The following is a 288,358-nucleotide window of genomic DNA, read 5'->3' on the forward strand; positions in this document are numbered from 1 at the left end:
CTACTTTTCCTCACTCTCACTCTACACAACATAAGACAATGATAAGATTCCTTTTGAAAAATGTGGCTAGCTACATATTCATGCAGGATTCTTTTACTCCATGGTATTGCTGTAATTTTCACTTTAGGGTGCTGTAGAACTCAGTATGTTTTAATATGCATTGCTCTGTAATGAACATACATAACACTACGCGTTATTAGAAATCTAATACTAAACCATGTATGCAAATTAGTTCAATCAGTGTTAGTCTTACCAGCCTTAGTCCTATGATGGTCAAGCATCAGAAGTAATGAAAGCAGAGGTGAAGACAACAGAGAGAAACAATATCTGTGGCAGAATGGTAACAATTATCCAACAAGAAAATCAGAGCCATGTAGAACACTATTTTTAACTTGTGTATGGACTGCTTACTCTTTTTAAAACGTTAAAGGAGGTCAATTAAACTTACATTTTTTAAATTTTAAGTGCTTTCCCATATGCTTACATATATGAAAACAAGAGAAAAAAAAGAAAGGAAAAAAAAATCATAATTAAAATATATCTTCATTTGGCTGAGTTGTAAATTATGACTTTTGTGGCAACCTTATATATGGTTATCTTTGGATTGTTTTCCCCCAGAAGTCTATAGTGAGATTCAACTAAAAAGGATTGACAAAGTGGAGACTCCTTGATAAGACGTTTTCAGCTCTATGGATAGCTTTTTCAGGCTAAGATAAATAAGCACTGAGCAGACACAGTTATAGATTTTGATTATGTTTTCCAGTTGCAGATATTTTTAAACAGTTAAAATATACAGGACTTTTCCAATAGGCATCCAACCCATAAGGTTGCCTTTTCCCCTGAACCTATTAAAAGATTCTCATCCAGCATACAGTTCAGAAATTTATTTTCCATTTCCTTTCTGATGTGGGCTGAAATGTAGACTGATGCAAACTCTGATAATCCTAGCGGCTTAAATTAATAAAAATGGAACATTTCACCCATTATCGTGAGAACGACAGTGATCTGAAGCCTGTAGCTCTGAGCTCCCTGTAGCCTGTCAGTTTATATGTCTAGATCTCATTCTCTTTGAAGAGAGTCCTGTTGATGTTTCAAAAATGTTCTTGTATTTTCTTGTCCATTTCAACATTTTTCTGTGCTCTTAAACCAAATTAATATGAGAAGTATCTGTCTGCTACAAACACAAGAAAAACAGCAATAGCTTTTCGATAGCAGATTGTCAGACTTAACAAGGAATACAACATGACTGCACTTTCATATTAGCCTGTGTTTCTTTTTATTTTTTAATATTAAGGTACAAGTATTCTGATCACGGTGAAAAAATTCTCAAATTTGACCCTAGAAAATTACAATAAGCTTAAAAGTTTTACATTTTTCCCTCAATAGGATCATAATGCTTAGGCTGTTTCATATTCAGTATTTTCTAAATTAGTGCTGATAGTTATATATTACACAATAGTACCTTTCAATAGTGAGAGAAAGCAAAGTTAGTATTGTGTGCTGCAATACAGCAAAAACAAAACAAAACAAAGCAAAACAGGTTGACCTTGTGCCTTTTGATGCAAGAATTTGCAAGTGATATCTAATATTTCTATAAAGGGAGTTCCAGATATTACTTGCTGAGGACAGCAAATTGCATGTTAGGCAGCTTCAGGCTGGACATACCACATCTTTTTGTAAAGTTGATTAAAACCACTGTGAGTACCTTTGCACCCTGGGAATATTTTGAAAAGTAATCTTTCAAAATATATTGAAAATTAAAAAGAAAACAGAGCTGTGATTATTACCTCCACGGATACATATAGACGTATAGAATGCTATAAGCAGACAGTCTCCAGCTCTCTTGTTCAGACAGAAAAGGCTTCCAAAGCTTTATTGCTGCTTTATCAGAAGTAATTCAAGACAGTTAAAATACATACCAGTACATGGCACATGGTTGAGCACAAAGTGGAATTACATCTACACTAAAAATGCATTTTTATTACACACTGCTTTTGAACAGAAGTGCACAGGAAAATAATTCTTTGCTAAATTTTAAAGTTTGTTAAAAGTGATATATTATAAATGGCCTGCAAAGAGAACAATTTTTTTATAAGCAAGAAAAAAATATGAGTAGAACAATTTTGTAGTGAGCAATGAAAAGCTCAAAAAGCTCAAGTGCTCTCTCTATTTATGTGGGAACAAGCTGAGGAAGAAATCAGAGGTAGCAAGTGATGGAGAGGAGCAAGAGAAACAGTGCTCACTATTACAATGCTTCCTAAAAATAAAATAAGGGTTTAGAGTTGTTTAGCATTGGAAAAGAGAATAGATGCAGAAAAAGATCCGACTTTAACTAACTTATTTTTTAATGTTGGCTACATTTGCAAACCAGCTTTATTCAGGTGCTGCATAACTTGAATGCTGACATGCTTACGGGATAATATTGGGTAGATTCCTGTAACTACAGGTGGAGCTTTTAAAAAGAATTATGATAATAGATTTTTCAGTTTGGTAATAAAACTGAGAAAAATGTACTTCAAAGCAAACAGAAAAATTTTTAACTGTTCCCTACCAAAAAGTGAGAAAAATAAATCCATATTGTAATTGAACATGATTTTTTTCTCTTCATCCTAAAATTTATAATTTTGTGACATTTGAAAGAACGCAAAACAAATGTAGGCTAAGGTTTGTAAATCGTCTGTGATTATTCTTATTCCACTGGTTAAAAGCAATCAACCAGGATGTAAAACAATACACAACACAACACAAAAAGAAAGCAGGTTCTAGCTCTCTCCGAGAGGATTTTTCTGCCTTCTAGTTGAGTTAAGCCTTTATCTCACCGCTACAAAGTAACACTTACTAAGATGAATGGTATTCTGAAATGAGTTTCCCTCCACCATTCTTGCTGAAGCTATTCTATTTTGAATAAAATATGTTTTTAGTAAATATTAGACGTATGCCTGCCTATAGGGTATTTTTAGTTATAAAGTCCAGAGGAAAACATAACATTTTACCTATCATACTTATGCTAGTATTGAATAAAATTGCAAGAAAATTCTGAAACTCTAGAAAAAGGAGGCCCTTCACATAATGTAACCTGTGCTTTAACCTATAGATGATAGCTGGTAAGTTACACAGGGTAGCTGTATGTCTACAAATATCATAGAAACCCACAATATATTATTTGGAAACAATTTACAATGTAATTAAGTAGTTAAAAGTTAGATAGATTTTCCAATGGTTGTTGATCCGGTTGTGTCACCCTTGTACTTTCATTTTTCATTGCTAACTAGAGCAATGAATAGTGGTGTTGGAAACAGCTCTAAGCAACCACACAGAAATATATTAATTTCGATCACTTTGGAACAGTTTTAACATACTGCAGCACAGCTAGGATTATATTTAATAATTTATGCACTCCAAAGAGAATTGATACAATGGTTTGTAAAAGATCACAACAATAGAACGATAATGACACAAATTTGTTTTGTTTAATAAATTAAGACAATGGGGAAGGTTGGCTCCGACTTAGGTTTTATCAATTGTTCAAATGGCTCCAAATACAAATGTCTTACTATTGGCAAGAACACACTGCAAAAAGAGAATCTGATCAATGATTACTTATACCTAAGTACATGTAAGCATTTATAAGCAATTTAAATTGGAAAACAAATTGCTGTTCCATTAAATATTATAAACTATTTGAACTCCCTATTCCACTCAATATAATTATTAACAACATGGGAGTTAATATCTAACGAGAGTAAAATAAGGTGGAGACTTAGCAATCAGCAAGGCAAGAACAAAAGATGTGATTAATCATACAATTTTATAGTCTTATGTCAAAGAAGAGTTGGGATTTTTTTTTGCTTGTTTTTAAATATGAACATTTCAAAATACATGTCTGAGATATGTTGAAAAACATTCGAGATGCTGTGTATCTTTACTTCTGTTTTTTTAAGGGTAGACGTCAATGAAATCTGAGCTCCCCCTTTATTCTGACTTCTAATTTTTTTTCTTAGAAATTACCATGGCACTAACTACTCCACACCATCTATTTTTTTGAGAAGTTTTCTTGGTTTCATTGAGCTCTAATCAATGCCTATAGGACATTAGAGAACTACTACAATACCCTTCAGAAATATGTTGCCATTTCAAATCTCTCAAAGCTGTGCCTCTTAAGTTCTTACTGTTCCCAATGAAGTAGTGCAACATGTAATGCGAAGCTACATACAACACTGCATGTCAAATCCATTTATATTCTTATTGATTATCTGACCAGAAGAACAGTGTTTATTCATAAACAGAAATATAGTACATTGTACATGCACTGTAGCATTGTGTTCAGTTAATGAGATTAGCAAATCCTCTGTTATCTTCTGAAGTGTTCACTCATCAACTGAATACAAATACTTCTTCATTTTAGAATCTCTTACGAGGGGAAAAAAAACAAAGCCTGAATGATAAATAGTATAGCTTTGTTTGTCCTTTTCTTATCTGCATTTTCCTCCTTCAGATGTTAATAACTTTAAGAATTATTACACCTAATTGCAGCATAAGCATTCATCCATGGCCCTTTTCTAACTATGATCAATTGGCTCCCGAAATGGCATTGCTTGGAAAATATTTTATTCACGATTAAAGCAGTCAACCAAATCATATTTGCACTTCAGCATGCTTATATTTGCTGAACATATTAAGAATATCACTTGAAATAAGGTGGTTGATTTTTAGATAATTTTGTTTTAGATTGTACAAGTTATAAATTCACCTTTTTTATCTCAAATGAATAATTTTTTTTTACCCTCTATCCCAAGCCACGAGAGAAAAGGTATGGAATGATAAAAGGCATCCTAGAATCTAGGTAGTTCCTGAGAAATAATTTTTTTTTGGCTTATTTTTAATTTACTATTTGGAGCAATATTTGTCCTTCTAAAAATGCAGAAAATAATTTCAGGAGACCTTGAGATGACCCCTCAACTGTGGTGAGATTTAGGCATGAAAGTCATGGAGGCAGTAAAACTTCGGAAACAAAGAGGTAGAGACTTCAGAAGGAAAAAGTCACAATGTTTAATTAACTCTGATAGTTTCCATCCCACAGGAGGCAAAGCTCAGGACACTGCTCACATGCTGTTCATATTCATTCTACTCTATTTATCAAGTGAATAGTAGAGTAAGAACACACTGCTTTGCCATGTGTCTTGAAAAGTGTTTACAAAAGTACTGTAGAGGGAGCTTGAGAACATTTTTCAAAAAATAAAGGTTATGGTCAAACTTGGCACTGAGCCTTTACCATAGGAAGCTTACATAGGAAGGAGGACATCTAATACAGTGTTAACCACTCTTTCCCTATTAACAGCTAGATGATGTCTAGACAACATTAATCATACCACTTCATTCTTGACTATCTTTCTGACCCTTTGAACGCTTTTGTACGTACATGAAACAATAGCCACACTGTCACTATGGTATTAAATAAGGTATAACAGAACTTGCTAGTTATGGTGATTATTTGCATGTTTTTCTATCACTGTGCTTATGACTAGTTTGTAAAACTGATTCACATACAACAAACATTTGTCATCTGTTAAAATGAATAACAAGAAACATCAGATTTGTAAAGCTTTTCTAGGAGAGTTCCTAGAAACTATTCATGCCATTCTTTTTATGAGATAAAGATGAAAAGCTCAACAGTTTGTGACCAGATTTAATGTTGGGAGTTTTTCCCACTCTTCCATATTTATCCTAAGCAGCCTTGAGCAAGTCACTCTTTTTCTAAACAAATCTCTTTGTCTTCTTTTCCCAGTAGTAAATCGTGAAAGGGAGGTATGGGAATGGGATAGGAGCACTAAGACATAGCAAGTATTATAGAGAGATATTTAAGAACAAGAGACATTCTAGCATTATGATGAAAAGGTCATAAATTAACATTTTCTGACATTCTCAGCTGCAGTCAGGGCAATCATGCATCATTATCATCTTTTGGCTTACTTTCAAGTGACTAATTTATGGAATTACTTCATAGAGAGCTCTGAAGTTCTACTTATAAGTAGTTGCTGAAATAAATATTTTATGTACTTAAGGGAAGTAGCTGAGCTTTCTCTTACTCAGGGAACAGAGAAAAATTATGAAAAGTGAAAGTGACTTATGTGATCTATCACAGTCAAACAGCAAAACTTGAATACCATTATTAAGAGGCAGGCCCTTGAAAGTAAAGTATGATCAATAAAGAGATTACAAAGTGTGTGGCATTACTGTGAACATGAACTACCCTTTCCTCATCAGAAAGAAAAGATATTATATTGATATTCTGAAATATAAAATTGAAAATGAGTGACATCTGATGATTTATTTATTGCCACCATGATCATTGGAGCAGCCAGCTATATTTCACCTACTAGGTATGGTAATATACAGGAGTGAGGGATAAACATGCTAAAAGTTTATGTGGCACAGAAAAAGCAGCAGGAACTGGTGCCTAGCTGTTGATTTCCATCAATATCCATATTAATTTAGACTACCAAGTCTAAACAGACATGTTCTCCAGCATCAAGGAAATCAATTCAACATTTCTTGTTTTTCTTACATATTTGGAGTTACGGAGGGGGAATGACAGAACCCTAGTTCCCCCAGTAACTCATAAAGTTACTTGACTTCATTTTTCAGCCCAAGATATTACTGTACGCTGAAAAGAGCTCCTGGACGTAAAAGATATTCTGCCCAATTGCTGAAAACCTAGGCTTTTATCTCTAAAAAACATACATTTCTATGCCTTGTCAGAGAAAAAAAAAAAGCTCTCTAAAGCCTATAGGATACAAGTTTTTATCAGCAAGCTTGTTGTGTAACATGATTGTATTTTTCCAGTGCTTCATAGTAAGCACAGAAGCACATTTGGCTATTACAGCATTTGAAAATCAATAATTATGCACTTTCCATTTCTGTTGTGCACACTGACATTTCCAATACTGCCATGTTGCTCGCTGGGCTGTGATGAAGATGTTAGCATAGCAAAAGTAGATGGAGTTTTAGAGAAAATCAGTGCTTCATTTCACAATACCAGGAACAAGGGCAGGGTTCATCTTGTGTTGTACCATACACAATTCTAAATCAGTAAGCTAAAAAAGGGAGGATAAGATAGGAAGTTTGGATTAGAAGAGTAACTACTGTGAATCTTCTTTCACTGTTAGTTCCTATAAATTTTAAATGTTTAACCTGTGTCTTAAAAAGTAATTGCCTCACAGTATTTCTACACCTCACTGACAAACATGTATCAGCTGCAGATACCACAGCTGCCACTGATGTTCCTTCATCATGCACTCCTAGCATCTCCTGAGATATAATGGCTGGGATGAGCAGGCCAGCATTTGTAAACATGAAAAAAGATTAAGAACCTAAGAAGGACCATACTGAGTCAAACAAAAAATCATTTGTTCAGCATCCCATCTCCAGCAGTGGCCAAAAGCAGGTGCTCAGAGAAGACCATCAAAACAGATAAAGCCTCCTGGCTGATGCCAGCCTCCAACTATTTGAAGCTCAGGGAATTCCTGAGCAAAATGTGATTCCCATATAATTAGTGACCATTAACGTTTTCCTTTTGTGAACTTACCCAATCTGCTTTTAAACCTACACAAATTTTAACAGTCTACAGATTGTCTCCAGAAAGAGTCCCATGGCTTGGTTACCAATTGTGTAAATAATCATTTCTTTTTGTAGGGTCTTACACAAATTCCAAGAAAAATCAAGAGGTGTTCATAGGATATATGAAGCAGGCTCAGAAGGAGCATGCAGTGTATTAGTGAGAGGAGAAATATTGCTGGTTTTAACTCTAATCTAGAATTATTTTAGAAGTTTTCAATTTATAGGGATATAAGGTATGAAACAAGTGTGTTGCTGAGCTGTCAAAGTTCATAGAATCTTTGTGAAACAGAATCTGTATATACTCATTAACAGCCCTATATGGCAACCCGACAGAGTTTGTTTGACCTGACAGCTGAAAGTTGTTGGTGTTTTTATAAGTAAGTCATGATTTTTTAAAGGAGAGATACCTAAAACTCTCAGTATCTACTTTTTGGGTTTATCTTAATATACTCATTTTACTTCCTATGTGATATTTACATTTTTTACACAGATAATTAAGAAACTCAAATACAAATTAAAATGATGTTAAGATAAACTTGAGATGCATCATTTCTATGTATTCCTGTTGAGTCATGAGTATAAGAAACACAGAGAGAAGTTGGAATTTCTTAATCTAAATGTATAAGTAATAATATTTATATGTTTCTAATATAAGGATCTCTTCAAATTTTACAATTTTTTTATGAAAGACAGGCATAATCCCTATGTTACCCTGGTAGAGCTGAGAAACAGAGAACTGGAGTTATTTGCTCTTTTTTTTTTTAAACAAACAAACAATCAAACAAAAAAACAAAACAAAACAACCTCTCTTACCCCCCCCCAGCACTAAAGCAAGGAACAGTGCATTAATTTCCACCTCAGTCTCACTTTCTTCCCAGAACAGAATTTGAACTCTCTCTCCTATACCTTGTAGATTTTAAATTATTTTTTTCCCAAAGATAAAATATGGGCCACATTAGAGTGCACCTTTTGCTTTAGAAGCCAGTAATTAAGACAACTGGGGAGGAAGAAAAGACATCTGTTGACTAAAATTCTGAAGTTGGTATACACTGACTCTATTATATTTTCTTTGATTCTTACTACAAATTTCAAATAAAAATAATGCATATAGTATTTATATGTATATAGGTCTGGCATGTACTCCTTCAAGGTAATTTTCCTATAAGTCTTCATAAAGACTTTAAGTCTTTTGATCCTCTTCATTACTGTTAGCCTTGTCACAGTAGGGCTCTGATAATCTCCATCATCTTCATTCACTGTCTTGGTGGAGTCTCCAGCAACATACAAGGAACTTTGTCTGGTCCCAAATCCTGAGTTCACTTTCTTCTATCTCTTTATTCTGAAATAAATTTTTAAAAAGTGTGATCAGAGTACTAAGCAGTTTAAATTTAAATCAATTGCAGATCAAATTTCTTCTAAGAAAAAAAGTTATCCATCAGTAGTAGACCGCTACAATTCAGATGAGACAGAATTTTTCAGTACGCATTGGATATCTTTTCAATTGATTCTTTAATAAAGAAGGAAAAAGCTTATCGTATTTTAGAGCAATTACTTGGAACTGTCTTTCACAGCGAGAAGCAGACTACGTTTGCTCACTTAGTTTCTGATGACTAGGAGCTATTATTGATTGACAGTTCTGAACTGCAGTACTACTGCTATTCAAGATACAAGATTTAAAGCAGTCACGTAGAACTCATGAGCCTTGCCTTTTTTTATTGGTAGAAGGGCATGCAGAGAATAGCGAAAAAGATCAAAGATTTTTTCAAATCTCTCATTTGACAGAATTCCAGCCACTAGTCCAGCATAAAGGCTTCATATTATATGAACAGCAGGAGGGATAGATTATTTACAAAAATGTAATCATCATAAAAATCATCATTAAAACATAACCATGACAAAACTATATTGTTTTTGATATATCTTGTTTCGACAAATCATACTTTCACTAATAACGTGCAGCAGAGCAACAACATCCACTGAAGTTGGGCATCAGAAAAGAGCTAAAGGACTCTCCAGAATTCAGAGCGCAGTGCACTGATACCCAATAGCTCTGCATGGAGCAGCACAGATTTATCAAAGTTTATGAGCTCAAGCACTGCCTAAAAGTAGCTACACTACAAACCGATCCCAGAAGACTGCAAATAAGTGCTATATATGATTTAATAAACCCTGGCAGACCTGAACTGTTTTGGTATATTACTAGCTCCTTTCTCACTCATGGTTAACCGAAAATTTCCTGTGCTTTAAACTTAGGGGCATACATCTCTTATTTCCTCCACAGCATCTCTGTATTTGCATTAAAATCCTGTTGCAAGCCTATTCCACTGCTATACAGTGCAATTCCTATGTTTCTTGCCTTTCTTTTGGCAGGTTTTCAAACAGGTTTTCAGAAAAGGGAATTCACACACCCATTTTTTTAGTCTTGAGTCTTGGAACCTAAAAGTCTTGGGAAAAATGTCTGAACAAGATGGCGTGGAGCCTGGGAGTTTTAAGAAAGCTCTGGAGCATGGTGGACCACAGCTACTTCTTGATATCTGTCACCATATTCCCATTAGCATGAATGGGACAGTCAAATCGTTACGCATACATATCTCGAATAATATGACCACCATTTGGAAGACTAGATAGCCCACTTATTTTCTTCGAAAAGGCCAGCATCACATGTCAAAATCACTCGTGGTTAAGTAAGCTGCCAGAGTATAAAAGTCTTTGAGCTAACAACGTGATTGCTTAGAGTGTTATAAACGTCATAATGCTTCGGTCTACTAATGAACATGTTCAGTAAACATTATAGATGCAGCCAGATTTCCGAGCTCTACATCAGTAAAAATCAATAAGCTGGGAAATTCCTCGTCGTAACTGGATACACAAGATTAGATTAATGAGAAAGTTTTTTGTCGTTACTGAATGCCATTGGACACTTTTTTGGAATAGAAGGTTGTTTCCTTTTCAATTACCTTACATTGATAATTTTCTATAATAACTTTACCTTATTAAAAATTCTAGGTAAGTTCTACTAACAGCTCCTTCTTCTTACACACTTTTATGAATATATTAGTACAATGTCACTCATTGTGCCTTCCTTTTCCATTCATTTTGCAAAATAAAAAGTTGTTAATTTAAAAATATTAAACTAAACCACAAATCGCTATAACTAGCAACAGAAAAAGTTTAAATTTTTAAAATAAACTAAAATAACTAAAAAAAATTAATCATAAGTCATGCGTGTGGGCTTAAATTTTATATTGTTCCCCTAGGAGTATATATAGCACATTTTAAAGATCAGTTAAGTTACTTTTTTTAAAAAAAAATCTTGCTTAAATATATTAGAAGTGTTTAATATAGTCTCTCCAACATCTGCACAATAAGAGAGAGAGTTTCAATCTGACTTTTATTTCATCACTAAATTCATATAGTCACACATACCATGGGCTGTTAGTAAAAATAGCACCTGAATACTTAGAATGGTGAACTTTCAATGATTATAGAGAAGAATATATACCTGTCAGAAATCACTGGCATATAGACAATCTTCTTTAAAAGATCAGTTACAAAACATACTGTCTATTGACAAGCTAATGTATAAGAACTTCCCTTCATTTCCACACTTGTTTACAACGATCCACAAATAGTTCCTATAAGAATTCCTAAGATCATCACTTTCTTTAAGAGAATTTTTACCAAGGTATGCCTGAAGTATAAAGTATAGACGTCAAAAGCATTTAACTCAACTGCTCTTCTTTCTTTACAAGATATACTCATAATTCTGCTGAAGTAGTTCTGCACTTTTATGACTTCAATGCCTGTATTATATATGACAGCAGTAATGACCTATTTAAGTGGGAATCTTTACAGAAGGTGTGTGAACATGCTTAAAAAATTGTCTATTCCTAATGGAGAGATGCTGCAGAGAGGCCAAGATACTTATTTTTGAAGTCACTGCACAATGTTACAACACAAACTCAGGTTTCTATTACTATTGTTGCCAGTATACTACATTCAAAAATTTAAATAACCAATAAAAACATATCTTAGAAGAATTAGTATTATCAGCTTTCATACCATAAGATAAAAAGAATAGGGGACTGGATAATAAATGGCATCCTCATTTTTCTACCTTAATATTAAAAATACAAGGACATTAAGACTATGAAAATATTTGGGATCATCTGAGGCATCTTTGCCCCACCTGAGACCCTATGGGGGCCGAGGCAGAAAACAAGTCCAGAAGCATCTCCGTGTTAGTATGCCAATGCAAGTAGACTCAAAAAAATTAGATAATAGGTTCTCTTTATATAACCACCATAATTATTGGTGGGACATAAGCAGTTACAGACCTGTAGAACCGAAAAAAGCAGGGATGACCCTTGGCCTTATGAAGGCTGAGGCAGCCGTACGACAGCTTTCCCTATACAGCATTAAAAAAGGCTGAACTATTACCTTGCAGTTCGTCTAAACATGACAGACCTACTAAAAGTTATATTATATGTGAAAGATGCATTTTCAGAGGCACCAGTGAGTGAAGAGGAGAAATCCTAATGAAGTTTAATATTCAATTTTCTAAAATTAATATTTCTAAAATTAATATTTATAATTTTCAGGAAAGTTTCTGCAAATAGATTGAATATTGTCTGTTTTGTCCCCGTCAGCTATTATCCATAACTTTTTTTCTGTTTAAATAGAGCAAGGGAACTGACTGTCTTGCATTTGGTTAATGCACTAAATTTGTCCATCTGTCCATTTCCATTGGCATCTTCACATGATGCACATTGTTCACTACAGATCTGTATAAATCTCATAAAACAAACAAACAAACAAAACCTCTGAAAAGCAAAAAAACCAAACAACCCCAAACTCCTATTCTCCCTAACAAATCCATTTAGGAGACAAACAGAGGCAAAACATTACAGAAAACAGGCCAGATTTAAAAATGGAATCAAAATTTACCACAAGCTAAATCAAGGAAATCTTTCCCCCTGAAAGTCTGCATCAGTTGGCTTTGAGAGCACTTGGCATCCAAAAAGGGAGGGAGCCAGAAGTTGTTGTGCCATGTCCCTCAGCCATGGGCATTACCCTAAGGGCATGAGGGAACTGAAACGGGAATGATGGCATTTGCTTCTGCCTGTAGCATGCCAGAAGCCCCTGGGGGCAGACAGGAAATTGAACTGGTGTCCCAGGCGGGTGTCCCAGACATGCACCAGCGCTGGGGCTGCTGCTGCTGCATTAGCAATTTGAGAGTCAAGACCCCTGGAAGAGGGTACCTGGAAGGACTACACAACAGTATTCCAGATTATTGGCAGGCATGGACCAAAACTGTGGAAAGTCTAATAATAATAAACGGAATATGTTACCGCGTTTGAAAAAGGTGAAAATAAAGTGTGTTAAAAATGAAAAGATAAAATACAAAGCACGTCTTTGGAGCCCCAGATAAACCAGTAGAACATTTTAAAGCCCTTTGCCTGACAGCAGACACATAGAAAGTGCTATCAAAGTCAGCCAACAAAATCATGGAAATACACAGCCATATAAACAGGTAGCAAACCATATGTCCACCAATATCTAGTACAACAGGAACATTAAGAAAGCCATTAAGATAGTGTCCCCATTGTGCCCTGGCATACAATAACATATGGTACATTTCCTGCTTAACCGTGCATTTCCTTGCTTTTGTTGTTTAGCATCACTAATTTTGAGCTCAATTTGTTTGTGTGTGAATTTCTTTGCAGAATATTTTATAATTCTTTGTTACTGTTAAAAATCAATCTTTTACAGTTCTAGTGCACAAGAAGTATTAATATAGGGTAGGATTTTTCTCCAAACTTCAGTGAAATGGGATAACTGGATGCAATTATTTCAATGTAGCAACACATGATACATAAATTATTATTGTCTTATTAAAGTCCTCATGCAATTTGCTGTAACACTGCTACTGAGAAACATTACAAGGTTATTGTTGGTTTTAATCAGTGCAGACTTCCCAAGGACAAGACCTCCAACAGATGCAGGTACCTCTCAGAAGTGCAGATTAGAGGTAAAATAGCAAGGGATTAATGTACCAGTGTCACAGGAAATATAACAGAATTACAGAATGGTTGAGATTGGAAGGGACCTCTGGAGATCACCTAGTCCATCTAGTATAACAAGAAGTATAAACTGACTGTATACAAATAAATGTCCACATGTACATGGGGAGAACAGAGCGAAATTACGATCATGACATGTAAGGATATCTCAAAGTAAAATAGAGCACTTCAGAGGAAACAAATTTCCTTAAAAAGATTCTAATATCCCAATGCATATCTAAGTGGTCGTACATCTGTTCCAAAGGAAAATCACAGAAAAGATTTTCATTTCAGATGTTTGCACCTCTTTTTGTGACTGACTAACCAGGGAATTTCTGTGAACTAGTGAGATATTGAAGAGGTGGCCGTGGTAGGTGAAAAATAGCTTAAATTGTGAACACTGACAAGCAGCAGATAATTGGCTGTATGGCTGTACGTGTACATGCGGGTGAATGTCTGAAATTGAACTTTTGAACTCTGAAACAGAAGTCTACTACTTGCTAGCTGCAACTGGTAGAATCTGGTTTTAAATTTCGGTAGCACCTGGACTAAAAGCGGCACCTCCTGAATCCTTCAATTAATAAAGAGTCATGAGACAAAAAACACTGGTTGGGAGGATGATCACCTGTTCCGCTTCTGCACACAGACTATTTAGGTTAAGGAAACTGAGGCCTTTGGAGCCTGGCAAGAAGAAGGTGAAGCTCCTGGCTGGAGGAAAGATCCTGGAAAAGGGGAGCCATCCTGGAGACCATGGAAATGCGCAGAGATGAATGCCAAGGGATGCCCAGGGACCCTGGCGGCTAACGCCCGAGGCTGGTCACTGTGAGCAGTGGCAGAGACAGACAGACTGACCAACACAGCTTCCTACCCTATCTTCCCCAATGGGAAGCGGAGACCTAGTGGATGTAGTGCTAGCAGGGAGCTAGCCAGTGAGTGTGTAAGATAGTCAATTAAAAGCTATAATCTGATTGCTTCTTAAATAAACCTCAGCACCCACTTCCCGAATGGGTTATCATTTATTCTGTCTTGCTTTTGACAGTGGCACTATTTAGTACTATTTGGAAAACTGTGCATAGCTCATGTGAAAGTGTGCATGGAGAAGGAAGGGAGTGAAACTCCAGTATGAAACCAAATGACAATGAAGAAAGGAAATCACTGCAAGATTTAGTCAGCATCTTCACTAGTATAAACTATGCCTCAATTTTAGACATTTATTAATGTCCAAAAAATGTAATACCCTGAGTGGGGTTACAGGTTCCTTTCCAGATTACAGTAACAGATTTATTTCAACTTCTTACTTAATTAGAACATATTTACCATTTAGCATTAGGAAACTGTCGCAGACCATGAGTGAGCATATGGATACCGAGTTAGGTTTCACAACTAGAAAGAAATTGCCTAGACCCTGGATAAACTCATCCACCATGCCCCTCCAAATCTCTGGAAATACTATGTGGGCTTTCAAACTGCATGACTTTTTCTTTAAGGGTTGCATTTCCTTTAAAAGTCATAAGACCCCAAGTCATGATTTTCCATATTTCTCATGCAATTATTTTTACTTTCTTGGAACTTATGTACAAATTTTGCTTTTTGATATTTGTCAAAAGAAAAGGCTTTTGGTTTGTTTAAAAATATATCTCCTTTGGACTTTCAAATATTCTTCGCAGAATGAATTTCCCTACTATATTTTTGGGTACCATGTATTACAATAGAACTACTGAAATTTACTGAATAATTACATTTAATATTTTCTTCGGGGTGGAATATGACGAAAATTACAATTTTGAGCTACTTGGACTACTGCAAACAAGGAATGATACTTTATAAGTGAATCACTGTAGTCATTCGGATCAGAACCTGATATTAAGATTTCTGGATATCAAATAGTTTGGGTAAGTCATCCAGCAAATATTTTAAGGGTGGCAGAGGATAAATACTATACAGTGGGTAAGTAATAGAGAAAGATTCCTTCAAACAATGATGCATAAATTCAGGTTTTGTTAACAGTGAGCTTTTCCAAAAGAAGAATTACGCATATTTATAACACAGTAATTTAATTGTCCTTGCACATAATAAGAATTAAGCCAGCCTTTAAAACATCTTTTTTTTCTTAAATTATTTTTCTTTACTTCTCAGATAATCCCATATTTCTGCTCAGCTGATTGCACATAACTTCATTCTTCAGTTGTACCTTTTACAATCTGATCGTACTGGGGTATGGCATACCCAAATAGAATAGCTTCTATGAAGAAAATACTTCATTCCAGCTACACGATTTAAGAAAAAGACTATCCAATATCTCCAACAAGACAGATACAACAAGAAATGAATACTTCAACTCTTAGTGAACTTTCAGTAACCTTTTAGCTTTCCTGGCTTTGTTTTTTGTAAAATTCTGAGCCCACTGGAATGAAACAGAATATCCATACCATCTGCTTTTGCAGTGCAAGAAAGGGGAAGCAGGTATATTTTTTCACAATATATCTGAAAATGCTTTTTTTGTGTGTGTCCATCTCTGCTTATCATGGTCTCATGTGCCTATAAATATGTATGCCGTCCATATTACAGTAAGAGAACTCAAAATATCCTTATATTTCAGTAGAAAGCATGCCTCCTCCAGCCAGTTAAGGCTAAGCAGAAATTATTTCTGCCATTATTCTCTACAAGTCACTGTGTGTGACATTCACATTGCAAGTGCTCAAAATTTAAATACCTTTAAAAGCAAAAATTGAAAAAGAGATGTCAGAAATATTGATTAGTTCTCAACACACAACACAGTCAACATGATGTTCCTTTTTTACTACGGTCAGATTAAAAAAAAGAAAAAAAAATATGCACTTTTAACTAAATAGCTTACTTATAGTTAAGGAAAACAGTCTAAAGTCTACCTAAGAAATACAGTGTAGGACTCATTTGTTTAACATGCTGTAATAATCCTTTACAAAAAGGCTCCTGATTTCTGAGCATAGGAACAGTTTTTCCAGATCCTAATAAGCACATAATACCAATAATGCACATACTTTCTCCCTTTTGGTTTTAAAAAAGTGTGATTTGCATGAAAGATTTTTTGCATTTTTTAACACTTGAGAACAAGAATGTGAAAGTACACTTGGCACAAGCTATTTTCTCATTCCTCTTTATACATTAAGATTCACTTTCTGCAGTAATATTTTTACTTACATAATCTTCAGGCCAATAAAAAGCATGATCATTTTCCTCCCCAGTAATTACATGGTTGCCAGCTTCAATTTAGTTCCTTTTACCATTTCAGAATTCTTAACTTTTAACAGTTGCTCAATATGCACCTTCATTACTTTCCCTTTTACTTCTTCCAGCTATGAAAGTGTTCAGCTCTACAGCAGATAGTAACTTTTTTTTCCCTTATCCACTTCCTATTCTGCCTCTGAATTTGTCTGGAGACTAAGAGGACTATCTTGAGAATCACGTCACGTAGGTTCTTTGTTATGTACTGTTTTTTCACATTGAAGTTTTTTTTTGTTTCATTTTCTGCTTTGGGAATACACTGCACTTCACTAATGTTTAAACAAAAAACAAAGTTCTCTTCAAAATAAGAAAAAAAATACGTACATTCAACAAAATAAACCTTTTGTTTCCTGAAGAAACCACTTACTATACGGCAATATCATTCAACATTATACCTCCTAGAGGCACTACTTCTTGAAATTGCTTTATAGTCACTGAATGAAAATTATATGAGAGTTCTGGGATGCACCATATTCTGGGATGCACCATATTCTGCCTTGGTCCTATACCCACAACACACTGTTCATCTCTGACAGTATTAAAAGTCTGATATCTCTTGAACCGGCTGGAGTAGAAACAAATACCGTGCATCACTACAGTACTGTGTTTAGGAGCTTTGCAATGGGGAACACATTTATTTTAAAACCTGTAAGGTTGAGAGATAGAATGTGAATGTGTGCATTACAATTACTTATTCTGCTCTCTTCCATTCTTCCAAGCTTCAAATTCTGACATGATAGTGGCTGCCATCTCACAACTGTTAAAGATAGCATGAAGCTGCAAAATTATCTGACTGGAAGTTTGAACCGTGGCTTTTAAATATTACAAAGTGCGAATCTCTTAACTCTATGGTTTGTAAGGTTTTGACCGTTGAAATCCTGTGGGAGTTGAAATGGAAAGTAAAAAATTGTGATGGTAACCTGATGGTGTTAAAGTTTTATTATCTTAGGACCTATGTGTCCAATAAAAAGGTACAAGTGCTCTCAGGCTAGTAAAATTATCTAAGTTATGTGAACAGCAGGGAAAAAGCACTGATCCCTAAATGACAGTAAAGCAGTCAAAGACAAAAGCAGAAAAAGGGTAAAGCTGTTAAAGACAAGAGGTAAAAGACTGTTAGACAGAAGATAGAGCGCTCTTTCTCTTTCTTTTTTCCATTTTTTTGTAAATTTGTCTTTTTTTATATATACATTAGAAAAACAAATCAGTATTTGCCAAATACTAATTACAGTTTTGATTTCATATTGAAACAAAATGGATCTCTTGAAGTTTTTCAGTAATAAAAGATTTCTGAAGTTTTCCACACCTCAGATACATTTGTAACGTCCAAAGTTCTCAATACAGCTCAGGACAAGTCTACCTTGTATCTATAAACTCCTTTGAAAAGTCTGAACACTAAATTTTAGTGTTTTATGAATGGATTTTCAAGTGTTTCTTAATGTATAGGTGTTTTTATATGCTTTATAGATTGTTCAGATGTAATTTAATGGCAAGCCATTCATCACAATTTACGGTTGATGCTCATTAAGATGAATAATGGTCCATCTAGCTGCATAATCTCTGTTTCCGACTGTGACAATACCAGAACTTGAGCTGGCCATGTTTCTACAGTCTGTTCTTCCTGTACTCCCCAAGCGTGCAAAACTGTTGTATCAGGAATGTTTGAGGATATATCCCTGCTCAGTACTTCAGGGATCCTCTTATAGACCTGCTACGCAGAAATTCAAAATAACCCCTTTTGGAGCCAGCCAAAATCTCTCAAAATCACAAAATCATAGAATAGTTCAGGTTGGAAGGGACCTCTGGAGACTGTCTAGTACAACACCTCTGCTCAAAGCAGGGTCAACTAGAGCAGGTTGCTCAGGGCTGTGTTCAGTCAAGTTCTGAGTATCTCCAGGAATGGAGACTCCACAACCTCTTTGGGCAACCTACCCCAGTGTTCAACTACCCTAACAACAAAAAAAGTTTCCTCTTGTGTTTCAACGGAATTTTCTGTATTTCAGTTGGTACCCATTGCCCCCCTGCCTCCTTCCACTAAGAAGTGTCTGGCCCCATCTTCTTTGCTCCCTCCCATCAGGTATTTATGCACACTGGTAAGATTGCCCTAAGCCTTCTCTTCCCCAGCTCTCTCAGCCTCTCAGCCTTGTAAGGCAGATGCTCCAATCCCTTAATTGTTTTCGTGGCCCTTTGCTGGACTCACTGCAGTATGTCGATGTCTGTCTTGCACTGGGGAACCCAGCAGAGTACATGGCATTCCAGATGTGCTCTCACCAGTGGAAGAGGGAGAGGATCACCTTCCTCGGCCTGCTGGCAACACTCTTCCTAATGCAATCCAGGATGCTGTTGGCCTTTGTTGCTTCAAGGGCATATTGCTGGCTCATGGTCAACTCCTTTTCCTCCAGACCCCCCAGGTCCTTCTCTGCAGAACTGCTTTCCAGCTGGTTGCCACACAGCCTGTCCTGATGTATGGGTTTATTCATCCCCCACTTCCCTTTGTGCCAATTACCCTGCGTGAGGCTCCTGTCAGCCCATTCTCCAGCCTGTCCAGGTCCCTCTGAATGACAGCACAACCATCTGGTCTATCAGCCACTCCTCTCAATTTTGTATTGTCTGCAAACTTGCTGAGGGTGCTTTGTTCCATCATCTAGGTCACTAATGAAAGGGTTAAGCAGTATTGGTCCCAGTATTGATGCCTAGGGGCACCACTAGTAACTGGCTTCCAGCTGGACTTCTTGTCGCTCATCACAACCCTTTAAGCCTGGCAGCTCAGTCAGTTTTCAGTTCACTCACCTTCCACTTATCTTGCCTATACTTCATCAGTTTGTCTATGGGAATGTTATGGGAGACAACGTTGAAAGGCCTGCTAACATCAAGATAAACAACATACACTCGCCTGTTGTCCATGAAACTAGCCACATCATTGTAGAAGGCTATAAGTTTAGTCAGGCATGACCCCTTCAAAAATCCATACAGACTACTCCTAGTCACATTCCTGTCATCAATGTGTTTGGAAATGGTTCCCAAGATCAGCTGCTCCATCACTTTCTCAGGTACTGAGGCGAGGCTGAACAGCCTGTCTTTCCTGAGATCCTGCTTCTTACCCTTCTTGAAGATAGGAATGACATTTGCTTTCTTCCAGGCCTCAGAAACCTCTGCCATTCACCAAGATCTTTAAAGACAGTTGAGCATGGCCTCATAATGACATCAGCCAGGTCCTTCAGCACTCATGGGTACATCCCATCAGGTCCCATGGACTTGAATGTGTCCAGCTTGTTTAATTGCTTCCTGCTATGATCCTCCTGGTTAGTCGTCTTTGTTCCAGACTTTCCCACTTATCTCAGGGCCTGGGATTCCTGAAGACAAATCTTACCAGTAAAGACCAAGGTAAAGAAGACATTTCAGCCTTTTCAATGTCTTTTGTCACCAGGTTCCCTGCATCATTCAGCAGCAGGCACACATTTTCCCTCATCTTCCTTTTGCAGCTGATACACTTGCAGAAGCCTTACCTGTTGCCCTTCATGTCCATCACCAGATTCAACTCTGTGTGAGCTTTAGCTTTCCTAAGCCCATTCCTGCAGTTTCAGACAGCGTCTCTATATTCTTGTCAGGTCACCAGATTCTTCCATGTCTTGTATGCTTCCTTTTTATGTTTGAGTTTAGTCAAGAGCTCATTGTTCATCCACGCAGGCCTCCTACCCTTGCTTGACTTCCTGCATTTTGGGATAGACCATTTTTGAGCAGGGGGGAGGTGATCCTTGAAAAATTAACTAGCTCTCCTAGACCTTCTTTTCTCCAGCACTGTCATCCATGGCAGGTCCCTGAACGGGCCGAAGTCTCCTCTCCTGAAGCCCAGGGTTGTGATCCTGCTATTTGCCTTGTTCCTTCCTCTCAGGATCCTGAATTCCACCATTTTGCGGTCACTGCAGCAGGGGGAAGGTTGCCCTTGACCTCCATCTCCAACCAGTTCTTCCTTGTTTGTAAGCATGAGGTTCAGCAGAGCATCTCTCATCAGCATCTTGATCATCTGACAGGAATTTATCACCAGTGCGCTCTGGAAACCTAGATTTCTTGTGCCCTGGTGTGTTGCCCCTTCACAGGTATCAGCGTGATTAAAGTCCCCCAGGAGGACCAGGGCTTGCAAACATGAGGCATCTTCCAGCTGTCTAATGAAAGCCTCAGCTACTTCTTTCTGATCAGGTGGTCAGCAGCAGACACCCACCATGACATTGCCCATGTGGGTCTGTCCTCTAATCCCAACCCATAAGCTCTCAGCTGGTTCATCATCCATCCCCAGAGAGAGCTCCAAGCATTCCTACTGCTCTCTCACATAAAGAGAAGTTTTCTTCCTTTGCTGTTCCAGCCCACCTTTCCTAAAGAGCCTATATCCATCCATGGCAGCACTCCAGTTGTGTCAGCTATCCCACCATGGCTCTGTGGTCCCAACGATGTTGTAGCTCTGCAACTGCATACAGAGCTTTAATTCCTCCTGTCTATTCCTCATGCTGCATGCATTGGTGCACGGGCACTCCATATGGGCATCTAGCCATGCTGGCTTCCCAGAAAAATTATGGCTCTTGTACATGAAGAGTCTTGGTACAGATCCTATCAATCTCTTTCTCATCATCTCTGATGCCATACCCTCTGCTCACCTTCTCCCACAGCCCCTTTGCTTGACGACACAGATCTTCCACCAAGGCACAGATTCGAGACACTAGGCAAGCAAGGAGCCTGTCCCCCCAGTCCTAGACTCGGTGACAGGTCCCAGGCACTCCCTGCAGCCCCAGACCTCCAGAGCCTCATCCTCCCTCAGGAGCTCACTCTGCACTGAGGCTTCCGCTGTGCCATGGTGGCTGCTCTGGGAGTGCTGGGCACTGTGCCCAGGAGGCATCACCACCACTGCTGTGCACAGGGACCGTGCTTGCAGCAGGGTTGGGGGAGCCCTTCTGCGCATGCTCCTGTGCAAGCTGCTGCATCTCTCTGCTGCCTCTGGTAGTTGTGCTCTCCTACCAATTTCAATACTGCCAAGTTCTCGTATTACAGGTTTTGCTGAACTAGAGTGCCATGCTCATCTTGTCCACTGCCCTCATGATTCTTAACCCTAATTCGTATCTCTCAGCCTTCTCCTCTTCAAGCTAGAGAGTTCAAGAGTTTTTCCCCCTCCTTGAAAAGCAAGTTGTCTAAGTTGTCTATCCACTTAATCCATTCAGAAGCTGGCATATGAACAGCTATGTTTTTGCTGTGTATTTATGCTCAAATGTAATAACTAAATAAATACAAGCATTTATATGTTAAGATGGAATATCAGCAGCTTAAATTTTGTGTAATCTAAACATTAATTTCACCTATCCTTTGCAATTTTATTTTTAATTTTCAGTGAAATAAAGGTTTTTATACCTTGAACATTCCTGCTTTTAGTATCAAGTACAGAAATCTTGTATTGTTCCTTTTCCTTCTTGATAGATAAGTTTTATTACTGTCAAGATTCTCTTTCCTTCTCACTGTCTCAGCTGTCTGCTTACAATTCCTTGGTACTTCATATCTCTAAATCCTCTGCTACTTCCAAAGAACAAATTTGTCACACTATTCTTTAGATGCCTGAAAACCTCTGCTTTTAAGAATACTAACGCAATGCAAAAAATGATGTTTATCTTTTTCTCTATGGAATAAAAAATTATTAGACTATTGGACTGACAAGCTATGAAGATCTTTTGTGAACAGAAACAGAATCAAGCTTTCTGTTATCTTGTTGAAATAATGGATTCAACATATTCCCTTTATTTCCAGAAAATTATTAATCACAGCAAGTAGTTTAGAGTGAACGTTGTTCTACTGGGATCAGAAATAACAAAATCAGGCTGAGAAAATTCTCTGCATGCTAGATATTCTTAGATTTTGGGAATTTTTATGGGATTTTATGGAAGGTACAGTCTCCACATAATCATTAGACATTTTCTTCAGGAAAAAAGTAAATGACAACACCATAGAATGTGGAGAATTCACATGTACATACATGATCTTTTCTAAATTTAAAAAAAAAACAAACAACAAAAAAATGAAAAACTGTTCTGTACATTATATGGCTCTAAACTCTGTGCATATATAGATGCCGGATTTGATGAATTCTGCACCAGTATAATTCTACTGACTTCATAAACTGATGTAAAAACAGAATTAGAAATGTTTACTGTCAGATTCTAGCAATGTATGACAATGTCATTTTGATATAGTACGTATGTAGTTAATCTCTTTAAACCTATGTTAGAAAAAAAATCCTAGGTCATAAAGGATAATATCAAAATATAGACATCTGCTAGTTAAAAATGCATGCACTGGTGTTTGCTTACTTCTACAGAGATATGACGTCTGGTTATTTCTAAACTTGACATTGAAAGCGAGAATATTTGAGAAATTAGTCCATTTTTTTCCCTTGAAAATTGCAAAAGAAGCTCCACTGACAGCGCCACACTGATGTTTCCTTAACATCAAGTTCTTTTCACAAAACTGAAAGAAATTCAGAGCACACATTAATCACTTACACGGAACAACTTTTTTAGCATTAGATAAGAATGTAAACTTTCTTTTTTAAGTCTTCCCTCCCAATAACCTATATACAGAAACAATGTACAAATAATATTAACACACTCTGCTAAACTCAGACTTTTATCATCTTTCACTTTGGCAGAAGTTTCAGTTGAGAACTTTTCTGACAACTGCCACTGTATTGGGAAGGGAAAGAGCAGCTTCGCTACGGAACCTTATCTTCAGAATAACCACTGAAAGTCTCTTTGAGAGGAATATGCTTGCACTCCCCAGGTGTGAGGTGCTGTGTAGGTTTATAGATTTTAAGACTGAGGGAAGAAATATCCTCCTTTACAGAGGAAGAAGCACAAGGTTATAAGAAGCACAGATGTTCACAGGTCCATGAATACCCTTGCTTCTGTTCAGCTTTTGTAGATAAATATATATGTCTGTGTGGGGTGTATCATAATAGATATAGAAAAATATACATCACTTTTTTTAAATCCATAAAGGTAGAAAGAACTAGCAAATGTGCAGTAATTGGAGTTGCAAATAGGTCCAAAAAACAATTTTGCACGCTGTCATTCAGGATCTCTAATGGATGGAGATAGTGTTGGGCACAGTCACGTAGAAAAGAATTATTCTTTGCCCCTTTCTACTTTATCTTTTGAAAATAAAGAAAATATGAACTAACAACTTGGGTGCATAATGACATAAGTTTCTTTTAGAACTATATTCTAAGATATTCTAAAAGGTCAAGCATTTTTTAGCTAGGACAGAGTATTTAAATCATCTGTGAATTATTAGACATATCTGTACTGTAGAAATAAAGAATAAAAAAGTAAAAATTATTTTTCAGATCCTTCATGGATTCCTATACAGATAAAAGGAAACTGTGCAAAATTTCCTACTTATATTACACCCACGATCTTTCACACGTTCTTTGCTATGTGGTTTGAAAATGGTCATATACTTTTACAGGATTCTTTTTTCTTAATTATGAAGGGAACTCTGTGCATACATCTAATTAAAGTCCTATGTAAATTTATATGCAAATTAGGTGTGGGCTTTGGACTGCTGGCAGGCTGCCCAATAGGCAATCAAAATTTAAAAACTTGTCTACTGCTGACCTAATGTAGCAAAAGAAGAATTTTCAGAACACGTTATAACTAACGAAAAGGAAGAAAAAATTAACTTGTAATATTCTGATAAAATTACTACTCTTCTCATAAAAATTTACGTACATAGTACATTTATGGAGTAATTATTTCCCATTAATCTGTATTATGTAGCAGAATAAAAACACTCAAATTCGGGTTTTGCACAAAATCCAGAAAACGCTGTCAAAAAAATTGTAACAAAAAATTTTATGGTGTAGAAAAATCCTCAAACTAAGCAGAAATGATAACAGAAACTAATGAAGGCTTTAAAAACAGCCTATAAATATGCTGGTTTCAGGTCACTGAGGTCCTGGAAAGCGAACCAATATGCAAAAGAGAAAAAAAAAAGGAGTCATACAGCAATAGCTAACTTCTGATTAGTTAGAGACAAGCAGGTTCTAATAATCTGAAGGCAGGACTAGAAGAAAAAAAGACTTCTGAATTATTCCATTTATAAAGTGAATTGATTTTTTAATTATGCTGTTTTTTCAGTAAGAACTACATGTTGTTGTCTTCCTTCAGCAAAAAAAAATGTCGTTAATCATGCAGAATTTGAGAAGAGCTAAGATAGTGTAACAGCCAAAAAAGAAAAGAACATTTGATGTTTGGAACTATTAAGAAAGGAAGAGCGAACACAATAGGCACACCATTTTGTCACTGTATTAAGCTAAAAAGTGACCACACACTGAATACTGAATTTGTTTTCTATATCTGAAAGGAGATTACACAACATAGGAAAAGGTGCATAGATGGACATTGAAACAAAGGTATAGAATGGCTTCCACAGGAAGGATGACTGAACAAACTTCAGGAGGGATATGATGGGGTGAACAAGAACTGATCACAGACTTTTCCAATAAAGGAAATAGGGAACATCAGACTGAAGCAGTAGGAGGCAGGTTCAATGAAAGTAAAGAGTAGCTTTTAGCAGAGCATGTAATTAAGTCTTGAGATTTCTTGTAGTAGGCTGTTACTATAATAGCTTTACATGGGTTTAGAAAGCTGTTGAACAATTTATCTGAAGAAAATACCATATGAGGCTTATAAGATACCACCTCTGACTGAGGAGTCCTTGACCCTGATTTTCCTCAGAATCAGGCACAGCACTCCCAGGAAGAATATCTGCATGCCTGTTTCGCTGTTACGGTCTTGCACAAATCCACTTTTGCCCATCACCAGAAACAGGCTGCCAGTTTAAATGAACTTTTAACATGGCCAGGTAGAATCATTTTTAGGTTATGTTCCTTAATGTCATAAGCACATAGAACAACACTTGAAATGAATATTTTTCAAATCCAGATTTAACATTGCAGCAAAAGAATTAAAAATGTGAAATGCACCCTGCTCAAAGAATTCTAGGATATGGAGTACATTTTGCTTCAGATGTTTTATTCTTCCAAACATATTTAAAATATACAAACTTACTGACCGGGGAGAAGTTTCCAGGGTAGGTGATCAGCCACATAAGAATGGGCTTCTATTTTAGACAAAATCAGTACCAATATCTCAAAGTGCAGGAAAATAGAGCACACAGTTCAATCTTTCAAATTTCAGCTTATGTTTTATCTCTGTTCCATAAAACCTAGTGGTATTGTGCATGCATTATGACTTCAAGGATGAGATTAAGATATAGTTTCACCTTTGGAAGTAATGGGGCTATCTTCATTATTTTCCCTTCCACTGTTAATTATTCTCATTAACTTAATAAACTTAAGTCATTCAGATGATTGGAAGATATTTTATTTTGCTTTCTGAGATGAAATCTGGCCTAGCGAAATGTCAAAGTAACATCTTCATATTTCTCACTTAAGAATTAAGTGATGTTAAAATAGCACTGGAATTCAACAAGGCTGCACCTTATCAAAATATGTGAAACAAGAAACATCACAATTCTCTTGCACTTTCACCATGTATGCTCTCTCACAACATAGCTCATTTGGCACAAAGTTTGCAATATTGCTTTCCCAGCTCTACACTTTACCATCATTCAGTCAGAGTTCATTTTTTGTATCATATGGAAGCAACTTTAGCTGCAAGCTTCCTCTTTAAAAGGGTCCATGACACTGGACTGTGGAAGTAGGTCATCTAGGTACTTATGAAAATAATTAATCATTAAAATGACAGGTTTCCAGGACCTTCTGGAAAGTGCAGTACCGCTGATAAATCCCAGCAGTTGGTCATATATCACTCCTCTAATTAGCGTAACTTTTTCATACTACTTTCCACATTCTCACTTTTCTATTGTGTCACTTTGTTGTAGTTGTATCAACAAAATTCTTAATTATTCTTAATTCACGTACTTTGCAACAAAGGATAAATTTTCTGGTATTTCACTTCTGGCTATAACTATTATTTTTTCATCTAATTCTCAAACTCAAAAGATTTTTGTGCTTCTGAACAATTCCACTTTTTTCTATTTAAAACTATAATACAATGTAGAATATATGTTTTAAATTACTAATTAGCTTCTTCAATGAAATAAGCTAAGTAATTTCATGAGTGTGTCAAGCAAACAATTTTGGCTTAAATTTTGAATTGTATTGCTTCTAAATGATTTTAAATATTGATCATCTTGTTTCTTCATATTTAGGCCAGTGATGGCACACACACAAGTTTTACTGAAAAGTGATTTTATTACATCTACTACTATGATGGGAAAATACCACCCTATGAAGCATTTGCTCAGATTTTATTGTGTGAAACACATAGATGAATACTCATTTTTACTGGTGGTCACTACTGTGATCTGTGATGATGCTTCAAAATCTTCCATGTTTTTTTGATTTGCTGCTATGTCTTTAAACTTGCCTCCTGTGTGGTCAAGCAGGCAAAGCCAACTATTTAAAAGCTACTCAGAAGCTTCTTCTAAGAAAAATGAGTAATATATGCTTCTAAGTATGGAGCGGATGGATGACAAACACATTACCCAAAAACTGTACGCAATGTAAGTTTAACCTTTTGGAAATATTGTTGAAAGAAGTTATCTGATAAAACTGCTACACATTACTATGTAAAAACTAGAAGAAAGTCTCTCTTCTGGTTTCCGGAATAAAATATATCTGAAATATGTGCTGAGAAGTGATAAGCACATCTAAAAGACTTAATTAAAGCTCCCAGGAATAAAGAGAAGAGCTACTGACACAGAAACTGTCATGACAAATTGTCTGTTGAAGGATCTTTACGACCAGAAAATACACAGTTGACTACAGAAAATGTTTTAAAACTCTTATTGAAGACAATTAGCTAATCTGAGCCTTGATGCATATTCATAATATTCAATATAAGGTCACTTACAGTGATATGTTCAGAAAAGTTGAAATTAGAAATGATTTGTAAAAAGAAGCATCTTTCATTCATAACTGACATGCAACCAGTGTGGATCTTTAAAAAACTTTTTTGAAAAATTATATTTAAAAACAATAATTTTTAGCATTAGTGGCTGTTTAATTACCAAGCTAATAATTCCATTAATCATTTTACAAATAGTATTTGTGTTAGTGACAGAACAATTTCAGGACAGATTAATGACTCATTTTAAGAACAATTATGGTGATACTCTACCTTTTTTGAATCCTATGTTTAACAAAGTCATCCATTACTTCAAGTTAGCTTTCAGAATGATACCCATTGCTTATCTCTGCTTTATGTAATAATCACGGAACAAATTCAATCCCACGATAAAAGTGAGCTATTCCTATTGATCAGGAGCTTACACACACACACACAGATCACATAGTGAATGTAATTGTTTGTTGCCTTAAAAATATTACTGATTTTAGAAATACATTAATGACAATCATTTCTGAGTAATAAAGGAAAATAAAAAGGATGCATTTGCGTATGCTGCATACGTGCCTGTTTTTTTCTCCGTTGCATCACTTGTCACATGTCAAAATGCCTGTCATCACAAGGGTTGATATTTAGATCAGATAAAAAATATGACCAAAAGAAAATACTGTAACAAATATTCTTTGCAGCTAAGTAGATGAAAATACAACTATTGCTGATATTGGAGATAATTAGTGTAACAGAACAATATCCTCATCTGTTGAATTTATCCAAACCCAAAGAAACGATGTGTATGACAGCGCAGGCAGTAGTACATTATCAGTCACAATAAAACAAAAATAGACTTGGATAATTGGATTATTGAATCTTTCATACTGAAATAGTAAGTTATGTCTGTGTTGAAATGAAATAACTAGCATGAACAGTTCAACAACTTTTGCAGCTTAAAGAAAACAATGAAACTTTCATATAAAATAGGTTAAATGCAGAGAAGCAGGCTATAATCTCACGCAGCTCCTCCATTAAATACTAGTGTTTGGCCCATCAATTTAATAGAGAGGCCAGTATGGCTACAGAGGGTTCTCTGAAGTCCGAAGAAGGGAAACTCCTTCTCTGACCCTCCTCTAAACGTCCATTAATAATCTACCCACCATTACCTTACTTTTGCTCTTATGTAGTTACAAATAAACATCAGGAGACTAAAAATAAGTAACAAGAAGAATTTTGTTATGAGATTGTATGCTTGGAAATAACTTACACAAAAGTGTCTTTTGAAATGCCTGCTCGAAAAACTCCTACATTTTTAAAAAAGATGACTCATCTCAAATACCTGGACACACACAGATCTGCAACGACCTTTTAAGCTTTAAAACTTGCATGAGAAGCAAAGTGGACACATGAGATGAATTCTACCAAGTTTATAGCTTACTTGGATTTAGACCAGGTAATTGAACAACTTATAGTCTTTAGATTGTAAGATATTTACACCAAATTTTCTGCCAGCATTTGGTTTTGGTTCTTTTAGAAAATTAAAACACCTGAATATTACTTGGCTTAGGAACAAGAATTTGTTTGACCAGACTTGACAAATCAAACAAAAGTATTTAGCACTAGTACATTTCTCTTTTTCGAAAAGCTACAGGTGAAATTATTCTAAAAGAACGGCAATTTAGTTCAAACTTAAATAAAATTAAATGAAAAGAATATTAAAAGAAGCAAAGAAGTAGCAAAACCTGTCATTTCCTTTCTTTAGCTGATTCCTTAATTGAAATAGGGACCTGAGAAAAAGCACTATTCCACCTGCATCTGACAGGTAATTCCTCATACACTCTATAAAGGAATACAAATCATTCAAGGTCCTAATAAATATGACATGAGAAAAAGTCATTGTTGATGTGAATTGAGAGTACTGATTTAAATTTGAACATTCAAGATAAAAATAAAAAACCAAAAAAAAAAAACAGAAAACAAAAAACATAAAATCAAAACCCCCCCAAAACCCCACTCTTCCTTAATTCTGGATTGAAACTTTCTGGAAGACCAATTCTAAAGTCAAGGAGGAAGAATATTTTCTTTTGCTCTAGTTAGTGCAGCTGTGATACTGTGCAGTTCTTCTTTGCAGAGGATTTTTAGGTGTGAGAATAACCATGCAAGATCTCGCCTTTGCCAGCCTGTTACATATCTCTCAGTACTGTCCCATACCTGTCTTACACACCACAACATAGTCACTTATGTTTATTGAAATAGAGTATCCTTGTGATTCCTGACTACCAACTTGGTAGGTCAAAAATGTGCATATCCTAGTTTTCCATTAAGGTAACTGGTATACTTCCAGCAAAGAACTGAATTGGTACTGCACAGTTGATTCACATAATCACTGCTAGATAACTGATTAGTAAGCTCATGAACTGTAGGTTAAAAGGTCCCTTAATACAAAGAAAATATTTGTTTTATTTCTTTGAATCCTATATGATAAAAAGCTACTTTTCTTCAACAAAAATTGAGACATTAACCAGTTTAATCAGACCAATCATTCTGAAAAGTCAAGTTCATCTTTTGCTCCTCCCTTGCTCTTGGAAGATATAGACTGCTACTGACCTGTCCTAATTTTAAAACAAATTCCTTGTTGGTGCCAGACAGAAAAAATAGAGAAAGATGAAACTTGTTTCCACAACCATTCTGAGGAAAGGCAAGAGATAGAATTGCCAAGTCCAGCCTCTCCTTAACACGGGGAGGGGGAATAAAAGGAGTAAAATTTGAGTCGTGGAGGAAATCTATCAGGGCAACGTAAGCCTTATGGCTAGACCATCTTCTTGCTTATTGATATAAAACCTATAAAGGTTGCAAAATCAAACACCATAAAGGCTAGAAACACCATAATTAAGGTCCCTGTCATTTTGGTGCACCTTCTATTTTACTTATAATACAATCTTATATCCATGGTCCAGGACTATTTCTCTTTTCCCATGAATCCTGTTAACTGCCCTTCCTGCTCCTGCTTTCTTTCTGTTCCATTTTCCCCCACTGTCTGCTTCTTTTTTCCTTCCTATTTTGCCTCTGCACCCAACCCCTTCACTCAGCATCACATCAGCTCCAGCTCTGCTCCCCTTTGCCAGCCAAGGTTGGCGGGAAGTGCTGGAAACTCGCAGCAGAGCCTGGCCTGTCCCATGTCCCACATCCTGCATCTGCTTCCACACTTTGTCTGCAGTTGGAAGGAGCACTTGCAGCGAAGGATGTGTTAATTACCTTGTCCCACAGGACTGATGCACATGGAGAACACGCAGAATTGATGAAAAATTTAGCTGCAAAGCTCTAGCAAGTCTCTGCTGAATATGGGGAAGAGATTTCTAAAAGCTTCATCAGCATGGTCAGGTTTTTCCTAGGGAAGGCTAAAGGTATATACCTGACAGTAGAACAATCAGTCTGCCTAATTTAAGGTCACTTCTCCAAAAGCAATGTGAGAGAAAAATAGTTCAAAAATTATTTTAACAGAAGTAAAACTGTATTTTTTCATGATTTCTTTCTTGAAGACTGCCAAACCATTTGTGCCAGTTTTATACAGAAATATATATGTACACACACACACACACACACACACACACACAACCACACACACACACACGCTTAGCTTCAGGCCACGAAGAACAATGTAATGCTCTACCACGGAAGTCTGCCAAAATTATAAGCAAATGAAAGATGAAAGGATTTGAATTGTTAAGGACAACCTCACTTCTCACTACCACATCCAGGTACAATGACTGTTTATAGGGATAAGTTGTTTTGTAAGCAAATTAGTATAAAAATAAATAGCTTTTTTCTTTATACAGGCAACAGTAGGAGAATTTGAAAATGGAAGGGTCTACCTTACGCGAGTCTGATCCATCCAACATTCTGAATATCAAGATTTGTCTCTCCTGTTGTCTACAAGCTTTTCATTCACGCTGCCCTGCTGAAGCTCTTTTCAACATTTATGAGTAGAGTTTTACTGTTGTTGACAGGGCACTTCTTGTGCAATTCTCTTTGTTACCAGGAAGTTTTTTTCTAATCCACTAAACACAGAAATAAAACTGTACTCCTCACACAGCTGTATTTTTCATTAATTTCAGAGAACCGCAGGTTTCTTAATAGCCTCCGTGGCCTCCTCTGGCTTGAAGTCTGAAGTGATTAAAGGAGCTAAAAATCTTGGCATCCTTCCCATCTAACTTGCAGGAGAGGAGGACATGAAGCTATGACATCCTTCCCAGTGTGTAATAAAAATTACAGTTATACAGTAACCGATGAATTTAGAAAGGAAAGCACTGAGACAATGGCAGTGTTGATTCATGGATTTCAAAAGAGATAAACTGACCTTCAAAAGGAAAGCTCAACATTTTCTTCCTGATCCTGTTCTAAAAGCAAATCTGCAATCTGAAATATAATCTTCCAGGCACATTTATATTCTGCATTGTATTATAACATGCATTTGGGTACCACTCAAATTCATTTTAGTTTTGTCTGCTTTGGTTCAGTTTGGTTTCCTTCTTTTCAGTCATTGCCTAGTGTCTGTAAGTGCATTGGAAATACCCTAGAAGAACAGCTTGTGAGAAAGCAGTGTCAAAAGATAAATGAGTCAAGAGTCTGAAGTTCAAAAGAGATGAGACTGAAAGATGGGCTAATGAAAATGCTGTTGTGTTGACTTGCCAGCAAGCTGCTGAACTCTCAGTCAAAACTAACCAGTTAAAAATGATGACACGTATTTGAGGAAGAGCACTATGGTGCAAATGACATGGGAGAAAGCGTGGGATGATTTGACTTTCCTTTTTCTCTAACTCCCCGTTGGCAGTAATAATGCTATTGTAGCAATTTAAATGAACAAAGCTCATTGAGAAGGTATCAGTCTAATCTCTCTTCCTAAACTGCAGAACAGAGACAGTACTAAAGGAAAGCATATAAAGCTGGAGGTACATGGGTCTTCCAGAAAAATTATCTGGTTTTCGTCTACCATTTTAAGATTTATTATGGAATTACTAAATTTTTCAGAAGGCATCTACCAGGATAGAGGTCTGGGGATAGCACCAGAGCTATGTGGAAAAGTGTTGGAAGCAATCTGTGCTGCCTGTACACATTCTGTATTCACCTTCGTGAATTAGTAACAGGCAAACATATGGGTTGCAGTTACAACAACATTGCCTAAAAGACAAAAATGTCACCGTTGAAGACTTGAGATCTACAGTTAATAACAATGAGGCACTCTAAAATAACTGAGCCCCTATATTAAAATGTCATCTTTCAGCTTCAGCTCCAGGACTGCACTTGTAGAAAAAATAATCAAATAATATGGATTTTACTCCATAGTTTCAGCTGATTTATGGAAAAGTAAATATATATCCGTTGAAATAGCATGGCTGTTACCACCGGGGACAGTGGGGTCCATCCCCAACAGTAACTCTATATCCTTCTGACTCTTTCTGAGACTTATCTCCTTTTTGCAGAGAATGCAGATGGCACTAAGTGCTGTCACTAAGCCCAGCACCATTGCATCCTGGAATGACAAATACACACCACAGCAGGAAGGATTTTCTGTGTCCGCACAGGCACCCATAGAGCGTGCATGTTGGGAGGGGAAGGGGGATGCTCACCAGCTAAAAAGCATTAGTGGTCACTACTGAGTTAAAATTAACCAAAAAATTAATAAACTAGTTAAAACCTGCAATTCAAAAAGCAAAATATAAGCTTTCTATCCCCTGAACACTAGAACTTAAAAAAATTCACCTCTTACTATTTCAGATTTTCACCACAAATGCAAGTGTGACTCAAATACCTGCAGACATTTATTCTTTACTCAGAGATCTTTTTTATATAAAAAAACTTAAATAAATGCCAACGATATCCACTATAGACTTAACCCATGAATATTTTAAACAATCTCTTTTATGAAGCATCTCTCTTGAAAACTTCAACTTCCTCTTATTTAGCATACAGCTATTGAGTTACAGTTACATAGTTACAGCTATATTTTATCATTTAATATCAACAGCTTCAATGAAATTGTGACTTTTTAGACAAGGCTCTAACAATTTTACTTAAAAAATTTAGACTGCACTGGTATTCTGAAATCAATACACTTGTTTTTTTTAAAAAAAGATTTACATATATGTATATTTGCTTGTGCTTATTCCACCAGAAAGTTAATAGGACCAAGAGTTATTACAATTTCCAGTTGATTCAGAGAAGACAAAAATAAATTAGGAACCTTCCCAAAATAGATACATTTACCTAAAGAAACAGATTATACGTTTCTACATTAATTTGAGCAATCTTGAGAAAGTTTGCAGGAACTTGATGGTTCTCCACGATATTATATACACACAGTAAAACAAATAAAACAGCAAAGTCTTTTAAATTTAAAGTGTTCTATTTGACAACATTGAATTGTTTATAATTTTAGAAAAGCCAGTACATCATATAAAGAAAATAAGCTGCAGGATTAGTATTTTTTCTATTAAGGAAATTTAATGGCACTATCAATTTTCCTCCAAAGATGATTTTGTGCTTGGAAGAGCAGCTTTCTTCAGGCCCTGTAATAGCTCCACAATAGTCTATGCTAACTAAACCAGTATATTTTTAGGGGGAGAATTTCCTCCCCTCCCTTCAGATAGTATCAGTCATTTCACAAGAGCATATATGAATCCTACAGAAGGCTGACTGCAAATAATCTACCTGCACAATAGATGATATTTAGTATTTGCCTTCATCCTGGATTCAGGAGCTTTAGACATCCTTTTCAAATGCTTTGTTTACGTATGCTAACTCAGTCTTGTTATCCATGCAAATGTCCAATCTCTTTTAAGTCTTGCTACTGTATTTGACAGTTTATCCTTTAGCATCAACAGCGCCACAGGCTTGAAATATACCTCCTGGTGATTTGAGCCTGCAAACTATAACCCCGGCATCTGTTGTTTACAACATGGGTTAGATGTCACTAAGATGCTAGAAACTCAGTGAAGAGTATTATATAATATAGCTTTACTCTTCCGTTTTACATTGTTATGAACGTGTTCCAGAAAGTGATTTTTACATTCCTGATACCAGGGCTTGGCTACTAAAAATTTCTCTTTGTTCTCCTTATTATTATTTTGCTCCTTGTTCATTTTATCCTCTGTTGAACAGAGGTGTTAACACTGGAATTCTTATGGCATTCTGTCAGGCATCTCCTTCTAGCTCCTGCTTTTAATGCAGATGCTTCAACAGCTCTAGACGGCGTCTGTTATTCACAGTTGCTGTGATGGAAATGACAACAGCTATCGCATAAGTAGAAATCAAAGCAAAACCACAAAATCTCAAACAGCAATGAATAACAATTTAGAGATATTATGGGCTTTAATCGCTGGACAGAAATGCTGTTGCTTCTCAAACTGCCTCCTAGGTTTATGAGAACGCCATTTATCACTGTCTGAGAATACAGGTTTAAACTACTTTATAACATGCCTGAGAACGATGGCTGTATAGCCTCACTATAGTGAAGTAATATTTTGACATTTCATTCTATAAAAAATAAGCAAAGGATAGCTAGCCACAGCCAGGATTGATAAGTGCTGAGATAGCATAAATCACTCTTCTGTAATTTCTATGGGGCAGTTTTCTGCCAGCACTTCCAGCAAACCTCCTGCTCTTTCCACATCACAGCTAGCCGTTCCCTCACACATGCACTTTTCAGCTTTCCCAGCTACAATATATGCCAGCCTGTTTGTATAAGTGTGTGTTTGTTTTTCTCTTTGCTGAACTCTACAACAGCATTTAATGACTATTTGTTCTAGCTGACGATTGCCAGGTGTGTTGAGAAAAGCCGTGTCAGAACGAATAGCCCTTTTACGTTAAGTATAACTGGGTGTTACATCGGTGTAGTGGTTCAATGCCACTCGCCCCCCTTTCCATAGGTGAAGATGGGTAGACCTGTGAGCTATTAGACTGCCCTGCACTTGACCGCACCTGGGTAGACTTGTTCTCCTGGGCAGATTCCTGCCAGACGAACAGATGACAGGGGAGTGGACACCAGGTGATACCAGCAGGTGGTAGCCATCAATCATCAGAATGTTCCAGAACTCATTGTTAGTCACCAAAAGGATCAGAAACCAACCAATCAGGAACCACTATGCAACAAGCGATGACCATGACCTCAGTTCAATTTGGCTATAAAAGAGCAGTGATTTTACCACTGCCTTGCAATTGAGCTGGAAGAAGAGAAGAGGTGGAGGGGTTGTTGACTGGGAAAAGAGCTGAGATTCCTCTCTAATGGAGCCCAGCCATAGAGCACTGGACTTGAAGCAGCTGGGGTGTAGAGAGAGAAGGACAATGGACTCACTCTGCTCCAGGATTTGCCCCCTTAATTTGGGATGCTGGATCAAGAACATTGAGGATCCTGCTACCTTCCCCTCCCCTGCCAGGAGTGGCCCCACCTTCTGGAGAACATGTGAGTGCCTTGGTTGACCTGCAAGGGTTATGCAAGGGTCAATTTGTGTAACTCACCTTAATCCAAGGGTCTCCTACCCATGGGAGAGCATACAGACCCAGTGTGGCTTGACAACAGTAACATCTAAGATCTGACCCCCCCATCCAGAATTTCTAACTTGCCTCCCCCCCACCCCTTAAACTGCTTCTCTGTGCATGTCTGTTTACTTACCTGCCATTTACTTTTGTTTGATAACTTTTGTAATCTAGTTTTGATCTTTAGAGATTGCCTTACTCTGTGTGGGTTTGGAGCTACTTGTGAATCTTGTGTAAGTAGCTTGTCATTATAATAGGTCAGTTGATTGATTAATTGTATTCTTGATTCTATTGCTTGTTATTGTTGATTCCCTTGTTACTGTATTATTGCATGTTACTGTAAATCCATTTGTCACTAGCAGTATCACCTGTACTGACACCCCTGAACCTGTATACTTGCTATGTTTAAATCAATTTGTTAGGCCTTCCATGTGGCCTAGGTGTGATCAGTTGAACTGTGACAATCAGTAACAGGCAGGGAGTAGGATCAAATTTGGACCATGGAAAATGATTCCTTTTTATCACTAATACATTTGATGCTAATTGATGTAGACAAAAGTTTAGGACAACTGGAATAATTGACTGCTGTTGTAGTCAATACAGACCTTATTTTGACATTACTGTGCTAACTTAGAACATCAGAGGGAGGCTTTACCTTCTGAGGTTGGCTTTTCTGCTAACATGATTAAGACAACTCATTTTCCATTACATGCTTTCTTTTCTTTTGCCTGAGATGGGAAGAAGGGATTATTTTCTCAGTTTGCCTTCCAGCCCAGAAGATCTTTGCAGAGGGTGTGAATGTTTTATTAACAGTGCTTATAGCAGTCTGCCTGTAGCGTAGATAAAAGACCAAAAGATTCCTAACTGCAGAAAGGAAAACTTCAGAGGAGGCTTAAGAAAACTAGTCTGAAATACTAGTTGTAGTGACAGGAATTCTGTTTATAAATGTTTATGTCCTAGCAAATGGACCCTGAGTAGTTTTACAAACAATTTTAATGCTGTTGCACAGCAAGCTGACAAACTTGGAGTCAGTGTTCACTCTGGGGAAAGCCACAGCAAGGAAAAAAGGGGTCACTACTAGACACACTAGGAGGGCCCCATGGAGACACCTGAATGCTTGCAAAGATGACTTGCTGGACACAGAAGAACCTTTCTACAACATAAAGGTAGTAAAACAGAAGTAAGTTAACAGGAACGAGCTGAAGTGGTGGAGGAACAGGGCAAAGCAGACAAAGCTTTTCTCTTCCCTGTATGAACAGGAAGAAAACAAATAATGAATAAAATTCTACTGTCAAGGTTTAGTCCCACAACCTAGGAGGAATAATGATGTTGAACCAGTGCAATGAACTTAAAACAAAATGGGCAAGACATACTCCTGTGGGAGGTTCATTTTTTCTTTTTTTAAAGACAGGAAGCCGAATAGAATTATTAAATCTAGGTGTTGGAAAGCTGAGAGCTCTGGCATCCAAATATAACATCAGATTTTAAAGACAGGATTAGCTGCAGGGCATGTGGTTGTGGAGTACAGCATAAACAGTACATATTCTGGGGAGTGACAGACCTGCACAAAATGTTTCTATGTAAAAACGGCCCAGTCAAAGGAAAGGGAACAGGATTCAGTGCAAGCTCACAGGCTTCACTTACCACAACTCAAGAGACATAGAACACAGGGAACAAATTAAAATGCAGACCTTACAGCCACATGAATGTAGTAAAGAGAGCAACAAGGAAAAGAATGTCTGGCATCTAGATTACTTATGGTGCACAAGGCAAACAATGGGAAGCCGTTCATGTCCCAGTAGAGATTTTTCTCCTTTCTGGAAACTGTAGCCACAAAGCTGGGGACATGTAGTGTAACTTAAGGTCAGTGACGTACATGAACTGTGGGAGCAACCATTATTCATCAGAGAAAACTGAAACTCCATATCCTACAACTCTACAAGCAGAATCAGTATAGAAATTAAAAATTAGAGATTTTTAATGAATGAAGAAAGCAGTAAAGGTTTGCTCCCTGTGGAACACAACAAGGCTCCTCGGTGCTCTCTATGGCTGCAGGAGTCAGCTTGGGGATATGAAGGGGGAGCAGGGAGAGAAAGAGCTCTTGGCTGTGCTCTTTTGCACTAGCCGTTTCCTCGGTTTGCCTTTGGCCATATGGCAGATGTGTGCTCTGAGCCGCAGCTATTAAAGTATATCATGAAGAGGGCGCCATTTAATGTAACGCCCATCCAACCACAGCCAACTATTGCAATGCTAGGTCTGTAAGGTGAGAATAAGGCATATCCCAGGGAAGGCAGTGCTGGTGCCAGATGCAATAACCAGTTTCAGAGCACCATGCAGATGGCTGTCTGGAAGAGAGGAGCCCTGCCTGGTTAATGCTGCCATACCTTTGCTGCCAGGCCTGGCAGCCTGAGGCAGATCTGAGCAGGATGAGGTGCTGGGCAGAGTAAAGCAGGCCATGCTCTTGACATTGTCCAGACCACAAGGTAGAAAAGTAGCTGTGCATAAAAGGTGAGATTGTATTTCAGAAGAATCAGACAGTAATTCCAAAATAGGAACTGGCATAAGAAGGAAAAAGGAAGAAAAAATAAAGCACCATGTTGAGAAGCCAAACTTAAACTGTACGTGGAGCTGAGACACAGAGTTAGTGACAACAGAAGATGACACTACACCTTGTATGATGCTCAGAAAGCGCTCAGTGATGCTGCTCTCTGCCCTCTCGGTCCCTGAACATGTATGGTTCAGAATATAATAATAAAGTTCAAAGAATGCAGATAAAGGCTTTAATATACCGTATTGGTCACTTCTGCACTAATCTTCTCTTTCAACAATTAATATGTGCAGTGAAGCCTGGACCTGGAATAAAGGTTTACGTGAAACACAAAGCACATAAATCTTGCAATGATACAGTTAGTACAGGAATACGCAAGAAAGGATTAATCCTAAAGCTCTAACATGTTAACAGTTCAATTGTACAATTGTCTCTTATGGGAAAACACTAACAAGTAATTAAATTTATGTACTATTTTCCTCATAGCTAATCAATAATACACAATTGTAAATATAACTTAGGCAAATTATTTTTCTCAGAGAATTCATATTCTCTGAAATAGATTTCTGTTCACTACATTTACTTTAGCCTCTAGGGATGTAGTTTATATGTTTTTTTTCCAACAGATAAATAACAACTGTACAATGTGAATGATGTCTTATCAAGATTAATTAGGAGCTCATTAATTAAGGAAACCCTTAATAAGAATGGTCCTCCTTTCAACAGATTTTGCACTGTAGCTAACACATTATTGATTTAGGATACAGATATTTAAGGATTTACCCACATATTTCTATGGAAGACTTGGAATAGTTCATGTCACAATTAATGGAATACAAAAATGTTCTGATAATTTGAACAGAAATATTGTTGGAAAACTACTGACAGTATGATGGCTTAGGATCATTAACAATCTGGTACTTATTTTTGAACAGGTGTACAATTTAATTATCAAAGCCAATGGGCAATATTAATGCCAATTTCAGAGAAACAAAACGCTGCTGGAGGTTCTGAGCCAGCAAGTGAATAAATACCTCATTTCAGTCAGACCATCTAGGATAATCAGGAGTAGTCAACAGTCCTATGGAAAATACTGCAGGCAAGAAATAAAAGTGGTAAAAATAAGCAGTACTTGTCATACCAACACCTTCCTGCCAGAGTATTTTGCCCTTCATTAGCCCCTGAGATAATTCCAGATCTCATGCAGAATTACAAAGGGCAAGATCTAAATAGAAAAGATGCAAGTAATTACTACATGCGATTATTTGGATTCTTTCCCCTTTTTTATTTAATTATATCAAATGACATGCTTCTGGAAGTTTTGATTTAGAATAGTTTCTCCAAGAAATCAAATATATGAGCCTAGTTCCTTAAAAAGGAGGGGGGGCAGAATGAAATACCTTTTACATGTAAACTATTTGAATTCAGTGAATTTTACTGCATTATGCAGAAAATAATTTTAGTTAACTTTTTTAATTCTAGTACAAATTCCATTAGTATTCTTGGACGTTATTAACAACAAAAGGTACTCCCTTTTGTTCCCAGTAAAATTCCCATTAAAAATGAATAACAATTTTAAATTATTTCTTCTGAAAAAGAAGACCTCATTCTAACAGATTCTTCCGTCTCAACTATTTGAAAGTTTCTAAAAGTTCAAACTTACTGTTTGAATAACCAGCCATGCCAGTGGCTCTACACAGGTCAGCGTTCTGCAACCTGCGCAAGCGTTAAATAATCAGCCGAGTTAGGTACGGTCTGAGTTACAACCTATTTCTCCTGCTGCTGCCACAGTTGAAAAAAGCAGTATTGAGGCTGGTGACCCCTGGTATTAAAAAATTTAAAAGGAAAAGATGGAAGGAGGGGGACTAGGGGGCAAAAAAGGGGGGAAGAGAGAGAATGAGGTGAAGAAAAGAGGGGGGGAGGGAAGAAAGCAGAAAAGAGGAGAAGAGAGTGATAGAGAAGGAGAGAGTGCGAGAGCATAAGAGAGAGAAATGAGAGAATGGTTCTTCTCTCTTAGCACCTCTCAGTTTTTGTGCTCTTATCTTGGTCTGGCAGAACTGGGACTAGTTAACTTTTAGGACACTAAAAAAACACTTTTCCCCTAAATCTTTGACTGAAGCAGCTCTGTCACTTACAGTTTATACAGTGGGTGTGAAACATACTGCATCGTTAATATACTGCTCTTTTAATTAAAAAGTATCTTGAAAAAGTATTTAAGCAGATGCTTGTTTTAACATCACACACTAACCATTTGAAGAAATTAATTCTGTGCACTATGCCACCAAGGTGTTCCTAGAAACTTTAGGTGACAACTGGCAGATTAAAGAACAAATGATTTTTATGACTGTGTCAAGGGTTTTATTATCTCAAACTACTTTTCTTAAGAGGTGCAAATTTTCCTAAATAACTGAGAGAGAGTTTGTAATGCAGTGTGCTAACACGGTCCTTAACTATGAACTGACTTTCATTCAGATTACGTAAAGCAAAAAACTTTCTGGCAGAACTTTGTTATTCCCTTTCTGTTAATGAAAGATTCAGACAGATAAGTACACAGGTACGTTACCAAAAAAAAAAAAACAAAACCAAAACCCCTGAAATGGTTAGTAAAGAATCTAAATTATATTTGGGTTGTTTTCTTTCCGTAACACATGATATGCAGAACTGAGGCTTAATAACAGAATGAACCTTTAGTCTAGCCATGCAAACCTGTTCAATGGGAATCCCTTCATAGTAAACTGAGACAAAAGAAAAGAATTACAGAGCCATCCATCAATGTTAGACTCCTGCTCTATCCTGTCCACTTGGTTTACTTGAAGAAAGGTTAGGGATGGCAGTGTCATTGACTAATACCACTTTTTGTGACTATCTACTCTTTAAGGTCATATTTACATAGTATTGATTCCCCATATGTTCAGCTCACATCTTACCCATCATTAAATGTTATTTATGTTTAAGGCAGATGCATTAGTTTTAGAAAACACTTTGACAATTTTCAAAGTTTCATAGAATACATTTTGACAGTATTCCACAATCTAACATGTACAGCATCATCTAGTTTTTTATATAATTATAAAATAACAATCCCACATTGCTCTCATATTTTAGAAAAATGGATTGTTTTCTTAAATCAATTGCTGAGCTGCTAAGAAATATAAACTTAAGCAGCAACACTGTGACTGTCCCCTAAACTTGAGATAACATTACTCTTAATTGGTTATTAAACAAAATTGTTTCATATGCTACAGTTGTGCTGAAAATAAGACCCTACGCATAGCTATGTGTGACAAGAGAAGCAGAAGTTTTGGAGAGAAAAAGAGTCTGACTGTCTATTTGAGTTATTACTTGGTTGATGTTTATATGAAAATAGAAAGACTACACCCATTAAGCAATATTAAGTTGAGTTCAGTCAAAGTCTGTGCTAGCAGAACACCTCTTCTTTCTATGCTTTTCTTCCTCAACCATTTATTAACTTGCACTTCTGGAAGATAATCTTCCATCAGACATAGCCAATATGCTCTGGGTAACTTACATTTCTTGACTATTGTAACCTCCACGAATCCATTCGGCAACATGCAAAGGACGCAGTAAAATCCATTGTAAGCGTCTCTTTACATAGCTTATTTTGTAAGTAACTTTTTAAGTTGCTTAATTGCAATGTTTCTTGTAGAGTGGCTGTATTTTTCGACCTTTGTGTTTCCTCATGTTATTTGTATGCTGTAATGAAGTTCATTCAGAATGTTTTTTTAAGCTTGAATATAATGAACTTTTTCTCAGATTTTCTTTATATTTCTACAGAACCTCTAATGAATCCTGACTTTCTTCAGTGGCCTTTCTTAGAAGGGTTTACGTCTAGCTTAAACCTTTGTGCCAAGAACTTAGCATACTGGCTGATTATTCCCATTCGTCCTGATTCCAAATTCAAACGAACAATTAGAAAGTTCTTGCGGGGCATAAGCCATATCATTAGGTGAAGGCAAAAGCAGAAGTAAGTTAAGGTGCCTACAACATACTCTCTCATGGTTTATAAGATAAAATGATATAACAAATACAAAAATCTGTTTCCATGATGTGGTGTAAATATACTTCAGCAACATTAGAAATAAAGAGAGTTGGGGTTTTGTTGCTGCTGTTACGAAACAAAGCCAGCAGCCGAGCTGATCCAAAACATTTAGCTCTCAAAAAGGCAATCTCAACTATAACAACTTAATCAGTCAATCTTGCAGTTTAATGTGTAAACACAGCTATTACAGCAGAATAAAAGAAAGAAAAAAATAAACCCAAAGCCCAGCTTTCTCACTCAGCAGGCTGAGTGTTGTCACTCCTGACAGTAATTATATGGTGCTCTGTTACACACAGCATGTAATTTTGCATGTAATTTTAGTTGATATTTGTCAATTACAAAAAAAAGCAACCATAATTTTGAATCATACATTTTAATCATTGTTTACCTCACACATTTGCAGCTCATATTAATTTTAAGGAACTGCATAAACACAACATTCCCGTTCATCAAACTTCTAGTTTAAAAAAAAACAACTATTTTATATATCCATGTACATATATATAATTTATATTTTGATAGTGTTCAGAGTATGACCATGACCTCCAGCACATAAATCTACACCATTCTGGCGCTTATAAGAACATAGCAGGAAGTCATGAGGACCAAAGGTAACTGAAAAGGCAAGAATAACTGATTTTGCAAGCCGCAAAACTATCTGCCCACGATCTGAGAGCCTTTAGTATGCCAATACAATATCATGGTCCAACAGAGCTAAAAATTTGACTGTTCATACTTGAAATTATATCTTTTTATATTGCCATGGATTTTCTGAGTTCGTCCAAACTGTTTCCTAGTAATGTATCATTTGTATCATTACTAGGAAAACCTTCGCTACTTTCTGATGAGACTTCCACATACCACCTATGGGGGGGGGGGGGGACAAACGAAAGTGTTGTTGTGCATATTTAAGAAAGCTCTTTAGCTGTTGGAACAGAATTAAAACTATGACAAGGCCAATCTATGTTATAGGCAGAACCTACCCAAATGAATTGCATCATCTTATCAAATTTCAGAACATACAACAACTGTTAGGCAAATAAATGTTGAAGTATGTATCGTCCTGTATTACCATAACAAGGTCTGCAGGGATTGCGCGTTGCGTTTCTAAAAGCCCCTAGCCATTGACTGTTTTGAAATCTTTGTGCGTTTTAAAAGATGGTGTCATTTGCAACGCAGCTAAGACGGAATATGGAAACCATGTTATATTTTGATAGCCGTAACTTCGAATGTGTGAAAGCTATTCAAGTATGCTTTCCTTCCTTCATCATCTAATTTCCTACTGGTGACAGGACAGAAACCACTCAGCTCATTTTTCAAGTCAGATACTCTGAAAGCAAAAAGCTGAGGAGCTGAATTGCCTCTTGCCTATATATTAATCAAAAGTAAAGAGAGGAAAAAACTGCTGATAGATTTGACCATTTAAATGATTTGAAAGCACTTAGCCGGTGTAACAAATTTTTCTAAATTTAATCTAGTTCTTCTTGTTTACATCTCGTGCAAGTCTCCTTGACATTGTTTTTCTAATGGCTAAAATAAAGGAAGTTTGAAGATGTACTGCTTTAAGAAAAGTGCAAAACTGAAAAGGAGACCACAAGTTAATCATCACTCACTAAAGAAAATTTATGGACTGGCACACTATGCATTTCTTATCAGTTCTCAGTTACAATGTTCCTTTATCTCAAAAAAATCATGTTGGTTTAATTAATTTATAAACTACATCCAAACTTCTGACCAAGCGCTTTTCATGGAATAACAGTATAGAGAAAAAGCTTCTCTTTATTTATTCAGTTAATTTCCTGCCAAATAAATCCACTGCAGTAGAGAAGGATTAAAAATAAACATGTATCTCTTTTATGAATCAAACTAAAAAATGAGCATTTATGATATTTGCAACACTATTAAAATCATATCTTACAAAATAAGACATCTTCTGTACTGGAATAATCTCATTGAATATGGTTCAGCCAAAAGGAAAAGTTACCACAGAACTGAGGCTGGAGATAGGCACTGAAGCAGGGGCTCCAGTATTTCCTTTTCAGTTTCATAGCTAGAATAACAAATTGCTAATGTGAGTAAATCAAAGCAGGAAGCTGATTCGTAGTCACCTGATGAGTATTCTAATTACTGAGCTATTACGAGGGGGGAAATTTCAGAGAATAATATTTTTGTAGGAACAGATATTTTTAGTGCATAATATTAAAAGCAAAATTTTGGTGAAAAACTTCCTTCCAGATCTGTTTGTAAAGATACAACTCTTACCTGACTAGTGCTGTGGCAGGAATAATGTGATTGGCAGGAATATGCTGTACAACAGTGAGCCTATGTCTACTGTAATACCGCCTGAGACTGTTATTAACAGATTGCATTTGATTAGTAATATTATTTATCTGAGACAGTGTATTTGGTCATATCTACTTCTAGCCTGGGAAACAGTTCATAACACTTTTTTTTAAATAAAATTTTTGCACTTTTTCTAAAAGACCTAGCCTTGGATTAGGGTTTAGTGGGCAAGGCAAATTCTCACTTTCCTTAAACTAGTTAGTCTGCACTTTTGACCTACATTTTTATTCTAACTTTGATCTATGAGTAATTTCGCTGTACTTTTAGCTATGGACTGATACAATAAAATGCAATGTTGCAAGAGAAAGGTTATTCTAACTCCCATTATAAATTCAGGTTGATAGAGTCCCTTCATCAGTCCCTGCTTCAATTCACACAGAGACACCATAGTCTTCACATTAGTGAACAGTGAGGGAAATAAAACAGGGAGGGAAAAAAAGAAAAAAAAGGATTTTCCCTCATCTAGAGAGCTGGACACAATGTGGGAAAGACAGTGATTTCAAGACACTTTGATAAAAAACAAATTGGGTTCTAATAATAATAGGAAAAAGCTTTGGCACCATCTGAAAAATGTTGTAGCCAATATTTCTTTGTATTTTACTTGCTCTCTGATACAAGCACTTCCATATTAAATTTCCATATTAGGAAAGTATTAGTAACCTTATGCAGTAGCACAACTAACATATGGGGCTAAATCTACTATTCAGTCACTACGCAATATAGCACTGAATCTGTTTTATCTGTGCAAATGCCATTTTGGTATCTGTTTTTCCCTTCCTCCTCCCAGAAGCCTGATTAGAAGGTACTAGAAAGTGCTTATAGGTTTTCCTTTCATAGTCTTTCAAGTTTCTCCACCCTGCAAGTGCACACATTCAATCTGAATTATTTAGATGACTGCCTGTGTTATAAATTAGAAATGCCAGAGGAAAGTAAGGTTATCAAGCTATGAATGTGATAGTACTGTTAAAATATCTAACTGGAGGGAAAATTTGGATGTCAGGTCTTCTCTACAGAAAAGAAGGGCTGTTTTGAATATGAATGTTTGCTTAGTGGAAACAATATATAGAACAGCTCCAATGTATTTTTCATGTAAGCCATGAAGCACAAGGTAACGCTGACCTTCTTAGTGTGAATTCTCATTGGACTACAAAGTACACCTATGTACAAGCTCCACCAATTCCTGACTATGGAAAAAAAGCCATGGGAAAAACATATGTCTGAACATCTCCATTTTACTTGTATTTTACTGTGGTTATCCCAGGTTATTCTTCTCAGCAAAAATTTCCATCAGTCCAAATTTCACTTCATTACTTTATGTTCTGTGTATAGCTCCCCCCACCCCTTTTACTATGCATTGTTCATTAAATCTTCCGAATTTTATGTTGAAGAAATGCCATTGATAGAAATGGGACCTCAATTAGGTATATACCACGTCCGTGTACTACATTGCTCGAGAAAAGGTTTCTGTTCTCTGAGAATCAGTGTGGCGGCTCAAAGAGTACAAGTGGGTTTTGCTATTGTTGCAAAGTATATGACTCAGGAAAATACATTTTCAGAAATTACTCCTTTTGAATTCTCACTTCAAGAAAGATGACTCTGGTTGAAATCTGGACCTACTGAACTCAATGACTTCAAAAGAACAAGATTTCAACCTCTATTTTAATAGAGCTGACGTTTCTCCATTAACTTGTCTGTCTTTACGCAGACTGGCTACTGGAACAAAAAAATGCCCTCTTCATAACACACTCTATCTCAGAATGCATAAATTCCCTACATCCATTGATGGAAATCCTTTTGTTTGTATTACATGTTTGCATTTAAATTGCTGCTTTGGAATATGGGGAACACATTACTATTTAACTTTTTTATTTTATTAAAAACTCGTTCTATCAATATTCAATTAGTGTGCTTCTTTCAGTCTTAGTGCAACAGTACAGTGAGTTAATTAGTCATTTTAATAAAATATAACTATTCCTTAAAGGATAATTATTAAGCAGAATGTTATGGCGTATCAGCAAAATATTAGCTTTTCCTCCTGAAAATAATTTTAAAACTGATTTGTCTCTATAAAATATCATTGCATGCCTTTAATTTTCTCATAGTTTTCTTCTATTGTAATTTTTATGCTAAAATTGGACAACTTTTATTTTTTCAATCCACTTTTTATGGTATATTAAAAATCTTTAACAGAAATAATGTTTTTATTCTGAAATTATGCATACTCATTGAATGCTGACATGAACATGCGGATTCAACTTTATGAAATCAACACAGCTAGTCTAAATTACCATTTCAGTGTGTATATTAAGTAGCCATTTTTTATCTTCCCAGTTCCTCACCAAAGCTTACATGTAGGCTAGATCAGGCATCAGCTATGCTGATGAAAATTGTCTAGAATTAGGAAGGATCAGCAGTTCACTAACATAAATCTAAATTTCTCTGAAAATATTGCTGAGTGCTTTCCCCTCTTGGCACTTTTGTTTACACATTTCTTTATGTGCATTTTTAAAAAGTGAGGTAGGGGAAAAAAAAAACTATGAAAATATTAGTGACTGAACGAATGGTCACTGTTGCCATGTTCATTTGCTCATCTTTTGTTGTATTGTAAACCTTACAGTCAGATTATATATTTTCTAAAAATAGTTATTGGTCATTTTAGGTTTTTATGGAGGAAAAAACTATTACTAAATAATAAAAAACATATCCTGTTGACATGACCAAATTCCTTCTCTTTATATTGCTTAGATTCTGCTATATTCAGAGTCTGAAGGAGGAAAAGGAAAGCTAATAAAGAAAAAATAGTTATTCTATCAAATATCTATTGTTGCCTTTTTACTTTAATTTTAAGAAGTTTTAGAATTTTAATACCATTATTTTAATGGTATTCCTATCTTTTTCCTTATTACAGTATTTTTCCTCATTTTTCATTATTTTTGTCTCCAACATTTTCAGAAAGGACTTCCATATCCACTTGCTGACAAGCACTGGTAGAAACAAAACATACATAATCATTTTTCTGTAAAGTGAGCTGAGATACAAAAAGTAAAACCTAGTCAGTTCCCTTAGCTTTAGAAAATGTTTGTATTTGCCAGACAGGTTTGCCACAAAGATAGGCCTATACACCTTCCCATCCCTAACCAGATTACTTATCAGGTAGCAGGGATGGAAGAAAACTCTGTCTATAAAATACAGAAGTTACAGTATGTTCATCGACCTTCCATGTTTTGCAATAATATCATAGGATACAACAGGATTTCAATATGGCTAAAACGTGGTCTATTATAAGATATTTAAATATAAGAAGATGGAAGTATTTAAAAATTGTGTTAAAAACAAAGCATTTTAAATATGTAAAATGTGTTTCATTCCTCTCTACCGTAAGAGTGTCAGAGTTGTCTGCTGGCCAGGTTCCAGGATTCTTGCCTTGTAACCAGAATCTCTCAGCATAGTTGTGATTTTTTCTCTTTCATATAAATGAGAGTTATGTGTTAAGTTGTCCATATTTTACCTATTTTCTCAATAGAAAATGTAGCCAGACCTACGTAACTGCCTTTTTAATGTGTTGACCTTTTAAAAGATTAAGATGCATCAATAATTTAAATATAATCTTTTGTACCTAGCAAGAAGTTGACATGAAGAGAAAATTTGATAATTTTGCTGATGGTATAAAAAATTCCAAGCTTACAGAAGGCTTTAGTTCTTTTGCCATCTAACTCTTACAGCACGCTTTTCTTATGGAAAGACAAAAATCCTAATGCAGTACTGAAAACTAGTCTTTCCTGAGCTATGAAAATATTTAAAGAAACGAACATTATGCTATGTGTCTTATTAGTTCTATACACAAGAAAGTCGCTAATTTGCTTTACAGCAAATATTAAGAAATCTTAGAGACTATTCACAAAGTAAACAGAAAATTTTTTTTAAAAGGATCCTTTACGACCGCATGAGAAAAACAGATGGTAGGTGCATACAGATGCTGCTGAAGGCAGATGACTACTGCTCAGTTCAGGTCTTGAAGTAAACAATAATCTAATTACTGGCAATGGATTGTCATTATAATGAAAGTAAACAGTAAAATAAAACTGAAGCGTATCCATTTGCGGGAGCAGATGCATGCTCTAATCAAACTAAACAATACTAATTATTATATGTAAATTTGGATAGCGTCAAGATATGACAAACTATAAATGGAATTGATAGGATAACAGCTACCAAAAAAAAAAAAATCCTCCCCTTGATGTGCAGACAGCCAAAGATGCCATATGCTACAAAAAAGGACACAAAAATTCATAAATCAAAAAAGGCCCACATAAGTAATAGGCATGACTATAACAGGTGAAGAGGAAATTTAGACTTTTGTTAAAGAGAACTGAAACATGAATATCTGCTAGGAAAGAGAGTGGAAAATGAAATGAATAACATCATGGATTAATATATCACAGCATATCATTCTGGTAATTTATTACACAGCAAATAAACCACAAAGGCTAACAGAGATATTTTACATACAGTATTTACTGAAAGAGGTTGTATTTGGAGTTTTTTCTCTACTTTTTTTTTTTTTTTTAAGTCTTTATCAGCTAAAAGTCTGGAGAAAAATATTGGACCAATATTAATAAATTACTTCCTAGTTTACTAATCGCATATTGGCTCAGGGCCCATTGCTTCTCCTGATGATCATTATAAAGAAGAAAAAAATTACCATTTTTAATAATTAGAATGTACAAACACAAACCATTTAATGACTCAGTATAAGAAAGAGAAGTCTTTCTTCTCTTCTTTCTAAGTATACAGGGTAGGATCAAGATTGATGAAATTACTAGCCATAGCAGGATCCAAAAACTATGCTAGATTTCCAGATGAAACACACTAGCTAGGTAACACACTAGTTGTAGCGTATGCAAAAATTTATGTCAGTAATGTATATAGACAAGAGATCTATCTGAAAAGGATATGTTATTTACAGTTGTGCTTTTCCAGTCCAGAAAGATTACTTAAATAATGATGAAATTAAAAGAAGATTAAAAACTAGCTCTCAACTTTCCTCCTCAGGATACATAGCCGAAGAAGTTAACTGTTCATTTGAGTCCTTGATTTTATGACCTGTAATAATAAAGACTGTCATAATTCTTTTACTGATATTTAACATACTTCTAAAAGGTATACAATTTGGCAGAGCACAGTAAAGAGATTTATATTATTGATAGATCTGAATGCCATCATCCTCTGTCTCCAAAACAGATGGATGAACAATGGAATGGATGTACGTGGGAAGTTACAGGGCTGCAAAATACTCAAAATAAAACTGTGTAATGATCACTTTACCTGAACTTCCAAACAGACGTTGAGGATGAAGGGACCAGTGCAATTCTTAGGTATGTTTAAAAAAAAAAAAAAGTGAAAGAAGCAGTTTTTAGGCAAGTAACTTTTAACGTGATAATTATTGAAGTATTGTCTCCATTTCTGATATCAGGGCCACAGCTAGGATGTTGAAAATGGGAGAAGACGTGCAGAAGAGTTAAGAAAATGACAGGAGTATTTAGAAGGACTCTAGGAACAAAAATGGAAGGGCTGAAATGATTGTAAGAACATGTATGTGAACAGAGATATGACTATAGAAATATTTTCAATCTAGTAGGTTAAGATGCAACAAGGTATATTACTTACGGAGACCCTCAATCTGACAATTTTGAAAGAAGATATACATTTTTAATCAGTAAGGTAATTCATCTTTGAAATAATTGGTAAAATTTGTTGAAAACTTAGGAACTTTGGATATTTAATTTTTCTTAATGAAGATTTTCTAAAGGACCAATTAGTTTTCAGAAGCTGTACAGCTTGTATTTTGCAGCTTTCAGTGGCCAACTGTAGCCGTACAACCAAGTGAAAAAACATGAACCTCATCCTGTCTATTAAGTCTTGAAACCCTAGTCCATTATTTTTAATGATTTTTAAAAGTTTGAGAAGGCAAACAAAAAAATTGACCCCTGAGTTACTCTTGTAAATCTTTTAATCATCTGAATTTGAAATATTTAATGTTTAAGGCTACAATTATTTGACATACTATTTTAAAACTCCTTGTGAAAAATGTGTTTCCATGTTTGAATTGTTATTCTCTAAGTAAGTCTGCCACTCGCCCGCTCATTTTTAATCCTAGGAACATGTCCTAGGAATGACACTTTCACACGTATTCACTGTCCCCGGCACTAGTATGCTGATGGCAAATTCTGCTCTGAAAGTTCTGTACACTTTTTCTTCTACCATTCCTCATTTAATTTTATGGTGGTAAGAGGGAAGGAGAGAAACAGTTTAGGCTGCATATAACAAATCCCAAACACAACTACCAAAAGTTTAATTTTTTTCTGATAAAGGGAATTACCAGGGATTCCCTGACTCTCCTCCTGTTAGTTTCCATAGACAAGGCTAACACATAGAAATCCATCAAATGGTTTGGGATATCAGTCTCACTGCCACAAGTTTTTATAGTTCCTCCAGTAGAGAGCCGGAGCAGCCATTCAGGAGTCATCTCATCCCACATAACTCCCTACTCAGAATAGGCCACATTTGACCCTCCATCTGCAAGTTTCAGGGTAACTTTGTTTACAAAGTTTATTAAAAATACTAACCAGAGAGATATACTTTCCTTCTTTACTAAAAACTCTCATCTTTTGGAATAAATGTGAGAGAAAAAGGGAAAATCATAAAGATATGAATAAGTGTTGTACATTTGAATTATTATTCCTTTTAAAGACCCTTCTTCCATGTTCATTACACACAAAATGGACAAGAGAAGGAAATTTTTATGTCAATGCTTGTTGCTTTGAATGCTACTTCTGTTGCATTTGCTCCATTAGTTTGCCACGCTTCGACTGACAGCAGCTATGGACATAAAAATGTAGCTAAGTATTACGTCAACTCCTATAACTGTTCCTCATTCCTCATTTCAAAAAAACACCTATGCTTCTGAAAAATGAGTACTGTGTCATTCAGCTCTTTATTTTAGACATCTCCGTAATAGCTTCTCATATTAATTTTGAATGCCAGCCTCTAATGAAGGGCAACTACTTGGAAATGGAACAGTAAATATGTTTAGCTATGAAATTAATTTAATAATTTTGCAGATGGAACATTTAGGCTTGGATCAGATGGAAAGAATGATACAGTAAGCATCCAGGATTTGGATAGCTGCAAAAATATCTTCATTTTGACTGCAAGGTAACTGTTTTGCTCAGAAGACAAAATCTAATTTTTCTTTTCCCCTTGAGAGACGAATTCACTTTGATATGAGCCAGGAAGCTATGTTGACCCTAGATCAGTCTCGACTATGATATCATATATCTAACATCTTGCTCCAGCTTTAGTTCAGGCAGGTATCCATCTTTCTCCCTCCCTCAGTGCTAAAGTCTTCCTCCACCTCCGTGACTGTAACAGAAACAGTGTTAGCCCTAATCTCAATAAGTGCCAGCACCAGGTACCAGCTTCCAACAGTTCCTTATATTAAAAAGAACTTATTTTACTTTCACATATTATGTAAATAGCAGTTGCCTCTTTCACTTTATCAAAGATTTTCCTTCATTTTATAGGAGTTGACCTTGAAGTCCAACTATGAATTATACTTTCTGTATGTTCAGCTACCAATAGTGCCATAATTACGCTTTGATATTTCATTGTGTTTAGGACAGGGATTGTCTTTCTGTGCTCACATGTAAAGTTCCAACAAAACAGGTTGCCTGGAGAAGTTGTGGCATCTCTGTTGTCGGAGATATTCAGATTTTGTTTGGATAAGTCACTGAGTAACTAGCTCTATCTCCGAGGAGATAATCCCCTGCTTTGAGTGTGGCGTTAGATAACATTCCTTCCACAGGTCCTTTCCAAACTAAGTTATTCTGTGTTTCTAAAATGTTATTGAATCTTGCCTAAAACATTTAAGACTAACCAAAAAGCAAAATTTAAATTTTCAGTATTTCCTTTTGCTAAAAAAGTAATGACTGTTAAGCTCTTTGAAATGTTTGGAAAATGCAGCATCTTAACTTTTATTACCAAAGATTTTAATTTCAAATAAGACATGATATTTGACTCTACAACTGAGAATGTTAGGTACATTTCAGACATTTATTATTTTCCTGTGCATATAACCAGATAATACAGCTCAGACTACAGATGTTTAATAGTCTGATTTGAAGAAATATCCTAGATTGATATTAAAAGAGAAGATTATTTGGATGATTAATCATCTATAGCTTAGTTATTGCTACAGATTTTAGCTTAAGTATGATGTTGTTTGTAGGCTGAGGGTCCAACAATATGAAATTTGAGCCAAAATTTGTATCAGTCACAATTAATTGCATTTGAACAATCATGAAAACATAACTTGATTATCTAAAATATACATGAGTTTCAGAACTTGAATTATCTTACTTATTAATTTCTGAAGGAGAGAGGGTTTACATTTCCAAAGACAAGAAGCATGAATACAAATTTGCGTAGCTAACAGTTGTAACTTATTATGAATAATCAGATCTCCTTTTGTGCAAACTGAAAATCTGTTCTTTTTTGTTTTTAATTGTATGCTATAAATTTTCAGTATCTTTTAAGAAATTCATTAAGACTGGAAAAATGGCAATAGAAACAGAATTTAAATGGCAAAAGTGGTACAGAATTTAAAAAAGGCAATATTCCTCTTTCAGAATTATCTGAAATTGTAGACTTTTTTTCCTCAAAACTGTTTAAGACTAGAATGATTATTTAATTCTCAGTGTCTGCTCATGAATGTTTTTACTTATATATGCACTTAAGTAACTGTTTATTGGTCTTTTTGAGAATATTTTGTTAATAAAGTCGCCTTAATAAAATAGAAGGATTTACATGTTTACCAATGAACCTTGTAGACTTTGACTATTTTTGAAGAGTAACACCAGAGAAATTGTAATGTAGACACAAAGTGCCTTTAAACTTCTACCACCTAGATAACTATCTTTCCCAAGATTCCTGAAGAATCAGAGAGCATATAAATGTCCTTGAAATCTTTTGGTGAGCACAACATGAAACGCTCTCTGTGTCCTCTTTTCCCTGTGAAGATATTTCATTCTAATAAAGAGTGAGCCTGCGAAAGAAGAAAAGAAAATTGTTTCTGGACAATTTTTATGGAAAAAGATGTGGAAACACTGATCACTTATCTTGATCAGTGGATGATTAAGTGAAAGGAATGACTTGTATAAATAGGAGTCATTCAATAAGTAGGAGTTTACAATCTATTCTCAGAAGTGTAACATACAGAGCATGGGACACTTTAAACAATCCCTTTTAGAACAGAATTGCATCTAAGATTCTTCATTTACCCAAATAATGGCAACAGTAATGGGATTTTTTCAAAATTGCTCTGCTAGCATGCCCCCACATGTCATATCTTCTAATAAGAGCACTAGCCCTAGGCTCCCTGCTGAGACTACTAAAAAAAAAGTTGGCAAATCCAATTACAGATTTTATGGATTAACTGTTTGCCCTCAAGAAAAAAATAAGTTGGTTTCAATGCATTTTACGTTACAGTGAAAACATCTATCTGGTGTTATCTTTACTACAATAAAGAACATTTTGGTTACTGCCATCAAATACATTGAAGTGAATGCTAGTGAAAAATATTCATATACAAATGAACTGAATGAAGGAATCAGAGTTCTGTTTTTGTGACTAACTAGGAAAAGATAGGAATGGAGATATGCTCAGATAATGCTGCTGGTTTCTTGCGGGAGAATGTATATACATAAACACGCATATACACATTTTGCTTATGAATTGAGTTTTGTATCCTTCCTTAGACGCTGCTTCATATCAAAGCAGCCTAATGCAGTGTAACATCAGCTATCATACATGAGAATAGCCCATCGTAACATTAAGCGTCATGAATGCTGAAATAAAAAGAGAGTTGGAAAACGAGAACAGAGATTGAAAGATCTCTGTTACTCTATTGCTCTGACAGAGAACAGATCAAATTGGTAAAATGAGATTGTTCAGATTTGGGGAATGAAAGGTATGGCAAAAAAAAAAGTCAAAGTAAAGGAAGAATTTGGGGAGAGAAAAAGAGGAAATGGGAGCTATTTGGTATTAAGCAGAAATGCCAAATAAGAGTCAAGAAAATACTCTCTCGCAAGGAAGTGGAAATAAGCATGGTATACAAGGAGGAAACAAACTAAGGCAAGTCAAATAAAAAGATTGTTAAGAAATAAATTTGAGTTATCGGTGTTTTCATGTACCAGCCTTGAACCTGAATCCTAGAAGTGTCCTTTCTAGTTTACTTCCAGGTTTCACACAATGTCTAGGAGTGTTTGGATCCAATTAATTGAACATAAATACCACTAGAATTTGGAGCGCTTAGAAGAAACGATGAACTAGTTCCTTCAGAAAAAGAAAATACCAATAACCAAGACTGTTTTATGTAATAACAGCAAAATACAGAAGCTGCAGCAAAGAAAAATGCAATTAAAATTTCTGTTACTGCACATAAACCTTGGATCTCCAGGTTTATACGGCCAAAATTTGTAGAGGCATAAAGCTACGTACTGGAATAGACATGGTTCTCAGAGCAGTTGCAAACACTTTATCTTCACAAAATAGAGACAAACAACAAATGTAATTTATCGGTGAACTAACAATCTGACGTGGTAAAGCAATGCGTCCTCCAGACTAAAATCCATTTTTTGGAAATACTGCATCCTAGCACAAATACAAGCAGAAAACATAGATAACCAAGCTGTACCATGCAGAAAAAATACTGAACTTGAAAGTTCACAAAAGTAAGAGCAGTTTCAAATTTCAACAGTTTAGAAATATTATGTTCAAATGGTTATGCCATAAAGGGCACAGCAACATTGGCTCTATATACAAGGAGCAGATCTACATGAAACTAATGATCTACAAAAATTGAGGTTGGCAAGCTAAAACAGTGTGAACAAGAGCTGAGTCTAGGCAATTAAACCCACAGTTGTTAATGCTTTATGAAGGATGTCATTAAAAAAAAAAAGTAATAATCTTAAAGAAGAGATCACTACTACAAGAGGAGAACAACCCCCTGTCCCCCAACCTCCACATGTTAACTAGACAATATTCAGACATAACGATGGTTACGGAGGTCTATTTATCGTGAAAACTTGTGTTGTAAGACGAAGGCACCCTAAAATATACTCAAATCTCTATATAACTCTGTATTATCCTTTTATGTTAAACAGGTTATCACTAAAATAAACCACTTAGTATTATTAAGGACATGAAGTACACATGAAGTACCTTTAATTAGGCAAGGCTAATAAATAGGAGAGTGTCCTAATCTATGAGGTTATCAAAAACTATTAGAGTAGCTATATGGCAATGCAAATTTTAATGCTGAAAAGTTTAATTAAAAAGAGGGCTTCTCTTTTCCTTGTCATTTATAATTCACAAAGGGAGATCATAAAATACTGACTGATCCAGACCTCTTTTCTTCATCAGGAAATGATTCTTCAGTGGTAATTCATTATTCTTACGAGTCTGGAAAACATATGCTTCTCTTAGGGATGTCTGGAAAGCCAGCTGTTGTATACAAAGAGATAAATTACTTCTGAGGTTAGAGCTCAGGTTGTAAAAGATCTAGATTCAATTCCTTCTTTGCCTAAATGCATATGAGCCTGCATTTTCCACCTAATGGAAGTCTAATCTACAAAGTAAGTATCTGAAATCCATAGGCTGTGTGGCACAGTAGTTGCAAGAGTAAACAGGACCTTCAAGACTAAAGCTACTCACCTAAGAGGAAAGAACCTTTGGTTCCTTTTTTCATGACAAGATTATCATCTCATTTTTTTTCAAGAAATTATTATTTAATTTAAATATAAATGAACAGAAATGGATAAGGAACTTTAAGTCTCCCCCTTCTTTTCCCAGAAGGATCTACTCTGAATATCTGAGATATCAGGAGGAGTATGATTTTCTTACTAATAGACTGAAGTATATCTGATAAACCAAGTGCTTTACTTAGTTTGATACAAATTAGATTAGTTTGGTGAAAATTAGTGTGAAGCATCTATGCTGGTAAGCTTTTTTCCTCAAAATACCTCTGACAAGAAAATTATGAATAAGAGCAGATACTACAACTTAGTAAATTAGCTTCTTTAATGACATATTCTCGGGAAAAAAATATATACAAATGGATTCAGTGGTTAGAATGGATACAATGTATATGCACCTTATGTTTCTCCAAGAACTTCCAGAAAAACTCTACATTTTTTTCTCAGATAGAATTGTCTAGGTCTTTGGTGAGAAGTTTTACTTAAGAAGGGTAAAAAGGATCAGACTGTTCACGTCTCCATACTGATCAGAAATATTTCAGTGGGAGTACTTACAGGATTTTTTGAATCAATAACAGTCTCTTAACAATATATTTCCTTTCAAAAAGTGCATTTATTAAAAGCTGGTTCCAGCTAGTAACCATTCACGTTTTCTTTAATATGTGCCATTATAATAATTAATTTTCACGTTTCAATGATTATAAAAAAGGAGCATGCATCTGTAGCATGACATACAAATGAACTGGATCAATTTGCACTTATGATTGATAGCACAGTCAAGTCATGCCTCTTGAGTTTCTTTGCTATATTTGATAGATACAACAACATTTGCATTCAGTGCAACATTACAAATGGAATTTCAAATCATCAGTTACATACCTGGCGGTTTATTAAGACCTCTCAGATGCGGCCAGGTAGTACTCAGCTAGAGATCCTTAATAACGTGGGAAGTAACTTCACGAAAAACTTGCTCTTGCAGCTGGATACAACCCTCTTTAGGTTGACCACTACTGTACTCCAGGAGCAATTCTTTTAAATTAATTTACTTTCAAATTTGTATCTGTAGAGAAAAATAAATATCCAGCACATAGAAACAGGATATATTGCTTCTTTTACAGACCGTCATAGGCTAGGTTTAGTTTGTCTAGTACACTCAGAGTCTAGGTTTAAGAGCAGGCTATATCTAGTCTTATGTTTCCTCAGATAAAGGAGAAAGAACAAATAATATCTTGGACCTGCATCAAGTCCAAAATATTCACTATTTCTATAGGTTAATCCATTTGGCCTCAAAAACTTTCCATCTACTACTCATGCAATCCCAATTATTTACACTTAACGTAAATTCATATATGTTCGTGTAATGAATGTAATGAAACATCCAAATTACTTCACAAGTAGGTTGAATGATTTCAGATAGAAAAAATACTTGATGCAACATACTCCAGTTGAGAAAAGTCATCAAATTATATTTCCAATTGCAAAAATAAATGCAATATCAAGTGTAAATGCAGTGTGCGTTTTCTACAAATCATGATTAACAATAATATATACACTGCTAGTAAAAATATTCTTACATTTTTGTTGGGCATGATGCACATTGTTACTTTTACTGGATATTTTGCTCTGTGTCTCTTAAAACCATTGATTATTTCCTTTTATATATATCATATTTTATATTTAGAGAAAATTCATGAACTGTCACAGTCTTTCTTTAAACATCACAAAAACATTATTATAAATGGTAATTAAATAAAAAAGCCTTTAGCCCTGGAATGACTTCTGCCAAAACCAGTGATGAATCAAGGCAATATCTTTATGTGACCATGTCCTGTTTACATCAGTAAGTTTATTCGTTTTGTAAGCTGTGTACTCTAAGGATTAAAGTTCTCAAAAACAAATGCAGCAGAAAAGCAGCAGAACTTTATAGAAAAAGTGTAATATCAAGTGCAAAGGTCACTTTAGCAGTATTTTAGCATTAGTTCTAGTGATTATATTAAAGTTCTAGCTTCAAGATACTGTCATATGTAAATTTATTTTTCTTTTCCAAGCCAGAACACCTCTAAAAATATTTATAACTCATGAGAACAATACTCATTTTCCAAAGCTACAAAAGCATATATAGCATTTGTAGGATCAGACACATGAAAAAATTGCAAGTGTAGAACAAAAGTGAATATAGATTTAGAAAATTGCTGAAATCGTTCAGCTTGACCCCTGTTTTACGGTATAGTTCATGGAAGCATATCACTGAATCTAAACCCATGAGGTCCTGAAATGTTTTTCTCCATTCAATTCTCGTAACAAAAATATGTAAACACTTTGATACATAAAAGATGATGAAATAATGAAAGGTATTTAGAAAAGGGTGCACATTAACCGTACTAGGGAACATTAAATGTTCTTATTATCAACCTTAGTAGTGCTTATGTAAGCACTGCCTCACTGCAACAATGATTTCAAATCATTTTGTTATATTTTAGAAAAAGTAATTAAGATTTAACGTACAACCTGATTATTTATTCATGAGGCTTGATTAAATCTAATTTTTATTTTAATTCCTTTATGACAAAAAGAATCCAGGCAGTAGTTTTTTACACACTCTTCCCAGCCATTTCAAGCAATAAAACTAGAAGAAAGTTTATATTAAAAAAAAAAAAAAACTAACACAGTAACAAATTGATAGAAACAGGAGTTCCTTTCTTGCTAAGATTTCTGCTTTTTGCCCTTCCAAGCCTTTGCTAGTCATAAATCTATGTCTGCGGACCATGAGGTTGTTAAACATACGTCTTCTCAACCTATGCTCATCTACCAAACACAACTTGACACTTTGAAGATCAAATGTATTCAATTAAAATCCTCTTTTTTTTTTCTAGTTTTAAAGTCAAAAGCTTTGAAAGACAAACTATTCAATACTCTCATTGTAACAGTTTCTATCCTGATATTATATAATCAACATCCACAGGCTCATAAGAGACTGCTCCATGAGCAAAGAGCAACTTGTTTGAATGTATAGCAGTTTCATCTTCTGGACCTTTTATTTCTTATTATTCTGCTCCGGTTCTTTGCTACTTGAATTTTTAAAGAGAGCACATCATACTTTTTAATAAGCACATCACGCTATGTCTATGATTCTCCATTGTAATAAAACCAAAGCATAGCAGTATGTCCCAATTTTTCACCAGACTCGAAATTCCAACTGGAGATCAGCAGTAGAAGCTTAAAGACAATATATTCTGATACTTGCTTACACTAAATTTAAAGGTTCTCTCTGTCAGTATTAGTAAAATGACATTTTCTTAACAATTCCTGCTTTAAAATTAGCTTAGAGTAAAATTCAGAATAAATACAAAAGGAAGCAGGAAAGTCTGTAGCTTTCAAATATTCCAATATATCGTACTATTCTAAGCTAGAACAGGTTACTACACTTATTGAAATGTAGTTCTATATATTTTTGAAATTCAGCTACTTGTAACTTCATTTCAAATGCTATATAAATGTCACACAAGGAGATATTTTATACAATGCGAAGAATGAAGTATTCAGAATTGACTGGAAAAATAATTAATGTAAAATGAAATTTGTTTTCACGGAAGCATTTCAGATTTTCATGGAGAAACCAAGCATTATTTCATTATTAACTATCAAAACAGTTATTTTGCTAGCTTCTTTCTAAAATATTTCCAATTTTCTATGAAATGATTTAAAAGTAAAATTTTATATGTATTACATATAGATTCACACAAACATCTCCCATCTTATCTTCTCCCACTGCAAATAGACTTGAAACCTCAAAAGTTTGTTGCAGAGATTGAGTAACTTCTACAAAAAAAGTAATCTTTAAGCATGTCTTGATTTGTCTTGTAAAACTTGCGGTTTCATTTTAGAGGTCCAAATTCTTGTTCATGAAAGTAGAAATATTATTTGAAAACTGACTCAAAGTCTCACAGCAACTATCGTCATAGGAATTTGAGAAAATAAATAAATTGCACACAAGCAAGACGAGGCTAGGCTGACAGTTCAACCATCTTTGTATGGTTCACATTAAAATTTTACACAGTTCAAATAGCTGAATGGTCACAATTTCAAAAATGGAAATTGAAATGTATAAAAACACAGGAGGAACAGTCTACTGAGAGAGTAAGGGTACATGAATGCTAACAGTAAATGCTAACTTTATACTGAAGTTCAAAGTTACCTCACAGATGAAGCAGTACACTGGTCAGTGCTCACACGCGGAGTTCATGGGCTCTGACCCTGAGCTCAAGGAAGAAAAATACTCTAGCACATACTTAAAATATATAAATGGCTGGCTATTATAAAATAGGCTAGTTGGCAACACAGTGCCTTAATGAGAAAATGGGAATACAGAGGTTTATGGATGATTTACTGTCAGCATCCTTTTTAAAATGAGATAAAATGCCCAGAGAGATACACAGCCTACTCCCTGACCTTGCTGAGATTTGTCATACGAGCAACAGGACCACAAAGCAGATTCTCAAAGGATACAAATAACATATTTATGACTTACTTGACCTTATTTAATAGAAAAATGATTAGCTAGTGTTATTGTCTTTCCCCGTGAATAAAAGTACCCTGGAAAGTTAGTGAGGCCATAAAGTACTGAGAAATGTTGGCGTATGTAATCCATAGCTTAGTTAGTATTAGAAAGAAGACCTTTGAATTAGGTCAGCAAAAAGTAAATCTAATCTTTGAACAGGTTTATTTCCTTATTGTTTAATCAGGTGAACAGAGTTATAGCAAACAAACAAAGAACACATAGAAAATTTATCCATAGAGGGACACTGAGCCAATATGTAACATTCTCCCGTATCAGCTGCCCGTCTGTCCTTTCTAGATTCATTACAAGATTGCTATCGCAATAGAGTTATTGTTGTAACTGTAATACTAATTTAACTAGCATTATAACTTATATTTTAGCACAAAGTTGGGATTCTTAGTTACAACTTTATAACTCAAGTTGAAAAGAGTCACTCAAAATGTTTATGTTCTTTGTATAAAATGTCGTTAGACTATGTTGTACCAAGATACACAAATTAATCATAAGATATATTGCTAAATATCTCCTATGACTGCCCAGAAAACTGTATATATGAGATTTTAACTATTATTCTTTAAGAATGTGATCATCAGAGGTTAGAACTATAGCAGGATTTGCACAAAATTCATTTTTCTATGAGGCATTTTAAACTGTTTTTTCCAGTCTACATTCAAACATCAAAGTTCAAAAATCAGTACCTCTTATTATATGTAACATTACTTCTCCAACACAACACAACAGAAGTTTTGTTCTCACAGTATATAGTGTTAATAGGGCCCATTGTTACCTTCAGTTAACTATGAAAATGTTACGCTACAAACATTGCAGACAGAGATTCTTCTACTTCCAACATGTCTAAAAAAATACCTGGAGTAAAACATCTGAATGCTTGGTTGGCATTTGGTCCTAGATGACTGATGCAAAGCTCACAAAAATCAGCAAGAACTTTCAGGGTTTAGAACTTCATGGACCTCTATTTAGGTATCTATTTTATGCACTGGAACAGCTATTTGAATATTGATATCTGGATGTAGTACTGAGGTAACCTGTTTTTGATACCACCAGCAATTTTCCTTTTATGTTATCTAACATTTAATAAAGTCAAAATTTCATGAAGCTATTCCCAAGATATCAAAAGACATCTGATAATTTATTGTCTGTTCTAAAACAAATAAGCAAAGAACAAAAAAAACCCAAGCAAATGAAACTCAAAGACAGAGGGAGGATAAGGAGTTACTACCGACACGCTAACAGCACAAAATCAGCACAGAAGTAGAGGAACCAGCAAGCTACCACACAAAACAGAGAGAGGCATTAATGACCTTGTAAGCCCTGGCAACGAATACCGTAAGACAGCGCATCACCTTTCCCTCTCGCCTGGCATGAAAAATGGCATTTGAGAAAAAAAAAAAAAAAAAGAGAGCGAGAAAGAGAAAGAAAAAGAAAGAGAAAGAGAAAAAGAGCAAAGTGGGGAGAGAGAAAGAGTGAGAAAATGATTGGCTGCAATATGACTCTTTGTCCCTGAGGTAACAAATAAGAAGTTGAAATTTGGATTAGCCATCAACTATAAAATGTAGGGACATTCTGAGAGAAACTCTAAATACTTTAGAGCCTGGTTCTAAAACTTAAGTTCTAAAATCCGGTTCTAAGCAGCTGCTTAATTTTTAGCATTGATTTAGGAAGGTACTTATTTTATCTTACACGCTTCATTTAACTGCAATTATCACAACCTTAATGTTTTTTAAAACCTTCAGGAACATTTTTAACCTGAAGCACTAAAATGTATTCAACTTTTAGACAAGTAAATTAATAAAGCATTTTGTTATGTATTTATTGAGTCTGTTCAACCTCTGCCTGCGTAATAGACTGTACATCAAGGAAAGCTCCATACGGTTTTGCTGTTTTTGCTAGTCAGACAGACTTCACCAAAACAACACATTTTCATAGTGTGTTTCTCTGCTTCTAGTAATTATAGCATAGCTCTAATGAACACTAAGTATTTCCAGCGAGTAAATTTCAGACAAGAATACATTCCTTTGAAGATCCAAGTTATTTCTAACGTTTTAACAGAACTGTGTAACTCTCAAGTGTCTCAGTAAAATGCTATGGACTTTAAATACGGAAAACTATGTTAAAAATAGCAGCTACTGCCTTGTATCAGTGCTTCCGTATTTTAAGATTACATTCTGAAGAAAGAGTCTTTCGTAGATGCTATTATCATGCAAATATTTCGAAATTATCTCAAATAGTTGATTCCTTTTCTCTTCAAGTTCTCAAAAAAGATCCATGCAGGAATATGTATTTATCAACAAAACAATGCAGCTGTAATAAGCTTTATGGCAAAAGGAGGAAGGTAGATTATCTACTGACTGCCCTTTTCATTAGTTTTGTTAAACAAATTATTTGGAATAAGGACCAGATTCACCATTTCTGTGATGTGCCTCCATTGAAATAAAAAATCTCACATTCCTTTTCATCAGGTTCCAAATCTGAGAGAAGGAGAGAAAAGAAATCACAAGTAAGTGTAGTATTTATTATTACATTCATTATTAAAATTACAGCCTAGCTATTGTAAAGGAATGTTTTTTCTGAGTGTTTGAAAGGACTTCTAAAACTTCAAATTAACAGATGAATAAAAAGGTAAGAATAAAAAAATACACATTTTTTTCATAATCTACTGATCTTCACCCTCACCTCTTTTTTTCCTCTTCTTTGATGAGTATCAAAGAAATACAGACAGGTGTACACTGCATAATCCTGTGGGTATAATTAGATCTCCTAGTTTACCTGTTAGGTGAACAGGTGAACTTTGGTTACGTTAAGTGAATCTGTAACGTAAAGCCAAAAGATAATTACTGAGGGCATAAGAATGACAGCAAATGGTTGAGAAAACCTAACAGGGTAGATGAAAATGTTACGTTCCTGAAATGAATGTAAAAGTAAAATGGAATGTAAAGGTAAATAAATGCCTAAAACATACTAGTTTGGTTAAACATTTATATTTACTGACAGTATTTAATTATATACTGCTTAGATTATTACACTACATGTTACTCAGATACTCTAATTAAAAACAGGCAAACACCAAATTATTTCAAAATTTCATTCAAGTTTCATTCGAGGTTTGCTTCCTTTTGCCTATTACCTCCAAACCGTCCACATACAGCAATAGGATAAGTTCTATCTCGTTCATATGAAATACCTTCATTTAATGCATTCTTGAATAGTCAAATTTTTTTTTGTTTGTTTTTGTTTCTGTTTTCTTATGACAAGAATTACAAGTTAATTTAAACCCCACCTGTCCTACATGTTACAGGTGTTACAGAAGTGGAATAAAGAATATTCCACAGTCTAAAAAGGCTGGGATCTAGAGAGAAGATGCAAGGCCGGAAGAAGAGGTTCAGAGAAGAAGTGATTTATGCAAGATCTACTGCAAAATGAGAGGCAGAGAACAGCAGGTAAATCTCACAGATCCTAATCTAACTAGCAGATTGGTAACCCAGAGTAATGGCATTCACATCACCTAAGAGAAAAGGTCTTCAAAAATAGTGCTGTATTATATAATGAATGTATTTTATCCAACAGGCATATATAATTATACATAATGAGAGACTGAAAGGATATTATATTAATATTAATGCACTTTTTGTATATAAGCCTATTTCTTTCTCTTTTTGAAATCCTTATGCTTTAGATGACTCTTTCAAAAACTGCAAACTTCTTTTACCTAAAAATTACTGCAACTCCAAGGGAGGCTCTTTTTATGTTTACGCAGATTTTATGAGCTCAGACACTCTTCAGGACCATCCCTAATACAAAGATCTGTCAGCTTTTGGATATCAAAAGACACATTTACCACAGATGTGCTGATTCACCCTTTTCCTGGGAAGCTGAAGTGTGTTTTTCTAGATAACCCTCCAAAGTCCAACCAATCTTAAAATACTGGCAGTGACCAAACTACTGAAGAAACAGGTAATGAGCGCGTCTAACCACATCCTGACTGTCTATAGACAGGTGTGAGCACCTTATGTCAATAAAAACTTTCTTCATTTGAAACTGAAATCGGTGGATTCATTTACTTAGGAGTTAAAAATTAGTCTTTTTTGTGCAAAAATAGAGCAAAAATTGACATACCAACATTGTTCATTATGATTTTGTACCTTGAACTGAAGCTGTTATTTTACTAAATCTAGTGGAGATCAAAAATCACCTTTTTGAAAATATTCTTTAATTTAATATTTAAATGCTATATAATTCTAAATGGTAAAACACAATAATTGAAGAAAGATCAGCCCAAGTCATAAAGCTTCTCAAAGTAACCTACACTACCATAACAATTTTTAGTTGTAGCAAAAATGAATAACCGCTAACAGTGCTAATCTATATTGGATTTCTGCTTCTTATACACTGTAGACTGGTTTTACAGTACTAGGTGATAGGTGAAATCTATTACCCAACAGACGAAAGAAAAGATATGCTGTCATTAAATGCTCATTAGGATGCTTGAACATTCTCCTTCTGAAATGCATGTTAGTAACTGACTGCGCTCAAGGGTCAGAAGAAAAACTTTAGATTCACTACTCTAGTCTCTTCTAATGAAGAACAGTGTTCCATATTTATTTAGACAGCATGATTCCTTCTTGATATATTATTACCCCCCCCCACTATTGACTCAATGTTAAACACTATGCAGCTTTTAATTGGCTACATGACAACAGTATGACAGTTTTAGCCTTAAAAATGTGGAAATATCTTGGACTGGGAAAAGATTTAAAAATTCTAAATTCTTGAATGTGCAGATGGTTGCACATGAATGCTGAACACAGTGCTGAACGTGCAGTAATTCTTTTTATGGGCATAATGCAACATAACTAAGACCCTACAAACATTATTAAAAATAGTACCTTATGAAAGGAAGATACTTTACATCTGCTGAAATGGAATATTCTGAAGCTGTGAACAAAGACTAAGACACACATATAGAGAAAAATTCCATGTATTGCAATAGCTACTTAGTGTTCTGTGACAATTAATCCCTTAAATTTATTTCCTGTATGTTCGGACTTCATGAGCCTATTTACATAACTTAATATTAAGATAAACCTTAATTCTGATCCCGGTTATTCTGCAGATACTCTGTTACACTTGTCACCCAAAAAACAGCATCGTGCTGCTAAAATACCAGTATTTCAGAGGAAAAATAGCCTCAGAAATGTCCTGCAATATTTATTTTCTCAATACTTAAATAAAAATTCCAAAATATAATGAATCTATGAATATAATGTGTACTATTTTACAATTGCACTATTGCACAGTTATTCCTTTTCTTGAAACAGTGAATTTCTCTTCTATGATCACAAAATTTTTATGTAAGACCATTAGGTTATTGGAATATGTAATGATTGATTTATTTATGAGTATTAATCAATAGAAGAAAAGAACTATTATGAAACAAATATCCTTTTTCATTCAGATGTACACAGAAAAAGAGATGTACCTAGAGTATTTCACATACATTATTTGCTTTGACAAAAACAGTAGGTACACTGTAAAATAAATATACAGTAATATACAGATAGAAGTATATGTTAAAAAGTATGTTTTTAGATTCAAAGTAACCAGGGATACAGAAAAACAGCTGGACATTAAAAGTTCATGGAACCAAACCACTCCAGCAGTGGCCCAAATTTTTACTGCAACCCTGCATTTTCAAATCCAGTCCCATCTGCTGCCTTGGATATAGAGGTCTCCTGTGCGGTCTGGAGCTCTTCCAATACCTGCAGATTCTGGCAGAAGTACACCCTAACCCCACAAAGACTTCTGCCTATTTTTCCTGTACAAATTAACACTTTCTTAGTTTATTAAATCTAGAACCCTTTCGTCCTAAAGGACGGTAATCATCCTAAAGAGGTAACACCACTAAGCAGCAAGAACACTGCAGTTTAAGAGCTTAACTATTTATACCACTAGTTTCTATAGTGCGGCTGACAGCGGGGGCATTAGCGAGCCTCATATGGCCAGCTGCCCTGCTGTTTGGTGTAGTAAGGGCAAGATACTAAAAGAACATTTATAACTGGAGTTTTCCTTTTGATTTAGCACGATGCTGATTGTCTTCTTAACAAAGGAGTTTTCATTAGTAAGGCCCAACCCTTAGGAGAGCTATAGCATTTAGACTTTGTTAAAGCTGCAAAGTACATAAATACGCTGTTAAAAAGAAAAGAACAGCTGTTGATTTTATTGTATCATAAAAATATTTGTATTACCATGACACAATGCGATTTCCCTGACCCTTCACTGCCTACTGTGCTGCACATCCATCTCTGTCAAAAACACACTGTCATGTTTATTGGTATAATGTGGCATTACAAGGTTAACCCTTGGTGTAGAGATGATTCATCAAGAAACTAAAGTGTTCCACTGAAGAATAAGACAGCTGACTGTTGCATTGTATCCAATAAGACTGAAATTAATTCTGAGTATGATAATGTAAGGGACACCAAGCTTTTGTGTGTTTTAGAGAGCTTATATAATGTTATTCAGTGTAGGTAAACCATTTTTATGCACTGAAAGTATGCTCCAATAAACTTAATATAGCGACTAGGTGTATTTCTGTGACAATGCAGGATAGTCAGCTCAGACCTAGAGTCGGCTATAAACTGTTGGAGAAATCGGTTTGTTTAGACCTGTGTTTGTTCTTGCATGAAGCTGAGTCAAATAGTTTCCCGAAGAAGTTGTTTGCAGCCTATTACATTTCTTTGTCAGGATGTTGTTCCAGTACATTTTCATTCTAATGAACATCCTGGAAAATCAAGAATTTTCGTATTGCTGTACAGGGGCATACCTTTAGTAACAGGGGCATACCTTTAGTACTATTTATTATTTTATTATATTCAGCTTTGAGAATCACCACTCTCAATTCAGCCTAGGACCCTTCTGAAGTGGTGCTCTTTGTATTGAGCAGCAAACCCATTATTATCTGGGTTATCATGAAGGGATACACCTTCAAGGACCAGATTTTTCTGTTATCATCTTCTAGGTCAACTTTCTTTCAATTAATCTTTTTAAGTCACACGATTTATTTTTAATGCCAAACATTAGAATGTATGCCACATATTTTTATTCTCTCCAAGAACAATCAGGTACAGTATATAAAGGTGCAGCAAGCATACGCGCTGCCCAGTTACCTGTTTAAAGTTACTTTGCCTCCTGAAGCTCCCTCCCCAGGGGCTAAATTTTTTTTCTTCCAGCAACACCACCTTTTGCCTGCACTTCCTCTTAACATTCTCATAACCGACTCTAAATATAGCATTTTTGATTTGAAACACTGATGCACAATAGTAATATAAAAATTTAAAAAATTACTTTCAATATTAATAAGTATTCTTGAGAACTGTAAAGCTAATCAATGTAAAGCTGTAAAGCTAATCAATAGCACATCTTTTAATCTACCTATTTTAACATTATCATCCGGACCCAACTGTTAATATGTTTCACTTACATGTTTTTCAAATGAGTAAACTGAATTTGTAGATTGTCTTTTGCTTCTCTCTGTTCATACAGAGATTGCTGTAGCTTTTGAATCTGATTTAGTGAGTCATCATGCTGAAAACAAATAGACTGTTTGTTTTTTTTTTTAGCTGGATGTTAACTATAATGGAAAGTAACATCCAATATTTGAAGCTGTTCTCTACATGTGCTCATATATATTTAACTTTTCACTTTTTAAAAAGGTTAACTTTGAAGGGTAGCATTCTACTTTCCATATCTTAAACTAAAGTTGCCAGATTTTATTACATATATATCATTGCACTGTATAATCTAGGCTATACACAGAAATCTCGATTCTTAGCTACCTTGAATTTCTACCATTAAAATGTCATGTGACACTTTATGGACAATAAGACATTACATACAACTTTCCCCTAATCAGAGACAAGGACATTTCTTTATCTATATATATATATATACTTTCCCCAGTTCGTGCACCACTGCCAATAAAACATCCGTCGCAAAACTGGAAAAGCAATATAGTAGAAAGATGGTTTAAAAATAGGCCATGTGTAGCTTTCATTCCAGAACTGTAATTTAGCTCAATGAAACCTGTGAAAACTTTGCAATGAAAACTGATAAAGGATGAAATTCTTCTTCTTTTTTTTTTTTTTTGGTTTTTAATAAATAAACAACTAATATATAGTCAGCATTTTTGTAAAGACATTTCCAAAAACACTTCTTCTGAGCCCAAGTGTATTTCACTGTCCCATTGCTCTGTGTGCTTGTGGAGAAGAGAGTTGATGGACTGATGCATGTATTCCTATTCTTAGGAGGGGGAAAAAAAAAGCTGAAACGGAGAAATAAATATAACTTGGCAATCAGGTTTCTATGAAGATACATCCTAGGGAGTCAAGAATTTGTACTTCAATTTCTGAAAATCATTACAAGTGTATACATGTGTATGCATACCCATAATGGTCAGATTCAATAATTTAAAAGAGAAAAAGAAAGATTGACATGGTAACTCTGAAACATTTCTGATTCAGGAGCTTCTTTGCAAGGTTTATCAAGCTACTTGTAAAATATTCTTTTCCTTTTCTAAATAAAGGCAGCAGAAGAATAGAAAGATTGTTATCCTCTGTTATTTTAGGTTAGTTAACAACATGCCATTTCTGTCCAAGGTAATTTAAAAGCGTTTTGCAGGGATGTTACTCCAGCCAGTAGCACATGCTGCTTTTCTACACTGTCCCACCCCCGAATCCCAACACGGATTTTATTTGCTCAGGCATTGTTTATTTCTCTTTTCAAATAAATGAGCAAACATCCAGCCAGCTTCCTTTTTAAAGTCTAACATCCAGTACAAATAACTATGAAAAATAAGATCTGACATATCTCTAAGGAGTTAAAACATGGCCATATCTTTTTGCCATTATTCTGTACTTTTCAAAATCTCAGACAAGTAGATTGCCCATGTGGAAACACTAGTCTAGATTCCAATTCCAACCTCCGAATTCCCTCATCTCCCTTTCTTTTGCCTAGATTTTAATTTTTTTTACAAATCACATTTGACTGTCTCAGCACAGGCAGCAAAGGGCAGGAAGTAGGGTATTTTGCAAAGCTATTTCCTAAACTGATCTTATATGCTGTTAGAAACTGATACACATCAGCCATTTAACTGTAAGATGGGATGAAAATATGCCAATTGTGATTTCACTATGGGAAATTTACACCAGCTTATCACATACTGGAAGATAATCAATGCTGTCCTTCCATAAAGCTTGTATTCCTGGTAACTTGATCAAAATCTAAGCAATGTGTTCCAAAATGACACCACCATTCCCATATGATAAAAAAAGCCCTTGGGTAACCACACAGATAACTCCATAGACAGATGTATTTACAGTGGCAGAGTAACAAAGCACCTTGAATTCAAGACGGACGAGACTCCAGACAGAGATGAGCAAAGTCTTCCAGATACATATTTTTAAATTAGTTTCACATGAATTTTAAGCTAAAGCTTAATGAAATAAAAGGAAAAATTCCCTAACTCATTACTTATTCCTCCAAATTCTCCTCACTTACTTTAATATAATGAATTTCTCACATTTTTATTGCAATATTTCATACTTTCACAACTCTAAAAACTTCTGACTTCCAAAGAAGTACCCAAGAAGCTAGATGTCTGACATCATAACTGAATTTAAATGTGGTTTTAAGCACCTGTCTTGGATTTTTTTTTTTCTTAAGCATTAAGGATGTATACTTGCAGTGTCGTTTGTAAAGTTAAGAAAATGCGGAGGGCTATATATTCTATTGCACATATAGAAATTCTATTTATATTAATTCAGTTACACACAGATGAAGAGAAACCGCCTGAACCTGTAATTAATGGTGCATGAATCTTTTTGTATTATATTAAAAATTAAAGGAAAGCAAAACAAGAGGGGATTTCTCCCTAAATTTTAACAGCAACATCCTTAGCCAGTAGACATGTGGAGTTGTGGTAACCACCTGTGCATTCCATTTTGTGACCAATGTAGAGGAATGTGGCTTCTCACTGTTTTTTCAGAGCTAGGTAAAGTCCAATGACTTTGAATTACCATGGGCTAACCTTTCAGGGTATTTCAAGGAAAACATAACCAGCTGGCATCGACTGCACACAGAATAATTTTTTTGTTTTGTTTTGTTTTGTATTGTTTTTTCACCTTCCAAACCTAGATTTCCTATTTACCATACTATGTGATTCTTATTAAGTGACATTCAGAAAGGTTGAAAGAGATCCTTGCCGGCTTGGTCCTATTTCCTTGAAACACAGACGTTAACAGTTAACAAGTCAATAACTTGTTTATGAGTAAGTGTAATTGAGATGTTTATTCTTCTTTGTAAAAGACAAATCTTACATCTGTCTTAACTATCTTTGAAGCAAAGACAAATTAACACATTGCAGCCTTATCTTATTATGCGAAGAGTTCCTTCTGTTCCAGAAATTGTAATCAAGTTGTCACTAAGGAACACGGCTTAAGATCTCATATTTTAAGGGCGCAATATTTATTTCTTTCATTGTACTGTACTTCAAGGAGGAAACTTACTTTTATTAGAGCACAGTGAAACTTTTTTTCTGTTTTTGTAATGAAGCCCAAAGCTATTGAAAAACTGATCTAACACAACAATACTCAAATCCTGTTGTTTATAAAATACTCTCATAAAACATGTTCATAGTCACTGTTGTGTAAGATTATGTACTGGGTAGATGTAATTCAGTCCTTCTGGATGGATCTTTCCTACTTTTCAGGATGATTTAAAGGGAAATATGACTAGTTAAAATTAACTAACTTCAAAACAGCCAGCTGCATTTGTTCACATGGCACTTTGTAGAGACAGTTAGGACACATGCATTGTAGGAGACTTCAGCTCCAGACATTGTTTAAGTGAATGTTTCTTTATGTATGCAAAGTGAGCAATAAGTAACCAGCTCATTGATTACTTTTAGGCAACAACTATGGATTTTTTTCGTGACTTTGTGATCTGCCTGATTTGTGGCAAACAGAATTTCTAGAGACTTTAGTTTTAAAAGAAGAACTTGATATTTAAATATTTATTTTGATGAAAATGGAAATGTGATGCAGCCATGAAGCATGGTCCATACTGGAAAAGTGACTTGAAATACAGTTTTAAGTGGAAAGAGAATTCATAATACCGTTCAGCTTTCACTCCAATAGCCGGCAAAGAAAATTATTTTGCATACAAAAAAGGCATTTAACATAAAGACCACCTTTAAAAAAAAAGAATTTCAATAGAATAAACTGCTCTGCACAACTTCCAGATCTCTTCTCACTTTCTTATGACTCCATAGGAAAACGGCACAGTTTTCAATCATTGCAATTTTATCGTGCTTCTGACTGATCACTCACAGTTAAAACTTCTGTTTTATAGATCTTATTATTTGAGTACCTTGGGAAAAAATAAGAAATATTATATTGTCAGATGTTAGATCAATGACATAATTGACATTTTGGATAAAATTTCATCCCAGGTGTTTATTAGGACAGTTATTTCTAACTTTACAACCCTATTTTGTGTATTTCTTTTTAATCAAAATCTGAATGCAACTATTCAGTGACATAACTCTTCTTTCGTTCACTAGCTGACTCTTTAGTTTGAAAGACAGTCTCTCTGAAAAAAGAATTTGAAAGAATAAACATGTCTTGTCTTCAGGAATTTTGCACATGATTGCTTAAGAAGATACATTTCCAAAATGATCTTCTAAAGAAGCAATTCTTGATTTTTTTTTTTTTTTGATTAGGGCTGGCAAAGTCTTACTGTGTCTGTGGATGAAATCAGAAGTATATCTTTTAGGGAAGGGCAGATCTTTTATATAACAATGAGCTTTTAGAAGCTGTCATACCAAACTTCTCTACAGCCAGCTGACACAAGATCACTACTATCAGCTTTCATTAATTTCATTCACATCCTTCTTACTAAATCCTTTCAGTTTTGTTGTTGCACAATGTCATAGGGTCTAATCTTAAAAAACTGAATAAAGGTATCCCTTTTAGAAGATGATATGGGAAATAAAAACAGATATAATTTGGACATTGGAAACAAAATTCAGCAAAGATATAAAAATATTTTTAGAAATGTGAACCACATGTATCTTTCTGGTGAAAACTCAGACATTGGTAGGTCATCAGTTAAAAGTGCGCTAGCTGACTATCTTTGCTCTTGAGTGAGCTTTGCCTGTTTTCCTGCGTGTGTTGAGACTCTTTCTTCCTGCTTAAATAATACAGGTTTAAGTCTATTGTGCACAGGCAGAATGAGATAAAACAGACCTTTTGTCCAGTATTTGTAAAACTGGAAAGAATTCAATGCCTGCTGGAGATCAGGGAGATATTTCTTATTGGATTATTAAAATTATTCATGAAATTGTGGTTACCAAGCTGTGAGATGTTAAGATACCGGAACTATATTTAGCAGGGTACTCAAAAATGGATGTGAAAAGATATTAAGTAGATCTGCCAGTCTGAGTGTTTCAGAAGAAGCGTTACCTCTTCAGCAACTTTAGAATAGGAAGAATGAACATCATTTCCACTTTGTTAATCTTTCAAATTATTTTTCCTACAAGTGGAAGTAACACAGAGTTCATTAAGTTTTCTACTACGGGAAAGAGTGTTCTCTGGCTCCATTTCCAAGTAAAGAGCAGCCTCACTTTTACATTTTGGCCAAATCTGAATTTAGCCTATGTACTGAGTGTGAAAAAATGCTGAGTATGCATTAACAATATGGGTCATTTCTGCCCACAAGTATTAATAACTTTCTCTTGTCATATTGTTTACGTGCATTTTCTAGAGCTAATCTGTCATTGTTTTCATGAGAGAGCTAAATCTTCATAATATGGTCAATCATCACAGCTTGACAGGAATGCGAGTTATGGGCTAAGATGACAGGCATCCTAGTAACGCTATGAAGAAAATAAATAATTTTCTACAAGAGCCTGAAGAAAATAGATAGATGAGGTTCACTGATAGTAATAAAGAGAAAGTAATACTTCTTATTTTCAAGAGTCAGAAATAATTAATGAGAAACTTGTGAATGAGAAAGAGAAAAGGAGTCATTTGCACTTTTCTGTAGTTCTCTCAGAAAAATTAAAATAACTTCTCTAAAAGGAAAACAAATGACAAACATAGGCAACCTAGATTTTACAATAAAGGTTTTTCTAAGAAGCATTCATAACAAGGTTTGAGATTTTAGTAGTATGAAATTTACAAGACTCAAAATGGGGAGAGTATAAAGCAAATTTAGTGGAACCACCTTGATGACCTCCCATTTCATGTCTGGATGCAACGGACAAGTCTCGAGTTTAAAATTTTCATCATATGCGTTCATCTGCGTTTCTCAAATGATCTCCCATGGATTACCAGGGTGATTCATCTGCCTGACCAAGTCTACGTGAATGCTGACGACAATAACTAGTGACACTAGTGACAATGGCTAGCACACTGATGGTCAATCATTCCCTTCGCTTTGAGTTTTCAGAGTACAAGGGAGTCCCTCCTGTGAGTGATTTAAGTCAGGAATGTCACTGTATACAAAATACAGCAAATATGTCATTTCATCCAAAGCATGCCTGTACCATTTCCTATAAATTCTACTCACACTGGAATAACATCATCATCCTATCTGGGAGGGTCTAGCTAACTATCATTATGGCAACTTTATTGTGAACAAAAGCCACAAAAATGAGCCATGTTAGCTTAGTCCCTAAGAAATAATAAAACATGTCCCAGCCAGATGGTTTAGTTACAGTAAAGGAGTCAAGAGATTAGAGCTCTTTAAAATTGGAATAATTAAGAAAGCTAAAGATATGTAACTATCTTTCCTAATCATGACCTCTGAAATCCCTGAAGTTATGTTGTGAATTTCTGAGCAGTTACAGATAAATGGGTTCAAGCTGTCTTCTCTTTTATTAATGCTGCATTTAACTCATTTCTTAATACATTGAGTATTCAGCTGCAAAGAAAGGAAGATATTCACTCTTGATATCTCCATGAAAATACATGTAGGACTACACAAATCTATACTGATTACATCAACTAAATATAAAAGTTAAATTCATGGACTTTTAGGGGAGTACTTTACTTTTTGTAATAATGGAGGATGTTAAGGGGATCAGAAGAATTAAAATATATAAATAGACAGAAACTTGAAAAGCTGATTAGTAACCTGTGATGGATTTTCTATCACATGGATTAATTATTAGAATTGTAAAGCCTTTAGATCCAAAAATCTGAAACACCAATGTACTTTCATAAGGACATACAAAGATGGAGGATCTTACTGTCCCTGAATTTAATTTAAAGCTGAGGTTATATTTACAGCCAAATAGTGAAGGCTAAATAGTAAAAATCACAAAATATTCTCAACATCCTAATGTTTGCAAAAAATCTGTCCCAGCATGTTAAGTGAAACTTCCTTTTTGGTACAGATAAGAAAGAGAAGAGCAGGAGGAGTGGAAATTCTTCAAGGATTTTGAAAAGGACATTTCTAAGATAATGTTAATAGCTCTAGGATCAAGGTTTTCACTAAGTCTAGAATTAGTTCTAGGATGATTTGTAATCATTACAATTGCTTACTTTAGCAAACACTCTGTTGCCACATGTATAAATATTTAAGTTTTTCTGCACATATATGTGTTCATTTCCTATGCTTTCATTTCTTTACTTGATTTATTCTGGATATTGTGTTCCCACATATTTTATCTTAGATCTTATGACTGTATTTTTTTATCTTGCATCAGGTGTTTCTGACTGCAGTTAAGAGAGGATAAAGCAATCCAACAGTAATGCATTTTGGAACAAAAGATTACTTTGTTAATACAAAATATAAACATTATTTCCAGATGAAATAAATGTCACTTGGTGGCAAGATGATTTATTTAAGTTTCTCTGCAAAGTACACAGTCCTTAATTCATTTGGATTGCAGGGCTGTGATTGGTGGCTATTACAGTGATAATGTATTTGACATTATATAAACAAAGTCCCAAAAAGACTTTAATATGTTAGAAGTGTAACAAACTAATTAAGACTCTAAGATCCTCAAGACCTGCACTGTGCTGGGTTGTCTGTAGATGGATTCTTAGCATAATACGAACCTGCTGCATTGCTATAAATAAAAATGCTGTTTAACTATAGAAAAATATTATCCTTACAACAAATGTGACAGAAATGAAGGCTGCTCAGAAATGAAGGCTGCATAACAGGGTACTGAATGAAGAATATTGAGTTGAATTCCTAATTTGGAAATAGGCCAGAGAAACATAAGACAAATTCTGCCTTCTTTTAAAGTCGTATAATATCAATAAAATCAATGGGAAGGGTTTGGCTCAATACTGGTTAAATCTTTTGAGCCATGGGACTTCCTAACTGCAAATGGTCAGGACCTTGGATGTGTGCCTCTTTTATAGAAGGAATAATGTACTTTCACTGTCAAAACATCCAATACATTATCTTTAAACAGCTGACTCATATAAATCTTTCCAGTCTTCTAAATAGTAAGAAACTTCTGTTATCAGAACAAAGGGCTTAGAAAATCACCTGCCAGATTTGGGGCAGGGAGGAGAAATCAGGCAGTTATCCCATCTGAAATACCCTGTATTTTAGATTGGTAACACTTCTTTGAAGTGCTGTGTGACAATTAAAATTCTGAGAGAAACATCATGTTTTATTGCGGACTTGTTTTTGCCCTGTGGTCTGTAGCCAATTTAAATAGTACTGCATAAAAACATCAGTACATCATAAAAGGTTTGACAAAGGAGACATATGCAATTACCTCTATTTAAAGGGTGTCAATTTGAAGCGTAGAGAAGTGAAGTGACTTGCCTGACAATATAATTTCCCAGTGGCAAAACCAGAATGACAATTCAAGGTTTTTAAGCCTTAATTCAATGATCTTACCCATTTACCACTTAAGTAGCATCAACAAAAATAATTAAAATAGAGTATTAGCTAATGTATGACAATAGACCATACCAGCACTGCTTACAAATTTCATATATGTTAACATAAGAGAATAGTGCATAATTAAGGATACATGCCTTATATAGACCTTTACATACCTAATATTTACATGTCAGGACTTCTACATACCTATTTTGGCCTCTTCAGGGACCTACTTAGGGGAATCTCCTGGGGTCGGGCCCTAGAAGGAAGAGGGGTCCAAGAAAGCTGGTTAATATTCAAGCGTCACTTCCTCCAGGCTCAGGATCAGTGCATCCCTCTGAGGAAGAAGTCCAGCAAAGCGGGCAGGAGACCTGCATGGATGAGCAAGGAACTCCTGGCCAAACTCCAACAGAAGAAGGAAGTACACAGAATGTGGAAAAGGGGACAGGCCACTTGGGAGGAATACAGGGACGTTGTCAGAGCGTGCAGGGATGCGACAAGGAAGGCTAAGGCCCAGTTGGAATTAAATCTGGCAAGGGATGTCAAGGACAACAAGAAGGCCTTCTTCAAATACATCAATAGCAAAAGGAAGACTAGGGAAAACGTGGGCCTGCTGCTGAATGGGGCGGGTGCCCTGGTGACAAAAGATACAGAGAAGGCAGAGTTATTGAATGCTGCCTTTGCTTCAGTCTTCACTGCTAAGGCCAGTCCTGAGGAATTCCAGACCTTGGAGACAAGAGAGGAAGGCTGGAGAAAGGAAGGCTCTCCCTTGGTTGAGGAGGATCAGGTTAGAGATCTTTTGTCTAAACTTGACATCCATAAATCCATGGGCCCCGATGGGATGCACCCACGAGTGCTGAGGGAGCTGGCAGATGTTATCGCTAGGCCACTCTCCATCATCTTTGAAAGGTCATGGCAATCAGGAGAGGTGCCTGAGGACTGGAAGAAAGCTAATGTCACGCCAGTCTTCCAAAAGGGCAAGAAGGAGGAGCCAGGAAACTACAGGCCTGTCAGCCTCACCTCCATCCCTGGAAAGGTGATGGAACAGCTCCTCCTGAAGGTCATCACTAAGCATCTGAAGGACAAGAAGGTGATCAGGAGTAGTCAGCATGGATTCACCAAAGGGAAATCATGCTTGACCAATCTGATAGCCTTCTATGACGGAATGACTGGCTGGGTAGATGAGGGCAGAGCAGTGGATGTTGTCTACCTGGACTTCAGCAAGGCTTTGGACACTGTCGCCCATCACATCCTCCTAGGTAAGCTCAGGAAGTGTGGGCTAGATGAGTGGACGGTGAGGTGGCTTGAGAACTGGCTGGATGGCCGAGCGCAGAGGGTTGTGGTGAATGGCGCAGAGTCAAGTTGGAGGCCTGTGGCTAGTGGTGTCCCCCAGGGGTCAGTCCTGGGTCCAGCCTTGTTCAATATATTCATCAATGACCTGGAGGAAGGGACAGAGTGCACCCTCAGCAAGTTTGCTGATGATACTAAACTGGGGGGAGAGGCTAACACACCAGAAGGCTGTGCTGCCATTCAGAGGGACCTGGACAGGCTGGAGAGCTGGGTGGAGAGGAACCTCACGAAGTTCAACAAAGGCAAGTGCAAGGTCCTGCACCTAGACAGGAATAATCGCAGGCAGCAGGAGAGGCAGGGGGTTGACCTGCTGGAAAGCAGCTCTGCCGAGAAGGACCTGGGAGTGCTGGTGGACAACAAGTTAAACATGAGCCAGCAGTGTGCCCTTGTGGCCAAGAAGGCCAATGGTCTCCTGGGGTGCATGAGGCAGAGTGTTGCCAGCAGGTGGAGGGAGGTGATCCTGCCCCTCTCCTCAGCCCTGGTGAGGCCTCCCCTGGAGTACTGTGTCCAGTTCTGGGCTCCCCAGGACAAGAGAGACATGGCACTCCTGGAGAGAGTCCAGCGGAGGGCTACCAAGATGATGAGGGGACTGGAGCATCTCTCCTATGAAGAAAGATTGCAAGAGGTGGGCCTGTTCAGCCTGGAGAAGAGAAGGCTGAGAGGGGATCTCATCAACGTGTACAAGTATCTGAAGGGGGGATGTCGAGAGGATGAGGCCAGCCTCTTCTCCGTGGTGCCCAGCAACAGGACAAGAGGCAATGGGCAGAAACTGAAACACAGGAAGTTCCATCTGAACCTGAGAAAAAACTTCTTCACTGTGAGGGTGCCTGAGCATTGGAACAGGTTGCCCAGAGAGGTGGTGGAGTCTCCTTCCCTGGAGATATTCAAAAGCCATCTGGATGTGATCCTGGGCAATATGCTCTAGGTGACCCTGCTTGAGCAGGGAGGTTGGACTAGATGATCTCCAGAGGTCCCTTCCAACCTAAACGATTCTGTGATTCTGTGATTTCAACCTGTATTCTAGAATATACTGAGCAGAGCTTTCTCGTGTTTGTGAATGAACACATGAGAATTCCCCAGATCTGAGAGTTCTTCAAGGCAGCAGGCTCTTTAGAGAAATTTTAATCTAGAGTCAATTAAATGAATAAAAGTGGCATCATTAGTTCTGAAAATGACTATTATTTAAAAGAGAAGTAAATTTGATGGAAATTAAAATGAATAGGTATTTAAAAAATAAATTACAAAGGTATTATATACAGTAAGATAAAGCGTGTTAGGAGAGAAAAAAAATGAGGCCCCTTACCACAGTGAGAAGTAGAATTGAGATCAAAAGCATGCAAATACAGCAAGGAAAGGAAACAGTCTTAGTGCTGAAAATTTCCTCTGCTTTTCAGTGAAAGGTTAACAAGCTTTTTCTTGAAATGTTGCCAGTTATTATCAATTGAAAAACCATTAAGACAAATTGCTAATCTTCAAAAAGAAAAGCCACAAATCAGTTTAATGATTGCAACTTCTGTAAGTACAGGAGCTGAGAGAGGCATTCGAAAAGAAATGTCTGGAAGTGAGAAAGGGAATGCTCTGTTACCCAATCTCCAACTAGCTGTAGATAAAAGTCATCAATGAGATTCCAGAATGAGATATGGCCCACAAGTAAACATTCCTGAGCTGATCCACTCTCTTTTCTCTCATGATTTTTAAGCAAAAAGATGATGGTCTTCATATATGTGGGCCCTGGTTGGGATCCCAAGAAATACAGAATTAAACTAGCATCTAGAATCATGCTGTATTTGGTGTGTTCTTCTTGCCCGGGTTGGAGCAGCCAGTCACGGTCGATTGCTTCTCATCTTACTCTTGGATTGTCAAGGGAATACAACTCCTCTTTCACTCTTTCTGCTTTGTCCTTCAAAGGACATAAGAAGTTAGCTGAGAAGCTAGTTTAAGAGGTACATTCTATGCACAAAATAAAACTTCAGAACTGTAATGGTTTTGTAGTGCATCTCTTCTTTCTGTTTTATCGTATGAATTTAAATACACAGTTTTCCCCTGTATTGCCTAATGTCTTTCTGGTCTTGTGAAATATTCAAAGGAGTCTACAAAGCATATTAGCTGTTTAATGTTTAATGGCTCTGGTTCTAGTAGGCTTAGAGTCTACCTTAAAGCCCAGCCTTTGTTAAAAAAAAAAAAAAAAAAAAAAGGGTATTTTGCACAACTCAATTAGTGGTACCTTTCCCAGGGACTACTTTGGGTATAGAGAAAGCATGTTCACTGTCACCTAGTTGGGAAAGAACCTTTTTCAGATTTATAAAGATTTTTTCCTCAGTCTATTCTCTCAACAACTCTAAGACCTAAGTCAGATCATGGAACCACCATCAAAACCAGACATTTTCCAGCTAACAACCAACCTTCAAGCTATAAACAGATCCCCTTTATCAACTTGGTCAAATTACTAATATGAAATGTAGGAGAAAAAACTTACTTGATTCACTTTGGCTAGCTGGAGATAAAAAAGTGAATTCATTGGAAATTAACTTCCAAATGTGGTTGTCCTTGATTTTTTCACTTGCTCAGGTGAAATAGAGAAAAACTGGTTGCACAAATACAAAATAATCTGATTATATATTCTCAGCTGCAGTTAAATACAGTATAATTTATGCTATCTACTTACCCTGCTATTAGCAGTACCCTGCTACTTTATAATATGAGTTAGGGAAATCATCTTTAGATTACTGGAGACATTGAAGGGAGACGGACAAATGGCAATAATTTACCATTCATGCACCTCTTTTTTTTTTTAATATACAAACAATTTTGGTAAGAAAATTATTTTATGCATGGCACTATATCTGATGAATTAATAATTTATATTATTACCTGCAGGCTACTACTAAAAATACAAATCACAATATTATATGCAGTTTCTAAAAGAAAGTTGTGTGCAAATACACCTAGCTGAGTCAAACGCTGCCTGACGCAGAAGGGCAGGCACTATTTAGCTGTAGAACAAACCAAAGTAAGAGATGCCAAATCATGAAATACCAGCCTAAACCTAGACAACAGATTCGGAACAAAACAACAAAACAGGTTCGGAAAGCAAAGAACTAGGATTAAGATGATAATTTACATATATATTGCTCTGTGCTTTCTTATGCTGTACCTTTTCAAGTCAGGCAACATGTTTTACTTCAAAATGCTGTACAACAGTTTCATGTTTCAGTTTTGCCTATTGAGCATATAAATGTTGTGGCTTAATTCTTAAAGCATCACAAGAATGATACTTTAACTGCTACTCTGAGAAAGAGCATACATTTATTAGTGGAAGTAGAAAAGTAAAAAATGGATACAGTGTTTTACAGCTTGCATTCCAGGGTTATCTAAAATTTATGAAATTAAATGAACCTCTTGAACACTATTCAGAACCCAGACTGAATGTGTATGTCCCTAAAAGAATATGAAAACATTGAGCCCAGATTTCATGACAGAAGACTGACCAGATATGGCTGGTTGTCTCACGGACAACTCTCTCTCTTCACCACAGAAGACAGAAGTGTCAAAATCACGTCAGTTTGTAAGCTCTTCTAAGGACTTGGTAACTATGCTATAACTAAATCTTCTTATCATACAAAAGTACAACTATAATTTTTTTCAAGCTACAATTCCAACAATACAAAAAGATGAAAAGAGACAAAAACAATAAAAGTAGAAATAAAAAAGAGTGGAAAAAAGAGTGCTAATTCTCTTGGCTGAGGGTAACTCTCATTAGTTCCAGAGCAGAGTCATGAAATTCTCCTCAACCAAATGGAATTGTTACCTTATTTCAGAATAATGGCTGCACTCATCTTCTCCAGTGGGAGAAAAATAGTTTCAAAGCCAAATTTAGCATGCATATTCACGGCTAAAAAAGACCAGAGAAACACTGCAAGTTTTTCCTCTTTAAGGTTGAAATCTGTGAGCCTTATAATTAGCTTCAGAAAAGTAAAAAAGGAAAAGAGAAGGATTTTTAACTGAGTAAAAACTAAATTTTAAATGATTCTCCCTTATCTCTGTATATACAGCTTAAGTTTGGTGCTGCATATCTCCTGCACAGGTTTCAAATCAGTTCATGCCAGTACTTGAACTGCATCCTTAAGCATGTCATATGCATGCTTAGCAAGCTCTCAAGATTAACTTAATGGGCAAAAAGAAATCTCTTTATATACCGTCTGTACAACATTTCCTCTTCAAAAAATCAGAGTAATAAGCATATGATTTAAACAGTGATGAGGCAGAAAACTATCCACAGAGGCAGCTATCTTTGAAAAGCCTTTCTTTTGAATGTATGTCTTAGTTGGCCATACTTACTGGAAATTCTTCCAAAGATTCACATAGGTATCCCAAGGCCAAGAGCAAGCTTTTGAGTATTATATCATGCCTGCTCTACAGACCTCTGCTGTAGCTGTTAGTACGTGCACAGACTTGGTTACTGTGTTAAAATGAAAATTAACTATAACATAAAGAAAATATATGGTTATTTTTTTACAATTAAAGAGCTAAGGGTAAAAATATTGTAATAATTAATGAAAATGAGCAATTCTATTTATGCGAAAATTTCACTTTGAAGTAAGTCTGAATATAAGACATTTCAAGAACTGTTGAAGAAGGAGGGACACGCTTTTCAAAATGCATTTTTTTTTCCTTAGGGTAGTCTGCATGCTTTGAAACAGAGTTGAAAGTTTTTCCCAAAAGTGAAAATGTAATTCAGAGAATTAAACAAAAACAACAACAAGAATGAATCTTTAAAGCTTAAACAGTCTTTGCTACTGTTGAAAGCAAATATTTGAATTACTTCAGAATTTCCTCAGTTCAGTCATTAACATGGAGTCCAGTACATTCCAACAAGGATTTTCAACAAAATACCCTTTACAAACCCAAATCCTTCAATTAAACTAAGTAATTGATTTCTCAGATATAACTAGGCCATCAGCGAAGAGGAAAGGAAAATATGATTCCCTGGAAGTAATGCTGGAGGAGATGTCTGCACATAATCCCTCCAGGTTCATCTTATCACATTCTGCAAAAGTCTTTGAAAAATACAATGATTTTTGCAGGTGTAATTCCTCCCTTTCCTGCAACCGATCATCAAAAAAAAGAAAAAAGAGCTAATAATGAGGTCACACCTGTCAGCACTGGAGATGATGCTCTAGAACCACCCTGAATGACAGCCTAGTCCATTTCTTATCAGTGGGACAAGCACTGTTTCGTACAAGAATAAAGGAAGAGATGAACCAGAATGTAAGGGCATAAAGGGCAGCCAATATCACCTAGTCTGACCTCCCATCCCCTTGAGCAGTTGCTTAGTAGCGGTTTCCCTTCTGAAATGACTTAATTTCTTGGAATTAAATGTTTTATTTTCAGAGATGATCACAAAGTACAAGCACCTTAGTAATACTAAAGGACTTTTTAGAACAAAGTCTAGCAAACATTTCAGATGTTATTACTGAAAAAAAAAGATTGCATAACAGTAGGGGAGAAGCACTTTTTACTGATGAAAAATATAGAATTTTTATTTTTAAGGTATGTAAAATACATTTCAGTAGCTACAAGTTTCTGTTGCTCTTCGGTGAACTTCTGAATGCATGTGTTGCTGTACCAATACCCATTTTTTTAATGAGTGAAATAATCCATCTGTATTTTATCTCATATATCAAAAATAGCATGATTAAATTCATTATTTTGGGGAGTAAAACTACACTAAGATTTGCTCACCCCCACCTACTCTCTCTTTTATAGACAATTAGCTACATTTAAAGAAGGAGCTCTGCTTCTGGTTTATTATAAGTAGGTGCTAATTACTTTTTTATTTTTAGGAAAGGAGCACCAGGGGATCTATATAATAATTTGTCTTAACCACAAAGACCATTGTCTCTCTCACATCTGGGACTGTCCTCCTTTTGGTCATACAGAGCATAATGAAGGACTCACTCAGACAGATATGATGGAGTGAGATGTGAGTAAGAACAACGATCCTAGAGCACTCACAGAAGAACTATAATCTATTTATCATTTGGGCATATATACTCACAGAAGCTTTCTTTTATTCAAGTAATGTAAAATGCAGCAAAAATATAACCTAAGAGCTGCTCTTTTATTTATAGGAATGGTAAACATTCTGCAGAGACAGAGGATAAACTCTGCAGCATCATCTCAGTCAAAAATATCTTTCTTTCTTTCTCTTTCGGTATCTTTCCCAAGGGAAAACAATAATCAAAAATCATGTCACTATCCAGTCAGCGGGAAGGAAAGACAGGGAACTTGTTCAATCCTAACTGAATTCTATGCAAGTGTTTTAACTATGCTACTTTCAGGAAAATATTTTACATTTGCTAATTTGTGAAGTTTATTTCTCTACTATTTATTTTTCCTGGTAGGCTTTTGTTCTAGGCTCTTCCAGGAATCTTAAATGTACTCTATTTAATACCAGACTTTTATTAACAATGAAATAGTTCAGTGAGTTAATTTCTGCTATACCCACAGGAGAGGTAAAATAAGAGGACATTTTTATTGGAATTCATATAAATTTAATTTGCATTTTGTACTAAAACACTAAGTTCTCTGTGTGCTAATACTAAAAATGAACACTGACATAACTTTACTCTGACCATTCATTTATGATGTTAGCAATCTGACTTTTTTAATTAGCAGTTAATTTTTAGTAACATATGGAAGACAAATGTTTCCATTTTTAAATGTATTTTTACCCACTTTCCCTGTGGTGTACTTCCTTCTTCTCTTTTTCCTACCATCCCATCAGCCAGTTTTCAAATTAAGTATAAAGAAGAGTTGTGTTCTTCAGTGAAATTAAACTCACTAAAGATGATATTTAAAAGTGTTTCCTATCTTTGAAATATTTATATCTCTTTAGCAACTGCAGGCAAGCACAAGTCTTCCTGCATCCTTACCTGCATATTATCATCAGAAAATACATGTGATAGGTTGCACATTACCCTTGACACAACTTTCTTAAATTTTTTAAGTAAAAATATCTACAAAATATTTCATATAAAAAATTGGTGGAGCCATGCAAATTTCTGAAATAATTACATAAATAACATGTCCCTATTATTTACTCATTAAGAGGAGAGACCACAAGTTGTCATGGAGAGCAGAAACTAAATGAGAACTCAGGCCAATGGAAAAAAATGAGCTAATGAAGCAGTATCCTGCAACACCCCTGCAGCGTTATAAAACAGAATTGTGAACAAAACAGATATTATTTTCTTGAGAGAATCAAATAGTGTTCTGCAGAAAAATTCCTTTCATTTCTAACCAGCTCTGTATAACGTTTTGGGGCTAAACATGCTGTTTGTAAATAATTGCTATTTCTTACATCTTGTTCAGCATGTACTCTAGCCGCACAGGTACAGTTTTATAAAGCAGGAAATATTTGATCTAAATCTTAAAAGGAGCATGTTTCTCATCTCTGCTGAGAAAAATATAGTTCGCTTAACTACATCGTAAAGAAGGTCGTCTACAGCTCTTTATATAATTGTCACCTTTTTCACCACATGACTAGAAGCTAAACACTTACAAACATAGGAACAAGAGAAAACATGTTCCATTGTACAGGAAGATATTACGATCATGAGCTTTGCCCACAGATATTTTATCAAACAAGGCAATATTACTATTTCCAGCAATATCTAAAGCTGTACACGCACATAATTCCACAGATAAAACTTAAGTGCTACATACTGTTACTACACATTTACTTCACTTAAGAAGCACAACAGATCTAAAGAAAATGAAACACTTCATCTTTGAAACGGTAGAGAGTAGTTTATAATCCACTCACTGAGGATAACATCTGGAATCCATCTCACCCCAGAAACATCTCCATCAGTTCAGTAAGTCATATCCTAAACAGTACATAAAATAATGCGAAAATCTGAAAGCACCTCAGATTGCTGCATTAATCTGCATAAATCAGACTGAGCATTAACTGGAGGTCTACCATATATTGATATATCCCTTCAAAATCTGCTATGTTAGGCTGCAGCTCTGTAAATGAACTCCTAAGTGTGCCAGTGAAAACTGATATGAATTATGTAACAAAATAAAAAAGAGCAAAGTCAGAAAGACTGAGAACTCTCTGTCTTCCTGTGGGTTTCAGAATAAAAATAATCAAATTTCCCATTTCACCTGAACGCACGGGATAATTTCCTGGCAACGGAACAGAATAAACAACAAACTACTACTGTGGTGTGTTAAATATATATGACTTGTAGTGTTACAAGCACACTTCTTTTGTGCAATGTATGTTAACATTGAACATACTGTAGCTAAGTGGTATCTGAAGAAGAATATATTAGCATTTAGTCTTTTCCATTTATTCCAACCACTCAGGTTTAAGCTAAAAAGAGGATCTTCATACTTTTGTTAATTCACTGATAAGCTGCATTAGGGGAAGAGAACATAAGTATAAATTTGATAATTTCTCTAAAAATGTAAGGTATGTCCATCTCCCTTTTAAACAAGAGCTTTTGTAAAGCAGTAAAGTAATATATTACTCCACTACTGGAGACATTTGTCCTTTCTCCCACTTATTATCCCAGGAAGACAATCAGGAGACGACTCAGTTACTAAGTACCAGGAAAATTAGTAGGAAATAAACACTCCGCTCCAGTTCCGCTATGGAACTTTAATCATTGATGACGATCTTAAACCTGAATTTGGACAAACTGCTAGAAATGATGTGAATTTAAAGTTAATTTAAAAGGGTCTATTCCTTCTGCCCAGTACCGTTTTCCATATGCAAAATTTTAGTTTAATTCATATCTCATTAGTAATTCAATTTATGACTCCTTCAATCCTCTTCATAGTAAATCATCCTGGGAACTGAGTAATAATCAACTTCTTATAATCTGTACTAATAGAAGTGTTGAAACTAAATTATTCACTTTTAAAAATATATATTATTGTTTTACTATCACACAATATGGTATTTTGCAAATTGTCCTGTCATGGTCTCACTGACATTTTACAAAACATAATAAAAAATCTAGAAATGTGTGTGGGTATATATGTATGTATATATTAATATTTATATATACACACACACACACACACAGAGGCAGGTTAGAATGTGTATATCTGTCTAAAAATATATACACAGAGAAAAGGAGGGAGAGAGAGGGAGGGAGGGAGGGAGGGAGGAAGGAAGATATTTAGACATACCTTACAAAAGAACACGATATGTATATATAGTGGATTAACTGATCCTTGTCTAAATTCAGAGTATAATTCTTGAGCCATTATTTACAATATATATTATCATTTTGCAATGTTGTAAGTATTACTTTTTGATGTGCAAGTCAATTGCTTCTGACAAAATATTATACTAGTCACTTCAGATATGACCTACCTCATCTTCTGACTGGTTCAGCTCCCTTTCTAAGTCTTCAACACGAATTCTCAATATTTTAACTTCAGTTTCATGCTCTTCTACTTTTTTGTTTGCATACACCAGTTCCATTACTTTTTCTTGACACTCCTTTTTTAGTTTGCTGTAGGAATGCTGCAGATTTTGGAGCTCCTTTTAAATAAGAACAGAAAAAAATACAACTGAGACCCCGAGACCTTATCTATAGTTATGCCAAGAACTTTCACCACTGCTGGGAATACAGCATTATGACACTTCCCAGTATATATGAACAGAAATGTTTTATAATGGCACATAACTGGAACACATATTAATTTTTTTTTAAGAAAAAAAAATGATATCTAACCAAATTTGCAATGTCATCAAGGTTCCTAGGCTGAGATTTTCAGAGATAGATGAGTAAAAAAAAAAAAACAGAAAGGAAAAAATGAAAGAAAAACTCTATAAAAGTAGGCTTCTAAAAGAAAGCATGTTTTGACTGCAAGACCTATTTAAAAAAAGATTCTTACTTTATTTAATCTAACAAGCAGTAGATCGCTACATGTCTGTATTTGAAATGTAGTCGACAGCAGAGATTATTTGGAAAAGAGAATTAGATTAGCAAAAAGACCGCATATGACATATTTACAGCTGATGTAACATGTCAAAGTTCACTGAGCACTTTGTCACGGCATGGTTATTCTCTTGTTCCCAACACTGACAAAAAAAGAATAGTCCTTTCAGCAAAAAGATTACAGAACTATCTAGCTATCACTACCATCCTGTGCTTTCCTGGGCAGTCTGCCATTCTCTGTGAACTATTAGTGTAGTACATGAACATTGAGACAATAACATGCTTCCCCTGTGATAAAAATAAAGTTATCATTTGTTCAGAAATCTTAAAAACGGGTGCAGGGAGAAAATGACAGCAGGGTTTATTTTACTTTTTTGGTTCCCGAAGGTAAGGCACATAACCAACTTTTACAAGAAACAAAAAAACAACTGCATATAAACGTGATTTTTTCTGGGAATAAAAAATTCATTATGAACAAAAGTTATTTTTTATTTTTTTTTTTTTTTTTAGTTCAACCTGGCACTTGAACCTCCAGCAACATTACACTATGGTAAGAGCAAAGAGAAGAGATATTTATTGTACTGAACAACTTAGGACGTATAAAAATAACTGAAATTAAAATTCAAAATTTGTTGTGTAAGCTGAAAAGTTGGACTACACTTAGCAGCTACTACCAAACTGTTGATTTTTCTTGGTACTGAGAACAATCACATTAGTGAGTATATAAATAGTCCATAGTTCCTGTCTCCACCATCTATTACCATAATTTTCAGCTTCTGTAGTTCGTAAATGGTCAACAATATTTCTGAATGGCATTTGTAATGACTCAAGTGAAAGAAATTTGTTTTGAGCCTCTAAGCAGTATGAACTAGTCATTTTTAGGCCTTGCACACTCATACTTCATCCACTATGTTTATGTTGCATGTGTGGCTTGTTAGATAGAAGAAATTTTAAGGCATCTGCTTCAGGGTGAAATGAACTGTATCCTAAAATAGCCTATTCTGCAAAATTATGTGAAATGAGTTTCATCATTTGTATCCAAAGTTACATATAAAGCCTGAAATGCATTCATGCAGGCACAGAACTTGTAGGCAGAAAGATGTTTTAAATATTCCTATTCAATTACTCTAGCTATTATTATTATTTTGGTGTAACATAGCAACTGGCATTACCAAATATACTCTTGCTTTCAACCAATTGCACTATTACCAGCCAACATTCAGAAGAAGAAGGACTGTACAACCCAATCTCATTTCAGAACTAATAAAGTGTAAAAAAAAAAAAAAAAACCAACCAACCAAACAAACAAACAAAAATTTCCCCTTCAGAGAGCCTCAGGTAGACCTTTCATACATCTGATTTTCAGTTAATTACTAACACAAATTAGAACTCTACTGCTATTTAGGAATAGCAGCAGTTAACCCAGTGGGTAACCTTTAGGGGGTAACCTTCTCTCTACCCCCTATATGTATGAAGCGTTGCCTGTAAAAATGGCCTGGAATAGTTCAAAAACAGGCTAGTGCATCTATAATTTTTAAAACTGACCTGATACACTTCAGATACATGCAAACATTTACGTCTAATTCTCTGACAGAATCAGAACACACTTTAGAGATAGCAATGCCTGTACAAAGCCAAAAGAGCTGTGTACTAGAATCTACCATAAGAAGTTATGATTAAGTAGAGACTGGCAGAAAATAAGTAAACAAAATTTGAGACACTGAATTCTGAACATTAGCAGACACATAATTAAAAAAAATATTGTTTTCATCTCTCCATACATGTGTTTATGTGATGCAAATTAGTTTAGCTGATATAAACACAAGCATTAATATATCTGAAACAGTTGACAGCTTTTTTGGATAAATCAGTCCATCTGTTCTGCATTCCATATCAGTTGATCTAAGACTATTGACCGGATGAGAATAGCTATTTTTTTATTTTTGAAGTGAATAAAAGATGTGTTTTATGTCGATTCTGTGAACTTTATGAGATCTTCAAGAGTCACAGGAATTTAATGACCTAAATATCAATCCCAGAGGACCATCAATTCCCCAGAAAACATTCATAAATGGATATTTTGCTTCTTATTCAGCTTCTTCTCTAAAAATCTTCACCCAGAGCCAGATAAACAAAATTTTCTTAATAGCTCAGACATACTATTTGCTTCTGGGGTGGCTGAAGAAAAAGACGTTTTTTAACGGGTGACAGTAGTAAACCTCTACTTTGTAGGTCACACCCATAAGAGAAGGAATAAAGGAGTAGGGAAAGAGCAAAGCATTGACATGTAATGAGACTATTTATCCACACTAGAGTACTTCAGTCCTACAAATATATGGAAACCTAATCATGTTAGGAGTGACAGAAGGAAAGAGAAGTGATCTTTCAATATGGCTCCAATTTCCATCTGGTAATTACACTCAAGAACATTTTTTGCAGTACAGTACCATAAGTTTTGCCAAGGTCTTGTGCTGTGTCACGTGGAGTATACTAGACATACCAAGAAACTGCAAAAATGCTACCTTCTGGTACCTTCTTTTGCACCACAGGTGTGGGATTCAATCATATCAATTTAGGTTGTGAGATATTGAGCGTCATGATAGTCTTAGATCTGTGTATCTCCCAATATTTCTAATATGTTTTTGCCAAGGAAAATCTGCTACTTACATAAAGTGGTAACACAGCAATTAATCATAAAACTTTTGTCCTTCTTACCTATCAGAAGGGCTAACAGAAAAAGAATTTCATTATAGATTAAGCATGAAGTCCAGAACGCCTGTGTGTAAAAAAGCAAGAAGTCTTGCAGTGAAGTCAACATATCTGAAAAAAAATTTAACCAACAGCCAAATTTGATTGCTATTTACAGTTATGCCAATCACTTATAACTCTCCATTGCACAAGGAAGGGTTACAAGGACCTTTGTCAGTCAATGAGTGAAGGGAAAGACATTGTGTGCACATGGAGCGGGGAGAGAGAGAGAGAGAGGAAGCAACTACGGAGGGGAGGCATAAAACAATGTCTGTAATACAGCATGCACACACTAGAATAAAGTAATTTAGTTTGGAACTATTCAACTCTTCATAAGAATAAGTGCAAATCTGTACACTTTGGCTAGTCAGTACATTCTACTTAGATTTAAGTCAATGTAAATGCAAAAGCTGGCAAAAATTAGCTTTAATAGCTAAGTTCTGGTACGTTTAGCTGTAATATTTGAAGAGGCTGCTACTATCTCTGAGCCCCATGGACTTCCTCATCTCTTGGTTTCTATCCCTGCGGCAAAATCAGAAAAAAGAAATGCATGCCTATGTTTCCTCCAATTCACAGTTTAGTTGTTAATTAAGTTGATATGATTTTGAAGTTTCACTCTGGTTTCTGAGCTTAAAGGATTCAGACAAAAGCACCTCTCAGCCATCAGCACTACAGTAGGCGGCGGTAGCGGACAAGACAGGCAGATGGGGGTGTGCTAAGCTCACACAGTGTCACTGAAAAAAAATCAACCCTTGGATTCTTTTCTCCTGACCCTATATAACTCTTATCATTCCTTTTACAGTGGAGATTTAATTTCTGTCTAGAACATCTCTACATTACTTAGAAAATTCTATGGTACCAGAAAGTGCATGTTATAATGTGATTCCTGGAAGAGTCCTCTAAAAGAGGAAAGAACAATGCAATAAGGGAATCCACATTTTTGTTCAAACAGCTATGAGATTGAATTTGATATGCTGTGGTTCTACAGGGCTGAACACCATGGGCTACTCTTCCCCGACTGAAAGCTTAGCTGCTACAGCACTAAAAATAAGTACTTGGAAGTACACCTTTGTCCCCTTGCTCTGCAGTTATCAATTGACCTTTTAGCTTATCTGTTATAAAGAAATTATTAATAAATGTTCTGATAGGAACAGGAAATGGAAAATACAGAAATGAAAATACAACAATAGAAAATTCGCAATTTTCACAAATAATATTCTAGCTAAAATTGCATGAAAGGATAATAAAATTAAGTGACAGCTGTCACTACTCATGAACTATCATTCCATAGATGAAATATAAATTCTAGCATCAGGCATCGGAAAGCAAAAGGTGAAATTCATCCCTTATGTGAGAATCAGCTATTGTCCTGGAGTGCTCCAAAAAACAAACATTCTAGGAAAACAGCCAAAATCTAACTTTTCCCACAACTAAGCAGAATGTGTGATCTTTCAGCATCTGCCATTTTGCAATATCACATATATCATAACCTGAATCTGTACCTTAGGCTACTGGAAACTATGAAGAAGTTGACAAACAGTACACAGACTGTTCTGACAGAGAAAAACATTATTTCCCAAAAATCACAAAGGTAACTTTCATGAGTTTCAAAGTTTCAAAGGTAACTTTCTGCACTTATTAACCAAAGAACCATTCCTCCTCCAAGATGCGCTAACAGTTGTGTTTGCTGTTGCAAAATGTGATAAAACATGAAAGGAACAGAAGAAAGAAGGCCCTTCTTTTGATTTTCGGGCTTTGAAAGCAGTTTCATTTTGGCCAGCTGAGAAACTACTTCAGATTAATGGAGTGGCAGAGGTTTGGAATCAACCTTACTTTAACCAATCACCCAAAATATTTTTTATAGTCCGTTTCCAGGCAGCGATTCAGAGCATAAGTACAAGAGGGAAGGCAGAAGGAAATAGCTATTAGAATAGTAAGCTATACTGGGACCTGGATTTTTGTTTGTTTGTTTTTATTTGAAAGATAAATACAGACATTATACTTCTGAGATTTAAATCTTCAGCATCTATTGCTTGCCATCAACATCAGCATCTATGCTTGCATCATTACTTGTCTTCAACATCTATGCCTATGCCATCAGTATAGCTCTCCAGCTAATTTCTAAAAGTTGTATATTCTTTTCTCACACAACAAGAGAAAAAGGGGCCTTTAAAGAGGCCTTAGCTGTAACCACCTACCCAGTGAGCAGTATTACTGCAGATTACTACACAAGTAATCATAGGAGAGGCAGGGACTGGGCTATGAGTGTTGTGGGCGAGGAGACAAGGTGGCACAAAGAGTTGAGAACTGGTGTGGCGCAAGATAGGGCAACTCATCACTACTTTACGACAGTAGGGTCAGGCCTAGGAGACGGCCTCAAATTTGGCATATAATTCATTTAACTGTCAGTAGTTACGTGATAGCAAAATCTAGGGATTGTGGGTACCAGAGACATATCTCTGCCTACTGATACACACCACCTGGCAAAAAGTCACCTATTGCTAAGCTTCTTAGATGCTAGTGATACCTGCTACTAATAATACTACCTAAGTACGGAAAGCATTACCCAAACTGCCACTGTGATGCCTGTATCCATAAATCTCTGTTCATAAAGAAATGTCAGATCAGGTTCTTCTTGGTTGCTTCACCAACGAATTAGAAATTATGTAGACTTTACTTATAACAGTTTTCAATTTTCTATTGTTCACTTTTCTTTGGGGTTATAAATTCAGAATAAATAGGCATCTGAATAAAGCAGATCAGTTCATGTTTCTTTTTTTCATTAGCTTCTCTAATGCTTCATAAAATATAACTTATATAAGGAGGCATCTGATTGTTAGGGTATTTCTACATTCATTGAGCAATAATATTTTAAGACTATTTACTTCCATAAACGGCTGCCTAATACCCAGAGAGGCCATAGAAAAAGAATACAGGCTGATCCAGATAGTGGTAGTCTACAAACACTGCTGTTTTCTTGTCTTAAGAACAGTTACTAAATGGATTTTGCTATACTAGTATTCTGAGATCACCCCCTGTAGATAAATTTAACTCCTCATAGTGTTAGTACTATTTCACTTGCTTGTTTTTGTGCTTTGAAAATAAATCTTTTCCAACTCCTACTTTTAGTTAAAAAAAAAGAATAACCTGTCCATATAACCTTGAACATATTCTTACATTTTGTTTTGATCTTTATGATATATCATTGCGTATCTAGGAAATAGGTATATATTCTCTAGCAAACAATAATCTTTGTTTTGTTCTGCAGTGCATTTTGATGTTGATGCTACTATGTAGTCTCCACATTGACCTGCACACACTGGAGTAATAAGGAACAAACTCCTATACTAATAATTAAGACTAAGACTCGATACTATCCTACTCTGACTGAAGATTTATTGAACGAAGAAACCAAGGGAATGGTTCGGAAGGAGTTAATACCCAGGCGAGTTGGTGGAGGTAAGGTGAGGGGGAAAAGTAACATAGCAATCTACATTGCAGCTTTAATTATAGAAAAAGGAAATGTCAAAGGACATTTGAGAGTAGAAAGAAAAAAAAAACCCTAAGAATTAAGTTGCATTTCCGACTCTTGCAGATACCTGCAGAGTAAGCAGTGAGGCAGAGTCTTGTGGGATTGAAACTGTGGAAAACTTGTTCTGATCACAGAGATTTTATGGGAGGCAGAATAGGAAGGAGATTGTCATCATCAGTGTGGGGGCCAGGGAAAATGGGATCATTAGGTCCTGCTATCATTAAGGGACAATAAAGCCTGCATCTTATTTATCACACTAAGGAAAGTTTGAACAAACAAACATCCCTTTCCCCACTGTTTGGCAAGGTAAAAAATGAGCAAGAAATCCACCCCTTCACCTTAGACCTAATCCCTGTGTTTTTTCCTATCAAGTACCTTTTCTCACACACTGATAAAATGCAAATAATACCATGATAAGAGTTTAATTATCTTTTCAGATAAACTGAAGTAGCTGTTTGCCATTTAGGTCCTTGTAAGAGCATTTTCACATCTTCCATTTGGCTGCTTACAGTACATAAAACTACTAAATTGCACAAATTTATTTTACTTTAGTTTTCTAATGTACCATTTAGAATATTGCATAGTACATTAGACAAAAAACTTTAAGAGCATATGGAAATGACTAGCTTTATCAAACCAGCTGATCTAGTAGCTATTGTTTGTTTTAGAGGGGAAAAAATCCCGCAGAAATGTGTGAATATCTGCTATAAATTTTCACCAGTTTATGAAAACTTTTATTCTGTCTAGAGAATCCCCAGCAATGTGAAATGAAATGGCCTACCTCTGAGGTACTATTAGGATAAGAATAACTTACAGAATAAGCTTTGCAAGACATGCAGAATCAATCATTTTTACTATTATAACCTAGACAAATTCCCATTAGAAACTACGCTACACTTACAAGCATCTATTTTAAATTTTTATATACTTGGTGTTCCCAATATAGCAGTACTGTCTCAAATTACTTTTGTAAATCTAATTGATTTAATAAATTCACACTTAAATTGCTATTCAATTACTTGCTCTTCTCTTCAGCAATTTTACAATCTTGAGCATATAGCAGAACGAGAATATAATTAAAGGGCTTATTCATTAAAGAAATACTTGTCTGTAGGTAGGTCACCTGGGTTTTTCCTCAAGACATTCAAGCTACTTCTCTGTAAGAAAAATATTACGGAAAACTGGAGAAGTATAAATATTTGGTAATATACTGGAGGGGAAATGCCTTCGCATGCAGTGAGCATGAATAATTCATACATGTATATCTTACCAACATACATATACATTACAGACTCATTCATTATGTTTATTAAGCATATAGCCATGGTCTACATATAGTTTTTTTTTCAATTTATTTAATTTTATTTTGATAATTTGCAATTTTAAAAGGGTAACAGCTTCCATATAATCGTTATATGAATGATGTGTAATTAAAATCAAATTGAAAAGTTTATCTGCATGTACGTTTACAGCATTTAAAGGTAAAACTACTCACAGCTGTGTATGCATCACACTTCTGAAACTGCTTAAGAGCTAAACAAAACAGTGTGCCACACATGGAAATGATCACAACACAATGAAGAAAATACTTGTGTATTTGTACATTAAGCCTCTCTACAGCACTCTAGACCCACAGTTTAAAGGCCCTAAAAGCAGTATTTTTTGCTGATAACAAATTAACTAAGTAGGAAAGTATCACTCAATTTGATTGATGGGAAATCTGAAGCAGGGGTTTACTACCTGTCTTCGTCAAGCCTATACAACACTCAATGTACTGCTTAGATCTATTAATCATGAGGTCAGTGCTTTGATCAAGACCACCACATCTTCTTTATTATCAAAAAAAAACCTTTTTCAGCATGAAGTTGCAATAAATCTTGCTAAAGTGAGATGTTAGATCTCCAAGGAGAGCCAGGCTGTCATTTCCCTGCAAGCAAACGAACCAGCAGTCTGCTTGCTCTGCAATTCCAGCATTAGTTGGAGCAGTTTCCTGAATAACTTCTACTACTGAAAGTAAATGCCAAGAGGGAAACCCTGGCACGAGTCCTGTCTATGGGCGATGCAAACTGCTCCACAGAACAGCATGGCTATGCTCCTAGGTGGTGGATAAGCTAATTTAGCTGTATGCATCCCCTGGATTCTTCAAATCTCTAGCACTGCAAGTGGCTATATATGTACGTGGATCATTGAACTTGTGTTCAACAAGGCAGATTTTGTTGGTAAAGGTCAACAAATCAACTTTTATTAGACCAACTTATTTAAGTGTAAAAAATAAAAAAGCTACCAGTTGCACAATATTCTTTAGAATTCCTTTTATTATGTGAGCATGGTATTAGCATATAGCATATAGCTCTTAGTCCATCATGGCTATAACAGCATATTTCTTCTGCATTTTGTTCCCTCCTAACACAAGGAAGAACCTCATAGTGTAGTATTAGCTGTTTAGTAACATCGAGTAATTTTTTTTTTTTTAATTTGGCTACAGGTGAGCTTACGCTGTTATTTTGTGAGGCAAAATGAGGAAGCAGGAGTCCATCTGAATAAACAATGATACAGTGAAGAAGTCTAAATGACAGAGCCTGCCTTGAATTTTTGGTAAAGTTTGGGTGTTACATGTTCTTCTCTTGTGGGTGTCCATAAATAGATAGGACTTGATACTCTTTTCTATATTTGATTTTTTCCATTTTCTTTATTTTAATAGAATCTTTATGGTGCTCAAAGATTTTAAATTAGATCCAGAAAAAAAATCATGTATGGAAGATAATTTTTTGCCCCATACATGAAAGCAACACTTTAATTTAGGACATATTGAAATAAATAAGTGTATTCACTTTCAATACAGGATCAATTCAAAAGAAAAATTACTCCAAAATAAGAGTTCAATAAATTCATCACAATCTTCCTGGTGAAGTACAGACTAGTAAAGATTATCAAAATATTTTATTGGAGCTCTCCCAAGATATTTTAAACCTAAAAACTATCTAGCTAGCATAGATCTTGATTTGTTTATGTTAATAGTCTCTCAAAATAAAAGTTAAAGCAAATTAGACTTTCGTATAAATCAACATGCTTAGGAATGTTAAGAGCTTTTTGGGGATTTGAATCACTTCATAAACAGTACAGAAGTTTAGAAGAAGTCTACGTTTTAGATCAGTAACAGATTTGATGCTACAATTTTGAAGATAGGATTTTGACCAAAATTTTATCCTTGCCTCATACTTGACTTCTACACAAAGCTTTAATATCATAAATCTACTCTAGAAAGAGAAGGGTTCAGGGGTTTCAAACATTACTATGAGAGAAAGCTTTATTATCTTCAATGTTATCAGTTACCTTGACATTTTGATGAACCTTTTCCCTCCCACACCTAGGCCAAACAAGTTAAACTTTTGTATTGCCATATCTAACTGTCAGATAAATCTTACAAAAGGATTACTGAGGCAATGAGGAATGATGTTTCTGTTCTACAGAATTTGAATTAGGTTATACCCATCGATCACCTGTATGCATCTTAAGGGTTACACTGAAATTGGCCTCCATCTTAACTACTTGCAAACACAATACCATTTTATTAGTGTTTTCAGTTTTTTCTGGAAGTTGCTATGTTTAATTAATAATAGTACATTATATCTTATATTACATAGAATATATCTAAGTGATATACAGAAATAAACAGAATATGCTGGCACTTTTGAATGTAATCTTCCTTACAGAAAGCAGTTCAAAAAAGTGGTAATTTAGTGGCTTTTAGCCTTTATGGCACATCCAAGAAAGGTAAGTTTCCTATCCAGAAGGGAACATGTAATCCATATGTACATAGGTACTTGCTTTGGATGCTAAGTTCTCTACTCATCTCAACCCTTTCCTAAACAGAATATAATTAGGTTAAAATGTTAAGAAAGAAGATCTTAAAAAGAATCTGAAAATATCAAAATGATCTTCATCTCTGACATCCTTCATTCACTCGCCCTAACTTGAAACAAAAAATTATTCTGAAGTGCTATGAAGATGGTAAATTCCTGTTCTAAATAAGAGAAGAATGGAGGGAATTATAAAACTTCAAAATACCAACCCATATAATTTTTCTCTTTAGAACAGGGAGCTAAGAGCTTATACACAGAAAAGGATTGTGGTGCCAGATCAGAGTCATTTAGCCAGCTAGGACTCAAACTGCTAAGTCATTTTAGGTCAAAACAAAACATTTTAATGATTACTCAACAAATTGATTAGGAGTCAGCAAAGACTGAGAAACTTAGTGCTCTTTTCTGCCTGAAACACTGTTTAGTAATTGGACTCCCTGTCATTTTACAAATCTCATCAATCTATCTTGAGTATCATTCCAACTTCTCATTTTCATTTCCTCTCACATAAAAAGTATTGCACCATTATACTCCATTGAGCTTCAGCCAAATAAACCTACCATATGTGAACATACCTGCACCAGCAGAAATACCGCTATACAGGTGTTAATACATCCATAGTCAGAGTCCAAACACGCCACAATGCACATTTATTTCAAGCATTCCCTTTTTAACTCCTGCTTATCCCACTGAAATGAAGGGGCAATCTAAGGCAAGAAAAAGTGCTCACTGCTACTTTTTGGATATATCGAGCACAAGGCACAGTCCTTCTAAAGTTAATGATTGCTGCTGCAGTCTGCAGTTTTGTCAGAAACATCTCATACTTGATTGTTTCCATAGTAACCAACTAAATAAAAGAAACTGTTGATATTCCATTGCTATCTGTTGCCAAGAGAATTTTAGCACATTACATTTGTTTCTTTATTCTACCCACATCTAAAACCTAATTGACTGAGGTTAAAAAGAACTTTTGGTATTACAAGAGCTGTTTTCCTTGGCTGACTCCTCAAATAATTTTCACCCAGAGCAGGTGACAGAGAACAAGACTCCAACGAATACCACATTAGAATCAAACAAATTTCCTTTCTTCATACAAGCATCAAAAGGTGTTTGGAACAAGTGGCTCATGTCTGTCCCCTCAACCGCTATGGGTGTAGTAAAATAATTGCCGCGGATGTAAATTCTCATGTAATCCACTTAGGCAGGGCACCTTCAAATCCACAAACTGCCGCACAGAGAAACAAACTATGATGCAATCCCTCCCTTTCACAGGCACAGATACCTGCTGCTCCATATAAATGGAATATTTCTGATTGATTGGAAACTTTATGAAATATGAGGAGATAAAAACAGGCTGCATTAGTCAAGGTCCAAAGTAACGGCTATACTGACCAATGATTTTTGCACAGCCATTTTAGAGACCAAACACGTTTCCATGACTAGTGGAATTAACCTGCTCTCCTAAGTGCTATTTGTTCTTTAACCTCCTTTATCTCCCATAGGACACACACTGGGTGAGAGACAGTACATACTGTGACTAATGCAGAATATATATGCAATGCTGGCTGGTCAGCTGCTGCCTCAGATAACAAATAACAATAACATTTTCCTTTTTTTTTCTTTTTTTCTTCTCACAGTGAGGAGTAGGAAGAAAAACAAAGTTGAGTCTTTTCCCTCTATCAGGCAGGACAATTTTCACAAAGCTTGCAGAAACTCATTTATCATGAAGCACTTGTCATTCGATTTCATCATGTTACTGTCGTTCACAAAGAATTTCAAAAGTTATTGGAAGGAAAGTGTAGTAGATACACGTAGCCTTATTGTCATTTTTTGGCAGTAAATGGGTATGCAGCTAATAAAACAAAAATCTCAATGGATTCGGGAGACACAAATATATTTGGGCAGCAGTTTCTAAGCCTAGAATAGACAGGGACAAATGGTGGTGGTGAAACTGTAGAAGCACAGAACCATTTCTTTTCTTGCAGGAGGGCCATGCCAACTAATTATCAATAGCCTTGCTTAACAACAGCCAAAAAGATTATTTATGACCAAACTGAGTCATAAATACTATGCTATACATAAATATACATAAATATACTGCCCTGCTAGTAGGGCAGTATTTTTCAGGTTCCCACAACTCTAATGATGTTATCTTTCACTTTTGCTAATCTGTTCAACAATTTGTTGTACAGCTCTTCTGATTCGAAAACATCGTTGTGCTATGAAAGACTCCTGGGTGCTCTGAATGACACCTGAAAACATGTATAGAGCTCAGTCTCTGAATGGCACCCATTTTAAATACCCAGAGAAGGTGACCTCACTGTCCTCTTTGCATTTCTTTTGGTACTATGGGCAGGTAGATATTCTTTCCTTGTTCTTTGACTGCAGTTAACTACATAGCTGTAGAATATTTTTCAGGATGGACAATGTATCTTTAATGTTCACAGAGTAGTTTAGAATCATTTCCAGCTTTCATATTTCCATATTTCATATGGACTGAAAAAAGTGTTAGAATGTGAATATAGCTTTTAAGAGCTCATTTACTGACGCTAATCCAATGGGCCACTTACTTAATTTTTCAGCTTCATTTCCTCCTGTTTAAATAGCAAACTTTGCCACTTTATTACAGTTTAGGTATTCTCAACATGATCAATGTGCAGAATCCCACTAATTTCAGTATATTTCTTATAATTAAAAATCACAGAGCTGGAGCTTTACCAAGCTCCGCTTACTTTTATAACTCACTCTGAGTATTTAAATGATTTTTTTAGTTCAAAGTTGTGGAAATAAGGAGAGCTCTATTATAAATGAAATACAATTAAAGATCAAGATGAAAATTTGCCTCTCTGCTTAGGAGAGCTTGTATCAGTGGCGACTAGCCAAACAAAGTTTAGGCTCAAGATCGCAGAGTCCTGCTGCCCTACAGATCCAAGATTTCTGGAATGTCCTTTATGTGTAAAAGGGAGAGATACGGACTTGTGGTCTGGCACTTCGTCTCCTCACCGTGTCAGTCTCCACTCCAAAGCCGTGTGGTGGCGTGAAGAACTCATGTTGTCTTCAAATTGTACCAATAAAAAATAACTTGGGTTTACAGTCTTGTGCTCTGTATTTTGAACTTAGGAGGAAAATATTAATGATATTAACTGTAATTTGAAGTAGATAATGCATGGGAAAATACTTTGGTGACATATACATACACTGAGTGCTATACATTATGTGTAGAACACTTTAATGCATTGATATGACTTTAATCACATAAGGTAGAGCTCCATATACCAAAAGTATAGCATACTTCTCCATGAACAAAAGAAGTAATCTCTTCTACATTATAGGTTAATCTGTTTTTTTCTGTTTTTAGTATTTTTCAAGTGAATTCTTAAAATACAAGTTATCTGCAACCACTTAAAATACAGACAAAATATCAGAAATTATTCTATTAAAAAAACACCATTCTATAAAAAACAATTCCGTAGTACCAGAAAGCGCTACAGCACTTAAAAGGCCATCTATACAGTTTGAATTATCCACGCTCTTTGTCAGTCAGATGAAAACTTACTAACTTGTAAATAAGCCTGTATGAAGTTCTTGTCAAATGGGTTATTGATTCTTATTACTGTGTGCAAGTAAATTTCATTGGACATATAAACAAATTGCATTTAATGGTATGCTGACACTAAATCAGAGAAAGTATTTTCAAGCATTTGAAACCCCAAGAATTTTAATCAACAGACTAAACACAGAGGAAATTACAGTTTACTATCAAGGGCCTTTTTTTATATTAATAAATAAAACATCATTCGAGAATGAAAATTTCCAAATTGTAAGTTATATGATTACCTTACTGAATTTACCTTTAATTTGTGAGTTTTTATGTTGCTTCATTAATATTCTTTATATTCTTACGTGTGATAACTTAGGCAACTGAGTAGACTGCTAACTAGATCACTATGATGGCTTCCAAAATACCGCTTTGTTAAGAGGTTATATGAACTCAGGATTCCAGAACTCCACCTAAGGACTCCTACCAAGGCAGCAACAAAATCTTGGTTCCTCCGAACAGATATTCAGAAGCCACTGAATTAGAAGATCCTTTACAAACAGCTAATTCAAAACATTAGGTAGGATTCAGGCCTCCTAGTGTGACTCCCTATGTCTAAAAAATAAGGACACTGGAAATATGAAAATACTGATCTAGTTTTAGTTTTACCATGAGAATTTTTTGAAGATACTACATTAGCTTGCCCTTTCAAAAGTATAATAGTCTCATAAAGGTAATCCTTCATGCTCTTTTGACATAGAGCCTTATATTTATTTTTAGAAGTGTAATTCTATTTTTTTTTCTGTGTTAATTCAAATATTGTAGATGTAGTAAAAGTAGTACAGTTTTCCAAATTATGTCATATTGATGCCATGCAGATATTTATGGCAAATACTGTTATTATCTCCCTCTAATGCCTCCTGTTGAAGACTATCACTGCTGTCATGCTTACTCAGCAGCAGATAAAGAGGAGTGAATTTTTAGACTGCTGTATAAAAATGACTGCAAATAGTTCATTTACTGATGTAACATAGTGCTTTATAATTCTCCAGAGCAGGGATAAGTGGTATACCATACAGTGTGCATCAAAACCTTCCGTACTTACCAATTGTCAGTTTAGCAGGTGTAATAAATCAAAACTTTATATTATCATACAGTTTAATACTTTCAATGCACTAAATCTTTTCTCCAAACTACAATTAATTACTTCCAATAAAATGATTTCTGATAACTCCCACAGAGATTTTCAGCATCAATAACAGATTTGTCAAAAACAACAAAAATGTAAAATAAATATATACTCCACTTATTGGAGTGGGAAAATTATTTATTCTGTCTGATTGTCTATCATCAAACTTACAGAAACGAGAGTAAGAAATTGATGCTACCAATCTTCTCCTAACACAAAGTCTCTGAGCAGATCCACATATCTCTAAAGGGATGTTAAGCTCTCATAGGCCACAGAGAGTTCTAAAGTTAAGTGTGTACCTGCGTCAAAAGAAGCCACCGGTATTAACTTTATTTTAGCAAATATATCTACATGGGGATTGAATTCAAACTGAAACCCTCCTGATTTTATATCTGACTTTTGCTGAACAAGGACAGGTCTCCACAGACATAAAATGTCAAGTAGAAATTCTGCTTGTGAGGTATGAAGCACACATTACACAAGCTACCAAGTTTAGCGATGTAAACGTTCTAAAATTGTGAGTCCCTTTTCCTGTTAGAAAAAATCACACAACTAACCATTATGGTTCATTTGTCCAACAAACTCTAGGCATATTGCCAGCAACTGTCACAGAATGATAATGAGAAACAACAGAAATTTGTATGCAATCTTCGAATTCATAGAAATGGAAAACAAAAGCCAGCATCAAACATAGCTTTCAGGACTATGTACGGAAAGTTTATGGTGGTGTAGCGATCCAGAGATGCAAGTGGCAAAACTGGCACTATTCATCTGGCTGTTAATTAAAATATGACCTAAATCACGGCGTTGGCTTAGTTCTTCTGCCCGCAGGAGAGTACAGCATACCAAACACCTCGATTTTTCAAGTTAAAAAAGTTACGGCCCTTTCACTGCTCAGAGGCCATAAAGAACTGCTAGCATATTAGATCCAAGAATGCTCGACCTGAAGGAGTCAGAAAGAGAGAAAAAGGGGAAAGTAGCTGAACTGCTACAGCCTTCTACTCCTGAAATGCTTAATAGTGCAAACAGAAATCTAAAAGCAGATAGCAATTTAAATATTATTTTTAAACTTTTAATACAAATGCACTTAGATTACAACCTTCTTTTCTTAATTTTCTTATACTGATAAGTTAAAATGTGGTAAATGTAGTTCAACTGTTTCAAATCATTCAAAGCCATAAGAACAGGATCAAAAACAAAAGTTAAAGGCTTTTTACTAAACCATTCTCTCTCTTCCATGTTTTCCACTCAGCACTCATGAGACAGATCTTTCAGCATAATCTAGTCATTTTGACTTTTTGCCTAGGCACAGTCCTAGCAGATTCCTTTACAAGCTGAATCTTGAAATTACTAGAAGTTATTTGTGCTGCAAAGTTAAGATTTGTCAGATCAGATAAAACCATCCTTTAACACTTAATTTCTCTGCATATAGTCCATACCAAGCCCAGGACTGCTAAGGTAAGCACAATTAGGTTTCACATTTACAAATGAAAATGTGAGTGAAGTAAAAAGGAATACTAAAGACGTACTAGAGGCTTTTAAGCATGAGTAGCTGCTCAAGAAATATTATAATAGTTGATAACTTCTACCCTTTGCTTAGAAATCATTCCACCATTTGTTCTTAAGACTTTAAGGACAAATAAAAATATAAAAAGAATTAGGAACCTTCTGCATCTCCTATTTATTTCTCATTAAAGTAATCACAAATACATTTAATTGTATTACTACTCAAGCTTTTCTGTATTAGATCTTTTGACCTCCAAATGTTAGTGTTGTTGTAACTGAACTAGCAACATTAATTGTATATTTTGATTGGATTGTTAGCATTTTAATGAGACTAACGATAAATTCTTGGCTCTGCATGTAAGGTATGTTCTTTTTCACCCTTTAAAATTTCAAGCTTTGAGTAGCTCCTCTTGATAGCATGAAGTAGTGCAGAGCATGTAGATGGTTAAATAGAAATCCAAAATAGATATCCAAAGTTCATCTCCTTGCCTACTGTTCCTGCGTCACAGACAACTAGATTTATTCCTTCAAGATAAAACCATTCACTGTGTTCTGTGATACACAGGAAATATAAAGTGTGGTTAAACATTTTAAAGAAGTGTTTATTTTTTACCACAAAAAAAGAGTGTATTGCCACCAAACTAAGTAATTCTTACCTCCAAGGATTAACTGAATACGGTCTGCAATTTCTGCAGTAAAGTTGAGAAGACATTTTGTTAAGAAATGATTTTTCTCTTGTGTATTTTTAAAAGCAATGTTCAAAATACAGGCAAGATAATGAATTCTTTATATAGAAATATGCAAAGGTTTTAAGCTAAGGCACTATTCTAACTCCTATCAAAATTATCATCAGTAGCTTTTGCATGGTAAGTCTGTAGAAGTATGGCATCTACTAGAGGTATTAGAAGCTAAGGTGTGGATGAGCTTCCCTGATTAGTACCAGCAGCATATGCACCTCCTAAATGACAATAGCTCCTCATTATGTATGCATAATATCCAAGATTACTTTCAATTAATAAGTAAGCAGAAAATGTGGAATGCAATAATAAAGATCCCAGTTGCACTGCACTTGGTAATGGATAAATATCTGTACAGAACCAGGAACTGCATGTCCATTACAAGATAACAGCTGTGTTTCAGTTTTGTGTTGAATTTGAACTTCCTTAGGTTTATAATCAAATGAAAAGTTTAAAGTTTAGGAATATCATTAACATTTAACACTAACAAATAGAAACATCCTTAATTTAGTGAAACATGATATTTGCTCAACTTTATTGTCAGATACCTTATTTATGAGCAAAGTATTTACTTAGATGTGAGCAAAGAGAATAAAACCCACCATTTTACTACAGTCATTTCCAGCTATGAAATGTAATATGGCGATAGTACATAGCTACCACCACTGCTGCATCAGTGCCAGAGCTACTGTTAATGCTGAAATGGCTATCACAACTCAATGTGCCTACTTGGAAACCTTTAAGGGGAAAACACTGGAAGGGCTTTCAGACATCTCCATGCTTTGTACCCGCTGGCTATGGCTTGACCTGTGGGCAAGCAAATCTGAGCGAACTGTGCTCCAGTCACTTGTTCAGCAAATGGATCCCAGCTTCCCCTTCCTGCTAGAGAGCTGCTGGACGAACATGCCTGTCCTGATGACGCTATGCTGAAGGAGATCCCTTCCTTTGCTGGAAGCTGGTGCCTTCCACTTCCTACAAGCAATTCAAACAGTCCAGGCAAGGCAGACTGATTAAAAGTAATGCTTGTCTTACCTGACGTTTTCAAGGTATAAGCGTTTTGATGTTAATCCTTCAAAGCAGATTCAGATGATTACCACTCACTACAGAATGGTGTGCTATTGCAGTTATTTAGCCTCTTTCTTATTTCTATTTTCAACAGGAGAAAAGTTGACAGACCTACCTAGCATGGCAGACCTGATCAGACACTCTTCGGCACCCCAGTTGTCTTATTTTGAAATGTGAAGGAATACTTTGCACAAATATAGGAAAGGTGCATTGCATGAATGCCCCAAAGAATAGGAAGAGAAGCGATTTAACACCTTTCCAGAGCTCTTCCCAGAGGCGAGGAAAATTTCTATTAAATATTTGGAATTCTGTCAATACACAAAGAAGGGGCAATTGAAATAGCAGAGCAGAGTTCCAATGACCATTATTTTGTATGATTTTTTTTATACACATTGCACACAGCCAAAGAATAAAAAGTTTTAAAGAAGAGTGTAAAATACTATAAAGGGAGAAAAATTGGCATTGTTTCTCTTTTTCTCTGTTCTCAATACTGCCAGCAGGAGAGGAGACTGTCTTAAGAAGATAAGCGCCTGAAATGAAACACTGATGTGCAGCTAAGATTGGGTTATGGCAAAGAAGGAACTCTTCTGAAAAGATGAGCTTTCAAATATGCTTGAGTGATAAGAAATAGTAATAATATTTCAAAAATTTAAAAAATAAGGTACATTTTATATCAGAAGGATTGCTAAATAGGAAAATTGATTTGTTAGACTTTCAAATATAAACTCTAAACAGAAATATATATATATAATATATTCATGTTTAATTTATTTATTTATATTTAATATTTATTTAATATATATTATATGTTTTTTATATCTCTATAAAATATATATAATTTTCACTAAAATTAAAAGGGATTTTAATCATACTTTTCCAAAAAAAGTCTAGGGATATACCAATATGAAACAGTATTCAGTAGCTGCAATCATTGTAGCGCTTCCAGAGAACAGATCTGATTAAACTGCAACCACACTATTAGGCTAATTTCATCAATTTTTCAAATTTGTATTATGTCAGAGTTTAAATATAAAATTGACATAAACTGAAGTGATAGTTGAGAAACTTTATCCTTTTATTCACGAGAAGCATGGAACTTCTGACTCACTGAAAAAGGGCTTTCCAGATATTCATGAACCCTATGATAAAAATATTCTTTAAATAGACAAAAATTCAATTTAATATTAAATAAAAAAATCATTTCCTATTTAAATGTACAGATTTACTAGTTTCTCATGCCTTTAGTTTGTCTTTATTAACATGCAATTTGCTAGAATTATTATACCAGCTGTCATCTAACACAGTCCTGTCCACACTGCAAAACTTCTCATGTTACTACAACATTACCACAATGATACCACAAACATTATCAATTTAGAACAATAAAATAAGTATTTTACCTCTGAATTTGTTATAATGGAATGATGGTAAATAGAACTCCATTATGCAGTCATCCTTAGTCATGCAAAGAGATGGTACTTAGACATTGATCCTAGGTCTTATTAATTTGCTATTGCCACCATATGCTATGTCAAAAAAAACAGCAGATGGAATATTTATTTCTGAAGAAAAATGAGTATAGGAATCCTGGTCCACCTCCAGATCATAACAAAAACTTGTTCTAAAACCTATGATTCTATATCTGACAAAAATTTACTATTAGAAGTAGATGTCCAATTAGAAACCTATAATGACAGTTTTTCCTAAATAAAATGTTATATATATTGTATACTTTAGTCCACTCTCTCTGTTCACTGCTTAGATTATTCTATCACAACGAAGAACTAAAATTATTTAAGCAGATGCTTTAAACAGACAAGTTGCTTTTAAGCAAAGTAATATTGTTTTAACCCGTTCTTAAAAAAGAGGAAAAAAGAAACTTAAAGAAAGGAACCTTTCAGATATAGCTTTAACTCTAATAGGATTACTAAGAGAGCTTTTAGGACCTAACCATAGTTTCAGGAGGCGAGACTGCATTGAAAATGAAGGAATGTAACAACAGTTAGAAGCTTACCACACAATATGAAAGGAAAGGGAGAAAAAGAATGCAAAAATGTTTCGAGACGCATCCATACAACATATCAGTGTACGTACTTCTGGGGAGTCTCGTGAAGCCAACTACATGTTTGTTCATTTCTTGAGCTCTGTTCCTTGGAGCATGATTTGGTGCCATTAACAAAGAGCTACATATATTAAAATTATAGAATTCTGCTAGAGAAATAATTCAAATCATCCGTTGTATCATAGCCAGCCCTTTCTTGTGTGTATGGGAAAGTCACATAAGAAACATTTATTCTTTTCATCATTTTTCTCTCATATCGGTCTCAGGTGGTGATACAGCTCTCTAATATTCAGCAATACGTTTGTGCGTCCTGTTTAGCACATGAGTACAGAAAGCCAATTTTTCCAAGAAGTCAGTGGTAGGTATGAGGTGCACAGATGGTATGAGCACTCTCAGGAAAGCTAACACATTTTGCTCATCCCAAATTTACTGTGTATGGTCAGGTCAAGGGTGCAGAGCATCTGCAATAGAAAATCTGCATTTCCCAAAATCGTGTTCTCACTGTACGTGTCCTCTGAAGCTGACCTGCATAATGGACGTGTCCAAGATCCCCAGATTTTCAGTCATGAAAATATCCAGTTTTCTAATTTTGTGATGCATTCATTGTTTTTGCTGTGAATAAGATGACTCCCAAACATATCTAAACAAAACCTTTGAATTCCATGTGAATATAATTTCCGGTCAGGGAGGGGAATGGGGGGGGAGGATATATATATCCAAAGGTCCCTGAATAAATGAGTGCCTTAGCCTAATGTGACAATAGGGTTTTGGGTTTTTTGTTAGTTTGTTGCTGTTTTTGTTTGTTTTTAATGCAACTACATGCAACCTTGGGCTACACCTTGAGCTGGATGATATCACATTGACAAAACCATTAGTTTTGCCATAATATATTTATATAACTATGGTCCTTCTGTAAGTACAGGCATACCTATTACCCTGTAAATCTAATGCATATCTTGGTCCAGTTCAGTTCACTGACTCCACAGAGCTGCTGCATATTTAACACATTTAAAAGTTAAAACTAACCTTCCCATCTAAACTACGTTACTGAATTGTGTAGGTAACATCATACGTTTGTCCTAAATACACACTAGAACATTATATTAGCACAACAGATTATTTTGTTTTTACTTACTCCTTAAAATTTTCTTTCTTATTGATCCCTAATACTTGATTTTATTTATAAATTGAGAGCTATCCACCACCACAGTAATATAACAACCTTGGATTTTTTGTTTGTTTGTTTGTTTTCTATGAACAACAGATCTCTGCAGTAATCCCCACAGAAATGCCACCTGGATCAAGGGATTAGAAAAAAAAAAAAGAACACTGTATAATTCTGATCCTGTTGCTGAAAGCCATTCAATTATACAGGGTGGTGGAAAGGATTTACAGTAAGCAGTCTTTAGAGCACATGTAAAGCCTTCTTGCAGGGTAATGCACCACTATGTTATTTCACATCTTGGAAGAAGAACACATGAAGCACTATTCTTCCCTCAAATCACCCAGAAGGTATCTCTAATGTACGTGTTACAAACCCAGTGAGGCACATTTGTCAGCTCTCTGAAGCAGTTATCTGAGGACTAGAATAATTTTCCTGTCAACTCTTGTTTGTGTCACCTAGGGAATTATAGATAGTGTGGCATTAGGTTAGGGTAAATAGATAAGAAGACACAACATACTGACAGAGTAAAAGGTTTAAAGATAGCAGTTTTATGGCATTGTACTTGGTTTGTGAAGGCTATGTATAGAAAGAAAGAGCTGTTTCAGGAGTTTCTGGTTACTATGTATGCTTTCCCAACATTTCCCATAAGTGATTTTCTCATCTAATCACCAAGCAAGGGATCAGCGATTCTCTTTTCCCAGACTGACAAGGTCCATTTTTCCCTCTGGCACTGGGATCCTGATGGCTTTCTTTGATCGTCCTTTATCCAACCATTTCCTACAACGCTCAGGATCCTTTGGTTGTTTCTTATAATTATTGCTGTAGCAAATGTCTTAAAACCACATTATTTGTCAATTTATGCCTTAGAAACTCATGGGACAGATGCTAATTATATGTTTGCCAGAAGTTATGGGAATGGTCTTATGATAAGCAGTACATTCCTAAACACATAATTAGAAAGCTTTAAACTTCATGTGGAAAGGTTTTAAAAAAGGCATAAGGACATTTTCATACTAGGGTCACCTAAAGAGGAAAAAAAAAATCTTGAATACTTATAATTCAGTTGATGTACATACCCTATCTCCCGCTCTAATAATTTCACAAACAAGATTAACAGGAACCTTTTCCTACGTATTTGTACCATGTGTATGAATAGTACAAAACAGTGATCTTTTACAGGTAAACAAACATAACTATGGTTAAAATCTGTATAAGGTGACTGACATCTATATCATGGCAAACATTGGTCCAATAAATTGTGTAGTAAATAATATGCAAATATGCTAACTCAGTGAAGAACGTAACAGATGTAAAACAATGGGAAACCACCCAAATACAAATAAATAATAAACAATGCATCTCACTTATGCAAATTAGATTCATAATGCTATGTAGGACATTGGATAATTTTGAGTTTGAAAGACACTCAGCATGCACAGTTTGTGGCAATTTCAGATCATGAAGACAGGAAACTACTTTGTAGTCTGTATTTCTTCATTTCTTGAGCAGGAATAGTGGCTGCAAAGTATCTATGTTCAGAAAAATGGAGCAGTATTTTTTAGGCCACCCTAAAAGACAATCACTAGCAACAACAGTGGTGTTCCCAAAGCCTTATTCAGCGGACATGCTTGATGATCATTTATCCTTTAGAAAGAGAATATTTTTTATTTTTTTTTTTTGTTTAAGTAAGGAATACAGCCAAATCTTTTGTCTGAAATGAAATATGATCATAATGCACAGATGCTGATGACCAGAACACAAAGCATAGCAAAACTAATAATGATAAATTAGTTTTTCTTTCTTTGGAGACTCTCTACAGCTAATATGTATTAGAATTTTTCATATTATCCATAATTTTGTGGTATAAAAGATAATGCATGGCTAACTACTGCATAAAAACATCTCTACAAAAACAAATCTGCTTCCAAATCCAATGATTTTTTTAATATCCTTTAAAAATAAATCCTCCAAATAAGCAACCGGCTATATGAACACATAATTTCAAGAACGAATAATTTGAGTGAAAGGTTATATTTACCTTGGGATATATTAGAAAAAAATACCATATTTTGAGTGACATTTCTAAACATAAAGTTGCTGGATTTTATGAAATGCAGATCCTATTTCTCTAGTCAAATCAAGCAAACATTCTAGCATATGGGAAATTCCTTTGGCCAACTGCATTATTTAAGACAAAGCCTTATAATTTTGCAAACAATTCAAAAATGGACATAAAATAGTACAATGCTTACATACACACCCAAGTTAGACCCTATCAATATACTTTCACTAGTCCAAAAACACAGTTTACTAGCCCATACACAAAGTACTTCTTTTCAATAAGTCTGTTGAAAGACACATATACCATGCAGAATAAGGAATTATGTAATATCTATAAGATCCTTGCAGATATACATCCTTGCAGAATTCTTTAATAGCATCTCTCAAAATAAACTTCTGTGATTCATGATTCCGCTATTATGCTATTTTACTGCTTGGATTGCCAACAAAGCCAATTCAGGTCATTGTACATGAATTTTTGAACATGCCATGAACTGGCAGATCCAAACTTTCCCTGTGATTTCCAACAACTGCGAAACATGTTTGTTCATATTTATATATCAGGCTGTACGCTACCTAGGAGTATGTAACAGGGCAGATTACTTTCTCTACCATTCACATTAAATGTTTCAAGTTAAAAAAAGGAAAAAGGTTTTAAGTTAAAAAAGTTAAACAAAAGTTTTGTACTTCTTGTGTTTCACCCTTGACCATGAAAGCTATTTTGTTATTTTTCACCTTATGTTTGGAAACTATCCTAACATAAAATAGGCACGTTTGCAATACATTGTTCATTTCCAAAACACTAAGTGTTCATTATCACAAAACAGTCCAGTTAGCTGTGCTTTGCAACATGCTTCTAAATCTGTAATAAATCCATTTTCCCATCTTTGGAGCAAAGCATAAAGCCTAAAATAAGTCAAACTTATTTTCTTTATCTGAAATCAGTATCAAATACATACTGAATGTATACAATACATTTATATATTTGGTCCTCTCATGTATGTATGTATACCTACTCCCAAAGAATAACACGATAACACGATATATATTCTGAACTTCTTAAAAAAAATCTTAATAATGATCTGTACTCTGTCCTGCTTTGTATGACCATTAACAGAAGTTTCATAGTTACAAGTGATTCTAACATCAATGCTGTATTTTATACCCCTTTCAGGATAAAGAAAATTCACTTCTGTGCTGTATTTAAATATTTAAATATTTTAAATATTTAAGTATTTAGACAACATAAGGGACAAGTTTGTCTTAGTTACTGAAGAGTGATATTCTTTAAACTCCTTTTTCCATTTCTTTACTAGTGAATTGATGTGTTTATATACTTTATTTGATATTTATTTTCACCAACTAATGTTACTTTATTGTTTAAGTATTTGAACACGTCTTTATAAGGCACCAACATGATTAACACCTGTCTATTTAGAAAATTATAGAAGACAATGTGACACATATTTTAATATCTCACAGTTTTATGTAGGCTACAGCATCAGATTCAAGGTCTGGAGGCAAATATTTCTTTGTTAAGAGGAAAAACAATCTTTGCTTCTCAGGGAGAATAAATGGGATTTGAAAGCATTACAGTCATTGCTCCTCATAAACCCAAGTTTCACAACTCGTATTTGATTGGCATTTGACCTTGAACATTTCAGAATGCAAAATTCTTGCTTCACACACATGAGACTGATTTATTCTTACGAAATTTAAGATAGGAATATCTTGGAGTACTTTATTTAACACGTCTGTGAAGATTTCATGCATTGTTCAATGGAACTAACTTTTCTGCACTGAGAAGCCAGAAAGAATCACACTGAAATGTCTCCTTGCAAACCTCCTGTGAGCTGTCATTATATATTTAGGTCACTAGAAATAAATCACTAATAAGCTGAATTTCTTGACCTGTAAGATTTCCGAAATATGAGTACTGGTAATGTTTGTTCTCAGGTAAGAAATAACAAGAACAGTGAAGAATGGACCTCGAAATTCAAAGAATGTGATTTCTAATCCTTTGTTATCTAATTAATAACCCTAACTCTTTGTTATCTAGCTAATAATTTAATTAATTTTAATTAAATGCTATACAGTAGTGAGTTGTAATCACAGTAGCTTCAGACCATACAACATAATTGACATATGTACTTCCTTCTATCTCATATGATGCATAAATTCTTCAAAATACTGTAAGGATTCAGACTTTTAATAATTTTCAATATACTCGATCTTTTAGCATTAGCAATACAATTTTCAGTATTATTGAAGAATCCATTATTTATTGAAGAAAACCAATTTACTCAATAGTATTTTGCAAGGTAAAAGTTTGTTGTGGAATGTTTTAAAACAAAAAATATGAGAAGAATCAAATTAGGTTTCAAGGAAAATAATTTTTTTTCATTCGAAATGAAGTATCTTTTATTTATTCTAACTTGCTTTGCCCCCACTTTAGGTCTCCTGTTCCAAAAATGTTCCTTTCCAAAGAATTATAGTCATCTTTGGTATAATTCAGATTTTCACCATTCTCCCACAGAGCAATAACAGAGCCACCAAGGTCCTTTACAAAATTAAAGTTCCATTAATAAATTATCACTGGTTCTACTGCCTAGTTGCTTCTGTTTGCTTTAAATCTGGAACATACTTACTTATTCCTTGAATATACTTACAACATATCTTTACTCATTAGAATTTATTTTTTCTTACTTAATTAAAGGCCAAATGAAAATTCAAATTCTGCTATACATTGTTATGAAGTAACTAAGGATAAGGTAGTTAAGGAAATATTAGTTAAACAACCTTTTTGGTACTGAAAAAAAAGAAAATGTTTCATTTATTATCAATAATCAGAATGGTATTGAACTGCTGGATTTGCATACACAGATTTGATTTATGAGCTTGTAACCTCAAACTTCTTTTTATAAAAATCATAAACTCCAAAAAAATCTAGAGCCATCCACCCTTCTGTAAAAACATATATATATACACACTCTTCTCTCTCGATCAATACCCTTTGTTCTGTTATCATCTAGTGATTTTCAGGTATCCGCAATGGAGTAAGAGCATAGTGTTTTGTCAATTTCTTGAATATTATCACCATCAATTAACTTGATTGTGAATTATTTCTGATCCTAAATACCACAGAAAATATGATTTTTTTTCTCTGCAATACTTATGAATATACATATGAGAAGTGATTCCATATTCATGTGTGGCTACAGATATATTTATCTTAACTTGGAAGAAAGAAGTGCAAAAAATTTGGGTTTTATAGTTTTAAAATGAACTAAAAGCTGGATGCCTCCATATATGTAGAAATGACAAAAGGACACTCCTATACATGCCTTCAGCTCTGGTCTTGCCTCGTAGATAAACATGGACAAATTACTTTCTCCAGGCTGTTCTGTAAGAGTTTCCACAATACCGATGACAAATACCTTGAGGTTATACACTATTAGCATGCTTCAGTAAACCACACTATGAAACCCAGTTACAATCCATTATCTACTAGGATTTAACAGCTGTACTATATACCATTTTGACTGTCTGCAAGAGAGTTACATCATAGAAACTGTACATTAGCCTTTCACATTTTGGTGTATGTCTTTTTCTTCCATGTATCAAAATAACACACTTTGTTTTTATTGAATAAAACGTATCTGAAGTAGACAACATTTCTTAACAGTTATAGCTACGGCTGTGGTCCAGAATCATATTACAGATGTGGCAAATGAGGCCTGTTTTAAGTTAATCCATCATTGATCCTTTTCTTTTACACTTCAGAACAACACAGAAAATACATGCATTACTTAGACTTCTTCCTAAACTAAATCTTTAATCTCCAGGCGCTAAAAATGACATTAAGATGAATAAAGTTTAATAAAATGGAACTTGCCTATCAAATTTATTGCCGTTCCTTAGTCTTTGCTGCAACAAAATTCTAGAGACATTCTACTCTACAGTACTTGTAACTTCATAGATTGTAATACCGCTGGAATATATTTCAGTATTTTTCCATATAGTAATCACGGTAAAGTCTTCTGGGCCCTTCAGAGTACTCGTCCATATACACATGTATATGTTTTAAATGCCAATCTACTTTTTTCCTTATTAAACAAACACATGTGCAAACATCCTAAAATATCTATTTCTTATTAGTATAGCTACTTTGTAACTAAATATTATCATTTTATTAATGTTTCAGATAAATAGTGAAACTAGAGAATGCAGTATATATGTGATTGGAGAAGGGGGAAAGAAAGAGTGAAGAGGAGAAATCACAACATAGGTTTTCTTCTTATCAGATGTCAAGTCAATGATCACAATTTCTTCCACTTAGATGCTAATTTAGGATGTACCTCTGCATCAGTAAAAAGTAAATCTACAGTTTGAATAACTCTAAAATCTCCAGCAATTTAAAAAGATACTCAAGGTTTGGTTTAACTAATCAGCAAGGACCACCCGGTTGCATTCTGGGTATATCATGCATCAATAAGACTCACTTCCTGAATATCTTTAAGCATATTAGCAGATGTTTTACCCTAATTGCACCTACTCAAAACTAAAAGGCTTTAATTCATAGTAATGCATATGATTTTAAGTTCTGAATCAAATGTTCTTTCAGTGACTGTGGCTGAAAATTCAGTGTTTTTGTGTATTTAATTGATCTAGTGCTCAATAACAAATACAACTCCCCCACCCTCTTCTAGAACAGAGAAGTGAGGGAGCTAAATAGTTTTCCTGGAATCAGAAAAGGAGTCATATATGAAGCCTTCCACAGAGCAGGCACAGGTCTATGGCAAGTTTTCTGATATCAAGACAAGCTGTGAGCTGAGTTGCAACTTACTATTGATTATATGACTCTTGATGACTAGGTTTCATGTCAGTTCTTTTTTTTTTTTTTTTTCGAATTGGGAGGAAAGAGAGAAGAGAAGAGAAGGAAAGATAAAAACTGTAGACAGTTTGATAAAAGCATCAGTATAAAAGCCCTCAATTCAAGCTATATTGGATTTATTGTGAATGGGCAAGTTAGCTGATGTTTCCTCTTCTATTCCTACAGCTTGTATCAAGAAAAGAGTAATAGTAAGAATTCCAGCAGAGTTTTAGATTACCCTCAGAACTAGTCAAGTAATATTTTATTTCAAGTAAAGGGAATCATGGAACTGCTGACCACCATCAGCGAAATGCTCAGGTTCTGTTTACACTCTATTGCACTAAGAATGCATTTATTCTTGTGTCCTTTGTAGTATAGACCACACAGGGTAATTTTTTAATAGCCTGCTATGGGAGAAAAAGTCTGTACAGACTATTTTGTATGTGATTTAGCACTCACAGTCTGATAGTGCTCATAGGCAGCAACTATGACGTAAGTCTGGTGGGTTACACCTTATTCAGACACCTAATGTGATCAAATCTTTCTGCAACAGAGTTGACAGTCTAATAGCATTATGATCACTTGCATTCAACTTTTTAAATGCAGACATCTTCCAAATACAAGGAAGCTGCATGGTCCCTATCATAAAAAGGTTTACAGTCTAAGACTCAGTTGCAGAAAAGATCTTCCTATTTTCTTCACCTTAAAGAAGTTGTCAAAACTATCAAATAATTTCTGTTCTTTGAATAACTATAGTCAGAGGTTATACTAGGGGGTTCAGGTGACCTTCTGAGCTCTCAGGATGAGGTGTACACTGAAGCCATGTTCTCTCGCCCTGGAAATGAAGATAGGCATGAAAACCGGAAGCGTACCCAGCTGATGAGCAGTTCAGGACTGTTTGGAGTACTCTCTGTTCTTTGGCCGAGGAGCCATGCCTTTCCACCCGAGGAAATGACTTCTGCCTTTTTATGCTTTCTTGCTAATGTCACAGAAGTGGCATATAGTTGCAATCCCTAAACCACACTATCAATAATGATTTCTAGATACTGTAAACTGACCTGTGGCAAGAGTTGAATAAGGTAAAATATACACATTCTCTCTTTTCATATCTTTTTAATAATGTTATGAAAAATAATCAATGTTATTAAACAAAAAAACAGACATTAACCACAGTCATGGATTGATTAAGGAATCCAAAAAGCAAGAAAATAAAAATGAATCGTGAAGTGGTCCTCTGGTGTGGTCCTCTGATGGCCCTCTGCAATTAGCAGTTTAATTCGAATTGCATGTGAGAAGTAACTCCAACACTAATGGAAATGAGCAGAAAAGGCACAGGTTAGACCAAAGTCAAAATACTTCTGATTAGGTCACTCTTACTATATGCTAGGATGAATAAGCAACATAAGAAACATTGTGAGGTTTTACACAGAGACACACCTTCTACATAAATTTAGCTAAAAGTGATGAGGAATGAGAGGGCAGTTTCAGAGAGGATTGTGCAGCTCTCCAGGGTCTCCTTGGTGAACAGAGCAACTCAAGGCAGCTGTCTTAAAAGCAACGAGGTGTGAGCAAAGCAAGATAAACCACTTTCAGGAACCTATCACCGGTTGCTTAAGAACAGAAATTTCCAAAACTGAAAAGGAATATCACTAACCATCTTTCACACGTCTGAGTATGCATTTTTAAGCATAAAACAGCAAAGGAGCAGTCCCTCTTTCTTTTTCCCAGGGTATCAAAAGAAGGCCAAAACACAAACCTGAAGCATTCATTCCTAATTTAGCCTTTCTTCACTGTTTTAAAAGAGAACTTGACAACAACCACAGATGAATTTCAAAGTCTGCTACTTCAAAGAAGTTGTTTTATGCAAGTTAGAAGTTAATTAGAAGCACTTCATTCAGCTACTCAATAACTGTAAGAAGTATTTTGTCAACTCCTTTATGTATCCAAGGAAATACCAATGGGACACTGAGGTAAGATTACAGATAGCCTGCAGAGAGCCAAAGTTTCTACCTAACTCAAAAGATTAAGCACTGGAACTGCCAATTTTGCCAAGCTATATTTAAAAGACAGAAATTTGAATTAAGCGTCAATAGGCTTGGATATATACATGTCCCCTTTATCAATTTAATCAAGAGATTGTTTTAGACAATAATAAAAAAAAAAATTCTGGTCTTCCAGCATCATCAATAATGTGAGGAACATATCTCAGGAGTGAGCAAAATAGTAGGAAAAAGTAGAATTAAAAAATATCTGAATTCTACTTTTATCACACATATCACAGAATAATCTGAAAACATAGACCAAGAATAAGGGGAAAAGAACTCAATTCCTCATTCATACATTGTTATTATACTGTATTTAATTTCCTAAAGGGAAGTATATAAAATATTGTATGTCATAACTATATAAAATAATTATTAAACAGAACTGAAAAGCTGCAAAAAATAGAAAAATAAATATTGGAGCAGGCAGTTCCAAGAGTTTATAAAGAAAAGTTTGGAGGTTTGGCAGATTTTCATCTATCAGAAAAGACAAAAGTAATATATAAATTTGGCTTGTCTAAATGTTGTGGTGAGGTGTGGAGGGTTACCTGAAATGAAGGCATTCAAATATTAAATGGTTTACAAAAGAGAGAAATAGTAAAGATCCTGAACTGAATCAGAATTTGTGCAAATGCACAATAAGGCAGGCCAAATAAGATAGGAGGAACAACTTGCACAAGTTATAAAAACTATTATTAATCCTTTTTTAAACAAATCAAGAGCAAGAAGTGGGATGGTCTGTTAACTGTTACACAATCAATGTGAAAAATGAAGTAAGCAAGAGAACTACTTGAGTTTCATCTAAACTCATACAGGAAGAGCATGGAAACTGGTGTGCTGGAACCACTTTTTATATGGAATACATCACAAGATCTGTCTCAAATTGAACTGTAAATAGAAGATGTTGTTGAACAAACTGACAAAATGGATAGTGACAAATCCCCGGAAAAAGAGATTAGTCATCCAAGCTTTCAAAAGGACTAGAAAATAGCTAACATGATAACAATAAGAAGGAAGAATAAAAATAGGTTTTATGCAAAAGAACTTATGCCTTACAGATCTATTACATTTCTCTGAAGGAGTCAGTAAGTTCAGATAAAATCTATATTGAAGGCTGAGTCAGAGGATGAGGTCAGCCTTCAAAAGGCATTTGACAAAGGCTTTCCGCAATGATTCTTACAGAAACTCATATGCTAGGTTACCTAGTTATTAAATAAGGAGGGGGGAAAAAAAGGAGAGAGGGGGAGAGAGAGAGAGAAAGAGGAGTAAATGATCAGCTTTCATGCTGTAGGAAGATCATGTCACTAGATACCCACAGGGAACCATACATACTTCAAAATTACTTAGGTCACAGGGTAAATACTAAAGGAGACAAAGTTTACTGCTGATACTAGGGTATTAAAGGTAGTAGAGGGCAGTAGGATCAACTGAGGTGCATCACAGAAAGACCTGTGAATACATGCCAACTGATGAGACTTAACATACAAAAATCTAAAGTAATGTAAATCAAAACACACTTCTGATTCTACTGGTACATTTGCAGCTTTGAGCCGACTATTACCACTCAAGACCTGATAATTATATTTTTATTTAAAAATATCAGGATTTTAATTGTTTTTAATTGTGGAACAGCACTCAAAAAGTAAATAGAGGATTAGGAGTTAGTAAGAGAAAAATATTAAGCGTAACAGAAAATGTAAATATATCACCCCTACATTTACATCTAGAATATTTCCGTGTTTATCATCATACACATACACACACACACACACACACACACTTATATATTCAGAACTGGAAAGACATAGAAAGAATTGATTGTTGAGGGGAATTGCTGGTATATGAGAAACTAGAATACAACAGTAGTAGTCTGAGGGGGAAAGAAAACACCAAAAAAATGAATAAGAATATAAGGTGCTGGGGTGGATGGAGAGGACAATTAGGGAAGTAAGTGCATTTTTTCTTCCCAGAAGATCAAAGAAACTGCAGATGCAGGTTAAAGTGAACAAAGTCAGTGCCTCAATGTGCATCTAAATTTATAACTTTTCATTGCAGGCCACTGTGAATGTTAAACGTTCAAACGTGTTCAAATAGTGAACAAATGTATATGTGACAAATTCATATGAAGTGAATTATTCATAGAAGAAATATTCGATGAAAAGTATTGAAGTAGAAGAAATGTCACTCTCATCCAGGAATTTTCTATGCCATAATTGGTAAGAAGTCAGGAGAGTACTCTGGAAAAGTCCTTTTGCTCCATTCTTAATAGTTGTCCCTATGTACCCATTTTTGGTCAGAGTCAGAAATGGGATTCAGGATGAATACTTCTACAGATGTTATGCAAATAGAGTCATGTTGCACTTAGCTAAAATAAAAAGGGTTACTAGCATTTAAAGGCTAGCTTCCCCAACTATCTGGAAAACATTCTGGAAAAAAAATGTAGTAAAGTTGAGAAGTTAGAATTTTATTTTTGATCTAAAAGGTTTTCCATTTCTTTTTCTTACGTTTTCATTTGATCATTCTATCTTTTGAAAAGCTGTGTAGAAAAATGAAGGAAAAGAGAAAGCCGGTATTGGTTTCATAGAATTCATAAGAAAGAATATAAATATGTAATTTACTGCTTAATAACAATGTCTTTAAAGGTTTTATGGAAACTTTGCACTCTGTAAGCAGCTATGACAAGAAGGAAGGTGATGGGTGATGATAGTCAGATAGATGTCAGTTTGTTCTATGTACTCAAGATATTCTGCCTGCCACAAATAGCCTCCAGCAACATTTAAATGGAAGACAACAATTGAGAAATTGAATGTTAAAAAAAAAAAAAAAAAAGGTTTTCTAGTTTTCTAACTACTGAACATCCTTCTTTATACATTACCATGCCTGACTACAGGTTTCACAAGGACTTCTTTTATTGTCATCACTGAGGTCAACTTAATCAAGAGTTTTCCTCCAACCAGACCTTCTATAATTGTATGATTAGTGTACATCCTTTGTTAAACTATCGTATCACGACATGATAGCATATCACATCTTTACACTAATAGATTCATTCTGTTGAACTTACTTCATGAAAGCTACAGATCACAACCAAATATGTACCTTAAGTTAAATCAAATTCTTGTCCTAATTAAGAAAAAATATAATATAGAATATTTAATTATACATATCAGCATAAAAAGTAGTTCTTCCTCTTCTTTATCAAGGGTAAACATGTGAAAGTCAAAACCTTTATACAGTCTCTGAAAGTTTTATCACTACAACTTACAGACTTGAGGGAAAATTTGAAGAGTGCTATTTCTAATCCTGAACTTAGAAAAACATAAAGCTAGGTCAACAGTCACATGCAGTGATAGTTTCCCTTTTAAAATCTACAACTCATCTTTCATTGTCAACCTCTTCCTGTCAGGAATTATGCATTAAATACTGCTGCAACTGTAAGTAGTCTGGTGAGGAAAGTAAAGGGTATTTAGTGTTGATGCACATCAATTTGTAATCTAGGTTTTTTTTTCCTTTTATTAAACACCAACATAATTAACTAGAGGAAATGAACATGTCTGTAAAACTCCTTTTTCATTTGTTATTAGCTCCACACTCTAGTGAGTTTTCTAAGAGTTTGAAATGAGCGTTCAACAGAGATGCAATCCAAAAAAAATGTACAAAACAACAGTATCCCAAGCGCTAATTTTAGCAAAACATATTGCATTTAAAAATCTACTAGGGTAGAAAATTGTACAGCCACTACTACTTAACCATCACAATACCAACCCCTGCAAGAGGCTTGCACTGAAAAAAAAAAAAAAAAAAGATAATTCTCTGCTAAATGAGCAATGCTGAAAGTATCAAAGCATTTAACAATAGTGCTACAGTTATGTCCTTTTTTGAGTTTTGTTCTGATAAAAAGTAAAAAAAAAAAATTCAAACCAAGAGATCTATGACGCAAAACCAGGAATGAAACAAACAGAAATCAGTATAAACCATTAGTACTTAAACTTCTCCCACATCATGCAGGCGACTTCTAAAAATCACATCTGTGTCCTGTGATGCCTCATCCAAACCCCTCTGGGGGGTCCCATGCTTTCAGATAACAGGGCAGACAGATCCAGACCTGTGATCAATGTTAATGAGGTAACAGTTCGCAACTCCTTTTGCATTTGGCTGCGTTCACCTAGGAAGTCAATACAGCACCAGTTGGCAAGTAGATTGCAGCAGTTGATGCAGAGGCCCACGCAGAAACACCCCAGAGTTTTCCTTCAGCCCAGGTTTTGCCTACGTCTGTGGTTCCCTCGGCCCTCACAATACTAGGCTGTCCTAATCATGGGCATTGCTCCAGCGCTTACCACCCCCTATGCCTTGGAATGACTACAGTGACCAGCTGAAGCAAAGTTTCCCAAATAGTTTCTGCCAGAGGGAATAAAATTAAGTGTGCACAAAATCGCACTGTGAACCCAATTCATGTGGCGATACTTGAGGGTTTTGCCTTAAAATCACGTTACTGCTCTCAACCAAAATGCTCATGTATATTAATGTATCGACAGCATTTGTCACCCTATTTCATTCCACTTATTTTTCTCAACCACTTATTATATTTTATTTCACAACTGCAATTGTTAATACTTTTTCTAGATAATAATTTATTATATGTTGATATGGGGCTTAGTGAAATAAGGTTATATATCATTAAAATTGTTCTACGTGCAAGTAAATAGCAAATAGTTGCTACAAATAAGCTTGAATAAATACTTTCTTAAAAATCATAAGAGATCAATAAACTTTAAAATGATCCAAATGTTTATGGGAGTAATGAAATATAATATGAATAATCTTTTAGCTACTTATAGTACAGTATATTTTATATTATTTTTCTTAGTAAAAGAGAAAAACATTTAATATTTGAGTGGCCTAAGCTGCAACTGATATTTTGCCTTCATAAAAAAATAGTATTTTAGAATCATAAAATCTCAAATATAAAATGTATGTTACTAAAATATGATATGATCCAATACAATCTGATCCAAGGTGTTACATGGGTGTAGTGGTAATCTACTAAAAGATAGCAGACATTGGAGACAGAGAGTTCTGATATTTACAGCAGTCTTTAAAAACTTCTACTCCTAACTAGAGGTGAAAACTAGCTGATAATATTTTCCCCCAAATTATGATGAAATACAGCCTTATAATACTGCAAGTTTAAAACAATGATCTTTGCTATTTTCTTTCTTGGAATTTTTCAAATATGTGAAAAATTATTTCCCTGAATTTACAACTTTTTTTCCTCCTTTCAGTTAATGTACCCAGTACTTCAATCACTATGAATATCTTTGTCACAAAATTACATATCAAGACAGATCACAGTACATGGACTTTCATAGTCTGTTTCAAATAGTTGCTTAATGTACAGAGAAAAGAAGAAAAAGACAATATATTGATAAATCTGGAAATGCATACACATTTAATATTACCACTTGCTTAGTGATGAACTTTGTTTTTCTAAAAGGAATACTATTCAGTCGCAGTAATTTACTTCAGTATTTGCCTAGTTCCTTCTCACACAGACAGAATACTCTTAAAGATAAGATCTATATAAAGAGAAAACCGGGGATTTCTTGAAATTTATTTTTTAAAAATAGAATCAATATCTATATACTTTTATACCACTAACCAGCCAATTCAGGTGACTTTTCTGTTCTCTACTCTCCCTTCCTGTTTTTACCTTGACAGTCTCAGCAAGAGAGTATTGTTATCCTGTCTTCTGGACTTCTGAAGGCAAAGGCTACAGATGCAAGCTCTGCAGAGCTAAGTAGCATGCAGCAAGAAGCCTGAGCTGGAGCCTGCCTTCCAGACAGGCAATAAGTGTATGCTCCCAAGTTACATTATTTTGCAGAACTCATCTCTCCATGATGAGATAAGATGGAGAAGAGGGGAACTGGAAAATGCCTAAAGAGTCACTGACTTTAGTCAGTGACCAAAGAGTCAGGGTCAGGAACCCTCAGAATAATTTACAACCAGAACAACCGGTGCTTGCAAGAGAAACCACTTAGGAAAATGTGGCATTAGTGGGCATTACGTAACAGTGTATCTGTATACCCAGAAACATATAGATAAGGTGAAAGCAGAAGTTATTTTGTAGCAAGTGCCTAAATGTGAAATATGGCAGTTAAATGAAAAAAGGCCTGGATATAAGAATACGGACAACCAGTGTTCAAATCCTATAGATATTTAAAGTCTGTGTAACGTTTATGCTCAATAATCCTGTTAAAAGAAGTGGGTCCCAAAAAGAGGGAGAACACTGCAGATAATAAGTTTACTGGGGTGAAAATATTCATCTGACTGCCCTGCAGTGATACACATCGTTTTGCCCCTTTTCTAGAAGCAGATAAATCTAGTCTTAGAAATATTGCCATGTGCTTCCCTTGAACACTCCCAATCAATAAAATAAAGGCTATAGAAGTGAAAGCTATAGAAATAGAAGATGAGCTACGTAATGTGCCAGTAGTGGAATTTTCCAAATGAATTGTTAGTCTCATTCAATCTAACTCTGTGTAGCAAAAGGCAACATATGTGAAAATTCTGTATTTCCATGCATCATGATATTGTATAAAAAGTCTAAACATATAATTTACATGAACTTTTCATTTTCTACCAGCTTTTCCACTCAGAACAGACATAACAGTTCCACTGAATAAGAAATATCAGTTTTTTGACATTTCACTTTTTTTCCCCCCCACTTTTAGAGTGAAAAGGCCTGGGAAAGGTGCTCCAAGCACTTGCAAAAATGGACTGCTGTTTCATGCCGAAATATTAAAACTGAGCCTAATTTTGCATTTTGTGCAAAATGTGATTAATATTAACCTTCATGCTCACAACTTGAATTGGAATGATTTATTGCCTCAAATCTCAAGAGACTGCACAAATTCTATATTCTGTAGAGGTATATACATTAAAGACCAAGATAATTAATTGTCAACATTAAATTTAGACATGGATGTAAGGAGTTTGCTTCTGGATTTGGATGCCATATCCAATCTTACTGTAAATGTTGTTAAAGAAGAAATGCTGCCATTGTTTGTTTTAAATCGTTTAAGGAAAAATCAGCCATATGTCAATTAATAATATACTTTCTTCTAACTAACTACAATGGAACTGTCAAATTATCTCCCAAATACAGGTTTTGTAGGAGCAAGGGTGTCAGGCAACTATGCTCTGCTTTGCAGTTCATTCCACATCACATCATCCATATCCCTTGTGCCCACTTGATAAGCAAATCTTTAGTCATTCTGATTAATATGTACAAAGATCACTAGGTAGCTGAGGTTTCAGTCTTGCATACGTTCCCTCTGGCCAATTGAAACGTCTATTATCACCCATGTCTCACAAAAAGCACCCTTATGCGCTCTTCTAACCCTGCACATAGCATACAGAAAGCCTTTCACTTTATTTAAACTCAGAGCACCATCCCAGAAACAAGACTCATGAATATGCAGTCAAAGTCATTCTTTTTAGGCTATTGATGGTACTAGAGCAAACTAGATAGTGAGAGGCTGAAAAGCCAGAAGAGGTCAACAAAGATATTTGGATGAAACTAAATAACTACATAGGGATAGACAGGTTCCAAATAATATACGAGTTGAGTTAGGCTGGAGTCCTTGAAAGAGCCACTCTCTTCTTCCTTAACTCCTATTCTTTGCTTAGTGGCAGGAGTAACGTTGAAAAATATGCTATTTCTGCAAACCACTGTCTTCTCCACATACAGCTGGCCAGATCTCCAATGCCATGACTAACTGGGAGATGAACTCATCGCTAGTGCCAATGACCTACTCCATTTTTCTCAGATGGCTGTTTTTGTCTTGCCAACATTTTGCTGCTGTAATGAAGGACTTAATTGTGACATTAAGGGTTTACTATTATCTTCTTTTCTCTAATGCTGCCAAACTTTTATTATACTCATTTCTTCAATGGGTTTTGTTATCATAAAAGAGTCCATTCCACTCTCTTTGCAGCCATAGGCCAGGAGCCCTAGAAACAGTGAGCAAATATGCTTAGGATACCGGTAGTCCCTAGCTAAAAGTCCTAGCTCCCTTTTTCCCTCTTCTCTGGAGGCATTTTCTCTAATCCATATAGGCTGTCTGAATGCATTGTGCCCTTTCTCTAGTACTGGCCTTCATTACCTTCATTACGTTCTGCAGTTCAGCCTGGAGAAGAGGAGGCTTTGGGGGCACCTAACCGTGACCTTCCCATACCTATCAGAAGGCTATTAAGAAGATGTAGCAACAGTGGTACAAGGTGTGATGACAAAAGACAACACAAATAAATTGAAACAAGAGAGAATCCAACTGGATAAAAGGAATCTTTTCTGTTTTATGTCTGTTTCATGCTCAGAACAGGCCAACAGTGGAATAGGCTGCCCAGAGAGGCTGTGGTATGAATCCTTGGAGGTTTTTGAGACCCAGTGGAATAACGCCCTGAGCAGTCAGGTCTAATCTCTCATTTTACCCTGCTGTGAGCAGGAGGTTGGACTAGAGAACTCCTGAGGTCCCTCCTAGCCTGAATTGTTCTGTGATTCCATGACTCTCAGTTCTTGGAAATCACAGAGAGAAACAGCTGCAAATAAATCATCCAGAGACTAGGTTAAGAACTGATAATTGCTATCAATCCACCAGATGATGGTTTATATAGTTCCAGCTATCACTAAAATATCATTCTTAATTTTCTGTTTTAAATTGAAGACTGCCAGATAACCAACAGTTCTGAAGACAATCTAATCCTAAAAGCACCAGCTATGAAAAGATGGACACCGCTTGTAACATCAAGTGTGTATGTTTACTGATCTTTTTGCTTTCATTAATACTATTTTCAGAATCTCAGTGAAACTGGGAACCTTCTGGATTACTAAACTATTGATATAGAAAACTATAAAATGAAGGAATACCCACAGCTAAGGGTGTCTCTAAAGAATTTGTCACATCATTGTTTTTAGCAATACGCTAAGGGTTACGAGCATACAGATCTTTAGAGGAATCAGAAATAACAAATAAGGCTCTTTCCTTCAGTTCTCTCTTTCCTAAAAAGCTGTCAACAAGACAGAGAAATGGCTTGTGTCTCAGCTTGTCTGCTTTGGTCTTCATCAGCATCTTCTGGCTACCAAAGCTTACTTATCACCACTCCTGTTCCTCCCAGCCCTCCTTCATGATATTCTTTCAACTTTCTTCTTCATTTTGACTGCCTAGTCTTTTTGTCAGTCTTTGCATTTCCCCCGGCACCTTTCAAAAAGGAAAAGAACCTTCTTTCTGTTTCTATACCCTCCAGAACAAAAAAAAAAAAAAAAAAAATTGAGAGAGAGAGAGAGAGAGAGAAGACAGGAAAAACTGTTCTTCACAGAGTAAGGCTAAGGGCTATCCCCTCAGAGTTTCATTGTTTCCTGGAAAACAATCTGAGATAAGAGTTTTCCCCGGTTCACACAATTAAGGGCTTGAACTTTAAAAGAAAAAGGGGAAAAAGAAGAGACAGAGAGATTTTTCATTATTTGCAACTTTACAACACTAAAGCATAGGCCACTCTTTAAAGTAGCCATGGGTAACCAAATCTTCGTTCTCGCGCTATTATTCATGGAACAACAGTTTTTAAAAAAAATCAATACAAAATTTTTTAAATAACACTGAGACTGATCTAATTTCAGCCTGACAGTGTCAGAGTTCATTTTATATTCCCAAGAAGATGTAGTGTAAGCACATTTTTCCTTGTAGCCTATTTGTACTTTTGAAGGACAATAATGAATACTCATTAAACTAGAGTTTTAAATTGAGTCTTCAGTACTAGAGATCACTATCCTAATAACCAGATTTCTCACTACACTGTTTCTTGAGTTTGCAATTATTAGTCTTACAGGAAATACTGTCCTTTATGGTCAAATTTAACATGCTGTTACCTTTATTAAGGATAACGAAACTTTGTGAATTCACTAATCGATCCACAAATATGAGGAATTAAATGAAGTATCAACAGAAAGCCATCTTATTAAGTGATAGAAAATTACACTTCAAATACAATTGCAGAGAGGTTATGTCAGGGAAGTATCAAATAATCTTCAGATTTCAAAAGAAAATGAATTGATTTTTGCACACACCTATTAGGTACTAACAGATACTTATCCAAAGATTATTATTAACCAGTTGTTATTATTAATAAGTACTTATCAGAAGATTAAAATTGATTAAAACAGCTTAAAACTAGTAAAACTGAGACGTTCCAGTTATTTCAGCTGTGAAAAAAGATAGGAGGAGAAAAATATCCATACATAAAAGTTAATATTGTGGACTTGGCAACTTTCAGTTTTGTGAAGATTAGACTCAATATTTTGATAAAAGTATAAGAACTGACAACAGTGGAAGGGATTGTTTTGTTGAAGAAACAAGAGGCCTGAGCCAACAAGGGTTTGATGCCAGAGGTGTACTTTTCCAGACCTTAACTGCTTTTATTTTAAAATCCATGGGTGACAAACAATGAAAAGCAACCGAAATGAAGCAGAGACGATAAAGGCATTGCAGTATCAGAGAAATTTAATTTAGAAGCCATTAATTGTAACACTGTGATTACCCAGCTAGAGCAAATAATAAAACTTTCTGTTCTCCACCTTACTTCTAAGCAAACAAAACCAATTAGAAACTTCAGAAACATATTAAGGACAAAGTATTACCTGATAGACTAATAATGGAATATGGAATTTTCTATGTCTCTCTAGGCCCTAGGCCTCTCTAAGGCCCTAGTCCTGTTAATGTCCCATTAATTGAACAGGAAATGTCCTCGATAATGAAACTAAACTACTGCAAAGTGTTTGCAATATCAGGACACAATAAAAATATTTGACAAGCTGAGTCATGACTGAATGTAACACATTTTATAATTATTTGTACCTGCTAGAAGGGATGATGTCCTTGTGTTAAATTGTCTCTAGAGAAGTGCAAAAAGCCCACTCATACAGGTTTAATTGCAGGGTCCTAGTCAATCTCTGCACTTCTCACAGACAGCTCAACAAGACAAAGTTGAAATAAGTTTCCTACATGTTAAAGAGTGCTACAGGGCACAATTAGACCCCTTTCTTTGGGCACTGTGAAGCCCGTATTTTAGTCTGCCTGGTCTACGGCTATTTTATACCATGACTTGAAATAATATCACACCAAAAAATGTGTGTGGGCCTTGAAACATACATTTAACCTATATAGATAAAAAGAAATGTAGATATGTATATATTCATGTACCTATGTATATACACATGCACAAACACCTAGATATGGTAGTATCCTGCTCTAGGGAGTATAAGAATTGTAGAAGTTCTGGAATTTAACAGATATCAAGGAGAGATCAAAACTTTATTGTGTAGAATGTTATATTAAAACCTTTACCAGCTCTAACTAAAAACAGTAAATGGAAAAATGGAAAAATTGAGAAAAGCTACCCAATCTTACCTTTAATTAATTTTACCGCTCACCTTAGGCAGTGACACTGAGTGAGCTACTTCTCTTTCTTTCAGAGACAATCATATCTTCAGGAGAAAACAACTTATATGTGTGGGAAAATTAATAAAAGAAACTGAATCACATTTCCTCTGAGAAGTAAAACGGCTCTCCAACTGAGGCTGAACCTCAGCCAGATAAGAAAAGTAAAGGATTAATATATTCTCATCTTTTGTCTAGTTAAAGATAGACCAGCCTTTGGTAAAGGCCTTCCAAAGCAAAAGCAGACATTAACAATGAATCACAAAATTTTATCTTATTCATATTACTTCATCATATTTTATACTACTGAAGTGTTCCTAAATAAAGGGAAAAATGGGCTCATTTCTCATTTGAGAAAATGCCAGAGAAAAGGTGAAACAATAGGTATGATAATTTACGTTCACTTAGAGGCATGAATCAAAACGAAGTAAGCAAGATGAGAAAAGCATCAACAATCAATATCTTACTAAAGAAAAATCTGCCAGTATTTCTCAAGAAAATATTTCAATTGTCAAAGGACAAATAGCCTTTCAAAATATCAGCATGCTATTAAATAATTTCTAAAAAAAATGTCATTTTATTCATTTATTAACTCCCAGTTCCTTGAATAACTAGAGTAAAGAAAGGAAGAGAGATGAACATGGCAACGGAACTTAAATACCCATCAATTCACTTCCTTTCTTCTGGCTTTCAATATGGTTTTCCCGCATGTCATTCTACAAAGTGAGAAAGGATCTTTCAGATTTTCAGAGGAAATTAGAAATGATTTGTGAGTCTCTCTCATAAGGACAAAATCATACTTGATAAAAAATAACAAGTAACTGTTTTCTAATAACTATCATGGTTTTGTTCCAGACATTTCACTAGCTAGTGTTCTAAATATGAGAAATTAGAGGATTTCTCCATCAAAGGATCAATTCTGTCTATCAGTAAATAAACTTGTTACATACTAAATAATGGCAATATACGTAGCTTAATGTGTTTGCATTAGTAAATGAAGTATATCGAGAGTTATTTATTAGTAATAAAATGTTCCAGAGAACTCACTAAGGATACGTAGCTGCTAATTTGATAAGCATGTTTAATGAAAACCATTAAAGTTTTGGTCATTCCAATTCAGAGCTATGGTTTCTTTAGTTGCCCATTATCCTTTGAGGAAGAAGACAATATTACTGGAAACTACTGGGAAACTATGGTAGCAGAGAGATATATGAATCCTTTAGAGACATGCTACTGCAAAAAGCTAGTCCGCCCATTTGAAAATAGGATGCAGCTATTTAGCACTTAAGTAGGAGGAGAAAACACTTCACAATTTGTCAAGTTGCTTCTTCCTCAAAAGACTCAACTAGGCAGGAAAAAAAGACAAGGCACTTGCTTCTCCACAAGGTTCACCTTCTCATGATGAAAATCAATATAAGACGAATAACAGTGTTGATGTTTCATACAGTTTGCTTGCATAAACCAAATGCCAGCCACGAGCTTCTCTGTTTGACAATGAGGTCCTTCATATTCGGAGTCTTACATCATGAAGCCATGGGCACTTTATGAGCAAAAGTTGCATCTTAATACTAAAGTATAATCTTTGAACTACATAGGAAAACAAAGATAAAAGAAAACTAAGGCATTGCAAGAAAATAACAACATGGTTAGTAAGTTCATTAGAGCCACCTCTAAATTCTATACCTAAGCCAATTAACAGAAATACACAGTTCACAGAGAAAAGTAAATTATCAAAGAGTTAAAAATTGAATGTATTACGTTTAAAGGCATTTTATTCTATCCACAAAAAATAATTTCTTAAACTGTTCCTTTCCACCATATTTGCAGAGCAGATTTGCTCCTCTAAAAAACAAACAAACAAATAAATAAAAAGGTTGGGTACATGACTTTAAATATTTTCCCATCCAAAACACAGAATTCCTACACAGAATTTGCTAGTCTTAAAATGATTATATATATTGGAGGGTAGAGATTAGAAAGAACTCTGAACCTATTCTTAAAACTAAAATGGGTCTCTGATCTAACATTAGGTAAATTAGTATGCAAGAAAGAAAGAAATATATTCCTTTCATGCTCTGCATCATATTGTCAGACTAACAGGGAAACAATTTTAACTTTTCAAACCATTACACTGTTCAGCAGTTATCTTTACGTTATGGACTTGCCCTTATATGAAAAGACTTTATACAACTACTATTTTTTTCCATCTGGGTAGGGTAAGATTTAACAGTGTGAAATGCCCGTGTATTTCAAGCTCAAGTTCCTTTACAGTCTTTAGAGCTTATTTACCAAGCTAAGTCCTACGCAATGTGATAAATACGTATACTAAGATTAATCAGGAAATCAAGGTAGGATGATTTATACCTTAATGTTTTCTGTGTGATGCCACTAGTGATCAAAAAAGTCTAAAGAGCTAGTTGCACTGCTCAAGACAATGCTGACTGGTCACACATTCCTAAAGCCATCTTTAAAACTCTAATGAATCCATGTACAGTAACTGGAAAAGAAGGGATCGTATAGCTCTATTTACAACCATATTTTGTTTCTCAAATTGCGTAGATTTAAAGTTATTAAAACTACTGTCTACTGCGCTACAACAACAAAAATTGTACTTTATACAGTATACAAGCATAATGAGTACACATGAAAGATCTGGAATATAAGACAACCCTAAGTTCTTACAAGGCATCTGCTAAAAGACCTAACTAAATTTTCTAAATCAGAAAGTTCACCTTTTCACAGTGGTGACACTAATCAATACTAATTCACTCTTGGCTGACTTCAGGTAGAAAAAAAATCACAGAGCCATTCAAGATTGAATTTCAGGCAGGCAATTAAACACAAGAAGACTACTAAGCCAAGACTTGAAGTAAAAGATAAATTTTCTTATCTCAGTGTCTGTAAAAATGAATTTCATTGCACCCAAGATGTCTACAAACTCCAGTAGTAAATTTAAATACTTAACATACCATATGCATAAGGATCTCAAGAAACTTCACAAAAATATACTAAAAAATTTTTAAAAAATCATTAATAGATAAGCTTAATAACTTTGATTTTAGTATAAATCATTGCTCTTCAAAGTACTAGAGCTTGTATTTTCTGAAATGTTACACTGGCTGGTTTTCAGAGCATTAGTAATCATGCTGTTAATTAGAGTTCTTCCAATCTGTATCTTTTGCTTATTTGAAATTACACCTTTCATACAATGGTCTCAAAGGAAGTATTTATTCCCCCTTTGCTCTTTGGGAAAGAATGGGCAAAGGTTGGTGCTGGATCCCAGTTTTCAGATTTCCATTCAGACCACCAACTTGACCAAGTCATCATGTGTAACTCTGTCTCTCCCAGGTAAAAATATCAACTTTCTCTTAAGTGGATAGAATTTGTCTCTGGTGTGTGCACAATGAATTTCCAATCTGGATCTTGTCTCAAGTCTCCTGTCAGGGCTCTGAGTGCTCTCTGCAGCCTCTCTGGGCAGCCTATTGCACTGTTCAATAACCCTTACAATAAATAAGCGTTCTCTTATGTTCAACGGGAGTTTCCTATATTTTAGCTTGTCCCCATTGCCTCTCATCCTGTCACTGGCTACCGCTGAGAAAAGTCTGGCCCCATCATCTTTGCACCCTCTCATTAGATATTCATAAACTTTGATAAGAACCTCCCTGAGCCTGCTCTTCAGCCCCAGCTCTTCCAGCCTCTCCTCATACGAGATGCTCCAGTCCTTTAGACATCTCTGTGGCCTTTTGCCAGACCTGCTGCAGTAAATCCATGTCTCTCCTGTATTGAGGAGCCCAGAAATGAACCCAACGCTCCAGATGTAGCCTCATCAGGGCTGACTAGAGGGGAAGGATCACCTCCCTTGACCTATTGGCAAAGTTCTTCCTAATGCAGCCCAAGATGCTTTTGCCCTTCTTTGTCACAATGGCGCATTGCTGGCTTATGTTCACTTTGGTGTCCACCAGGACTTTCAGGTCCTTCTCTGCAAAGCTGCTCTCCAGCTGATATCCACTGGTACATGAGGTTGTTCCTCCCCTGGTCCAGGACTCTGCACTTCCCTTTGCTGAACTTCAAGAGGTTCCTGTCTGCCCATTTCTGCAGCCTGTTGAGGTCACTCTGAATGGCAGTACAACCTTCTGGTGTATCAGCTACTCCTCCTAGTTTTGTATCATCTGCAGACTGAACGAGGGTGCATTCAGTCCCACCATCCAGCTCATTAATGAAAAAGTCACAGCTGAGATCAACTCTCACTCTTCATGTTTGGCTGAGCTATGCTGTAGCAATGCCTGTGCCTGGCCATATACCCCATTGAGCTGGACCTGGACCCTGACCCATGATGGACTTGGTTTACCAGACCTGCCTTATCAGTGTAGACTTGTCCAATGACCTGGACCCTTGGCTACTATCACTAGGTCTGCTCTGCTCACCTCTTTCAGGGGAGACTGGGCCCTGGCTGGTGACACCGTTGCTTCTGTCTTCCTTACCTGACTCCCCTTCAACTAGGGAGCAGACTGCCTTTGCTATTCCCTGACAATTCTGTCAAACATATATGTCTTTCATAATAAATGAGCAAATAAGTGACATGTGTTGAAGCTAGTAAGCACAAAGCTGTGGGTAAAATCTTTAATAGCTTATGTTAAGAGGGAAAGAAAAACAAAGACATTTCAGAAAGATAAAGTAGGCTTTTAGGTTTCATCAGGAATGGATGTTTTTAAAGTATTGAGAAATAATCTGAAAGTGGTGATTTTGTAGATTATAGAAGCAACGAATAGTGTGGCATCATTTACTCAAATTTGCTTTTGTATTTTACATATTTGCATCTAAAATAGAAAGGCAGGAGAGATTTATATAAAAGTAATACAGATTGCAGCAAACTGTTTTGATTCCCCTGTTCACACTATGAACAGCAGAGACATTCCTGAAGCAACTAACTAGTCTCATTTTTCTATATAAACTTTCCTGCATATTTTAGTATTTATTTTGAATGAAATAGAATTAATTATGTGTCTTAAATCATGCATGTTAACTCATTTACTGAAAAATTGAAGTATTCCTATTGAATTGATCAGAAGGGAGGATTTTTTATATAAATACGAAAACAAACGACAAAAGTGTTGGTAACATCCTTACTACTTCATCCTTCTAAAGATGCACATATATATTTTCATGATCATTTTAAAATATTGTTTTACAAGACTGTGAATTTTTATGTTCTATCTTAATAGATAATTTAATCCCTTTATGACAATCTTTAAGGATGATACTATTCATCTGCAGAACTGTGAGCATAAGTAAGGGTATATATTAGTACCTGTAGAAGAACAATTCAGGCATAAAGGAAAAATATTTGCTATTTACAATATTCTTCCAACAAGAGATGTGAATACAATTTTTCGCAACATATGTTCATAGTTGTCTAGGCTTCACAGGATAAAATTTAATCAAAAACAACCTTGGCATCAGCCCTATTATTTTACTCACTCATATTTTCAAAACAATTTGAATATTTCTGCAGCAGTACAGGTAGTTACATTACACACTACTATATGGTTCAGATGCAATATGTATTTCCTATACAAGCTCAGCTACTTGTTCAATCAGTTAGCTTCATTCTTTTAACTCAATTAGGAAATAAAGCACATCTTAATGGCTTACTAATTGCTCATAATAAAAACAACAGTGGGTTCATTACAAAGGCCTCAGAAAACCTGTGAATATACTGTATTACTACAGCTTTTAGAAGTGCATTTGAATATGTAGAAATGCAAGCCCTGAATATTAGCTGAATGTCTCAGTGATGCATCTTCATTTCTTAAAGGGGAAGAAAAAAAGAGTTATAATGTTATATTCTCTTGCTGTTCACCTCGGTTCAAAGATGACATAGATATCCACAGCAGAAGTGCCCCATTCGAGAACTGTGTTACTGTTTTGCTAAAGCAAACACAACTTCCAGAAATGCATTTTTTAAGCGATTCAGGTACATTTCTATAGAACACATAAACAGTGGGGAATGTTCCTTCTCCATCATTCATGTCATTCTCTCACAATGGATAGGAAAACTGAAACTCACGAAAAGATTCAGGTCTACAGTTAAATTAGGAATAACAAGTAAAATTAAATATTTATCTCTTTATTTATCTTTCTTTACATCTATTTATTCTATTCCATAAAATTTGGGGCTAAAAATTTTGCAGCATCATGGCCTTTCAAGAAAGAATCCAGATCTGTTCAGCCTACTTTCATATGTTATAAGAAAGATCATTTTATAATTCAGTATTTTAACTTCTAGATAAGATTAAATGCAATGGTAGGCATTAACTCAGATTTTTGAGAACTCACTAAACTCATGAAAACAAAACAAAATAAAATCAAACCAAAAAAGCTTCAGGGATCCTTTTCCCTCTGAAATCAAGATTAAAAAAAAAGAAATAAAAACAAAAACAGAAAACCCTGAAAATAAACAAAACAAACATGACCAGAGCAAATTTTATTGTGCTTCTTTCTCCATAAGGAAGATGAACAAGAAAATAGAAATGCAACATAAGGCACTCAAGAAGCATTCGGTGTTTTGAAACTTATAACAAAATTTCTCTCTATATAGTATACATATATACACACACACGTATATCTATGTATGGACCTATAGATATACACACCCACAAGCACATGCATCTTCCTCTATTTCTTTAAAGGGAATCTGCAATTTTCATTTCTTTCATTACATGAAAAAATATGGCACTTAGTCTGCTGCTGCTTTAAACTCTACTGCCTTCTGGCAGTGCATGTGAACTGTGGCATATTTGGAGCCAAAAGAATTTCACACAAATAGTAAAAAATATTTTTCATTTTGAAGTTTTTTATTACTGAAGTCTTGGATTTGAAAATAAAAAGACCGATGGAACAGCAGTGATCTTTATCTCACACCTACAGCAAAAAGAAGAATTTCAGGGGATTTTTCACATAAAAGATGCATAGTCACATGTTTACAGAAAAATATTCAGAAACATTTTCTTTCCAGAGAAAAATTCTCCACATACTTGGATTGAATTTAACTTTTCAATAGAAAGATCAAAATTTTAATGATGGAGGCACAGAGTGAGGTCAAAGAGCTGTAAGTGAAGTGGATAATCATTAAGGTGAACAGTAGAAATAAAATTCAGTGTACTGATGTTGTGAAGCTGGATAATTATGTCTAACCTATACCTTTTTATGACTAACATAAAAGACAGAGATGCTGAGAAGAAGAAGAGGCACAGAAAAAGGAAGTGTTCCTGATACAGTTCATTAGCAGAAAAATCTTAAAGCTATAATTCTATTCAAGATAACATAAGAGTGATTGAGCTCAGAAAACTTAAACTGAAGCAATCCTTTTGGTCAAGGGAGGACAGAGTCGGAAGGAGGGCAATAAGTAACCTACCTACCCATTTTTAGTGGGAGTGATGACAGCAGAGAAAGGACAATGAGATGGAAGAGTCTGGACATGTTTCCAGATTCAAAGTGAAAAATTGAGTAAATTCCTACACGCATCCCTTAGGAGCATAGAAAATAATATTCTTTTAGTAGTTTTTACCATAAGCTTTGTTAATTTTCCTATAAATCATGGTCAAAGTTAGTTAGGAAAGGGTATTTAAAGAGCTGTGATCTAAAATGGTCAACAAATAGCATTAAAAATACAGATGAACAGAAGACAAGTATTGCAATTAAAAAGTTACTTTAATTTGATCTTGCACAATTATAATGACAATGATATTAGAAACAAAAAATCCCAAGAAAATTAGAAATCTCCCCAGCAAAAGGTTTTGTTTTTACAAAACTGTCATTTTTTAACAACAATATTTCCTCAGAAAGATTCTCCAAAAACATTTAACAACAAATTTGTTCATACTGGATGCTTTACACTGCATGAACGGCTTTTTCCACAACATAATTAACTAGTAATTTCTACAAACAAGGAGAAAAAAGAACCGACAACAGTTTCATTTATTTATTTACAGTCTGAGGCTTCCGTAACCTCACTGAAACATTAACTTCTGGTGCTGTCTGTCTTCATACTGATAATCTACAAGCCAACCTAATATGCCCTAGAGACTTTTAACCCCTAGAGGCAAGAATTCTTGCTTAAACTAATAAACAGAAGCTTCAGGCAGCCTAAGCCAAATGTGCACAGAACATCTGTTTGCACCTTGCACAGATCAACAGTGAAAACTTAAAATCAGTATATTTTAAATAACTGTGCAGCGGTGGGTTTTATTTTGGTTTTTGTTTGTTTGTTTGTTTTGTAGTATTTAAAGCAGGAAGATGAGTACACATTTTGAAGAGTCTTCCTATTTTCACTTCATAGTGCATTGAGGGCACTCATCTTTATTCTACAAACTTGAAGCAAGAGTTAGCTTGAGTTGGAAGTTAAACGAGCCACAGGTTGACTGCAAAATAAACCAGTGATCATGGTATCCTCCTAAAAATCTGCAGAAATAACTATAAAGCACCCTAAAGAAACTAGTGAATTTAACTCTAATGGAACTTTTTCCCCACCCTATTCTACAATTACTTATAAAACGTAGCACAAGAATGCACCTTGTTTCTGAAGCAAATATTCCTTTTTCTGTAACACACACAGGAGTATTCTCTCTCAAAAAAGTCTATACTTTTAAGGACATTTTTCAAACCAGAGCCCAGAACTTCAACAGTTTTGCAGTTTTATCAGCAATATTCTGGAGTAATCACGTACTCACAAGAAATACAAGGGCAGACAATATTTTTGACAAGTTTGCTGATTTATGAGTTTTCATTGACTTTTAAAGTATGTTAGATTTTTTTTTCTGTCTTCCCAAAATACACATAATACTTTGAATTTCTGATTTTTTGTTGCATCTGCAAGAATGAATGGCAAAAGTGTAATCCACTTGAATTTGGCAACTGGGTGGACTGGATTAAACGTATTCAAAATAACCTTTGCCTGAGGTGTGTACCATGTAGGGAAAGCATCCAGTTTCTTCATTACTAAGAGTGATTTGTGCAACATGGTTACAATTTGTCACACAGTTACATTGCCAGGCTCTGAAGCTCCTGAAGCAATGGTCTGAACGGAAAGGCATCAGACTGTTAAACTCAAAAATATTTTGCATGGGGGGGGGAGGAAAGAACTCTCTGTACTCGGAACTTAAGAAAAATCTGATCCAGGTAAATATATCTTCAAAGAGATATAACACACAAGCAGAAAAGATCAGGTGGATTGCTCAGTCCGATTCCACAAAATCCCTGCTGACTTTAGGTCGGAAGTGCCTACAGAACATCAGCTCACTGTAACAATAGTCTTTACAGAGCACTTCCTAAACCTTTATCAAATAAATAAGTAAAAAAAAAAAAGCCTGAAGTACAAAAGCATCCATATAGTAAAAAGACACTAGGAAATACTGAGCCCATCAAACACATTTCAGATCCCTGAAATATAATTATTGTTAGGGCCCTCAGTGCACAAACAGGCTCTAACTGTCCTGATCTTTCTCTATGATTTTCCTCTACAACGTCTTCCACCTAACTCATTGCCCCCGGAAGGGTTTTCCTGCCTGTGCTCAGGGCCTGCTCAGATATGGTGTAGCTGAAGAAGAAAGAGCTGTGAGAAGCCTCACCTGGTGCTGCTGCCCCTTGACTCAGGAGCTGTGCCTGAGCTCAGGCTCTCACCCCTGCCCAAACCATGTTGTTGCTGTGTGGTGCCTGGCTTCTGCCCTGCTGTCCTGACCTCGCTGTGCTGGCCTGCCTCCTGGCTTCACCTTGAACTTGCTTCATCTCTGGGGACTTGATCGGTGATGACCAAGTTGGTGGCTGACCCTGGCCACTGTCACTGGCACAGTTCTGTTCTTCTTGCTGGGGTTGCAGCCCCATGTTGGGGAGCACCCTGCCCTCAGCTCCTGGGTTGCCTTCCCTGGCAGAGCAGCCTGCTCCTGCTGCTCCCTTCTGGGCTTGTAATAAAACTCCCAGAACTTCTCCTAGAAGAAGACCATATCCCAGACGACAACATAAGGTTATAGTTTGCCCTATCTCAGCAGAATTCCACGTTCTGAAAATTAGTGGGAAAAAGAATGATAATTTGCCTTCTAATTGCAATTTACTACTTCCATGTTTTTAATTTAAAATTTAATTCTGTGTATTTTGTAATATTTTGATTGATTTATGAAAATATATTAAAATGCTACAACTATGAAAAAAATCTGATCCTAGGGAAACTTTTGAATGCGGGTAAGATGAAAAGTATAAGGTAACTTAGTTAAAAACTAACTTCCTAAAATCACCTGCAGATACTTCTGTCATTAAACATTCCTTCAATTCTCTTCATTACCTGTTACAACATGAGATTTTAATTCCTGCTTTAGCCTTCAAAGCCTTTCCTAGTCTCCTATCTTCCAAAGCAGGAAGTGGTCTTTCTCGTCCTTCCCTAAGACTCTCTGAGCTCCGCTTCTTGACTCCTCATTTCCATCTTCTGTATTCTGAACTGAATTCTTTCCTATGCAATCCATTAGACTGATACCACCTCCAACCGACTGTGACTCCCATGTTTCTTCCCAAAAGGAAAAAACAGGTCTACTGTCTGAGATTCTGAATTTAATTTTCCATGAACATAATTCTTTCCTTGCAGAGAGGTTTGACTGCTATCTAGCACAGTAATTGTCTCTCTGCATAGAAAGAAAAAAAATATATATATATATATATAAATGGAGGGAGAAAAAATCTGAATTAAAAACAAAAATAAAAAATGCACTGATCTTTTCACAAGAAAAAAAAAATCATTTAAACGAAATCTATCAGAAACTGAAGTAGTTAAAAACTACTGAATGTGAGAAGGAGAATTTAAAGACACCCCATTTGCTGATCTGTTTATTTATGTGTTACTTATTTGCCTCAGAAATAAGCTTGTCCTGAATATGTTAATAATGAAAGAGTACTGTTCCAATACCTTTTGCTTCACACATTAACGCTTTTGAAGAAGATCCAGTTTGGAATTCAATTTATACGGGAGCCCTGAGTACTTTCAACTTTATTTCTAAACCATACAGAGTGTGTTAAAGTAGAGGTAGATGTACTGGTTTTGCTTTGTTTCTATATAACTTCTTATTCTTGATAAGACAGCACATATTTTGAGAATCCATTTAAATTACAGGATACGTACAGGAACTTCAACAAAGGACTTTATCGTGCTCTGGCATGCCAAGATCTTTTTTCTATACCTTAGCACCAGAATGTCTGAACTACTCAGCTGTTTCCCAATTTATCCCTCCTGTGGTAGAGCTTTAATCTACTTATTTTGCAGATGGAAACTGAAGTCTGCAAAGCTAGAAATTAAAAATAAATCTGAGCCCTAATCTATTCAAATATTCAGTATGTTCCTATTTTTCTATCTATCATAAATATCCTTGTTGCAAAGTACTTTGTTATATTATTCTCTTTAGTCAAATTTTACATATCAGAGGTTGTGAAAAGTATGTTTTTGAATTGTCAGCAGCCATCTTAGAATATAGATTCTAATATCAATAGATTTTTTCCCGGAACTTTTGTGCAACTCCAGGCTTAATTTTCCTTAGAGATGACAATAGTTCCATTTCACTGCATCCCTCCCCTTTAGAGAAGTATAGAGGAAGATAGACTTCCTGTAAGCAAGATACCTTTTCCATCAAATAAAGGGAATACTTTCAAGCCTCTTGGTTACCTGCACTATGTGGAGGTATATCAGTTCTCACTTATTTCTCTGTTGTTTAGTTTTCATTTCATTTATTTGGTTTGAGATTTCTGCCACTGAAAGTCTATAAGAGCTTAGTGACAAACGGAAAAGCTCCTGGGTCTAAAAGACAATCCACCAACTGCCTGCTCCCAAGCCCCGCAGTGCTGTGCACAGGCTGCTGGCAAGACTATTACTGTGTGTGACACAAGGCAGTTTTGCGAAGATTATTTACAGTATCTGTGGCTGTCTCTAGACTTCTTTTCCTTTTTCATCCAAACAAACAACAGCAAAAAAAAGGTAATCAAAGACTACCAAAATCCATAGCGCTCCTTCCACTGGAAAGGGGAAGACAAATGTTGGTCACCTTTTTATTTGACAAGTACCTCAAGTAACAATATAAAAATATAATATAAATATATATATAAAAAAATTACTCTGCTTTTTCCTTATTGTGAGCAAGTCTGCCAAGAACACCATTAGGCCCACCAGAAACTGTACTGAATGTATGATAAATGTTATTGTTTCTGACAATATCTGGAGACAGCAAGCCCTGCAACAAATTGAATTTTTTAATGAATGTTTATATTCACAACAATGCATGCATCTGAGCTCCAGCATTTTTAGTAATCAACTGTTTCTTGCTTTCCTTCCTGTACTACTCAAATGTTTGAGTCTGCTGCAAGCTGATATCATTGCACATGTTAATATCAAAAGAAAAGTTGTTGATTTATTGGCATTTATTTTCCTTTTCCCCATCTGCTCATAGAGAAAAACTCTTTTGTGTGTATGATTAATTTACCACACCAATGATTTGTGCAGGAGTCTAAGTTGTCCACAGACACATAAAACCTATATGCTGAAATTTTACAATAAAGCCAGCGTAATACTTCCAGAAGGGTACGAATAGGTTCAAGAAAAGGAAAAATGCTCAGGACAAGGGAATTACCCTGGCTCTTATCTCACAGATCTTTCTTTCCGTGTTGATTTTGGCATCTGTTTTACTGGATTATTTCAAGTTCATTTTGATATAGACTATGTACTACGTTAAATTAAAAAAACAATAGGGGTATCTTCACTGAAAAACTAGGAATTGTGTCCCTCTTAAATAATCCTGTAGTGCGCCTTAAGAGTCCCTTTTTGGCCTTAGTAGTCCTCATTAACATATATTTACATGTATTCATGACAGTCCTGATATTTTAGATGTTGTTTACTGATTTCATTTCTCAAATATATCATCTGCACGGATAGCATTTGATGGAGCTCTGCTTAAATCATTGAATTTACATGAAGAAGTAGTTTAACACTGACTTAACGTTCATTTGATATGAAAATTTGATATGCATTCAAGGAAGACCTTTTCTGTTTATGAGTATCAGAGAGATTTTACCACAATGCTTGTCCAAAATTCTAATTTCACCAATTATCTGAAAATAATTAGAAGTCTTATAGTAACTGTTTTTGCCTGCCTAGACTCTTGAGACTTGTAAAGACAGTTAACACAGTATACACTCAGTTTTACTGCAGATCTATGAAGGGCTTATGTTTTATCTTGATTACTTTAAGGAAGAGAAATATTCATTTTTACAAAAGGAAAAAATAGGGAAATATCCACATGCCCTAGCTGACCAAGTTACTAATGTATATAAAAAATGAATGATGTATTTTATTACTTTTTAGAACTGAACTTTTATACCTTCAGCAACCTGTGGTTCCAGACACAAATCTTGTGTGTTACTAGTCCACAAAAACACTTGTCACTGTCATTTGTATTAGCTAGGTCACAGACAAAAGGGATTCCAAAGTTAGCTGCATATAAAAAAGTATACTTGATTATTTTGAGCACTAAAGCATCTTCCACATGCATATTAAATTAGCAAAAGCAATAAAATCTAACAATGACCATCTCCAGGCACCTTGTCATACAAAACAGAACATACATCCTCATCTCAGTGCTCTGAGTCACTCTTGGCTTTGTCTCATATTGGCTAATATTAATATAGAAATATTATAACACCATTCTCAGTTGGGGACCTCTCAGATTATATACATATTTGCAGTGAAAAAGGTTGCAAACCATGTATTTGCATATACCAAAATATTGTATTTGGGGAGTAATTGTTCCTGAATTTTATCACCTATATTGATGTTGACTGAATCTAAGTAGCCTAGATGAAATAATCACTGTAAGTATGTTTTCTAGGATGAAGCTGAAAGTATTCTATCTAAAATATTCACTCCCCAGTAATTTTTCCCCTTTACAAGGTACCTACATTTTGCTGCTCTTTGTCTTGCATTTTTGTTCCTGTATAAGAGACAAAATGATGTCACAAATAAGTCTTACAAAACCAATTTCGTCTCTGCTTTTAAAAGCTTAGTGCTACATGGATGAATTTATATTATTCATAATTAACATCTGTGATTTGCACATATTCACTGTGACCAAGCATAGCCACTTTATTTGTGGGAAGAAACATTATCCTACTCAGTAGTTCAATTAAATGTAGCACATTAAGTGTAATATAGTTTGTCAGCTACCAGGAAGTAATCTATTCTCTAATAATTTCCTACAAAGATAAAACAAAAATATAAAAATACATCAAAGTCTAGCAAAACATGAATGATCAAAAAAAAGATGTTTAAGGATGAATATAAAATTTCTACTTAAAATGGTTATAAACTTAATCTTATTTCACAATTCTTCAATAAGCTATCATCTCTGATATGCTGCCAAGATGCCAATGCCTACTCCACTCTTAATAATGCCTGCACTCATCATCATTGAGGAAGTATTCAAGCTGTTTCTCATTTGGCAGAATTCTGCTATTTGCCATACATAGGAGGGAGATTATTTTACAGCCTTCAAAATATGTACCCCATCAGACAAGGAAGAAAAATCTCCACAATGCTTCAGCTGTGGAACATGATGTTACATGGCCAGCACCAGTGCATGGACCTGACCAGAACCCTGCACCACCAGGCATCAGGCTCTCACCTTCCCCTAGCAAAGCCAGGCTCACAGCTTCCCTTACGCTTCTCTTTCAGATCCTTCCCACTATTTGCTAGTTTGCTCTACGTGTTTCTACTTCTCTGTTCATGCTCACCAGGATAATTTCATTTTTCTTTCACCTCCGTGAAGCAGAGAACTTTCTGCTCAAACCTCATGTCCTACCTGAGCCTCAGTTTAAAATCTAACTGATAAGGTGTAGCCTCACCGAGGCTGAGTAGAGGAGAAGGATCACCTCCCTTGACCTGTTGACAACGCTCTTCCTAATGCAACCCAGGATGCTGTTGACCTTCATTGCCAAAAGGACACATTGCTGGCTCATGGCAGACTTGCGATCCGGCAGGACTTCCCAGGTACTTCTCTGCAAAGCTGCTCTCCAGTCAGGCACTCACTAGCCTGTACTAGTGCCTAAGGTTGCTCTTCCCCTCTTGCCATTTTCCTTTGCTGAGCTTCATGATGTTCCTTTCTGCCCGTTTCTCCAACCTGTCAAGATCCCATCCCTCTGAATGGAAGCACAACCACCTCGTCTATCAACTACTCCTCCCAGTTTCGTTAGCATCTGCAAACTTGCCAAGGGTGCACTCTGTCCCATTAGCCAGGTCATTAATCATGAGGTTAAACAGTGATAGCCCCAGTATCGACGCTAGGGTACAGTAGTGACTGCCTCTCAGCTGGACTTTATGCTGCTGAGCACAACCCTTCTAGTTCAGCAGTTCAGCCAGTTTTCAGTACTCCTCACTGTCCACTTATCTAACCCGTACTTCATCAGTTTTCTATGAGGATGTAATGGGAGACACCGTCAAAAGCCTTACTAAAGCTGAGTTAAACAACACCCATTGCTTTTCCCTTGGCCACCAAGTCAGACATCTTATTGTGGAAGTCCATCAGGTTATTTAGGCATTATTCCCCCTTTGTAAATCCATGATGACTACTCCCAATCACCCTCTTGTCCTTCATTTGTCTGGAAATGTTTTCCAAGATTTGCTCCACCAACTGTCCAGTTTGTTTAAATGCTCCTTAACCTGATCCTTCTCCACGAAGAGTAAGTCTTCCTTGCTCCAGACTTTCCCACTGGTCCTAGGGGCCTGGGATTGTTAAAGGCAAATCAAAGCCAGTAAACATCTTCCTTGGCTTGGCCTTAAATACCTCAGCATTTTCCATGTCCTTTGTTACGATCCTCGCACAATCAGACACTGTCCCTTTATTCCTGCCAGGTCACTCACCTAACCCTGCTTCTACGTTTTTTATGCTTATTACTTGTTTAATACAGATAACTTAGAAAACAGTAATCAAGGTATTGTCCTGATTGCTATCACGAGAATTAGTTTGTAAGGGTGGAACACATTTGCCTATCTTTCCATTTATAACTAATACAGACTTCCCAGTCACCCTTTCCTCACAACTGTGTTATTACTGGGAAGAAAACATAACATTCATCTTAAAGGCAAATATGTTTCCTCTCCTCCCCTCAACACCTCACCCAATTCAATCGAGTTCTAAAGAGATCTTTTTGAAGTAATATAAGTTGTTTAGCTAAAAACAATCCATGATTATTTGGATCTGTCATAATATCATATGCTCACTGCTAAGTTATTAGTGAAACAAACCTGTGCAAGTGGGGACAATTATTTTTATTCCTATTACTGTGTAATAGGAATACAGTTAAATCTGATACATTTAAATTAGTCTGCATCACTATATTACTCATCTGGACAAAATCCAAAACAAGTAGCACATCTTTCTTTACAGAGATCTATTATATGGTCTGCCTAGAAAGTGAGAAAATTTTTGCTAAACTGCAAGATCATTGCAACTAGCCTGAGTGTATATTTACAGACATGTGTATTAAGTGTTTCTCTTTAATAGAATTACAAATATATATATATTTTTAGTTACAGTTTGTTGCTTGTCACATATAGGAAATTTATGTGGCCATCAGAAAAAAAAGTTATTGAGAACCTTGAAGATTCACACGATTACTGTTGTGTAGTACAGCAGTGGATAAGTTTATTTTATAAACTTTATTATTTTTATTACAGTGGAATCTAGGGTCTCGAAGACATATACCAGGATGCCACTGTGCTATGGTATGTACCAAAAGTGTCAGCAGATAAAGAGATATTTATCTCAGGAATCTTATAATCAAAGTATAAGGCACTGTACAGAAGAAGGAGAACCAGAACACAATGGTGATCAGTGTAACAGGCATCATCTCATTATTTCTTTGAAGATTATATTTAGGAAATGCCAAAATACAGCTTTAAAATGTTTTTCATTTCTAAGGTACATTTAGCTCCCAGATTACAAGCTGTGAAAGTGTCCAAAATAAATTCCTCACTAATGTGGTATCAGGATTTATTTCTCTGAAATTTCAGAATATATACACTTTATTCAATCTTGATTTAAAAAAAATGCATTAAACTGCATCTTAAGTAGAATAACTGCCTCCATAAGCAACATCTAGGTTTCTAAATGAGAAACAAGATAATGAATCTCTATAGGATATCTGCGTTCCAGTCCTTCTACATTTTGACAAGTTTGCCTTAATATATATTTTTTTCCATCTGGTCTAATAACGTTTATCTGTTACAAATATTATATCTGCAAAGACTCTGGAAAATGCAGTGAGATCTTTTTTCAAGATGAATGTGGTGCATGAGGCCTATTTAATTATTGACAACTTATAATTAAATTAGAAATAATATATGTTTTATCAGGTCATTTGCGTCTTTAAAATTTCTACTGGTATTTTTGGAACTCCCCCCTATATTATCTCATTTCATATATACCAAATCAATATACGTATATATATATATGTATATACACACATATATACACACACACACACACATATATAAATTTATGTAGGCACAGGAGTTGGTAGCCATATTGCATTTTTACGTCCAATAGGTGCACTGAAACGTTTTACTAGTCAAAGATCAAGTAGAGGATACCTTACCAGTTGTAATTCCCCATCTCCCCTTATTCGTTCTGCAAATAGCAACTTCTCTCAGTATCTCTATCAGTCTTAACCTCTTTTGCTCTGTGTTTCTCTTTTTGGATGGTGTTCATACATATTGCCCTCCCACTTCTTGGACTTTGCTGTAATTGAAAAGTAGCAACTGTACAGCAACTACATCGAATGTCTTATTTGCCTTAATCTGCTGAGTTACAAAAGGGCTACACTAGTTTGCTGTGGTGACATCTCAGCAACTTTTTCTGCATGACTTAAGACATGCATGACATCTTTCAGGCTATCCAATACAAACTTTCTAATTGGGATGCATTCTAGACTATTTTATCCTCACGTAAGTCACTTTTAAAAGTTTCCCAATTCCTGGAAACTGTTCAAAAATAACTTGTCAAACACTTTCCGTCCATGTCTTGTGCAGTTATACAAATCTGAAGACACTAATCCTCAGAGTAGTTCCTCACAGTGGAAACTTGAAGTCTTGATTGCCAAGATAGAAAGGAGTATTCATTCAAGGCAACACTTATACAGCTGCATAAATGTAAAATACTTCCAATGCAATTCGGTGAAATAACTCATAACTTTAATATGATGGGTGCCTTTAAGTACCCTTTGACGTGGAGGTTCAGACACAGGCACAGATTCAAGGGTTTCCCTTAACTGGAAAACACACAAACTGAATCTAAACTACAGCTATCTTTTGAGTGTCTGAGGCATCTTTTTATAGTATCCTTTTTAATATAAGTTCTTCAAATTATCAATTTTTTTTGTTATGTTTAGAAAAATACTGATGTTCAGGCATGATAATGTTTTTAATTAATGTGTTTACAACATAAACCTTTTAAGTACCATTACTATGGCATATAGGTCATTCAAAATTTCTCACCTTAAATTTTGAAATAACCTTACATAAAATGCAATGTACAATATACCCATTTGAAATATTTCTAAGTGCAAGTGATTTAAGATGAGATTAACAGGATTTAATTCTCACACTACATTTTGTTTTTTACCTAAAGCTGAACATAATAATTCTAGTTCCAACCAAGAGTAATCTAAATAAATGTTATGTATGGGTTTAGATGAATTTAAAGTGTTCTCTAAATCTCAGTCAAGAAAAGAATGAGCGTTTCAGCTGCTTCCTTGGAAAGTACCCCTTGAAATTCATAAACGACTCGTATCAACTAAAACATTCAGAACTTGACAAACATTCACTCATCTGAGGAATCAGAAGTTCATGATATGCTAAGTAGCGGATAGCTGCTTTTGCTACTATGCAAGGAGAGGAGGAGTCCTTATTAAGGAGATATACAAGTAAAAATACACATACTAACAATCAACTGATCTAGAAAATGTATCTGAAATTAATTTCTGGAAAATCACACCTTAATTTTTATGTTTCACAAATAAGCAAGGGAAAATTGGAGCTCTTGACATTCTCACCAAAAAAGATTTTTTTTATTTGCTTTACAAAAATTATCATGTTTTTCTTACAGCTGATTGGATTATGACAGAACACAGCAGGGTGATAATAGATTAAACAAACTGTGTTAAAAAACCTATATAAATGGTAAAGATGTTTTTAGGCAGAGGAATTATAGCAATTATTTCTCCTAATTTAATTTTAAATCTCAAAGGGCAGTTGGTTTGGAGTGTTCTTAACCAAAAGATCTGAAGCAAAGCATCAGCTTTCATCCCTTAATTTGCTTCAGTGACATCTTATCTTTATAAAAAATCAAAAAGCTTGTTCACTAATCCCCCATTGTGCTTTAAGGTTCAATAGTAGACATTTTGGTTTACATTTCAAAAGAGGGTGTAACAGGCCTCTGCTGAGAGCAACCATTTTTTTAAAATGACAATTGAAAACCTATAATAAACTGTGCTTATTTCCCTTGTCATACAAGTATTTTTGAAATGGCAGGCTGAGGTTTCCCAGTTTCATGATTTGAAGGTGGTCTACTTCTGCTGTCAGTGCTGCTTTTGTTTTGCTTTGCTTTTTTACTTAATATTACACCTCAGAGAGCTGAGCCTGACTAATGCAAATCTTTCCCACCATCAAGATAAAGGACATGTAGATTCATCAGCTAATATGCCTGTACAAATACATATATTCACTGCACTGAAAGCATAAATAAACTTTTATTCTGTGTGAAAAACATAATAAATGATCAAACTATAGTTTAACCTTAATTCTCAAACAATGATAACTTACCTATTTAATTTTGGATTTTTATGTGTCAACAGCATACAAATCTGATTACAAGGCCAGATTACTGGACAGGCTGCCTCACTTTGTTTCAGGCAGTTATCTATTGTTGTGTATGTAGCAATGATCAGAAACTAATGTATGCAGTAGAAGGAGCCATGAGCCATTTTAGTGAGTGCTGTAGAATGAAAAGAAAATAATGTTACTCAAAAACCACAGGGATATGTCACAAGAAGATGAGTACAGGCAAGCAGAAAATCACCTAAAAGCAAACAGTGCAATAAGTAATCCTTTAAAAAAATATATTTTCCAATTACAAGTAATTGAAAAAACACCTTTTTGTTTGCAACTGATTCCTAACCTAACCCTCCACACTCTCCATAGTTTCTTATATTGCTGACTTGAGCCAAATGCATAGATAAATTAGGGACCATAGGAAAATAATAAATCACTACTGGTCATCATGACAGGAAACCATCACTGCAAGTTCAAATTGTCATCAGTTTCAGGAGTTTCCTAGTCTGTAGAATAAGCCGCAGATCAAAATGTTGTTCAACCTAACAATAGAAATAAATTAGAGGTTTTTTTTTTTTTCCTCAGGGCCATCTACTAACATTCTGGTAACTACCTAAAATTATTTCAATTTACAGTAGTTTCCAAAATAACTGTTAATGAATCATACCAACAATACATTAAAACTGACAGCAATAATCAAAGCACATTCCAAATTTATTTTAAGTCAGTGATGTGAGATCACTTTTATTTTACAGATGATAAAGATTATTGAATTTGCAGATTAATAGTTAAGTGACGTTGGAAGCAGGATATGTTTGCTGTAATTGTAGAGGCCTAAAAATAAATGCTATATTACAATAATACTAATTGCTAGATAGTGTGAAATCAAGCTAGAGTTTATAATCATTACTTTCCTATAGGCAAAACAATCCATATCAAAATATTTAATACAAACTTTTAAGTATGATCTGGCATGTATCAAATTCTTAGGAAAGTCAACATTGCATCCAAGCTGTTTGATGAATACTTGGAGGAGAGTGTTATACTGAAGTTACTTAAACAACAGAAGACTTGTGCTATACACTAGAAAGCTAATGTTGCCACGTTCTGCTGAAGTAAGCTTTCTCCCAAAACAATAGCCTGCTGAAAGGGTCAATATTTAAGCTTGCTTCCTCTTCTGAACCATAAGATCAATAGGAGGCAAGTAATGTAGGTGCTGATCTTGTTCAAAGAAACTGTGAAGTGTCGTGGTGCTTAGATTCAGGATGAATATGGCATAGGACACTGTCTTCACATGGGTTTCCTTTCAGAGCATGAGCCTGGAATATACAGCCTTAATCTAAATAAGTGATATAAGTAAGTAAATAGATAATCTTATTTCTGTAATTCAATGGTCAGACACATGGCACTTCCATTTTATCTGGAACGTACCAATAGTGACACATTATCTTGGCATTATCAAGTTACAAAGGTCCCTGAAGACTCTTCTGGTATAATTTTTATCACCTATTACCAGATACTCAGTTCAAATTAGAAACTGATCCAAAGTTCATTCACATCAACAGATTTCTCATTGACTTCAGGACATTTTAAATAGCTTGTTTTGTTTTTGCTCAAAGAAAAATGTGCTATTCCACTAATGTAAACAAAGAAAGACTTCAACTGTATCCAAACAAAATACTCATTATTTTTCCCTGTGATTGAATCCTTTGTCTTAATTAGAATCTGAAAACTAGAATCTGGGCTACAGCCCAGAGGCATTTATTTCAAAGCCAGTCGGTTCTCTGCTTTAGGCATGTGAGAGGCAAATTTCTATTACACATTAAGCAGAGAAAAAAAGGAAGAAAGAAAAAAAAAAAAGCATAAGGCTAGTTCTTTTCCCTTCCTAGCTGCCATGCTTAGTTCCGGAAGTGACAGAATTCCCTTGTGTATGCTAGCGCTGAGCGAAAATCAAATTCCAGTTTAGTAACCACAATGAAGACGACAATCCTGATTATTTCCTACACTCATGAAAGTTGGGAAGTAAAATTACCTAACCAGCTTTAAAAGTGTATGAACTGGAACTATATCCTTGGTGACAGGCATGAAGAGACACTTATTCTCAAACCTGATGTTTAGGATACTGTCTTTATTTCCTAGATCCTGACAAGACCCTTTAAACTTGGAAAATGCACGTCACTCCACTTCTTCACAGAATTTCCTTTCAAAGACAGACAAAAAGCTGATACTATATAGTAGTTACCATCTACTATATAGTAAACCCTGAACTTTAAATTACTGTACAGTAATGGCTTTCACAGGCCTTCATGGTTTGCATAGACTTATTATTTAACATAGATAGCAATCTTGACAGTCCCGCTGTGTCTGCAGTAGAAACTGTTAACACTTTCAAAAGTGTTAGACCCGGGGTGAATAAAGTACCGCTTATGTACAACTTATTAACAGAGAGGTTCATCATCAGGCTATATGTTCTGACAAGAGCTTGCAAGGATTATTTTCCATGGAAAGAAATCTGAGAGATATAAATCTGGTAACATTTTTCCATGAAAGGAAAGTCTTTTTTTTTTTTTTTAAATTAGAAAGGCCAAGTATTTGTCATGTTTAGAAAAGTAAAAGCATTCTGTTTTCAAAAATTAAGAAAGACAGAGATCTAAGACTATTTTTCTGATCAAAAACCCATAAAACAACTGGATTTTTTAAAAATAAATGACATATTCTAATCCTTAACTGGATAAGGATAGACAAAAAGCAACTGCAATATGAAGTGCAAAATACTTACATATTTTATCCAAAGTCTTTAACATGTCAGATGTTGAATTTTTATACTAGGTTTATTTTGTACATTATACCAGTTGTTATATTTAATTGACTTTTTTTTTTTTAACTTTGCTTATTTTCCCTCAAGTTGATTTTATGCAAATGAATAACAAGTGAGCGTACTGGCAGGAATATTTACTGAAGTAAAAAACTAAGTGAATACTAAAATATAATCCTGAAAGGCAAATTTTGAATATATAAGCATATTTTGCAAATCAGATTTAAAAAAGACAATCAAAATTCTATCTACTGCAAATAATTCATTTCTGATACAGAAACATATAGAGAGAGTTGACAACACCAGGACACTGTGAAGAAGTGATTTAGTTATTATTTTGAACTTCTCAAGAGATATAAGCTATCCAAAATTATTCTTGTTTAAAAAAGCTAACTCTTAGGACAAACATTGCTTCAGTTACATATACATATGTATCTCTCAAAATGTCAAATTTAGTGCTGACATATACAGCACCATATATTCATTATTGTTCCCTCTCTTGTCTTCAAAACACTTCCTCACCAGGTTATATTTACTGTTAATGGTAGACCAACAGGCCAAACAAATCTTAGCAAATGATGCAGCTTTGGCTTGGTATTCCACTCCCCAAAAATCAGTAAGGGTCTAATGTTTTCGTGTATATACACATATGCAATATTTCCTCACAGAGGCAAGCGCAAGTTTTCAGTGTAATACTGAAGATGTGTCCTTCTAAGTTTTCAGTCTTTCAGTTTTAACAGAACCAACTTATAAAGAATATAATTAAGTTCCCAAATGACAAACTTAGTAGCAGTTTACACCCACCTTTCACACATGGAAAGGTCTGAACAAAGGGGTAAGGTATGCATGGAAGATCTGATCCATCACACGTATAAAACTCAAAAAAGCCAGTTGTTTTTGTCAAACTGCAGAAAATCTTTTTCAAATATAGAAATAACACAGAGGAAAGGTAGAGGCACTGTCCGCTGTTAAGACATAGACATTCCAGAAAGGTAAATCACAACAAATTTTAATCACTGAAAATGCCTCAGACAATGACTTTGTGGTAATAACCTTAGAATACCTTGAAAAAATACTGAGGGGAAAAAAAAACAAAAAAACCCTAATATTCTCCATATTGTTCTTTCAAGTTGTGCATGTGAAATCCGATTATTTTCAAGATTCTGTGGACGTACCTATTCACTGGTCTTGAATAATGAAAGCCTACTGGAAAGTACACCTCAGTACAGTTTAAATTTCTTATTAGAAAATGATGTAGAAAAAACGTCAATGAACCAGAAGATATTTTCCAATGCTTTCTAAATCACGTTTGTAGGAAAACAGGCAATGAAAGACTATGGAATATTGACATCATGTGCCACCAGAAATTGTATTTTATGGTGTACAGGGAGAATATTTACATTAAGTTATAGTTTCAAGAATTAGTCTCTGACAACTCTAAAGAGGACCTTCTGATATGTTTAAATCTGTCAGATTTCTTAAAATAGGACTAGAAAGTATAATTTCTGCTCTTCTACACAAGAATTCTTGCATAAGCAGCACTCCATTTTTTTCCTCATTTTCAGACTATCTGTAAACTATTACAAATTAGAGAGGAGAAGAAGAGAAGGAAACATGTTAGGAAACATTTGAAGTAATTTTGTAAGTACTTTTATCAAATCAGCAGTCTAATGTGGGGTTACTGCATTATATCATTTCACTAATATCTTAAAAACACACTGGTCTTTCCAGCAGTTCAAGGACTGACCTCAGGAAGGAACCTTCCAGATTCTAGATCTAGTCTAAAAATAACCAAATTTTACCACAGGAAAATCAGCAGTATTGCATTTATCATTCTATAAAGTCATTTGAGTTCATAATTAATCTAGATAACATTTTCAGAAAACTGACTAAAGATGTTTTAAAACTCGACCTTCAGGATTCTGCTGTCAGACTTTATTATAAAGATTCATTTAGCTCTCTCAAACAGATCACTACTTATTCTGTAGTCTATAAAATCATCATAAATCTTATTTTCAGGACCATGGTATGACCATGATAGGCCTGTACCTAGCAATGTCCCCCAGGGGCCAGTCCTGTGTCCAGTGTTGTTCAACGTGCTCATCTGTGATCTGGACGAAGGGACAGAGTGCACCCTCAGCAAGTTTGCTGATGATATGAAACTGGGAGGAGTGGCTGATACCCCAGAAGACTGTGCTGCCATTCAGAGGGACCTGGACAGGCTGCAGAGCTGGGTGGAGAGGAACCTCCTGAAGTGCAACAAAGGCAAGTGCAGGGTCCTACACCTTGGGAGGAATAACCGCAGGCAGCAGGACAGGCTGGGGGTTGACCTGCTGGAAAGCAGCTCTGCCGAGAAGGACCTGGGAGTGCTGGTGGGCAGCAAGTGGAGCATGAGGCAGCAAAGTGCCCTGGTGGCCAAGAAGGCCAAAGGTCTCCTGGGGTGCATGAGGCAGAGTGTTGCCAGCAGGTGGAGGGAGGTGATCCTGCCCCTCTCCTCAGCCCTGGTGAGGCCTCCCCTGGAGTGCTGTGTCCAGTTCTGGGCTCCCCAGTCCAAGAGAGACATGGCACTCCTGGAGAGAGTCCAGCAGAGGGCTCCAAAGATGATGAGGGGACTGGAGCACCTCTCCTCTGAAGAAAGGCTGCGAGAGCTGGGCCTGTTCAGCCTGGAGAAGAGAAGATTGAGAGGTGATCTCATCAACGTGTACAAGTATCTGAAGGGGGAGTGTCAAGAGGATGAGGCCAGCCTCTTCTCTGTGGTGCCCAGCCACAGGACAAGAGGCAACGGGCACAAACTGAAACACAGGAAGTTCCGTCTGAACCTGAGAAAAAACTTCTCGACTGTGAGGGTGGCTGAGCCCTGGAACAGGTTGCCCAGAGAGGTAGTGGAGTCTCCTTCCCTGGAGATATTCAAAAGCCTTCTGGATGTGATCCTGGGCAATATGCTCTAGAGGTCCCTGCTTGAGCAGGGAGGTTGGACTAGATGATCTCCAGAGGTCCCTTCCAACCTTAGCCATTCTGTGATTCTTTGATATGCAGTTATTCCTATGACAGTTATTCAGATATGCAATATTTCTGTCTATCTTAGATTAGGAGCAAATAGAACAAACCAAAGTAGCTAGTATAGCTGTTAAAGATATTTTTTATATCTAATAACCATTATATTTTCTGCAGGAATTAGGAGATAATGAGGATGGTTTTAAGGGGGTCAGAGTCTGGAAGACAGTAGAAAAACACATATAGTAGGCCATCTAAATTTTATTTATGATTATCAGAGTAACACTATTGCTATTATATGCATACATTATGTGAATGAGAATGGTAACTACAGTATCTTCACATTATAAGATAATTTCAGAATAAAGATTTCTGGAAAGGTAGAGATATGCAGAATTTCAGTTTAACAAGAGCTAGCTGATCAACAACTTGCATCTCCAAAAACGCTGTTCCATTATAAACACCATTTAAATTTCTAAACCAAGATGTAGAAGACTTTTTTGTCCAAAAGCATCACTTGATACAGTGGAGTTTCTTCTACCCTGGAAACTACAGGGAGGGTACTGTTACAGTTCTCTTAAAAATGAATGTGCTTAAGTAATTATTGTATATAAATAATACCATAGTCATAAACTATAGTGTAAAACGTATCTATAGACTGAGAGAAAACAGAAAACACTTTTCTTAAAGGATGTTTAAAGGTACTTATTTGGCTCTGGTACTAGTGCCAAATCAACAGCAGTGGTGACTTTGCTGTGGCTCCATGCAGAAAGAGAAAGAAGAGAGGTAGATCAGGATTTCCACCCGGTTCCTGAAACGCCTCTGCCTAAAGGCCCAGAATGCTGCTTGCCTTGTGTACACTATCAGCTAAGGATATTCTTTTTGATATTGATGGTCCCACAGGCTTTAAGTGTCATTCTGTACAACATTTGTCTCATACCCCTCAAAGTGGGCTAGTAACTTCCCTCATTCATATTTTCAGCACACTAAACGATGCAGAGTGCATGTGCCTTCCATGCTGCAGCTGCAAGAGAATGATTTTAAACTACACAGAGCTCACTGCCTATGGAGACATTTGTAGGTCCACAGTGCACACTAGTGGCAAACAGCAGTACATGCATGTTTTTCACTGTTTTCAGTATAATATAGTGTTTTGTAAGTTTTTGTAAGTATTCCATTTCATCTGACTTAATCTACCAGAGAAGGCTGGATATCGGAAATGATAAAGACAGCTGTAAAACATTGAGGAAGATTTATAATGTGTGCAAACAGGAATATTTTACTGTGCACGTTATAAGATTAAACAGAAACATAAAACTTTAACAGTCTTGCATATATATTTCAGTGTTGAGGAGCTGCCGGCACGTTGCCCTGATATTTGCACTGTTTGAAGAAAAGTCCAAAGACCTAACTAATCAGAAGCCGGCACGCTTTCTGTGCTAAATAATTTCAGAGTATAAAATTAGTTAATAAATATCTAACCTAAAAAAAGCTGTATCTCACAAAATTTTATAGTTCATTTCCAGGAATGATTATTGACATTCAACTAGCAACACTGCCAAAGACAAAATTTTCATGTTCTCCAGAAAACATAACAAAGGTTCCTAGTCCGTCACGTAAAGTTTACTTTAGAAATAAATATAGCTAATGGCAACACCCTTTATTTATTCAATGGTTTTACAGATTTGATCCTTGCCTTTCTGTGTATTCTGATGCAAACACAACAATGCAGGTATAATGCTTACACAGGGAAATTTTTCCTCCCTTTCTAAGGATAAGCAAATGTTTTATAATTGTGAAGAAGTTAATTGTAACCTATGTGAAAAGCCAGGCAAAGGATATATTAAGTGTTTAAATATCACAAGCTGCAAGCTCTTCCAGCAGTAGAGCTGAAGCCTCTTAACTAGACAGTACACGCAAAAACAGTTTTTAATAGATAAGAAATGCAAACATAAATATTAGCTTAAGATGTGATCCTAGGGGTCAAATATGTTGTAACAAGCTCATAATTGGTTCTCTCCCAAAGATCCCAAACTAACTAATGATTCTGTGTAACTGATACCATAGTTAGGCAACAAGTTCACAGTAATTTATGAGATTGTGTAGTACATTTTTCCTGAAAAAAAAAAGTAATGAAGGGAAGCTCCACTTTTATTCCTCCTTTTTCCCTAGGAAAACATTTGGTGAATATAAAATCTCAATGCACTAGACGTCTAAAGCTAGCCAAGACAAACAATTTTAATAAGCTAGTCAGCCAAGTAGGATAACGTTAAGCCCCAGTCTGGAGTGAGGAAGTAATCTATTTAAGTAGAATAGCCAATTAGGATTTGTTTTGAATCTGTTCTCATGAAGGAATACTTGAAATTAAGGAAGGGACAGAGAAAGGTGAAAAAATGAGGACGCCTGATTAACCTTAAAGAAACCAACAAAATGCTGTGCAGCTGCAAAACACAGGACATTTCACTTCTTACATATTAAGGAGCAGTGGTATTATTCAAGATTTGAATAATAAGCGTCTTAGTGTCAGTCTTAACATCTTACTTTACTATTAGGTGGGAGGGAAAAAATTTTATAACAGCAAAAGAAAAGATCGATTTCAACACTAAATGTAACTTCCTGTTGAAACTGTTGAATAACCTCATTTATGACTCTGAATAGGACAAATTCAATGCTACCGTCACACATAAAAAACACATTTATGTTCGAGGCAGCTACTCAAACAGCATATTGCCACTTCACCACTTTTTGTAGTGAAGTCAATAAATTGGAAACTTGTTTACAATTTCCAAATTGATGTAGAATGAAAGAACCTAGTTTTTTAAAATTATTTTAAAAGATGATTAATCAAGAACATCAAGGTTTTCCATTTTATTTAGTCTAAGATGAGGAATTACTCTTCTTAAAAACAGAAAGTAATTAGTTACTTGGAGCACTAATACTCAGATCTTGGCAGTTCTGAATCTTTTAATGTTACACAAAATCTCTCAACCTTCTGAGACTAGCAGAGCTAACTATTGCTAAAAACGATTAAATTTGCAATAGCACTGACACTGACAAATCAATTTTTCCCCCTACATTCCCAGTGGAGTTTTCAACTGATCTGCCAAAAGAACTAAGGGATTTTAGTTTATGCAGAAAGTCTAATACCAAAGGTACCGATTAATTTGTTACAACACACTTGCTTTACAAATCCCATTTTTTTTTAATATTGCAATGGTGTATATGAACCAGATTCCATATTTAGACTAGTCTCACAAGAAATAGTGAGCAAGATTGCTATTGATAGTGGAAGGCATTTATGTTTCTTCACACATGTTGAACTTGACAGCTGTGAACTACAGCAGGACAATGAATTGATAGGTAACCAACACTTGTGAGAGGAGTATGTTCAACATGCAGTTACTCTATGAATAGCTGCATTAATGTTGCTTAACCCCATCCATAAGAATTATAAACTGCTGGAATTATTTTGAAATTTACAGTCATAACTGATATAGCTTTGTGAATAATCAAGTTCCTGCTTTAGTGTCTATAGAAATAAATTGAAAACATTTTGGTAAGGTCATTTTGCATCAGGCCAAAACGCTATGCCATCTACATGAAGCTAAACAGGTCGCTCTCTCCCAGACCGAAAAAAAAAAAAAAGATGGGTTTTGGTTATTTTTTCCCCCGCTTTCTCATCTTTTCCTTAAATTTCTCTGTCAAAGTATATGTCAGTCTGGAAATAAGATAGCTTGACTTTTCCAAAATACAAAACTGAAAAGCATGACACAAAATAACATTAGTCCTGGCCATTAGTTAGTTGCCAGCTTCCAATAGCAAATGAAATTTGGTTAGGCAAAATGTGCATTTATTTATTGCAGAAAAGGGATTCGCTTCTTCCAGCTGGCACCTGACACTTCTAAGAAAACAAGATTTCACGCACAAGTCTGTACTCTCACCTTCCTCTACTTGAAGAACTGTAACGGTGCAACTGTGTCCACTGATTAAGCCAACAAGAATCTTTATCAAGGACTGCATAGCTTCTATGGTGAAAAGCCTGTAGATCACACTGGCATCAGTTAAAATGAATGGCATACACAAGCAGAAAATGAATGCATAGCACTCCACTTCAATATGAAATTAATAAAGTTGTGGCCTGTCACTTAAAATTTGTTGCATCTGCCTGCATTTTCCCGTATTTTCCTTTCAAGTTATCTCTCAAGTAAGGTAAGCTTCACCATCAAGAAGCCCTTATGGAGTCCAGCTCCATTTCTCAACAGAAATATATTGTAACACTCCCCTCCACACACACACACACACACACACACACACACCGTTTGCATATTTTGACAAAGGCAGAATTTTCACTTACAGAAAAACAGACAAACACAAGGAATTTCATTCAGATTAATCAGATTTATCAAGACTAATGCTTTCCCGTAATTTACAAAACTAGATGCAACAATCTTATAGAAGTCAGAAGACATGCAGAATGCCCAAAATATCACCTTCTGTTAACAATTAGACACATGTTAATTGTATTACATATTATAAAAAATGATACCAATGTCTTGACACAAACTAATCACTTCCATTCTGAACCAGAAAAATACCCCAACATGTATGTATGTGTCTGCATGCACATATATAACAATTGGAAACTCTCAGTCTCTACCTTCTTCTCATCACTTTTTTTCTTGTTCTTGTTCTCTTTCTGCTGACATAAAGATACTTCATTTCTTAAATAAAACTTAAAGACAAAATACTTCACTAAACCTTGCCATCCTCCATTGGGTAGAATTGACAGGCTAAAATCATACCTAATGAGCAAGCAGAAAATAAAGGACAAATATCTGAAGGGACTCAAATATGACAGATAAACAAACATCAGAGGCAACAAAATACATCTGTGAAAGTAAAGTTTCCGTTACATATACATCTTTCTAGCAGATTCACACACACGACTATTTTCCAGTAACTTTGAGATGGTTGGCAGACATGAAGCTTTTGATTTTGACAAGCTTTTCCAGCTTGTAACCGGAACTCGGAATTTAAGAAACTGCTTGCCACCTTTTCCAAAATGGGAAAAGAAAGCTAACTAGTTTTCTTGGATTATTCCAAATCTGAAATGTTAAATTTATAGGAATTCTTTAATTCCATGTCTATATTTAAATAAATATACATTTTGGGTTTTGTTGAAAAAAGAGGTTCTCAACGCTATTTTCTGAAAGCTAAATCCCAAAAGATGCAACATAATTTTTTGTCTTTCACTCATGAACTCTAACTGAAATAAACACCACCTTCACTATTCTTTCATACTCAGGCGATGTTCCTAAATTCCTCCTTTGTACCTTAGCCTTCTTTAAAAAAAGTATACTGCTTTCTGGCATTAGAACTACAGCATGAGTTCCCTGCTTAGCTAAGTCACTCTCCTGACATATCCGCTTGTTTTCGCAAGTATTAGAACTATTATCACTTCTTGCGCTTGAAGGATGCTATCCTTGGAGACCTGCCAACTTCGGTGAACTCCTTTGCTGACTCCCACGGGAGGAGCTACTACTAGTAGCCTGGTCCACGTGCTAGTTTCCCGACTAAGCCAAAGTTCGTTTCCTAAGGTCCAGAGTCTGTACTCCACTGCAGCCTTTCTCACTTCCCTCAGGACCATGAACTCCACTATTTGAAAGTCATTACCAACAAGGATGTTATCGATCATCACATCCCCAGCGAGTTCCTATATATCTGTCAACAGTAGATCCAGCTGTGCATCACCACTGGTTGGACCATCAAACACAAGAAATTACTCCTGACACTGTGCAGAAATCCCTTTCACATCTAGCCATGTTGACCTTCCAGCAGCTGTCAGGGAGGCTGCAGCCCCCCCTGAGTACCAGCCTCTGCAATTCAGAGACTTCCTTGACTTTTTAAAAGACTTTATTTGCTTCCTTATCTGGTAGTCTGTAACAAACTCCCATCACAATGTTACTCTTACTGGCCTCTCCTCTGACGCCGAGCCATAAGCTCTTCATCAGACTGTCACCCATCTGTCAGAGGAGCTCCACAGACCTGAGGGAAACCTCTCCTCACCTGCTTTTCCCTGCTTGTCTTTCCTCCAGAGCTTGCATTTGTCCTTTGCAGCCCTCCAGCTGTTCAAGTCGGGCTACCATATCTTAGTTATTCCAACAACATTGTAGTTTTATGACCGGACAGAGTTTTAGTTCTTCCTGCTTGTTTCCCAAGATGCACGCATTTGTGTACCAACTTTTCAGAGGCAAAGGTGTCCCTTTGCCTTGTTTTTATCATTCCTGAAGTCTCTCTTGTTCCCACCACCCTGAGGTCTCCACCCTGACTGCTACTTGTTCACTTTATTGTCATCTCCCACGCCCACCATCCCTAGTTTAAAGCTCTCGTCATCAGACTGGTCAGCTTGTTGGACTGAGGAAACAGCATGTGGGCCCCCACGACCTCAACCCTCACTCCAGAGCCATGCCGTCACTCTTGACATGCCCCTGGTCTCCCCAGCAGTATCACTGAAGCCCACATGGATGAGCAGCAGGGGACAGCAGCCCAAGTCAGCAATCCCTCTGCAACACCCTGGATCCAAGCCCCCAGCAAGTAACAAGCCCCTCTAGAAAGCAAACAGGGAACATGGAGATTTCTGTCTCCACAGAAGGGAGACAGTTGCTGGCTGCCCCTCCTGCTGTGCTTCCAGGCTCTCGTTTCCCTACCATCTCTGTGAAGGTCCTGCCAATCTTTCTTTGCCTTCCCGGGGGCCATGCAATTCTGCTCACCTTCTCCTGCAGCTCTGCAATGGGGCAACACAGTGCCTCTAGCGGGGCACACCGCCCACCAGCACGGACACTGCCTACCAGCCCAGACTTGGGGGTCCCCCGTGCCTGGCTGTACCACTGGGCACTGCTGCTGCCCTGTCACCCCTGAAGCAGCAAACGCTGCAACTGCCTGACAAGGCCCTCTTGCCACTGCCACCCCCCACCAGGGTCCTGGCCCCCTGCTGAGGTCCTGGCCCACCTTGGGCCCAGAGCACTGGAGAAAGCGCTCACAGCTGGAGAAAGAAAAAAGTTGTGATCATCTGTAAAAAATGCCAAAAAGATGATTCAGAGAACCACAGCAGAGTCAGCCTCACTTTGGTTCATGGGAAAATCATAGCGCAAGCCCTGCCACAATACACTTTTCGACACATGAAGGAGAAGGTAATTAGAAAGGAGTCAGCATGTATTTATCAACAGTAAATCATGCCTGATCAACCTGATTGCCTTTGTATTAAAATACCAGGATCTGAAATGAAAGGAGAGCAGTGAGCATAATTTTTCTTGATTTTCAACACTAGCTCCCACAATACTCTTGTACCCAAGTTAGGACATTATAGTTTAAATGTGTGGAAAACTAAAGGAGTAAAAAAGAATAGATAATTGGGATCAGAGGGTTATGATTGGTGAGTAATACTCTTATGTGGAATCCGGTAGATTGTACTGGAGATCAATATCTAGTGGAGTACCACAGGTGTCTGTCCTGGGAGTAGTCCTGTTTAACATCTTTATCACTGACCTGGAGAAGGGAACTAAGTGCGCTTTCAGGTTTTAAGAGGACATCAAACTGGGGGGAACAGTCGATGCACTTGAGGGCAGGGCTACCATCCAATGGCATAGCTAGGTAGGCTCGAGGAAGGGACTGACAAGAATCTTGTGAATTTCGGCAATGACAAAGTCCGGTACACCAGAAGGAAGACTGCCATGTTACAACAGAGGCTGAGAACCGACAGGCTGGGAAGCAGCTCTGCTGGAAAGGCCCTGGGGTCCTGGGTGGGCAGTAAACTGAATGTGGGCCCACATGCAACAAAGGCAGCCAACAGCATCTCAGGCTGTATTCACAGAAACAAAGCCAGTAGACTAACAGAAGGGATTATTCCCCTTTCCTCAGCACTTGTTAGACCACATCCAGAATATGGCACTCAGTTCTGGGCCTCCAGCAAAAGACAGACAGGGACAAACTGGAGCAAGTTCAGCAGAAGGTCACCAAATGGTTAGGGGTTGGAGCACTTGCCCTGTGGGGAAAGGCTGAGGGACTGGGGCTTGTTCAGCCTGGGACAGCTTCAGGGGCACCTAACAGCAGCCCCCCAGCAGGAAGTAACAAGGATGTTACTGAGGAGACAAAGCCAGACCCTTCACAATGGTGCAAGCTGGTAGGATGGCAGACAACAGACGTGGGTTGGAACACAAGAGGTTTTGACTGGATATATGAAAAAACCTTTTCACCATTAGAAGAGTCAACAGTGGAACAGGTTGCTCAGAGAGCCTGTGCAGTTTCCATCCTCGGAGATTTTCAAGACCTGACCAGATAAAAACCCTGAACAACCAGATCTAGCCTCGAAGCTGACCCTGCTTTGAGCAGGAGATTGGACTAGAGACCTCCTGAGATATCTTCCAACCTGAGTTATCCTAAGATCCTGTAGAAAATACCATTTTCAAACAAACTTGGGTACATAGTGGCTTTATCATTTTCGTGAACCCTAGATAAGAATTTATTCTTAGTTACACAGAAGAATGTCATATGTTAATGATGTATTGCCAGCCTACCTGTTGCAGACTTTTCAGCTTGGATTGTCTTAGTTTTTCATATTTCCATTTCCAAAGAGATAAATCATTTTCCATCTTTTCTACCTCTTTTTCCAGAAACACATTCATTCTGAAAAAAATATTTTAACAATTAGCATCTTCTTGCAGATAACAACAAATAAATTATTTTAATTTCCTTTTCATATCTTCAATTCTGTTTTGTTGCTTTTGTCATCTGTATATTTTTTAACTAAAAGCCTACATGATATAATCATCCCAAGATATTTACCAAAAATAAAAATAAAGAGAACAAAGAAATCTAGTAGCATAGAATAAGCCTAAAATGTGGGGCTAAAATGAAGAAAATTTCAAAATGGACTTCAGTCAGTTACTGATTTAGGTAGCCTACATGGAGGGAACAGCAGAGATTCTCAGAGAAAAAGCACCGTATCACTTTTATCTGGGCACACGCAAAGGATTATTCTGATCATACACATATGAGAAACTATACACAGTATATAGACAGTACGGAACAGAAATCAAGTAAGATCTACTGTAGAAGCGAGAAAAATGTTAAATGTGTGTATATTCCCTTACCATTTCAAAAATAATTACTTCTCAAAAAAAAATGCTAGAAATGTTTTAGAAAAGTGGACTATTAAGCATAGAAGTACTACCTCTTCACTGAAGTGACAACTTCAGGTGTTTGTCTCTGGAATGTCATAGCAACAGAAAGTCCACTACTACATTCAGGAATGTATTTAGGGTATAGAATTCATGAAGAATGAGCCATGATTCCTTAAGGAGAGGAACTGTATTACTGAAACAATGAACTTGGATTGTGACTTTTGCCTCTCTTCAAAACAATGAAAACATTTTCAGCCATTCGAGAAAGAATGAAAGAAATACCAAGCAAAGGAGGCACAATGAATGTTCTTGTCTTTGAGACCAATTAAAAAATCATTTCTGTGTTCACAGCAGACAATATCAGACAAATTCCAAAGGTGAGAATGAACTTCTCATAATTTATGCTCCTAATGTCATGATTTCATTTCCTATTTGTTTAATGGGTATGCACCATTTTGCAATCAAGTAGCAAAACAGAACTGCAACCATAATTATAAATTATATATAAATTATATATAAATTAAAAATTACTTTTTCTTTATAATTACAAATAAAAGTTTTCAAATAATAGTTCTAACATTTGTATGAAATCAGATCATAGTGTCAAATATTTCATTGACTATAAAAATCAATAAAGGAATAAAGCATATAAAATCAGGACCCTGAAGAAATCTAAAATCTTAAAATCCGTAAAACTATGGAAATATGATTATGCTGGGACACTACAATTTTACGTTTTATATAAATTCTGTGAAACTGGAGGGGTGAAGAGATAGTATACTAGAAAAGATAAAAATATCAAAGCAGTTGAAAACAGAAGTCTAACACTGGCAGTAAACTCAATTGTATGCTATAGATGTTAGGCTAGCAGAATTTGTCAGCCTTTTGACAAAGGGTATTATTGCCAGGTTGACTAAAATTACATTCTGAGGATATTTGTTTTAAAATCCACAACAACGTTAACTTTAAGGAATTAAACCAAAGGGTATTCATGTGACTTGTCTCTGGGGCGTGCCTCAGCAGCATAAGACAGGCTTGTGCAGAGATATTAGAGTGGTAAGTGCTCTTACTGGCTCAATTCCTGGAAGCAACATTAGTTACACTAATGAAGCAATCCACTTGAGAGAAATATCTTGTTACCTCTTCTTTTACAGTTAAATCGAATGCTCTTGAATTAAGGATTTTCTTTCTGCATTCATATAGCACATAGCAGAGCTTATCTCAGTAAACACCTATGGTTCTCATAAGGTTGCAGTAATAAAATAAACACCATCACTGACAAAGCAAAGTGGAGCCACATGACTTCTGTCATATGTAAAGAACCTAAGATGTACCTTGCAAGTGAACAGTTTTTCTTCTAAAATTAATGAGATTTTTTGGAGGAAAGGCTTCATGACTTTATTGGGAAATCAGAAGAATTAATAAGAAAGACACTTAATAGAATGGAAAGTGAAAACATAAAAGATAATACTTTACACAGTTTACTTAAGTAGGTGTACTGAACACAATTTTAAGACATGATCTAATTTAAAAAGGAAAAGCGGATTGTTCAGTATGTGGTGCTTACTTAGAAGATACTACTTTTATTTTGTGTTATAGTAGAACGTATACATCTTAAATGAAATTAGGTCCCTCTGATGCTACTAAATGCAAGAAGCCATCCTGACTGCATAAAGCCTGTTGTCTAAATGAAAAAAAAAAGACAAAGAATGGGAAAAGGAACATAGCAGAGATCAGTGAAGCAGCTTACTAATATGCATGCAAAGGATCAAGATTAGAGCATTTCTAATAGGTCTTCTGACCATTTATTTTAACTCCCTGTTATCTAGTTAAATCTACCCATCCAGCTGTAAGCAATTCCTCTTGGATATCATCAGCTACCACTGTGGTTGATGGGCTTTTGATTTTGAAAGGCTTGTAAGTTCAAAGTGGAAGACATTAAAATCTTGAAACCTTGAAACCTTGAAATATTTAAATGAGAGCAGTGATCCAAAAGGTGATTAAAGGTAGCTATTTTAGGAAAATAATTTATTAAAGCACTGAGTAGCTCACTAGATCTTTAATTCCTATTCATGTCAATGGAACCTCAAATGTGTACTTGATACAAGACATATGTATCTAGTAGAGCATTTGTGTGTGTGATTTTACATTGTGAGCCCAATCAAGAGGTTCTTAAAAAGTCAAAACACAGACTTTGTGGACTTTTTTTTCCTAAGGTTCCTCTCTTTTTATGTGTAGCAAATTCTGTTCCCTGGCTTAAGATGTACTGGCATTACTGAAGATAAATCAAAACAGAACGTAAAAAGCGTAGATCCTGTCACAGTGAGGAAGCATAATGGAGAGACTAGTCAAGTTACTAGGGGCATGTCCAAACCCTGCCTCTGCATGAGCTAGCTTGAGTCCGGAAAGATTGTAACCACAGTTCTGCAGTACTCCGCGTAAACCAGTAAACTCTTGGGAGAGATCCTGAGCTGAATAAGCAAGTTCATACTGACTGTCAAGGTAACCTTTGGCCTAGGGGTTCAAGCTGTCTGTAATCCAAGCTTACTTTTGATGTAGTGCAGCTGTATGTCCTTGGCTCAAGTTTACTGAGAAAATCGCTAAGTTGTGAGAAAGAAGCTATGAGAAAGTACGTAGGCTAGAGTCTTGCAAGATAAGAAAAGGAAAAATGCAAACAGAGGTGAGATCGTTGTGATAGTAATTATTAGCAGCTCAAGGATACAGGAGCAAAAATACTGACATGAACAAATATAAAACCCTCAGGGAAAAACTGAGAATTGGAAGATGGCAACTCAGCAGAATCAGGGCTCAGCCCACTCCCATGAGCAAAGGAGACCAACCCTTTCAGAGCCAGCAAAGACTCATAGGGTGTCTCAGGGCAAAGGTGACTGTGTTAATGCTTATCTTACTACCATTATTCCTAGCTGTCTATGATGTGCACTGCCAAAAAGAATTGTTTCATACTCTTTAAGTTGTGCAAATTTTGCTTACAGAATATTTTCTCTTTGTGCACAGGAAATATTGCCCCAATGAAGTGACCTGAAGAGGGAGTTGTTACACTGAGGCCCATTTTTATGTGAAAATCAGTGCTCTCTGTGGATTTGCTGCCTGAGGTTGACACTGCCATATGTTGCATATTGTGGGAATGCCCTAGTTGTTATACATCTCAGTAAAGTTGCTACCCTATACCATGATGAAGAACAGACAGTATGTATCTAAGGATAAGTACCATAATGCATTCTACTCTGGTTGGAACGTTACGTGAGGCATCAGTCTCTAACTCACATGAGCTATTTTGACAAGCTTGAAAATTAAGCATTCTGGGATTTTTCTTTCTACAAAAACCTAAATTTTTAGTACATTAGAACATATTTCGGTTATCTGCTGCAATATAATTCAAATATAGAGTTATTGCATATTTTCTATAGCTATATAATCCATATAACACAATACAGTAAACACAAGCTAGGAACTTAAAGTTCCTTGTTATCGTTGAGGGTTTTTTTTTTTTTTCCTTCAGACTTTCACTACGTACAGGACAATTGTGAAAAAAATTGATAGAAAAAATGCTTTATCATAGCCTACCATTACTTTGTGAAATAAAAAACTATCGTATGTATTTGCAATAGAAGAAATATTTTCTGCCTTTTAAATTTCTGAGTAATTACATCTGGTTTTGAAGTCACTGCCACACAGTGTCTGAAGTCTCCTACTACTTCATACACTACATAATGCCTGTTGCCTTGCAAAGTCTTTTTGGTGTGATTCAATCTTGATCTATACTGATCACCTACAGGAAACATCAAAGAATTCCTACCCATACAGAGACTAACATCCTATTATATCACATGTAATCATCATGACTCCTTTTAGGTCACCATACATACATTTCCTACTTTTATGAGTTAAATTTGATTGATATTGCACAATAAGTGTGTTATTCCAGCTCTGTTATCCTCTCTGACATAAACCTTACTACAGATTACTAGGTTAATATTTTTAACATTTTGCAGCTGCATTCATTCATTCATTGTCATTCAAAAATGCCCTTCAGCATCCTGCAGCTATACTCCTTACCAGCTAAGCCTTCTCAAGACTCCACGAAATTTAATATTATGCGCAAGGCACTCCAATAACTGAATATACCAAAGATCAGATACCTTCACACTGATATCAGATTGCTAGCAAGTATCGTTTGTTAATTAGTTGTACATTCTTAACTGTTCTATATGGAGTGCTTTTTAGTAAATAATAAAACATACCAAGGAAATAAAAACTCATGTATGCATTATTGTGAAATCCTCATAATGCTGAACTTTCCCTACAAATTACTTAAACAAAGCCTTGTTAATGGCAAATAAAAACAAAATCTAGGAGAACACATGAGCTGTAAATGCAAACCATATCAGACATCTGTTTTAGAAAGTGCCTTTAAAATCTTTATTTTTAATAGTGATTTCTCCAGGGAGGATGTATTTTGCACTTACTCTCTTTCGTTCTGTAAGATTTTTTGCAGCTCAGCCAAATGCAAATGCAAGACAGAAACATGTATGAAATCATTTTCCGATGTCTTAGCTATATCGTCCAGCCTTTTTTTAGGTTCTTCCAAATAAATCGTGGAAACTCCTTTGGGAAAAGAATCAGGAGGCTTTGGAGTAATTTTTTTATTTTGATTGCTTCTTAAAGCTTCTTTGACTACCTCTGCATCCTGAGAAAACAGAAAAACATGATATCTGAGCATAAAAGCATAAATGAAGAAGAAAAGTCTGTATGTAACTTCTGCAAGGCCTGCCATGGACCTTCCAAATATTTAAATTACATGGCGGGGGGGGGAGGGGGGGAGTTGGGAAGGAGATACTAAGTAATCTTGTGTACTTGCACAGGATACAGGTAGAATGCTATCTGTACTGTTACTGACTGCAAAAAGGTCATTTAATTTGAAGTGATCACTTTCGTTTGTCACATGCCACACTCCAGAAAGAATGGCCCATATCCTAAATATCTCCAATGTATCCTTGATAAACAAATAGATTCCAGTCACCATTTGGCTAGATAGATCGTTGAAATTAACCAAAACAAGAGTGCAATTTATACGTACAAATAGTATATTGACAAAGTTCTAGATAAAAACTGTTACAAAAATCCTCCAAAAGCTCTCAGCATCTAATCTAAATCATGTTGAAACTACCAATGGACTTAAATAGTTTTGTATAATGACCAAAGTTATCCGCATAACAAAACAACCTGAGTTTTAGAAACTAAAAGCAATAAGTGTCTATTTTGAGGATATAGAAGTTTTGCATACAAAAAAAAAAAAAAAGAAGATACAAAAGAAAATAGAAAAAAAACTTGAAATAAAATACACCTTTAGTATTAGGAAGACTGAACATCCCCTATAAACAATAGTTTCCTGTAGAAATGTTTTTTTATCACTGCTGAGTAATTATTTTAGTCTAAAAATTAATCTCATTTTAGCGCATTACCAATAGTAGTATCACACCAGAAAATAATACAATCTGATGAAAAGGTAAAACTGTTTTATACTCATATACAAAATTTCAGTTTTCTAGTAGTACTTTCTAGTAGCAGAAAGGGAAACCAGATATATTAAAATATATTTTGCATCATTTCCTTCTGTGGCCCATTTATCTATGTGCTTGACTTTACATACGGAGTTTGGCTTTGAACTAAAAAATATAATAAATCTTTGAAGGATTGTAGCCTATGAGAAAAAGGCAAGGCTTTAATGGATTCATTGATGGTAAAATTTCCTACTTTTTATTTTTAAATAAGCCAGGTTTCATCTTTAGACATTTCTGAGCATTTATATTTTACCTTTTCATCTCAATGCCTTTGAAATAGAATTGTAAAATAATAATTAGTAAACTATCACATCATTATTTTAAATTTATTTTTAAAGAGAATACTTTTAAAAACAATGCTAGATATGATGCTTTTCTTTTTTTTCCTGACTATAGTGTAAAAAAGATATTTTTATTTCTTATATTTTTCCAAAGACATTTTTTGCCAAATTTACTCTCAAATGCTAGTACTACCTTTCCCTCTCCCCCCACAAAATTCACAGGAATATAGTGTAATTTATGTGCACTACAGAGCCAGCGAAAATTCTGAACATAATACATTCAGATTCAAGGTCCTGGCAATATTCAGCTGAACTCAAACTGATAATTTTCTGAATTTCTAGTGATTGCTTTCTGTCAGACAAATAGCAAAATAGTTTTTGGATTATGTTATTTATGATGTACACAATACATGCCAAGACACAGAATTCAAAGTGGTAAAACACGAGCACCTAGTTCCATTTTGACAAAGATAATTGTGTTTTGTGTAGAACTTAGAACTACATTAAGCATGTCCATACTTCATTTTTTACTTTTCTAAAACAACTTAATTGCTTTCCTTGCCAAATAAAAATCTTGCTACTTTGCAGAAGAATTTGCCTCACCCCTCCTCTCATTTCAGAAACTGCACTGAGGGAAAATTAAAGGATTTTTTTAGATGTCAAGAATCTATGCTGCATTTCTGGAGATACAAAAGTACACAAGATACGGAGAATTCAGATTATAGTGGTAGTCTGTTATGTTAAAATATGAAAGATAATAACACTGTCAGAATAATACTGTAAATCTTTGGAGATAATGGTCTGCCTCTGTTACTTAAACTTTTAGCCACAGTTGAGGGGTATGAATTGTTTTCTCTGTTTCTCTATATTAGAAGCATTAGGGGAAAAAGCATTCTTTGCTATGAACTGGATCTTGTAGTATTTTGGTCAAAATTCTTGAAAAATTCCATTCTAAATACATATCCATAATCTGCTTCTCCATGAACTAAAGAAGTCCTTATCCTTTACCTTCTTTGTGTCTTCTGTCACTGGAATTTCATTGGTTTTGCTCATATCTTCCACAGGTTCTTGTTCCAGAGATATTAACTGGTTTAGGTCTTCTTTTATATACAGCTTTTCTGAACAACTGGATTCTTTTTCCCAAGAAATGATGTTTTTAAAATTCTCCTTCTCACTCACTAAATCTTTGTTTATCTTTTTCAGCATACTCAGCTCTTTCACAACAATCTCTAATTTGATTCTCAGTTGTCTTGCTTCCTCTAGAGCTTTATTTCTTTCTGCTCTAACTTTGCTCCATTTCTCCCTCCAGTTAGCAGTGCAATCTGACCACCAGCGCATGGTCTTCTCCATTTGGGCAGCTCTAGCTTTGACTTCTTCCAGTTCCTTAGTTCTTATCGCTTCATAAATTTCCCAGTTGCTGCTGTTATTTATATACACATATGGATAATTAGATGAATATGGGTAGAAACTTTGAGATGAGAGTTTTGAATTACACAAATTGGTAGCTGGTTGGCTACCTCCAGCTAATTCATAATGTTGTCTTGGTTGGGCCCTAAAAACCTGTGACTCTTCAGTTAGTTTCTGAGCACAGCTGAGATTCATCTTTTGATTCTTAATCTAATTTCACTCCTAAAAAAGACAAAGACAATTCATTCAGTTTCTCTCAGTTAAATTGTGTTATATAAATAACCTCAAATAGCGCTTTATTATACTGTTATAATAATGGTATAGTATTATTAATAATTCTATTAATTGTTTTGGAATTACGCTTCATCAACAAGAAATAGCTATTAAGATCTATTTTATGCAATACACAAGCATAAATAGACATGCTTATTTATTGACTAGGAATTATTAGCAAAGGAAATGTCATCAAACATACAAAGCTCTCTCAAAGTTCTTTGAGTTTAGAGAAATTAGGTAAGACATTTCTTTCTTCAAGACAAGACTGACTTGAATTAATGTATGTTTTAAAAGTCTAGTAGAAGGAAAGTATTTATTTAGAATCACAGTCACAGATTCCCTTATCTTCTTTCCCAAATTATGGAGTTCCATACTAGATAAAACTTACCTTATAATTTACCTACATAAGCAAGAAAAATAACAGCTGGCCTTCAGATTTTGCATATATTTCACAAGAAAAATCAAGCATTTTTATAAGGGACTTTATTTAGCCGTCTACATTCCAGAAACAATCCAGGAGCTGTATTCCCGAGTTATTCTCAAAAGGCTAGCACTATACTGTTACACTGTATTGCTCACATCATGATCTGGCTGTGCTAGTAAATCTTGTGGCATTCTTTTTTATTGTTTATCCACTGCCACTCATTTGCCCACAGGAAAAAAAGCAACTCATAAATTGCTTTCCCATCCCAATACTGAGAAAATGGAGATATGGACAGGCTGCACAGATTAACTACTTATGTCTTTTTTTTTTCCCTTTGGTATGTTAGAAAAAACTGTAAATCTTGCTATACCAGCAGAAGACTAAGTGGTTTAAAGTAAATATAATTGCTCCAATATACCAATATCCAGATTTTAAAATAATATGCTTATATTTTATAGTGATTAGTGTTAACACCTGCGTTTGAAATGTAGAAGGCCAATACAATAACTAAAATACTGGAGAGTAATTTTAGCATTATGATTCAGTCCTGTTTTATTTACTGATGGCTGAATAGAAGTTTTTGCAATTTCTGGCTCCCAATCAGATACAGCAAACATTTTCCCCAGCTGTTTCCAACTTTTCAGTGCTTTCCTGGACATTTATTTGCTATTCATTTCAGGCTTCTGGAGAACTCTGTAGCCCAGTACAGCTATGAGAAAAGGAAAAGGACAGACGTGGCCTCTAACTCCTTTGTTTATTGCTGTCTAGTGTAGCGCACCACCAGCCCCAACAACACATGCACACAGCTGCTGCCAAAGCTTGGTCAAGGTTGAGGCTTTTTCTAGTTGCCTGACCTACTCTCAGAACTTTCATTTGAATAAAAACCATCCAAAACACAGAAGTATTCCTAACCATTATTTTGAATAAGGCCAATTTTGGTTTGCGGTAATACCTTTGTTTCCTAAAGCTTTAATAACAACAATAATAATAAAAATCAGTAAAATTTATATGTGGTGCAATAGTTGCAATGGTGCAATACTTTTAAGTAGTACAACTTTGTCATATAATTTTTGCTTATTTCCAGGACACAGTAGACAATAGACAGAGAAATTCATTACTTTCTTTATAAGCAGTAAGCTTTTTTCATGAATTTTTCTAGCTGCTTTGTACAATCACTGGGAGAAGATGGACCCTTGGAAAGTATACAGTTTACAAATTCTTAGAAATCTGTAAAGTTGGAGAAAAAAAAAAAAAGGATGGAAGTAATTTGCTTGGGCTGCAACTTCAGAAGACCTAAGAAGAGAAAAAAAAAAAAACTTCATGTAACACAAGAGCCTTCTGCTGTGGTTTTGTTACTGATTTAAGCTAATCTAACCACAAGGTGCTGTCGGAGTGGTCTCCCCTGGCATTAAACCTTTCCCTGCCCATCTTGCCCCAGTTGTGTTAGTTCTAGTAGTCTTGAAGCACTGCTAATTACATCAAACTTGCTAACCCAACTTAAAGCTGGCAATATTTCTAGTAGCATTGTACGATTCTCCTAGTTTTCAAACTGAGTACAGTTTTACGATTGGCTAAAGTTTGTCTGCACTTTTCATCCTGGATAGCTGCTCCTAACTCTGCACTTGATCTTCCAAAAAAAAAAAAAAAAGTCCAAAGAAATGACTCTTCCTCCACAAAATACTAGTGTTGACCTAGTCCAAGGTGGTAAGGAATAGAAAACAGCTGCATGTCTTAACAACCCTATGCATTTTTCTGAAAATCTAAGCAAAACTGTTACGAGAAATCCCCCTTGCAAGAGCAAGAACTATGTCTTGCAATTTTTTCTTAAAAGACATAGATCTCCATATAATTCATTTCAGTGTCTCCGTGTCCCATGAGAAAAGCATAAAATATTATGATTTTTTTTTTGCGTAAATGAAAAGATATGCTGAATCCTGGTACTTCTACAGAGTCATTTCCACCATATGACACACGTTACATTTTCAGTGATCGCAGCTGCAGCTTTCAAAGGGTAAATTCTGCACAATTTTGAATTCTGAAATGAAATCTTTACTAAAATTATACTTTAAAATAATACCTTGGAGAGTTGAATAATTTGATTTACTAAATTAAATTGTGAAAAGATTTACTATGAACTGGAATGAATTTAAAATTTATTTACAAAGTTTATATTTTTAGTTCTGTAATTGAGTGGGTAAGATACTTTTATTCTCTCTGTAGTTTCTTAATAAATTAAAAGTAGACTAATTTCTACAGTGGATTCAGTTGATTACATTTATATTTATGGTGCTGACCCTCATATGGTGCTGTACTCCTGTTCCTTTTTATCCTTCTTGAAAATATTATTTTATATTAAAAATGTGATTATACTTCTCATATCTAAAAAAAATTAAAAGGACTAAAGATTATGCAGTTCAGTACCACAGACAACAGAAAAGGTAAAATTTTAAGCCAGACATTATACTCAAAGTATCTTAAATAGCTGCATCTTCAGCTTTCAGCATGATTAACTTCCTAGCTTTATTGAAGCCTGGACTCTATCCAAAAGATAGAGTCCATTGATCTCAGTGGAAGTAAGGCTTTTCTGCTTTACCCAGTTGCTGTACATTCATGACCAATGTAACCAAGCAAAAATCTACATTGCTACTGAAAAGACCGCCCCTCCTTTTCCACACATGCATCTACACGTTCTTTACTGGTTATTTTTTCCTCTTAGTATAACTACTGAAGTAACTAGATTCTACAGATACATTGTTCTCCACCAAACATTTTTCAGCTTGATCAGTGTCCTCACCTGCTTCACTAGTGGCTGCATGAAATCAAATTTTTCCATAAAACATGATGTGGAAATATAAGATGAGAAGAAAGCAGGACTGTTCCTTTTGGCAGCATCATCAAATTGTATTCAATTTATACAGTTTGTAGAATTACGTAAGCAATATCCAAGGTTAATGTAATTACAGAATAGTAGATAATTCAAGAGTAAATATGAAAAAGAAATCTATACGTACAATACAGACTACCTTTAAAAACAAGTCTTTGATTTTGTTAGAATATCATAAGAAACTGAAATAGAAGAGCATATATTTAAGTGATGAGTAGAATAGATTTCCCCCCTTTGGAGAAAAGGCATGGGAAGGATTGACTTTTCAGCTAAAGTGAGTTTTTTGCTGAAAACTTCCTTTCTTGGTAAACCACTGTGGTGTATAGATATTTCTCACAAGCATTTTCATTTAATCAGAAGATAACAGCTTCCTGGGAGTGTTAAAGGACAAGGCCAATAGCATCAAGGGTAAATATTCCTATGCTGCAAGTTTAATATCTATGCTACGTAGAGCAACTTTGACAGAAGTGACAACAAGAGCTCTATTTCAATTGTGAACAATGAAGATTTTTGCTTGAATCTATTTTAAGAGTAATAGACTAAAATACTACTCCTAATAAGAAATAAATGTTTAAAATGCAAAAAAAGTTATTTGTCTGTTTGCTGATTATTACAAAGGTGCCTCAAACTGTGCATCTCACTTGCTTTATTTTCCTTTACGTTCTGACTAAATCAGAACACCATCACCTATTCCAGAGTAAATTCCTGTAAGAAAGGATCTCCTTTCTTATTCTAATCTCCTTCTGTGGCTTACTAAATTTTAGTCACTACCGTTAACGTAGTCATCCTTTACATTTTCTCCTGGGAATTTAGCTTTACATGGACTGCCCCAACTTCATGACTCCCCAAGGACGATAAAGATACTTTTTGACCGATGGTTTACATTCATCTGATCTTTCATGTACTTAAAAAGATTTCACTAACTAAATAAGAACTAAAAAAATTAGTTGAAGATAGTTGTGATTCCATGGTTGTTACTGAATCCTTGATTATTCCTATGGCTGTGGTGATGCTTTCAAATATTTTCTCTTCTCTGCTGTATGATTTTTTCATGGACAAATAGTTCACACTGAAACATTACCTATCTATACTGAATTTTGGTGATATTATATAGATGAGAGTTTTCAATCTGTGGTCCATAGATTTCTGCGGAATCATGAGTAATTTCTAAGGCACATGTAAAAGATAACTGAAAGAAGAAAGTTAACTTAAATTTGTTGCACATGTGGACCTCTAAACATTGCAAATTTCATATGGTTCTGGAATTTGATTAAAAAAACCAGATACATCTAGTTGGAAAGTTGCTAGTTTGAGTTAGCAGCAACAGACTGACTAGAAAAGCATGGAGCTCAGTGAGCATAATTTACTTAGTAAGAGAAACACTAAAATAATTGGATAGAAAGGTAAGAAGATAAGGCTGGGAAGCAGATGAAAACAGGACTTTCTCTCCAGTGAAACCTTTCCTCCTCCATGCTGATATTTCCGCCTCTTTAGCAAAAGGGCCAGCAACTTGAGAATAATATTTCAAAACCCTTTTACTAATTACATGATTCAGAAAGTCCTTAGTTACATGTCCCTCAGTTATAAAGGCCTCAGCCAAACATTTTTTAGAGGAATTCTATATCATTGCAGAAAATGTCCATTTCAGATGAAGTCAGTTAATTTTCTTTTGTCTAATCTATAACTGCAATAGGACAAAATGAACCATTACAAATGTACATATACCTTTGTAAGTACTACTGGAAAGCCAGAACTTTCCTTGACACTGCTGCAGCTGCTAAAAAAGGGAATTAAAAGGAATAGTTACTTTCACTCACTCCAGGAGGTGGAAAAGCATGTGAACAATTTAAATCTATGAAAAATTCATGTCCAAAGCGAATAAATAGTTCTATGAGTAAATATATTTTTTGAATATATTTTTGAAAATTCAGGTATGGTTTGGAAATGTTATCTTCAGGGATTTTGAATGGTTTGGTTTAATACATTAAATTTCAATAATTAGAAATTATTTTATGACTGTTGAAGTCCTAAACCTTTAAAGAATCTCACATATTTGGGACATTAATGACAGTGGAATAAACAGATTCAGCAGCATATATATTTAGATGCTTTGCATTTTTTTGGTCTATGCTATAAAAAAAAATCAGTTCCAGTCACAGGATTCCCAGTAATTTGTGCAATGTAAATATTGCTGAACACAGTGCTGCACCAGTGTAATATGGGAATAAACAAATCTGAATTCATTAAGGATTAAATAGGTTTAATATTTATAATTTCCTCTAATTACAATATATGGATCTCTAGACCTGACAAAGTTTATCTTCATCTTATAATTAATCCCAAAGATGTGGACATATGCAGATTATTATTTATTTGCACAAGATAGACCTGACCATGCTCTCCATTAACAAGTTGAGAAAATTGTTGTTTTAGAACTGAAATGAAAAGATGGTTTCAAGACTTTTGAAAAGCACAGCCAAAGAGTGTATCTTTGCTTTTTACACAGCTATAAAGCATCACAATATCCAACCATATGGTATATTTTTTAAACTGCTTGGATACAACATAAACATTATATTCCCTACATGTATCATAACTAAGAATCAGCCAAAAAAGTCCTGAAATTAAAAAATGCAGATCATTTGCTTCTGTCATAAGTTATAAGATCATCTTTTTTCTGTTTACACTTCTTGAGCCACGTTTCATGTCAAAATATCAATACAAATCTTATTTATATTAAAAATACCATTATATTTATTTCTCATGTCTGTTAACCAAAAACACTTATGCAGTGAAAACCATAAAAATAATTTTGCATCTAACTTCACAGAGAAGTGTATTTTGTTTTTTTTTTGTTTTTGGGTTTTTTTTGAGTATTTTTAGTGCATTAAGAAGTCTGTAAAATGGCTGAAAGAAACAGATTTTTCTTATTGTTTCAGTTTCTTAAGTATATCTTAAGGATCTAATGAAACCACAGATACAATTCACTAACATCCTGACACACAAAATAAAAATCATGTAAACCTCATCTTCCTTCTATTACCTAGCCACAATGTGAGCTTTTGAAATGTAGGAAACATAACGTTTCTCACGCTTAAGTTTAAAATTCTTTCCAAAAGGGATCAGGCTCCAAGCTCAGACCTTTTATCATACAAATAAACAAAAAAGATAAAACTGTAGGGAAATAAACCCAAAACAGTTAGATTGCCTGGGGAGAAAGGGTAAAGACAGCAAAGTCTTATGCATTTCCTATGGATATGGCCAAATAAGAAGTTTTGGGAAAACTGAATATCATTATTTTCCTCATTATTTCCTTGTAGTACAAACACCTTCACAAACACACACACAGACACACACATACAGACACACACATACAGAAAAAATAAAACAGAAACCAACCCCCCTCACATACACAAACGCATGCTTATGAGCTGATCATCACTGGATGATGGGAGGGAATAATATGATGGAGAGAGAGAAGGCAAAGAAAAGACCCAAGCTGCAGTTTGACATTTTGTTGAAAATTCAGTTTGTCAAGTAGTTTAATAAGTCCAAATGCTCAAATGCAGAAAGTAACTTCAGTAAAATGGATTTTCTGTGGACTTAATTGCATTTTGCTAGGATCTAAAGAGCTCTGGGAGACTATGTGTTTCTGAAGTGCCTCAAGAAGTGCACTATTACCATAGCAGTCCACGTACAGCTAATTTCCCAGGGGGAATGTAAAGGATGAGTACATTAACAGTAGTGACTAAAATTTAGTAAGCCACAGAAGGAGATTAGAATAAGAAAGGAGATCCTTTCTTACTGGAATTTACTCTGGAATAGGTGATGGTGTTCTGATTTAGTCAGAACGTAAAGGAAAATAAAGCAAGTGAGGTGCACTATGCTGAAAGAAGCATTTTGTATTACAAAACTATATTAAACACATTGCTGCCTGCTATTCCAGTATTCATGATAAGAAATAACAATTCTCTGACTCACATTTTAGGCTCAAACCTGTGCCAACTGCTAAATGACCAAAAAACATCACAACATCTCATTTCTTTAAGTTACATATTTTGCTACGTATTAAGCTACATGTTTTGACAGTCCTAATAGCACAAAATTTAACCTACTACAGCTTAGCAATGTCACTGAGAAAGCATCAGACTCATGTCTCATTTTCATCAACAGTTCTTCTCCTCGCAATAATTTTCTGTTGCAGCTATACAGTCATTAACTGAGTTCTCTTCCACCAGGATTTTGACTCATTTTTGTCAAAATAGCAATTTTCACCAAAATCAAGACAACACCAAAATCATGTTAATTTCCACCAAATTTGGCATTTTTTTCTTAGCATGGTTAAGTTATTTCATTCAGACTCCTAACACACCATAAACTATAAATATTAAAATTTATCTTGCTACTCAATTTGTCTACCATGTTGTGACATTAAGATGAGCATATAGTCCTAAACATACTTAAATTTTATTCTCGAGGAGGCTTGAGGTTTAAATTCCAGATCAAAACAAAAACACAGGTATTCCACTTTCCTTACAATGGAAATTCATTTTTTTGACCAGACCTATTCCCGAGCCACAAAGAAGTAAGGAAATTTCCCCAACTGTAGGCCTTAGCAAATAAAACCTACTGTAATTGTAAACTAACCTGAATGCAAAACCGCTTTGCAACTTAACTTTCAAGAGTCACTAAGTGAGTACAAGCAATGCTGAAGAAAAATAAAAAACAAAGTCAAATAATCGCACTATTTTCCAAAAAACTAGGCATGACAAAAAAAGAGTTTTTTGTTTAAACATTTGGAAAGCATTTGGAATTAAGTAAAAGTCAGTATGATCAATTCTTCAAGGATAATTTTAAATATTTAAATTAAATATTTCTTTTCTTGCTGAAACAGCAAGAATTGCTGAAATAATATTTGGAAGACAAAAATACAGTAAAAGAAAAGAATAAAAGACATTCACCTAATTATTACACTGTTTTTCAGAAACAGTCGAATACCATTTTACAGTTCATAGACCCCCAAAAGAGAAATTGCTTAGACAAAAAATGAATTGTGAATTGTAAATGGCCTCCACTCAGCTCCCAAAGCCGTTTAATAGTAGATTACAGAGGAGTTTTCAGAGGAAAACTAGAATATGGCCTTATGGTAATAGAGGAAGTCATTATGATTGCAATGAATTCTGTTAATGAAATCAATTGAAAGTGATACAAAAATACATTCAGGCAGTCTATAACATTTCCTGTGAAAACTATCGACAAGGTGATAATTTATTTATTGAAGCCAAAAAGAAAAGTGGTGACAAACCACCTGCCACTTGAGACCAGTGTGAGACTACCAAAGAACTAAAGAAAAGATGGCAAGAACAGTCATTGAAATGCACAGTGGGAAGAAATTTCAAGAAGTTATTTACCTATTCCCCTTCTCCAGAGGGGGAATCCCGGATATTATTAATAGTAGCTTGCTTCTCCTAAGGATTTGCTCAATTAACATGAAAGACATATAGGGAAAAATTATATTTTTATATATACGTATATATATCCAAACACACACTCTCTGCTTAGGATTACGCTTCTTTATGTTGAAAATTGGATATAGTTTAATATAGAAATCTAATCAGACCATTTTCTAAAATTTTTAACTTAGAACAGAACTTAGAACAGCCAGGAGAATTGAGTTTGAGGACAGCATGCAAAGGCACAGTTTTTAATCAACTATTTTGCTATGGTTATGTACGACAGCAACATAAGCCAGACTCTTTTCTCGCCAGTTTCCACCACTGATAACTGAGTTAAGCTGATTACTCTTATGAACACCAGCTAGAGTGAACATATCTGTTCGAAAGCATACTACCAAGTATGTCCAACTTAGTTCCATGCACATATTTAAATTGGTCATCACCCTAGTTAAGTTAAAGGTCAAAAATTCAATGCTTAAATGCTAAACTACAAAGGACCTACAAAGCATCCCAACTGTAGTGCAAGCTATTTAAACTGCCAAGAATGCTTTTCTTTTATAATGAAGGACGGGCAATTTGCTTCCTCCTCTATCTTCTCTTTAGGAGGCTTTGATGCTTCTTGCTAGACTCACGGACAAGCAGTAAGGGCTTTAAAAGTAGATACTTCACATTTAAAAGTAGCTATTTAACTACCCTTAACTATTTTGAGGATTAGCTTTTGAAGGATTAGTGAATGATAGTAAAGGACAGAAAGATCATCCAAAAAACATTACCAAAACCAACCTTCATTCCATGTCTTCACACAAGTGTCAAATACTATCAGTCATAAAGGCCTAAGTGGAATTTTGAAAGAGGCCATACAGCTCTCTCAGGAGCATTTAGTTATTTTCAGCTGTTATTGTATCATTATTTACATTCACAGGAAATAATAAATCTTTCTCCTCATCATTCACAGCAGAGATCTTTGGAGAAGCTAGTAACAGATAAGGACACTGCTACTTGTTTTGTTGTGCAGAAGGGCTAAAAGGTGGCATTTCTCTCATGGTGAACATACAATGTAAGCTGGATATAAGCTGTGTCTCAAGTGAAGTTCTAATCTTCAGCTTCCCTTTGACATGCTCAAATGCTTGAAATAAAAAATGGATGTTGGAGGGAAGACAGCTGAATTTTATTTTGGAAAGTCATATTTTACCACAAAGAGGATGTTCTTGGAGGCAGTTTCCTTAGTATAAATTATACCTGACTTGAGAAGCAATGGCTTGCACTCTTTAGAAGTGCAGCCAGCAGCAACAACAAAAAGCCAAGCTATAGCTGACATGTAAGAGGGATCCACAAAAATCACTTAACCGTACTTGTAAACAGGCAAACGGTATTCTATCATTGCATAGAAAAATAAGTTTGAGGAAATTATGAAAGGTTTAAATCAGTTAATATAACTTTTATCTTTTACACATATATTAGCAATAAATTTTCTCTAAAAAGGATTCTAAACATGCGGGAGATTCAGTGAAAAGGAGATTGCTTTACAGCATGTCAGAGAGGCTGGCAATATCTTAGATCATATGTTGAGGGTTCTAGTGAAGACACGCATTACGATCACAGTTAGTAGAGACAAGTTTAAAACACACATTAAAAGGTCATATAAGTGAAATCCGAAGTGGTTTTGTGCCTGCTTTATTCTTTTCTTAAGCTTTAGACATGCACTGACTGGACAAATGAGTTATCCGTACCTAAGGAAAGCTTATGGTATTGCTTATGATATTGCTAGTAAAACACACTATCAAATATACAGTCAAGTTATAAAGTCTCCTTGCAACAGAAATAAAAAAGCAAGCTTGGATGAAGCAATTGATTACCGCTGCTTCCTAAAGGTTCTATTTTAACATTACTTTTACTACTCCTGGGCTGAATTTCTGCCTCCCTCCCCAAAATCCAATGAGGAAAAACTCCTTTCACACTGTCCCTTCCAAATCATTAAGAACAGTTTTGCCTTCCTTTCTTGTGATAAAGGATTGATTACCCCACAAACTTCAAAGAAATCTTCAGTCTTTAGAAGCATCTCTATCTCTAACCTCTGTTTTCCCAGGCACTCTTCCCCAACTGCACCTTTAAATGTAAGGACTAGGTAGAAAAGAAACTGCTGTAGAAGCAGGTGGCAATCTATTGAGATAATGGAGCAGATCATTGCTTATAACATATAATATTGAAAAATAAAATGCTTTGTTCTGTATTTACTTGGCGATTGTATTTTAAAACTTCAAGAATAAAATGGTTAGAAGAAAGTTCTGGAACATGAATATGTTCACCTGAAAACCTGAAATCTTATTTTCAATCAAGATATTCATATATTCTTCCTATTAAAAACAGTTACTATTCTAGCTACATTATTTGAAAAAAATTTGAATTTGAAAAAAAGAAATTACCTGGAAAAGTTACAGGTCTCTAATTTGCTCATAGTTTGATAACTTTATGGGATTACATTTACAGTGCTTCTGAAATCGATATAAGGGTCTAATACACATGCATCAATACATCAGATACATGCTGGAATAAATATAATCTCAATAAATTTTACGATATTAACTCTGATTGTATATTAGCAATACAAAATTCAATGGACCAACTTGCAACTTCTATTATTGCAAGTCTCTTTGCCCCTCGTTTCCAGGAAATAGAGAAATATTGATATAGAAAGAAAAAGTTTGTTCTTCAAATAAGTTTAGAGAAAGCAAGTGAAGCTCAAAAGAACATCTACACCTCACATGCTAGATAGAACTTTAATCTTTAAATTAGTTTCACACGTTTAAAGCTTGTCAACTTTATGAACCAAGTAGTAGCTTGTGAGATAGACCCTATTAGTGAAATATGAGCAAGAGTTTTAGAAAAATTAAATTCAAAAGTTAGATCTGACTGCTCTTTGAATATAAGGACTATTACATGAAAAATAATGCAATTTACTTTTTCTTGGGAGTAGGTGGAGAAACTAGAATGTTTGTCTGGATCTGCAAGACAAATCTCTGTGACAGATCGTCCTTTTTCATCCTTAGATGTTTTTCTTCTTTTCTTCTGGGGGAAGATCGATAGCTCATGCCTAATACTCATGATTCTCAAGGATGCACTTGGCTCCTTGTAGAGAGATGAGGCCACAAAGTCTACTTCTCTCGCTCTGCATCACTCTCTAAGCTAATTAGAAATAGATTAACAGTCTTATTTCCACTGCAGTGGGCCCTGCATAGCAACGTGGAGAGGCACAGCTGTAAGGGACTAGGAAAGAGTAGAAAGAAGAATATGTATAAACATAAACCCAGTCTCATCCAAATAAACCTGTTCCTCCAAAACTGTGGGCATGCCTCTGCATGTGACTGTATTTGAAGAAAATGGTGTAAACCATGTGTACACCAGAAAATGATGTAAGATCAGTCTGAACAGTCCCAGAGACTTTTTCCAGGCTGAAGGGTAATTCTCTTAAGCACAGACACAAAGGAAACGGAATCCAGAACATATACCCTTGTAACAGGGACAGTCAAGTCACTTGCAGGAAAGATTTGATCCTTCCTAAAGTTCCACAAATGTTATATTAGAACTAACACTCTTTTTGAAACTATTACCTTATTACTACCTTGTTTATGATTACTGTAACTAGAGGTGTTATATATTTCTCTCAATGTGTGAATTGTTTCTGTGAAATAGAGTGGAAATTCTGTATGTTGATAAAAATTGACCACATAAGTGAAACTAGCATTGCAAAAAGCTGTTTTTTAAAAAAAATGACCACTTCTCCCACTCACACACATTTTAACAGAGAATCCAAGGACAAAGTACTTAGTATTACATTTTTTGGAAACTGAAACTTTGTCTTAAGGTAGATCAGAAAGGTATCACAATACTCCCTATTAACTTGTTCAGTACTTTGTAGAATATTTAAATACAAGATACTGTTACAGCTCTAAAAGAGAGCGGCTGGATAGAAACTCTAATGTGTATTTCTTTCTGAGCTCAGAAGTGTTATCACATATCAGAGAAATCCACATATAGGTTATGAAAACGCCCAGCAATGCACACAATCTGAAGAGAAAACTCAACCCTCGTTTGACCTTAGAAATCAGTCTCCTACGACAAAATATTTTGGTAACATAAGGGGGAAAAGAAACTCTCTTTGAAAAGCAACAATCTTGTCACAGCGTCTCTTACGTTTCTGTCTGCTACCTGTCTTCTTAGATGTGCTTGCTAACAAGGAAAAGCTGTAATTCTCTTTGTAAAAAGATGCACCAGAAGGGAACTTCATCAACTTCTCTGCGGTCTTGTGTGCTGCTTTTCCTTTTAACATTTTTTTCTGTGTCTAAACACCCATTTTACAGTAAGAGTCTGTCCTTTATTTTAGTTTCTTTTTAAGCACAAATATATTTTTGTATCATTTTATTAATAATGTGTATTTATGTATAATAAGACAACTTGGAAGGTAGTCACAGATTACAGTAAAGTTAAAGACTAAACAATTTTTTTTTTTTTTTTTTTTTTGCTTTCTGGCTATCACTTCCAGTAGACTTTAAGCAGTTTGGTCTTTCTTCGTCAAGAAGAGAATCAACATTATATACCCGTTGTCGGTTAGGTCTGTTGATTAATACAAGTCATTACATATCTTTGCAAATATCTTCCAAAATCTTTTACATAGGCAAGCTGATACTTCTTCAGGAATCTTTGAAGTTGTATTCAAATCCGTAGGGTTAAATGTGGGTAATATAAATATTTGTATATACAGATGTTATCTTTTACTGCCTATAAGGCCAAAAGACAGCTTTGAAGTATGGTTATAAATATCACCATATAAATATCAAAAAAACCCTTCCCCACAAGAATGTGTTTGTTTGATTACAAACCTTCATAACATAGCAACCATAATTTCTATAAGCTTGAGCCTGTAGTATTGATATTCATTTCTCAGTCACTAAACTTGAAAAATTAAGTTGTGTTATTAGATCAAGCATGAGAACAGAAAAATTATTCCCAGATAATTAACAATCTCAAGAAGAATCAAGTATTAAGGAGAAGCCAAGGCTAGCTAAACCCAATTCACTAGCCAGCTATGGCTTTTAAGACATAGCGCTGTGGCTAGTTGGCTCTCCTATGGACTTTTTAATTGACTATCACTTCTTATTAGATTATGATCAATGAAACTAGAGGCTAGTACAAGAACTAGAGTAAACTTCTGAACTAAACCAGTAGCTAGATCATCTGAGTTCTAATCTAGTCTCATTGATTTTCTGTATAAGAACCTGCTTTTTGTTACTCAGCTGTAAATTCTGTAACCATTTAAATTCAGGAAAATTTAATAATCTGTTACTCTGAAAATGAAAAATAGGGCGTACTGTTGAAGCAACAATGTTTATGTAATCTCATGCTCTCAAGAAGACATTTCTCTCACTGCACTGTCAGCTTCCACTCCTATGTCACCAACACCAAGAAAAAGTTTAGAAGGCTTTATGAATTTCTGTAGGTGTGTGGACTATTAGATCAAACAGATTAAAGCCTTCCCCTGTCTTCAATGTTCTTGAGTTTTGTCTTCCCAATATCTAAAATACACGAAAAATTTTAAAATAGAGCTTCCAACCTTAAACACATTCCGTTTACTCAAAAGCATCTACAGAAGTCTCAGTTGCAGTCTCTTCATTACAGATGGATCTGCTTTTTCCTCCTCTTAATTAAACTCCCATTTCAAAAAAAGTATTGTCATTGTGGCTTGGCGATTTCTCCTGGATATGAAATTAACAGCAAACTATTTACCAAGAGTTATGCTAGAAATTCAGACACCAAATTTTTAATTGCAGTTATATTAGTCAAATAGTAATGTCTGGAGAAAAAACAAACAAAAAACCCCAAATCCTACATGTGTATCCATTTGAACATCTATTTCTAATTTTAACATTAGTGCATTTGCAGAGATCTTAGCTTGCATAGATTTCCATTCTACATGACAGAAGACCTAGATTTGGAGGACTTCTCGTCTTCACAGTTACATCTTTACAGTTTGACTAACTAGTATGTCATCTTGGGTAACTTATCATTTGAAAGGATAATTCAAGATCAGCCTTCCATATTAAAGAGTCTCAAACAGATAGTTAAAATCTCTCCTATTATTATGTTCGTAATGTTGAAGATCTTGTGGATGAATTAAGTGATCTGGAAACCTGAGTTAACTAGCACAAAGGCTGGACTGGTGCTGAAGGTGTTAAGTGTAGATAGTGCTGAGCATACAAAAGAAGTTCATATTTTTCTTCATATCAAGTGTTATCAGAGCAATTTATATGTTTTTCCTGTGTTTTAGCAATATCATTGCTATGATCTGGCAATATGAACGCAGTCAAAGATCTTCCTTAAGTGCCAGATATTTGAAACAGAATGGCTCCTAACAATCTCACCTTTACCCACCTGTAAAACAAACCAAACCTGGATCTGCTTCTCAAATTGCTGGGTGACACTTTTCCCCCTCTGATTCTCAGTCTCCTCAGTTCCTAGTTCAGTAACCCTACCGCTGTAACACACCCATAGCTGCAGACTTAATGAGCTGCAGTTAAAGCACAGTCTAATTCTGAAGGAAGAAGAAGGAAGAAAAAATAAAACAAAAACAAAAAAGCCCCACGTACAAAAACCATCTTTTCCTCAAAGAACAACCCATACGTAATACAGCATATCTTTGCACCTGCATTAAAAAAAAAAAAAAGCAAGATGAGGTTCTTGTTATCCCAGACTGTTTTTTCAGTCTTGAAAAGAGTATTTAACTGAAGGCTTAGCTATCTCTAATATGTCCCATCACGAATCTAAGAGTACAACTGCAATCACTTTGAGGATACTCAGATGAAAATGTGCAGCAGTTCTCCAGCCCATCATATTGTATTCCATATTATATTGCATCAATTAACTGATAAATTAAAGGTTACATGCCCATAACAGTTTAAGATGTTTGTATGTAATAATTAAAAAGAATTATTCCTTTCCATTTCAGATAATGTTATTCAAGGAAAAAGAGTACTGTTATTATAGTGCTGTTTTCTTCTCTTCCTTTCTCTCTCCTTCCTCTTATTCCCTCAAAAACCCAACAATGTTATGCTAATTAACCTCCTGGAAACCAAAAGGTCTATTAGCAAAAAGAGAGCTGATTTTTTTCCGTAACAAGCTTCAGTAACCTACCATCAAATACTTTCATTCCCCAAATGATGCTCAGTATGATGTTTAAAAAGCCAGACTATGAATAATAATGAGTAATGCTTTCAATTCATACTACACTCATAGAATATTTAAGAAAATTATTTCTTCTTTTAACTAAACTGCCTTCATACAAATAAATTCCTATCAGTTAAACACCTAGTAAAATTAGGCACCCCCTGATTAGTGTAGAGAGATATTTTAGAATGATAGTAACCTATTTCCAAGCCTGAAACAAGTCATTACTTTTGCAGAATAGAATTTGAATTAGTTAATATCAGTTTAGTACATTGGAACACTATCTTTTTTTAACGCTTATGGCTAAAAATGTAAATGAACACTTACTGTGATTTATGAAAATACCTAGGCACCTTGCTCTCAAGACAATGAGATTCACTCTTAACCAGGTTCAAAAGTTTCTGATTTTTTGTCAGCAGCTCCACAGCTGAGGTACATAATGACCAAGTACTAGTTAGTTAAAATCCTCAGAGTGCAACAAACTTGTTTTAGCCTACACTGGAATAGACAGCAGTGCTAAACAAGTCATAGCCCCTTTTCTGAGACCAGAAGGCTAAGCAGGTGGTTCCTGAAACTGCTCAACTTCCGCTGCAACACGATGTCGGTCAACAATACTCAGTGTCAGAGGACTCCATGCAGCCATGGTCGCCAGAGTGTTATTACACCATATGCAGCTCAGCCAGTACATACACGCACTGTCTTGGTTATATGGGCAGACAGGCCTTTGACACAACACAGAAGAGCGTCGTTTTGTGGATCTTTCCAGAATTTCCTAGAAACAGTGAAGACTCCAGAAACGTATAGGAGTGATAGTCAAGATATGCACCATCCACAAGGCCAGATCTGCATTTGGATATGTCAGTCATAATCCATTTTAGAAGTCTTTTTAAATTCACAGTCACTAAAGCCAGTTGTAAGTAAAAGTCAAAGAACAAAGGAAAGCTAAAAGCTTTTTGTTCAGCCATTCATTTTCAGCCAGCAAAATTGTTAATGAATTTAACATATACTTACCCGGAAAAAAAAAAAAATCAAATAATCTCTAAATAACCTTATGGGAAACTGTTCAGACCAAAGGTATTATATCATGTCAGAATCTCAATTAATAAGTTCCTTTCCTAGCCATTAGGTAGTCCTAGCTAACTACCATTAGCATTCTACTGTAAGTTTTATTTGTTTAAAAAATCTCACTGATCTTGTGAGAGCCTCTGTAAGTTCTTATTGGGCATAGCTACAATTTAAGATGTTCAGCTACTCCCCAAATGGTGCTCAGCACTTCAAATAAGATCAGGGTTTGTTCACATTTTCAGAGAAGATTCAGAGAAGTCCAGGTCAGCCAGACTCTTTTCAATTTCAAAAGGAAGTCAGATAAGTTAATTGAAGACAAGGGACTATCATATTGAATAGCACTTTACTCAACCAGAATATGCCACAAAAATAAGTGTTAGAACAGGTCTATCCATATTGTACATTAGAGGTTACCTAAATGTATAGAGAAGCTTTGTTATTTACACAAAAAGCATCACTGAATCTGTTTTCTGGACTTTATGCCACACTTCTGCACTTTTTGTATGTTAGTCAATTGAAAAGTTACTTTAAACTGGGTTACTTTTGTTTACCTTTTTTCCTTCTACACTAAACATTGAGGTGAGTTTCAGTGTGAGAGGATGTAAAGAGGTGTCTACTAAATGCCCCAAAAAAAAAGTTTTTAATCCTTGCTCAGATTGAGAAAATTTTCAAGGACTTTAAATTCTTGATAATATCTTAAAATTATATGCTTTCTAATATTAGAGAAAGAAGAAAAAGTCTTGTTAGAGTTAGAATAATTTATGATCTTTTTCTTTTCAAAACATGACCGACTTTCAAAAGCAACTCCATAACACTGGCTGTAAGGAAAAATTCATTACAGATAATCAGACACATTGTTTCAGAGCACGACATAAAACATTCTAACATTTGTTAGGACACAATAAAATTTTTCTTCAAAACCCCACTCGAAGTCAATCTGGAAACAAATGATTTCTCCATCCACATATGTAAACAAGTAGGAATTTTCCTGAATATTTTATTTTCTCCAGGTCAGAGCCTATCCTTCTGACAGGTATCACTACTCCAATATAGTTGTATCAGAATTAACAGAATTCTGTTTGCAGAGATGCAATTGATTCTATCAGAATAGCTGCAGAAGCAAGATTTTCTATAATTCTTTAAAGAATTTTTGTGAAGAAGAGATTACTTCTTGAACATTTATAGGTAATAATTTTCAGTCAATTACATTTAAATCTTATATCTTTCAGTTGTTCTAGGTTTCCTTTGTGATAGCTATTGCTCCAAGATAGCATCCTATGATGATTCTATCTCCACTAAGTCTTCTTTGAGGGAAATGTACTTCAGATATGATTTATGCTGTCACTTCAGCAGGCGTTTTAGACCACTTTATCCTGTTATTCCTCCAGCAATGTGATTGGTATTAAATAAGAATGTCTTTGGCATAAGAACTTTATCATTTAATCCAGAGTAAATCAGACCTAGATTACTCAAGTCAGTATGAGCAAAGAATCAGGCTGTTTAAGTAGGGTCATGTTTACCATAAATCAGTCAAGGAAAGATTACTGCGTTGACCAATAAGGAGACAGGAGTAAAAGCGTACTGTGCAAAGACATCTGCATCTCCAAATTACTGTAATATGTCTTAACAGGAAATTAATACCAATATTATATCATTTGTATATTGTAGTACATATTATGTGTTGTCAGCTAAATAAAAAGCCATCTCAGTAGTGCAATCCCATGATACCTTCCTAAAGTCACAGAAAGAAAGGGATTCTAACAATCTAAACAAGCCCAGTAAGGGTGCCTGCAACAAGAACGTACTATCAGCAACAAGTGTACCCTAGGAACCAATTTACCTATTATATTTTTTATATAGAAGCTTATACGCAGGCATAACTGTAACCCCAATAAGGATCCCCTGTTTTGGCGATGCAGAAAAATCTATGGTGTTAAAGCAATGCTTGTAAATGAGATAAATGATCAGATTTCTAATGTCACTGCAACTCAAGGAGTTCAGCAGAGTGGAAGTTTCAGGAATGAGAAGGAAAATGAAGCATAAGAACAAGAAACTTAAAGAATTAATAGGCAATCATTAAAGAGGATGGAATTTGAGAATCTGTAGAAACGTGTGTTATGAAATCCCTCCTAGGAAAAAAAACACACAGACTTCCATAACTCTCTGAACACTTCTAAACTGAAGGTCTTGATTTTGATGTTACTCAGCAGTTTGTTGTTATTCCCTTTTCCCCATTTTACTGCAACATAGTTTAATATAAATGCAAATAAAGTACTTACCACTATTTCCATGGAACTTCTCTTTAAAATGTTGTTTCCAAATGCAGTTTGCTTGGATATGCCCATCAGAGAAAGTAAACTGCCTTTAGACCCACTGGCAACTACTTATGAGTTGGATCATATTTATGGAGTTCACAGTACTCCACAACCAGACCCACAGCCTTTTCAATTACAGAAGGGATGATAATGGCATTAGTAACAGCAGCTTTCACATCTATATAAGCCATTTGCAGGCATAGGAGGAAATGCTTCCTACCTCCTCTAGGGACACGAATTTCATGTTCCGCTCCATGTACCTTGCATTGCACAAACAGGGATCCTTGCAACAGAAAAGTTGATGCCTAGGTTACCTTTTTTTTTCTCCCTTTGTTTCTTTTATACCCAATGCTGATAAAAACTTTACTGACAGACAGCAGGGCATGTTTACTAAGTAACCTGGAAGGTTTGTACTCACCACTGTGTCCTATATTCCTTTTGTCATTGCTGGAGTCTTCAAGGGTTTTTTGCAGTGTTAAAGGTTTCTAGCAGTATTTAAATAAGTTACAGGTTATTTCTCTGAGAGAAAATTGCATTAATTCTCCATAATAATAATTCTCCATAAACTCTACTCTAAAATTTGTTTAGAAAAAATGCTAGTAGAAAAGTCTTTTTTATTGTGACCACCTTATAAAAAGTGATTCAGAACATGAAACTGATTTCTTCTGTTTGTTAAATGTTGCAGATACTACTGGAATAACAGCAGTTAATATGGAACTATCAATTAAACTAGGATAATAATTATTAAATTTTTCAATCTATAGTTTATTAAATTAGTAGAATATTAAATTAATATGGTTTAAACGACTCCAAGATCTAGCCCCCTTGGTGCTGACATCAGTGACAGTGCTTTAAGAAAGTTCATTAGCTGCTGCTCTAAGGTATCCATTTCCTGATACATTTCTTTCTCAGATCTACCTGAAGTTAAAAAGTAATATAATATTTTATATTTAAGGGGAAAGAGTGATCTGAATTCAAAGCAGGCTATACGAACGTATGCAAAAATGAAAGATCTGTTCCTCCATTTCTTTCACTCACTAGATTTTTTGTAGAATTCACTGGGATGTTTCATGATATAAAGAGGTATGACTAGTTGCATTAATGACACCTATTATCTTGATGAAAGCTTTTTTTATCTTCATTATACTGTGCAAACGACTGCATTCAAAGACTTCAAAATGTAAATATTCTAACATAAATAATTTAGAAAAAAAAACTCAGATCATAACAACAGTGTTGTTTCTATCAGAGTCAGCTTCACATAGTAGTGATAATCACTGAAAACTGAGAGAGACAAAACACACATAACTGGATATTCAGTGGGAGGCCTCTTGGTATATCTAGTATACATATTTATTAAACTAGTTGGCATTACTTTTGGAATTTGACCCTTAGATCTTACTGTGATGGATCAGCTATACACTCATACCATCTGAGATCCTGGATGTTTAGTTTGTTATTTTGTCCAGCATCAACAAATCATAGTATCAACAAATCATGTTTCATCACATTAGAATAATGTCATATAGCTAAGAACGCATCTTTACTTTTTTCTTATCCTATCATCAGATATTTTCTGAAGAAAATTAGGATCATAATTCTCATTAGTGGAATTTCTGAAAATAGAAATGCCAAGAAAACACTGTTTCCTTATAATAAAATGCAGTATAAACAACAGCAAACTCATAACAATATTCTTAGGACACTTATTATAATACCAAATGATTAAAAATTACCAAAGCTTTACCATTCTATCCTATTGCAGGTTAACCCCACACAGTGATTTGAAAAAGTTTTCAGTACCAACACAGTATAAACAATATAATGATCATTCCACATTTGTATTAACTTGTAAATCAATAAAAAGAAATGAGCATTTAAAATAACCTAGTGCACAGAAAATTTTAGAAGCTTGTGTGGTTATGATAATAAGCATCCTTATACATCTGAAAAAAAAACAAGTTATGTTTAACAGGATGTTAGCATAACCATTACACACTCGTAATGAAAAGGACAGAAGAGAAAAATCTAGCTAAATCTTAGCCACATACTTAAAATACTCTTTATTTTCTGACCTTCAATACTTTTTCTGGGTATCTCAAATTGTTTTTTCCCTCCTATCATCAGCATGATAGTAACCCATACTCTGTCCCAGAAGAACAGAAAACTTAAATAGTAAACCTACAAGCTTAAGATCCCTTACCCTCTGGGCTCGCTGGGCTGCTCTTGCTTCTCAGTGTTACAAACACATGTGTAAACAACAGAATTTCCTGCATCCTTTTCTCATCTGCACAGTACTGGGACTTGGCCAGCAGGATTATTTACAGCATTAAGGCCACTCCACAGTAACTTGAAAAAGATTCCCATTGGTCAGGCTTTATCAAAACCAAAACCACAACATTTTTCCTTTACATGCAAGTCACTTATCCAAAATAAAACATTTCGCCTTATTGTTCTTCATTAAATATTGCTTTCTTCTGCTTTTATTTCTCCTTCTCTTTCTAAATTGAAAATTATGGTCCTAATCCCTCAAACATTATGTACAAGCTTAAACTAATTATTCCAATAAGAACAGTTAGGCATATGCACGAGTCTTTTCTAAGTTGCGTGGACATATATGCCACTACTTGCATGTATGCATATCTCCTCAGTTTTAAATATGCTGCAATAAGATTATTTTTCTCTCTGTCACTATATGTCATCTAGCTAATGCATGCATTTTCCTAATTAGCTGAGTAATTAGCCAGAGGCTTTTGAATATTATTATATAAAAAAAGGAAAATTTTAGATTACCAGAAATATGAAAAGAACACAGTGAGCAAAGGTTAAAAAAAAACTTTAAAAAGCTCATTTCTGAAAAAGTATATACCTTTTCATTAGAAATTAAGGTAACTGCTAAAATAAAAGGTAAGAATGGTTTCTGCAAAGAATATAATAACTGACATGTGACAAAGCATGATACCACCATCCAGGAATGATGTTATACGCCATCTAAACAGCAGGGCCTAAGAAAAAAAAATGTGACAGCTGATATGATTTGCCACAGTTTTGAAAAATCAAAGTATTAAAAAGAAATAAATACAGAATACTGGCAACTCCTATGCTATGGTCTTAGACTGAAAAAACAGGGTTCCCTACTACAGCTTTAAAGAACATGACTCCACTTTTCTGCTAACATCCCACCATCTTTTAACAGCAGTATAGCAGGTAGTCCTTTCATCACGGATAGTAGCTTGGCTGCAGGACATTTAAATCGGGGCTCCTTTTTTTTTTTTTTTTTTGAATAAACTAACAAGTAAACTCTCCCACTCTCAATTACATGGGCATTATGTGATTTCAATGACTCACAAAATCTATTGCACTAACTGGAGACAAAGGTTGCCAATAAAAAAAAGTGAACAAACTAGACATTTCTATGAAAAAAAAAAAACCAAACATGCCTAATGTTACCAAATTCAAAAAAAAAAAAAACAAACAACAAAATAAGGCAACAACTACTTTATACATCTTCCCTGCTTCCTCTAGCAAGTACAAATATTTCATCCCCCGCTAGATACTCTTTTGATACATTCCATTATCCTTAATGTAGGAAATCAATTAACATTTTTGAAATCAAGTTACTTACAGGTCATAAAGTACATTACACATTATTCATTTGTAGCTAATCACATTTCCATCTGTCCATGAGATAAAGAATGGTGGAAAGTGAGGTCTGTATTTACTGCAATTTCTGAAGGCATCCAATAAGCCTGATTCCATAACCCATACCCAGACAAATTCTCATCAATTTGTAAAGAAAGTAGCAGATTCATTCTATCTTACAGGAAGCTGTAACTTTGAGCCTAAAAATATCTTCACAATAGAAGATTTCTAACTGAGATGTTATCATTTTAAAATCTTGAAAAGTTTCAATATGCCACAGTGAAGGAAGGAGTACTGCTAGATGTACTGCTTAGCATATATTGAATTCTTTACCACAGATATCCAACTACAAAAGCCTCCTTTTCAGTTCTTTCACCCAGGTCTTTATAAAAGGAACAACTGAAAACTCCTTTGCCCCAACCTCCACCTCCTCCCAATCCAGCACTGTCATTAAACTTACTTTTTGGGTAGGGAAAGTTTATTTTTCAAAAAAAAAAAAAAAGGAAGAAAAGAGTTATGCACATCAGATCAATAGTAAAACTAGAATGAAAACTCAGATTCCATCCTTTATGCTTTGCAGTACTCACCAATCCTTGCAGAAATCTTGATTTTATCCCAGTGTGAAATATACATCCAAATTTTTAATCAACTTTGACAAGAGGATCAGATAGTACAGCTATATATATATATATATATACACACACACACACATATATATACATATATATATATATAGTTAAATAAGCCTGTGAATTGTAACATCTCATGACAAACTCAGTACCCCAAAAGAAAGGTAGTAAGGAACATGATACATGTATGGTGCCAGATTTAAAGCAATTTAAAGCGTTTATTAAGAAATAAGTAGATTGGTCATTATTTTCACGTTTGCACTTGAAAATATATATATATATATACGTTCCTCATTTAGTTTGATTTGACCTTTTGGCCTTGATTCTAGGCCTGTCACTAATAATTACAAAGCGGGTGTTGCCAACATTCAAGCTCATTAACACAGGAACTTCAAGTAGCGAGTCAAATTGTCTTCTAGAAAACCTAGGTATATAAGCAATTCTTAGGAAGTTGAAATCATCATACACTCACCAAGGGAATGAGACCTTAGTCATTTGTGCTAGATTTTTCAAACCAAGAAAATGCAATTATAAATACTGTAGACAACATCAGTAATTGGGAACCCATGTTTTGATACATGGTATTAATTGCCATCCAGACTGCTACTTCCCTGAGTAGTGTGGGACGAACTCCCTTAAAGTACGTTTGAGCTTTGGAAGCATGTCAGACCTGCTTCTTCAAGAGCCACAGAGGAGTGTTAATGTGAATGTGAAAGCAAAGTTTCAAGTTGTTTAATGATAAGATCCAGTCCTTGGGGATTACAAAGGAAAAGACCTTATCCTATCCAGAATTACTCAGTCAATGAGAAAGATGAAATAATTTGTCTCAGATAGGAAAGTTGGAGCAAGTGTTCCTCAAAACATAGAGGTCAACTATATTTACTGTATCGATGCAATTTCTTTAGCAGATATAAGGAATTACGTTGCAGATATAAGGAATTAAGTTGCAGTACTGTTTTTCAGTCCAAATAAGATCAAAACATTTCAAGCACACATAGCAATGAATTGAAGCACTTACATTAACTAAATTAGAAAACAAGAAAAGGATTTGAAGCCCTAGAATTTTAACCTTTTGAAAATAATCCCTCAAATATTCTCAGTAAAAATATAAATAATCCAGTTCTCCTTTGCTGTTGGAACGTGTTTTTAATCTTGCTATATTTTCATATTATTCTAATCACTTTATACAAGTGAAGCAAGCTGCATCACAATATGTTTGAAAGGAAGGGCAGAAAGTCATCCTTTACCATATCTCAATTCCAGATACTTTTCCTTAAAAGAAGAAAACAAATAGAAGGCAGTTTGATATTACTAACCACCTTGCCCCTCCTCTTCCCCATGCCTTAAAGAGGTCATATCATTTTGTATCTAGTCCCTGCAGTAGCAGAAAAGCCCAAATCTACTTAATAAAATAAAGGCCAAGGAAAATATAGCTAGTTACAAAAGAGATGAGTCAGTAAAAGATACAAAAAAACCCCACCAAACTGTATGCATTGACTAGTCAGTAAGGAACAAGTTGGTGCAATTCCATTTGACTGATACATAGATTAGGAAGAAGATATGATTAATATAATTCTTTTCCAGAATCTCTGTCTAATAGTTTCAACAGAGAAAGAACATTTTTTTCCATTTTCTTCTAGGTTCTAGCATAAACCAAACATGCAATCGTAACACATAATTTATGTGAGAAATGGAAATAACAAAGTTTTGTTTCCATAGCTTTTCAATTCAGTAGTACTATTTCAACACTACTCATTGATGAGGCTAACTTAGAAATCTAAGTAATAGCCTTTGAACAAAATAATTCTCACAAAGATATTTGTGGCAAGACCTTCAAAGCAGGCAACAGTAGTTTACATACAAACATTAACATACCTTACATGAATAGCACCTTAATGCAAATACTTAAATATTTTTTTTAAATACAAAGCAAAACATATAAACATCAATATCTTGATAAGAACTCCAACATGTTTTTCTATCATAATCATAAAGCATAACAGAAGAAAATTTTTCCAGAGTAGTACCTTACTATCCTCAGCTTGTTAGTCCAGTTCTCTAAGTTCACCTGTGCATGTTAAATTGATTTTCTCAGGGGGAAATAGTTTCAGAAGATAAAAGACTTATTGAATAACCCCCTTTAGACAACCCTGCTGTCTGTACTGACAATCACATGTGCGAGACTCGTACTCTGAACTTCAGAGTTTGTTAGACTTTCAAAACAGTCTAAGAAGAAATAGAGTTTAAAGAGACCTCTATACCATCTATTAAGGTTTTTTTTAATTATTTTTTTCTTTCAGTAAAGATAAAAAAGTAGTTTAAGAATTAAAATGTCCAATTCGCTGGTTCAAGAAAAATTGTCTGATGTTTTGTTTTCAGATTTGTAAGAAAAAAGGTGTGCTCAATATCAAGTTAATCTAATTCATAACCTAATATAACTCTGCTACTGGTATGCATGGAACTAAGCAATACAATGAGGCAAAATAAAGGTTAGTCTAACTTGCACTGTTTATAAAAATCCAGCCCTGTAGTTCCCAAAACTTTACTGTGATCACTCATAGTACAGAGCTAGTATTAAATAAATTCAGACCGAAATAATCCTGGAAGCAATGCAGCTGGTGACAGGTTTTGATGCATCTAACACCTTCCATCAGGGAGGAGGGGAATCTTAAAGAATATAGGAAAAATATATGCCCCTAATTAAATTTGATTAAATCCATTCAACTCATTTGATTCACAGCAAGAAAATTAACAATTTAGGATCTAATCTTGAATAATAAAACTTACTCAGATATCCTGCAATGCACTGACAGAACATGCACAAACACAACATTCAGATGGCATTTCAAGATTTGACTCAATAGAACTCCTATTCCGACATAAGCTAGGAGCAACTCCCCACTATGTGCTAATTGTAGTCTTGAAGTAAATTAACTATCAGGGGCATATTACAACTACAGAAGTTGTTGAGTCAACCCCTCTACCTTCAAATCATCTGACTGAATCTCATCTCCCAGTCTTTCCTCATTCCTGTTTAGGATAGCACAATTTAGGCTGTGAAGTCAAGAAGTTTGTCTTCATTATTTTTTACTAGGTTTTTCATTTATTTCTTGAACACCAAGCCTATACCACTTCCACGCTCAAGCTCATTTTGAAATAAATGCAAATTTGAGTCTAAATTGCTAAACTCTTGTAGCGACAATCCTACAATTTTTCTTTAAGAAAATAGACATTCTTTCTCAGAATTTCAAAGATCTGTACAACCTCAGATCAAAGTGTTTACCCTCCTTAGTGAAAATTAACAGATATACCACCCGAAACTGGATTACACATGCATAATTGTATGTGCGGCCAACAGGCCTCAGCTTAGCAGAATTAACCCTGATTCCTAGTGCCCAGAAATATATACAGTACAGGTTATAAAATAGGCCCCAAATTTGAGAAATCCTGTGCATTGGAAGTATTTCCATGAATAAACTTATTCCCATAAGTTAACAAAATTTGGACTCAGATGGTTATGTTTAAAAAAAACCCCAACCAACCAAACAAACAGAATAAGAAGTTTCCAGAGAAGCCAGCGCAGTTATCTGAACTGTTTCTGTTTTTATTCCAGGTGTTTTCTGACCAGTTCATGGTTATTCTCCAGGTGAAATGTGCCCTCATTGTTGCAGGGAGCTTATGGAATTTGCAGCAGACAATATTCCTGTAATTATGACAAGAAATAGAAGTTAAACCACTGAAAGATTTGTTCTTACGTGATATTCACATTTTTTACTGCTAAACTCCTATAGAAATATTTCCACTTTCCATATATTATAAATAACTCACTAAAATAGTTTCCAAATAAAGTCTCAAGAAAATCTCATCTAAAATTCCTGCTTCATCTGGTGGAGAAAACACTAATACAACTTCATAATTTATAGTTATGAGTACAATTTACTGTTGAAATAACTTATTGCTGCTGAAATAGTAGTAACACACTTTCAAAGCTTTTAAATAGAATCAAAATAAAAATTAATTAAGCAGTTCCCTTTTTATAGGGCTGTAGCGGAAACCTTATTGTTCCACTCTGATGAAAAACTAAAAGCAGTTGAGTCAGAAACTGAGGTTTTCCTGCTTTTCAATGCAGCCAGTACGCACAAAGAGGACTTCCTGTCAAACCTTTCATCCACTTTGTACACAGGCATGATGCTGCTGCTGATTGTGCACTCATGCTCTAACAGAGCATAACAAAAGACACAATTTTTCATTTGATCACCTACAATCAACAACAAAATCTGACTTTAAACAAAACTATATTAATCAACACATTCCTATAAAACAACTTATTTGGAGTAATCTTTATTTCATCTTTTCTGAAAAAATGTGAAAGGCCTCAGGCCTGCTCTCTCTTTTTTGTTTTCTTTCTTTCTTTCTTTTTCTTTTTAAGCCCGGTTAACATGCTCTAGGCACTCTATATTGAAACAGCAATAGCAACTACCACAAAGACGTCAATCACTGTAAATGACAACTACTGAGAAAAAAAGTTATATTTTATTCCCTCTTACAAACAGCAGTCTTCCTGGCTGAAGGGTTTCCATTCTCAATGATGAAAACATCTTTTATCTGCAACACCGCAAATGATAAGATTTGGCAAGATAGAAGTCTCTTACTTTATTAAGAAAAAGAATAGTTTCATCTAGGCTTTAGATCATTTGGACTTCTATATCTATCTGGATATTTATATCTATTTCAGAAAAGAAGCTTTCAAAATTAGATCTGCAGTTTATAAATAGCATCCAAAGAATATGTGAACCTGATTTTTTTCTATAGTTTCTATTCTTTTCTAGACCAAAATCAAGATGCAAATCAGCTGAATACAGATGGTAAAAGTTAGTGTCTTAGCACTACTGTAGGTCAACAGCAGTTGGAGAGGCCATAAAAGCATGCACGTATTTAAGACTTTGCTCCAAGCTCTTGTGATGACTTCAGTTAGGTTAGCTGTTCTTACCCAGGATTAAATCAAAATTAGAACCTAGATTACATTTATATGTAGAAAGTCAGGCATGAGATACTTGGCAAGGAGGGGGGGGGAAACAAACAAACAAATGCCCACACAGGCCTGCATAGAAATGAATTACTTATGAGATCAACATAATATTTTTCATTTTGCATATATAAATTATACCAAAATGAATGAAATCCTTTTATCTTTCTGCAATATTCTTTATTCATGTCTGTTACGCACCTCTAAACCATGGTCATAAAGGACTTTCTTTGGATAATTCAATAATCATTTTTAGTTTGGAAGTCAGTTCTCTGATGGCAACCTTGTGAGAAATAAGAATCTCTTCTTGCAACAAAGAAACTCTACTGTTTTTAACTTAGCATTTATTGTTGTAAAACAATCACAGCTTCAAAACAAAGATTATTAATAACCTAAGACTATTACATACAGCATAAGACAGTACCATGAAGAGATATCCAAACTACTTACAACAATAGGGAAGGAAGGAGGGAAGGAAGGAGGGAAGGAAGGAGGGAAGGAAGGAGGGAAGGAAGGAGGGAAGGAAGGAGGGAAGGAAGGAGGGAAGGAAGGAGGGAAGGAAGGAGGGAAGGAAGGATTAGTCTGGGTGGAACGTCTTTAAAGTTGCAGGGGAAATCATTTGTCAGTTATGGTAGAGGGAACAGCATATGTGGAGGTACCTGAACATTGCAAATAAGCTACAAGTGTTATGCAATACCGTGCCCTAAAACTGGTTGTAAAAAAGGGTTGACATTAATCTAAAAGCATTAATCTTTATTATAGTCTTAAAATATTTCCTCACTGATACACTTGGCACAATGTGTCTATCTTTTTCTAACTGCACCCTTAAGAGCCCTAAAGCTTACATGTGACAGGTAACAAGTGACTGCTACGGGCTGGCCTGAGAAGAATATCTATTTCCCAGGAAATTATTAGAATTACTACTTAGTTGATTGAATAATGTTTTGAATAGTTATGTTCAAATAACTATCAAGGGGAATCCTGAGTCCAGATTAAACTTTGTTTTCCATCACAATGGGCCTGGTGAGATAGCCATGGCTGTTTTATGACTTTTTTCTGAAATAAAGTTACCTGCATTCTGGGCTTGTCAGGGTCTTTTTGACACTATCTTTCGTAATGGGGTAGTAAAGACTGATGTGAGTTTCTGCAGCACAAGAAAATATATTTACCTTCTCAGTAAACACTTTCCTTTACATTTCAGCCTCTCCACCTTCTTCAACAACATAATTTTGCTAAGCACAGCCATGTACAGCTTCAAAGTATCCTCTCATTAACAAATTTGTATAATCTGTTTCATTCTGTATAGTCTTAGCAGCTTCTTAAGCACAGGAATGGCCAAAAGAAATGAAGGGATATACCTCCTCAACATCCAAGACACTATTAGAGAGAGGCCAAAGATATACTTTCCATCTTGTTTTAATTTGGATTGACCCAAGTTGATGGCTAGCTTTTCTTCTGAGGAAGAAGAGAATGATAGGAAAGTAAGAGAGAAGCAGAAAAATTACTCTATAGAAACTTCTTGCACTAATGCAATCCAAACAGATAATGCGAGCAGATACAAGGGTCATTTTCAAAAGTCTAAAATACTAGTGACTTAATCCCTCATTATAATATCTGGAACAGTTAAACATATGTGCTAAGTTTGAGGGGGAAAAAAAACCAAGCAAATCAACTGATTTAGGTAAAATATGACAATTAAATAAGGTTTATTTAACCCTTAGAGCAGCATCTTTGTCTATAGACTAACAGAGTGAAAGGTGGTAAAAAAGAAAAATATGGAATCTTAAATATGAAAAATTACCATCTGACAGTTTAAGGTATTACATGGTGTACTGTAGCAACTTAATTTAACAAAATGAAAAGAATTAGTGACAATAGGAATGCCTTATTGATTACAAGTCAAAACCATGCAAATATTTATGGTTTTCAAGCTAAAATAGACAAATTAAAAAGTAGAGTATTGTGAAGGGATGATGGCTTCAGGTGAAGCAGAAATCATTCTTTGACTTCTCAAATAAGCAAAAAAAAAAAAAAAATTCCAAGAAAGTCTTAATTTTGTCTAAGGTGTCTGGCATTTGCAAGAGCAACTATAATCCTGCTCTGAGAATATAGGCTATAATAATCTTTTCAGGAATTCGCGTGTCAGAGTAAAACGATGCCACTTTCAGGTAAAGTGTTCTCACTACTTGCTCTTGCAGATGGCAATAAGAATCACTGCTGCCTGAAGGTAAGCCATTCCAAGGTCCACAAGTCTCCTTTGGGCTAAAACCATCTTTTGGCAACCCTGAACTTGAGCAGTTTAGCTGTTAGAGCCCCATGACTAGAAAAATAGACTTAAAAGACAGATAGATCCTTTTTTTTACTCTGTAATTTTGTTCATATGTACATACTTCCTGCAGTGGGATTAATGTTTTTTCTATATCTGTGTTTGATTCCAATACATTGAGGTTATTCTAAGAAAGTTTACTCATTAGAGTAGTTTAAATTATGCATGGTTTTAGCCATGTCTTTAATCACAAATAAATGCAGTGTTATGTTACATAAATCATGACAAAATTATCTCTACAATGCATGAAAAAAATATATTAATGCATATAACTAGATATTTTTCAGTTAATATGCATTTTACAGTTTGGCTAATATATATCCTATTTAATATGAAAGTAAAATTAGGTAACAAGCAGATGTTTGTAGAGATACTAGATGAAACTGGCTACCAGCTGAGTTTTCATGATGTTTAAACATCCTAGTTCATAAATAATTATACTAGGGCTACACCTAGCTCATTACATTTTTTCTGTTATGGACAGTACATAGGTAGTTTTCATTACCATTCCTTAGGGTTATGCATGTGAACAAATGGAGAAACTGCACGTATAAATAAGGCAGAAATAAATCAAATGAATTAAAAAGATTCATAATTATGACTGTTGCAGGAAACTCTAATGTGCTTTCATACTCAAAAAGCACTCATGAACTGAGACAAACACCTCATCTTTGACATGCACTTTTTCTCCCTTAATTGATTTTCTTTGATTATTTCCATATGCTCAGCAGCCAGTTGTCACTGACACAAACAGTGGCTTTAGCAAATAAGTCCTAAGAGGAAACATGTCACAGATGATTTAAGATCAACCACATGCTTTTGGCTTTAATCTCCTCTTCTTGACATGCACCCAGATCTGACATCCAGCTAGTAAACTATGATTTCTGTTCTATAAATTTAAATTATATTATACATTTAAATATAATTATAATTTGACCTGTTAGTCCTTGGTTATTAATCTTTCCAGTTTCAACATCACATATGGTTGAAGCTCACATCCGTCACGTGCATGGGTGGCTTAGACCCTCCGAAGCCAAGTTAAACATTTTCCATTCTAAAGATACAAGGTGCCACTTTCAGAGCAATTTTTCCCCTCTTACTTTATCTCATCTACCTTCCAAAGCTTGCAGTTCTGAGGAATATGTGGAACTGGCTGCACAAGATTTAATTAGCCAGTGGAATGTTAGGGGAAAAAACTGCCTTTCGCAAATACCCCACAGACCTCCGATTTTCATGCAGGATGCTGCTCAGGAGTTGATAACACCTGCTGCTTTTAATGCGTTTCCCTCTGTGATTGTCATTGGACAGCTGTGGGGAGATTCAACCAATTGTAGATCCTTTCTGGCAGGGGGATCCCAAACCTACTAAGGATTTCTGGGTTGAGCGCCTTGCACTTGATTTCTCTACAGTGACAGAAAACCTTCCAATCCTCTCTCGTTCACCTAACACCCTTAGTTTACTCTTGCCTTGAGAAAACATATCGCAGGAGTAATTGAGGAGATACTTGTCAGAATTTCCTATTCCTAAGGTTTGTTCCACAGTTTTTATATAAGGCTGAGCACATGGTTTGTTTACATTAGTATCGTTTACTAGAGTATATATTTAAATATTATACTGGAGGTATGTTTGATTAAATAAACAAAATCTTTTCTTTGTTAGAAGATGACTCAATTTGACTGAAATCAGAAAGAATAGGAGCCTTTTAACTTCTAAATGAGGCTAAAAAGTAGAAAGGATTCTAGCATAAAATATCAGCATAATCATAAAGGAATCACTGTCAACCAGTGCCAGCGGCTGCAACTGAAAAACTAAGATTGCTCTTTGTAGTTTGTAATCTTAGTGACAAATTCCTCTACACTTAAGGAAAGTGGATAATGTACAGAACCAAAAAAGTGGCGATAGTTTGCTCCTGCTTTGGCTAAATATAATATTTTTAATGTTCCAAGACACTGAGCAATTTTGCTAATGAGATTTCCTGTTCAAGTTCTCCTCAAAGCATTGTTAGACACATAATGACCTAAAGATAATGAGAAGTAAAATCTTCTGAGAGGTGACATACCTTAGAAAATCTTTCCTAAATTATATCTTTTCTGTGCAAAATGTCTTTTCTTTTTTTTTTTGTAAAAGTTTCCAGTAGACTTGACCTTTTTTTATTCAATATTTATGTATTTTAGAGTTTTCTTAAAATATCCATGATATGTCAATTGCCATATGGACATAACTAAGTACATGAGGAAATTAAGGATGGTAGAAGTCAACAGAATATAAATATGAAAGAGAACATGTGATTTAATAGGCTTAAGGTTACAACCAAGCTTACCGAATGTGTTTCCTGAAGCAATGAAGTTATAAGTGATTGTGCTATCTTCCCCACCCCCGCTCCCACCCCAGCATGAGCACATAACAATGTTTTAGCCCAGATATCTTCCTGCTAAAATAAGCCCATATTCTAGGATAGAAGAAATGGAAAATTTTAATAGGAACATATAATGAAACAATCTAAAGAGTATTTATGTTATCTACATGCAAACATACTGAAATCAAGAAATTACTTTTGCTCAGGTAAAATCTTATGAATATACTATATCAAAAATAATTTCCAAGTCTGCATAGATGAAATGTAATGAATTATGAAAACATCTAGAATTTTTTCAGAATATTTTTGTAAATTAAACTATTTTCCTGTCTATACTTCTTTATTTTGTTTCTTCTGATGGTGACCAAACAATCTCTAGGAAATACTTGCACGTGGAACAATAACTATATTGCAGAAGTTATCATTTATAAATCTGATAAACTAAAAAACTACGGATTCAGATTTCAATAAAGAAATTGGCTTCAGCTACATGAGCCAAATGATGACTTCTGTCATCATGAGCAAATAAAGACGAAAAACGTTACAAATGGAAAAATTCTTAGCTTCCAAGTAAAATTAACTTTAAACTGTTTTCTCAGGAATTATACTTACAGGCACATGTCATTTATTTTTATCTACTTTGCGGTTTTATAATTTTTATCACCAGCAAAAAGGTTTTGGGATAATTCTCAGCATATGTGATATCATCGCAAACATATGAGAAACATCAGTTCTGCCAGCTTTTTGAAGACTGGACACACAAGCATTAGTGTTTTCAGATGTTTTTTTGCTTGTCTATATGGCTAACTTCTGGGAGGGATTTATGTTTCTAGGCAGTTAGGAATATATTCTGTGTCAACTTTACTGCATGTGACTTCTGTGTGCTAAAAGATTACATCGGTTCCTATATCAGTTTTATTAAGACTTTGTATAGTTTAGTTAAAAGAGTCTTCAATAGTAGGTTATTCTGATTGGAGCTGACTACTGAAGCTGAAAAGGTAGATACTACAAGCACTCGTGCTTACGAATAACTTGTCTCAAATGAAGGGTACCCATGAAATACTGATAAACAGTCAAATAACTTCATAAATTACTTATCCATAATAGCATTGGCAAGATTTCACTTAAATTAATAACAAATAGTGTTTTGCTGTTCTATGGGACACAATGTACCTTACATATTGCAAGTCAGGCTACAGTATCCAAACTCAGCTCTACTGTAGGATCATATAAGCCTTTTCTTTTTTTCAAAATAAGCTGAAAATCAAATAATATGTAACAAATAAAGCAGGAGTCTTACCTCATTAATTTCCAGAAATGAATGCTATGACCAGACACTAACCAATGAAGATAAACAGCCTAATTCACTGAATTCCACCTAGCCTGAACCTGCCCTGAGAGCTGGATAATAATTCAACCTGTAACTAAAGACTATTACAAGGTCTGTTGTAAGGCACAATAGTTATTGCAACTGCTTCAGCAGATTTTTGGCTGAAGCTTATCATATCCACACATAAAAGCAGCTCTTAACAGGACTTTCTACAGATCTCACTACAAAAAAAGCAAACCTCTGCAAAGCAGATCGCCACAAAAGCAAAAGCATCATTATTCCTCTCTTCCTATAGAGAAATTGATTAGAAAATTATTTGACTGTATAATATCTACCAGCACCTCAGGATCGTGGAAAAAAATAAAATAATAATAATAAAAATAATAACAATAAAAAACCCAGTATCCCAACCACCAGTGGAGTAGTACCCCGAAGTCTGCATTACATCCTTTATGATTAAATCTAGCCTTTGAATTGAGCCATACTAATGTATTTATTATAGGACCGCACCCTTTCTTTTGGATGTGCTATATCTTTAAGAAGAGTTCTATGCATAGGACATTTAGTTGTTAATATTCTCTTAATACAGTTTCTTGCAAGGTGTCAGGACACTGCACGGGCCAGCGGCTCCCAGAGACCGGTGTGGGCAGGGGCTCCTGGTGGTGCAGGGCCTGTCCCACCACCACCCCACGGGAGCAGGGCAGCCGGGGAGCCTGGGGATGGGCTGAGGCCAGGCTGGGGGGAGCCTGTGGCCGGGCAGGGGCAGGGCTGTGACACAGGGACTGAAGGCTCCAGGCTGGGCTGAAATGGGGGCCGGGGCCTGGGCAGTGTAGGGGGAAGGCCACAGCTGGGGGGCCATCCGGCCCATTAGGGCCCGTTTATGCCCCTCGGGCCCTGACACAAGGCATAACTAACTGATGCCTTGTTTTTTCCCTTCAGTTAATATTGGACATTTAAAAACAAATCAAGATAAAGCACAGGTGTATTATGAAAATCAATTTAATTAGAAATATGAATTAAAAAAAAAAGTAGAGATAGTTATCTTTAATAATACATCATACCTTTATGCAGGGACTTGAAATTCAAAGCTAGGCTTTGAATAGATCATACTCATGTGATGAATTTAATATCTTAAATCATGTATGGTATAATCTCTTACCCATTTTTCCCACATCTGACTTTGATTTTATATGTTTCACTGTTTTCTTGGCTTATCTAGTAATAAGTTTCTCTCAGGAACTTTTCTCAGTATTTGCTTGCCTCGGTTAAGTGGTTCAGCTGTCTGTGATCCAAGGCCTAATTCAGTGCAGCACCTCTGCGTGACCTTGGCTCAAGTTTACTGAGAAAATTCTTGTTTAAGTGTCAGAAAGCATGTGAACTAAAATCATACAAGATAAGAAAAATAAAAACAGATGGAAGTATGACTGTTGAAACAGCAACAGCTAACAGCTCTAGGATTCAAGAAGAAAAGTACTGATATAAGAAGGTTTAAAACCTTACCTTCTCACCAGCCCCAGGGAAGCGAGAGACAGCAACTCAGTAGCATCAAGGATGGGCCCATTTCAAGCAGCAGCAGAGGTCAGATCCTCCACAACTGACCAACACTTGCCCGGCCAGCAAAGACTTATCCAGTTTCAAGGGGTTAATGAACACATCAAAGCCTGGCCTAGGAGCTTGCTGGTCAAAGCTGTTCATCACATATATTATCCAGCAAGTAATCCTTCCATATTCTTCATCAGTGCATATCTTGTTACAAGGTCTCTGCACGTGGTAAAAGCTACCCAAACGAAGTTAACAGAGAGGAGGGTTCACAGCTTCAAAAAGAGGATGCCATGTCCATGGTGCAGCTAGTGAAACGTTTTCCTGTCCTATGAGAGTTTAGACTTAAAACACTAAATATCCAAAAAGAGATTTCTCCCGTGAAAATATGCGGGAGATAATATAGAAAATATAGTCCTTTTCAGCATTAAACCGCTTCCCCCCCTTTTCTTTCCACCCATGGAAAGTTAATTGAAAACAACACTTTTGCATCAACAGTTTTGTTGTTGATGTTACGTATATTCAGTGAAAAACATTCTGCTGAAAATTGCTGCCTAATTCTGTATATTTGGATTTGGTGCAAGTCTTCCATTAAAATAATGCAGACTGAGGAATGCATGACAACTCTAGAAAACAGAAGCTTTCAGAAACCATGTATTCACCTAAAACACTGCGGAAGAAACCAGAGAAACTGATTCTCAGTTACTGGCACCAATGCTTTCTATGTGAGCAGCTATTATAAAGTTCCTACAAACCATCAAGGACTGACAGAGACAATTCTGATGAAATCTGGTTAAGAAACTCTTGAAAACATTCTGGAAATGTAAGATCCTCAGAATATCTTAACCTTTGCAAATTTATGTGAGCAAACTATTTCCCTCCTCTGGGACAGCGAAGTCACAGTGACTGTGACTTTTCAGAAAGAAAGTCTCTGATGTAGCAGAATATTAAATTCTACCCTTTAAATCTGACTCCAGACTTAATCTGGGACCACTCCTGTCATATTTTCCTCATTGTTTATGGATATTACAAACTTATCCATATTGTATTATGAGCTATAATGTTAAAACTATTTTTCAAAAAGACAGATACTTTTGCAAATACAAAGTTATAGTGTTAACCTGTACTTCATACACAATGATATCTGGAGGTATTTAATAGCTTGGATAAAGGAATAACAGAAATTATAATAACTTCATTTCATGTAATGTATCAGCTTCTTGCACAAAGAAAGGTTAAACTCTTTGATCTTTTTTTTTCTTATTGATATTAGTATAATACAGGAAATTTCTATGAATCATACATAATAATAGCTTATTTAACTTTTGTGGTAATATTCTGACCAATACAGATGTTTTTTTCATGAGACTTCTGAATGAGAGAGAACATTAGTTAGATCTCACAGCACCCATGTGATAATAACATATACTATGTGTTTTTGCAGACCACGTAAATGTCTACAGAGCTAAGCCATTAAATGAATGTTATGCTGGAATTAGATGACATAGATGATAGGAATTCAGACGCCTATTGTCTGTCAGATTAGGATCTTTGAAAAAATGTGCAGGGACTCAATTGTTACACATGGGAGAAAAAGGGAGTGCCAAAACAAGCAAGAATATAAATAATAATGCTGGGATTTTTTTTTTTTTTTCATTTAGACAAGATGATATGCCTGCCTACCAGAACATAACGTTTGCAAATCAGCAAAAGCAGAATATTTTCTCATATGGATGGAGGATTGAAGCATACAAGAAGAACACTCCTCAGAAATATTTTAACAGATATCTCACGAAGTCCACTATTATGTTAGCTCTTCCAGTTACTGCTGCTAACAATAATCACAGGATACTGACATGTCTACACTAGTTTGTGCCAATCCAAGCAAGCTGTAGTAAGCATGTTGTAATTTACAGTCTCAAGATGTTGACAGACTGGTTCACAAGCCAACAAAACATTACTTTCTTTTGCAGCTTCAAAGCCGCAAAGGAGGACATAGAGTTCTGTGAAAATCAGTGGGATGCTGAAAAGCTAAGGCGTAAGTTAAGCTGTTAGTTACAAAGATGCTGGCCATCATTCCAGGGGGGATGTCACAGAACTAACTTTAACAAAACATCTGGCAACAAGGTTGTTTTTCACAAAGACTGCAAAAAATAGGCTGAGAAAGTTTTTATTAGGGCCTCAGCCTGGTGTCCAGCTGTGTGTCATTTTCATGCAGTACCAGTTATGTGAAACAACATTCGGTTCGTGTATATTGTATTGTTTATCTAATTTCTATATTTTGTGCAGGTATTTTACTGTCAAAACGAACACCTCCTTTTGAAATTCTAGTATCTCAGGTAGCATTTACAACATTCTTTTGTAATTATGCTTCTTTAAATTAAATATCTAATCTTAAAATATCTCAAGTTGCTATTAAAACGCTTGTCTGGGAAATGCTGAATGTGTACACGTGTAAATGTGTCTCACATGACAAAAAAGGTGGATAATGTTTTATCACCTTTAGATGTCATTCCAGCAAAATAAAGCATACTTTTGAAGCATGAGAGAACAAGCCTCTGACCTCAGGACAATGGGAGACTACAAAGTTAGGAAGAAGCACAGGACCTCATCATAGTACAGCACTCGATGCCTCCTATAGAAAATGGCTGACTCTTAAATTAAACTCACAGTACTCTTAAGTCCACTTGGATGTTTAAAACATCACGAAAGATCTTTGTGGGTTCTGTTATATCCTTCAATCCAAACAGAACAATCAAATTTGCACTCTGCAGCTTAATCTGTACTAGAGAGCTGTTCCAGTTTAAGTGCTTTCTAGATCCACCAACACCTGAAGAAAGAAAAATGTAATTATCATTAAAATAAATCCACTTGCTTTTACAAGCTAATTTAAAATAATATATCATTGCTCTTTGTTTTTGTTATTATCATCACTGCTATTATTAATATTTTAAAGCATGCAAGATAACTGGAAAAATTCCAGAAAAGAAAAAGAAAAAAACATGTCATCACAACATGACATAACCCCGTGAGTTAACCTTTCTTAGCCCAGGAAATTTACCCTAAACCAAAGCTGGGTAATTTTGTCAAGGGGCAGGGCAGTTCTTTCCTGGATAGCTGTCTGCGGGTAGTGACTTCTAGAATCCTCTCTTAACTTTTCTTCTGCTGGGAAAATGCCATAAGTAAACTCAGGGCCTAACCTCACATTAAGCTTAAACTTCCTTTCTCTTGGTTTAGAGAGGCTTTTGAATCAGTAATCTTTTATACTACTACAAAGCGAGACAAATCACCAAACTCTCCAAGACAAAGGATACTGAGCGTATAAAGCTAGTGTGCGTGCGTGTGTCTTGGTTTCTACAGTATATGGGTTGATTTTTTTTCCTCCCCGCCACCCCAATGTTGTGGTGAATATCAAAGATGTCATAAACTTCCCCAGAATTTCACATTGACCAGAAGCCACAGCAGATCAGACGCTTGCGATGCAGTGGAGCCACATTCAGAAATCTTAGGTGTGATCACAGCTGCATTTCTAGATACACTTAGGCCTGGTTGAAAGTACTGCATGTGCATTTACACGGGTAAGTATTGAGCCCAAATCTTCTGGGAACTACCCAAATTGCTGTCAGACCCCTGACCTCCCCCCGCCCAGCCCGGGGCCCTCTGTCGCTGCCCCGCAGTGCGGCTCCAGCCCCAGCCTGCACCTGGGCCCCCCCGGCCTGGTGGTGCCTGTCGCCCCCACCTGGCACTGGGGCTGCCCCGCTGCCCTGGGACCCTGCGCCCTCGGGGTGGTGGGTCAGCCCTGGCGGCCAGGAGCACCCAGCCCCTGCGGTGCCCTGGTGTCGCACGGTCTGGGAGGCGTGCACGGATCTGAGGGCCCTGGTGAGCCTGCGCTGTTCAGCTGCTCCGTCCACGCGCGGCCCTGAAAGGCGTCAAAGTTATCGTGGATGCCCCGCGTGCAACGCTAGGAACGTGACGCTGAGTTCTGTATAACGTAGTACAGTAACTCTCTTTCAGAAGGAGGTAACTTTTCTTATGCAGAAGGTAGACAGAGATATACAGTACAGAAATCATAACAGTTACCAGCTAAATATGTCTTTTTCTTTTTAATACAGTGCCTGTTTTTATCACAGCAGGGTGGCAATTACATTAGCACCCCACAATCTCCTTGCATCCTGCGGGCTCTACAAATAGCAGTCTCTGCAGATGTTTGCTATTATCCATAATCTAGAAACTATTTCACCAAAGGAAAAAAAAAATCCTGGGAAATAATCACTCTCTTTGTCAAAGAGCCCTTGAAGAAGCAAGAACGTCAGCATTATTGCAACAGATCAAAATCTGCTTACATCTCCATCTAAAACAATATAATATTGTTCTCACTGAACGCAAGAAAGGTGCTTTTTTTTTTTTTTTAAACCATGCAAGCAAATTGGAGCCCATGCTACAGTTTGTCCTTAAAATCCTTTTTGGGCGTTTACTCGTTTAAAAGGAGGAGAAAGAAAATAGTTAAGTGCCCAGTGATGCGTGGACATGTGTGACCTTAAAGTAACAAACTGACTCATTCAAATTCAAGGGCAGTGGTCATCGTATATACGGTGATGCATAACTTGCATAAATTAAATGGAGTTATTCTTGTGCAGCTAATGAGATCTACAGATACTGTAATTACCATAGTTGTAATTAAGAGATTTTTTTACCTTTATTTAATCTGATATGGCATCTTAGTCTAAAATTGCAAAATAATTTTCTATTTTCAACCACAGAAAATTCTAACCATGGAGGCGCTATAGAAAGAATAAACAAGTTACATAACAGCTGTAATCACAATTTAGCCTAATTCCTTCTGCAGCTGTTTCTTAGTGATTGGTTGCAAATACATTTTCCATATATATGAAATACAGACAAGTGGGGGAAAAATCAGATTTTTCACGATATCAGGATAATAACTTATAGTAAAATATTCAAAAAATTAAATTTGAAAACTTCTTATTTACAATTGTTCCCTGCAAAATATTTCTGTCCATTTATCCTTTCTGTAACTGGCAAATTGTATCTATGCAATTTCTAGTCTCTGCATTCTAATCAGAAAGTTAATTATGAATAGTTATTGACTGCTTTGACCAGTATGATCAAGTAATATGAAAATCTGAATTCTAAAATGAACACTTCTTTGTTAAATTTTAAATATATTTTGTCAATAGCTGTGATATGCATCTCGTTTCACTTATTGATAACTAATTATGAAAATTAAAGTGATCGCATAAAATAATTGAAAATAAATATATTCTAAGCAAACTGATTAAAAATGAAAAGCAGTAGTATTGCATTATTCATCCTATTATAGTCTTGACTGGTTGGATGATTTAAAAAATTTACTCTAGCTACTGAAGCTGAGTTCTCAGTTTTAGAGAAATACATAATTTCTTCAAAAGGAAATTATATAAAAGTATAAGATTATTATTAACTTGACTCCTCATAATCAAAATGTTTTTGTTAGACAATAGATGGAATAAAAATGAAGTGATAAACAGTAAAATACAATATTTCATGCAAAGTTTTTTCAAACTTATTGAAACTTGAAAATGCCCTCTTATTATTTCAAAGGTATTTGTCACTAATTTTGAGAAACAATAGCTACAGGTAAGTCCTAAGCACAGATGCTGTTACTATTACAAAGGCATTGTGCTTATCACAGGAGACAAAGAATCACTGGCAGCTTTTTGCAGAGTATTCCCTTTCAAGGGAAGTACCACTGGCTCATTTGTATTTATCTTTTCTTATCCAATGCAGCATATTTTTCCAAAGGTTTAGCTGAATGGTGCTTGTTAGAATTAGGGAATCTGGGTCCCAGATGCTAGTTTGGACTTTGTCGCTGCTTTATAACAGGATGGGGAGCTATCTATTAAAGTTGCAGCGTGTAGACAAGCCATATTCTTTTTTTGTGTCTCAGTTTCCCCGTCTTCAAAATGGTGAAATGCTTTAAGATTTTCTGATGAAAAGATTGCTTTGTAGAATCTGCATTTTGTTACTTATATGAGAACAAGAAAAGAAAAAGCCCAAGAAATTTGAAAATCTGAAACACTTTCTGGAAGTAAAGAAAATGGTAAACACGTAAACTTTATTTTATCATCTGAACCTTTCAAATATCATGGCAGCTACGCTTTGAATAATGAAATTATGTTTTACACAGATCCTAAAAAATAAACAAGCTTTGAAGTGGGATGGTCTGCAGAATATCTAGGCATAGACTGCTTCTCATGTTTAAACACTGAATTTCAACAGAACTTGCTTGTTATTGTACTAATATGTGTTCACCGGTAAAAGAGCGTTGTTTAACCCAGAGGGAATTGTCCCCCAGTGGGGCTAGTCGTGGTAACTCTGTCCAGTTGCTTGATTTGTATCCCCAGGCCATGGCTAGAAGGACTCACAGAAGGGGGCTAGCAAACTGCTGCAAACAGGGTCACCCCAAGCAGACGCACACAAATAAGGAAGTGCCGTGAGCATTATGAGGGAAACTCTCATACCTTCTCTGGGAACTCAGCATGAACGGATGTCCTTATGAAATGCCTGTGCACCAATGCTTGCAGCATGAGGAACAAGCAGGAGGGATTAGAGTTCTGAGTGCTGTTGCAGGGCTAAGGTGTCGTCGGGATCACAGAGCTGTGGTGGGATAGCTCACATGACTGGTGTGCTGCAGTGGATGGATACAGGCTCTTTAGAAAGGACACGCCGAGACAGCGTGGAGGGGGGTTTACCTTTATGTGAGAGAGCAGCATGAATGCTTGGAGCTCTCTCTGGGGATGGATGATGAGCCAGCTGAGAGCTTATGGGTTGGGATTCGAGGACAGACCAACATGGGTGATGTTATGGCAGATGTCTGCTACTGACCGCCTGATCAGGAAGAAGCAGATGTGGCCTTCTTTAGACAACTGGAAGCCTCATGTTTGCAGGCCCTGGTCCTCCTGGGGGACCTTAGTCACCCTGATACCTGTGAAGGGGCAACACAGCAGGGCATAAGAAATCCAGGAGGTTTCTGGAGAGTACCGATGACAACTTTCCGATGCAGATCAAGTAGCTGATGAGGAGAGCGGCTCTCCTGGACCTCATTCTTATAAATACAGAAGAACTAATCAGGGATATGAAGTTCACGGCCAATCTTGGCTGCTATGATCAGGAAATGGTGGAATTCAGGGTCCTAGGAAGAGGGAACAAGGCAAATAGGAGGATCATAACCCTGGGCTTTAAGAGAACAGACTTCTGTCTGTTCGGGGATCTGTTCCATCCACTGCCCATGGGACTAGGAGCCTCATTTCAGCTCTGCCCTGGGTCTTCAGTCCCTACCTGAGCTATGTCATAGGTGTACTTGTCTCCAGCTCTGCCACAGCTGTGCCCCTGCCTGGGCATGGGCCCCATTGATCCAGATCCAACTTGTGGGCTGACTGCCTGGCCTGGCCTTGCCCCAGCCCTGTTACCACAAAGGTGCCCAATGCTTAGGGCTGGGCCTGTCCCCTGGCCTGCCTTGCTCCCTTCTGGGGGTGGTGGGATGGGCCCTGGCTGGTGGGGCCCTGCCCTGCCACCACACAGAGCCCCATCCCTTGCAGAGCATGCCCTTACAGTGAGCTCTGGCCTGCTTGAACCTTGAGCTGAGCACCATAGAGCTTGGCTCACAGCTGTGCAGGGCCTTGCCCCTACAACTCCTGAGGGACCATACTGTCCCTGAGCTCTGATCTCCCCACAGAGCCCACTCCCTCCCCAACTTCAGGCTCCTGAGTGAACCCCCTACTAGGCCTGCCTGATCTCCAGGGCTCCCCCAGGGTTGCTTGGACCCTTCTCTCCAACCTGCCCAAACTCCAGGGCTATCAAGGGGTGGTTTGAACATCCCCATCTTCACCCCAAGCCCACCCAGCTTCTGGGGCTCCCCATAGGCAGACTGAACCCCCCAACCCCAGTTCCCCCCTGCCATGTCCCTTTTTCAGGTCACTGTCCTTGTGCTGTCTCTGTGTCTCCAGAAACAGCCCACAACAATTAAATCACTCCGCAAGTCCCTTTTGAGCCCAGATCTCTTTGAGGTGCGAGAACATACCTTGCTGCAGGAGGAGCCTATTAGTAGGGTCCTCGGAGGACTTAACAGACCAGGCTCACCTGGGGACTGCATCTGCACACCCTGCCCATGGCTCCATTTGAGTGCAGCCCTGGGCCTTCATGCTTAGTCTGAGCTATGCTGTTGGAGTGCTGTGCCTGGGCCTTCAGCCTGTTGATCCGGCCCCAGTCTATGGGCCAGCTTCCTGGATGCACCTCAAACCCGACTCATTATCATAAGCTTGTCTGGTGATCTAGATTCTTAGTTGACCCTGGTTTGCCATCCCTAGGCCTGCCTTGCTTGGGTACGGTGGGATGGAGCCATGGGTGGTGAAGTCCCTGCTGTGCTAGCTGTGTTACTATGCTTAGCTCCTGGCTCCCTGTCTTAGGGAGCACCTGGCCCTTGCTATTCCCTGACACTCATTTCCTTCCCCAGGAAGGTGATGGAGTAACTAACCCTGTAAATAATTTCCAAACATATGGAGCACAAGAAGGTAACTGGGAATAATCAGCATGGATTTTTGAAGGAGAAATCATGCCTGACCAACTGGATAGCCTTCCAAGATGAAATGACTGGCTCGGTGGACAAAGAAGGAGCAGTGGAGGTTGTTTACCATGATTTTAGTAAGGCTTTTGATGCTGTCTCCTACAACATCCTCATTGCCAGACTGATGAAGTGTGGGTTACATGAGCAGATGATGAGGAGGACTGAGAATGGTTGAACTGCTGGGCTCAAAGGGTTGTGATCAGCAGCATAAAATCCAGCTGGGGCAAGTCATTAGTGGTGTCCCGGGGGTCGATAGCATGTCCAATACTGTTTAACCTCCTCATTAATGACCTGCGTCATGGGATAGAGGGCATCCTTAGCAAGACTGCAGATAATACAAAATTGGAGAGAGTGGCTGATAGACCAGGTGGCTGTGCTGCCATTCAGAGGAACCTGGACAGGAGAAATAAGCAGAGAGGAATCTCATGAAATTCAGCAAAAGAAAATACCAAGTCCTGCACCTGGGGAGAAACAACCCATGTGCCAGTACAGGCTGGAGGTCAATCAGCTAGAAAGAAGCTTTGTAAAGAAGGACCTGGGGGTCCTGGCAGACAACAAGTTGGCTGTGAGCCAACAATGTGCCCTTGCAGTGAAGAAAGCCGACAGCGTTAGGAAGAGTGTTACCAGCTGGTCAAGGGAAGGGATCTTTCTCCTCTACTCAGCACTGATTAGGCCACATCTGGAGTGCTGGGTCCAGTGCTGGGCTCCCCAGGACAAGAGAGGCATGGGACATACTGAATTGAGTTCAGCAAAGGGCCACAAAGATGATCAGGGGGCTGGAGCATCTGTCGTACAAGGAAAGCCTGAGAGACTTGGGATTGTTCTGCCTCAAGCAGAGAAAGCTGGGGTGGGGAGGGTGAACTTATCAATATGTATAAATACCTGATGGGGGGGGGGAGCAAAGAAGACAGAGCCAGACGCTCTTCCCAGTGGTGCCCAGTGACAGGATGAGAGGCAATGGGCACTAACTGAAAAACAGGAAATTTCATTTAAGCAGAAGAAACTCTTTGAGTGTGAGCATGCTGGAACCCTGTTACAGGTTGCCGGAGAGGTTGCAGAGTCCATACTTCGAGATATTCAAAACATGCTGTTGCGGGATGACTGACTACCTTACAGTCCTGGACTGTGTGGGTTTCATGTGGCATGAGGGAGGGGAGAAGGGAGAGAAGGAGATTTACTGCATGATTCCACAATTTGTTTCAAAGATCAAAATTTATTACACAAGTTACAACAGTACAAAACAACAATTCTTATTAACAGAAACTTAGCTCTACTAGAATACTTATTTTCTAGTTACATTGAAAATCATGATAATGATAACTACTTAGTAAACAGACAAAGCTATCTAATTGTAATTACCCAGCCAACTAGGCAAGCCAATTCTGGTTGATCTTACCCACCGTAGGCTCAGCAGCCAACGTACACTCAATCCCAGGGAAGTAACTGCGGGAGGGAGTTGCTAGGCCAGTTGCAGTTCTCTCCATGCAGTTGCAGGCCTTACCTTTTGGCTGCTGCAGGGTTCTACCCTCCTCTGTGGGTGTTATGATGATGGCACCCGTGGTCATGGGGTGGTGGGGGTGGCCAAACACCCCTAATGGCAGGCTGGCTGCCTTGAGCACTCTTTAGCACTGAAGAAAGGAGTTTGAGTGACTGTGAATGACTGCTTTGCTCTGGCAGTGGTGAAGGAGTTAATTGCAGTCTGCAATGATTAACACTGCCCCAGCAGTGAAAGCAAGCAGTTGTCTCTCAGGGTGCTGATGAGCAGGGGTTAATTCCAGATCATAGTAATTAACACTGCCCCAAGCAGTGAGAGGGGGTGACTTTGTTTCTCAAGGTCTTAATGCCCAAGCAGGCCTCATCTCAAAGTCTTGACATCCTTCCTTTCGGAGTGTGAGGCACAGGAATGCAGACTGCTTGTAACTGGCACCAGATTGGGGGAGGGAAGCTGGGAGCATCCCCCCACACCTGCCTGGACACATCCCTGAGCAACCTGCTGTAGTTGGCCCTGCTTTCAGCAGAGGGGCTGAACTAGATGATTTCCAGAGGTCCCTTCCAACCTGAATGACTCTGTAATATTATGTGCTATGGTCACTAACACCAGCGGTTATTAGAAAGAAGCTTCTTCAAGAAAGGCTGATTGCCAAAAAGATTTTGATATTTTTAAGTTTGAGGGGGAGGCTGAATGAGGGATATTGCCTCAAATATAGCATCAAGAAGGATAATATATTCTGCATATTCTCTGAATAAAATGTTCTGCAATTTTTTTTTGAAACCAAATGGATCAGTGTTGGTGACACTGCCTTTAAAAGAAATTGAGCAAGAAATTTTAGTTGTCTCCAGCCATATGATGCTTTGTGAAGAGAAATGTGCCGATTCAGTAGATGCAATTTATCCTTGGAAATATGTTAACATAGGTAGATGTTATAGAATGCTATTTTGTTTTAACTGTATTAGAATTAAAGGAGGAGAAGAGAGGTGTGATGTTCTTGCAGGCTGGCATTTTTTTTCTCTACAGTATTGCCCTCGTCACTTATGTGAGACTTAGCTAATGAGGCCGTTATCAGGATGACCAGTAAAGCTTGTAATACTGTTCTTTAACAAGGAATCATAGCTTTAGTAACTCCATTATGTCAACTACTGACATAACTGAAAATCCTGAAATGAAATATTACAGCTGTACTTACTGATGCTAAGAACAATGATGCTTTTTTTGTGTGTGCTACAACCTATTAGGAAAGCATATCTGAGTTTAACTTTCCATCTGGTGTGGGTTCAGAGGGATTGGAGTATGTAAGTCATCAATTACCTACCACTTGGAGCCATTCCTGAATGACAATGGTATCAGCTTACTCTCCAATTGTGGAACGTGCACAGTTCTGTCAAGTGAAAGAAACTTCTTGCCAAACGCATGGATGTAAATTCCAAAGTGTTATTTTTTGACTGCAGCTGCTTTAGCTCTGTTAAAGAACACCAGAACCTGCAAATACATATTCAATTTTCTAGAGCAGCTCTAAAAATTATCAAAAAGTATTAGGAATCTTTGTGCTAGTTACTCTGAATCAGGTCCTTAAAATTTCACTAATAATTCGGTCTGCATGTTATTTCAAGCTTTTGCCTGTTTATTGACCCAAAATACAAGGTTTGTATTTGCCAGGCAGCATCTGCTGCACTCTAAGAATAGCTCTATATTTTTCTGATCACACCATTACCAGTATGTTTTTACTTAAATTACAGCCTCAACTATGCTAATTACCATTACTTCAGAGCATATTTGCTTTTGTTTTCTTGTTCTTTCCTCTTACATTATGAATATCGTTGCTAAAAAATGTGGCTAAGCTTGGAAGAGAAGTGTTCAATAACTCTTCACATTTGCTGTATATCTCCAAAAATATCATAAATTTGTTCCTGCTGCTACAGTCAGAGTGTCTGGCAAGTTTCCTGGCTGCCAGCAGAAGAGTGAAAATTAAAGTATAATGAAGTTAAATACAAATCTTGCATGAAATAGCTCCCTGGAGTTTCGGAAGTGCAAACCATATACATTTCTTTTGCATGAAATATTCCCTTGGAGTTTCAAACTATATCAAATTAATGTTGCAACTTACAGATCACTGCATTAAGCAAAACAAATTCAGATGTTAAAAACACTCTTCAGTTGAATTGTATCAATGATTAGTATTTCATGAATCACTTCAAAGTGTCTGTAAATATATGTTTTTAAAAGAATGCATTAACTAACTCTTAAAGACTGTAAAATGATATCGTGGGCATGTGTCTGATAATTGCCAGATTTAAAAAATCACAAACATACTTTCAAAAAAAAAAAACTACAATGCAAATTTTGCTTTGTTAAGCTAAAAGCTGTAAAACATTTTAAATTTAAATTAGAATGACTCTATTTTCTCTTATTTTTGAAGGGAAAAATGTTCATTTGAGCTGGAAAAAAACACCCTTTTGCCCTCTGGAGTAAAGTATAAATAGCATTTAAAACTGAAGCATTTCAAGTATCTGTTCATATTACAAGAGTTGATAGGAATTTTCTGCCTTTCACCTAAAAGCCTGAAGAAGACTGTGCTTGGGCGATACTGCCCGTCCACCTGCTTGTAGCTGCTGATGGCTGTGTCTACCTGCATTGCGAGAAGGTCATGAACCTGCTGGAGCTGTGCGAATACGTCCCTTAGCTGTGGGTGTGTGTCAAGCAGCTAGTGTGGCAGGGTTAATATGGGAACGGAAACTATAGGTAGTGAAGAAAGGATCTGCAGCAGTGTTATTGTATGGCAAACTCTGCCAGTTAGAGGATGGTGACTCAGGAAGAAGCTGCTGTAATGCTAGAGACGTTGCTCCAGGATGTGATTTATGCTCTCTTTCTGCCTATTGGTCTGGGCATGGTGTGAGAAGGGATCCAACATTAGTATGCTGTGTAATTACACTGTAGTTACCCGATATTTATAAAAATCTCGTAAACATGCAGTTTTATTAAAATTCTTCCATGGTAGCAGAACTTTTTGTGCTGTAGTGGTGATTTTTTTTTCAGTATTTCTAGTGCAGAAAGTACTTCCCTTTTTTTTAAATTATATACTCACATGTAGATATGGAGTAAACTGGTTTTAGTGTAACTTTTTGGTCATGATTTTAGTCTCTTAAAATAGAAAAATTGGAAACAAAACATGAACATAGAATACTAATTATTTAGCATGCAATGTTGGAGCAAATATATTTTTACTTCATTCAGTCAGCCTTTAATGTGTCTGAATCTCTCCTCCATACCTATATGGAAGGGATAGGGAAGACCCAAGAGAAATGCCCATGATCAACAATGAGAATCAATATGCGGTATATGCTGGTTAGTATGTAAATATTCCCAATGTATTTTTCAAATAATACAGTAGCATAATCTAGGAGGGACTAAATATAAGTTATATACTATAAATGATATAGTTATATACTATAAGTGATAAAGTAAACTTTAAGGACAAAAAAAGGAAAATGCTATTTCTTTAAATATACTCAAAGACCACCAGGTGTCTCTCGAATAAAAGGAATGTAAAAATATAATTTTTTTAAATCCCCTTTCCTCCCACGAAAAAATGCCCTCAGGCACAGTTCAAACTGTTACAAAAACTAAACTTATATATAAAGGTGAAATGTTAATACAAAATCAGCCAAATTCTGCTGCCAGTATCAATAGCATTAATGCCATCAAAATCAAGGTTTTAAGTCAGATTCTACTTTATGTTGCACTGCGCAAAATCTGCACAATATTCTCATGCAAAGCAGGCAAAAAAAAGCAAAGTTCAAAAGATGTGCAATTGTCTACTCTTCCTTATTAGACAGGAAGCATTTCATTACAAGGCTATCACTAAGAACTGAACTCAGATTAGTAACAACCAGATTAGTGAATCAGTTTATTTTACGAAGCAGTCTAAGGCTACATCTATATGGGAAAGGATGGATACAGTTAAGAGTAGTACAAGCCCACTATCACAGATGTAGCTAGTACAGTTAAAAGGTATTTCGTATCAGTACAGCTGATTCCTGTAACAGAAGAGAAACAAACAATGGTAATATAAACTCTTTATAGCAGCATAACTGCATATTATCTATTACAAAATTCAGTACTGAATGATACAATTATTGCAATCCTTTTGTTATAACAGTACTTTCATTACACGTGAAGATAAACACTTTCTGTAGCTGGGACATGGTTATGAGAATGTACGTATGTATTTTACAAACTGTAGCAACATGAAACACGAAGGTAATACTCTCCTGTTTGTTCACAAATGCGCACTAACCTCTTCCAAATTACAGTACCTACCCTACCTTCTGCTTTGTCGCTACAGTCAATTTGGTTTACGTCAAAAGCTACCTGAGTAGTACTTATCTAGATTTTTGTTTTGCATACCGTGTCTTTTTGATAGCAGTTCTTAACTGTGAGGAATGTAATCTTAACTGTTTGATAAAAAGTAAATACAAAGCAGGTGAATATTCTGAAAGTGCAAAACATCTGTACCTTCATAAGGAACAAAAATGATTTATTTTTTATACTTTCACAAAGAATAACTTTTCACTTTAAAATTACTAAATTAATTCTAGGAATATTCCTATTAAAACTTGCTGTTTAAAATATCATTTATTTTTCTAAATATTCTGATTTCAGGTAACTACTGTGAAAACATGAATAGCTGGAAAACATTTTGAGTAAAAGCTTTGTATAAATGTCAGAAATGGCATTCTGCAAACTTCATTTTGATTTTTACATGTTTCATGTGTAAATACAGCATAAATGTAATACATAAACTAATTAGTAATACTAATTAATACTATTATAATTGTAATAAAGTAACTATTTAGTAAATAACAAAATAAAGTCAAATATATAGTAAAATTTATATAACACAAGTATTAAAAATATACACATATATAGCAGCATCACCTAAAGACTCTACTAGTAGTAACGTTAGAAGGCATGTGAATTTCTTCATTTGCCTTCTTCTTTTACTATCTAATGTAGTTCAGAAAGTTTACCCATCTCAAAATGCTGATATTTTTATGCCTCTTTTTTATTTCCAAGCTCTCTTCGTTTTGCCTTTTTTCTTACCTGAGTCCACTCTTCCTCCTCTCTACACTTATATTTTGATCCTTCGCTACGACCTTTCATGACACGCTGAGCAGTTCTGGAAAGCCTTCTTTAGCACTGTGACGTTTCTCTACTGCTACCTCAATACGTGTGTTCACAGTACAATAGTAAGGATGTGCAGAAAGAACTTTAGTATTCTATTTATGCCTGGATATACTGAAAGAGATGCTGATATTCTATTTATGAGTTTAATGAAGTCCACACATTCCAGTAAAAATAAATTCAAATTGTACTATTTAATTAAATACTTAATGCTCAAGATAGTTATAGACAAGCCCCTTTACCTGAACTTCACACAGGGCAAATGGGGCAGACAATCTGCACAAACGGACTGAAAATCTCAGCAGTAAAAGATCTCTAAAAAGCAGCCTTCAGCAGGGGAAGATGCAAAGGTTATTTCTTGTCTTTGACGAACCTTTCCGTCTACCGGATTCAAAAAAGGACTATCTGGGACAGCAGGACCATCAAATCCTCCTACGCTTCCATACTGCAGGGTGCCTTTGTTACCTCATACACAAACTTGCTGTTTAAATTTCCAACGTCTCATTGACTGCTGATCTCCCTATAATTCTTACTTTTTTTCCTGCAGTAACTCTTGAGATTTCAACATCATTCCCTTTATGCTTTTTGCCTCTCATCCTTTTCTATGTTCTTTTTTATACCTCCTACTCAGTTCCTTAATTTACTAGTCATCCCTTTCTTCTCTACTCCACTTCCTCACGCTGAATTCCAGTGACCAATAGGAATCTATTAATCCCCTACTTTGTCAAGTGAAATGTTCATAGTAGTAATAACACAAACATTTCTCTAGAGTTCCTATCTCTGACCCTATTTATTTCTTTTGCATGTTGCATAACTCTCTCATTATACTTTATTACTTGTCTTCAGCACAAGAGCTATCTGCCTTTTATTTGCATATCACATTTTGGGCAGTAAACTTGAACTACAAACTATGTAAAAAATTTAGTGTACGTAGTGTAGTGTTTTGTATGTGGGTATACGTAAATTTATTTACACAGAAGCAAATCTACAGTGACTCCTTTAATTTCAAAATAATCTAGTTCAGGAATAGTGTACATGTTTGCAGAAGAATTTGGCTCTCAGAATGCAAGTTAGAAAAAACATATTCCATCATTTGCAGACAGAATAACAAAACTTAAAGGCGATAAATGGGACTTAAAGGATGTTCAAATATCTTTCATTAAATTTATAGTAAAACAATATCAAATGTTCCTTTCCTCTTAAAAATTATTGAAAGCAAACTGAATTGTCTGTATAAAAGACCAGGATTATATTAATTTAGCAGTTATTGCACTATTCTCATTTTCTTCTGCATAGATTTTCTGCTAAAAGATTGATGGGGTAAATTCTTTCCATTGTCTCAGTCTAGACAGCAGCTAGATTAGGATCAAAGCAAATGCCAGTTCTCATTTGGCCAGGCATGCACGGACAGTACTTAGCTAACAGTGATATATGTAAAATGAAATATAATGGCACAGAAATTCTATGTATTCAGAGAGTAATTTTCATGGTTTATCCAAAACAGATGTCTGTGTAAAAAATATTTTATGAAAGAGTCTTATTAAAACGTATAATGCTGCATAATCTTTCCAACAGACTTGGGTAAGCTATGTCTGCCATAGGTCAGTCAGAAACTTTTGAATTGTAACGTGAGCTATGACATACCCTCTCAGCTCTTGACCTATTTCTCAGCCAATAAACCTACGGCATAATAACTGGCATTTTGAAAGGGCTGGACAATTCTGGGGATGCTTCAGTGAGTCCGACATGCTATACCACCAAAAAATTGGGTGAAGGGGAGGTCCTTGCTGTACAGCTTGGTGAGGAAGGTAACGATTACCCAATTTCACAGAACTACAGAATCGTTGAGGTTGGAGGGACCTCTGGAAATCTAGTCCAACCCCTTTGCTAAGAGCAAGGCCAACTAGAGCAGGTTGCTCAGGGCTGTGTCCAGGCAGCTTTTGAGTATCAGCAAGGACAGAGACTCCACAGCCTCTCTGGACAACCTGTTCCAGTGTTAGACCACCCTCAGAGTGAAAAAATGTTTTATTGTGTTCAAGTGGAATTTCCTGTGTTTCAGTTTGTGCCCATTGCCTCTTGTCCTGTCACTGGGCACCACTGGGAAGACTTTGGATCTGTCTTTTTTACATGCTTCCATCAAATATTTATATATACTGATAATGTCCCCCTGAGCCTTCTACTCTCCAGGCTGAACAGTCCCAGCCCTCTCAGCCTTTCCTTGTATGACACATGCTCCAGTCCCATGATCATCTTTGTGGCCCTTTGCTAGACTCAGCTCAGTACATCCATGCCTCTCTTGTCCTGGGTGTACTGTTGGCCCGTGGTTAACTTGTCCACCAGGACCCCCAGATCCTTCTCTGCAAAGCTGCTTTCCAGCTGGTTGGCCCCCAGCCTGTACTTGTGCACGAGGTTATTCCTCCCCAGGTCCAGGGCCCTGCACTTCCCTTTGCTGAACTTCAGGAGGCTTCTCTCTGCCCATTTTTCCAGTCTGTCCAAGTCCCTCTGAATGGCAGCACATCCATCTGGTCTATTCAGTCCCATCATCCAGGTCATGAACGAAGGGGCTAAACACTATTGGACCAGCACTGACCCCTGGGGAGACATCACTGATAAATGGCCTTCATCTGGATGCTGCCTCTGCGTGCCACTGATTACAACTCTCTCAGCCTGGCAGTTCGGCCAGTTTTCAGTTCACCTCACTGTCCACTCATCTAGCCTGTACTTTATCAGTTTGTCTACGAAGATGCTGTGGGAGACAGTATCAAAAGCCTTACTAAAGTAAACAACATCCACTTCTCTCCCCTCATCTACTCAGCCAGTCATCTCATTACTGAAGGCTGTCAGGTTGGTTGAGTGCACTTTCCCCTTTACAAATCCATGCTGATTACTCCTGATAATCCTCCTGTCCTTCACATGTCTGGAAATGGTTTCCAGAATTAGTTGCTCCATGAGGTTCCCAAGAATCAAGGTGAGGCTGACCAGCCTGTAATTCCTTGGAGCCTCCTTCTTGCCCTTCTTAAAGACAAGTGTGACATTTGCTGTCTTCCAGTCCTTTGGAACCTCTCCTAATCGCCCTATCTTTCAAAGACAATCAAGAGTGGCCTTGCAATGACACTGGCTGGCTCCCTCAGCACTGACTGGTGCATCCCATCAGGGCCCATGGACTTGTGTATGTCCAGTTTGTTTCCTAACCTGATCCTCCTCCACCAAGGGGTAAGTCTTCATGCGTTGCTCCAGACTTCCCCTTTGCTCTCAGGGGCTTGGAATTCCTGACAGCTGGTCTTTAGTAAAGACTGATGCAACGAAGGAATTCAGTACCTCTGCCTTTTGTGTGTCCTTTGTAACAGAGACCTGAAAGATTTGCACATACAGCTCAGGAAAGTAACTCCTCTTTGGGAGAGGAAGCCACATGTAAGAAGTCCCATAGAATGAGGCAAAACTGAGAAGGAATAGATGAAAAATTAGCTCTAACAACTGCTTAATAGGTTTTCTTAATGGCATTACTCATCCTTCCGGAATATGCAAATCTCTACTGAAAAAGCTAGTTGAAGACAGAAAAGGTTTGTCAGAAAGCAGAAAATTTGAATGATACTGGCATTGAGAAGGAAGTGAGCCTGTGTTTTCATGAGCGTGATGAAGGTTGCTGACCTGAAAGTAAGTATCAATAATGCTACGGGGATGAGACTGTACCCATCTAAAACAGCTGGCAACACAGTAGATGGTACATTTTTCTGTTGAGACTGGATCAAACGACCCACTTTTCAAGGAATCGGAACATTAATGTTACTTAAGCCTCCAGCTCTGGAGGACTACAACTCCAGAAACTCCTGGGGAGACTGTGGTGCCAGATTTCTTCAGAAGGCTCTGCAGAGACCAATTCTGCTCTGTAGCCAGCAGCCTCACGATCCGACCGACGCCTTCCTTCTATTTTGACCACTACTACTGCTACTGAAGTTAGAGACCCTGGAGATCTGACATAGCTGTGAATCGGGTTTCAGGTGTCCCAGGCCCTCGTGCTCCAAAACGCTGCTGTTGCTGCGTCCTTCGGACCCACCGCGCTGCACAGCCCTGTCCAGCCAGCGGGGCCCAGCGGGAGCCTCACCCCACGTCCCGGCGCACCCGCTCCCTCCCTTTTACCTCCTCCCCAGGCGCGGTGTGTCAAGGGCCACGCCGGCGGGGGGGGAGAGCTGCAGCCCGGCGCCAGGCGCAGCCGCGGCCGTTACTCCCCTCAGGCTGAGGCGCGACCAGCTTCCTCCCCCTCCCCTTCCCACACGCGCTTCGCCTCAGCGCGCAAGAAACAGCCGCTTCCAGCCGAGGGGCACCCTCCCTTCCGCCCTCTGGAGCCGGTAGGAAACCGGCACCAGCACTGCGCCCTGCGAGGCGGCACGCCAAAAGAGTAGGCGCCCACGGCAGGAGCAGCGCGGGCACCATCACCAACCGTCACCATCCCCATCATCACCATCCCCACGCCGCCCTGCCCTCACCCGCCGGGCCCTCCGCGCCTGCGCGGTGCGGGAAGGTCGGCGCCGCGGCGCCGCTTCCCCTTCCGGCCGCTCCGGGGCTCCTGTCAACATGGCAGCGGCGGGCGGGCGGCGGCGGCGGCTCCTCGGAGCGGCAGGTAACGGCTAAGTGGCGGCCGGTAACGGCCAGGCAGCGGCGGCGGCCCGCCGGCTGCGGCGGCCGTGCGGGGCGGTCGGATAAGCGGTGGGGCGCAGGGCGGGGGTCGTGGGGCGCGGAGGAGAGGGACGCGCTGCGGGGAGCGGCGCGGAGGGCGGGCGGCCCCGGGGGGGGGGACAGCGAGCCTGTGAGGGAGAACCGGGGGTGGGAATGGAGGACGCGCTCGCCCGGAGTTAGTCCGCTAATGTGGGTGAGCACCCTTACTTCGGCCGGGAGGTTACTCACTGTTACTTTTTCCCTTTACTTAGTAGTGGTTGCGCTTGTTTTGGCATCAGAGGCAGTTTTTGTGGAGGATCTAGATGAATCGTAAGTACTGGGGTGTGACCTGCTTTGCTACCTTAATACTTTTTTTTTTTGTGTGGCGGGGGTGGGCGGGCAGCCCACACGGAAGGCTTTGTGCAGTGTGTGACTGTCCAGAAAACCGTGCTGAAAACGTCTTCCTTTTTCTTAGCAGAAATCGTAAAAAGACTGTGACGTGTGTTAAGTAGCCATCACTAGTTAAGCTAAGAAACACCTTCGTTTGACAGTTTCTTAAAGCTGTTGTCACTGGCTCTGTTACCAAAAATGTTATCAGGCTCCCTTGTACTTCCTTTCTTTTTCGGCAGAATAAATATATTTGTGGATGGATCCTGACCCAGAATAAAGGTGACTGTGTTTAACCCAGTTCTTTATCCGTATTTGATATGAAGCTGCCACAAGGAGTTGGTAAGGAGAGTAAAGTGTGTTCGCGTGTGGCCAGGAACAGAAGAGAAAAGGAGTGCCTTTGTCCTTTCAGTGGCGGGGTAGCACATGGCTGCTTGAAGCTATGAACATGTACGACTGCATGGAAGTCCTGTGTAAAGATGTGCTTTCCTAATGAATTTAAGCCTAAGACTATGTAGCAGTTCAGACAGAGCACAACTGGATTCAGGGTAGAACCACCTGTCTTTGCTTTAGTGGTTGCATGAATGTGTACTTGCTGTGCCCATAAAACTTAACTTTCTAAAAATGAAGATAATTTTTTTCAATCAGATCAGCAAGCTGATCTAAAGCGAACTGTCACAAGGCAGCATGATTATTAGAATTGAAATGGAAGATGTAAAAAAAATATTTGCATAGGAGATGAGGAGAAGGTATTCAATTGCTATTTTGTGATAAATTTAAGCCAGTCTAAGCCTGTGTTTTCATAAGGGTTCAGTCTGTGATAAATTGCTTTATAGAGCTAAAGAGCCAGAAGAGCATTCTTTTTCTTTTTTTTAAAACATTGTTCTTACTCGGCAAAAGCGGATAATGCTAGGATCAATCTGAGGCACAGTGAAAGTACAAGGGAGGGAACATATTACAACGGATATGAAGGGAGAAACCTCAGCCTCTCTGGTTTGTGTTTAAACTGTTACGAATGAGAAGCTGAAGCACAGGACTGCTTGGCATGGACTTTGCAAAGGTTGTATTTTGATCCATGCCTTATATTTTCCAAGGCTGAAGAGACAAAATGAATAACATAAAATACATTTGTGCTCCCACATCATGTTTCCACAGTTGCAAGTTTAAATGTAATTGTTGCTTGGAATGAAGATGCCATAATTCCGTAGTCACGGAACTTTTGTGAAGTAGCTACTAGAAGGAAATCCTTTTGTAGAATGCTTTGCTTTTTAATTACCAAACTATCCACATGCCTGTATTTGCATTTGGGAGTATAAATTCAGTGGGCAGTTGTTCCCAACAATCTTTTGTTTTTGTCTGATTGACAGACGTCCTAATTTTATGGAATTTTTTGCTGTTGTTGAGAGCTTTGGGGTTTATTTCTATTATATTAGTTGCGAACAGTGCCTGCTAGTGGAAGTTGAAGGTCTCTGTACCAAGCTTACAGGATAGGGAAAAACAAATAGCTGAGAAGTATCCAAGATACGAGTTACCCAGCATCGCCCAATTTGGCTGTAGAGGAGACACAAACGAGACCTATGGTTCTTGTCAGCTCACGCTGATTATAACTGCTTGCTGCCTGAAATCTGTACTTGTCCTGCCATCTTTGCTGAGCTGTGGCAACGCGCTAACCAAGCAGAAGAGTAATCTGACTAAAAAAGCAAATGTTTCTCTGTCTGGTGAGGGTGCTGTAGTGGCTCACCACAGGGTCAGAGAAGCATCAGAACTGGTGGAAGGGGAATGAGCAGAGAGGAGTGGAAGCAGCAGTTGGGTTGGCTTAGATTGTCTTGGAGTTGTGACCTTGGGCTTTAGTTCTGCTTTGTGCTGGTTTCTCTTAACTGTGAGCTATTAAGTGGAGTGCATAGATTAAGTGGAGGCTGGGGCAACGTTTGGTCACATAGTGCTATGTGTTGGGGAGGTGTATGTATCTGAGCCAAATGGTTTTGTTTCAAGGATATACAACACCTGTCTCATCTTTCCACCAGTATGATTCCACTTGTGTCCACCTTTGCAGACAGAGAGAGGATTGCAGAGGGCAGTTAATCGGAAACATTGAGATTTTACATTTGGAAATACGTGTAGAGAGCTAGAAACAGCACCTTTGGGGAAATGTTGAAAGACCCATTTTTACAGAGATTGAATTTCATGCTTCTTCAACAGTATAATTAGCTTATTTAGTATTGCCTAATAATTTTATCATGTTTACATTATCAAAATACAGATATTGCAGCTGTGGAAGTGTTGATATAAGTCAGTAAGGCTTTCATGAGAAAAATTTAATTGACGGATTGTAACTTCATTACTATATAGCACTCCTCTTTCTAGATTGAGTTGAAATAGTTGTCCTTTTGTCAAACTTCATAGTTTAGTCTCTGTGGAAGTTGATCTTTTAGTGAAATAGGTTCCCTTAAGTCTATTGCACAGCTTGTGTGGTATCTCTTAAAACATGATTGGTCCAATGAATGTGCTGACAAAGTTACTGAATTCCATTAGAATGCATTGTCTCCAAACTATTTCCGTTCCTTTCTTCTTTTTCCTTGCTGTCTGCTAGTTTTCTAACAAAGGTTCTAGTCTGCCCTTCAGTGCTTTAATGTTCTATGCAGTCTCCCAGTAATATTGGGGCAGAGGTGATAGACCATTTCCTTGTAAATTCCTGTTGAAGAAGCCAAAGATGATATTCTAAATTCAAATTCAGCCCAAAATCTGATGATTCAATAGCTGCTGCTTTTTACCTGTTGCTCATAACCAATTATTTGACTTTATAATTGGAAATGAGCTGGAGCTTTATTAGGATTCACAAGAGATGATAGACTCTAATTAGTTCTTTCGTTATCTCTGTAGCACTAGGGTGGCAAATCTGTCTTTTAGTGAGGTGGTAGACCAAGTAGTTGTTTGCCTTAAAAATCATGCTTTCTAGTAGCTGTTTTATATTAATTATTGCACTACCTTTTCCATTTTACAAGTATTACAACTTTAGTGTGCTATCAAAAAGACAAAAGAAAAGGGGAAGGGGATTTAATTCACCAGGGAAATGCAGAAATTTTAAGTCTCAAGCACTCAGTTTTGTGATTAGATTATTATATTAGTGATTTTTTTTTTATTACAGGCAGTGGACTAGCATGAATTTTAGTATGATTTCAGGACTACTATATACCATTCCGAATCTGTTCAATTTTAAATGAAATGTAACAAATGTTCTGTGATTCTACTGACTGCCTGTGAGCCATTTATAGTCATGCTGCATACTGGGAAATGATGAGTCAGGTTATCTCTTCTATTAATTGGATCTAACTATGATGTAGACCACTCGCTGTGTAGGTAATTATGTATAATCATCTCCTTCGATTAAAAACTTGGCAAACCTTCTGCAAAGCTGTCACAGTAAGAACTTTTAATAATATATATCATATGACATTGCTCCCAATTCTAGTCATTTTTCTTAAAATTTATCTTTTACAGAAAGAAACAAGCTTTGCATAAAAGTTGTAGTTTATTTAATTCACACTTTAGAAGTAGGTAAATAATGAAATAATAATTATGATCTTATGATATTTACAACAGTGCAATTCAACGTGTAACCAACATTCCAAGAGGGATCAAGGAACTCTCATATTTCACTCTTTATTGTAGAATATAGTGATTTTTAACATCTACTGACAAATTTGCAGTTAGTAAAGCTAGTCAGTTCATTAACTTATCATTGCTCTAGCATTAAGAGTAGTCAATAGTACTAGTGTATTTCTATTTTTTATTAATAACTTCAGCACTTACTTTCCAGTAGTTTTTTATGTTATTTTTGTAAAAGCATAAATTAAAACACCTGTAGTAGTCAAATCCGGTAGGAAGTTGAACTAAAATTAACTTGTTAGCATTAAAAGATAATTCACAGTTAGTGTACATTCGCTCAAGTGCTAAGCTTAACAGTAGCGTAAATCTGTGCTCTTGGAGAATGTACTAGTTGATCTATAAAAATTCTAGGTTTTCTTAATGATCCTCAGCATGAAGTATTGATGTAACTAAAATAGCTAAGGAAAAAAAATACTTTTCCCCTTAGGTTACTTATCCTGATCAAGCAGTTCCATGTGTTTGTGGTGTGTTTTTTTGTATTTGTTTTTTTGGCATTGGTAGGTGGTTATAGACACCTCATATGGTACAGCTGCACATGTAGTGTGATGTGCAGGGTCAGTCTTAATAATTAAAATCAGTATCTTTTCTCTCTCTTCTCCCTATCCTCCCAAAAAGAAACAAAACAAATCTAATAGCTATAGTTTTGTACTAACTTAATTGCAAAAACAATTTTACTTTTTCATAAGCAACCTTCATTTATGTATTTTTAGATGTATCATAAATTGTTTTTTTTTTCCCTCCTAGGTTTAAAGAAAACCGTAAAGATGATATTTGGCTTGTAGATGTGAGTATGTGAGAAAAACATGAAGATTTTCGTTTGATTTCAAGCGAAGCTTGTAGGAATCAAAACACGAAATGTACTATATGCTACACTGTAGTAAGGCTGCTTAATCATCTGGAAAATCTTTTCTGCATGGTGCAGAAAAATTACATGATGTTAATTCTGTTGACAATATGGATAAGCAATCTGCCTGTATTGTTCCAGATGAAGCAGGAATCAGATTTAGTACTGAATGCCAGCCTCACCCTATGGTTTAAATCCCTTGAAGCGGAGCAGATTATCTAATGCTTAAATTGAGGGGATGGAAACCTGCATTTAAATTTTTTTGTTTAATTCTGTTCTCTAGTTATATCTGCTATCTTGTGTGCTTTCATATACTACTTGATATTGAAACGCTGAATGTCTAGGCTTCTTTTACTTTTCTAACAAAAATGGAAGGATTTAAGTGCTCCTTATTTCAGAGGCAAAGCATTACTGAAATGGTTGAGCTTGTTTAGGAATGAGATAAAATTCTTCTCAGCTCACCTAAATCTGAACTGTAGTTCTCAAATAGTATATTTAAGGCTTGTGTTTTTGGTGGGGATATCAACATACACTGTTTCAGAATTAATTAATAATGTATGGCAAGACGGAATCCAATTTTACCAAGTTATGACTTGATTTTGTTATACCAAAACATTGATATCTTCCCTATTAATTTCACTGATGTGTTGCAGCAAGAACACTGATAGGCAGAAAGATGGAATAGTCTCCCACCTGTTTGGTTTCTGAGAAAATAAGATTGGTGGGATTTCATAGAATGCCTGTATAAGAATGATGTCTGAAAAACTGAAATCTAGAGGACAACTTGGAGAAATATATGTATTTTCCACTTCCTTGCAAAGAATAGTGTTCTCCTAGTAGCACAGAAGTTCATGTTCCTGGATATGACTTTTTTCCTAAGATTACGTGATCTTTTAACTTCCCATGACAGAGAGGTGTTCCAAAAGAGATATTTTTAAAATGTTGCTACGCAGTCTATTTTTAGATGAGAAATGGTATATTAATGCAGCATTTGAGTGAATTCATTTTAGACTTCTGTTTTCATTATTAAAAATAGCGCCAAATCGTAAAAGCTTAGTTTGCCACTCCAGCTTTTTAAGTAACTTGGATTTTTATTAAGTTTTGTAACATAAAGAAAAACATGCTTGAACAATAACTCTTGAGAGTTCAAATTAACCTCTCTCTCTCTCTCTCTCTCTCTCTTTTTCTCTGTCTGCTGTTCAGTTTTATGCCCCTTGGTGTGGCCACTGCAAGAAATTGGAGCCTGTGTGGAATGAAGTTGGTATAGAAATGAAAAACATGGGCTCCCCAGTAAAAGTTGGGAAGATGGATGCAACTTCTTTTTCTAGTAAGTATGGTTTGATTGGGGAAACTTCATGATATCCTCTATTTGGAAATTTTTTATAGTTATTCTTCTGTTCTTTCTCATATAAACAAATGCTCTCAAACAGTCACTAGGGAACAATCTCTTGAGGCTTGTGTTCACTTTAAAAGTTATAACATGCTATAGTGTACATTTTTTATCTTGCTTATTCCAGCTTTTGTGTTGGGAATTCTTTCTGACAAATGAAAGGTAAAAGCTTTTCAAAGATATGACTTTTAATATGCTTTTTAGAATACTTTTATACAAGTGTCTTTACATAGTGCTTCTGTTGACAGCATCTAGTTTAACAACTCCATTTTAAGTTCCTTGTATTAATTCTGGACAAGTATTTGTTTTTACTTTTGCTCTTTTCAGGTAATCAGTCCTTAAGATGTTATACCAAAAGCCTGCTGAAATCACTGAAGTCATTATATCAGTGTTAAGCCAATTTCTCCCAATTTTCTCTGTATGTCATCTTGAAGAACCAGTCTCAGATATTTTAACACTTTGAGGTTCATTTTTGATGATGCCTTTTTCATATTTATTGAACTTCAAGGATATTTTAAGAAAATTCGCATACTCAAAGAAGAGGTTTGGGTAGACATAAGATAGTTGTAAGCTTAATACTATTTTTATAGTATTAATGTGCTTACTTATTGTCATTTCACTCTAATCTATCTTGAACTGGAAAGGTATTTAAAAGAGCAAGGCATAGGAAGCAGTGGGGCCCAAGTGAGCTTCTCTAGGTCTGTGCATCATGATAAAATTCTGTTAATAAATGTAATGTTGTTAATCTGATACTCATTAAAACTGATTATAAAGGTTTGCTATATCTTCATAAGATATGTAGAATATTCTTCTGTGATTATTCCACTTTCTCTTTGTTTATATGTAGCCACAGAGGTTTGGTCTTTTGAGATCAAAATGCTCTTGTCTTAACTGTCTTATGTAACCTATTCTGTAAAAACACGTAAGAGTTCATCTTGTGTGCTTCAACTTGAAGATACTTAATTACTAAAGAAAATGAAGTATGGAGAATTAAAAGTTGCAAAATGATGCTGCAGGCCAACTTCAGAATTAGGAATAGATTTGTATCTCTAACATTCCAGTCACTTAATCAGATAATCAAAAATCATACAAACTGTTATTCTGAAATCATCCTGCATTCATCATCCTTATAGTAGATTTTTATATTGGGTACCTACAGCAGAATTGACAGCTCGTTTTTGTTCAGAAATTAAGTTTTGCGTGTTTGAAAGAGATTCATGTCCAAGAACTACAAGGATTCCTTTGCACCCTAGAAATATTCTATTCTTGAAGATGTAGTTTAAGGTGGAGGTTACCATGCTCACAATGAGAAGGAAGATTGCAGTTGTACTCCTCTAAACGACAGGAATAAAATAAAGCTTTTAAACATCACGTGGGCTGTAGAATTGTGGATAAATCAGCAGGCATATGTGAAGGGGGAAAAAAAAATAGTTCTGTAATTGTCTCCCTCTTTACCACTTTAGTAAGAAGAAGGAAGAGTCCATCTGTGGGAGTTTACCTCTGGAGAATACAGTTGACAGACTGACTTTTCTGAAACTGCTGTAATATAACATTGTACTTCTGTGTTCCTACCCATGACTGTAGCATGTGTGTTTAATAATTTCTCTTGTTTATCTATCTCTTAAGCATTAGTATTGCAAACTGTATATCCGTTATGCTTTTCTTGCTTCAGATATTTCCAGATAGTAGTATGTACTGTGCTTATTACATACACGCTACCTTTTGGTGAAAATTGACTAAACATATCTATTTAGTGAACTCTTATGCCATTTAACTTTTACATTTGAATTGGGAGCCTGCAGTATGCAAAAAGAAGCCCAAGGTTTAGTGGTGTGGTTTAATAATAGTAACTCCTGAAAGGAAATGAAATAGTTCATGCTGAACTAAGTGACAGGTTTTTCATTAGTTTGTGGCTTGAATAGTTTACTATCTTTAAACCTCACACTAGAAGAGCAAGAGAGACTTGGCTCACTTTGATATTAATGAATATCTTTCAGGTATCGCATCTGAATTTGGAGTGCGAGGCTATCCAACAATTAAGCTGTAAGTTGATACTTCGTGTTGAAGTAATTTCCTTTCCTACCAGTGATCTCATAAGGATTAAAAAATAAAAAGTATAGTTGATGTCTATAAAAAGCAATTTTTTTTTATTTCAACAATGATTTCTGCTAGGCTATCTTTTTTGCTTTGGAATCCTTTGCTTCTAATTAAGATGCTTGATAATACTGAAATTTTAAACAAAGGCAGGTTAGCAAGTTTACAATTAAACTACTGATTTTTTTGCAACTTTTTTTAATATATATATATATATATTTATTTATTTATTTATACACACAGACACACACACATTTACATATATAAATTTACTGTTAAAAGGGATTTCATGTACAAATTGATTTGATGCCTTAAGAGCTGTTCAGGCACTAAATGCATACCTCAGTCTAAGTGCTAAGTTTTGGGAGTTGCTGATTGCATTTTGTTATTTTTAATTACCTCTCATTTCTCTTCCCTGTTTCTGGAAAATCTTACGTAAAAGACACTAATGATTACTATAGAGGGTAAATTGTGAGAGCACTTGTTTGGCAAGGGATGTATATGTCTCTCTATTTTTCTTATTTCACTAACCATAAAAATCAATGAAGGATAAAATTTATAGGAAAACACAAGTAGGAAACCATTTTGTATAGATGTGCTCATAGTGTTTTGTGCATAGTCCAGTGTAAGTTCACATTAAATAAAGTATTAGTAATTTTGACCACTTCTTACTATGAATATATTGATTTGTCAGCAGATTATTGTTTTAGCAAATAGTATTCATAATGTATAATAGTTTTTCTCTAGTTAAATTTCTCAAAATGTGAAAAATATTTTTAGCATGGCAATCTTTAGGAAGGGAGCACTTTTTTTTGGCAAACAAAGGCATAGAATTGTTTTTTATGATTGCTTTCTTCATGTAGTTTTCCTAAAGCTATTTGTATTCCAAGGAAGCCCATTCACGTTTACAAGATATTGAATGTTAATTGACTTGACTGCACAAACATGTTGTATCCCCTGTCACTGAAGTACAGTAAATTGACCAGCACTTCATAGAAGCTTAATTTAGTATAAAAATTCAGGAGGTTTTGCAGATCGTTTGAGGTTTTTCAATTATGAAAAGCCATTAAAGGAGTTTGTGTTTGTCTTTTACAAGGACTAATCACAGAATTACAAGTCCCTTTGAAGTAGAAAACCTGAAGGTTTGGGTGTTGAATTTTTTTTTATTTTTTCTTAATTCTTTGGTTCTAAGCATATATTCAGAAAGAAAGCCTATTTGTAAACAAAGTAAATGACTGCTATGTACTAGAAAAAAACATTAGTAATTAAGAGTGCCAATTATTATTAAGAATGTTAATTATTTTCAGCAGAAAATAAATTAGGTATTGTATAAATAATTCTACAGTTGCATTTTATTGCATTACTGAGTTTTATGTTTTGCAGATCGTAGATTACTTTTGGCTAGTTATTTGACAAATGATCTTGCTTATCATTTGCTAATAGACGACTGTAATAAATGTGTGGTGGTTTTGTAATTTTACATGTGTGGATATATTTTTAACTTGTACTTCTGTTCTTTAAAATCTTTGGTTTCTTAATATATTTTTATTCTTTTTTGTTCCTCTTTTTTTGCTTATCCCATCTGTCCAGCTTAAAAGGTGACTTGGCATACAACTATAGAGGACCTAGAACTAAAGATGATATAATTGAATTTGCTAATAGAGTAGCAGGGTAAGTATATGCTTTCGTGAGACTAGTTCTGGTGACTTAGAACTTCTGCAAAATTTTTTTAAAGGTGGGCTGAAAGTGGAATTTATTTGAATAAAGAGTAAGACATTGACATTAAGTTAAAGAAGATACATATTATTCATGTGTGAGAGTGATGCTTAACTGGAATACAGAAGTCAAATAGGGAGTGACTAGTCAGAATCTCTTCTTTCCAGTGCAAGAACTAGGGATTTTCAAATAACATTGAAAGCTCATTAGAGCCAGGAAAAAAAGGATACTGACCTAAACGTTGCATAATACACAAAAATCATTACTAAGCAGAATCAGTTTAACAATCCATGTTTTCATAGAAATCTGTTTAATATACCCTTGCAACTTGAAAGATGTGGCAGCTAGCAACATAAGGAAATTGCTTTTATGGAATTGCTCACAGCAATTTCCAATCACTTTTTCTTCCTTCCCTATAGTGGCCCATGGCCTCACGGTAAACTGTGGGGAGGAGAAAAGTTCAGATTTCTTCTCGTGCTTAAGAAGCTTCATATAGATGCATAAGATTAATTATTGTTCATAACTCTGTAGTCTAGGAATATCACTGATCTCTAATAATTTATCAAAAATTTGTAAGAATATTTGTAAGAATATTTCTAAGACCACATTCTCCAAGTACTGTGCCTACATTCAGAAATTTCTCTCTCAAATTATTTTTACAGTGGGTAAATGTCTTGCATATTCATTAATACCATAGCAGCATTTTGTACTAAGCTATCAATTTTATTTAAGGGTGGTACTTGAGGAAAAATTCTAGAGTTTATTTTGGGTGGAGGGTTTTTTTTTTTTAAATTGAAACTTAAATTGCAAAATTAAATTAATTTAATTTTGGGGAATTTTGTAAGAAACCTGAATGGTGTGTTCCTGGGGATCTTTATTTGTTTGGGTTTTGCAGCTTGTAGAAACTGAGACTTTTCTTTCTTTCTTTCTTTCTTTTTTTTCTTTCCTACCCTCCCAGACCTCTAATCAGGCCACTTCCTAGCCAGCATATGTTTGAGCATGTGCAAAAGAGACATCGTGTACTTTTCGTGTATGTTGGTGGGGAATCTCCTTTAAAGGTTTGAAACTTGATTAAATGAAGTTATTACTTTTGGCTCTTCCCAGATGTAGTTTAAAATATATCTTCTAAAACAGGTGAGAAAGTAATAGTTGAAAGACTGAAGAAAGTGCACGTGTTGTAATAAATTCTGATCTTTGTAAGAACAGTTTGGTAATTATAGTCTTTTGTCATAACCATATTTTCTAATTACACTTTTAAAATAAGGTTTCCTTTGACCTGTACCAAAAGCTGAGAAATTAAAAAAAAAAATGTTTGTATTTTTGCAGGAAAAATACATTGAAGTTGCTTCAGAACTAATTGTTTATACATACTTTTTTTCTGCCTCAGAAGATGTACTACCTGAGGTAAGATGTTTCAGCTCCTACTGTTTCTACTAATGCAGTACAATTCTCCATCTATATCTCTACGTATAGATCTCTGTGTGTCTTTGAAAAGAGCATTGGCAAATCCTGAACTAATTACATTGAAATGTTTGATATTCAAGTCCATAATGGTTAAAGGGTACAAACTGAATTTTGGTTATGGTATAGTCTTTTACTGTCTAGTTTGATGAAACTTTTCGTAACTGTTAGTATAGAAGCCTCTTGTCTTGTGGAATGGGTAATGTTTGCAGTGCGCATTTGGTGTGGGTTTAAATTGTTTGTATGTTATTATTTTGACCAAATGTTTTGTTTAGTCAAATTAATAAAATGGTAGAAACTTAAATAGAGGATATGTAGGACTTATCCTGCTAATCGGGGAAGTCAGTGGAAGGGTTACCTGTTTGCACCTTGTGCAATACGCCTGATTAAAACACTAGTATGCCCTGGGATCGGCTAGCCCAGTCTACTCACTACAGAATCTCACTCTCTTTTGGGGATTCTGTAACAAGGAAACTATTCACAGTAAACCACAAGGGTGGAAAAACTTGGCAATGCTATTCTTAAGCCTAACCATTGTTGCCTAAGTACTAAAGTAAAATGAAGAGGCTTTCTAATTTCTTGTTATCTCCAAGTGGGACCTGAGTCTGCTTACAGATGACTTTGAAAATGCTCATTTGGGGTTAGCGGAGCGAGAGCTAGCATACATTTTTTGTGATGCACTTGTATTTTTTGGATGGGGCCCAGCTCCTCCCAGTGGTGCCTGATGGTAGAACGAAAGGCAATGATGGAACAGGCTGTTCCACCTGAGCATAAGAAGAAATTCCTTTACTGTAAGGATAACAGAGCGCTGGAACAGGTTACTCAGAGAGGTTGTTGAGTCTCCATCCTTGGAGAAGTTCAAAAGCTGTCTGGACGCGGTCCTGGGCAATGTGTTTTAGGTGACCCTACTTGAGCAGAGGGATTGGACTACATGACTTCCAGAGGTCCCTTCCAACCTCAACCATTCTTGGTTCTCTGATTTTTTTTCTTTTTTTTTTTTTTCCCTACACCCTGACAAGTAGAACTGACCTCACTATAAATAGTGTATTACTAAATTTCCAAAAGCCTTGTATCAAAAACTGCCTTGATTTGAATACGCCTATTTTCACCTTAGACCCATCTGAGCAAGAAAAGTAACATTCACTCGCACACTGGAAAGTGTAAAAGCCTGGAGCTGTTTGAGATTCTGTGATTGTGGTGATGCAAGAAGTGAGCTGTTTACATTTCATAGGAAAAACCTATGTTATTATAAGTCAGTGGTGATCTGCAATATTCTATGGAGAGAATAGCAAAAAGATGTTATGAAAACACTCAGTTATAATGAAGCACTACATGACAAAGTCTAGTATTCATTGTTAGGATCTCTTTTGTCGCCTTAGATAATCTTTTTCCAAATTTCAGGCATCTTTTGCAAACTATGCTGTGCATAGACTAATCTGCCCTTTAAAGACACTACACTGCTGTTAGGGGAAATACAAGAATGAAAACATCATCCAGAATTACCTACTTCTTCCTCGTTAATATGAATTGTTACATTATGAACCTATTGCTTTTACATTTATCTCTGAGAAAGATGATGCAGAATGATTACAGAAGGCATGTCAGCTGGGAAAGTACTCACAATACTATTCTTATGTTTTCCCCAACACATCAGTAAGTTAGAGAATTCAGCCAACAGTGTCAACAAGACTAAATTTACCACGTCTTCTTTTATTAACCACATATTCTGTTAGAATTTTAACCAAGAATGTGAGCAAGCAGTAAGGAGTAGATACTAGATATCATAAAAGGCAGGACTGGGTGGGGTTTTTTTGTTATTTTTGTAGTAGCTTATTGAAACCATGAGATGACAAAGTTTAAGTTGCAAAGCAAAGGTTTCTACATCTTGTATTTTTTTTATATAAGTATGTTGATGACTAAATAAATCCTAAATAGTGTATTTAAGATGATAATCCTAAGCATGCATCCATTTTTCTGTTTGCCTAAATTAGGGCTGTTTGTAGCCCTGTCTGCTGAATGGGTGTGTCTATATTTCCGTCAGCCTGAACCACAGGAAATAGCCCCAATTTACAGTGGGACATATTACTGATATTACTGTCTTACGCCACAATATTATTGAATGACCATTAGTAAAAGTAACTGCGTGTATATTACAGGTACACTGACAACGGCACAAATTGGGAGTAGAGAATAGTACAAAATTGATGAAAACTTAAAGTTCTGATCTTTTTCTTCTGTCTAGAATTCATGTCAAACTCTGAAAAACCATTCTTCATGCTACTGCAGATACAAGTGAAAATCCTGCTCGATTTATACAGATTACCTATCAAAAGATAGATTTTGTGTTGTGTTACTTCCTAATACTACAGAGGCTGAGAAATTTATTTTTATAAAAGGAGACCAAAAAAGTTACTTCAAGATTTTTCCCTGTGGACTAGCTAGGCACACTTTAAGATTTCTTTCTGTGTCTAAAATTTTCTAATCATCCATAGTTTAATTGAAAAACACCTCTCTTTCAGTATGTGACATTGCCTGAATTGCCTGCTGTTGTGGTCTTCAAAGATGGAACTTACTTTGTATATGATGGTACGTAAAAGTATACATTACTTTCAGGCAAGATACTGAAAGCATATAAGAGAAATCAAAGCCAAAACAGGTGGGATTCTTTGAAGGTCACGTTGGAGGTGGTGGGAAATTCCCAAGTTTTATGATAAGTAACAGTCTCTTAAGAAATGGAGTAAAATGGAATTAGACTTTAGGTATTTAATGCCGTTGTGCATTTTCTTATGGAACCAAAAAAAGTGTTTGAGAAAGAATTATTTCTTAGCGATAATGAAATAGAAGTGATGGAGTTTGCTCTTTGTCATTCAGTAAAATGCAGCTTTTCATATGGCAGCTTCACTGACACTAACATATTTATAAAAGTTTTCCTTCACCCACTACCCAAATCCAATCTTTGATATGAACAATAAATGAAAACTCTTGCTAAAGGGGAGTCGCAATCAAAATCAGCTCTACAGAAATCCAGGTGCAATGAACTACTTTTCCCGTCTAGTAGATGAGTTACAGTTCCAAACAGTTAGTCAGACTTTTTCTAACAATTTTTCTATCTGACCATGAAGTGAACTGGACTTTTTCGGATGTGTCAAGTTTGAGGTTTTTGTGCTGTATTAGAACTACTTTATTAGTACAGCAAATCTTCCTTCAAAAACCTTAAAGAAAAGGAAATTGGTTGTCCTCTCTTCCTAGTATTAACATTTAGAGGACGAAAGTGGCAGTACTGAGCATATGTGACTTAGACAGTTGTGTTACATGTACTTTGGTAATGGAAAATGATCAGACAACATGACATCTATGTATGTATAGTACGGAGAATGATTGATCTTTCTGGAAGGAAAAAAAGCCTAGACAAAAAGTGTCCCTCGCAAAAAGAGGTAAAGGGGACATGGACTGTAGACACTGGAACGGTCCATACACAATTTCAAGCTGGAGAAACTGTTCTAAGTTTAGCTGTGTTTAGCTTGTAGACTTCAGAATGGCCACCTGAGAGTAGTAGCATTTCTTAGCATTGCTGTAAAGCAGCGTACCTGCCATTTATAAAAAGTGTATCTGAGTGGAATCTAATACTTGTATGTGCTGTATGCATAAGTATGTATACACGTGCATACTTATAAGCCAACCCATGGTATGTATACATATAAGTACAGCACTTATTTACAAATACATCTAGTCTTTATTTAGTCTGTTTACAAATACATCTAGCCTTTGACATGTATGCTTTAAATAAAGATGTTCATTTCTGAGTTGAAACTTGAATTTGAAAATGTATTGCTGAGAAAACTCTTCTGCTTTTTTAATTTCTAAGGATCGACAGTACTACAGCAAAATGCTCTAGATGGGCCATCAAAGTGTGATTCCATAGAATGGCTACCTTTTTCTTCAGTCTGCTGTCTTTGCAGTCTCATCCTCAAAGAAGTTTACTCAGCAGCTTCCCTGATTTGTTTTTGGCCTTTTTGATAGGAATGAAGAGGGAAGGCAGGTCAAAGAAATAATTCCAAATTGCTTTGTGCTGGGTGACTGACTTGAAAATTCTGGCTGCTAACTGCTTTGTAAAAGTTTCCCTTTGTAATGTACTAACAACGTTATGGTAAATAAAATTAAACAAGTTATGCTAAAGGAGTATGAGAGACTGAATGAGGTTGTATGTGTAATTGCCACCACTGGGTCACTGGGTAGAAATTGAGCATTGAATAGATTTCCCCCCCCCCCCCCCCCCCCCGGAAAAATACTATTTTTTTATAATTCACACTATAAAATCTAGTGAACTGAGTATGCTAAACACTTGCAAATAATTGATCCACCATTCTCTGTTTGAGGGGAAAAAAGTTTCCCAAAAGATAGGCAGGTAGAGTAGGTTATATTCAGTAGGTGTAACTTAGTCTTATAAAATGCTAAAACCAAGACTTAGTTTAAGCTTCCATGGGTTTACCTAGCGGAGTGTTCCAGTCATTTTTTGTGTAGTCTTCTTTCAGATAAACTTTCAGAACGTATGAATCTTCCTAATGAAAGAGACTAATCAGGCCTTCACTTTTCAAAGGGATTGTAATTTTCCATCACTCAAAGCCTCATGCACACCTCTTCTTTTCTCAGAATTAACTGCATTTTACTCTTCTTTTTGCTGCCTATCCATACTTTTTACAACTTTTATGAATTATTTCAGGCCTCTTTTCAGCCACAGAAGAATGTAGTGCTTTTGGCAGCTGCTGAAGAATTTCTCTGACAAAACAAAAAATATTCATTTCTCATTTTCCTTCATGAAAATGCAAAGTTTTTTTGTAAGAGACTGCGGTTGTTTTTTGATGCTTGCTTCAAGGAAAACTAAAATTAAACGTCTTCAGAATTTCCATTTACTTTTTAATTTCCCTTCCCCCTGGTCTTGAGCGGTATCTTTATTATTTCATTTGAAAGCTTGAATGTAATATTAATATTGCTGATAATTCATTCTGTGCAACAATATTTTTAAAACAAGTTTATTTAAGGGGGATGTGTGTGTAAAAGTTACATACATGCACACGCATTTTTCCTATTTGCTTATGATTAAGATCTAATGGTATGGGTTGGAATTAGGTTCTTTTCAGGTATGGGTTGGAATTAGGTTCTTTTCAGGTATGGGTTGGAATTAGGTTCTTTTCAGGTATGGGTTGGAATTAGGTTCTTTTCAGGTTGTATAACTAGCAGTTGAAATCATAGCCTTCAGTGTTACTGATTCTGAATGATGTGTGCAAATAGTTGTTTATTTGCATTCATACTGATGTTCATGCATCTACTTTTCTTAATTTCCTTCTGTTCCATTTAAGAGCTTTCACCAATATTGCTTTCCATATTTTTTGCATCTCTTCACTTCTTAAACTTGAACTCTCTTTAAACACAGGAATTAAAACTGTTCCTTTCTGCCTGGTTCACAGTCACCTCTTAGAACAGTATTATATTTACCCCTGATTTGGGTGGAAAAGAAATTTATCAAACCAGGTTTTTCTATCCAACTGCTATAATATACTTGCTTTTAGTTTAATAATTGCAAATACTGTCAAAAAATTCTGCAGCTGAAGAGAAATGTGTTCATGAAATCATGTCTAACAACAACAAAAGGAAAAAAATGAAAAACTAGCATTTTCCTCTAAAGTATTGGAATTATCTGCAAAAAAATAGTTTTTCTATTTGCTTGCTTATTTTTAAGAACAAGATGTGTGTTTAATCTTCAGCAATTTTTTTTTTTTTGTTTTTAGAGTATGAAGATGGTGATCTGTCATCCTGGATAAACAGAGAAAGATTTCAGGGTTATCTTCATGTAGATGGCTTTACATTGTATGAACTTGGAGATACAGGTGGGAAGCTGCTGTCATTGAACTCTTCTGCATCTTTTAAATGACCGTTAATTTTGGTTAGTGTTTAAAAACGTACTTTAAAACCCCAAAGTTAGTTAATCTGGTAGGGTTGATAGTGTCTACTGATGTTTGAGTTGGTGGAACCTTTTCTATTGATTGGTGGCTTCATCCAAAGCCCACAGTAATCCTTTCTTTGCAACATGCAACTTTGGTCCTGTAAAAGTCACCAAAAAGTGAGTGGGGCTTTTCATTTAAGATTGCAAAACTTAATATATTAAGTCCTTGAAAACCTACCAGGATTTTTTATGATTGATTTGAAAGATTTAAATAAGGAGCTTACATGTGCCTAATGGTTTCAGATCTCTTTGGAATGGGTATGGTGAGGAAAGGAGAAGAATATGTACCAAAGTGGACCCATTTCTTTAGCTTTTCTCTAATAAAATTTTGCAAGTCAAATGAAAACTTCACAACCAAGTAATTTCTGGCAAATGACTTGTTCTACTTTTAAAGGTGTATGTTCACCAAAGTAGCAGAAGCTACTTCAAGAAATGAATCCTGAAAAGATCAGTATGTTCTGATGTTTGGTCTTTATTACGTTCTTTGAAATTATTTGATGAATCTGTGTGCTGGGTCTTACAAAAGCTAAGCTCCTCTGACAAAGGACTGAGCTAGGAGGCTGTCTTTCTAATTTAATGTATTCTTGTCTCTGCCACTAAATTCTTACCTTTTCTTCCTGTAAAGATACTACTACAAATATTTAAGAACATTGAACAAAAATAGGAGGTGTTGAATCAACATAACTGTGGTTGGATTACTTTGAACCAGTTTGTAATTGCCGTTATGTAGTAGTTTTTCATAGTATCATATGTATTATATGCAAATACACAGCTTGAACAGACAGCTGTGTATTTGTCCATACTTTTTCCCTTTATCTTCTTTCTACAGATACGCTTCTCATAGAGCACAAAAGATGTTGCATTAAGTCACATATTAATTTGCTTTGAGTAGTTTAAGAAAATCAGAACTTGGGTAGCTAAAAGAGATTATTTTCCATCCAGATTGGTTTATACTTACTTCTAACGTGGAAGATCAAACAGGATAAGTTTTATTTTCCGTAAGAGAATGTATGTATATTTTTTAAAGTGTTTTTAAGGTATTTTATTCCTTATTTTAGGAAAACTTGTGGCTATTGCAGTCATTGATGATAAAAACTCTTCAGTGGAACATACCAGGTACAGAAATGAGTATTGGTGACACTGGGAGAGAAATATGCTTATATGGTAGGAAACTTTATTGACATATAGAATTTTGGAAGTTTCCTGAAACTCTTTAACTATTTGGAAATGATGGGCTAAATGAAAGGTTTTAACTTGTGTATATGGCAGTATTGAAGCCCATGTGAGTTTTCAGTGAGAGTTTTTGATGGGAGTTTCTGTATTGGTCTTCTCACATTTGTCACTTATGAGATCACAGGAGGAAATAAGCATCTTTGATCTTCGTGACAGTAAATGAGTGTCTTTTTAAAGCTCTTATGTTACCTTTTTAATACAGAAAAGAGTACTTGAGTTCAAAAAACTGAGATAAGCTTAAACAGAAGATTGTTCTTCAGTTGTGTTAAAATTAATTTAGTGATGCTTAGTTTTTAGTTGTCTGCGGAACAAGGTGTTTTGTGTTAGTGGAATTGGGAAATTGATAAGATACTAGTTGCTGCTTATTACAGAAATCTAGATGTCCGTTGTTTGGATTTTGATGGAGTATGCGCTGCATATCAGTGTGACTTCTTTTTTTCTCCCTCTCCAGACTAAAATCTATTATTCAGGAAGTTGCTAGAGATTATCGGGACCATTTTCACAGGTATGCCTATGTGGTACCACAGCATTTTTAACTGAACTTCAGCATTTACCTTTCTAAGACAACAGTCCTTTTTGATGTAAAAATAATGTTATGGTGTTTACCTTGTTATTGATCTGCTAATGTTAATACCATTTCATTCATTCATAAGACAATTTCATTAGTCATGTTTTAGAAGGCCATCTATTCTGTAGTCTGGTCAGTTTTTCAAAGTATATTGGGTATTCCGCATGTGCTGTCATCTTCACTTGTAAGAAAAGTATTTAAGGAAGGACTTTTGATACTGAAACCCGTTATTCTGTTTTTTGTTTCATGATTATGGTTTTCACTGCATCTCTGGCAGGGATTTCCAGTTTGGCCATATGGATGGAAATGATTACATTAATAGCTTACTAATGGAGTAAGTAAATTCTTATTTGAGTATTACTTCTTTTCTTGTACTTGTCACTAATTATATTTAAATTTAAAAAAAAAAAAAGACCTTCTGAAGTATTCCTGCTTTTCATGGATTGGGGGAAAAAAAAAAAAAAAGATTGCTGTTCTCGAAAGTCAGCATGTAACGTAACAGTTGTTTGTCAAACTAAAACTGCTCAATTTAATATTAGAAGTTTGGCTTACTGTAAAAGAATGGCCTTGTCAGTCATCACTTAAGTTTTCTTTGTTAAATTAATTTTTTTACTTTACAAGGCATTTAAAAATTAGAAATTGCTACAGTTTGTAACAGAAAATATAAATAATGTTTATGTATTATCTGTTTTTATTCGTTTCTGGAGAGACATGTTTTATTCCTATTGACACTTATTTAAGACTGATGCTCGTTTCAAGTGGCTGTTACTTCGTTAGCCCTGTTTTTCTCAGGAAAGCAGCTGAACAGCAAAGTACGGTGATTACCTGAGATTTTATAAGACCTCTTTGTAAGAACAGAGGTAGATATCAATTAGTATTTTAAAAAGTGATTTTTGGAGAGGAAGGGATACGTTAATTAGCAGATCACCTAAATTCCTGATTTCACCATGAATTTGAATGTTAAAATGTGCAGAAGTATGCTTCTGTTAGAAGTGGTATAAAAATACCTAGAAGATGTTGTCTGCACTTGACCCAAGAAATGTAGTACGCTTTTGAAATATGTAAATTGTTTAACAAGATGCCCACCATCTGCCCTTATTGTGATCTTTGTTTAAAAATACATAATTAAAGGTTTAGGTTGCTTGGCATTTACAGGTGACTACTTTTTCTCTTCTGGCTTTTTGGGTTAAAAAAGGGAGAAACAGAAATAAGTGTGCCAGCTCTGTAAGGGCAGAGTTGATCAAACCCTTCTGGGGATCCTGAGACTCTGCACTGGTATGCAGTATCTCTGTTAAACAGTATCCATTCCCTCATTTTTGGCTTTGCAGTTGTCACCCTTTCTGGATCTAAGACCACAGGAAGACTATAAGGTCAAATTAACAAAGGTGGATAGATCTGCAAATATTACACTTTAAAACTGTGCAAATGTGTTTGTGCTACTAGAAGTTCTGGGAACTTCATGGAGGCACTGGAATATATTTCTATGGATTGCCTGTAGATTAGTAACTGAACAGAAGTAATCTGAAAATGACTGTGTTGCAGTTGAAGTGAAACAGTGTGATTGAGCTAATGATTTTATAGCTGCCAAAAGTAGAACCTTCCTCCCTTTGTTGTTGCCTGTTTTGTGTAGGCTTTTATAATTGTCTGACTGTATGCAGAGCGGTTTAAGACTGTTTTATCCAGACAGAAGTGTTGACTTTTTTTGGATAGGAGAGTAGGGGAGTTACTTTGCTAATCTAGCAGAAAAGTAAATGTCTTCCTGTGTATTCTACTGAGTACAAGAACTGATATGTGAAGAAAGAGGACAGGGGGATGAGATCCCTAGGAAGGAGCAAAAGAAGGGGAAAAAGACAAAAGTGCCGTTTATAACAGTAGTGATTTGGTGGCAATTTCTACGTCTGTTGAACTCATTTGTTTAGCTTCACTCTCCAAAACGCCTGATTTTATAAATTGTAATATATAGAAATTTTTATTAAACTATTCAGAGGCTTCAGATTTATTTTATAAGCAAAATGTATGTGTTTCCAGGATAAGTGGAAATCAGCAAAATATGTTCATGATACAGGTAGGAGTTCTTGTGTTATTTGAATAAAACTATTTTCATTGCTTCGGTTTCCCACTAGATGGCAGCAACTGGAAACGAGCAAAACAACCTCTTGGAAAATGAAAAATCTGTTGCTCTATGTGTGTATATATGTTTGTGTGTGTGTATATATGTATACACACACATTTTAACTGTAGTAAATACGCAGGGGAACAGATTCTGCTCCTTGTCAAAGGACGAAATAGTATATGATTTATGGAGACAGTTGTATTAGTCCTTGATAGAAGTACAATTATGGCTGGGGCTGTAACTAATAGATATTGTCATCTAAATGTCTCTTCAGCAGTGGAGGAACATGCTTTTGTTGGTTTAAAAATGATATTGCTGAAAGCTATGTGTAGAAGAAGCAAACAGTGTACTACTTATATTATTGAAAACAAAAAATATATTTTTGTGGAAGCTAGCCTGTTTAGCATCATTGGAAATTGAACTGTACATCTCCGTGGACTATTAACTTCTCAGCTCTTGGAAGAAACAAATCAAGCAAATGTTTTTGTGACTCTTTATATAGCATATAAAATTTGTAGGTGGAGTTCATCTTTTGGTAGCTCTACAGAAAGTTGAGAAGACTCCAAGAACCTCAGTTACCGTACTGGTAAATGCAATCGAAACACTTTGTGTGTGGGGGGGAGGTTTAACTGCCTAGCATTAATTTCTGTTCCTTACCTTGATAAGGAACAAATAATAAAACGTGTTGTATTTTGGCTAGGATGAGGTATTATGGCCAATGTTGTTAAATTCTTACCAGGTGCTTGCACATACACCTGATTTAGTTTGGCTCCTGCCTATATGTCTTGTTTGTTGCTGATGAGTAGAGAATATAAATGTCTAGAGAAAAGTTGTATTTAAAAAAATTTATGTTGAAAGCTTTCACGGCTGACAAAGTTTTTTTGCTTTTTTTTTTTAATCCATTTGAAAGGATGAAATTTTGTTATTTCTATAGTTGGTCTTACCTTTTTTGAGATACACTGTGCTTTCAGTTTGAGAGTTATGAACTTGATCTGCACAGTAGATCTTAAGTATTAAGCTTCTTAGGAGTTTAGAAAACTTTTGTACAGCAGTATTAAAATTTTACATTTACAGGTTTGGAATTGAAATTTTAAAATCCTGAAATTTGTGAGAAGATTTTGAATCATTTCTATGGCTTCAAGAAAAATGGAAGTCTTGAGTAATTATTTAACTAAAAATATTTTAATGAAATAGTTGATTATGGGCTCCAATTGCCACAGTTAAGGTTAAAGTCATCAGTATTAGATACGTTAAGTATGTATAAATGTGTCACTGTTAGACAAGAGTGAAGAGTAAAAAAAAGAAGTTTACATTTCTTTTACTATGAAGGAAAGACACCTAATATCTTAATGTATTTTAGATCTTGTTTGTTGACTTAAGCGGTATTAAATTTTTCTAAGCAGTCTCTAACTTTGAAGTTGGTTCAACTTTGAGTCATACATTGGACTATTTTATCTCAAGAGGTCACTTACAACTTAAATTTTTCTATTTCTGTGATCCTAAAGAAAGTTTAGGCATGTGAAGTTCAACTAATGAAACCTAATTTAAAAATTACTTGCAGCTGATCTGCTACGTGTAAAAGAAATGTACTAAAACTTCAGTTGGTATATCTTTTTTTTTTTTTTTTTTTTTACCTTGATAGGTAGAGGTTAATTGATAGAGCTGATCAGTAGTTGGATGATGGCTGTATGAGATTGCATTTTTGGATTATAGTTTAGCCTTTGTGCTCTAAAGCATTTCTTGTGTGTACTAATAGTACATTTCAATTAGACAACTACTATCCAAAGTATTTTACTAATTGCCAAATCACTAGTTAACTGATTTGCAGTCAGTTTAAGTGTATAAAATGCAGTAGGCTTAAGTAACTTCACTGACACAGATGTGAAGGAAAAAATCCTAATGAAAAACACACTTGCACCATTGAGGTGATTCTCTTTCCCCTTCCTTTGTGCCACGGCCACTTTTTTAAGCGTACATATGAAGAGAAGATTAATGGACACACTTTTAAACAATATAGGAGACATTTGATTTATAATGTTTTGTGCAGTATTTCTGTAAATATCTAACACTTGTTTTATGTTTTCAGTGACTTGACAATCCCTACTATTGTGGTATTGAATACCTCCAATCAGCAGTACTTTTTGCCAGATAGGCATATTGAGAACACAGAAGACATGGTTCAATTTATTAACAATATCTTGGATGGTACAGCTGAAGTAAGTCTTCAATGTGACATGGAACGTACTGGTTGATGTTTATTTCCTTAGATATTAAAGCGGGGAAAAAATAATTTGGTTACCCTACATTGCTATGCAGCGTGCATTATCTTTGTCTCTTCATGATGTGTTGTCAGTGAATGCTGTGATTCTTGAGGTGAGCATTTGCTCACACTTCTGATTTCAGAACCTCCGAAAGAAGATTTTTGTTTTACACTCTGTTTTTCCTCATGTAGCTTAATGTTAGGTCCTTTTTATTGTAGTCACTGGTAAATGGAGAGGGTTTTTTTATCCTTTTTGTGCTTTACTTTAAATGCACTTGTTTAAAATTGCAATTTAATCTCTTACTTTGAATGCATAATTTAACTCCACTCTTTCTTTTTTGGGGTGAATTAATAAATCCAGTGGCTTGATGAGTGATAGGTTCAGATCCAAAAGCCAGTGGTATGTTTGCATTGCATGTTTCAGATAGATATGAAGTTACCTCTCTTTCTGCTCTAAACCTGAAAATGAGCTCTTTGTTGCAACAGAACAAAAATATTAAAGCCATGTGGAATTGATGGCTTGCATACCTTTTTTTAACCTTGGTAAAACAAACTCATATTCACTTATGCCCGCAGTGTGCAGTAAGATGGGCAGAGAGCTGTGTTGTGTAGATGACCACCACCACCATGGATCAGAGGCTTCCTTTGTACTTATGGGACAAGAGGGCTTTGCAACTAAGGGAGGCAGTGCTAGCAAAACACTTGCTCTGCCTTTTGGGAGAAGCCTATGTTGAAATGTTTGGTTTGAGCCTCAGATTACTTTATCGTGAATGTTTACTGTGTTAGCTGAATCCTGGATTATATTCCAGCAGCGATTTTAGGTGATTGGGGCAATAAGTAAGACTCTAGAACATTTCAGTTGTATGGGATGCTTTTATTTAATCTAACAAATTTATGTAGCAGAGTATAATATAAATTGATCTGCTTACTGTTCATGAATTTACTGGCTATGCTTCTAGTTGAAAGGCAAGAGGTGTTCCTGTAACTTGATGGTTCGTTGTTCTTCAGTTCTCACTTCTTTAATGCTCATTTCTTTCATTGTGTTTTAAAATCCTGAATTGTTATTATTATCTACTCTTCTGTATTTAAATATCCTCCCTGAAGCACCAAGTAAAATTGATTTCTGTCTGCTTTTTAACTTTGAGAAATTCTTTTTTTGTGATGCATTGCATTTTGTCATAGTATCACTCATGCCTTTGTACTTTTTGTTTACAGTATTTCAACTAGAATGACTAAAGGTCTATCTGGATGCACATCTGTCTTAGCCCTATCACATAAATATGAAATACAATATGTGATGTCCTTTAAGCTAAATGGAGCCTATATATATATAAAATGACATTACTTTGGCTACTTTCAGGCCCAACAAATTGTGTAACTGTTAAGGAATGGCAGTCTTAAATATCCAGGTAAAGAAGGGAGGGAATAGAGACTTTCTGAACCATAGTGAAATTTCAAGGGGAGGGGAGTATAACTCTTTTTTTTCCCCTCTCCTCCCTCTTCCTTGATAAGTTTTAGATAATTCACCTTCACTTTTTTATTTTCTTTGTGATTCAACGCAGCTTTCTTCAAATCTGTCTCATCCTTATGGACTTGTTTGGTAATTTGGGGGATTTTGATCAGGATTAAGTGTTGATAAGTTGACTTTCTCCAAAGTGTAGCTTTTCAGGCCATTTGTTCCTCTAGCAACTCAGACCAGTGAAGACTGGGCCTGTTCAAGAGACAAATCGCCTTTGAATACCCATAGTATTTTGAAGGCTTTTCTAAATTAGGTAGTAACATAGGTGTAGAGTGTAGTTATTCAACACAAGCTTTGTTTGTTATACCTACATATCCTCTTGTTACTCAGTTCTTAAATTTTCCCAGCAGCTGCAGTCGTAGTTTTTAAATAGATATCCGTTACCTGAAGGAAAATTCAGGTGATCTTGTTGCAATTTTATAATTTTTACAGATAGACACCTGGTAGTTTCTGTTAATGTTTCTCTGTGGTAAGAGATGATAAAGACTGCCTGTTCACTGTTAAAGTTGACATTACTTGCTCTAAACTGTTGAGAGCGTTTTTCAGGCGGCTATTGAAACACTTGTCCGTGCTTGAGAAGTTGGAGTGTCTGAGCATCATGAGATGCAAGAATAATTACTTTTCATTTCCTTCTAAAGGGACTTAAGATTGCAAGGTCTGAAGAACGAACTTTTGGCATCCTAACTAAAAAGTGTCAACAGTTTTGACATGGTTCCCTTTGAAATTTCAGGCACAGGGTGGTGATGGAGTTCTGCAACGAATCAAGAGAATAATCTATGATGCCAAGTCCACTGTAGTTGTAAGTGTTTTTTTTTTTTTCTTAGTTAACATAGTAGCATTGCCAGTCAAATTGCACATCTTTTCAGAGGATTTAGAAGCACTTTTATCTAAGATTTTGAGTTCTGGTTTTTGTTTTTATACATACATACATGTGTATGTATGTATGCATATGAATATAGTAAACTTAAGCCTAATAAACCTATCTCGATTAACGCTTTAAATAATATTTTACAATGTGCTAACTGTTCAATATGTGTATAGTCAAAACCACAGTCTGTCTTCTATTTTTGCTCCTTTCCAGTTTTAAAACTTGCCATATATTTTAAGGGATAGAACATGGAGAATTCAAAATCTTTTCCTTGACGCTTTTCGCTTCGTTTAACTGAAAATGATAGCACATCTGCATTCTGAGAAATGTTATGGTTTCACCTTGTTAGGGCATAAGCAATTTATTTAGTGCAGTTTTAAAGAGATTTTTGTCATCATCCTTATAGTTTAACTATGCTTAACAGAATTTTATTTGGGACACGTAAATAAATCCATTTCTTCACTTGTCCTAGACAAACCAAAAACTTCTGCAGTGAGTTTAAGTTGGAACATGCATGTTTCTGTATACGTGGCTTCCAAACTTTTGTGAGTGTGCTACTTTTAGCCATCAGTTTCTAAAAATCAAAAGTCCCTCCCTATCTGCCATATAACCTGTTGATTACAGTTTAGTAGAAAGCTCTATAGTGGAATGCTTTTGATGCCTTATGATGACTCAAACTAATAAAATTTTGGTCTACACAAATGAGAACTAACATTATTATTTCAATACTAATAGATCAGTTATTTCTCAAACTTACAGTTGGCATATCATTCACCATCCTGGTGGAATACTTTATAAGAAGTCTCAGAATTTCTAATATTAAACTTAACATTAGAATGATATGATGATTCCTACTCCCTGTTTCTGAATAAACAGTCATGAGAGAATTTATGTGGCAACTTTGCTTATTCACTAGAAGGGTTTTTGACTTCCAATTTTTGTTCCAACAGTCTGTGTTCAAGAGTTCACCGCTTCTGGGATGCTTTCTCTTTGGATTGCCCCTGGGAGTCATCAGCATTATGTGTTATGGAATCTGCACAGCTGATACAGATGGAGGAATGGATGAAAATGAGGCAACTAAGAAGGAAAATGGTGATCGGGAGCTCACAGATGAAGGCAGTGAGGAAGAACAAGAGGAAGAGAAGAATGAAAACTATACAGAACTTTCAGATGGAGAGCTTAAACAGAAAAACATATTGGAAAAGAAAAAAGACTGAATTGTTTAGCAAAAGAATTCTCTAGAATTTCCAAATAGACTTATTTATTGAAGGTAGTCATTTATTGATGATCTTCATGAAAGAGGACCTTTTTGTCTGCATTATGGTAGTTTTGACTTGCATGTATTCAATTCTTTTCAAATATTCACAGGAAAAATGAAGTTGGAAGTTCTCTTAATTGTCTGTAATAGATTGTCAGAGAAGTGTAAGCCGAAGGAATTTGCAGGTAAGACTCTGCTATTTTTTTGGAAGAGTTTTTTGAAATGTGCATTAGAACGGTGAAATAAAGATGATACTGCTTGACTTTAGTGTATGTGATGAACTACTAATAATTTAGCCAGCTAAACACTCATTTATGTAAAATTAAGGCTTGAAACCAAGGAAGATTGAGAGATATGCAAAGTCTTTCAGAGGCTGATAGCTAAAGACAGCTTAGTTTTCCAAAAAGTCACTTATTTTACTTGTTGCACATTATTTTGGAATAAATATTTTTTTAAAAAAATTATATAAAGTTAAAAGTAAATTGTTATGAATTAGAGGACTGTTTTATCATGTAATAATATAATTACTGGCAGTTGAGAATGTCTGCTTGATAGAGGAAGTGGGTGGGAGTTATATGTTAAAATAGGTTTTTATTAGAGCTTTATGCAGCTAAAAGTTACTGGAGAGCTACGTTAAAAGCTTCTTTTTAGAAGAGGACTTCCTGTTAAATTGTTTTGTGTGAGCAGTTACACGCATTCTTAATGCATATCATCTTACCTTAAAATTTTCTGAATCCACAGTGCAATTTAATGAGGGAAGACTTAAATATCAGAACCGTTTAACTGTTTTGTGTAACTAATGACAAACTGTTTGTGAATGGTGTAAACTTGTTTACAATGTTAAATTCAAATTGTTACATATGTTTGAGGTTGTTGATGTTGATACTTATGAGACTGTTACCTGCCCTGAAGAAGTGAGCTGATGGAGCATAACTGTAACATTCATAGAGATTTGTCAGTGAGATGCATTTTCACTACCTATTTAGTTGTAAAAGTCACTTTTAATACAGCTCTGTGACTGTGAAAAGGACTAACTTCTCTCCAGGTTAAAATCTTCAAGGATAAGCTGTAAGGCAGCCTTTGACATTGATGTCATGAACAGTACCAAGGGAGAGGGGAAAAAGAAAGGGGAAAAAAACAAAAAAACAAAAAACTTATGTTGCTTCTCTCCTTTGTATCCATGGGGATTTTTTTTGTTATATTACAATATACAGATTTTCATGTTGTCTGTATATGGCAGCTTGATCACATAAGAAATTACATGCTCTGGCACTAAATTAAAGAATGTTAAATATGACTATGGGTAAGCTTAAGTAGGTTTTGTATTGGAGTTAAAACTTTGTGATGATATAAGTCCTAACCAGGGAAAATGTACCTTTTCCATTTAGGATTAGGAAATTTTATTCTGTTTAAGTAGTTTGGTAAGAGCTGGCTTCATGTTGCAGTGCAGAGTGCAATAAGTAGATGCCTCACTTCAGAGATACTTGCTACCAAATAGTGTAAACTAAGTCTGAAATAGGAAATTATTTTTAGAAAAATTCCATGTCTGAGTGAGAGTCCAGCTTTTTTCCTTTAAGGAGGAGAAAAAAGACTGAGTTTACAGAATATTGAATAGCAGGTGTCTGATGTGTTTTTTCTTCCTTTTGGTTTTCTCCTTTTTCCTTCTGTGAGTTGCCTTTTTTCTTTTTTCTTTTTTTCCTTTTTTTTTTTTTGTTATAGTAAATTTGCTTAGTTGGTTGTGAATAGGAACTTGTTTTCTTGCTTTTTAAAACTTTTTTTTAAATCTGCAGAGTACTTTGAGGTGTAGTTTTAGCATACCTTTGAAGAGTGAGATGCTTAAATGTGCTTAGAAAGTTTGCTTAACATTGCATAGATGCTCTTCAGTTATGTTGTAAGAAAAAATCACTTAATGACAAGCCTATACATTTCTCTGGACTTTAGTGCAATTCAGTGCAAATAGTCAAAATGTAGAACTATGAAGAAAGTAAGATGTTGTTTTATCTATGATTTGTCTCTTTTAATAAGGTCTCAAGTACAGATCAGTTTTGCATTTAATTTTGGATCGGTTTGAGCCTGAAGCTTTTGACTTTCTATAAACCGAATTGGTGACTGGAACACTGCTATTAATTCTATCCTGTTTAAAAAAATAAAAAAATAAATTCTGGATTCTGCTGCGCTGAAAAGAAGTGTTTCTACTGCAGTCCTCCATTTTTGTGGTTATTCTTGTTTGTGTTTTGACTATAAAGTCAAAAGAGCCAATTACCTTACTGAGAAATCTTCTGAAGTGTGGACCTGAAAATGGTAAATGCTCTGTGAGACACAGATCGCACTGGGATCTGCTGCAACTGTAGTATTTAACTGATAGACGTATGAGATAAGTATGTCTTGTCAGTCACTTCTGAATTGTAGTATCAATCAGATGCATAAAAAATGATTGAAAATCAAGATTGAAATGTACTGCCATTTTCACTAAATCTTTCTCCTAGCTATGTTTATCAAGGAATAGAGGAGAAGAAAATCATGCAAGTCTTATACTGAGTCAGAAAAATGGTATGCTCTTAACGGGATTTACTTTGATTATGCAAATAATTTAGAATGCTATCTGAGGGGGGATCTGGCATTTTATTTTTTCTTGAATCTCAAAAAGTTTCTTAAAGCAACTTCACTGTAATAAATTCTTTGAGTTCATGAAATAATGCTGCTTTTTGGAGTCAAGTGTAAGCCTTTGTTTTTTTCTATAATAAAAACATTGAAAAGAGCTTGTTTCCGTTGTTCAGTTTATTCTGTGTTGAGTTTAGATATAACCCATTTTGTAGGAGGCAGTATTTCCTGGGACTTTCCTTCTAAACATACTTTAGACTGAGAATAACTCATTACGGAAGTGTAGTAACTTTTAAGAAGGCAGTTCATCCCTTCTGGTACTCGTCTTCAATATTTTGAAAATACTCTAGATGTTAGAGTTAATAGTTAAATCCTTTAGCAAATTTCCCTACACTATTTAAAAAAAAGGCATTTCTGGAAAAAATTTTAAAATAGCAGTTCTTTCACTTAGCATTCCCTCAGATTCCTACAGGGGTTTCTATAGTTAAGAGAACCTAAGGGTGACTTTTTTTAGTATACTTCCTTTTGAAAGAACTTAATTTTAGGTAGTCTTGACTGTTGCACGTTTACAATCTCTTATTGCTTCAGTTATTTGTATAGGATGTTTTAACAGATACTGTCCACACAGTGGTGCTCACTGCTTAAAGTATGGAATGATTACATTATGATAGATCTAAAGTACTGAAGACATCGCAGAAGTGCTTAATTTTCATGAAATGTTTAGATAAAATGTTTCACATGCTCTCTTTTTGTCCAAAACTAATTTAACCTGTTCCTCTTTTGCCGGCATGTTTGAAGAGAAAGTAATTTTACTTGGAAGGGTTGGATAGTGGAGAGTTCTTCCGATGACAACCAATAGCTCAAGTCAGTGAACAGGGTGCAAAATCAGAACGTACTTCCCCAAAACTTTTGTTAAAATCTCATGAGACTACAGACGTTTTAAGCTGTCTAATACTGCAACAGACTGTTTTCATCTCTTAAATCTTTTGAAGCATAGCAGCTTTCTACTGTTTTCTTCTAACCACTGAATATATTACCAGCAGATTGAAACGTATAGAACTGTTGCATGTTTATTGGTGTAACCAGCGGAGACATTTCTGACGATCTTTTATTGGAACGCTTTGTTGAACCCTTAAGTGGGCAAGGTTTTTATAGTCTGCCTAGTCAGTGTAGGCCTTCCCAAAACAATTTTCATTCTCTGCTTTTTTAAGTTTAAACCTTTTTTTACTTTATTGCTACTGTCCTGTATTTCAATTTACTGAGATACAGCACCACTTTAGCAGGTGATGTGAACAGTCCTGTTGCTGGCAAACTTTGTTCTGCTTATACACCAAAGAGCACAGTAATATTTCCAGTAGTTCAGCAAAGATTGTCTAAAACTATTTTTTATGTGAAGGGCATTTTTGAATGGAATATTGGTGCTTTTAACGATAAAACCTAAAAGATCTGGGAGAACCGTTGACAAGTAGCGAAGGAAAATTTTGAGATTACTCTTGACAGAAGGGACTTACCTTCTAGCTGAATTCTCCCCGGGTTTAGACTGGAGGAGAGAAGATTATTTACATCACTGAATTAAATGTATGATTTGATAGCTCATTTGCGGTGAAAACAGTGTTACTTCTCTGGTGAGTCCTGTTGCTTCACTCTTCTTGCATCAGTTCTGGTACTTGGCAGCTCCTGTTGCTAGGTTTGACATAGCCTTTGGCTGGGTTAATGACTCACCAGACCAGAATGGTGCGTAGTTTTCTGCTGTCTCGAGTTAAGAGTTCACTGAAAGCTCTGTAAGCACTAAGGCTGACACATAAAGGGAATGAAAATGTGTAGGTAGGAGGAATGGGAAAGAAGGGAATGGAGCAGAGCCACCGCTTCTCATAGTTGTGTTTTATACTTTGATATAGCTGAATTAAGCTCCTGCTAACTTTGCAGATAGTTGATCTGTTAAGCATAAGTTGTTTGCATTGCCCTTTGAAAGAAATCCTCTGTCTCCATTTACTTGGCAGAAAGTCTTTGGGTGGATAAGTTCACCTGACATAGGATGAGTAGCATTGCTACCCATACTTCTCATACTTATGTACATCCCCATACATGTCATAGTTACAGGTTATACTTTTTTTTTTTTAATTTTTGAATGTAGGCTGTTTCTCAAAGATAATTACCACAGATCACTCACCAGAACATATCTGAATATGCTCCCCTAGACTTAGGGGGATGGGAATCAAATCCTCTGTTTCGTCATTGCTTGTTGCACCACTAATTTAAATGAATGATAACTCTAGAGTATGTTTAAATATCATGTCTGGCAAAGGTGGCAACATGAAGTTCCAATGCTTTTCAAAAATTAGGAATCTAATCAATAATGTGGGATCTGTATTTGCACCTTGATTTTTTTTTTTAACGTAATTGCAACCATCACTGCAATTTCGTTCTTGTTATCTAGGCAGTAAATGTTGACTGTCAGTCCAAAGCAGAAAATGTACTCTTGATAGACTAATAACTTGAAGTGACTCAATTTTAAATGGAAAAAAAAAAAAAAACTTTGCAAGTGGATTAAAACCTTAGATACTAAAGTCAAATTCATTTGTGTACTAAGTTTTTAATAAACTTTTTTTTCCTTTTAGCGATTAGTTATTTTTAGCCTAGAACCAACTTTAATTTTTAGGTTGTATTATTATTTTTTACAGTACATTTCTCTAAAAAGATTTTTCAGAATATCCTGACAGTACACTATAGGAAAAAAATGAAATGCAAAGTAGTATTTTACATGACCACTGACTAATTCAGTTTCTTTATTTCCTCTTTTTTTTTTTTTTTCCCTGTCTTTTTCAATTTTCCTACCTTTACACATCCAACCACTTCAGCCTTTACCTGGCAATTCTGGTAGGATCACTGACTTCGCTCCCTTATAGGCTGTTGTTTTCACATCTGTGTTAAAAATGATTAGGTAAGACTTGCTAAAAACAGATTCTGCCATCTGTATATATAGAAGATACTATTTAGGATCTGTCAAAATTTCAACGTTCGTATGAGATATTTTTGAAGATTCGTTTTGTCAACAGTACTTCCTTTACAATCTCGGCGTAACTTATCTGTCCCTCAAAGTACCAAACATTATTGCAAAACAGATCACCTGGTAGAGGGGGAGGAATTACAGAGGAAAAAAAGGTAGTCCTGTACTAGACTCCATCTCGAGTAAGGGAAGATAAGTAGATGGTCTGTATAGGAACCTAGAGTTTTTAGGAAAAGGAAATCCCTGCTGGAGTAAGAGATCTCCTTTTATCTAAGGTGGGAGAAAGCTAGTGCTTCTGCCTCCTCAGTCACTACAAAATTTATATTTCTGAATGCTTTCTAGTTTGCAGGAGATGATGGGAGAAATACTTGTTGGCCTAGACAGTCCCTGGCAATGCATTAGTTGTTCCTGAGTCAGAGAAAGACTGATCACCCTCAGCAGAGGATCACTAAATGGCTCCGTGTGAGTTTCAGTAGAGAAAATGGCTATAAATTATGCTGTGTCTTCGTGCAAAATTACACTTTATACAAAGAAAAATACTTGAGAATTGAATTAAACTTTGAGATGGCAGTACTTCCCACTTTTTTACTCTTTAAAAATATATATTTTTTGAAACTTGTGCAGAAGGAATGCATACTTTTATTTTTCAAGGTTTACTTATGAAATTCCAAAGTGCTTCAGTTACATCCCAAATGGCACAAGCTGCACAAGATAAGACAGTATATTGCAGTGTTAGCTTTTTGAAATTTTATCTGATCCTGGGAGATGTTTTGTGAAGTAGGAAGTATCAAGAGGCTTTTGAAGTGGGTTGAAGGGGAAGAGGAAGTATTTTCTACAGGGTAAACAAAAGCATTGTTCTGTATTGAGTGCCTCTGACAGACAAATGTACCATAGTATGAAAAATACACTGTGGAATGGATCTTTATGAAACTGGGAGCTTCTTATATAGTATTGTCATGATTTAAAAGAAAAGGATTTCTAGGAGAGTTAGAGCAAGTAATACTTGATTTTTAGAAAAGATTTTAAATGCAGATATGAATCTTGACCTGAGCATAGTATATTTATGTTTTTACACTTTGCATCGTGCTTTTTGCTATAATTTAAGTGCTTGTCAAGAGGAAAGCTGTCAGTGCATTCAAGTAAAAGCATTTACTGTTTTAGTTTCCTCTGAGCACCTGGAATTCAAGTCTTAACGCAGGAGCATGGTATTCTTCCAGTGGGCCATAATTGTCTGTCAACTTGTCAGTGGAGAGCTTGGTTGCACAACAGTTGTCAGAAATATATAATGCTAAGACATGCTAGACAAGATCTCCAGCTGCTCACCTAGCTTTGCAAAGGCTCTGACCACATACAGAAAACTACTCAAATGTAAGCGTTGTCTGTTAGCTAATGGAGAATGGTTAGGCACAGCTTAATCCTAAGAAACAAATTGCAGGCTTTCTTTTGGTATTGTAGATAGTGGCTGAGGCAGGAGGAGATTTTCCTTAGTGTCATCGATAGCTGTCACATGTAGAAAGTGTGATCTTAGCTAGAGATATGTAGCAAGGCTCAGAGACATGAAGTTGACTATGAGGGATAAAGGCATGATGATCTAAAGAAACACTATTCCTTGTATTGTAACTCTTTCCTGGTCCCATTGTGTTTTGACAGAAGTGTGTTATAAAATGAAGCCTGTAACATTCACATTCAAATAATACATTAATCTATTGTGCCAGTCGTCTTAAAAGTATTTATAAGCCTGAAGTTATACTGGGACATTATGTACTGTGTTAGTAATAAAAAGTGAAAAGTTTGCATAACAGTCCCAGTTCTGTTCATAGCCTCTTTTTAGAAGAGTTGTCACAGTGCAGATTCTTGGTGTGAACTACTACAGCTGAACCCCACCACCAGTCTCTTTCTCCATGTCGTTTGCCAGAACCAGGAGCCTAACTGCACAGCACGATGTCTTTGGTTAGTAATGGCCTTGTCATCCTCGATCATAAGACTGGGTAGCCAAATTTGTCGTGCGAAGTATCAGGAAATGGCCAGAATGAACGCAAGCCTGAAAAGTGGCAGTAGCAAAGATTTCAGGACCATCAGCCTTCCCAATAGGTTTCTCTGGGTAGTTTCAATGAAACTGCCAGACTCAGGACATGGGAAAGATGACCCTTTTTAATAATCACTGCAGGTGTGATGATGTATCACAAGGAGAGGAAGATGTACGAGTCAGGGAGGTGAGTAGGCATAAAAGCCTATGTGCAGGCCCATGCAAGCTGACCTGAAGCTGGGACAAGGGCACTCCATCTTAGGGACAGTGAGTTCGTGGTCATAGATATAGGTTGATCTGTCTCTGGGCAGATGACTTGCCCTGTCCTGTTTAAATTAGTAGCGTGAACATACCATGGAGTATTAAGTTCAGTTTCTGGCTGTATTCCTTTGACACGAAGTGCAATTCTAGGCAAATTACTTAGGCCATAGTTTCATTATACCCCAGCTTTAATGACAGTACTGGCTTAAGGAGTTTCTTTTCTCATGCCTTTGTACATTGTCCTTCAAATTGTGACCACACAAGCTGCTAGTAAAGCAGTACCATAAATGGATAAAGGTGATCCAGGTGAAAATAACTCTTTATTCAGAACAGCATGCTCGGATATGAGGCAAGAACAAGGATTTGGAAGCAGCAGAAGGGTGGGAAACCTTTAGGAGTACTTTCATGGTATGCTGGCTGTATTGACTTAGATATTTGACTCTCTGCTTACTTCATTCAGAAAACAAAAAAGACTTGGCTGAAACTCAGGAGTAAATAAACTGGTTTGCTATTCTATGATCCCTTTTTCAGTAATGCAGTAATATGCCATAATGTATCTTAACCTCTGCTTGCTGAAAGACAGTTAAAATGGAAGATGAAAAATCTAAGCCTTGACATGTTAGGCAAATGCATCTTGCACAGAATATAGCTAGATAACAGTGGGAGAGATACACTTCTCAGAATGTAACTGTGGGCAATCGCTGTCGGAGTGATAGGATGAGTCACCAGGTTAAACATTTGTAGATAAACTCTGCTCTACCGTTCTGCAAGTACATTTAAAACCTCAGAAGTCTCCCTGTCTGAGTCCAAACTCAGCAATCCTTTGCATTTGCATGACTACATCTGCAAATGACTAAGAGAAGCAGGAGCTGCATTACAAAAGGAACATAGTTTTCAGACTTGAATTTTAGGAGAGAAATCGATCTCTCTCATATAAAGAAGATAACTACATGAAGTTCAGACTAATTATTCTGGCATGTAGCAACTGAAAATTTTTTGATGGAATTTTCTGTATCAGAATCAGTTTTGTAAGGTGGATAGATTTAAGAATTGATGCAAGAGAAGGTCAAAGCAAAATCTCAAAATCAATGCTTTATTTTGGAAGCACTTTTCCCAAGTTAGATGCAAACATTGTGCTTATAACCTTGGAGGAACACTTCCTAATGTATAGTACCAAATACTCTAGATAATACTCTAGATATCCTGTTCCTAGACAGAAAAGCAGATGACACCTTTGACCAGCAGTGGCCAGAGATGTATACTGACTCAAGTGACCGCCTTGACCACTCCTCTTGGCTGAAAAAACTACTTGCTTCAACCAGTTATTCATTTGTCTGTTATGGCCATGTATTAGTTTTGTTTTGTTTGCCTTCTTTTCTCCTTTCTTTGATTTTCATTGTCTGGTTTCCTTTTGTAGTGTCTCACTCTTTTGTTGTCTCAGATTCCCCTTCCCTGTTCCAAGCTTTTTGATTCCCCTTTCTTTCCTTCCCTTTTCCTCGCTTTTTTATTTCCCCCCTGTCAGCATTCAGAAATGTGCAGAAAACATCAGATGATAATGAGGTAAAAATCTTCAGTTAGTAGTTAAAAGTCTTCAGGCTCCTGTCTGGCCTCTCAGGCTGCGTTTGATAAAGGTGTTGTTTCCTTCGTGACCCAAAGTGCTGAATGTTTGGTATCTAACATAAGTTTTTTGTTTGTTTGTATGTTTTAATTGGACCAGCTGAAATGAAATTAATAGGATATTTTCTTACTAAAATACGGGTAGAGCTTGTTCCAGGTAACTTGCACCTTATGGATTCAGGATTTATCATATTTGTATGTAGTATCTAAAATAGCTTGTCTTTTTACCTTGCTCTAGGAAGTTGTCATATTTCACTTCCAGTTTTAGAAAACCAGAGTTTACAAAAGAACTATTGATTTGTCTTTTTGGAATATTTACTATAGCTAATGAAGAATTTAAGACCTGCTTTCAGTACAAGCCATGCAGATAAGCAATTACTGATCAACTTTGTCTTGACCTCAGATCATAAACACATTCTGAGGAATTGCTTCTTTCCCTCTAATCAATTATTAATTTCTGTGATTAAAATACTGTAGATAAAAACTTACCTGCTACTCGTGTTGCTCATATAATCATTCTTGGGATCAGCCATTCCTATTTAAGTTAATTAGAACATGAATGCGAAGCATATATTTTTCAGATTGAAAAAATATTGGTTTTTTGTTTTATTTTGTTTTGTTCTGTTTTCCAGGGGGGGCTTTTGTCCCTTCCTTCAACCTGTTTTTATAGTTCTGAATGAAATCTGGAGATGGCAGATGTTAATGTGATCTGAAGTGGATCATCTTAATGGCACAATTTCTGTGGAAAACACAATGGTTATTGGCAAAGAGCAGTTTATATGTTTGTACTCTTGGCAAAATGTTTTAACTGAGCATAATTAATGTTCTTCCTTCTCTCAGAATATCATTATGCTTTCTGACTCTTATCCAGCCAAGGTATATTCATGGAAACATCTGACTTCTTCCCTTTCATTAGTAATGTAAATATCAACATCAAAACAAACCAGTGGGACCTGTACAGCTGATAATCCATATGGGTAATTCTCATAATGAAAATTTCTAATTTTGCTTGTTTTAGACATCAACAATGTTTCTGTAATGATCACAAGAAGAATTTCAGATTAATCCAAAAAGCTCCTGCTTGAGCAGAACTATAGGATCTCTATGGTATCTTCAAAGCTTTCTACCACTCTAGTGTTACCCTTTTGTAGGATTTTTTTGTGTGTGGATTATTTGTTTGTCAACGGTGTTACGTTAGCGCACTTTTAGTTGTGCAAGTTCTAAATTTCCATGTTGCCTACGGAAATAGAGCAGCAAAAATGATGATTCGGCAAACTGCCTCTATTATACGACGCAACCCCAAAACAACAAGAATTAAAAGTTAATTTGCCTGCATTTATTAAAGCTTTGCAGTGTTAATACACTGTTAATTACTGTCATTTCTGGTCAGGTAGATATCTATGTCTGCTGCAATCAACTGAAACGGTTGATTTTATGTGGCCAAAATAAGGTGTGCTTTTTAGGCTACGCCATAGCTCGGTTCTGCCATAAAAATTGTGTTAGCCTGTATTAGCACCACCATAGCTGAGGTCTGGTGAATTGTGCTTCATTTAAATATTTGAACCATGGTCTCTGGAGGTGAAATACTAAAGTAATACTTAAATAGATGTCAGTGCTCATATTATTCAAAGCAATATAAGCTCTCACTGTCTTAAGCTGAAACACAGCTTATGGGCTATAAGAAGCAGACTTTTAAGGTAATCTACATATGTCTCCACCCTTTTAGGTTCCACTGATTAACAGGTTGTTCAGCACCTTTATGCTGCTCTATAGTAACTTGCTGGAATGGTGAATGATCTACATTTATAATTTTACAGACATAGTGTATCTGCACAGTCACCATCAAACTTCTTTGTAAAGACTGTGTAAATATAGAAAACAAACTGTTCCTACAACTAAGAAGCCCAGTGAGAGACAAGATCTAAAATTTTTATATAAATTTCTTATTAATAATATGACCATTAATAGTAATAGGTTACATGTTGTTATTATTAGACATCCATACTAAGTATGCTTCTTTGAATTAATACTTGTATCTTTTCAGTTCCACACATAGAAGGATTAAAGCATTGTTTAATTATACATTCTCTAAGTTGTCTGAGGTCAGAAAAAAATCACTGATGTATAAAAAGAGGAAAAAGATTATAACTGTCAATTGTCAGTTGTTTGCATAATTAATTTTTTAACAGCATGCAACTCAATTACTAGGGAAGTTAACAGGGAAAATGTAGATTGTCTTAATACTGCAGGTGGTCTATTATTTCCATGCGGTGAAGTTCTTTCCTATAATATAAAACTCTACCATTCCACAGAAAATTAAAAAAGCATCTCTAAAGTAACTGTATCTATTTTAAATACAAATTGAGATAATTTTGGACAGTTCCTTGTGGAAATAGACCATGGAATTTAATTGGGATTTCAAGTCTTAATCTTCCAGCAGTGACTCTCCTTTAATGTGGTAATATTAGTAAATGCCCAAGTCTCTGAATCTAACTCCATGTGTTAAATATGGAATGTTAATTAACGGCCTAATCCAATCCTTTTAGAGCAAGACCACTGAAAATTTCTGAAATATGATTGCATGTTTAGAAATAATTCAATGGAAAAAATATAATTTTTTTTTTCCAAAAGATTTTTTCAAATAAATCATTTTTATGTTTATTCTTTCAATATATTCTTACTGTAAATGTTCTGACATGTATCCCTCACGATCCCAACCATTCACTGAATGGCAAGTGCTTTGTAGTTCATCAATTACATCTCACTAATAAAACCTTGAAGTGGATTCGAATGCTTTATATTTGAAAATAATAGGTCTGTGCACTTTAAAATTCTAACATATACATTTGAAAGAATGATGTTTGGCAGAAAAAAACCAAAAAATTCTAGTAGTCAAATGACAATAGATTTCTACAGTGAATCATGGGTTTTGTTTCACTCTAAAATAGTTTGATGCATGCTGTGTTTACCTGTCTGAGGTTTAAGTTAAAGTTGTAATACCAGTTGTAGATCTAAATTATATACTGCAAATCATTGTTGTTTGTTTTTTTTTTCCCTAGGCAAATTTTTTAAAATATTCAGGTTATCGTCTTGCCCTGACTTTTGAATAATCCAAAAAAACCCCTAATGATAGACTGAAAATGATTTCATATGCCTAACACATACCTAAAATGGTGAATTTGAATGAAAATTACTCTGTTCTGCTGTTGTGGGTGGGCTTACAAAATGTTGGGGATGATGGCTTTTCAAATTTAAAGAAACCCCAGAAACTTAAAAAAAAGCAAACTAATCCTAAATTCTTTTCAGTGTGCATAAATTAATACATTTGTCTTTACTCTTAATTAATCCATACATATGCTATTTTTCTCCAGTCTGGTATATGCTTTAATTATCTCTCTTTAGGATAGACACAAATGAAGCAAGAAAATACAGAGGATTATCTTCAGATATCTATTAGTTTCAATATCTTTACAACTGAGCAGAGTGCTATAAGGAAAGTTTGTGAATATATGCATTTTAAATGTAAAGATAGTCTGTACTGTTTTAGAAGCATTTCTAGTGTAATCCATTATGTAATTGTCACATAACTGAATTTCTGGGATTTTTAAATCATATCACAACTAAAATGCAACAATGTTAGAGCTACCTACTAACATTGTTTTTATTCTTCAAGAAAATGGAGTGCTGATTATTTTGTACCCAGTTTCCCAACAGTACTTTTTATTTCCTTTTCTGAGAACTCAGTATAGCAATATATAAGGGTTTTGAGCTAAGGTTCTTTACAAAAAAGAGGAAGGCCACATGTAAAGGAAGCTAATAATCTCAGCTTCTCAGGTAACTGAATGCTATTCATATATCATGCTTTACTGCTTATCTTTTATTTGTTTGCATCTTGCTGACAATACGTAAAGGTTAGGTACTTTAGTAGTCTAACCATGAGCTGTGTATGATTTTTCCTCTAGGAATTGCTGGGAAGGTAATAAAAACATTTAGAGTAGTTCTTTTGTTTTGATTAAACTTTCTATTTTTGATGCTTGTTCTCTGTGTATGGTTTCAGTAATGAAAAAACCCAAAGGTTTGATAATGCACTTGCTGTTATTATCATTACTCCATGTTTTCAGCTATTTGTCTGAAGTTATTAGTAAGGATAGCGGATAACGAAGTCACCAGTGGCTCGGCAATATCCTGTATGCCTTACTTGGCCACATTTCTGCACTTCAGGTTATAGTGAGTACTTTAGTCAGAGCATCACTTTTTTTTTTTTAGGGCTTTTTTACTCTAGTTGCGTTCAAATTCTCATTTAAGTCAAGTATCATGTAGCAGTTCTTAATTAAAAATGAGAAATAATAGACTCCAGTCAGCATTATATTTTTGATAGTCATTAAATTTATATTTTTTCTCTGTTTAATGGCGCTAAGGAAGACCCTTATTTATTTATTTATTTATTAACATTTGAATGCTTAAGCTGTTTAAAACTCTATGCTCTAAAGTGTGGGAACAAAAAGTCACAAGTTAATAATATGTCTGGGAAAGAATAGTGTTATTTTTCTGTCATGTTCTGACTAGTCATTTTTACTTGTATTACTACAAGAATTTCTGAATGCATTTTTAACAATGAACTTGAAAGAGCTTCACTTGAGTGCTTTAGAAAGTGAAATGATTAACATGCCAGAAATATCCAAACATTTGTATGTTTTACTTTTTAACTGATGGACTATCATAACACATATTTTTCAAAGGTCATTAAAGTAATGGAATATAGACTTAAATACAGATTTTTTGTGGTGTAGTCAAAGACTGATATATGAGCAACGTAAACTTATATGAATAAATACTGAAGCCCAGGAAAGTATTACCTAATTTTCAGCAGATTATAAATAACTCTGAAACAAGTGAGTGTGTGTATGATGCATAACTTCGTCATTTTCCCAAGTGTTAAACAGGCATGTAATGTGTAGGGAAATCATGTGAAGAATATATTTTGATTAGGGATATAGGCAGAATTTTAGGGCTATGTTTGAAAGATCTAATTAATCTGATTTTCAATATGAAAAAACTTTTGTAACGTCATTACCCAAAGTGAAAAAAAAATGGGGAGGCGGGTGGAGGAGAGGCATACATTCGTATCAGAATAGGCCAGTGAATTGCCTATCACAGTATAACATCTAAAACATAATATATGACATAGGTTTATCCATAGGAAGAAAAATGGTTTCAAAAAAATATATATACTGTTATGATGGCAAAACAGTTTTCAGATCCAGATTTCTCTAATATTTTCCTAGATTGGAAACTCTTTGATGTCATAATGAAGGCAATGGTATTTCAGTATAAATGTATAACCTGTTCTGCAAGAACAATTTATTAACCATGACAAATGACAAATGTTAGATAGATATGCTCTTGAGGTGCTGCTAGGCTTGCTCTTTCTGTGCATGAGGCTTTTGCAAAGTGTTCACTATTACTTACAGCTAAACAGGAAAATCCGTATAATTACAGCTTTGTATGTCAAACATCAAACATATTAAAAAAATACATGTGTCTCTGGTTATTGTGTTGGGATTAAAGCATGAGCTGTGTGCTATTAACTTGCTTCTTGCGCTTAAAACTGGCTGTAACTAAGGTGTTTGTAAGTCTTACATAATGCCTTGACATATTATAACTCTAATCATGTCATATCTTTTATAAATTTTTACTATTTTTTTGTTTAAATTGAATTGTTATTGAGTGTTAATCAGTTTTGTGTAATGAGTCCGAGTAGCAGCTGTCACAGTGCTGGAATTTCTTCAAAGTGAGCGATAACATGCTTCAGAAATATGTGCTAACCTGCTTCATCACTGTGAGGATGATGTAATATTACTCTGTGTCCTGACATGCCCATAGTTTGTATGTAGTAAACTGGTTAACAAATGCAAAACCTGAAGTATATAATTACTTGCAGGAGGGAAAATAAATGCTTGGAAGGGAAATCATTTAATAGATTTAACATCAAGCATTTATCTAAAAAAAAGAAAAAATTAGTCAAAGTATTTGGAAAAGAAGGGAGTTTAATTAAATAGTATTCTCTTGATCCTACTCTGCCGTCTCCTCCTTCACAATTTTTATCAATCTTTCTTTCTGCGCCAATGTGTCCTATGTTCTAAAGAGGTATTTTCTAAGCAAGTTTTAAGTTAGCTGTAGAGGAAGAAAATGTTTTTCATTGGACTCTGCTGACTTATTGAAATAAAACTGTTCACAGAAGTATGCTTTACTTGATTTTAAAAAGATTGAGAGATGCTTATTTCATTAATATTAAGATTTTCATCAAAATGGTGGAGCGGAGAAAACTTTGCCATAAGGGCCTTAGGGATAAATCACATACCTAGGATTTGGAAGATAGGAGTTAAAGATACACCTACACCGTTTGGTTTGATGAGGCCTCTCCTGTATCCCTGGCAGATGGCTATCCTAAATCCCAAGAAAATACTATTATTATTAGTGAATTAGCCATACAACAGATGGATATTTATCATCTGAAAAAACTGCAAGGAAGATCCCAGTTACCCTTTCAATGTTAATTGAAAAATAATAAAAATAATATCAAGAGCTGGTACCAACTATGTTTTAGATGTTTAGCTGACATTGTGACATTAAACAAAAAATAGTTTCAGATTTTTGTTTATTAATTACTTGCTAGCTGTGTGTACCCCAATAATGCCTCTATTTCCAGTGTAATGGAGCAATGGTACAGCCCAGATGGTCTTTTTTCATTCCTCTTGGCAATCAGTTCACACTAGTATGTGAGTATTAAAAATTGAAGAAATCCGATTAGAAAAAGGTCTAATTAGAAAAAGGAATGGTAATGATTCTAGGTTGCAGAGACAGAGGGGTTCTTTCATGCCTGTGCTCTTAGATGTTGATTTAAATTAATGTAACGACGTAGACATATGGCTACTCTTTGTATAAACTGGTATTTCACTTTATTTGCCCTGCATAAGCATAGTCAACTATAAAGATGTTTTCCCAGATAAAAAGGGGAGAATAGAAATGAGAGATTTGTCTTTAAATATTACCAATGATAGAGAACAAGATGTCTTAGCTGTACTTGCTTTCTTCTCTGAAGAAGCATGAAGAATTTTGAATTTTTACCTCATCATGCTTTATTTTCCAAAGAAAGCCAAAAGAATTTGGAACTAGTACACAACGCCAATGACAGTCCTACCCACACCCTTTGCAGCTTTCCTTTCAATGATTTACTGTGTATGATCACTAGCTGGAAAGAAAAAATGTTTCCATAAGCATACAAGACATCGAGGCTCATATCCCTAATTACTATGCTTTGGAAAGATGACTGCACATTTCACAGTGTAATTATTGCTCAGCTAGATGTGTGTTTATGAAAAAAGAGCTCATTTCAGATTATTGTATAGGATGTTAGGAAGGCATTCTCTAATGTGTGGGGTTTGAAACCAGCGAAGAATAGACTTGATACTCCTATTGATTTCTAAGCATAGCAAAATTATGTAGAATAAGTCCTTTGAAAATTTAGTTTCTGTGCAGGGAAAATGAGAGGCTTGATATATGAAAAGAAACAAAACTGTATTTTAAAATATAATTGAAAGCAGGGTAGGCAAAAAGATATTACTGAAGACAGCTGGATTATCTTAAAGGACGGAAAACCAAGGTTAGGGCTACTGTGACTTGAAAGTGTAGAGAGTCCATACTTGTATGTAGAAAACTAACTCAAAGCACTTTGTGCTTTAAATATAATCCTATTTAAAGCTAACCAGAAAAACTGGAAGGTGCTGCTCGAAAATATGTGATCCCTGGGTGTGTTGATGTCTCCATGCTTATTTTCATGATGCAATTAAGTTGTTGTTCCACTTTTTTTACTGAGTTAATGAAGTATTCTCCACTGTTCTGATAGCAAGGTGCCAGGAAAGGTGTGAGCTGGATTCTCTTTCTTTCTGCATATGCACTGAAATTTAGGAGGTTTGTACACTTCAAAATTTATTAAAAGCAATATAAAAAAGTAACTCAAAGCTGAATCTTGCTCTGGAATAAGTGTCCTCATGGATTTTTCTTTTTTTTTAATTTAAAATAGCTAGATTCCCAAACTATTCAGTAGTCATGAATTCTTGCTCAGCTGCATTAGGTGAGGAAAGAGCCTAAGTACAATGGGTAACAGTATTTAGCCAATCATGTCTGAATTACTGGTGTTCTTGATACAGAAGAAAAATATTCAGGATGTATATTCACTCCTATGCTATTTTTTCTATGATGTACGAGGGAATTTCAAGAGTTGCAAAAACAGATCAGCAATGCTAATTTTCAGGATAAAAAAAAAAAGATATGGTTAAATTAAGATTTTGTTCCTTGCTAAGACTAGCACCTTACTCTTGTCTTAATGCAGGCTATTAACATATCTGAAATTCTGTTCAGTGTTCATAACATCATTATCTACTGCCTCTTTTAAAAAAAGGCTATCTGTTTTTAAACCATCTACTATGTTTTGATAGTATAAATCGATACCGAATCAAGAATAACTTCACAATGCCTGGCCATAACACTTGGCCAAAACTCTTGCACTGTTTGTACTGCAGCTTTTCTATGTTTAACGACTGCTGAATAAAAGTTATGTTTTGAACTTAAGTTAAGCTAAGGCAGTTCCTTTTATTATGGTATCTTTTTATTACAAAGACCATAACAGCTATATGGCCTTTATAGAATAGGTTAATGTGTGTTTTGCTTAGTAAAACATCATAAGCACAAACTGAAATGTGTACCAGAGACTATCTGAGAAGAGTTAAAATGCTATGGAATGATCTTGTTAAATCTAATTGTAGCCACTATATGTTAAGATGCTAGATGACACATTAAGGATCATCCTGGCAAAAGGCAGAGATTTCAAAGAAAGCCAGGAATGTTTTGTTCAAGTAAAGAGCCTACTGATTCAGAAACTTGTTGTAAATGTGGAAAGGGAGGCAAGGTCCTTCAAAGGTGCCAGTGTTTACACCTGGGTCTGTGCAGCAGTCTGTGCAGTTTGCAGAAGAGTTGGAAGCATTTGCTGCCTCATTCTGAGATGACGTTTGCGAACCACGCTTGTGCAGGAGCTGGAAACATCGACTGCTTCCAACTGAGCCTCTCTAGCTGTCTGCCTGTTTGGCCTGCCCTGTGTTTTGACCTCCTTTTAAATGATGCCATCAGGGTTTGAGTTGAGCTTCCAGTCCCGCCATTCCTTGTGACACAGCAATAAGCATAAGGCAAAAAAACCGCAAGAGGAACAGAGTTAAAGCTGGCAGACCAATCAGAAGTGCATTGGAGCCCGTTACACTTCAAACCTGTCCATGAAGATGCAGATACTTCCGGCATCAGCAAACAGTAGCCATCTCTTTGCCTTGCACTAGTGCCTGCCCCCATCTAAACCAGCAAGTCCAGCTCCCTACCGTTCTTTAACACCTTCCATTCTACATATTGTACTATGCGTATGCTGTCAAAAACTGAGCTGTAGTTCACCAAAATCTGGCTAATCTGCTACTACTTGGAAGGTGCTGAAAGCTGAGGCAAACGTCATTAGAGCAATGTCATTGCTCTGACATTTCCAGCAAATGTGCTAGTTTGCCTGCCCAAACCTGCTATCTAATTGTCCCTCAATAAGCAGAGAAATCAACAGCTGTCAGGCTGATATTTAAAAATAAAATAAAATAAGTTTGCAAATGAGTTTAAATGTATTTTTTTTCCCCTCTCAAAAATCTTTGTGGCACTGGAGACAAGTGAAGTATGTTTCATTTAAGAAGGAATATGTCTGTATTCCTTCCAAAACCAATTTCTGTTTTGCATCTCTGATCCATAAGCTCTTCCTTACTCTTTGTAAACAAGACTACCTTCTGTATATACTACATTCTGTATATGCAGTAATAACAGAGATCTGAAACGGGGCCAAAAATTTTAATAATCTGTCTCTGACCATTTTAAGTTGTGATTCTTCTACTCCCAAGTGCTTCAGAATAAAAACAAAAAAGAACTGCGTATTTTTTAATTTTGAAGTAATGGGGTGGGAAATTTTAGAAATCTTGAAAAAGTCTTATCAGCCAGGTATTTAACTCAGTTGCAATAGAATCAAAATACCTTCTTTTCTCTGTTTTTAGTATTAGATAGTTCCCGGGTTAAAAAAATATATATTCTTTTTATTGGAAATATTTGTACTGAAGGCTATTACTTTTTCATTCTGATGGAGATCTGTTTTAGATCAATATGTAGGGATGTTGACCTCTACTCTTTTAAAAAGAAATTTTAAATGCACATTGAGGAAGACGTATTAGAGGAGAAAGTGGATTTTGGAACAACAAGCAGACTTCATTAAAAGTTGAAGTCTTAAATTAAGGAACAGAGCAGGAGCCAACTTGCATTTTTCAAGTTAATCCAGAACCTTGTGTGATCAAACCCAGTAAATACACTTCTCTGTTGCATTCTTTCAACTCACACTGCTCAGACTGAATCTTTTTCTAGTTAGCCCTGCTTGTCTGGGGGTGAAAGATCCATAATATCTACTCCACCGCTTGGGCAGTTAGATCAGTGGGCTGTAATCACAAGTGTGATGATTTATAAGTTTTCCTGTGTGGGAAAGTTACTGTTTAGTGAGCTAAGGTTTGGACTTACAGTAATACTAGCTACTTACATTAATTCTCTGAGTAGACAAAGTTTATTAGTGCATGGTAAGTATGAGTAGTTTATTCTACTTCAATTTTTAATACAGTTGTGAACAGGCTCACTTGAAAGTGAGCTTAACGTACAGAGTAGTTTAGCTGGTGAATTATTGAACTATACATTTGCATTTCAGTTTGTGACCTTTCTTTGTAGCCAAACTAGATGTTTATTTCTATATGAAAAATGGTTTCGCTGCAGAAATCAAGCAATTTATGCAATGTTTATAGTTTTATTTATTAATCTAACCCTGTCATTCTCTTTTCCACATTTGGTACTGGTATTAAAGTACATGAAAATGCACCTATTTAAAAAAAAAAAAGGGTTATCAAGCAGAGCGGAAGTAAAGAAGTAAGGCCTGCACTATGATTCAGACTAGTATTTTCGCCAAGTTCTGCTCTAAATACAAAGACAGTATGCCTTAAGCACAAAATATGTTCTTGCTTGCTCTTATGTGGTACGTGCATAGCAAACTATTACAGTTTGACTTTTCTGTATTGTGCATACTCTGTGACATTATAGGCATGTACCTTTCTCACTGGCAGTGTGGGTACTGGGCAAAAGAGCATCCCATCAAATGGAGTTAAAAAACAGGTTGACACAGTTAATGTAAAGCTAGCATAAGGCAGAGGCATAGGAGAGCCAGCGACTCCACCAGAACGCGAGGTGAGTCCCAGTGAACCAGCCTGGACAAGAGCTGTCATGGAGGAGTTCTTGCTTTCTTTGATGAAAACTGGTGCTTCTGTTGTTTCAGAAACCTCCTATAATTAATTATTTCTACTAATTCCCTCCAGCTGCTAGAAAGAAAAACACAGTCTTCTCATTTAAGACTTCATTTGAAGTGTTTCTTTGTCCTAATTCATCTGTAAATTGGGTGCTGTAATACTTGCTTACACTCAACAGAGTAGTTGCCAGTGCTTTCAGGTTCTTTAATGAAAGGCACCCTCACTGCAAATTGATTTATGAATTTTAAGAAACTTCTGGGAGTATACTGTGAAAGAGTTCATGTTAGTGTGCCAATTACTCCTATAATATGAAGCTCTGAATGTCTGATGTACTGTATGTGAATTCCTAGGATTTAACCTATGGCTTTTTTTTTTTCTATATACCCTTTCCTAATTAGATAGGAATATTCCTGAACTCTTGGGAGCAGATAGCGATGACAGATAATGATTAATTCCAATATCCTTACTTGATAGGTAACTTTTCACTCCATCAATTGTCATAATTTCTGTAAAATTTTAAGTTCACTAGAATCTAGTGAATTCTAGAATCTAGCAATTCTAATCTTTTCCTAGTGGCATAATGGGCAGTTTAAAGCTACGAAGATTTCCAAGCCTTAGTAGGCACATCACTTGACTTTGTCAATGCTTAGCATATACCATAATGCAAGTCCACAGTCCAAAAAGTAATTTTTAAAGTATTATAAAAGGTAAATGCAACCAGAACTGTTGTAAGTAGCAACTACCCTATAAATTAAAAAAAAAAAAAATCTCTCTAAACTATTATCGTGTAGATACTTGTACAGTAAAGGCCAAAGCCAAGGCCTTGAAAGAAACTTAATAGCCTCAATGCTTAAAGTGCCTAAATCTCAAATTTGCTATTTTGCAGAATTTTTAGCCCTGCATCAGGAATATCAGCTTCTCTCTATGTTTCAGGGGACTTTTAAATGTACAGATAAGATACTGCAGTAACGTGGAGAGGACCGCTTGAGTGAACAGTGAGTGAAGTGTTAAGGAAAGAGATGGAGGTAAGGGGATAAAGCACCCCAAACTAGGACTAAGGGACTATCAGTCTTAGCTTTGTGTACCTAGCAGTCAGGTAGAGAGGGGAACTGTTTCTATCCGGGAACCTCAGCTCTCCTAGAGGTCAGCAATGGGCACATTGATCGTTTAGATAGGTGATAAACTGATGGGCAACTCTTTATACTGAACCATGTGACTCTTTCCTGCTTGGGTTCAGCCTCACACTTCCCTTGTGATTCCTGGCCTTTTCTTAGTGCAGTTTCCCCCTTACCTGGGCTACTTGCTTCTAGCTCATTTGAAGCAGGGCTTGGAAGCCAACAGGAATAAGAATAGACTAAGTAAACCTAGAGAACTAGTATGCTATGATTTTCTACCTTATTAAAGATTCTTCCTTGAGGCACTCGGGACTTAGGCTGGAGTGAGAGCACCAACCAGTCTGTTAGCTGTGAGCTGGCAACAGCAATGGGATGGTTGCACACATACTGATAGGCAGAAACACAGGTACCCAGGAGAGTGCTTTGGGGCCAGGGGTCTATACCGTGATCCTGCAGAGACAGATGGGCACCAAAGCAGCTTCCAGGATCTAAGCAAGAGCACTTATAAAGTCAGTGACTCATATCCATACAGAAAGTGTTCAGCTTGTGATTCAGGCCTTTATTATTTTAAACTATTAATTAAGTCTTTTTGAACCCACAGGTGCAGTCACTTGCTGATGCTTATTTGTTTTCTTTTATTTGTCAGAAGCTTTCATTTACCAAAATATTTAGGCAGGTGGTTGAACTAGAGGTATTTGAAGGGATTTTCATTAATTTATTCTCAGAAACTGTGACCAGCTTTGCTAATTTTCTCTTTATAAGACTAGGATAGTCACTTTGCTACCTGAAAAGTCCCATCAAGATCAGATTTGCAAGTAAACGATTAATGCTAAATACCAAAGTTGTCTGGATTTTAGTATGGGCATACATTTGTGAGTAGGGTTCAGACGGTTAGACCACTATTATCCTATTTTGCAGGTTGATTTGAAGTTCATTGTGTTTTTATGGCTACATTATTTTATATTTTAACTAGAAGATTTCTTTTGGAATAGTATTATTTTTCATTTTTCAATGCGTAGAAGTTTTTTAATAGTCAAATACTAAGAAAAAGAAACTTGGTGTAGCAATACTCATTTTCAGATACGTGATTTTTATGAAAAATTAATTAAATATTTAGGATTCACATATGTTTTCATGCCTGACTACTGTCTAGCCAAATATTTACAAGTTTCAAATGTGAACACACTGAACATTATGTTCACTTTAATATACATCAGTCATACTACTTTTTTTAACCACTCTTGCAAAACCACTGCTAATGTGCTGTTTTTCTCTCTGCTCTAATTTCTGTGAAAAGTTATTTCACAATAGCTAAGCTATTAAGCTAACCAAGTTATTTCACTATTAGTTAAACTATTTCCTTTTATGATTTCTTAAAGAACTAACTAGAATCCAGGCAGTTATCCTAATCATTAAATTACAATTATTTGCATTCCTTCTGTATCAATGAATGATTTTTTTTCTATTTGCACAAAAATTCCTAAAAACTCACCAAATTATCCAAATTAGAATAACTTCTGTTGGAGGAATTGAAAAGATAAGTTATGGTATGAAGCTTGCTGTTTCTTCCAAGGATAAGAGACAACTGTTGCAAATCTCTATTCTGATTTTGGCAAAGGAAATCTGAGCCTCTCTCTCTTATGTGCAAGCTTATGTCCTCATCACTGAGTTAGTGCACAGAGAGAATACTCTTTTAGTTGTTGTTTTTCTTTAGTAAAAGATGTCTGGAACCTAAATGAAACAAAACATTTTGTGTCAAAATGTATTTTTTCTTTTCACAGAAATTGTTGGAAAAACATCAGTAATGTTGAGGGAGGAAGAAGGGGTAAGTAACTAGCTAAAAAATTGGTTATGTCCTCTCACATAAATGCACACAAAGTATAAATAAATTCTGTAATTTTTAGATTAAATTTAAATCTCTGCTTGAAAAAACAGCGTATTTTTTTCTGTTTATTTTACTGCTTACACTGGGAAAGTTTGTAACTCTTTATTATACTCTGACTTACTCTTGGGTAGGTAGTGCTATACAGACTTTCTGAAAACTGGGATTTCTGCTTGCTGCAATAAAGATGTCCACTGATGGCCAGCTTGAAACAATCTAAATCCGGCTGAGGTCCCTGGGTCTAACGTTCTTTATCATTTTCCTATAGGCTATCAAATATGTCTAGCCAGAAGGAAAGAGTAAGTGGCGGGATTTGTGGGAACCGTAAATGGCTGAAAATATCGACTTTCACTGAAAAGTGTGGTCTTAAAATTCATATAGTTGTGGTCTTAAAATATTTCTGAGACTCTCAGAGTCGTGGGATATTAAGAGTACTATGCTATAGGAGAAGTACCAAGAACTCTCCCTCCAGCCACAGGACTCTCCCTAATAATGCTTCAAGCTAAAATGAATCATTTATGAGCATCAGTAGACACATGGGTGGTGCCTCTTTCTAAACTGGCATTTTGTTGATGCAATATGCGTGACAGCCTTTTAGTTCTGAATATAAATGTTACTGAGAGGAAATGAGGTTGGTTCACAGAGGAGATCGGCCAGACCTTGCAGTGCATCTTGCTGAGAAGCAGGTAGCTCCACCAGCAGTGTGCTTGAGATACTGGTATAAGTAGAAGAAAAATGGAAGGTGAGTGCTTTGAAACTTTGTCACTTGAGTCAGGGCTGAAAGCTGGGGTAGTAAACTAGTCAGCTGTAAGGACATCAGAAAAAATTGTACTTATCACTATGTGGATTCAAGCCTGGATATTATTTCTGTGATTTAGATTTTCTTATTTATTAGTCAGAAAGATAAGAGTAACTTTTGAAAGAAACTTTTTTTAAAAGAGAAGGGGAGTGCTACAGAGAAGAAGTAGCCATTTCTGAGAATGAGAAAAAGCATGGGAAAGAAAATATTCTCTTTCTAGCACTGAGTACAAAGTTTTAGTTTTCAGTATTCTATTGTAAAAGCAGTTATTTCGTAATGGAAGCATGAAGGAGTCTCTCTTGAATGAAGGCAGAATGGATTTAGATAAAAGAAAATGCAGTGACTGGTTTTGGAGATTGGGTTTCTATCAGTGAAAGAAAACCAATGAGAGATACGAAATTGATTAGCTTTCAGTATTTTCTCTGAGGTGCACTTCCTTAAGAAAGCAGTTGTATGCTCTTTTGTGATCCAGCTATGATAACTGATGCTGATAACCACGCTGTGGGTTGACTTTAGAGAACTACCCTGAGAAACATGTAATATCTCAACTCCCTGCTGTTCCAGTTCAGCTGGATTGACTGGATGTAGTGCTGAGTGCTGTTGTCTTGGTTTATGAACTCCTTCAGAGGATGGTGAAGATGTGTCAAGTTCTTTCAATGTTCTTGACCATAGGAACTCCTAGCGTGTGCTAGGAATGGTCCTGATCGTTTCTTACCAGGACACTTTGCATTATGGTTGGCAACTGTCATAAAGATACAAGATTTTCAATTCCACTCTGTTACCCTCTCCTGTTCAACAGGTATGATGCCTTCATCAGCAACAATAATGATGTCATGCATGCCCTATTTTTGCTTGTCTTTGATGGTGATGCATGTTTTTAACATGGGTGACGCCTAGGTCTGTGTTTCTCTCTGCTGATCTCTGCTGAAGAGCTGAATCATTTATTCATTAACAAATTAAAATGCCTAGATGAAAAAAAAAGTGATTTTGATTTGAAGAAACAATCAGAAAAAGGTGTGTGTGTGTGTGTGTGGGGGGGGTCATTCCACTGCATTCCCCCAGTTCATTTCTGTAATAATTCACTTCCAGGATGTGATCCTGGGAAACATCATTGATTTGAGTGCGAAGTGCCCATGTGCCATGGGCTCTAGCTATGAATCTTCTTTTGTGTGGATTCTCCCTAAGTTCTGGATGGCAAAGATTACTTTCTACTACAGACCATCTTTCTATGCCCAAATTAATGCCAATGTAGTTAGAGAAACTGCACTGTTTGGTGGGTTTGCAGGCTTAGCAGGACCAAATGTGACCCTTCAGAATTAAAATAATATGCAAGACTTTGTAGTTCCATGAACCTGATTTCCAAAACTGCTGAGAATTTACAGCTCCCATTGTCTTCAATTAGAGTGAAGCACTGTTAAAAAGCATGAGTTGTATGTAAATAAGTAAAAATGAGTGTTGCCACCCATACTCCTAGCAGCAGGAGCATAATTACCCCTGTGAAATGACTGATATCGAGGCAGGATGCCTGAGGGTATCATCCTAGCTTATTGTCAAGCCAATCATAGCTATTGGGATAGTTTGTCAGCATTTAAAAAGAGTTGTAACTCATGAATATTTCCTTCTCCACCAAGTTTCTTAAAGATGTCTTAATTTAGGTAATGAAATGAGTGTCTCCAAACCTTTTACCATTTTTAGAAATGTAGATCTAGACACTTATATTTACATGCACATGCATATTTAACATTATTTATATTTTTTGATATTTGTTGATATTCATTTTTTCTATAATTCCCTTGAAGTGAGTGCCGTTTAGTCTTTCAAACCCATACATTTGTTATCAAATCTTTTTTCAGTTTGCTTTATTATTGCTTTATCATCTGTATAAATACCAACTCTCAACTGATAGCATGTGAAAAAATGTTACTGCTTGCTGTGGTTTAAAAGTAATTATATCTGTAGACAATGTGCTGTAATTTGGAGGGAATATTACAATACAAAATCGATTTTTCAAGTAGAGATACCAATATCATCCCTTGGCATCAGTTATATGTAAAACAAGAAGACATCATATAAAACATGTGAAACTTGTAGCGCAGCTTTATAAATCAAAGCATTATGCAAGTTTCCACCTGCGAGCAAAGGAAGAGAGAGACTTTGAAGGATACTTTTACGGATATATGTCTGGTCTTATTATACAGTTTCTCAGTGCTGCTGGAGTTTAAACCAACTCTTGAATGAATTTGTCAAAATGATTATCTCTGTCTTTTATCTTTATCCCCCACTTCACATAGTCTTGACCTTAGCCAATGATGTGATCTCAATTATCTGTTTTCTCCCCCATGTTCATTTCTCAATTCTGCAGTCATTGAGGTGGGAGATATTGGTCTGAACTGTCCTGCCAACTGCCAATGTCATAATACCCATCTCTTCGGAACTGATAGACAGATAATAAGGAGAGGCCAAGCCTTCAACTTTTATATTCACCTACAAAATCGGGACTGGGATGACTCTGTGGACGAGATTGTTTTCACCGTGGAAACAGGTAGTCACTCTCAAACTCTGTGTAGTCTTTCTCACTCCTTTGCCAGTAAGTAGCATTTCCCACAGTCTTCAATGATAAATAGTATCTATCCACTCATCATCTGTGTAAATAGATCTATCCACTCATCATCTTCCCCTAACCTGGGCATTGCTTCTACTATGCGTAGCTTTTTCATCCTGTTGAGAAAGTGGCAAGGGAGAAAGGGAACCACCCTTGGGAGCTTTACATTGCAAATGATTGCTAAGCAAATTACTTGTCTTCTACATGTGCTTTCTTTAGCCTTATTGAAGTTGTATTTGTTTTCCTGAAAAGGCCTCAGATCCTGTGAGTCAGATGAGATGAAATGCACCTTCCCAATGGGCAGATGTCTAGATCAAACCTGCTGGAGTGCTTCTTACAAAACTCATCAACCAAAATGCATAAATGTCAATGTGTTTCCTCCCTCCAATGCCTGCATTGGTCGTTACATTTTCAATATGCAAGTCACATCTTGTGGTCACACATACCAGCGGTGTCTTGGAGATTTTTGTGTCCTTTTTAACCCCTGGTGTGCAGGTAAGAGCTCTAGTGATGTTTGCGTGGTTTTAAGAAAAATGTTAATTATGAGTAAAAAGGTTGGAGAAACATATTACTTGAGTTGTAAGTAGGTGATCATAAATAGCCTGAGAAACAGAGAGGGATTTCACTTTTTATTTCTTTTTTCTTCCTTCTGCAATTACAAGAGTGGCCTTCTGCAATCAAGAGTGGCTAAGTGTTTTAATTTAGTTTCTTAGTGATAGTAGTGATATAGTATTTTTTTTTTTTTCACTTTTAGAATGGCTTTCTTTTGAGTGAGTGATATCACCATGAAATAATGTAGTACAGATACGAACGTAATTCTGTAGATTTGGTTCTGGTCTTAATTGCAGTCATGGAGTCTGTAGGACCCTTGTCAAAGTCATTACATGGCAAATATTCATATGCTGTGTACTTTTGATTGGGTTAAAATTGGACACACAACTTTAAACACATAAAGTTTGACTCAAAACTGTGTAGTGTGAAGATAAATTGAAACTGCCGTAACTCAGGTGTGCTATAGCTGGGAGAGACTTGATAAAGGCAATATTAAGCTGCAAGTAGAAATTAATTATCCATGAATGTGCAGACATCCAGGACCCTTACACATGTTTAAGAGTATAAATTTAAAAAAGATAGGAAATATAGGAAAGATAGGGTGAGAAAGAAGATGTAGACATGTTGGAGATATACATATTGTCTGACTGACAGCTCTGCCTCTTTTCCAGATGACCCTGTATATATGGACAATCAAGCCCACAGACAAGAATATGTTCTGAATGAACATGGGATACTGTATGAAGGGGTTCACAAGCACATTACCTCTAGACCATGGCACTTTGGACAGGTACATTTTCAAGATTTCTTCAGAAGTAGTCATCCTATTTTGTAAATAAATGAAGTTATAGTAACATCAGTTTAATACGTATTTTTCAGAAATTGATCTTATATTATGAAGTGTAAAAGGCTCTTAGGACCTGTTCAAACTATGCATGCACAGAAAGAAATCACTGAAACTCTCATAATAGCACAAACAATTGGGAGAAAGCTTTCTGTAGCAGAGCTGGGGAAACTACAGAGTGTTCTTGGAAAAGTGAAGCTAAATATTGTGCTTTTGAAGGAAAATGACCCCATTGATGAAACATAAGAAAAAAAACCCTGATTTTTAAAGAGATCTTATTTCATCTTTCTTCAAGCAGACAGACAAAACCAAGACGACTGTTAGCAGTTGGGATAAAAAAAAAAAAAAAACTGATGAGAAGAGAAGGGAGAGAGCAGCATAGGCATGAAAAAGACTACACTGTTGAAAAGAAAGAGACTTTATCAATGTCAGAATACCATGATACTTGTCTTAACTTCTCTTTTCTTAGTTTGAAGATGGGATTCTGGATATCTGCTTAAAGGTTCTAGACATGGGTGGAAGTTACCACCGTGGCTCTGATCGAGACCATTGTTGGCGCAATGATCCTGTGCATGTCAGCATGGTGGTGAACCACATGGTAAGATCTAATGGTGTGCGACCTCTGAATAGATGGGTCACGCCACATTATATTGCACAAGAATAAACTGCACTGTAATCTAACACAATGTGAGTAGCAGAAGAAAATTTTTCTGTGCTCAGATTCACAGGAAAAAAAAAATCATCATGTAAATTTCTGATAGTGTTGCGATATGCTTAAGATGTGAAGATTTGGTCAGGTGTTTAGACAGATTGTTTTTCTTTTCTTTTTCTAGATAAGTAGCCATAACACTAACAGTATCATGAAGATTCCAGAAAACAATGATTACCTGAAAGGAACTAAGCCATTTTCTTGGAACGGAAGTGTCCCTATTCTTCAGCAATGGTACAATGGCAGATGTAGACCAGTCAGATATGGCTACTGTGGGTCTCTTGCTGCAGTAATGTGCACAGGTATGATACCTCCATCTGTGCTCACACAGTTATCCTGATGGCAAGAAAGAAAACCCAGATCAAAAGCCTCTTACCCTAAAAAGTACTGCAAGCATATTATTTATAATCTTCTGATACAAAAGAAATTGAATGTTTTGCCCTGTTACAATATTATGTGGCCACCTAGCATAGCGTTTATCAACCTATTGCTTTCCTATATGGAAAGAAAAGCAAGAAGAAAACCAGTACTGCCTTCTCTCTGACCTTAATACTGTGTAGATCTCAATACTGTAGTTTTTTAAATAGCACAGGGCAAGCACTGCATTGTGGAAGCAGAATTTTATGCTTTGAGTGAGGTTTGGAGGATGAGTAGAAATACCAAGTTATGAACAGGAATAACACATCTAGTATTATCTCCTCCAAAACATAGGAGCAGCAAGCTACCATCCTCTTTTAATGGAAGAGCGGAGATAATAGTGAATTAAACTATATAGACAAAAAAATTGAATGCTAGAGTTATACTCTTTACTGATCCTGCTTCTGCATTGAAGAAAATTAAATTGATACTCTATAGATGAATCTATACACACTACACCTTTTACAAAAAAAATTAGGTAGAGATTTCTAAGTGTTGTTTTATTAATTCAGGATTGGATCATTGTTTCTCAACCTACAAAGGATCTGATTTTATAACTTGGAAGAGTAATGATCCACTCCTTTCTGCTAGGTTCTTTCCACGTTATGTTTCAACTACTCAAAAGAAATCTTAAAGAGAGAGTCATTGCACCCCAAATGTTGCCCTCCTACCCATATTTTGTGTTTAATTATTGAAAATTAGAATATATGAGAATTATTTATAAAATAAGTGAAAGGCTTGCTTGATTAATTCATTTCTATAATGACCCATGAATATTTTTTACTTACAGTGATGAGGTGCTTGGGAATTCCAAGCCGTGTTGTCACGAACTTCTGTTTTCCATGTTCAACTGAGAATCCCCTTGGAATCAATGAGCTTTTTGACTGTACTGGAAAAAACCTGTGTGGTAAAGACAAGCTATGGTAAATAAGAAATAAATAATATGGTCCTCAGGTTTTACGGAAAAAAAAAGAATGATAGGAGAGCATAAATCTGCCTTTTTAGTGTATCTATATCTTTGGTGCAGCAAGGCTGCTTAGTTTCCTAGTAATGCTTTTTACAAACATAATAATTACTCAAGAGGCAGTCTACTCAGTCTATGTGGTCGTTCTGATGTTCCTGATCACGGATTGCTTCATTCCTATCAACCTTTCAATTCATGTTCACATTAGTATGACATCATCACTCATCATAGCAGAATTTCATGTTGTCACCTGTTGCCAGTATGTTCATATTTTCACTGCACCAGAATTTTGATTGTATCGAAGTCTCATCTTTGAGAGGTTTTAATGGATTTTGCAGTCTTTCACATTTCAGAAAGATGATATCAAACTGAAATTGATGTATTCATGGGCTATGAAGAGGATAAGGATCCTATTCTAGCAGAAAAGGCTTAAAACTTATTCTTTGTTAAGCCAATAAAAATACAACTAAGACAGTATGGGATTTCTCTCTAAAGAATCAGGAAATAAATGTTAGGAAAGAAAAGAGGTATTTAACCAAAAGTAACATGTTGGTATGTTGCCAACTGAAAAAACTTAGGCTGAAAGAAGATTGTCTAACGGTCAGATCTACAGGCTCCTGAAACACATTTGCAGGATGAACAATATAAAACAAAATAAACAACCCCTATCCCCAAACGCCTTTCCAATATTAAGACAGATACTGTTC

At 35.8% G+C, this 288,358-nt stretch overlaps 3 protein-coding genes across 9 annotated transcripts in view; 2 read left to right on the plus strand and 1 right to left on the minus strand.

Moving 5' to 3' along the window:
* Positions 1–1,028: 1,028 nt before the first annotated feature.
* Positions 1,029–194,947, minus strand: CCDC102B (coiled-coil domain containing 102B). 6 transcript variants are annotated; one of them, XM_009673228.2, is made up of 6 exons: positions 194,870–194,947; positions 172,630–173,250; positions 170,246–170,466; positions 165,153–165,261; positions 88,427–88,597; positions 1,029–8,956 (listed from the first exon to the last, which is right to left on the minus strand). In XM_009673228.2, exons 2-6 carry the CDS (start codon positions 173,221–173,223, stop codon positions 8,867–8,869), a joined length of 1,185 nt encoding a protein of 394 aa, XP_009671523.2. In that variant the 5' UTR covers positions 173,224–173,250; positions 194,870–194,947; the 3' UTR covers positions 1,029–8,866. The 6 variants fall into 6 exon arrangements, 5 of the variants coding, with proteins under 5 accessions (XP_009671523.2, XP_068788183.1, XP_009671533.2 ...); XM_068932082.1 differs by lacking the exon at positions 194,870–194,947 and adding an exon at positions 192,631–192,692; XM_009673238.2 differs by lacking the exon at positions 194,870–194,947 and adding an exon at positions 176,523–176,600.
* Positions 194,948–229,046: 34,099 nt separating this feature from the next.
* On the plus strand, positions 229,047–259,605 carry TMX3 (thioredoxin related transmembrane protein 3). 2 transcript variants are annotated; one of them, XM_068932084.1, is made up of 16 exons: positions 229,047–229,434; positions 229,742–229,799; positions 234,267–234,306; positions 235,570–235,693; positions 237,754–237,799; positions 239,441–239,521; positions 240,525–240,624; positions 240,893–240,970; positions 243,547–243,613; positions 246,814–246,912; positions 248,087–248,144; positions 248,713–248,766; positions 249,107–249,163; positions 253,029–253,158; positions 255,452–255,520; positions 256,540–259,605. In XM_068932084.1, exons 1-16 carry the CDS (start codon positions 229,389–229,391, stop codon positions 256,804–256,806), a joined length of 1,374 nt encoding a protein of 457 aa, XP_068788185.1. In that variant the 5' UTR covers positions 229,047–229,388; the 3' UTR covers positions 256,807–259,605. The 2 variants fall into 2 exon arrangements, with proteins under 2 accessions (XP_068788185.1, XP_068788186.1); XM_068932085.1 differs by having other exon boundaries at positions 229,090–229,434; positions 229,745–229,799.
* A 21,793-nt stretch (positions 259,606–281,398) lies between these two features.
* Positions 281,399–288,358, plus strand: part of LOC104143037 (protein-glutamine gamma-glutamyltransferase 5) — a 13,353-nt gene continuing 6,393 nt past the window's right edge. The window contains exons 1-7 of the mRNA XM_068933827.1: positions 281,399–281,506; positions 283,926–284,105; positions 284,418–284,660; positions 285,389–285,507; positions 286,031–286,159; positions 286,395–286,572; positions 287,478–287,610. Of these exons, the coding sequence (XP_068789928.1) occupies positions 281,500–281,506; positions 283,926–284,105; positions 284,418–284,660; positions 285,389–285,507; positions 286,031–286,159; positions 286,395–286,572; positions 287,478–287,610 (989 nt within the window). The 5' untranslated portion in view covers positions 281,399–281,499. The remainder of the gene's footprint in view (positions 281,507–283,925; positions 284,106–284,417; positions 284,661–285,388; positions 285,508–286,030; positions 286,160–286,394; positions 286,573–287,477; positions 287,611–288,358) is intronic.

Source organism: Struthio camelus, chromosome 2, assembly GCF_040807025.1.
Source record: "Struthio camelus isolate bStrCam1 chromosome 2, bStrCam1.hap1, whole genome shotgun sequence".
NCBI classification, from domain to species: Eukaryota; Metazoa; Chordata; class Aves; order Struthioniformes; family Struthionidae; genus Struthio; species Struthio camelus.

Bases quoted from the DNA above. Each gene is read 5' to 3' on its own strand.
- CCDC102B (XM_009673228.2), bottom strand. From the start codon at position 173,223: ATGAATCTCAGCTGTGCTCAGAAACTAACTGAAGAGTCACAGGTTTTT. The intron at 170,467-172,629 runs GTAAAGGATAAG...CTGTTTTCTCAG, and splicing joins TGACAGAAGACACAAAGAAG to GATGCAGAGGTAGTCAAAGA. The intron at 8,957-88,426 runs GTAGGTCATATC...AATTTATTTCAG, and splicing joins TGAACCAGTCAGAAGATGAG to AATAAAGAGATAGAAGAAAG.
- TMX3 (XM_068932084.1), top strand. From the start codon at position 229,389: ATGGCAGCGGCGGGCGGGCGGCGGCGGCGGCTCCTCGGAGCGGCAG. The intron at 235,694-237,753 runs GTAAGTATGGTT...AATATCTTTCAG, and splicing joins GGATGCAACTTCTTTTTCTA to GTATCGCATCTGAATTTGGA. The intron at 255,521-256,539 runs GTAAGTGTTTTT...TTGTTCCAACAG, and splicing joins ATGCCAAGTCCACTGTAGTT to TCTGTGTTCAAGAGTTCACC.